The sequence below is a fragment of the Thermobia domestica genome, chromosome 9 (genome assembly GCF_964235325.1).
Source record: "Thermobia domestica chromosome 9, izTheDome1.hap1.1, whole genome shotgun sequence".
Classification (NCBI taxonomy): domain Eukaryota; kingdom Metazoa; phylum Arthropoda; class Insecta; order Zygentoma; family Lepismatidae; genus Thermobia; species Thermobia domestica.
Genome location: NC_137462.1, coordinates 73918287 through 74122691, shown reverse-complemented (window position 1 = coordinate 74122691; position 204405 = coordinate 73918287). Strand labels below are relative to the sequence as shown.

Sequence of the window (204405 nt, the reverse complement as noted above, 5' to 3'; positions counted from 1 at the left end):
TAATATAGCCTTGCTACTGATGCAAGATGTAATCAATCAAACTAAACAAACTAATTTTATATGTTTCGAACAAACTTGGGTTGCAGGATAAATTTGGCTTCAACTCAACATTTAGAGCACAAGGGACCCAAGTTCATTTTCAGAAAGGTTCACTTTTGCTCAGCAAACGTAATATCTTCGTAGCATAGGGTATGAAATAAATGAAACAAAAACCACGGGAAAGCGTGTGGACTAGAGTTTCATAGGACAACCGCTAGACAAGGGCGTTGACGGAATGGGGAGGAGAGCTAATTTTCCCTTCCCCCTCCTTGCTCATACATTTAAGATATTAACATTATACTTGTATTGTGTATGTTGCAGCGTTGGAATGATTAACAAGTCAAGCTCCGAATGTCATAGTCAATGATGCATAATTACGTTACATAAATGCAGAATGTGTCCAAAAGAATACATCGACGTAAAATGTCATATTTTCACAACCACGAATCCGAGATGAAAGAAAGAAAAACTACCTGAAAAAAAGGAATCTAGAATTTTGTATGATTGCCGCTAGATAGGGGCGTTCGTTTAGAAATCATCCGCCTTCTACCCTGAATTTCAGATTTTTGGGGCAGTAATGCAGATTTAGAAACATTTTGCTTAGCAAAGTCCAACATTTAAAAATTGAAGTCCTTGCACCGAATAAATACGGATTTTGATCATTGGCCGTAAGGAGCTATAGGCCTATATTGCTTTCTTGTATAATTTTTTTACCCAAGGATTTCAAAGGTGGCTCTACTTTCGAGTTTCGGGCCTGCTTAAAATTCAGGAAATTGGACCTAAGCAACTTCCCAGTTTTAATCATCTGTATGTTCTTCGTATTTATTCGGTGTAATTACCTCAGGCTTATTCTGTTGGACTTTGCTTATCAAAAGATTTCTAAAACTGTCTTACCGTCCCCAAAATCTGAAATGCAGGGTGCGGATGAGGGTGGTTGCCCTCCTGTTCCACTGACGCCCTTACTAGCGGCTGTCATATGAAACTATCCCACGCCTTTTCGCATGGTTTTAGTTACATTTGTTTTGGATTCTTGACTGCGAAGTATTATTTTTTGAAATAGAATTCATTTGCTGAGGAAAACTGAAGTTTATTGAAAATGGATTTGGATCTATTGTACTCTGAACGCCCCAAATATTACCTTTCGTCAATAAATTTTTGACGCAAAAAACAACCAATTACATAGACTTGCAGAAAATATAAAGTTAGCACAATATGAAGTGTGCTTCAAACATTACTTTTCGAAAACGTAGCCCTATTATTATAAAATAATTTTATTAGCACCAGTGTTATGAAGTAGTAATCAAATTTTGCAACAAAAATCTCACCCGCCTCCACGAAACGCTAGCTTAGCCCCTAAAGGCATAACTACAAAACTTTTAGAAGCGGTAACTCGAAATGATTTTCTTTATGGTTAAAATAACCGCACAACAGCATTTCTGGTAAAATTCTAGCCCTCATGTAACATGACACCATTTGCATTTGAAATTTCGAATACTAAGCACAGATGTTCGCCATGATGCTTGATAGCACCATCTGATGTGTCAGACCACTTCCAAGATTCATCATTCTCCCTCAACCCGTTGTCAACGCACAAGGATGGTGAGGACTTTTGTTTTGCCATGTATATTGATAGATTGTGTGAAACCTCTATAGTTGGTAAATTTTAAAATCTACCTTAAGAGCTTACTATATCCAAGAAAATACTTACTGTATGAGAGTCACTGGCAAGAGGGTGTAATAAAAGGGGTCGTTATATGAAATAAGTTGAAAATTACTAATCTATACGGAAATGTTCTGTACCCAACACTGTGTAGTCTTAAAGAGAATAAAATAAATGAAAAGATCGGTTGAAAGAGCAAAAAGTCTTAATAAATACGTGATTACACGATTTTGAAATATGTTTAAAATAATATTTTAAACTGTTCAAAATGTTTAAAACATGTACTTTTACTTTTTTGTGTGTTTTTTAAAACATCTTTAAAACATTTTAAACACTTTTTTCATGTTTTAAACACGCGTTTTGTTCTTTTTTTTTTAAAAAAAAACTGTATTTTTCCAACCCTGCTAACTTTTGACCAAGTTGGAAAATTAGAATGCGTTGCTGCCAATATTTACTTAAAAGACTTCCGTTTCTTTCAATTGACATTTGGATTAGCATTTTCTTACTTACCCAGTTGCTGTGATTTTCAATTTCTTTATGAACTTGGCAATTGGCAAAATTGAATGTTTATATAATCAGTTTAGTTTTAAGTAGGTGGGAATTTGTCGCCAGATACAAAATTTCTCATCCTACGGCCTCGCGCCTCATAAACCTACTAACATACCAAAATTCCTAGTTTTTATTCCGATTTCAATTACGGTACCTAAAATATGAGATTTTGTACATCCAAAAAGTCTATTTAAATTACACAGTTTTTTGTCTCTTTAAAGCTGCTAAAAATGGAAAATATTCACTTTTGGAAATGTTCTATATAGTCCCAGGAGGCTAAAAACTTTGCCAAATTTAATCCTTGTAGTTCTACTGGAAGTGCCTATACTGTAAAAAATCGTTATATTATTTCAACGACATGCCTATGTGTTAGCACGATTGTGTTAAAATATAACACAAACAAGTGGTTAGAACAACTCACTCTCCGTTTGGAGTTGTGTGTCAAATGCCGCTAGTTGAAATGACACACAGCCTGTGTGTTAACACAAGTGTAGAATCTTCGGTGTTGTTTTCTGCGTGATTGCCATATATGTTGGTTATCTAATTATAAAGGCTTATGAACTGAAGCTACAGGCAAACACAGTAGAAAGAAATACTTAAACAAATCCAAGTATACGCAAAATTTCAAAATACAAACCGCGCGATGTGTTTTCAATTGTTTTACAAAATGTTTCTGAAGAAACCCTAACAGCACAAGATGTGCTAGGCATGTACCATTTTGGTGTTCTAAATTCATCTCCCACATTTGATGCATTTATTGCTTCTTTTTCAAAGCGGTTGTGTACTAGAAGCAACAAACGCATCAACTTTATTAGATGGCAACTGGCGCCGATCATTTGAAAGTGAATATGGAAGAACTACAAAATAAAGTAAATAGACAGTCGTCATTTTGTAATAAAATTAGGTCTACATGGCGAGCAGATTTTATCCCGAACGGTTATCGTCGAATATACGCGGGTTAAAGGAGCACTCTGATTAGCCAAATTCAAAAGACCTTAAGAATTTATCCCTCTACAAGCGACGGTTTACGTGTTATAGGCTGCCAAAAACATGAAAAAAGGAATTTTAAAGGTCCATAGCTCCAAAACTATGGGACCTACCGCAGTCGGGTCAAGACTTAACTTAGGAACTAGTATGTGCCCTATCCAAAAATGCGTATGTCAGAATCCTGAGGTGCTTCCACAACAATTTTTATAGAGGGAGTTTAACTACGGGCCTATGATATAAAGTATTCTCCAACTACCTCCATAAAAATTGTTGTGGACATCTTAGGTGAATTGAATTTTGGACATCTTAGGCGAACTTTGGACATCTTAGGTGAATTGAATTCTGTATGGAAATGGAAAACATTTCAGTTTTATTTAAATCTTGGAAAAGAAACATTCTCTGTGTGCAAGAGGTTAATCTATACACATGACGATACATCACTCCAAATGTTTTAAACATATTAACTGGCAGAGTATATAGTTATCCTGGGGGCAAGAAAACAAAGGGATTTTTACTGAAATTAAAAATCGTAGTATGGTGGTACTTACCATACGCATGAACTTACTTTGGAGGAGGGGTCCAAATTCAATGCGGAGATAAAGTATTTTCAGATTTGTCAATTTTCGAAGTTTATGTTTATAATTCCGTACCTATACGTCCGAGCGCAAGTGAACTACGTCAGTCAAACATCGGTCCTTACTGAACAAACTTGGGCACAGATCGTTGCAATTGCGTAATTAGGAGGCGCACCATAAATTCGTATTTAGGTTCTAAACATCGTGTGTGTGGGTTTTATCGGGGTTCTCCCGTTTCCTTCCACTTTTTTCATTCCACCATTTCATTCATTTCTCATCATCAGCGTCTACTTTAGCCTAACCGGCATAACCGTAGGACGTGAAACTAAAAGATTTCATTTCATTTCATTTTCGTATTAAGGTTCTAATCCTTGATTTTTCTCACTTTTATATTTACCATAATCTATTAATTTTTAATTACTAGCTTCGTTTATTCAATATCGACATGATACTTTCAGGATATATTAGTGGTGGGCTAAGGTTTATTTGAAGATAGTTGCATCTGTCTCTTAACAATATTTCCAGCCATAGAACTATTTATTTCCAGACTTTTTTTGGTAAAAATTTCCTTTTTTCCCTTCTAAAATTTGCCTCTTATTTCCTTCTCTTCTATTGGCTACATTGGAACGAACATACCAGATTCTGGAAGCCTCATCCTTGACTTACACAACGCACTATAAAAAGTTTCACTTGGATAATTGGGGACACTACAATTCCGGTCTTACAGTATACCATATTACATAATTTTAAGGATAATAGTGACTTTCTAGGAAAAATGATATACTTTTTAAAATTACATGCTTAATTTGAGAGATATCATCATGATACTAGCTGAATATATTATTGGTGGGCCAAAGATTACTTTAAAATTGTTTGCTTCTGAGTGGTAGCAATGTTGCCAGCTACAGAAAATGTTAATTGTAATTGTTTGTAAAAAATTTGTGAAGTTTATCCTTTCCCCCCTATTATTTCAGTGTCCTTGGCTATATTCAAACCAACGTACAACTGTCTGGAATCATTCTTGGCCTACAAAACGCACCATAGAGGAGCACGATTGAATAATTAGGGAAGACGGTGAACCACCATGTATGCTGATTTTTGCTTCTGACGCGTAAGAAGTGCCAAAATTTGATGTGTATTATGAGAGAGTTTTTTTCTTTCTCTCTTTGTATGGCAGCCAGCGACTTCAGGTTTTTACTGTACCTTGTCAACATACCAGAAAATTCTTTTTAGGTTACTTGAACCCCTGTGGCTTCGGTGTTCCCAGCTAGAAAAAATCATGAAATTCGGCTAGGGATTTTTTTTTTAAATTTCACTCCTACATTTTTTCAATAATCCCTCCCGTTACCAACACTGCAATCTAACTTACACCAAAAAATAGCCATGTCCCTCTTCTAAAATACAAGACGTAAACGATATCAATCGGGATAACAGTGTTTGGGCAATAAATCATTAACTGAAAGTCTACCAAAAACCCCAAAATCGATTTTGTCCCGAAAGGGTTAATGAGATATGCGCGCCAAAGATTTCGGGCTCTAATTTAACGTGAGCCCCCCCCCCCCAAAGTTTTTGGGCTGGTCCAGAGAATGAATGGCCTACATAGTACTGTCTACGGGCTGGATAGGCTACCAAATTTCAGCTTTCGTTCTCCCATAGTTAATGTGATATAGGCGCCGAAAATTTGGGGGCTAACTTCACCAGAGCCTCTCAACTTTCTGGGCTAGTCGAGATAAAGATCGATGGGCTAACAAATTTCATCTTTTGGGCCAATATAGTTAATAAGGTGTGAAAATCAAAGTTTTGGGGCGTTAACTTAACGTGAGCCCTTAACTTTTTGGGCAAGTTGAGATAATGAGTGTACCAGGTACTAAACTTCATGGGCCTTCCAACCCATTATTATTTAGCATTTGGGGCACTCAAGGAACACAGATACAGGGTCTCCAAATGTGAAAATGAAAATGCAATCTTTAAGTTTTATGTCCGACTGTCATCCTGGGTAGACTAAAGAGACGCAGATGATGAGAATAAATGGAATGGTGAAATGAAAAAGTTGTGGGAAAGGGAAACTCCAAGAAAACCCTCACACACGGTGTTTGTTCACCACAAACCCCACTTTGCGCAAGTTGGTATAGAACCAGGGCCCCGCAGCATGTGTGAACCCTCTGCCACTAAGCCACTGCGGCCCGGAAGTCCTCGAGACGAGACACATAGGCGTATACCTAACGTGTAATTTGTTCGTAGCGGGAATTTCTGTTATGGTATAGTTAATTACATACAATGAAAAACCGAAAATGTGATGTGGACAATCGCGAACAAGCAATAAACAATCTGCGTGATTTGTTTTAGATTTCGGAAAATAGGTTCTGCCAGATTTACGCTTATCGACTGTAATCGTTTATTTATTTAATTATTTATTTATTTGGGAGGGAAGCAAAGTATAATACATTTCAGTCATTACACATGCAAAGAGATGTTTTATGGGAATTGTTTTTTGCTGAAATATAACTTCGGTATCTTTTATACGTGTTTAGGAGCTGAGATTATTATTTAATAATTATAAGGAAGATACAAGTTTTTTTTTTTTTTTTTTTTTTTTACGAAGATACAAGTTTTTCACCTTCGTACAACAATTCATGTTTAATAGGCGTATAGAAGGGGCTCATGCCCAAAACATTGGGACTCCATTTCTGGGGCCCCATGTTGGGGGCCCGGTTCCTGACCACCACTGTGCTGAGGGGAATCGGATCTTTCCAACGTCACCATCTGTATGCAACAACTCCATGCTGAAACGAGAAATAGAGTGGACTCAAGCCCAACATTTCGGAACCACATTTTCTGGAGCTTCGAGGCCAGGGCCCAATTTCTGACATTACCGCTTTCGTTAATCGACCCCGACCTTTCAAACGCTAACACTATAGTACAACACCATGTTAAATAGGCAAATAAAAGAGACCTGAACCCAAACTTTTGGGATCTCATTTCTGGAGTCTCAGGTCCCGGAGCTTTCCAACACCACAATATGTATCCAATAACTCCATGCTTAAAAGAAAAATATAATGAAGCCAAGCTCAAAATTTAGGGACACCATTTTTGGACCTTTGAGACAAGGGCCCAATTTCTGACGTTAACACTGTGCTCAGACGACCCGAACATTTAAAAACTTCACCACCCACCCACATACAATTCCATGTTTAATAGGCGTATAGAAAGAACCCGCGCCCAAAACTTCGGGACCCCATTTTTCTGGAGCCTCATGGCTGGGGCCCGGTTTCTGATATCACCACTGTGCTCGGGAGACCCGGACTTTTCCAATGCCACCATCTGCATCCACTAACTCCATGTCTAACACGGCTTCCCCATTGTAGGAGGATTTTGACGAATTTTCTGCAGGTTCTTTACAACTATTTACAACGTTTCAAACTATTCATAAGAAATGAAATTTCAATACATTAGAAACTATGTTCTTTTAAAATGTTCAAAATGGATGACAGCATTGATTTCCAGTAATAGTTGTAAACTTTCGTAATTTTATTCTCTATTTGAATAGTAGTTTAATTTCGAATCTTTTACGGTTAAAAATATTTTTGTGAAATGTAACGGAATACATTGAAATGCTCCTACCCCCACGGGTACGTGTTCCAATTATAAATCGATTTGAGGTTCAGCGTACAAATGAGAAACTCCCAAAGCGAAGTACAAATTGTAACGTTGTTGACATACATATGAATAACTGGTGATTAGGTCGTTAAGCTGTACATAAAATCATATAAATTTTCATTCATATTACGCAGACAAGTACACACAGAACAGCATATGAATCTTTATCTGACTTTTGTTTCTCTAACTTTCTGATAGCCTTTAGAAATAATATCTTTACAATCGAAATATTCGTTAAACATTATTATTATTATTATCCTTCAATATTCATTATACATCATATTCTTCATTACTTTAAATTCTTCATATTACATAACTATTTTACATTATATTCCGTCGAAGCTGTTTCAAAGTTAGTATTACACTCCTGACATAGTCATCATTACAAATCATAATTGATTCTCAATCCATACGCCTGTAACTTGTCCATCCTACCTGCAGTGTGGATCCTACGCAGTTTCGATCCTACGCAGTTTCGACGCTACGCAGTTTCGACCGTACGCAGTTTCGATCGTACGCAGTTTCGACGCTACGCAGTTTCGACCGTACGCAGTTTCGATCCTACGCAGTTTCGACGCTACGCAGTTTCGACCGTACGCAGTTTCGATCCTACGCAGTTTAGGTCGTGTGGAGTCCATGAATATAACCCTAATTTATAGCTGCACAGGTTAAACAAATTAAAGAGAGAGAGAAAAAAATATATTTTTTGAGCGCATGATTAAAACTTAAATTATTTCAGGGCAACTGCGTAGGATCGAAACTGCGTACGGTCGAAACTGCGTAGCGTCGAAACTGCGTAGCGTCGAAACTGCGTACGATCGAAACTGCGTAGGATCGAAACAGGTTTTGAGCTGAATTTTTCGATCGTACGCAGTTTCGATGCTACGCAGTTTCGATCCTACGCCGCATTCCCACGCAGTGTCGGTCCTGTGCATGTAACCCACCTCACCCTCGTAGCAGTAATAAGGGTGTCTTACCCTCAAGATACTTTTGTTTTTTTCATTTTATAAGTCATATGTGTGCAAAGTTTCGTTAAATTTACTCCAGGAGTTCCAGACGTATGCTGGCTGCAACCGCAATAAAGTGATATATATCCTCGGGTGTTTTAAAACTGGCACCCACGGACAACAGAGCGCTATTCTTCAGGCCAAAATAAAACGAAAGTACTATATAATGTTACACTTTCAGTCGCTATGTTGAATTAAAATTTCACTATATGGCAACGTCGCAGATTAACTTGGAACCATTAGCACAGAGATAATAACAAGATTTCCCCTTTGCTATTAGTGTTGCTCCATGTATCCATCAAGCAGTTACATCTACTGTTACGCTAATAAATTGTGCTAATGTCAACGTCTATCGACTTGAACTTCCATCTGGGAAGAATCAAGGTAATTATTTGATGGATTGGTAGATCTACTCTATGGTTATATATCTGTAATGTTGCCACATAGTGCAATTTGCGTCTCCAGACGTGGACCCGAAAGGTATACAATTATATTTTCAAATAGTAAAATATCCGCTTTAAAACGGGAATAAAGAATAAAAAAAAGGCTGGGGTATATGTCCTCTTATTTCTACTGTTGAGATCATATACTGAGCTTCATCTTTTTAGCTTGACGGTCACTTTAGATACTACATTTTTGACATAACTTTTAAAAACCCCCTCTACCCTCTTAGAATACGCTCTTTGGGAAAAGTTTTTCCCGGAAAACTAATATAATAAAAAAAAAAAAAACGAAGTTAATCCATTGTCCACTTATGTACCATCAAACTTTTTTTTTTTTTTTAATCGTTGATTAGATAAGATGATTAAGATTATTGTAGCAGCTAAAGTTGACAACTGAAAATAATGTACTTCCAGGTCACGCCGAACTAGCGTTGCCACTTCGAGTAGAAAAACGCATTGTTTTCAGGAGAGTGCACTAGTAACTCTATGGCCTATGGAATCCATACTAGTTAGAGTGAACCCATACTAACTCTATGGCCTATGGAACCTGGAGGTTCAATGCCGCGTTCACAGAAGCTCTCCAGTGACTTCTATTCTTAGCCAACTGGAACCAGTTTCTACTTTGTATTCATATTATTGCGAGATTCATCTTAATGTTGTCCTTCCTTCTGCGCCTTAGTCTTCCCAATGCTCGTTTTCTAATTCGTTATTCGAACCCATACTAGAGGGAAAAAAGTGAACATTATGTGTGACTGATGCACACAATCTTCTGGCGCAGACTTTAAACAATTATCACTGAGGTGTTATATTACAAGTATTTTATAATCTTTTATATGTTGTCTTAACAACATAACGTAGCTGTGTACGTACAAAAAGTAATTTTCAAGAGCAAATAAAGAGTTAAATATAACACTACCCAACAAACAAAAACTTTTTTTATACCTCCGCGATAAAAATAGGTGATTCTTAAGGAAACAGTCACGCTGATTTCGAAAATTACCATAAAAATGCTGTCACGTCAGGTTCAAAAGATATGAACAGATTTATTATTCGCATTATATACAGTACAACCTTGAGTATCCAACACAGTTTTCGGGATATTTCTCAGCCCCTGTTCAACCTATTTACAGCAAATTTGTATGGTAAGCTTCTAGGGCTATCTAGCTATGTTCCCCAAAATTTGAAACAAATCGGCTGAATAGGGGCTGAGAAATAGCCCGGAAACTGTGTCGGATAATCGAGGTCCTACTGTATTATACGAGGATTAAATCATTTCGATACATATTGTTACATGGTCACGCCTATAAGTTTGCACATATAAAATCATGCAACTCCCTTTTTAAATCAGATTACTAATGTAAATTTATATACATGCAATCATACATCATACGTAACATTGGCGTAGAGAAGAACTAAAAAACTTTGAGCTTGAGATAAGATGTTTAAGGGGGCAGACTACTAGATATTTTTCGAAAGCTAACAAATTTTCTTTTGCCAGTTTTTCGTAAGTGAAAAGAGATAATGAAATGTAACTTACCTCAGTAATAGATAATGTTATTCTACACCCGAAAATACGAATCGCAACAATTTTCAGTGTTACCATCCATAGAAATTACAGTGTGACCAGAATTTGAATTACCCAAAAATCTAGGTTATGAGATCGACTAGAAAAATGAGCTCAACGGCAATTGATGGCTTATCATGTTGTCTGTGTCCCTTGTTAACTACTTTTTAAATAATATTTGTATTTTAATTCTACTGATAATTAAAAATTATTTATTTTGTACTCTTTATTACAAAATAAATACTAATATTATTTAAAAAGTAGCTAACAAGGAACAAAGAGAGCATGGTAAGTCATCAATTACCGTTAAGTTCATTTTTCTAGTCACTGCCTTAAACTAGATTTTTGGGTAATTCAAATTCTGGTCACACTATAATTTCTATGGATGGCAACACCGAAAATTCTTCCGATTCGTATTTTCGGGTGTAGAATAACATTATCTATTATTGTGGTAAGTTACATTTCATTATCTCTTTTCACTTGCGGAAAACGGGCAAATGAAAAATTGTTAGCTTTCGAAAAATATTTAGTAGTCTGCCCCCTTAAGTACAAGTTACGCAGCACTGATGAGAAGCCCATGGCTTGTCCTGGTCACCAATTCGACAATCGAAGTACAAAAAATAAGCAATTTTTGCAATGTTATATATTTTCTTGCTTTGTGGTTTGGGTGTAAATCTACCACACACATAAAAATTATCCGGATGATAAGTATACATTCGGCGTGAACCAACTAGTTTCATTTTGTACTAATAACTCACTTGATACACAGCACAACATTCGAGTATAAAACAACATGCTTCAAACACACTTAAACAATACACGCGCGAAGAGATCATGTCAACAACACACTGCCACGCGTTGAAGAAATCTCGTTAACAACTCTGAATTCTGACACCTCACATAGGGATCTGTCTTTCTTTGTAAGGGAAGGAGAACGTGATGAGACGATGGAGCATAGGTTTTCTCATTACAATTAGTGTTGCCAATTTAGGGATTTTGTCGCTAAATCTAGCGATTCGATAATATATTTTAAAGACAAGATTTGTTTCGTTCACCATTGTTAAACTAGGTATTGTACTTTTGAAATGTCGTATAGCGAATAAACTAGCATTATTTCCATTACAATTAAGGTTTCTAACGACTTTTCGCAGTACGTTTAGTGACATTATTGTTAATGTCATTGGCAACACTGCTGATAATTATATATTTGAGAAAGAAGATAAGAGGGCTTTGAGAGGCACAATGTCCTTACGGCAAAGTATTTTAAACTTCCATTCTTCGATTCCTGATGGTTAACTGGACTTATTTTGCGTTCTTCATTTCAATAAATTACATTCATGAGCGAAATATATCTCATGCAATATCTCAAAACTGTGACGTGATGTACAACAATTGTTATCATTTTCGTTTTCTACGCACCGAAATCATTCAGAATTACCTATTATTGTCCTGGAGGTAAAAATTGTGTTGGGCAGTGTAATTTGAAACCTTAGTGTACTACTGATTAACAAGTTAGAACTCTTTAACACAAATTCTGATCAGAAGACACAATCAATTCACTTGTATTACATCTTCAAAACAGGTCACGTGAAGGAGGTGTATTATGTTGGGTTCCTTTTCATTGTGGAAAGAATCTTGTGTGGTTTCTGGTGACGTCATTTGGAAGTCGGCATGGAAACGCTCTACATTTTCTGTCCTCGCAGTGAGAATGACGTCTCATGCATCAACGCCCTAAAGATAAACATACAGAAGATTGTATATGATAAACACGTACTATGCACATTATCTTATGTTTACCATAGTCTAGAGAGTATTCCCATTTTATTAGCATATATTAAAAATGTCAACGTGTGGGGGAACTCAATGCCATATCAATGTCACAGTCCACTGCAGACATGTAGTAAAATAACCTAGTTTCAAAGGTTAAGTAAAGGGTGCATAGACATGACCAGAACTTTTCATATGAGTGTGCACGAAGATAACTAAAGTCTACTCACTCTCTTACTATAACATTGTCACATATTTATTTTCTTGGGTTTTAAGTGTATTAAAAATCAGATAAACTGTTATTATAATGAATTCAGGAATTACAGATAAACTATTTGGAATTCATGACAACTGAAGAAAGAAAGGAGGAATCAAATCACTTTATTAGGATGTGCACAGGGACATCCAGCACAGCTCGGAACTACTACTAAGATAGTGTTCCTTGAGTTTGGAAACCTAGGGACAATGAGTGTCTACAGAATATCCTCGATATGTTGACCAGTGGCGGCCGGTGGATTGTGGTTTCGGGTGTTGCAGTACGAGCGATAAGAGACAGAAGATATAAAGTTGACTCATTGACTAATCAGCAAAACTTTAGATGCAAATGCTATGTGACATGTTAAATTAAATAAAATTCTGTTTTTAAAAAATAAAAAAATGCAGAACATTTTATCCGATTAATCACCTTAATTAATTAGTAAGTTCATTCTCCTCTCTTTGATTGGAGCAAATCTGTCTAATACATGCTGGTTGAACTCTGGTATTCTTATTGTCAGGTCTTTTTCGATGGTAAGCATAACCAATGGCGATAACCTTTCTTGGGACATTCAATTCCTTGAAAGTGTCAATTCTTTCTCATGTGGAAAAAAAACTATTCGTCTTTTGCTGACACCATAGGTACTGTTAATATTAATTTCAAAGCTTTGTAGATTTACTAAATATTTTTTCTAGATTATTGCGAACGATTCATTCTAGGAAACTCAGTCCTTGACAGTCATCCGAATTCCTCTTCAGCGTTGACTGAAGAGAGTTCGTAATAGAGATTAGTGTTATAAAAAATGTACATTGAACACACTTTATTCACAGTTTATCCAGGAAAATTTAAAATAAATTGAGGAAATGTATCTGGTGCAAACAACACTACTGCATAAGATATCTGTAAATTTAAACTGGAATTTTTTTTCGAACACTCTCCTGAATTACCCTTTACTTGTTTTGTCTAAGCATTAATTGCAAATTTTTCCTCAGTTGAAAGCTGGTCAATGTTTTTTGTAAACTATTTACAGAAGTCATGGTATACAATTCATTCAGAATTTGTAGGTTATTTACAGAATTAAAGCACACACAATAAAATTAAACCTAATAATTAAAAACCAAAACAGCTGATACAAAATAGGTACTGGTATATGCATTCCGAATGTCACATATTCATACATCAACACACACACATGGGCGTAAAAAAAAAAAAAGAAAGAAAGAAAGAAAGAAAACTACATTCCAAATAATCCGTCTTGCTTGTTACGCAATGCACGATGAACACAATATACTTCCACATGAGGCGAAACAATGCCTACCAATGTGATATGTTCTGGAAAGGAAACCTCGAAACCCGCCAGATGAAGGATCAGCATGTAACAGAAGCCAAAAAAAAAAAAAAAAATCAAAGAACATCAAAACAAACAGCACTGCCAGTTCTACACCCAGAAATGTGAACTGGGAGGGGTCCAAAGTATTTGAGGGAGGTGCAATACGTCTACATAATATGAAACCTGTCTTATACTGCACCCGAAAAGACGATAAGTAATTCTTACTTACTGTCACCTATATTTTTAGAAAAAATGATAGAATGATTATTTTTGTAAGAAAAGAAGAGTACATGATGAGGCGTAACATAAAATATTTAGACTACATCAATCGTTTCTGTGTTAGAAAAGTATAGTTTATTAAGAAAGTCTACAAATATTAGTCAAGTTTCGAAATTTTTGGAAGGTCCGGACCCGGTGGACCCCCTCGTGGCTACGCCCCTGAGTATTGCTAATTAGTCCCAAATTCAATGTGGCGTTCCCCATCATACAGTTTTATGTGGAAATAACCAAGAGTACAAAATATACTTATTTTATAAAAGAAATATGTTTATACTAAAATACTGTCTACAGAGGGGGAGGGGGAGCGATTCTACATACTGACTTATTAATATTTGATTCACAAATTACTGTAGAAGAAGCCTTCATTATCAATATAAGCTAAGAATTAACTTGTAAATGCGGGTCTACTTTCATTTGTTTTCTCCTCTCCTAGATATTTTCTTTCTTATTTTGTAATTTTGCAATCACTTTTTTAAATTGTCATTATATTGATTTGCTTCAGTATGGTCCCGTAATTTAAAGATATGAATGCCTAAAAACAAATTCCATTTGTTAATTGCTAGTGAAAAAAATTCAGAAATCTTATTTAGCGTGAAAAACCTTCTCGTCACTGGAAATCGTGCTGCGTTGCAGAAGCACTGCAACGACCAGTCCCTTTAACTTCTGAGATAGGGGAAAGGAGACTTAACATTTGCTCCAATTCCCGCGCTGAAGGAATCTGGTCGTTGCATGCTCGCTGCAACACAATGTAAATTAGAGACTCTGTGACGGATTATTTTTCGCTTTTTAAAATGGATTAACGGAACGGACAGTTACAGAAGTAAAAAAATATGTTATTTAAAGTGTATATATGCAAGTATTAAAAGGTATTTTTTCTCTTCTTTGCTACTATTGATAATAATATTTTTTTCTGGAAATACTTTGGTCGTTGCGCAACGCTGCAACACTAACATTAGCCGCCACTGATGTTGACCCTTCTGTTACACGTATAGAGAAAGCTTAATTAATCACCAAGCATAACTACATGTATTTGATCTTCTGTGGCCCGTTGTGTGAGACCACTGCGTAGCCAATCGTCGACGGAAAACTGTTTCCTTATTTTTCCACCAATTTTTGAACACACTAGAATATGATGGATGCACGTTAGGCACGTACGTTAGATATATTGAATTCCCTCCCATCTCTCACAGACTTCGTCCACCATAGACGAGAACATGCTCTTTGCAACGAAAAAAAAAATTACAAAGATTTCCCTATGTTTCCAGCTTTATGGGGTACTGTGTATGTTGATTATTTAATGTTCCAAATCAATTGCAAGTCACTGTCACATCACGTACACTGATTAGCCAGGAAATTATGACCACCTACGTAATAACTGACATGACTACCTTCAGATCGTAAGACAACAGCAATGCGGTTTGGGGAGGAAGCAATGCGGTTTGCTAGGAGGCTGGAAGCCTGGCGCGCAACATCTGCACATGCAAGTCACTTAACTCATCTAAATCCCGCGGAGGGGAAGATTATATCGGATCTGACATTCAATGACATTTCAAAACTGTACAATTGAGTTAAGATTAAGTGAGTTTGGGGGCCATTGCAGCAATTAAAATTCTCCACCGTGCTCCTCGAATCACTGTAACACAAGATATCTTGCTGAAAGATGTCATTGACAGATTGGAATATTGTCTTGAATGGGTGTACATGATAAGCGATGGCCTAACGAAAGCTAGAAGCCGTCATAGTCTCATCCACATGCACTACCGGGCCCATGGATGACCATGTAAAGGTCAACCAAATCATAATGGCGCCATCGCCGGCCTGTCGTAATCTTACTATGTACGTCTCCAGCAGATGTTCCCCTGGAAGACAATGGATTCCGACCTGGTCATCGATTAGATATATCGTTATTCATCGATTAGATATATCGTTATTCATCGAAACACGCAACGAGTGTACCACAGTTTTCGTCCTGTCCCTGTTCTACCAACTTCGACAATCTACGACGTGCAACATCTTCAATGAGAGGTGGCAGTCCTATGTCTTGTGTATGTGTGTGTGGGTAGGCACTAACGACGGCAGCTCATTAGATGCACCTAACTAGATGCACTGTTTCTGAGATCTTCGTTCCTGGCCGTCTGGCCATAACAATCTGGCCTCTATCAAACTCTGATATATATATTGCCGGCTATCCTATACTACGCACAAGCATCACATTTGACTGATCCAGTGAGATTCTTGTCACTATCTGACGAGCAGCTTTTCTGTGTCCCGTGCCTCTTACGTCATCCCAACAACTTCGTTCAAAAAATATCTAGGGTAGTCATAATGCTTTGGATGGTCAGTGTATAATCTTATGAATATTTACAACTACATCACTATCTCTTCACCACTTCACCCACACCCTATGTAGGCTAAGAATGAACAATATATATATATATATATATATATATATATATATATATATATATATATATATATATATATATATATATATATATATATATATATATATATATATATAATTAGGGTGGCAACGAAAATTCACTTTTGCATTTTTAATGGTCTCAGGGTCACATTTTATTTCTTTTCATCTCAAATGTTTATTACAAAAATTTTGAAACAATTACACAATATTTACTGTCGCTCAACGCATCCATAAATTCTCCTAAAACTACTAAAATTTAAAAAATTTACATATAAATAATATGAAATCCAAAAATATGTTTGGAAACATCGTTTAGTAATATTTACCAGTATGTTTTACGAATGTATATTTTTTTTCAGTATTTAAGTTTGCGAAATGATATTCAACACAACAAACAAAAAATGCTTTGACTGAGAATAAATTTACTTGGGATGAGGAAATTTCTTTCTGTACTCCTCTACAACTTAGAGAAGAAATTGCTCCTGATCTTCCTGATTGGTTAGTTTTCCATTGAAGTTTTGAACCAATGCAATTACTCGCTTATTTACAACATGTAGAGTTTTACACGCTCTCGAGACTGAAGGAAATTATCGTTCGTTTCCATGTTTCAGGGTGTTGTAATTTAAAAAAAAAAAAAAAAAAACTGTGAAGGTCTCCAGTGTTTCAAACAGCTTTGTGGTGTTCTTGAAAACGAAGTGGCTAAGGGCATTATTCTCTGTGGTCTCGTCACATCTTAAACGCACGAGTTCTTCTCTTTCACCTTCATAACTAAATGATTCTGTAACCATGTCTATCTTCACTGCTGGGGGTACTTCAGCATCAAAGAAACTGACACCAATGAGTGGTTCGCTCAAATACCACAAATGTGGTAAGAAACTCTGCATTGCTGCTTCTGCAATTGTTGCATCTTGCATTCTTGTAGGAATGAATGCGTCTTAAGAGATTTAGGCCATTCATTGGAGTTGGAAACAGTAGGAGACGAATACCATTCTTTCAAATACTCTGCGATGACAAATATGTTGAAGTCGCAAAGTCTATTCAGCTCACGAGATGTAAGGTGAAACTGTGATCGGAAAGATATATCTTCAGGTGATAAATCAATTTCACCATCCATCGTGCACAATGGTAGGCTCCAGAAACGTAGAATGTGATGCCTCCTGGAAGAACTTCGCCAAGAAATATGAGAACAAGTTCTAAAAGTTCTGTGTAATCATCTCTGCTTATAGTGCGTCAGTTGCTGCTTGAGGAAATATATCAGTTCATATTTTAGTGGAGTCAAAACCTTTGCGACAACTTATATATATCCGTTGTCCTGACTTCCGGTGTCGAACTTCAGCTTGTCAATTGAGTTAAATGCCTCAGAGAAACGTTGCAAGAGTCCTATGTGTGTACCCATTGAAGCACCGAAAACCACGTCGAACACTCTCGGTACAATTAGTTCCATTATGATGCCTTCAAGGGACTCTGACAGGTCTTTCTGCATTTTCTGTTTCAGCAGAGTACAAGCTCCATTTTGTGACCTTTGTTAGATGCTGTTCTGTCAAAGCACATGAAATGCATACGAGTGGATAAGTTCCAATCCTCCAGCAATTTCCGTCGATTCTTTCCAAAATTTATTTCTAGAAAATAATCTCGTCTAAGAGATAGCATCCCTAAGCGAGTTCCTCTCGGAAATAACAGAAATATAGCGAGCGGGGTGTTAATAGAATTACTTTCCCAGAGTGTATTCATGATTCCTAAAGTGTATTTCACATTGTATTTTGTTTTCAAGTATCAAACAATTGTAATTAATGGTAGGTTTGAGAAGAAAATCTTAGGTAAAATAAGAAAGTCAAATGAGGCCACAAGTGCCCAATGTAATATACTCGTCACGCACCCTATATATGAAACCTCTAAACATATCATCACCAAATTTTACAATACGTCATGAATACATACGGAGGTCATATACTGTAAGTGTGAAAACCGTACCTCAAAGAGAAAAAGTTGTGCTGTTTCAGGTGAAGACAGGCTGAGTTTCGCATGTAATGCTTAAGTAACGTAAAAGTAGCTATAAGTTTGAGCGCGTTAAGCGACCTCTAAATACTAAAATACTTCCATGAAATTTTGCACGCACGTTTAAGTGACCAAAAGAAATAAATTTAGGGAGTGAGACTCTGTTAAAATAAATTTTGAATTCGAGATTAAGTTAAACGGGACTATAGTGTATCTACTGTATATAAAGGTAGAAAATTGTATTTATTATTATTAACTAATTTCTCCTGCCAAAGACGCATATGCTACTTGTTAACTTAAAAAAAAAAAGCCAAAATTCGAACTAGAAAGCATTGTCAATTCAATGTAAATATTAATAGAAAATGTTCAACGTAACAAAATAGAGCAAAACAAATCCTTCCTTCCTCTTGCGTATATATGAACACACAATAGAACCTTCATACAACTAAAGCAAACAATTTTGTTTATTATATGTCCTTCATTTCTTCTTGCCCTAGAGCTTCGTTTATAGGACAATATTTCATTTATTTTCTTCTTCTTCTTCTTCTTCTTCTTCTTCTTCTTCTTCTTACGCTCTTTCTTCCTGCTCTTGAAGTAGGGAAGCTATTTTTGCATGAAGGCAGACTGAACGCAGAATGTAAGGGTGGAAAATTGCAAACAAACTTCCGCCCACGACTGTCTGTATCAGTGGCTGTTGAGTTTCTTTCAGCTTCAATACTTGTACGTACTGCGCTCTGTATGTCGGCTTTATTATTATTATTATTATTATTATTATTATTATTATTATTATTATTATTATTATTATTATTATTATTATTATTATTATTATTATTATTTGTTCTTGGCAATATAGTCCAGAACATTAATTTCAAATTTCCTTTTTTCATCTATTTGCTTCTTTCAACTATTAAATAGGTATGAAAATTATTATGCTTTCTTTCAAGAGAGATTAATTCTATATGCAGGACGCCATCATATAAAGGGTGCCGCAGAAAGACCCCTTCCCCTGTCTAAGAAGCTAATAAATTGAAAATCAAAGAAGACACGGCAATTTTTATTCATTTTTGGAAAATACGCAGAATTCCGCTTTAAATCAACGTGTTTTTTTTTTTTTTTTTTTTTTAATAAAATATCATTTAAGTACCGTATATACTCCAGGAAAGATAAGCAAAATAGGTTTATAGAGGTCGTATCGGACTATTTAAATAAAAGCTGAATTTCTCAGTATCGGTATTTCAAACTAAACCTTAAAACATACTAAAAGTCCCCATCGATCTCACGCCGGCTTCACTCTTAAAATGGCGTCTAAAGATGGCGGCCCAAGACATCGTTACTCTCTCACATTTGTGCCTATGTCTTGAACAAATATACATGGATTTTCATCTTCTAAACGCCTAATTACGAAAAATAAAATGGATTATTTTGTGTTAATTATTAAATTAAGGTAAATTTTTTTTAATCGAAAATAAAATCTGTGAGTTTTACGTCCCACGGTTATGCCGGTTAGGCTAAAGGAGACGGTGATGATGAGTAATGAATGAAATGGTGGAATGAAGAAAGTGGGAGGAAACGGGAGAACCCCGAGAAAACCCACGCACACGGTTAAAAAAATCGTGTAAAATTCTTATTTTCCCTCTTTTTTTTTTTTTTTTTTTTTTTTTTTTTTTTTTTTTATTGTAAATATAAATGTCATCTCAGAATTGTAGATAATAAATTGTAGTTTCAGGTACATTTTCTTCTCAAATGTTTAGCGAGTTTGATGTACTTATTATGAATAGGTGTATTTACAATAACGCAGGGTGTATTAGAAATGATTTAAGATAATAGTTGATAATTGCATGGAGTGTAGTTTATAAAACATCGTCGATAACCATCTGGTTCATCAGAAATAACTTCTTGAGCATTAATGCAGGTCATTCCAATGCAGTTTTTTTTTCTTCAGAATTTAGTACAGGGCAGTCCATTTTTTCGACATTCACATCTTCTGGAACAATCACTACGAAGAGATAGTTTACATTGACATCTAATTTGAATCAAGAGCTCATCAGACACAGCTGGAAAAGTTGTTAATACTGGAACCAATTTTCAATTTTTACGTACCAACCCCATTCTGTGAGTTCAAGCTTATTTCCAAACCAAAACTGGATTTGATTGGATGCTCTTAGTGAATGTTGTCTGGCAGCTGCAGACTTTGGAGGTAGGTTCGCAAGATCAAAGGTGGAGAACAACGACAGTCACCCAAGAGTTATTTTGTATATCTGTATCGAAGGGAATCAAGATCCTCATCTTCCTTATCGCCGTACAGTCTCACCAAGAATTTTTCTCCTGTAGCCATTGTAAGTTCAGTGTCTTGACTTTTACCAAGAGTTAGAGAGTGAGCTAATTTGTTATCAGTTTGAGAGCAGACGTTTTGCCCTTCTTGAAAAGAACTGATGCTGAGTCACAGCCTATTGGTGCAGGTAATGCAGGTATCGAAGCAAAAAGAGGCTCCATTTTGTTACTAATCATCCCAAATCATAACACTTAATTTCCCTTGTGATATATGTTGATTTTAACAAATCAGTGTCTAAACCAACAATAGCAACTGACTGTTGTGTAGCACACATATCAATAGCTATCCACACGATCATTTCATCAGCTTCTCCTTCCGCTTACAAAACAACCTTGATGTTCTGAGACAGCAACAATGGAGTAAGTTTCTCAATGAGATGTGTCTTATTCAGTGAATTGCAGAGAGTTTGCTGTCAAGATATGCATAAAATCGCTCCATAGAGGAGTTGGGGACAATTAAGAAATGAGTGCTTAACTATATACTGTCAAGAAACTTTAGATTTTTAATATCAAGTTTGTCATATGTTCCTGATAATACATACATCCTTCATTATCAAGCTCTTGATTCCCACATTAATTTAGATGGTCTTTTGTAGACTTTGATTGTTTCTTTACAAAGACTAGCAATATGATCAGATTTGGAAACTTCAGCGACTCTGGAAATTTCAGTTCTTTCAACTACTTCTGGAGGTGCATATTTTTTATTCCTTCCATACTATGAAACGTATTGTGACAGTCAAATATCCCTGTATTAAAACCTGCATTGTTAAATGTGAACTGAATAAATGCACTTACTTTCTGTTGACTCCTCTGCATTTATGCTTGAATATTCGTATCATCTTATCTCTTGGTATGGGATACTTATTCCAAGACTAGTCAAACTATCTATTAGTTGTCTAGATGCGTAATGACGCGGACACTGTACACCTATCGCTAGTTTCAGGGGAGAAATAAATTATCTAGGCCGACAACCTGAAATGATAAGCTGAGCTATCACCGAACGCTTAGGAATTTAGGAACCAGTTCATCACCACTTATTTCTTGTTCTTCCAAAAGTGTACAGTATTCAGTATTGTCTTCTCTAATAATTTCTACTGTTTTATGCTCGATTCAAAGAAGTGCACAATGCCAATTTATTATTATTATTATTTTTATTTCTGTATCGCTAGCATGCAACAACTTATTGGCATGCAACAACTAATAGCCTCTAAATATGAATATTACTTCTTTATCATATGAAGTCCGACTTTCTGTTATGACCAATCCCTCTCTACAGTGATGAACAAGATCTTTCTTCAACCGCTGATCAGAGTAACCAGACATCCATCATTACCATCAATATGACCAATGAGTGTATTGAAGGCGAGGAGTCTAATTTCATCCACAGGTCTCCCAACTTTGCAGCTTTTCTCACCAATAAAGAAGCTATCGTAACAGTTATGATTATATTTGGCATCTGCTGCTACAAGATCAATGACACTTTCGATTCTTTCGATTACGTTTTGTCCTTCACTGTCTCTCCGGTTTTTCGCCCGCAATAAAACAGTTTTTTGAAACTCAAGTGTTCGGGAATTGAAATTTTCTGTCGCTAGAAACACTACTACCAGATAGACGCAAACAATCTTAAACGTTGGTACCCCAATAGTATATCCTAGAAGTATTATGACGATATCTAATAAACTAAGAATGTTTTTTTTTTTTTAAATCTACCTAAAAAAGCACAAATCTTTCCACTTAGAGAACAAGGTCTACTGTGAACCTCAACTGTACTTCCCTAATTATCCAAGTGAAACTTTCTGTGGTGCGTAAGACGAGGCTTTTAGATACTGGTACCGGTACGTTTGTGTCAATTTAGCCAACAAGAGGGAAATTATAGAGGGAAAATGGGATATTTTCTGAATTTCTCCCTATAATAGGGAATTAAAATTTTCTATGGCTGGAAACAGACGCAAACTATCTTAAAATAAACTTTGGTACATCACTAATATATTCTACAACTATCATGTCGATATCTAAGAAACGAAGCTTCGAATTTAAAAAGAAATAATTATGGTAAAGAGAAAAGTAAAAAAAAAATAATAAAAAAAATCAAGGTTTAAAACCTAAATTCGAATTTTTCGTACGCCCCCTAATTACTTAAATGTAACAATCTGTACTTGATTTTGTTCAGTAAGGACTGACGTTCGACTGGTGTAGGTTGACACGTTCGTACGTATAGGTACGGATTTATAAACATAATTTTCGAAAATTTCGAATTTTTGGACCGAAAAATAGGAAAATTTTAATTTCAATAGTTCGTAACACTGACTGTAAGTTGGTCCAATTAGTCTAAAAAATTAGGTATTTATATGAGGTATATACCGACAAGTCCTAAGTAGATATCTCTAAAACGAAGGAAGTTATACTGAAAAAACTAAAAGGAAAATTCGAAACTCTAAACATCTCGAGTTTTTGACTTTGGGCTCAAATTTGAGAGGGAAATTCGACACTCGGATAAATAAATACCATCAAGGATAAACTATAGTCCAACCATATTTGGCATAGAAAAAATCATTCCGGTAGCTTAATTGGAATTCACACAGGAGAGGATTAAGCAAGTGTCACTACCGTTAGTGACATTTGGCCACCCTATCTCGAAAGGGTTAATCGAAAAATTCAACAAATCTTATCCTCCCTAGATGTGAGATCTGTTTTTATAGTTAAAACGTAGAATTTGAAATTTAAAAAAGGAAAATGAAAGTAAAAAAATGTTTAGAAGATGAAAATCCATGTATATTTGTTCAAGATATAGGCACAAATGTGAGAGAGTAACGATTTCTTGTGTCGCCATCTTTAGACGCCATTTTGTGAGTGAAGCCGGCGTGGGATCGTTGGGAACTTTTAGTATGTTTTAATGTTTAGTTTGAACTACCAATATTGAGAAATTAAGCTTTCATTTAATTAGTCCGATATCGAAGCATAACTTTCCTGGGCCAATACATAAGCTAAACAAGCAATAGCTTAGGGTCTCTCTCTCTCTCTCTCTCTCTGGGGTCCGCAATAAATTTAATGGAAATAAAATTTAATATGTATTTAGAAAATATAAAATAAACACAATTACAATAAAACCTAGCTACCCTTACAGCAACAAAGTTTTGTTTTCTGTAAGCTCGTATGATGTATGTAATTGGGACCCCTCTTGTTAGCTTTCTTCCTGAAATAGACCTACATCACCAGTGATGCCAATTTAAGTCTATTTTTGGCTAAATCTAGCCTATTTGGAGCCATACAAAACAGCCATACACGACTACGAAATGCTTATAGCCTTAAATATAGCTATTTTATAAAAATTCTTTTGCTACTTTGACTTTTTCTTATTAGCTATTAAATTAATTTTAAAATTACTTTTTTTTTTCTTTGGAAATCAAGTGTAAATGTTTTAAAAATTAAGCCTATTTGTCATTATATATACTGGTATTAATTGATTTCTCTTGACTGAGGGTGTTTTATTACGCAAGAAAGCATTGTTTCATCTTCTTCTCTCTCCACCCACAGATTTACAGATACTTAACAATGCGTGTCGACTGAGGAAGAATTTTAATGTCGATCTCGTAACAGCCCCGTTTGCTACTCTTTAATTACTTAATTTTTGCATTTCGTTGCAACAATGAGAGTTTTCTAATACAAATTTAGTAACTGTTCGGTTCTTCAAGCCACGGAGATTCTTTTATTTTATTAAAGGATACAAATAGGATATCTAATTAGCTTGAAAACACTCAATCCAATCATGACAATTCGTGTGAGTGTACGAAGAAATTAGAAGCGTTCTAAGGACTATGACCTGCCGAAAGAAGTACTACTGAAAATTTTGACAAAGGCAATCTACACAACTAATCCACAATCCAACGATCGTGCATCCAGTTCCAGCGCCTCGGCTAGCTGTGACGTTATCTATGATGACTTACTTCAATTCTACTGATAATATGGCTGTTAACTTTCACAAATCAGATGAGTTGTTAATGGATTTTATTGTAATTTAAAGTTATGTATGTTGCTGCTTTGTTCTTCAGCATTTCAAATTGTACTATATCTCACTTCTAATCATACACACACAAAAAAACTGTTTAAAACCTACAATATGGATTATAGGTTAGCAGTTCAAAATCTATACATTTCTTTGGCTAAAAAAGCTTATTTTTGAAGGCTATCTAGCCTATTTTCTTCAGAGGTTGTTGGCAACACTGTACATCACTAGTTTGTTGATCCCTGTATATAGTGGCGGATCCAGGATATGATCAAGGGAGGGGCTAAACCACAGTTTTCCGTTTTATCCAGTGTAAAGCAGGATTGAAGCCCATTTTATCCAGTGTAAACTTCAGCGTCAAGGGGGAGGGGGCAAAGCCCCTATAGCCCTCCCCTTGGATCCGCCACTGCCTGTATATATAGGGTGCCTACGTTCTGCATGGCAACACGTAGCATTCAGAATTTGTCATAGACGAAAAAAAAAGCTGAACATATAAAGGGCACCATTACCTTCAACTGCTTAGGGGCTCGTCAAAATTAAATCCAGCACTGCTTAAGTGATGACCTCCATTATTGATTAAAAAACAAAGACGATGCGAAATGCACGCCGCATTGCTATGGCGACCCGACAATTTTTTAAACCCTTCAACACAAAAAGTCACAACGTTCTCCGACCACGCCGTACTGTACACTGAATGAAGTAGGAAAATGGAATCAATAAGTATTGGCAGTGTACAAGTAGTCATAGATCCACGAGCAATATGTTAGCAAAACTTTGATTACGTTATCAATGCTATTTACCTGGCACTACTGTCTTTTAGCAACGTCAAGTTACCCGCTAGCTTCTTTCCGTCTCTGTATAATTTGCTAAGAAGGAGAGCAACAAACTATGACGTTCAGTTAGAAATAAATGAAGTACTGTTCTTTTCTTTAAGAAAAAAAGAAAAGAAACGGAGGATGAAACACAACCAAAAAACTTCAAACCATAGGTATGGAAATGAATATAGGAAATAAGCTACTTGGATCGAAAAGCTAAACAAATGTCAGCAATAGTAGAGAATGATGGAATACTAACTGTCTCAACCTTTCCATCATTGTCGTGCCTTGCAGGAATTCACACTAGTAAATAAATATAAAAATCTAACGTACTTTTTTTTTAAAAAAAAAAAACTTTCTATTTTTCGTTTTATTAGCAATGTCGTAGACACTTGAAAAACATGCATCGTAAATTTTTTTAAAAGCGTTTCCTTACTAAGCAGTGCAGGCAGCTTTCCCTGACATACACAGATGATGGTAATTATTTCAAGCGCACACAGACAGAAATTAAATCGAAAATTTCTGCTAATTAGAATCAACAGTTTAAATATTTCAGTTTAACGTCCCATGACTATTCCCTTTAGGTTAAGGGGGATGGATGATAAAGGCAAGTGAATGATGATGGAAGAATTGGCGGAATGAAAATATAGGAGGAAACGGAAGTATCCCGAGAAAACCCACGGATACGATGTTGTCCACCACAAACTTTCTTGAGCGGAGATCGAAATAGGGACCTCACGCACGTACCCACACACACATAACGGCTTACGCAAAACGAGTTGTTTCCATATAGTCTTTTTTTTTTCATGTTTGTATGGTCCAGGAAACGATCAAGTTTGGATTCCTTATTATGATTCCACATTTCAAATGTCTTCACTCCAAAAAGTAATGTTTAACTCCAACAAACTCTTTCCTTCCCGTCTAAAACCCTCAACTTTTATCATAGGCCTATTTGACTCATTTCAAGGTAATGAAGATTATTGTTATTGTTATGACCAGTGACGTATTTAGGATTTTGTTTCAGGGGGGGGGGGTGATATACACAATACGTGAATAAGCACATATATATTTTTCCTTTTGGATGCTGACAAAGTTTAATGAAATTTTGCATATAACAATTTTTTTTTCGGGGGGAAGGCTTGAGACCGATAGCCCCTGAATATGCCACTGGTTACGATCATTATGTTACAGTGTCTGGTTTATACCTACTGCGTTATATTTAGAACACGTATAACAAAATAACATTTTTAGCTCTTTTCTTGAAAATAAACTATTTCGTTACATGTTATAATGTTCTGGAGCTCAATTAAAAAATAATAATAATAAAATAGACAAAATACTGAAATACTGAGTAACCATAAGTAATTTTTTCTTTCATTCATTTTTTTTCCCGATAATCACGTGAAACTACATCTCGAAATTCATTCAAGAAATGATCTTGCTTTTCATGTCCGCTACCATAGCATTGCACCTCATTGCGGCAGCTAGTGACATCTATCAGCAGTCTTGTGAACTACGTCGACATGGATGCAGAATAAAACGTTCGTTCCATGGAAAGGTATTTATAAATAATTAATTAATTATTCAGTTCCAATGAGGGCTAACAAAAAGAAATTGTATTCCATATGAGAAATTCATACTTCTTTGCAACTCATATGTTATGTGACAACAGTTTTTAGATGCAAATTGTAACGAACTATTGTAGTACGCTTCCCCACCTCCTTTAAGAATTATCGACCGAATTACAGTAATATTTTCAAATAAAAATTTATGCAAGTAGAAATTGGTGTTACAAGTACAAAATATAAGATAAAATATTAAGCTGCAATTCTTGGTCAGAAAACATCTTTAAAATCACTCTAAGGTACGTGAAATATTTTGTCACAAACGTGTTGGCTCTCACAGAAAGTTTAGCACACGTCATTGTAAGTATATATTGACGATGGGAAGCAAATGCTGTCGTACTCGCTTCGGCGGTACATATACTAAAATTGGAACGATACAGAGAAGATTAGCATGGCCCCTGCGCAAGGATGACACGCAAAATCGTGAAGCGTTCCACATTTTTTGCGAAGTTGTTCGTATGGTAAATATAATTATAGTTTTCTGTTAGATTACAACCATATTTTAGAAGTCCGTACGCTGATTTATGAATTGAAAGTGTTGTTTTCATCTGTTTAAACTGAATTTGTACATTGGGAAATATTGTTTCACATATTTCTTTTTTTTTTAGTGCAACACTTGTCTCTGGGGCGGGAGACTTAGTTTGATTCCCGATGGGTTCATGTGGTTCGGATTACATGTTATGCTGTTAAGTCCTACTTACGAAAAGCCTAGTGTTTCAGGTATGGCAAAATCACATCACAGAAGATGATGATTACAATATATGAAAAGTAGAAAACATTTTAACTAAATTCTGATTTCTTTCCAAGCAAAGATGTTACTCTCGATTTCTTAATTTTTTATCTATGAAACGTTTCGCGTATTAGAAAAAATATGGGTTTATCTACCTAATTCAGTAAAGTTGTAGTTACAAATAACTTTGCTATACCCAGCGACGCAAATAAATTAGTTGTCGCCCGGGCTAAGAACTCACCTTAGCGCCCCCTGACCAACCAAACCAAAACGCTTCTGCAAATATTTGCCCAATGTTGCGTCCTCCCCACGCGGCGTCCGGAGCATAACTCCCGTTCCTCCCCAAATTACGTCACGGGCTCTACTTCTCTATAAACCCCGTAATATCTCAACGTCACTCACTGAAGACAGAGATGGCATCACCTTCAGCAACTCGCCCACGTCTGCGAAAATGAATGCTTCAAAAAGTAAAATAGAAACAATATTAATGTAAAATGTTTCTCCGGTGTGGCATGTGTAATTGTTAGTGATAGTTTTCGAATCTGTGGTAATACAATACAAGAGTGTAGCCAGGGGTAGAGAACTTAATGGTAGCCCGGTCCCCAAACAATATCCTGGCCACTCAAATAAAGTTCGTTTGTTATGTGTGTACCATACTTCATTATTTCTTAGAGCAAATTAGCATTATTTATAATAAGAAAGGACACAAAATACTTTAAATCATAACCATACGTTAAAATAATTTAAACAATTTATACTTATCACATTTATCAGACTCATTTGCCTAACCAGGCACGTAGCCTAGGGGGTCTGGGGGTCCGGACCCCCTTCAAAACCAGAAATGAAAAAAATAAGGAAGGATGAAACAAAAAGAAACGAGAAAAGGAGGAATCGGCGTTAAAAATAAAAAGCTACAGCAAGCGAATGAGCGGGATATCCTGGAAAAGTCAGAGAATTCGAAATTTCAAAAAGAATTACGGAATTCTCAGAATTTGTACTACTAGACAGGGAAATTTCAAGCTTTCGAAAGCATAGTGCCGTTCTGTAACAGTATGAACATTTTTTAACATAATTTTTCGACATCGCTTCTCTGCAGTATAAAACATATTATTTCAGAAAGAGTTTAATACTGCTCGTTTAACCTGTCATTTGGAACGGACAGTAGTTGACGGAATAATAAAAACAAAATGTTATGTGGAAAGAAAATGCAGTTAACATTTGATTGAACAGAGAAAAGAACGCAGACATTGTAAAATATTTTGCAAGACATCATTGAATGTACTTTTTATAATAGTTGAGGTCATAATGAAAATTGTTATACTTAAATGAACAGAGGAAGGAATGTAGATATTGTGAAATCTTTTATGCAATATTTTTTTTAAAAAATTCTATTACTCTTACATAGCAGTCCCTGAACTTAATTTTACTTTTTTCTTAATTATTTTCAGCATTTATATCCTATAAACGGAGTTAACAAATTGACTTCCATTTAAAAAAAAAAAAAAAAAAGTCTTTCCTTATGAATAGTTTATTGGAACATTTCTAAAATCTTGTGATGCTAACTTCATGCTTCAATAAGGTAAGGTAGCATATTGGAAATAAAATAAAATTATTATTATTATTATTATTATTATTATTATTATTATTATTATTATTATTATTATTATTATTATTATTATTATTATTATTATTATTATTATTATTATTATTATTATTATTATTATTATTAAAGGATCTACAATGCCCTTTTCTCACTTACCTTTTTTTTTTTTTTTTTTTTTTGTAAATAACTTTCTAATAACGAAAAATTTGATGATAAGTTTGAAAACTGGTCTCTTTAATACCTACAAAATGACATATAATAGAAGAAAAAAAAACACTCCAGAGAGAAAAACAAAAACAGTGAAAAAGTGTGCATAGAATAATGAGATAATCGTGATTTCTTTCATTCTGGAGGAGACTATGCTTTTAGAAATTCCTGAAGAGACATCATTTTAGAGATTCAAAACTTAATTTTTATCTCAGCAGATAGTATATAAGAATATATCTACGTATATCTATATGTATATCTATATGTATATGTATATCTATATCTATCTATATCTATCTATCTATCAATATACTAGTGTTCATCATCTTACATTACACTTACGTTACAAGAAGCTCTCTTCCGAGGGTAAGATAAACAGTGACAACAAGATGGATGATGATGATGAAATGAAGAGAGTGGGAGAAAACGGGAGGACCCCGAGAAAACCCCACGCGCACAATCACAATTAGGAAAAACAACAAGATACATCAACAGATGCTCGTGTGTGAGAGTCCAATTCTTTTTTTTTTTTTTTTTTTTTGTATTAATGTAATTATATTCTTCATCATCGTTTTCTTTTCTTTTCTTTGTAAACGTTTCTTTTTAATTGTGCAGAGCTCTGATTTCTTTTATTTACTGAAAAATTGATCTTTGGTATAGGATATTTTAATGTTTTTTTCTTCCTTGATTTGAACTGGAAGTTTATTATAATTAAGTTTTTGGAGCTCTACAGTGTATTTGAAATTGAAGTCAGTAGATAGGTATTCTGATTTTCATAAATTCTAAACTTTTATGTGTTAGACTTCTGATTGCATTACATCTGTAATTTCACTCCATTTTGAGGGGAGTTAGATAAAATAGATAAGCACTTTATTGAGTATATATATATATATATATATATATATATATATATATATATATATATATATATATATATATATATATATATATATATATAAACAGTTACATGCTAAGGAAAGAAAACACCTAATTTATTAATTATTCTTGTATAGATCTTTCTGAAGCTGTGTAAAGCTTTCGTCACTTACGTTCTAGCGATAACTTATTGAAATGACTCCCCTGAGGAGCCACCACTATCGTTTTAAAACTAAATAAAGTGATTACCACTTTCAAAATCTTTCGAATAGTGCAGATAGGCTAACGCTGGACGTGCAGTTATGACGTCACAACATGCATATTTAATTTTTTATCCTATGAAGAAACCTTGGAAACAGTAGTTAGTTTATTTCTCTATTTGGCTTGCCTTCTAAATCTTAATTGTTTATGGTCTTCACTAAAATCCACTAAAATACTAAAAGTAGTGGAGACGAGCAGTGGCGGATTTAGAAGGTAAAAAATGGGGGTCCAGCCAGACCCCAGACTGGTATACATGAGTTTACTATAAATTTTCAAAAATATTTAAATAATAGCTTAAATTATTTTTATCACTAAAAAAACTGGGAGCCTAGCTCCCCGGCCTCCGACTAGATCCGACACTGGATTAAAGAGTGATATTGAAGTCATTGTTCGATGGGGACACTTGGTCGGGGAGGTGTAAAAGCCTTTTCAGACCAGATGATACTTTGAGTGAAGTTTTCCTGGATTTTCCTCATTCACACCAGGCAAATATTGGGATAATATCTGATATAAAGGTTCCAGGACGATTCCTTCCTTGCTTCCCCACTTTCCCGATCGCCACAAGGAAAGTATTCTTCATACGTGACGGGCTTAAAAGGCCGACATAGATGCTGAATGCCCAAAAATATAATTAAAAAAAAAAAAAGACATTATTCCTTATATTTCTATAACAGCTTTGATCAATCTTCCCTTCTCTTCAATAGCTACAACACCGAGTAAAAAACTCGGAGAAACGCCACTGAACTTTTTTTTTAAATATCGAATATTTGTTTTCATCGACAGTTATTAATTCAGTATTAGGATTAGTGGTAGACCATATTTTATGGTAACATGACAAAACCTACTGCGTCATGTGCTGGTCAAGGAAAGATTCGGATTATGCAGTATTATTTTGATGAAATCATCTACAACATCTGTGTGAGATTAGGTTAAAAAAAATCCATAAACTACGAGTGAAACAACATTCTAACTCTCTTTCTTGATCTAACTTGTTGAAGTGTGTGATGCATTATTCTATTGCCTGTATATTGTGTGATATGTTAGCCGTTCAGTTGAAATCCCGGAATGTCAGCTTACAACGAGTGTGGATCAGTCTTGGAACCACAAGCTAAGTTCCTTGCTGCACTTGCACAAGATATTCTGAAAGAACAACATGGTAATGGAACTTCTTATAACCGAAAAACAGAAGATCTATTAGCTACTTGCAAAACTACAGTTAGTGATGAATCTAGTTCTGACCTCGTAAGTAGTGGTGACGAAGGCAATGAAGAACCGGAAGAACGTATTTTAGTGCTTGAAAAAGTTATTCCGCGTGTGCCATATTCTGAAGAGAAGAAATCAACCTCGCTGAAATCCAGAATTAAACGACTTTTGTTTCCATGCTATGCCACAAGAGATGTGATCGCAAACAGTGCATCACCTTTACTACAAGTAGAAATTCAGCGAAGGAATATTCCACTACGACGTTTGTCATCAGTTCTTCGTGAAGATTTAGGTGAATACACATCTTTCGATTCACTATATGAAAATCCGAAATCGGAAGTGTCGCAAAAGATTTTGGCATTTTTTCTATCAGTGCTATCTGGAATTTTGTTTACTTTAACTGTTGTGGCAGTGAAACTACTAAGAAATTTAAATCCTGCCGAAATTTTATTGGTTCAAGCAACTGAGCAAATAGTTTTTCTTTGTCCCTTCTTGCTCTACCGTCAAGAAAATCCTATTGTGTCTATATCAACATCCAATACTCGTGTTCTACTCCTTCTGTACGGAATCATAACAAGCATTAGTCGTCTTGCGTTGTTCTACGCATTTCATCGTCTGTCAGTCAGCGACACGGTTACCATAACTGTCAATGCTCCAGTGATTATCTCCTTGTTGTCAAGCTTTTTGCATCGTCAAGAAAGTGCCAGTGTGTGTAAAAGCATTTCTAGTTTATTAATATCTGGTATAAGTGTTTTCTTTCTGTGCAGACCACAATTTTTGACAGGGAACTCTACAGCAATATTGCATGTCATAGACGGTTTAATACCTGGCTACGTTGGAATAATATTAAATTCACTGAGCTACATAATTGCACAGAAACTTCAGGATGTTAACTTTACAGTAATGACATTACTTTCGAATGTTATGTCAACTGTTTTGTGTGCGGTGTTTTTAAGTTGCTTGGGAGCTTTTAAAACGCCTACCACTGCTTTAGAATGGACACTATTAGCAAGTATTGGCATATTTAGTCTTTGTAGCGAAATGCTTTTCAAACAAGCTCTTGTAATTAGTGAGAATGTTACCAGTTTGTTTGCAGCTCGAACATTTGATGTTAGTTTTGCTTGTCTATTTCAGTTCCTAGTGTTTGATAAATCAATTTCTTGGACTACTGCCGTGGCAGCAGTTATTACTTCTATCAACAATTGTATTGTCAGTTTAGGGAACAAAATCAAGTGCTTCCGATCATAAATAAGATTGGTCAAATACAATCATTATTCAAACACAGATGAAATTTAAGAAAGTTCATTCTTTTATTGTATTTTAAAAATAAATACGGTAGAAAGGAGCCAAATGGTAATCTTGTTTCTGTAAATATGTTGTAAAAAAAAGGATATGAATATTCGATTTACAAAAGAAAAAATCATTTACACTGTCTCAATGTTTTTTTTTTTTTTTTTTTTTTGACTGAAAATACATTGTATAGAATTCTCATAATATCGTAACACATTCATGAGGATTTTATTTTAGAAAAGTATAAATTACAATAACATTGTATAATAATTACAATAACATGTTTAAAATTTTATATAGTATATATAGTCATACCGCTGTATGAACCGTCCTGCTACCGTCTAGTACTACGTAGCACTAAAGCAAAAGACAGTGTGATTATCGTTGGCTGCTATAACTTCACGTCCTTGAAAACACTCGGCTGTTGTCACGTCACACCAATAAGCAAAAACCGTGTACCAGGGGAAATTGAGGGGTATACGTTAAATTGCAACACAGCATTAACGCCAAGTGCTTATAGGTCAACCGGGTTAGGAAAGGCCGAGAGTAACAACGGCCCAGGTATAAGTATCAACAAGTAGAGTTGAGCACTGTTGCTGCCATTCACAGGTACAGTCTGACTTAAAATTGATTTTAACTCTTTATCATTGAAGGTGTTATGGTAAGTATAAAATATATCGTACAAAGTCTAGATTTATAGACCTTCTAGGTGATAACAAATGTTATTTTTAAACACCATGGGGCTGCTTAACACACTAGTGTGTCGCGTCAAACTAGTTGAAAAGAGCTCGAACTAATGTACGTACAGTATATACGACATACGTTGCTTTTCAGTAAACAACGATTACCAAAATTGCCAGTTTCATCGGTCTTTAGAATTAACATACCGTTAGATATTTATCAGTGGATGTTTCACCAACTAATGGTAAGATCTTGCATTTAGATTGAGAGCGTTGAATATTTTTGATATCTTTCTTTTCAATAGCCCATTGCTTCGTATATGGAAGTATTATTCTAAGTTTCTTTCTATTTTTTTTTTTTTCGAAATGAACTAGGATTTTGATGTTGTGAGTTTTACTGTTTTCTTCTCCTTGTCTAGTAAAATGTCCATTGCCCTGCCAAAATGAATTTACATAATATATAAATGTAATAATAATTAATTACTAGATGAAAAAATTCTCGTTTCGTCTCGAAATCGGAACAAGAAGTATATTTTTTAAAATTCGAGACAAGACGAAAGCATGTCAATTATTGTCTCGTTTACGAAACGAGACGAGAAAGTTCGCGAGTCAAAATCTATAAATCGATAATGTGTTTGTATAAACACAATGAAGAGCATACGCAGTTTATAGATACACAAAGTCATTACACAATATACTTCGACAAGAATTATGGTTTAAATGTTGTTGTATTACACCTTTTGTGGATCCTCTCGTAATGTGGAAAACATTTGATAATTTCTAGTTGAAATTAAGAGAAAAATTGGGGGCATAAATTTTAAACACAATTTTACAAAACTGAGTCGAGACGACAAAGAATTGAGACGAGACTTTTATGAAAATTTACGAAACGAGACAAGAAATTTTTATTTTTCGTCTCGTCTCGTGGCCAACACTTATGTTAATATGTGTCTGACAGACACGCATGATTTTTTCTTTTGCTGTGCTGGCAACCCTGTATGTTTCAGTGAAGCGAGCTGATACATACACAGTGATAAGAATAAATTTATGAAATACTTCGTCAATGGAACCAAAGTTTCAGCGTTCCGTGTCTATCAAACACATACTTCCAATTATGTAATAAAAATCATCCTTCCAGTTAAGGGTTAAATGACATTTTACTTATAAATATTAGCGTTATACGTTACAAAATGTGATATTTAGGAAGTACAGAGCATTGAAATTACTTGAAGAAGAAACCACTAATGAAACCAAATCGTTGAAATTCCAGATCGTATCATAGAAACAAGAGAAAATTTTTCCGATGTAAATCAATTGATTAAAAAAAAAATAAATAATATAGGTAGGTTTCCAACACTCTTATCGATTTATCATTTATATCTTAGGACAAAGGTAAAGCACAACTCAAAGAAAAAAGTACTATAGATATACTACATAGACTTGACACCTAATCTTCCGTACCAAGCGCTGCTATCAGCTGAAGGAATTTCACTCCCTTTCGCCAAGGGTCTCTCGCTTAGCAACAGTGAACCTCTATTGGCTCAACGCGTGGGTGTGTCAAGAGTAAGCTTTAGTTGTCAATTTTGCCACGGCTCAAGACATTTTGGTAGCACGATAACAATTTACATTTTCGTGTTTTCTTTATTGAACACAAGTTTAATTGTTTGAAAACAAATTATTTTATACCATTAATAATATTAATGAATACAGAGATTTTATATTGACAAATTAAGTTCTTTCAATAAAATAAAATAAGTTTATAAATATTACCAATGGTCTAAAATAATTTGTTTTCAAACAATTACTTCTATTCAATAAACAATACCTCCCCAAAAAGTAAAACATGTAAATTGTTAGTATTTTTCTCCCTTGAACTGTGATCTACCTTAATTTGTAAATATTATTTCAAAATTTCATTAACTTTGAAGGCAATGCGCGACCGGAAGGTGTTAATGGATTTAAATGGCATTTAACCATTATTTTATGTGGTTCTAATACATAAGAATTTGAAAAATGAAATGAAATGAAATCTTTGAGTTTTACGTCCAACGGTTATGCCGGTTAGGCTAAAGGAGACGGTGATTATGAGAAATGAATGAAATGGTGGAATGAAGAAAGTGGGAGGAAACGGGAGAACCCCGAGAAAACCCACGCACACGGTGTTTGTCCACCACAAAGTTCACTTGGCGGGAGCAGGGTTTGAACCCGGGACATAAGAATTTGAGTTGTTACATCCAGTAAGAGGCTAATTTAAAAATGTCAAAAATCATCATAAACATGTGTATTTTTTTCATATTTTGGCAAAGCTTAGAACACATGCGTGACCAGAAGATATAAAACGATCTTATCTATCTATCTATCTATCTATCTATCTATCTATATATATATATATATATATATATATATATATATATATATATAGACCCTATATATATATATATATATATATATATATATATATATATATATATATATATATATATATATATATATATATATATACTCCTGTTTAGTCTTCCCAATTCGCAACTTTTCCGCAGTGTTATGACTTGAAGAAAACATTGTGGATTTTTCCGGACCATCCGAAAAAATATATATGTATTTAACTTGCAACAGAAACCCAAATGGTATGATAGCGTGGCTAAATACTATGACAGTGGCGCATACAATGGGATATTTGTGGTTTAACTCTCTCCTGTTGAGCAAGATGAAAAAATGAACATTGACTATTTTAAGATATACGAGATGTGTTTTTTAAGTGCTAGTTTGAAGTGAAAAATAAATATACTTTTCGTACCAATTTTATTGTTAGATGAAAGCCTGTACAGTAAGTATTTTTTTTAAATACATAGTTTCCACCAATATTAAGGCACTTATCATATCGTACAACAAACTTTTGAATACCATCCTCATAGAAGTCTGCCGCCTGATTTGACAACTACTGCAACACGGCAGTTTTGACCTCAGCATCGCCGCCACATCTTTGAGCTAGAATTTCGTAGGGAAAATTTCTTAAAATTTGACTAACTTATTAGATAAAGACGAAATCGTAAAGCGTTTGATGCTTTCACTTTTTTTTTTTTCTTCAACTTCCTGCACCAAGTCTTCAGTGATGACAGAAGGTCGCCCACTTCGTTTCTCATCATAAACATTTGTGCAGCCATATTTGAAGACTCTAATCCATTTCCACTAATTTCAATCGCAGCGCTAATTTCAATCCACTAATTTCAATAAAACGAATCACAGCGCGCATTTCACAGTCGACAGGATTCTCAATCGGCGGAGGTATTTTAACTACTCAGAAACAAACGTAAACACAGCTGAATGTTTCCATAATGGCTTCTGTGCCTTGCCGACAAATGTAGATGAAATGAAATGAAATGAAAATGTCTTTATTGAAGCGGGCGAGGTTCAGCCATGGCTGCTCTACCACCTAACCCTTGTCAAAAGAATACAATATTAAACATTACACATCAAAAGGAACAGAAAAAAAATTTAAAAAATACAAGTAAAAGAATAAATCAGAAAATAAACAAGTGACATATGCAATAAAAAGTATCGATATTGTTGGATTTAGCTAAGCTGTTACATAAAACTGTACATGTCGTAAGTGCCAGAGGCCAGTCGCTGGGATTTCATCAAATGTGATTTTAATGAATTTCGAAATGAATTAAATGACTTTATTTCCGTGAGAGCTTTTGGTATCGCATTCCATACTCTCGGACCTGCTCTAGAAAATGATCCTTGCACTATCTTCAGTTTAAGTCTTTGTACATTGAATTTCTCACTGTTACGCGTAACGTGAGAGTGAATTTGTGACCGCTTTGTAAATTTACAATATAAATATTGTGGGGATTGAGTTTTAAGGATTTTATATATCAGACAACTATAGCGTAGGTATCTTCTTCTCGACATTGTTAAAATGTCGTTTCTATTTAGCACTGGTAGGATATGTTCCGATTTCTTTAAGTTAAAGACAAACCTAATGCACGAGTTCTGTATTTTCTGTATAGTTTTAGAATTGTAAACAGAGAGAGATGGTCCATATACAGCGTCACAGTAGTCTAATAACGGTAAAACAAGAACTTGCATGAGATATAATTTCATAGACTGAGATAGAAAGTCTTTGGCTTTGTAAAGTCGACGTAATAAAGTAATAGCTTTATTACACTGAGTAGATATATGATTATTATAGTTTAGTTCCTTATCCAATATGAGTCCTAAGCTTTTCACATGGGTAGAGTAAGAAATATAAGTGTCCATAATTTTTATTTTTAGATCCGATGCCTTGATTTTACTCAACTGTTGTGAGGTTCCTATAATCGTAAATGTACACTTACTTGGGTTGATGGCAAGACCGTTATCAGTACACCATTCAGATACAGAGGTCAAATCTCTATTAACAAGTTCTACAGTTTGTTCAATATTTTGTGGTGATGACATGATGCAAAGTTGTGTGTCATCCGCGTAGCAATGCACAGTAGAGTATTTAATGGAATCTATGAGGTCAGCAATGTAAATAGAAAATAAAAGGGGACCCAAGATTGATCCTTGAGGTACTCCTTTGTTTATAACGAGTGCCGAAGATAAGGGATTTTGAGCTGTCCTAAGATATACTTGTTGCTTCCTGCCTAGTAAGTAGCTTTCAATCCAGTTTATGACGGTATCAGAAAATTTATAATACCTTAGTTTAGCCAACAACAGGTTATGATTAACTAGATCGAAGGCCTTGGTTAGGTCTAAGAGGACTATGATTGCAACTTGAGAGTTATCTACTGCGTTTAATATTCCATCTGTTACCTCGAGCATCGCACTGACAGTACTATGATGCTTACGAAAACCGGATTGAATAATAGGGATAATATTATTATGATTTACATAGTCGTATAATTGCTGGTTTACTAATTTTTCTACGATCTTTGACATTATTGGTAAGATACTAATTGGACGTAGCTCGTTTAAGGAAGTTACGCGGGGTTTCTTTGGTAGCGGTACCACTTTTGCCGTTTTCCAGGCAGTAGGAAAGCAGCCGTTAACTAGTGAATAATTAATTATTTTCGTTAGAGGTGATAGTATGAATGGCAACGCTAATTTGATCATTTTAGTGCTTATTGCATCAAGGCCAGCTGAGTTAGATTTTATGCTGTGTACCGCCTTTCTCACATCGGATTCATTTATTGGGTTAAATAAAAATGTTGTCTGTAGCTGTGGATGTTTTTTAGACAGAAATTTCTTAGTTTGATTGTCAACTCTCTCAGAATTAATAGGAGGCAAACCAGGAAGACTGACGAAATGATCATTAATAACATTTGGATCATTGATTTCACTGGAAAGTGCTACATCATTGTTCCTGTTACAAAGACCCAGCTCTTGTATTACTTTCCATTTGTCTTTAACTGCAGTGCAGTTTTTAATACGATAAGAGAAGTAAGCAATTTTTTCTTGTCGAACCACTGACGTTGTAAAGTTCCTAAGCCTTTTAAACTCTTCCCAATCTTGTTGGGTTTTGGTACGCTTGAACTTGAGATGTGCTCGATCACGCAATTTCATTAATAGCTTGGTATTACTTGAGAGATATGGGAGTTTAGTTTTAGAAAGCTTGATCTTTTTAATAGGAGCATGTACATCGAATATATGTGTTAATGCGTCCTGTACAAAGGAAACCTTACCGTCTATTGTTTCAAATGACTCAATGTTTTCCCAGTGTATGTATTGAGCATCGCTAAAGAAAAGATTTTCATCAAAACTACTATAATCTCGACAGCTAAGAATTTCAGGTTTCGGGCTAGGCGGTTTATTAATATCAAGAACCATGTATATAACACAGTGATCAGAATTTCCAATAGGGGGACTAACACCATGCAACGCCAGTCTGTCTCTGTTATCAGTAACAATAACATCTAACAAAGATTCACTTGTTTCAGTTATCCTAGTAGGCTCATTAATTATTTGAATAAGATTTAACCTATTTAATATTGAGTTTAAATATACCGTTTCAGGTTTGTTTATGCAAGTTTGGTCACAGTTCAGGTCGCCAATTAAATACAGAGAATCGACCTGTGGATAGAGCTCGATGACAATATCTTCAATAATTGATAGTGAAGTATACGATATATTGGGTGATCTGTATAATGCAGCAAAACCTATTGAATAAGAGTTTATTTTTACAGTAAAGTTAAGAAATTCTATGTTTGGTCTCTCTAATCCGTCACCAGAGCTGGATGCAAAAGTCATAAGTTCTAGGTTTTTAAGATAATATACTACTATCCCCCCACCCCTGCCCGTGTCTTGTCGTAAAACGGAATACCCTTGTACATCAATTTGTTCAGTATTAACAGATTTATCTAACCATGATTCAGTTACAATAAATATAGCACATTCATTCGTAGCGATAAAAGATCTTACTTCATCAATTTTCGGAAGAAGTGAGCGAACATTAGCATGCATAACGGTAAATTTTCTTTTGACATCTGCAGGTATTGTGCATACCACAGCACGGTTTCTGTTAATAACAGAGAGGTCAAGAATATGAGAATGTCCAGTAGAGTTACCCATAGTCGTACTCATACTTACATTTATGACATACGGTACGTATTATGTATATTATAATATCTAACCCAGTGATTATCCTCCTGGCACTTACCTCAGATATGAGACAGAAGTTTGTAGGATATTTTGAAATTCTTACAATTTCCCGAGAATTCATACTTAGTAAGCTTAAGACACAATAAAACAATTTAAACGATATTACATAGTAAGAACGTAAAAACGTAGATACACAGCGCGCATGCGCGGGAAGCCGACCGCAACGCTGCAGCGACCGATTTCAAATAAACACGCCTCGTGCATACATCAACATCACGCTTATCCTAAAAGGAAATGGAATGGAGTGCTTGAATCCTGCTATCCTGCTTTTTTTAAAACTAAATTCTGCGTACACCACTGTATGGTATACGTATTCTTATCTTTGTCGCTTTAGAAGGCTCAATATTGGTTATTATACAGGAAATAAATGTTTTCTAAAATACCGGAATTATGGTTAAAAAGAGTATTGTGTCAAAAACGCCCTAATGCGTAAATTCTGAGAAAATTTTGAATAATTCCTACATTTTTTCTTCTACATTAAAATACAGAAAATGATATATCTCAGTACTATTTTTACATAAGTATGGGTGAATATATGTACAGTACCTACTTTATAACCTATATTTGCCCTAAGTTTGTTATATCAGAATTTCTGGAATTAATTAAAATCTAGTTTACTCACTAAATTCTCAATGATAACACTCACGGTAAAATATATTAAAACATGTATTTTGCAAAGATTTTCTGCATTTACTTTTTCATTTTTACAAAATTACTTCTTTATAATTGAAGATACATCCACTATTAACGACTTTTTTTTAACGTATTATATTTGAACTTTCTAGAAAAACATGTTTATACATGTCTGGCCCAGGGTTCCCAAATGTCCCGGATTTTAAGGGACAGTCCCTCATTTTATGATTTTATCCCGCGTTCCGGGGAGCTTCGATACGGGACGGCAAAAGTCCCGCATTTTGTCCAAATGACAAATTTACCTCACACAGAGAATTTTAAAGTCCACAATTTTTAATGAGTCGTCTGTCTGCCTGGCGCCCTGCTCGAGTCGTCTTCTTTTTACTAAGCATCTCATCGTCAAATTCATTTGTGGAAAGAGTTTTCTCACGTATGAATTTGAAATGGACTGATACAAGAAACGGGTGTTCTGCCCAGTTGATAAAATTTGAACTTAAAACAGCAATCAACTCTTCGACTTCAAGCTGCAATGAGTTTTTCGACAGGCTAAAGAAAAATTCAAATTTGAAAAAGATTACAAGTACAGTAAAGTCAAGTGTGAAGCACGATTATTTTATTTTTATTTTTATTTATTTATTTATTTATTTATTGAAGAAAGTTTAAGTAGCCTAAATCCAATGTTTTAAAAGTAAAATTTACCTAATTTTTCTTATAATAACTCTTTGTATTAGTTCATACTTTTGTATTTCTTTCAGTCTAAAATGATTACTATTTTTATTTTGTGTCTGGCTCATTTTTTACCGCTAGATCATGTTTATCAAAACCATTCTCGTAATAGTCATTAAAACTCGTCAACCAGTCCCTTATTTTGACCATTTTTATTGGGCAACCCTGGTCTGGCCACAAAACTTAACAAATTAAATGTTCAAGTCTGGCCATAGAAAAAAGTTATACGTTACGGACTGTTGTCCATAAAAACATATACATATTTATAACTATTATCCTTATAACTTCAAGCTGGGATTTTATGTTACTTTGATTAAATAAAAGGGCGAATCCTGAATAGGATAAAGTTAAAAGTTTCTATGAAAAATAACATGTTTCATGGGCTTTAATCCTATACTTTCATTAAAATGCGTAGGCTATACTAAAGAGAGTTCAAATATTTTACATAAAATCTTTTTTAGCCATACAAAAGATTGGCATCTCAGCTAGTTCATAAATATTAACACAAAACTCGGTAAATAATGATTCAAGAATTAGTTTCAACTTTATTGACTATACCAAGGTATTTAACGAAAAATATGAGCATCTTTTTATTTTATTTATTGCTTCTTTAAATTTTAATATCATTTAAAATTTATTAGTAACTTTTTTTCTTTTTCTTTTTTTAATTTTAAGAGTTCTGCATTGCAGTTATGATCTGATGACAAACTGGCTAGTGAAGAAGTGCAGGGATCGTTGGAGCGTGGTACAGTATGTGTTCTCAAGACCTTGACCCTTTCGTATGTCGTCACATACGAGATAACATATATTAGAAGCAAAACCAACTGAATTATAGGATAAAATGAAGTATCTACCATGCCTAGATAGCTCAGTTGGGAGAGCGTTAGACTGAAGATCTAAAGGTCCTCGGTTCAATCCCGAGTCTGGGCAAAGCTTGTTTTTGAGATAGTTTTTAATATAGGACAGCCCAAAGTAATTGCCAAATTTGTGCGTAAGTTCAAGCATTTTCATTACTTGTAAATTTAAGTAAATGAAATTTTACAAGTCTCATACCTGAAATACTACCTCAAACCATCAACTTTAAAACTTCAAATAATCAACTTTAAAACATTGATTACAGTGGCGGTTTTTAGCGGGAAGCCGGATAGGCACGGGCCTACCCAAAAATTTTGAAAACTATATAAACACCAAAAGATACAATAAAGAGTAAATATATTTCCACTGTTTGTATTAATGGTAGTAATTACTTAACAAATAGCATCAACCACTACTGTAAAAGTTATATCCCACTATCATTAATCAAGCAAATTTGTATATGTATCCATAAAAGCGAGGGAGCGAGCCTACCCAAAATTAAAATTCTAAAGCCGCCCCTGATTGTTTATTTACTATCAATGTTCGAGATAAAGCATGTTAACCTCATTTTCACCGGAATAGCTAACAATAATAATAACAGCTAGACAAAAACAGACAAACAGTGAAACCCGGGTTCAATTCTCAGAGGAAGTTCATGTGATTCGGATTCCACGTTAATCAGTAGATCCCGTCTCATATAGCCTCGCTGCTGAAAGAGACGTTAAACTCAAAATCAACTCAACTCAATTCAGACAAGCAAAAATGGGCAGGTGGATTCGAATCTGGTACCTTCTTAGAGCGACGTTTCCCACCATGCGCTCGTTTATTTCCAGATCCATCTGACAGAACCAATTTTTAGAGTGAAATCGTTAACAATAAACTACATTGATGGGATACTATCCTGGCATTCACCTGATAAAACATAAATAAAAGAATAGATTAAAATTTAGGACCATATTCGAATCCGATCATAAATTCTGGAGACTGGGGTACAGAATACTCGTACGGTCACACATCTCCTCCTTTCAAATATATTGTAACTCTTCATAACAATTACTACTGGTTGCACATCGACCTGCCACATTATTGCAAAAATCACGAGAAAATAGTCGCCTCCTTAGCTCAGTGGTTAGAGCACTGGTCTTGTAAACCAGGGGTCGGGAGTTCGATCCTCCCAGGGGGCTGGGCTTAAATTTTATAGTCTATGGTTAGCTCACGAAGCGTGTGGTCATCTTCGCCCTCTGTGCGATAGTATTAAATTTAGTCTAGTAAACATTTAACATACTTAGTAACATTTAATATTCTATAGATTTGAGAGCCATATTTAATTATTTTTTTTAAATCGATACATTTTATTAATTGAAAACATGATATACGGTTTGTTATTAGTAGTAGATACACAGGGGTGATTTATAACGAAAGCACTAGGGGCCATTAGCAGATCCAGGAGGAAGAAAACTAAAAGATACAATATTAAAGCTCTTTTTTTTTTTTTTTTTTTTTGTTATAGAATGTTAGATTCTAAAGGTGAAAAAAAAATACGTAAATAAATAATCTATAAACATTTCGTCTTCTCGTTTCTTATTCGGTGTTGTCAAAATTGACTTCGAGAAATATATTCCTCTCCGTACTGATAAAATATAAATTCAACTGTTTTGAGATTGTGTCGCGAAATAGCTCATTCATAAAAACAGATGCGGATTCGGTCATAATTTGCTGCCAAACGATGGTAAATTAAATATTACTTATTCTCGAGATACTCATAAAAATAAAGGCCTACTGCAAATTTAGTGATGCTGAAACTTTCCTCGGAAAAGTTCTCTTGCGCGGTAACATTCATCAACTCCTTCAGAATTGTAGTTAGTATATGAATACTTGAAATGCAGCTAAAGGAATATAGTAAGCCTATGTATTGTCTTACCTCTTTTGTACTGGTACGTACCCGTGTTCAATAAATTTTTCGCCAATATACATATGCGACAAATTTATTAAACATGGGAGTACATCAATCATGCACCATTCTGCTAATAAAATATAATTATTGCAACTTACATAAATAAGGATATTACTTTTTCGGCCTGAAGTTGGAGGGCAGGCTCCATATGTGAGAGGTCACGATTCTACCCTACTCCACGAAAACCACTTGTGTAAACACCTCTTCCATAAGCCGAGTCTATTTAATATAAGAAAAAGAAAATAGTAACGTAATGTATACTTACCGTTACTATGTTGTGGTCTTCTGAAATATCTGTTGATGTCTTGTTTGTATTTATTTATTTATTTTTTTCATTCTCTCGTTCTACATTTTCATTTCCATTATTGTCTGTTTCAGGAGTACGAAAGAATGTAATGCTGCTGCCTGTTTTTCATTTTTCAGCGCTATTTGTGTTCTTTTTCTGTATACACTTCCAAAAGGCTTCTTTTTTCTCCGACACACCTTCGGTTACATCTGGCAACACTATGTGGTTTCTAGTGTACTTCAATCGTTGCTTTCTAGTTTAAAAATATATTCATGAACAAAGCTTCATTTTGGTATAACCGTTGTTTGTGTATCGCTTCAGATTCAAAAGTTCCACTATCCTAAGCTCCGGGTTGCATTGTATATTGGACACCCTATATATATATATATGTTCAAGTCAGTAAATAGCTGTGGGTAAGATTTCATTGCTGCAGTCAATTGAGTTATAGGACAAATTATGTTTTAGGCAATGAAATGTAAATAATTCAGCAAAGGTAATTTTGTCACCTTCTGGGCTCTTTTACACGGGGAAAGGTCGGGACGCGGGACAAGTAAATGAGAAATCGGTACAGTCCCGTCATAATTGGGACAGTTTTCAACCCTGGCTGTACCGCTGTACTTATCAGACTGTGTTATTGTTGTTCCAAACTTCCAACTCTCAACAATAGCTTACAGCTTTATTGTCAACGGAAATTAAAAAGAACAAATAAGCTGAAGAGATTCTCTTTATATGAAATTGAAGAAGAAATCTGGTTATTATAAAGGGGAAGAATGCTTCTATGACATGAGATAGTAACCAATTATGCTACTCAATTTAAACGAAAGTAAATTCGTACTTCACAGTTGACAATAATAATAATATATATATATATATATATATATATATATATATATATATATATATATATATATATATATATATATATATATATATATATATATATATATTCCAGCAAACAATTTGGGCCCTCTAAACGCCTAAAATTTGGCGCTTCGGGCGGTTGTCCGCCTCGGCCGGGCCTTCCGCCGGTACTGGATGGATGATAGCCTAGTGGTGGAATGGCGAAAGTGGGATGAAACGGGAGAACCCCGGGAAAATCCACGCATACGTTGTTTGTCCACCACAATGCGCACTTTACCCTTGCTTATAATATTGTGTTATTTCATTAGGTTGCTTCTTGTTATAAATTCATTTTTTTTTTAATTTTCTAATCTAAGCCGTGAGTGTGAGACCACAGAATACTTACGAGGAAGGTCCATAAACCGTGAGAGTTGAATTTTGATGAAAATTTGTGACAAGCTTCAGTTCGGGTTGCTAAGTAACGTAGTAATAGTCACTCGATGCGAAAATGCTTCGTTGAGCTGATACACCGACGCCATCTTGAAATCCAGTAGGCAATGTCCAAGAATACCCTTTTGACACAAAAATGAAAAAGCTTTTGATAGATCTGACTTCAGTATTGTAAACCAAGGTAGAACATCTATATGTAGGAGTACTTCCAGTGCATGATCGCCATTTTGAAAGGCGCCATATTGAATCGCGCTCAAATATGATAGATGGCAAGGGGGACATGTGGGGTATCAAATAGCACTGGAATTTACTCCTGAATCCATTTCCGTAACCAAAGTTTACATATCAGTTTTCACTTCAGAGTTAAGAGCTCTCTCGCTCACAGGAACATATAAAAACTGTGTGAATTAGACTTGTGTTATGAAATGCAGTCGTGCGAGCACTTGCAGGGTTTTAACTAATGCAGTAGTTAATACAGTACAATAGCCACTATACCAATCACATCTTGAGAGTAGTGAGAGAAATCGTTAATTAAATGGAAATGCCTGTAGTGAAAAATGGAATAGCAGCATGCTACAAGTTATACCTATTTCAAACTGCGATGGAAGAGACTGCTCGTCGATGAAACACATGCCTAATAGAACTGACGAGCAGAGAATACCAAAGGGATTGTTCGGATATATATTAGAAAAATTATATAAACTGGTGAATATTAGTTGAACGACCAAAATGGTTCGGATTCCACTATAATCTGTAGGTCCACGTCTCCTTTAGCGTAGCAGGCATAAGTGTGGGACGTTGGACTGAATCAAACCAAAAATCTATTTTAGGCAATTTTACGTGGTCCGTTATAGTGTGTTAAGTTTTCTTCTCCAATCTTGAAACTTTAGGCAAAGACCATCATTGTTGCAGAATATTGCGTTTTTTTCCAATACTCATACTTGACAACCTATAATTTACCGTGCATATTACGAAGTTAAAATACTATAATGTATTTATTGCTAGTTTGTCTAAATACAATCGATTTGTTGCTGACGCATTGAACAATTAAGGGGATTTAAATTATCAGTTCACAGCCCATTCTTAGAACAAGATACACCTGGAAACTTAGAATTCAGTTCTCTTGTGTCAATTCTGCTATTAGTGATAGGGGAATGCATACACACCTGCTAAGAATAGATGGCAATAAAGATTATTACAAGATTCAATACCAAGTTGCAATCCATAAAACAAGCCTCTTTCTTGCTTTTTCCTTCAATAATAAATAATTAAATATCTGCTACTTTCCACCTTTAACGATAAAACACTTGCTTATAATAAGGGCAAGACTAGTTTTCATATCAAAACTGTGATAAATAACTAGTTGTAGCAGGTGTTCACTTGTTCGTTGTACAAGTTATATGGCAGAATTTTCACAATGAAAATGCATTCTGTTGTGTACCATCAATTTTGTGCGCCAGTCCTAAAGGACATGCTTGCATATGCATGGCAGAAATGTGGGTACGTCACAGGAGCAATAGTTGGTTCATTTACAAATGTTCTGGAACAGAGCCGGATTTACGTATAAGCTAATCCATCATCAGAACTGAAGAGCAAAAGGTTAGTAGGTTAATATTTGCTTATGTGCATGAGTTTATATTATTTTTCTATTATTTTTTCTATTAATTTTCTAATAACTTCAATATATATTCTTGTAAAGTCATATGTGCCGTTGCACCTAACTTATATTACATCATTTAAATGCTATGCATAATCGCAACACACATACACTCATATATATATAGCACACTCTGAAATAGGTAGAGGAAGGTTACCAAAGAGCACACACTTAATATTCATTTTCAAATAGCTCCGAAAGTAATGAAGCAAAAATTATATAAATTGTACAAAATTTTAATTGAAGTTTAGGCTACATTGTAAGAAATAGAAAAGTACTACTAGATGTAGAAATGGAGATATACGTTAAAAAGTTAAAAAAAAAAAAAAAAAAACTCAGATGCGTACTTTTAAGGACCAGTGTCCCAAAGAGTGCGTTTTGCGGTCCCTAAGAGGGCGCACTCAACACCTATCATACTTGAAACCTAAACCCCTTCGTAAACTTTAATTTACCCTAAGGTTTGCTTCCAATTGTTCGTATACAGGCAATTCTAAACTATTTTGCTTCCAACAATTTCTTCATTACACGTTCATGTGGTTTTAAAGAATTTATTATGAACGTACACGAAATTTAAAACATTAGAGAAAATCTTCGTTTAGTTTCACCAACAATTTATGATTTTTATGAGTAAAATTAATGATGATTTTAAATTCTTAGTTCGTGGTTTCATTACATTATTCCACCAACTGGAAAAAAATCCTGAACAACACCTTTAGTGTATGTCTTTTTTAATTCTTAGTTTGTGGTTTCATTACAATCGTAATCGAAGCCATATTTCACTCAGCATCTTCCTCCAGAACACTACCAGAATCTTTATTTTGATCATTTCCTCACCACTTAGGACAACATCATCATACCATGAAAGGCAATGGCAAACTACCATGGACCAAAGGCCTACCTTCGGGCAGAACACCACATCATCATTGTAATTTAAGAAATTTTGTGAATTTAAAATACTTCTTATATATGATTTACAGTTGGTGCTTGAATCGAAGATAAACAATTACAAATAATTCTACAATCCATTCAAACATCATATTACACTCCGAGAGTAACTGATAAGAATAACCATTGTCTGTAATATGAATGCCGCTACCCACACACGCTATCAAAGAAATTCTCCCAAAGAGTACGTGCGCGTTCTTTGGTAACTCACTAACGCGCACTCTTTGGGAAACAGCAGTCAACTCGAGTAAAATTCATCCATGTGGCTGCATATGCAAGTCCCCCGAAACAAAGCCATGGTAAACAATTCTATCTGCATTCATGTTTCCTACCATGCAACAAGAGTACTGTAGTTAGCTGCTATATCAGAAAAATTTCTTAACTAAGAGTATTAAAATATTACATCAAGAATTCAAAAAAGTTATTTTTAGCTGTATTTTCTGTTTGCAGCGATCCGTTAACTTCCCTTTTCTTCGTATCAACTCTCACACAAAGACGCATCAAACAACGTAGCAATAACAATTATGTGTGTTACCACTTCAGCGTAATTGGCACTGCGCGCTCTTAGGGCGTGCGTACTCTTTGGTAACCCTCCTCTATAATTTGTTACAGTGCAGCTATTCCATTTTTCACTACAAGAATTTCCATTTAATTATCGATTTCTCTCACTAGTCTCAAGATCTGATTGGTATAGTGGCTATTGTACTGCATTAACTACTGCATTAGTTAAAATCCTACAAGTGCTCGCACGACTGCATTTCATAACACACATTTTAATTGCACAGTTTTTATATGTTCCTGTGAGCGAGAGAACTCCTAATTCTGAAATGAAAACAGATAGGTAAACTTTGGTTACGGAAATGGATTCAGGAGTAAATTCCAGTGCTATTTGATATCCCACATGACTCCGTTACCATTTATCATATTTGAGCGTGATTCAATATGGCGCCTTTCAAAATGGCGATCATGCACTGGAAGTACTCCCACATATAGATGCTCTACCTTGGTTTACAATACTGAAGTCAGATCTATCTAAAGCTTTTTCATTTTTGTGTCAAAAGGGTATTCTTGGACATTGCCTACTGGATTTCAAGATGGCGTCGGTGTATCAGCTCAACGAAGCATTTGCGCATCGAGTGACTATTACTACGTTACTTAGCAACCCGAACTGAAGCTTGTCACAAATTTTCATCAAAATTCAACTCTCACGGTTTATGGACGGACTTTCCTCGTTAGTATAATTGGTTAGCTGACGAGTTTCTAACATTTGTTATAAGCACTAAGGCTCCACTCGAATCGAACCCGAGTCTTCCGCGTTAAAGACGATTGTGCTAATTATGTAGCCATCAGTAAGTCCTCAGAATAGTTATAATGATAATTGCAATTATTTCTGACCAGGCGGGTGGCCAGACCAAAAATGTAGGGGGCCCGGCTGAAGTTAGGGGGGCAATCCAACCATATTATAGTTCATTTGCAAGCCTACCGTGAAAATTTTCGGGGGACAGCAAAAATTTACGGAAGGACTGGCCCCAGGGAGACCCGCCTGGATACGGGCCTGTTTTTGACTTAATAAGGTCTAAACTGATCGGCAAAACGGAAGTCCTACACCGGAGCGGAGAGAATCCAAAATATTAGACTCTCCCTAATACGAAGTTTCCATCATACCCATGCATAACATATGAACGTTGCATATAAAAAAAAATTCCTTTACGCAATTTTGCACTGACAAAGATGATAAAATTCCATCTTCGAAGTAATGTTTCCGTAGTGTAGTGGTTATCACGTGCGCCTCACACGCGCAAGGTCCCCGGTTCGATCCCGGGCGGAAACAAGAATGTTCATTTTTACTTTGTACTATAATTTCGCAAATCTTGTAATCGATTCTGCGTTGTTAAACTATTGCAATATCTCATATAGCAACTATTGCAATATAGCTTTTTCAGAATTAGAACACACATACAAATTTATTGCTATTACATTCAATATGAACTAACATATTTTTCTGCTGGTTGCTACGGAGTGACTGTGTGTTGAATGTCATGTTGTGAAATGTAAGAGAAATTGAATAATAAACGAACATTCATTGTTCTACTACTTTACTGTATGCATTATCCCATTTAACACGTAGGATGGGAGATATAAAGCAGTGACAATGTCAAGAGAACAAAACTTAAAAAAAAATAAAATAAAATAAAAAAATAAAAAATATAAAAAATACAAACTTGTCACAATTGCCACCAAAAAGTATTGGACACATAAGTTTCTACACACTGTCGCCATCCTTATAGTACTCGGTAGGTAGGATTCTCTTGATAACTACACACATCTTTTTATTGAGTATGGAACGCACTAAATTGTTTGTGGTGTCAATGACTTTTTCGGTCATTTTTGTTGGAGATATCATATATGCGAATGTTTTATTCAAAGCGGTAAGGTCTATTGGGCTCATATCATGCGATTGTGGTAGTGTTTGCTAGCAACGGGGTGTGTTACATAACAACAAGAGTCTGTAGGACTGTGTGCATGTGGTTGTTATCCTGCTATTATGGAGAGCAGAGCCGTTGCTAGAGATTTCGGCGCCCCGGGAGAGATAGAATTCGGCGGCACCCCTACAGTCACCTTACCCAGCTTTACTTTACTTTTCGTTTTGTTTTTATTTATTTATTTATTTACATATAAGAGAAGCAGTTTTTGCTGTTATGCTACGTTGAATTTTTATCAAGCTGCTTGGAAAGACCATTCCTACAGCCAAAAGCGATCACTGTGTGTTCTTTTACAAATAGCTACTTTCAAAAGGCTTATTTTGGACTTTTTGTTAAACTTGACAAACTACCTTTGGTTGTATAGCCTACAAATCAACTTGGAGAACACTTATGGAAATATACAACTATTTACAACGTTTCATACTATCGATAAAACTGAAATTTTAATACATTAGAAACTGTGTTTTTAAAATGTTTGAAATAGGTGACAGCATTAATTACCAGTAATAATTGTAAACTTTTATAATTTTATTATGTATGTGACCACACAAATGACATTTTAATTTCGATTCTTTTACGGTAATATATATATATATATATATATATATATATATATATATATATATATATATATATATATATATATATATATATATATATATAGTGAAGTACAACGGAAATTCAGAAGGAGCCTTCTTTGCAAATTTCTCAATATTGATCGATGGAGGTGAAGAATATGTTTAAAATTTGTATTCAAAATTATGCAAAATATAGTTTGGCTACTACATATGTTTGAAATTATAGGCCTAGTAATTATTTAATTTCTTAATGAATGAAAGTTCTGAACTAAAGATTACTTATAATTAATTAACATATTAAAAATAACTAACCCCCATATATAACCCCCATATAACCCCCATAGTGAAATAAAAGCAAGGATAGGAATGGCGAAAGAAGCCTTTAGAAGAGGAAGAAAAGTCTGTTTTGTGGGACCTTGAATAAAGAGTTGAGAAAAAGACTCATAAATGCTTCGTGTGGAGTGTTGTACTGTATGGAGCGGAAACGTGGACATTACGTAAGGTGATGAAAATCGACTGGAAGCCTTCGAAATGTGGGTGTGGAGAGGAATGGAAAAAATTAGTTGGGTCGAGCGGAAAACGAATGAGAGTGTGTTAGAAATGGTGGATGAGAAAAGAACACTTTTAGACATTATTAGGAAGAGGAAGAGAAACTGGTTGGGACATTGCCTAAGAAGAGATTGTATCATGAGGGACGTCCTAGAGGGTATGGTGGCGAGAAAGAGAAGAAGGGGGCGAAGGAGACTACAAATAATGGATGATATAAAAACAGAAAGATCATACGCGAAGACGAAGAAGTTAGGGGAGGACCGTGGAGCATGGAAGCTTCTCAGCTGCGGCAAGTGACCTGCCAATAAAGGCAGATTATCTATGATGATTATATATATATATATATATATATATATATATATATATATATATATATATATATATATATATATATGCTGGAAATACAAATAGTTAATAGAGAAATTATCGCAATAAATTTCTTCAAATTGGAAGCATTTCATATGCCAATGGAATAGAAAAGATCACTGGTAGAGATCAGTCTTTGAAAGAGACGAAATTCGTTGGATTAAGTTCTGATATCTTAAGCCCCTATTCTACAACTGTTTCAAGTTCGAAAATGTTATTATTCCAGTTGTTTACTTTCATTTTTAATATTGCCGCGCAAACAGCAGCTTGCATGTGTCTCTACACTTCCCTCATTTTCATACCTTTATTCTCACCGTCGTAATTAATTCTATTGTGTAGAATACTTTGACTAACTAAGCAAACTCCAAAAATATATTTTAGATTAGGTTGTTTCTGATTTTGAAAACGCTCCTACATACACTGTAAGTCATTACTCGACACCTTTTATATTACATAGTCATTAACAAATCATATGTAACTTTCTGTTGAAAACTTTCTGTGACTTGCTGAAAAGTTTGGATTGCGAGCGGAGCAAGCAAGAAATCTTTTAATAAATCTTTTTTTTTTTTTTTTTTTTTTTTGCAAAACGACAACAATATTGATTTAATAGGGCGCCAATACAATTTAGGGGCGACGCGTCTTTTACTTATTTCCAACACTTCTTCTTTCTTCTTGCTCGTTCGGTGCCCAAGGCAACCGCCCCGCTCGCCACCCTTAGCTACGGCTCTGGTGGAGAGAACCCAATTTTATCACAATTGGGGGAAGATATATGTTGAGAATGTCGAAGTACGCCTCCTTGTCCATTGTCAGTTTAACAAAGATAAATTAACACTGTCACTGTGTCCATGTTGGGAAGGGGAAAATGGCTCTGTTACTCTTTATTTTGTGAGAATTGGAATTAGGAGCAGGGGCGGATTAAAACTTTTGGGGCCCTGGAGCCGACTATTTCAAGGGGTCCTATGTTACGAATAGTTCTAGTGCATAAATCTTCTTTGTTGCCTTCCACAGCCTCATAGGCTTATCGAAACACCGAGAACTATGCTATATATAATATTTTAATGTGCTCCAAGTTTACAATAAGTACAGAAAGTATAATAATACATTCATTATTAACAGTTAAATACTCATATACTGCAGTGTAACACACAAATGCCAAATACAAGCTAAATGGTGAACACAACAAAATAAGTATCGTGAAGACGCCGATGAAAGAAGACTTAACTTTAGCAATACCGCGAGCGTAGCGAGCGGAAAAAACATTAGCGTGGGTCTGAAGCCTATAATATAATAAGTTTCTTGCTATATTAGGGTATTAAAAAGATGGGCTTTTTTTGGAGGGGGGCTGAGCCTGGGAGCCCCGGAGCCTGGGCTCCATTGGCTTCGCACTTAATCCGCTCCTGATTAGAAGCTCGTTTCTTAGATAATAGTGTGAAATACGTAATATATAAAATTTTTGCATCTTGGCATTAAGAAATTCGCGAGTATAACAATTTCCCCCTGCTTTGAAACTTCGTTTCACTTTATTAATATCAGCACTAGAATTTTATGCTACTGTGTTATTTAACAAAATCATTGATTATTAGTATAGACTAATTAATATTCGTTACCCGATCCGCCACAAATACCTGAAGATTATTTTCAAGACTTTTTGTTTTGTTGAACTCCATCAATTTTAACTTTAGACACTATGTTTTATTGGTCAAAAAAGCTGTTTGTGATTTTTTTATGAAATCAAAGAAGGTAGTAAAGCGAAGCATATTAAACAGGAATCCCTAAATCCTTTTTAACGTTGCCCTTCCCACCAAACAAAAATGCATCCATATTAGCAGAGACAACTTGCAAACTATTTGCTGTGAACTTGCATTGGAAGTCGGCAAGCTTGCATCCGGCTTGATTTTAAAGCATGCAAGCATGCCGCAAACAATGCAAGCATTATGGAATGAAATTATGACCCGATAACAAACTGTTTAGCGAAGAAATGCAGAGGTCGTTGGAGCGTAGCATAGAATGTTATCTGAAGACCTTGAACGTGATACGTTTCATCACGTACGAAACAACACATTCTATTAGATGAAAAAATCAGTGGAATATGAGATAAAGTAATGTAAATAATATGCCTAGATAGCTCAGTTGGGAGAGCGTTAGACTGAAGATCTAAAGGTCCTCGGTTCAATCCCGAGTCTGGGCAAAATTGATTTTTGAGGAATTCTTCAATATAAGAAAACTCGATCACATAAATTCCCGCGTAAGTTAAAGAATTTTCATTGCTTGTAATTTACAAAAGTTTCATACCTGAAATACTATTCCCAAAAAAAAAAAAAAAAAAAAAAACTTTAAACCACTGTTCCGTTATTAATAACCTTCCCGGTAAAGTATGTTAACCTGATTTTCAGTGAAATAGCTAACAATTAGACACACAATCGGAAAAGTCGACCCAGGTCAGTATTTAAAAAAAATAATAAAATAAAATAAAATAAAAAGAGGAAAATTTCAGTCAATCGATGGTGTGCAGGTGGATTTGAATCTGGTACCTCCTTAGTTTTACATTCCCTACCATATGCTCACTTACTTCCAGATACAGTTTGCAATTTTTGTTGTTGTTGTTATTATTGTTGTTTACACTGAAATTATTTACCTGCTGCAACATACAACTTAGTAAGATTAAAATTTAGGATGATATTCGAATCCGGAGATTGGAATGCAGCTTACTAGAAATCAGACGCACAAATAGAAGGAGTTGAGACTTTTAAATTTTCCATCTATTACAAATTATGACAAATAATGGTGAAGCAGGTATGATTACACGCCCTCTTTCTCAAATAGCATATTGTGGATCTCCATAGTAATTGCTACTGATTGCATACACAAGTACCACATTATTAAAAAAAAAATTGTCGCCTCCTTAGCTCAGTGGTTAGAGCACTGGTCTTGTAAACCAGGGGTCGGGAGTTCGATTGATTTTTATAGTCTGTATTTCACTAATGGAGCGTGTGGTAGTGTCTTCACCCTTTGTGTGATACTATTAAATATAACCTAGTACATAATATACCGTCGTCTACTTAGTACCATTTAATATTCTATGGATTTGAGAACCTTATTATTATTTAAAAAACCGATACATATTAATAGAAAACAAAATATAAGGATTGTTATTACTAGTAGATACACAGAGGTTATTCATAACAGAAGCACTAGGGTCCATTAGCTTATCCAGTAGGGTCGTTTGGAGGTAGTAGATCGCCTCCTGACCTGAACGATTAATGTGAGCTTGAGTAAGTAATTTTCCATCAAAGCAGGTTAAAGTAATCGATGTATTTTATGTGAAGACCTATAAAAAGGCAGACTTTGTGCGAGGTTGCAGTCGTCACCATCGTCCTCTCCGTAAATCCACCAGTGAAGGAAAGACATCGGTAAGAATAAAAACTTTATCACTTCATATTAATAAGAGAAGAAAAGTAATTTGATGTTTTCATTCTTTTATATATTTTGAACATTAAGTAATTTTTCTTCCTTTTATTTGAAGCGCCAAACTTTAATCGATGTAACTTCCTTCACGAGGCCGTGTCTGCGATTCTATCACATTGGGATCGACAATATTTGGATCTGTCCTTTTTATACCGTTGCTGTCAAACGTCAAGATACTAAGGTAAAATTAGGTCATGTTAAGCCAAAGAATAGGTAATGTGTTTGCTATTGATTAGAATTTCACCTAAGAGCTTCTATTCTATTCCAAGTTTCTGAAGATTCACAGAGGCCCTAACAGTGGCAATGAATGGCAACCTTAACCTAAGCTCGGTTTCCTTGATTATCCCTCCTTAGCACATTAGTCGTTAGGAATCTGAAATGAAATGAAATATTTTAGTTTTACGTCCCATGCTTATGCCGGCTAGGCTAAAGGAGACGGTGATGATGAGAAATGAATGAAATGGTGGAATGAAGCAAGTGGGGGGAAACGGGAGAACTCCGAGGAAACCCATGCACATGGTGTTTGTCCACCACAAAGTTCACTTGGTTGGAGCAGGGTTTGACCATACACCAGAGGTGAACGCTCTACTACTGAGCCACCGCGGTTGGTATCGAATCCGGACCTTCCGCGTCGAATGTGCTAATTATGTAGCCATCAGTGAATCCTCAGAATAGTTATAATGATAATTATAATTAAACTGATAGGTAAAAACGGAAGATCTACACCAGAGTGGGGAGAATCCAAAAGATTAGTCTTCCCCTATTACACAGTTCCCGTGATTCACGTCCTAACATACTCACGCATAACATATTAACGTTCATATAAAATGTTTCGTTTACGCAATTTTGCACTAACAAAGGCGGTCAAATTTAATCTTCGAAATAATAAATTTGCTACACACGTAAGTTTCTGTAGTGTAGTGGTTATCACTTGCGCCTCACACGCGCAAGGTCCCCGGTTCGATCCCGGGCGGAAGCAAGCCCCTTAATTTTTATTTTGTACTGTAAGTTTGAAAATCTTGTAATCGATAGTTTATTGTTAAACTATCAATGTCTCTAGCTTTTTCAGAATTAGATATACAAATACAAATTTATTGCTACTACATACAATATGAAATAACTAATATTTTTCTGCTGGTTGTTACGCTGTGTGTGTTTGTGTGTGTCTGTGTTGAATGTCATGGTGTGAAATGTAAGGGATATTAAATAATAAACGAACATTCACTGTACTCCTAGTTTACTGTATATATTATTACATTTAACACGTATGATGGGATAAACATAGCAGTGACCATGTCCAGAGACCGAATTTAAAAAAATGAAATACACACTTGTCACAATTGACGCCAAAAGGTATTGGACAACTACAATTTTCTGCACACTGTCGCCATGCTTATAGTACTTGGTAACATAGGCGTAGCTAGTACTTTATATTTGGGTGTGCGCAAAGAAAACAAATTAGGCCTTGTTCCTTTTTAATACCTTTGTAGCTTTGCAATACAATCACTTGGCTCTGTTTTCCACTAAAGTTTTTAAAGGAATGTAAATTCACTAAACGGCAGAGTTGAAAATTTCTGGATATAGCTATGTAGTGGAAAAAAAATCAAATTGCATAGAAATTATACACACGCACAATGTTCATAAATGTTTTAAACAAATACATCAAAATGCACATAATCTGTAACAAGAGACGTCTGTCAAAAGGTACAATGTTCTTAAATCCATCATTAACTTCATCTACATCAATAGATGAAGCTCTTTCCTGTTCAACAAACATCAAGAATAGGGTTTCTTCTAGTATATCCTACTTCTGAGTTGTTTTTAATTTACTTTTAATTTGAGTAAGCTTGGAGAAAGCTCTCTCACATGTGCAGCTTGTAAGAGGTATAGAAGCGCCGTATTACAAAGTAGAATGCTGTAAACATCTTGTTTCTATCTTCTTTTTCCAATCACCGAAATCACTCCTGTAGCATAACAGAACTTCACTTAGGTACAGACGATTTTACTCTCAGAAGTCTTACTTCTGCTGCCAACTCGTCTCCTGACAATTTGAATATTCTACCTAAGAGGGTTATTTCTTCATCCTTTACATTAAAGTCAACCTGATTTCCCACGGCATTGAGGATCCCAATAGTTTCTTGTCTAAACCTCTCATCAATACTACAAACAACTGAGTCTAAAAGAGGGTAATAACAAGAAATTGTCATCTCCTCTTTGTTTCGTACAAATACTGCAAGCTGACTTGATTTGTCGACTTTAAAATTTTGCGCCCTTCATTGGAGAAATTGAAATCTCCACACTATCACAGGTCTTAATAGCTTCGTTGTAAAGTTCCATGAACTGAGACGAATTTCTCATGGATTGCATAGTATTGCGAAGCGATCTGACACTACAGCGATACAGCCGAAAGTAAATTTACATATGGACTTTGGAGTAACTTGAGGAAGGGATATGGAATTCGAGGGTATATTCAGCAAGTTCAATATTTCGAATAATTTGTACTTTTAATAATTTTGCCCTGGAAAAAGAAAGGTGCCGCTATTTTTTCTTATATTGAAATATGTCTTTAATTCTATTTGATAAAGCCGCCCATTAGGGTGTGCCTGGGCACACTCGGCACACCCAGTGGCTACGCCTATGCTTGGTAGGTCCTCTTATTCACTTGATAATAGCATAAAACTAATTCGGTATCGAATGCACGAAGTTGTTTGTGGTGTCAATGACCTTTTCCGGTCATTTTTGTAGATGCCATATTTGCAAATTTTTATTGGGTTCATATCAGGTGATTGTGGTAGTGTTTTCACCCAGCGAGTTGTGTTATGTAACAACCAAAGCCTGATAAATAGGGCTGTGTGACACGGTCGTTTGCTGCATAGACGGGTTGTAGAGAGAACCCCATTTTTCACAATTGGGGAAAGATATGTGTTGAGAATATTGAAGTACGTCTTCTCCATTGCCAGTTCAACAAATATAAATTAGAACTATCACTGAGCCCCTACTGGTTAAGGAGAAAATGACTGTTTCTCTTTATTTTGTGAGAGTCGGACTTAGGGACTTCATGATGCCTTGTCTTTTCTTAGAAAATAGTGTGAAATACGTAATATATAAAATATTTTGCATGTTGACAGTAAAAAATTCGCAGATGTAACCATTTCTCTCTGGTAGGAAACTTCGCTTCTTTTACTTGCCCTGGACCTACATCAGTACTAACGTTTTATGATACTGTATTATTTAAAAAAATCATTGATTATTATCATATAGTATTTAATATTCGTTACCCTATACCGGTGGCGGGTTTAGCGGGTAGACACGGGCATACCCAAAAATTTTGAGAAATATACAAACGCTAAATATATTTTCCATTATTTATATTAATGATAGATAATTATTTAACAAATAGTATCAATCACCACTGTAAAAGTAATGTCCTAATGTCATTAATCAATCAAATGCTTATATGTATCCATAAGCAAGGGAGCCGGGCTACCCAAAATTAAAACTGTACAGCCGCCCCTGCCCTATACGCCACCATCACTGAACATTATTTTCAAGTGTTTGTTTTGTTGATCTCTATCAATTTAGACAACTGTGTTTTATTCCTCAAAAAAGATGTTTGTGTGTTTTTATTAAACCAAAGAAGAGAGTGAACGAAGAATATCAAGCATGATTTCCTAAACCTTTTTCCTCTTTGCCCTTCCCTTTTAATACAGTATATCTATTTCCCCTTGAGTGTCTCCTCTTTTACATCATTGTAGTCATTGGCGTACGTAAGGTGGGCTCCGGGTTTCAACCAACCTTGAGCAAGATATTATGCAATAGTAATAATAAAAAAACGTGTACCGTATTATGATATGTATACATATATCAGAAACAATGTGAGCTTGGAAACTTGTACCCAAGTTATTAACTAGTTTTATTTAAGTTTTCAAACCCCACTAATAGTTCAATAATACGATTACTTGTATTCATAACCCCCTCCCCTTGTAGGCAATGCTATTAAGCCTAATTTATAATAAGCTCTTCCAGGTATTATGACATATTCTACCTTGTTAAATCTTAATATACATTATACATCAATAATAAACACTAATTTTTTTGATCATTCTGCAGTGAAATTATGACCGGATAACAAACTGTTTAGCGAGGAAATGCAGAGATCATTGGAGCGTAGCATAGAATGTATTCTAAAGACCTTGAACTTGACAGTGTCCTCACATACGAAATAGCACATTCTATTAGATGCAAAACTTTGCGGAATATTAGATAAAATAATCCAAATAACATGCCTAGATAGCTCAGTTGGGAGAACGTTAGACTGAACATCTAAAAGTCCTCAGTTCAATCCCGAGTGTGCGCATAAAGTCTTTTAGTAAATAGTTAATATACGAATTCCCAAAATAATAGTAATCAATTTGGCTTGAAAGTTCAAAAATTTCCTTTACTTGTAAATTTAAGTAAACTAAGCGATACAAGAAAAGTCTCCTACGCGAAATATTACTCTAAATAATCAACTTTTAACCATTGCTTATTTGTTAACAAATTTCGGAATAAAGCATATTAACCTCACTTTCACTGAAATAGTTAACAATTAGAAATGCAACTGGATAAGTTGCTGAAGGCTTATATTAAAAAAAAAAAGAAAAGAAAAAAACAAAAGAAAAAGAAAAACTTTAGTCAAACGATGGTGAACAGATGGATACGAACCTTATACCTCCTTAGTACGACATTTCCCAATATACGTTCATTACTTCCTGATACAGCTTGCAAAACCCATTTTTACACTGAAATAATTAACAAGCGACAATAGTGACAGTATACTGTCCTGCCATTCATCGAACTACAGTATATTTTAGTTCTCCATAGTAATTGCTACTCTTTGCACACACATACAGGACATTAGTGCATAATATTCACAATATTATTGCCTCCTTAGCTCAGTGGTTAGAGCACTGGTCTTGTAAACCAGGGGTCGGGAGTTCGATCCGCCCAGGGGGCTGGACTTAATTTTTATAGTCTGTAGCTAGCTGATGAAGCGTGTGGTCGTGTCTTCATCCTCTGTGCGGTACTATTAAATATAATCTATAAACAACATACCGTAGTCTACTTGCTACCATTTAATATTGTATGGATTTGAAAACCGTATTTAATTATTATCATTTTTAAAAACTCGATACATATTAATAGAAAACATGATATATAAGGATTATTATTACTAGTAGATACACAGAGGTGATTCACAACGGAAGCACTAGGGGCCATTAGCAGATCCAGAAGGGTCGTTTGGAGGGGGTAAATCGCCTCCTGACCTGAACGATTAATGTGAGCTTGAGTAAGTAGTTTTCCATCAAAGCAGATTAAAGTAGTCGATGTATTTTATGTGAAGACCTATAAAAAGGCAAACTTTGTGCGAGGTTGCAGTCGTCACCATCGTCCTCTCCGTAAATCCACCAGTGAAGGAAAGACATCGGTAAGAATAAAAGATTTATCACTTCATATTAATAAGAGAAGAAAAGTAATTTGATGTTTTCATTCTTTTATATATTTTGAACATTAAGTAATTTTTCTTCCTTTTATTTGAAGCGCGAAACATTGATCGATGTAACTTCCTTCACAAGGCCGTTGTCTGCGATTCTATCACATTGGGATCGACAATATTTGGATCTGTCATTTTTATACCGTTGCTGCCAAACGTCAAGATACTGAGGTAAAATTACGTCATGTCAAGCCAAAGAATAGGTAATGTGTTTGCTAACACTCCGTGAGTCTATTGATCTATTGATTAGAATTTCACGTAAGAGCTTCTATTCTATTCCAAGTTCTGAAGATTTACAGAGTCTTTAGAAGCAACAATGCAAACAATGAATGACCACCTTAACCTAAGCTCCGTTCTCGATGATTATCCCTCCTTAGCAGCGTTAGTGGTTAGGAATCTACCGTTTGACTTTCCCATCAACATCACCCTACTAATTTTGGCCAAGATTGATTGAAGGGCAAATGTAATGCCTATTACATCCCCCTGAAGTGAGATAGAAAAAGGGGTTTATTGTCGCTGTAAAGGTGTGGAATATTTAATCCTACTTAGAAGAAGCCATGTATTCCAGAAGAAATGAATAAGAAATGCAAATGAAAATTATATTTTTAAAAAAATAATTCATAAATAAAACGGAGAATTAAGAATTGTTGAGAAACAAATGAACCTCATAAATCCCACACATAGAATGTCACTAATTCTTCAATATCATCAGTGTCTATTACATAATTTGGTATTCTTGACTCTTCTCCTTTTGTGTTTCTGAGAATAAATGAGAAGTTTCCCTTCAAAAGTTAACTTGTGCATTCACATATCCCTGTTTCTAGTGGTGAAAATCTTGTTTCTCTGAAAAATGAAACCATTGTAATTGTTCCATTTGTTGCAGACATATTCAATTTAGCTACAAATAGGAAGCCGCATGATTTTTATTTAAATAAAAATGTGAATGAGAACGATTTGATTAAAGAAAAAAATATTACTGCCAAATTTTAGCCTAAATCTACATGTAAGGCGTCTACCACCTTTAGCACAATATGTTTAATATACCAACAGAAGCCCATAAACCATAATTTATCCGAAGATCTTTGATCAAGCTGAGTTGTATATATTTATTGGCTATCCCTTGCTAGGATTTTTTATTATTATTATTATTAAGTTTAACGACCCAAGATTATGCACCAAGGCTCCGAAAAATCCACGTATACGATGTTAGACCCGCACAATGCACACTTATCCCATCGGTTATAATATTGTGTTGTTTCGTTAGTTTGTTTCTAATAGAAAATTGAACTTTTATATTTTCTACTAGTCTAAGCCGTGAGTGAGAGTGAGATCACAAAATACTTTGTATAATTCGTTGACTGACGAGTTTCTAACATTTCTTTCAAGCACTAAAGCTATATATGAGATGTAGATCTATAGATTTTAAGGAATCTGAACCATGTTAGTGCCACTGGAATCGAACACGGGTTTACTGCGTCAGAAACGAGTGTGCTAATTATGTAATCGGTGAGTCCTCCGAATAGTTATAATGATAATTATAATTGGTTCTGACTTAATTAGTTGCAAGCTGATAGAGAAAACAGAAGTTCTACACCGGAGTGGGGAGAATCCAAAACATTAGCCCTCCCCTATTACGAAGTTTCTGTGATAGTCGTCCTAACATACCCACACATAACATATATGAACGTTGCATATAAAATGTTTACGCTACTTGGCACTAACAAAGGTTGTCAAATTGAAAGTACTAAAACTTAAGTGTGCAAGTTTCCGTAGTGTAGTGGTTATCACGTGCGCCTCACACGCGCAAGGTCCCCGGTTCGATCCCGGGCGGAAACAAGACTCTTAGTTTTTACTTTGTACTGTAAGTTTGAAAATCTTTTAATCGATACTGCGTTCTTAAACTATTGCAATATCTTTAGCTTTTTCCGAATGAGACCACATGTATAAATTTATTACTATTACATTCAATAAGAACTAACTCATATTTTTACTGTATGTATTATCCAATTTGTCACTATGATAGGAGAAACATAGCAGTGACCATATCAAGAGAACGAAAAGAAAAATTAAAATGCAAACTTGTAACAATTGCTACAAAAATGTATTGGACACCTTATGTCTTGTTTCTACCATGGGACAGCTACAACTTTCTGCATACTGTCACCATTCTTATAGTATTTGGAAGGTCCTCCTATTCTGTTGGTAACTGCACACAACTTATTCGGTATCGAACAAGCTAAGTTGTTATGTCAATGACCTTTTCCGGGCATTTTTGTTGGAGATGTCATATTTTCGAAAGTTTTGTTCTAAGCATTGCAATAAATTCTCTATTGGGTTCATATCGGACGATTGTGTTAGTGTTTGCACTCAACGGATTGTGTTGCCTGCTAAGTACGGCTGTGTGAATGAGGTCGTTATCCAGCATACACGTATTGTGGAGAGATCCCCATTTTCCATAACTGAGGGAAGATATGTGTTGAGAATGTTGAAGTACCCCTCCTGGTCCATTGTCAATTCAACAAAAATAAATTAGAACTCTCACTGAAACCGTACTGTGGAAGGTGAAAATGGCTGTTTCTCTTTATTTTGTGAGAGTCGGAATTAGGAGCTATTTTCTTAGATAATAGTGTGAAATACGTAATATGTAAAATATTTTGCATCCTGACAGTAAGAAATTCGCGGGTACAACAATTTCCCCCTGGTTTGAAATTTCATTTCGCTTTATTTATACTGAACTTGTAGCTCAGTACTAGAATTTTATGCTACTGTACTATTTAAGAAAATCAGAGTAATTACTATTTATTACCCTAAACTCCACCAATACTTGAACATTATTTTCAAGTGTTTGTTTTGTTGATCTCTATCAATTTAGACAACTGTGTTTTATTCGTCAGGAAAGCTATTTGTGTATATTAAATCAAAGAAAGGATTAAACGAAGAATATTAAACAGGATTCCCTAAATATCTTTACACATTGCCCTCCCTGCCAAACAAGAATGCATAAAACATAGTCAATGGATTTAATTTTTAATAGCGTATATCCATTTCCCCTTCCGAGTCTCCTCTTTTACATCGTTGCAGTTACTGCCGTACGCAAGGAGAGCTCTGGGTTTCAACCATCCTTGAGCAAGATATTATAAAATAATAATAAAGATATGTCGTATTATAATGTGTATACAGATATCAGAAACAATGAAGGCTTGAACGCAAGGTATTAGCTGGTTTCAATGAATTTTTCGATTCTCATTTATAGTTCCTTGCCTTCATGACCCCCTCTACTTATAGGCCTAACTTATAAGAAGCTCTTCAAGATATTATGATGTATTCTACCTTGTTTAATCATAATATACGCAGTATACATCAATAATATACATAAAATTTATTAATTCTTTGATCATTCTCCAATGAAATTTTGACCTGATAACAAACTGTTTAGCGAGGAAATGCAGAGGTCGTTGGAGCGTAGCGTTGAATGTATTCTCAAGGCATTGAACCTGACACGTTACGTCAGATGCGAAATAGCACATTCTATTAAAATCAGATGCTAAACTCAATGAAATATGAAATAAAATAATCTAAATAATATGACTCATTAAAGCTCCTCGCTTCAATCCCGAGTCTGGGCATAAAAACATTTTTTTAAGGAACTATTTAATACAGGAAACCTCAAAGTAATAGTAACCAATTTGGCTCGCAAGTTCAAGAATTTCCATTACTTGTAAATTTATGTAAACCAGATGATACAAAAGAAAAAAGTATCGTGTGTGAAATTCAATTACGAATACAGTACAACCCCTCAAATCCGAACTAATTGGGGCTGAAGCCTGTTCGGATTTCGGGGGGGTTCTGATTACCCGGGAAATAATATTACGTACTTATTTCGTCACTGAATTGGCGGTAAAACAACGACTGAGGTTAGACAGGGTGACCCAGTGGTCGAAATGGCAGTGACCGTGACTGGCGGGTGTACACTCATGTCCAAAATGAGTGTCGCATGTCTATAGCTGTCTTTATTAGATAATGATTTTCAGGGACGTGTAGTGCATATTACCGCTGTTACCGGCGGTAACGGTAAAAATATGACACTTTTCCATTGTTTTCATATGTCTTTAAATTTCATAATCAACATGCGAAGATGTTTACATATTTTCCTTTTCTTTTTTTCTTTTTTTTTTCTTTTTTTTTTTTTAAAGTTCGGACGCCCTATGCCGCATTTACAATGTGAATGAACACAACATGCTAGCGCCAAACAGGAACATACTGTTGTTGATACCGCAGATTTCAAAGGTAACGAGAACCCCGATAGCGGTCAGTCACTCCAGCAGCACCTTTCAGCGTACCAGCCAGAAGCATCCTGGGCGCTCATATTTGGACTTTCGGAATGGCCCTTTATGTTACCGTTCGGCTGAATGGATCAGGAAAAAATAGGAACGTTCCCTGTCAAAACAAGGAGAATCTAGAATATCATCTACTTGCTCTCCTCCCGCTATAGAGGAGGATCGAGCTGAGCTGACGTGGAAACTTGGCTGTAATTTCCGTTTCCGTATGGTTATTTCATTGTCTTGACAGTACCGTATAGAGACCTGCACGGGCCGAATTTTTCGGCCCGAGCCCAATCCAGCCCGAACGTACCTAGGCCCGGCCCAGCCCGGGCCCGAAATATTTTGAAAATTTTCGGCCCGAGCCCGGCCCGGCCCGATCAGTTTTCTAAAATTCTTGGCCCAAGCCCGGCCCGGGCCCGATAAATTTTAAAAGTTTTTGGCCCGACCCCGGCCCGATAATTTTTTTTTAAAAAATTAGCTCTAGCCCCAATCTTTCTCAAAATTTAATACTAAATTTGACCTAACCCTCGGAAACATTTTCTAAACTCTGGTTCACAACCTAAAAGCTTGCCTCTCGAATGGTATCATTGTCTCCTAGAACTTTGCTTGTTATCGAGAGAACAAAAACTCCATTCCCTGTAACAAACATCTAATTTAATTGATTTTTAACATAAAGTGAAGATGGCAATATTGTTTAGCGACAAGCAAAATATTCCCACCCCTTCTTGTTATATTTTGAGTTCAGTGAAGGTCAAGGTCAGAGCTCAATTTACCGCATAATGCCTGCAATCCTCTATGGTGAAGAGGAGCCGCTAAACAACACAAACTGTAAATAGTTATTGCATTATTTCTTCATAACATTTCACACACACACTTTTTCAACGTTTGGCTTTATTCCAATTATCGTTTAACGAAAGTCAATAATTATTAAAGAACTGCAATTGATCGGTCCCAGCCCGGCCCGACCTGAAGAGAAATCAATGTCGGCCAGCCCAAGCCCGGCCCGGCCCAAAGAAATAACAGTGTCGGCCCGCCCAAGCCCGGCCCGGCTCAAAGAAATAACAGAGTCGGCCCGCCCAAGCCCGGCCCGCGGGCCGGGCCGGGCTTCGGGCCTCGGGCTTGGCCCGGCCCGTGCAGGTCTCTAGTACCGTATACAATTTCAAATAAAAGGAGCAGGTTTTTCATAGTAATAGAATTAAACATCTACTGTGAGATTGTATGTTCCGAAATGCATTATTTATATGTTAAAATATCGTTTTCGCATGACTGTATGTTAATACATCTTTAAATTTGAATAATATACCGAGAACAAGAACATATTCAATAGGATATTCTAACAAACAAATTTATTATGCAGTAGGTTTGCTTTGATTCAATAGTTTCTTATTGACTGTTAATTTGATCTATGGGAATTTATTATTATTATTATTATTATTATTATTATTATTATTATTATTATTATTATTATTATTATTATTATTATTATTATTATTATTATTATTATTGAGATTTTATTTCTGTTTAAATGGTAGAAAAAAATAGATGGCAGTTGTTTCGCGCCTGAAAGAGCAAAGAGTCAATCTCTGAAGTGTGTCATTAAATATACAGTCATGCCCATCGATGAAACACATTGTGCTATATGTGAACAGTATCAAGAGCAAGTGGAGAATAGTAATGATAATTAGGGAGAAGTAAAGATGTTTGATATGTTGAAAAAGAACTGTGCAATCGTTTTCACCATACCGTAGTTTGACTGTCTCAAGTTGTGTTTGACCGTCTGATTAATTTTCAATACGGAAAACTTGTTGCTCAAACGTACGATGGAGCTTCAGTTATGGTTGGTGAGGTAGGAATCTGCAGCCTCTTGTTAAACAGAGATATAAAGAAGACTAATTTTTCATTGTTACGCCCATACGCTTAATTTAGTTTTTCCGTTCACTATACAAAAGGGTGTAAGTTTTTTAAAAAAAAACTATTTTGTGATTTGCTTCTTTTTTCTCATTCTTCAAAAAGGACAGATACTTTGGACTATGTAGTCAACGAAAGTATCCCGACAGCCTCAAACACAAGATAAAACTATAGAAGTAGGATAAATGATGTGATGTATAGCTTTAAAGATGAACTGTTAGGACTCTAAATCTATGACGAAAACATCGACGAATGGGATTCTCAAACCAGAGTTCATGCAGCAAAATACTATCAAATCCTTCAAAGTTTTGACTTCAATTTTTTATTTGAACTGTTTTATTCTATAGGATCAAGATAAGAAATCTTATTCAATATCTTACAAAAGAAAATTCATGGTGTAAGTTACTGCAGAAAGAAAATAGATTATTTTGAAGAATATCTAAGATCATTGAGAGACAGTTTCGATTATATTTAATAAAAAAGGGGAAGAACCTGAAGAGCCACACCTTTCAGAAAGATCAAGGTAATTGAAGTGGGATTTCACCCCCCCCCCCAAAAAAAATCTTGCCAATGCCTATAATTTAAAATGATTGATACACTGAAAAAAAAAAATACTAGATTTTCTGATATTGAAAAACTGGAGACACGTACTTGTAATATCAACAACCGGTAACAATCGTCAAAGTGTCACGACACGCCACTGATGATTTTGAATAAGCATTAAGTCTAAAAATGTTAAATTTGTATGATTATAATTATTTTTTTTTTTTCATTTTCCAGCTGTAGTTATTTTTTTTCTCCTGAGAACGTGTTCGAATTTGCCGGGTTTTCGGATTTCCGGGGTTCGGATTTGAGGGGTTGTACTGTAATCAACTTTAAAACATTGTTTATTTATTAACAAACTTTGGGATAAAGCATTTTAACCTCATTTTCACTGGAATAGTGCAAGAGTCACTTTATGCCTCTTGCTTGTATATATTAAAACTTTTAATATATAAAACTTTTAATATATTATTAGTATTATTATATGTTTAATTATGATAAAATAAGATGGGGATCCCAGGCCTGAGTAGCATTTAATTCATATATTCTGATTAGCATGTAAGAATTATTATCAATATTATTATTGTATATATGTTTGTAAATTCCATGTTTTTTTTTTTTTTTTCAGAGATTCTTAAAATTATTGACAAAAATCTTCCTTTCGTATTGCTAGTTTTAGAAACCAGTTTATTTTCTGGATTTAGCCAGCCAGCTTTGGAGAAGGGGGAGACCGCTTTCTCTCGGAGTATCAATGGATTGTTTGTAAGGGAGGTCAAAGCGTCCCTTTGGGTAGTCTCCTATAAATACGAGGAGGAGCTGTCCTCCTCATCTTCATTTTTGGCTAGACTTTACGTTCGACGCCTCGAAGATCATTTTTCAGCTTTATGCTGGCTTTTGCCTTAGTGATGGCATTATAGGTTATGATAGGTTCCTTAGAAGTTTAGCAGTTTTCGAGACTCAGATGAATGATTCTGAGACAGAAAGTTTCTCAGCTTTTCAAATGAGAGGCTGTATTTCCTGGGTAAGATAGGTTTGGTAGGGCAGTCCCTGGTTAGGAACTTCTTTCTTTTCTGAATTATAAGGATTTAGTGAGAAGTTATTAGGTTAATATATGTGATTTTGGAAATTGGATTTTTCTTAGTTTTTCTGAGGCTTTGTAAGGTCTCAGTTAAGTCTGGTTTCTACTTGAGGGCCAGCAGCAGGCCAATTTGGTATTTACGGATCCTATGGTTTTGTGTTCGATTCCCCTTATGAAGGCAGGTGTCGTGATCGGCCTGCTGGATAGATTTTATAGGTCTTACTCTTAAGCGATAGAGATCATGGGCCTATATCGTTTTGTTAAACATTCAACAATTTACCCTGTTCCGAAGTGAGGGACATAATTATTTCCTACTTGAGGAAATATTGCCTTACCTTTAACCTTACCCACTCCTTGTAAATTAATTAGATTAGAATCCTTTATTTAGTAGTACTGCCTCTGACAGGTTTTGCTACAAGTAGGCGTTAGGCCAGGTTTCTGAACGAGTGCCGAAGGAATCTTTGAAAATTAAGGGCTCACTGGAAGGCGTGTAAGTGAATGCAAAGAAGGTGAGTCCGCAGGCCCAAAGATTTAGAGTAATTTTAGTTAAATTAAGGTTTCATTTAATGTTCTTAAAGAGATAGCAGAGTAGGAACTATATCTCGAATACTGACTATAGTTTGGAATATAGTTTCCGAGAGCCAACTTGTGGACTCGATAACTCTTTTGCGAATTAGATTGATTCAAAATTAAGCCCAAAGATTTTTTCTTTTATAAATAAAGCATAGAGAGTAAAGAATTTAAGGCTTTTATTAACAGGATATGTTCCCATATGTAATTTCATTGGATCAAATTTTATACCCCTAGACACAGCCAGAAACTGATATCCTCTGGGTTAATAGGATATTAGAATTTGTATAATATCTTTATTATACACCTTTTAAAATATGCAAGGGATTTGGAGGTTATTCTTGAGATTTCCAGTTAATTAATTGAGATTGTTTGTACGGCTGGTTGCCTAACATAATTACCATCTCCCGAGCGAGATACGGTCCGTAACTATTATTATTATTATTATATATACTCAATCTCATTAAATTTAATTACACCCTTTAATCACACCTTTTTAATAATTAAATTTTTCCTTGCAATAGTTAATAATTAGAAGGACAACTGGAAAAGTTGCTGGAGGCTTATATTTTTCTTTTAGAAAACCTGGAAAACCTTTCGTCAAGCGATGATGAACAGCTGGATTCGAATCTAGTGCCTCCTTAGCGTGACGTTCTCCATCTCCTCGTTTGCTTTCAGATACGGCTTCCAAAACCAATTTTTATGCTGAAATCATCAACAAGGAACAACATTGGCACAGGCACGTAGCCAAGGAGGGTCCGGAGACCCCCCCTTTGAAACCAGAAATTAAAAATTAAGGAAGGATTCTGTTCTGGCATTCACCTAGTGAAGCACAAATAAAATTTAGGATCATATTGAAATCCGGAGATCAGACACACTCGAAATCAGACACACAGATAGAAGGAGTTGAGACGTTTAAATTTTCTATCCCCTACAAATGACCGCTAATATTGGCGAAGAAGGTACGGTTACATATCCCCCTTTTAAAATATATTGTGATTCTCCACAGTAATTGCTACTAGTTTTACACCGACTCGCCGCACTATTACACAAAAATAAATAAATAAATAAATAAACAAGTAAAATGAACAAACTCCACGGCTCTGGATAAGTAGAGTAACAAATAAAACACAGTTCTGACCAGAGCAGAATGAAATATATTAAAAACTATACTTACAATGTGTTACAGTTTCAAGGACCTAACGTCCTCTTCATCAGACACAAACAGAGAAAAGACAGGTGACAACAGATCTTATATACATGAGAAAGTGAAAGGCCACGCCCCTTCTTTTCTCTCATTGGTCGGAGGGAACCAATGAGGATAAAGTCAATTCCGCGCAAACAGAAAAATATAATGAGCCCTTTCACTTTTTCTAACAGTTCTTTAATGAGATGACATACAAAGAAAGTAAATAACAAATAGAAAATATTAAATAAGAAAAAATAACTATATATATATATATATATATATATATATATATATATATATATATATATATATATATATATATATATATATATATATATATATAATATAAATTAATAAATATTAATAGCCTATATGCACTTTTCTTGTTCCTTTTCTATCACATCCAACAATTTCTCCCATTGCTCGTGTATATTCATACCGCTTGTCCAATTCATTAGGTTCTCCTCTTGTTCTCTCTTTATTGTTCTAGCCTCTTTCCACTTTCTAATAATCTTCCTCTTCTCTCTCTCTAAACCCCTAGCTCCCTCCCAGTCTATTTTATGTCCCGTTTCCTTCACATGTTTGTATATGGCGTTATTATCTCTTTTCAGTCTAACATCATCCTTATGTTGTTTTAATCTGTCCATAAGCCTTTTCCCCGTCTCCCCTATGTATTTCATGTCACACTCACTACACTTCACTTCATATATCACTCCTTCTTCCTGCTCCTCTATATGATTTTCCTTCTTTTTCCTTTTCTTCCTTATGCACTTCAACAAAGTTTCTCCTCCTTTTCTATAAGTCTTCACACCACCTTTTCTTAATAACTTCTTCAGCACTTCGGTCTTTTCGCCTATGCTCTGAATGCCATACCACTTCTTGTCTTCCTCTTCTTTCCTATCCATATTATCTTCTTTTCTCTTTCTCCTAAACTGCTCTATCCTATATCCATTATTGTTCAATTGTTTGTAGAATTTTTCCAAATCTTTTTTCTTTCCCTCTTCCTCGCTGTTGATGTTTTCTATCTTCCTTTCCATGTTCCTAATGAAATTCTTCTTAGTTGCTTTGTCTACATCACTTCTCCAGTGGCAATAAATACCTGCCCAACACGGTTTCTGATACCAACTAGTAGTCACTTTCTCACCTTGCTTCTCTATCTTCATATCCATGAAATTGATAGAGTTATTTTCTTCAACTTCTAATTCTAACCTTATGCCTTTCTCTTGGTCTTCTATACTTTCAACATATTTCTCCAGTTGATTTCTATTCCCTGTCCATATGCCTAAACAATCATCAACATACCTGCAAAAGAACAGTAACTTTCCTCCTGCTTGTTCTGTCACTTTTTTCTCCCATTTGTTCATTACTATTTCCGCTAGAACTGGACTCAGCTTGGATCCAATGCTTAAACCTTCTTTTATCTTCACTAGTCTTTCTCCAATTATGCAATAGCTATTTTCCCACAAAGTCTTAAGCGCTCTTATGACTTTCTCTTTTTTCCACTGACTTATAACTTTCCCTTCCATCTCCTCTTCTATTGCCTTTATGACATAATCCCTTCTTATACTGGTGAACATGGCTTTAACATCTACACTAAACATTAACACCTTCTCCTGATTCCACTTAATCTCATCTATCCTCTTCCTCAATTCTTCCGTGTTCTTCACTCTGCATGTCTTTTGTCCTTGTCTGATTTCGTCCATTATCTCTCTTAATTTCTCCTCTAGTGGTTCAAAATAGTTACCTCTGCAGTCCAGTACTGGTCTTAGCTTCACGTCCTTCTTATGTATTTTCGGAAAACCTTTCATGACAGGAATCCTTCCTTTTTCGTTGATCATCTTTTTAATCCCCGCCTTTTTCCCTTCTTGTACTATCTTTTTCAACACTTCATCTTTCATGTCCTTGTTACCGACTTCCTCATATGTCTGATCACATAACTCCCCTAGCTTCTCCTGGTACCATCCTTTCTCCATTACTACCAACGCACCTCCTTTGTCCGCCTGTTCCACTACGATATCCTTTCTTTTCCTTAATCTTTTCAGTCCTTCCTTCTCTTCTTTCCTTAAGTTACTCTCCTTCTTGTTCATATTTTGCCTAACAATCGACAATGCTTTTTTCCTTATTCTCTCTCTCTCGTCCTTATCTTTTATGTCTACAATGGCTTGTTCTACTGTGTACACCAATTCCTTCTTGTCCACTTCTTCCTCTTTAACCTTAAATTTATGTCCTAGACTTAAGCACTTCTCCTCTTCTTCCGATAAAACTATGTCACCTATCACTACCACTCTGTTCCTATTATCCTTTTCTTCTCTCCAACAATCTTCTCTAACAATCTTCCTTTGTTGGCTAATCTGGTAGTTAATAGCTAATCTGGATAGAGTTTTGAAGAAAAAGTTAATACCAGTTGCGAGTCCACATCAAAGATGAACGATTTTATTTACTCTTCTGTATACCACAGTTCTGTACAATAAATACATACAGTTACTATTGGTTAAGAATCCGTGAAAGGTGCAGTGCGCCTTCTACATAAGGCGCTCTACGAAACATCACATTATATAAGTTATAAGTGGTTTTAGTTATCCAGTGTGCCAGCTTTGTATAATGAATTCGAATAGTGATTGTTAATAAAGAAGCTGTGAAAAATACAAGGCGTCCTTTACCTGAGATGACCTGCGAAATATTACATTTTTTAAAAAAATATTCTTCTGTATTTCAGTTTTGTATTATAAATTCATATAGTTGCTATTGGCAGGACAGGTAAAGAGTATAATCACTTACAAAATATTATAAAGTTATGTAGCTATAAAACGAAACAATGTAATACATCAAGAATAGTTCGGATAGCCAAACGTACGATGCATTCATGAAATACTACACTGACACTAGTCTCTAATTTACGATTTTTACGGCATCGAAGCTTTCACAGTCTTAATATGCATTCATATATCCGAGCATATTGATTGTTCCTGTGTGTTTTAAATCAGTGTTCGGATAATCAGTATCTATTGTAATTCTAAAATATAGCTATATTAATTCCCGTAAAATGTGGCCTTCCTGTCACCACGGCACGGCGCGTCCTCAGGTTGTGGATCGAGGAGAAGGCCTCTGGGATATACAGGTTAGCTGCGAATATACTGAATAAGCAGTCGCGGACAGACAAGGGGTGATCCTCCAGCTTGGGGGATTTGGTGTGGGGCTAACAACTCATCCTGTAAAAGAAAGGCTTTTTCAGATATATTCGCGGAAACCTCGCGGATCAGAACTGATAATTTGGCACGAACTCAGCAAAGTAAAATCGACATAAGAATTGGAACATGGAAGATAAGAAGTCTCTATAGGGCAGGCGCGTTAAAATGTGTAACGAATGAGTTTAGAAATAGAAAATGGACCTAGTGGGATATCAGAAAGTTAGATGAGAAAGAAATGGAGGTGTCAAGTCGGGAAATTTTACGTTTTTTTTTTATGGGAAACGTATTAAAAATTATCAACTAGGATCAGTGCTTTTCGTTCACAAACGAATACGTAATATCAGCAATTACATAGGTTGAATTTGTTAATGACAGATTTTCTTTTACTTCTCTTAAGAGTCGGTGGTGTAATATTGTTTTAAATGTACATACCCCAACAGAAAATAAGGATGGCAATAAAAAAAAATTACGAAACAATAGAAGGGGTATTTGATCATCTCCCACAATACCGTATGAAAATTCTGTTAGGCGGTTTCAGTACGAAGGTAGAACGAGAGGGTATTTTCAAACCGATTATAGGGAATAAATGTCTGTATAAGGAAGGTTGTAACAACGGAGTTAGACTCGTGAACTTTACAAATCCAGAAACCTTATAATGATGAATACAAAATTCCCATATCGCGACGTTCATAATTATACTTGGACCTCGCCAGACGAAAAAACACATAATCAAATCGATCACGTTTTAGTAGATAGAAGAAAACAGTCTAGCACAACTGATATTCGGTCGTTCAGAGGAGTTGACTATGATAATAAGAGAGAATCTATCCTTGAATAAAGGAAATATTCAATATATGAAAACGGTGCGGTTTAATTTAAAGAAATTAGAGGAGAGTCAAGTGAGGGGGGGGGGAGCCAGATTGAAGTGTCGAATAGATTCTCTAGAAGATTCGGAGTGCACAATTGTTCAGGATACTTGGTTGAAATTAGAGATAACATTAAAGTAGCAGAGAAGATAAAACAGAAGAAGCAGCTTTGGCTACAAAATCCGAACGAAATAACTACATAAAATTTCACTGTCATCTTACGGAAAACTTCCAAAACTTACTGAACAAAGAAACGCGATTTTTGAAAGCTAAAATTAATTAACTTGGAGATAATAGTAAAAACAAAATCATTCGTGACATGTATAAATGCATTAACGGACTTAAGAAAGGCTATCAATTTAATGCTTATATATTAAATAAAGCCAAAGGAACAGTTCTCACTGATCAGTATAGCATCTTAAATAGATGAAAAGATTTCTTTGACGATTTGCTTAACACATAGCGAAAAACTAATATGCGTGGAGAAAGTGTAATGAATACAGCATAACCGTATATTCCAGAACCTAACCAGATAGAAATAGAAATCGCTATTTAAAAAATTAAAGAAACATACATCTCCCGGTGTAGACGAAATTCTGGCTGACTTAATTTTAGCTGGAGGGGCAAAATTGTAGAGTAAGATACACAAACTCATTCTCCTTATCTGGAACAAGGAGGAATTACCACAAGAGTGAAAAGAATCAATCAGTCCAGAAGAAAAGCAACAAAACTGATTTAATAATTATTGAGGCATTTCTCTTCTGTCAACATCCAATAAATCATTCTATTAGCAAGATTGACTCCATATGCAGATGAAATTATTGGAGATTATCAGAACGGATGTAGGTAAAAACGATCAACTATCGACCAGATATTTACTATTCAACTAATATTTGAAAAAGAAATGGGAATACAATATTCTGGCACATCAATTATTGACTTTAGACTATGGAGGGAAACATTGTTCAACATGCTTACAGAATTTGCAATACCGAAAAAGGTAGATTAATTAAGATATGTTTAAATGAATCCCAAAGTAAGGTTCGAGTACAGAAATTTTTGTTCATGAGCTTTCACGTTGAGAATGATCTGAAAGAAGCAGATGCATTATCGCCATTATTATTTAACTTTGTTCTGGAGAACACTATAAGGAAAATCAAAGACAGGAATCAGGTCCTACAGCTGAATTGTATTTACCAGGTTACGGCGTATGCTTATGATGTAAATTTAATAGGGTTCGATAGAACAATAGAAAGGAATGCAGAAATCGTACCTAACGCTTGCAGAGATATGGGCTTAAAAGTAAATGCAGAGAAAACTAAATAAATGGAAGTTTGTCGGGATTGTAATATATGCATTTTATGGATGCGTTAAAATACCAAATAATATTTTTCTTTCGACAAAGTGGATACTTTCAAATATCTAGAATCATTATTAACAGACCAAAACCATAATTAGGCCTACTAAAAACTTGATGTCAACTGAAAGCAGGGAATTCGTGTTATTATTCAGTTAAAAATCTTTTGTTGTCGCGAATTCTGTTGAGGAATTTGTAGCTTAAAATATAAAACGATAATCATGCCTGTTGTGCTGTGTGGTTGCGAAACATGGTCACTGACTCTGAGGGAAAATCGCAGGCTGAAAGTATTTGAAAACAAGATTCTTAAACCAATATTCGAACTCCAAGAGGAACGGGAATGGCGGAAACTTCATAACGAGGAACTGCATAATTTTATACCGTTTACAAAAACAATGTTAGAGTCATCAAGTGTAGGAGGCTCAAATGGGCAGGTTATGTAGCCAGAATGAAAGAAATTAGAAACGTTTTCAAAGTTCTAACTGGAAATCCAAATAGGAAAACGAAAATTAGGAAGACCGAGGCGCAGATGGGAGGACAATATTAAAATGGTTCTGGCAGAGATTGAAATATAAAGTAAAAACTGGTTCCAGTAGGCTAAGGACAGAAATCAATGGAGAGCTTTTGTAAACGCGGCACTGAACCTCCTGTTTCCATAGGCCATAGAGCTATAGTAAGTTGTTGATACATTTAGCTCCTTTACACTTGACAGTAATGTTATTGGAGGAACTAAAAAGTTTTCCCTAGTAAAGAGGATTTCGATTCAAGGTTCCCACAAGCATCCATACTTTTTTTCAAAGTATATATATATATATATATATATATATATATATATACTCCCGTTTGTATGGGCGCCCTTTTAGTAGACTTGTCCACCGCCCTCATTAGTATCCCAGCACGGCCCTGGTTCTGGCTACCAGTATTCACTGTAAACTAGGCAAAAAGCATAACAGTACACATTTAAGTTTTAAGATCCTTTATCTTGGGAACCACTAAATTGGATTTTAATGAAACCTCTTTTATTTTGGAGCTTAAAAACGGCAGAGTTCACTCAATTTTTCCCATATTTTTTCTATAGTAAACTTTTAGTACTGTAACACTTCAAAAATTATAATGTTATTCTTACGAGATAAACTCTTATCAATAAAATTATACCGTATTTATAGGAAACTATGTCGTTTCTTTCCAAAATTGCAGATAATATCCACTGAATGCTCGTACACAATATACAATACTGTTAACCTTAACTTATAAGAAGCTCTTCAAGATTTTATGATGTATTCTACCTTATTTAATCATAATATACGCAATATACATCAATAATATACATAAAATTTATTAATTATTTGATCATTTTCCAATGAAATTTTGACCTGATAACAAACTGTCAGAAATGCAGAGGTCATTGGAACGTAGCGTAGAATATATTCTCAAGACATAGAACTTGACACGTTACGTATCATACGAAATAGCACATTCTATTAAACTCAGATGGTAAACTCAATGAAATATGAAATAAAATAATCTAAATCATATGGCTAGATATCTCAGTTGAAAGAGCGTTAGACTGAAGATCTAAAGTTCCTCGCTTCAATCCCGAGTCTGAGCATAGAAACATTTTTTTTAAAGGAACTATTTAGTATACGAAACCCCAGAGTAATAGTAGCCAATTTGGCTCGCAAGTTCAAGAATTTCCATTACTTGTAAATTTATGTAAATCAGACGATAAAAAAAAAACTATCGTACGTGAAATTCTATTCCGAATAATCAGCTTTAAAGCTTTGTTTATTTATTAACAAACGTCGGAATAATGCATTTTAACCTCATTGTCACTGGAATAGTTAACAATTAGAAAGACAACTGAAAAAGTTGCTGGAGGTATACCGTATATTGAAAAAAAAATGGAAAACCTTTAGTCAAGCGATAGTAAACAGCTGGATTCAAATCTAGTGCCTCCTTAGCAAATCTAGTGACGTTTTCCTCCATATCCTCGTTAACTTTCAGATACGGCTTCCAAAACTAATTTTAACACTGAAATCATCAAGCAACAACATTGACACAGGCACGTAGCCAAGGAGGGTCCAGGGGGTCCAGACCCTCCTTCCAAACCAGAAGTGTAAAATTAAGTAAGGATGAAACAAAATGAAACGAGAAAAAGAAGAATTGTTAAAAATAAAAAATGCTACAGCAAGCTTTTGGTTACTCTTTCTTTCTTATGAGGAGATTTGTATTACTTGTAATACATGGTGGCGAATGAGCGTGATATCCTGGAAAAGTCAGGGAATTTGAAATTTCTAGTAAAGTTGCGGATTTCTCAGAATTTCCGCTGCTTGTAGTCAGGGAAATTTCAAGCTTTTGAAAGCAAAGTGCCGTCCTCTAATAGTGCGGATATTTTATATATTAATTTTTCGCCATCGCTTCTCTGCAGTATCAAACATATTATTTCAGAAACAGTTTTCTAGTGTCAATTTAACCTGTCATTTGGAACAGTCAGTAGTTGACGGAATAATGAAAACGAAAAAGTTACATGGAAAGGAAGTTCTGTTAACATTTGATTCAATAGAGAAAGGAACGCGGACATTGTAAAATATTTTACAAGACATTATTGAATATGCACTTTTTATAATAGTGGATATGTACTTTTTATAATAAGTTGAGATCATAATGAAAGGAAAATTTTTATATTTGAAAGAAAAAAGGAAGGAACGTAAATATTGTAAAATCTTTTTCAGTACTCCTCCTTATTTTTTTACTCGAGATTTCTTCATAGTTTGTTATTAAAATACTTACTAACATATCCTCATTTTATTGTCCTAACAAACCAATGTTGCCAGTAAAATAGTTTAGATTGATCGAGCTCCTCGTGTAATGACCACAGTATTTCATGTCACGCCCCTCCTCCCATTAAGAAAACCTCGCTACGTGCCTGATTGACAGGATACTGTTCTGGCATTCACCTAGTGAAGCACAAATAAAATTTATTAACATAAAATTTACATTACATTAAAATTTAGTAACATATTGATATCCGAAGATCAGACACACAGATAGAAGGAGTTGAAACGTTTAAATTTTCTATTCCCTACAAATTATCACTAATATTGGTGAAGAAGGTACGGTTACATATTCTACTTTTAAAATATATTGAGATTCTCCACAGTAATTACTACTAGTTGCACACCGACTCGCCGCACTATTAAAAAAAAAAAAAAAAAAAAAAAAAAAAAAAAAAAAAAAACATGGTCGCCTCCTTATCTCAGTGGTTAGAGCACTGGTCTTATAAACCAGGGGTCGGGAGTTCGATCCTCCCAGGGGCTAGTCATGATTTTTATAGTTTGTGATTAGCTGTTGAAATGTATGGTCATGCCTGCATCATATGTGCAATAATAATATTTATCTAGTAAACAATATATCATTGTCTATTTACAGCGGCGTAACTAAGGGGTTAGGGGCCACTCCGCAGACTACATGGAGTGGGGCCCCTTCTGTACGTCCTACATCACGATTTGGGTCTGCGGGGCCCTTATTTACGCCCCTGTCTATTTATGTAGTAACATTTAATATTCTGTAAATTTGAGTACCGTACCTAATTATTTTTTTTTTAAATAATCCATACATGTTATCAATTAAAAACATGAAATACGAAATTAGCCATGCTCTAGGGGCATTATGAATCCAGTATGGTTGTTTGGAGGGAGTGGCTCATAACCTATCCCTTGCTTTTCATTTTTTTATTTTTTATTTAACGACCCACGATTACGCACTGAGGCTAAAGGAGACATGATGATGAGATGGATGATACTGGTGGAATGGCGAATGTGGGATGAAACGGGATAACCTCGAGAAAATCCACACACACATTGTTTGTCCACCACAATCCGTACTTACCCATTACTTATAATATTATGTCTTGTTTCGTTAGGTTACTTCTTGTTATAAATTCTTTTTTTTTTTTTTTTAACTTTTCTAATCTAAGCCGTGAGTGTAAGTGAGACTATAGTATACTTAGTATAATTGGTTGGAAGACGATTTTCTAACATTTCTTTCAAGCACTGAGGCTATATATGAGGCGCGGATCTACAAGTTTCATGGAATCTGAACCACGTTAGTTTCACTGGAATCGAACCCGGGCCTTCCGCGTCAAAGATAAGTATGCTAATTATATAGCCATCAGTGAGTCCTGAGTTATAATAATAATTATAATTAGTTCTGACTTAGCACTACTTAGTTCTAAAATGATATGGAAAAACGGAACATTTACAACGGAGTGGGGAGAATCCAAAATACTGTATTAGATTTCTCCTATTACGAAGTTTCCGTGATACTCGTCCTGACATACCCACACACAAAATATATGAACGTTGCATATAAAATGTTTAGGCAACTTAACACTAACTAAAGTCCTTAAATTGGAAGTAATAAAACTACTGTATGTGCAAGTTTCCGTAGTGTAGTGGTTATCACGTGCGCCTCACACGCGCAAGGTCCCCGGTTCGATCCCGGGCGGAAACAAGAATTTAATATTTTACTTCCCACTATAAGTTTGAAAATCTTGTAATTGATTCTGCGTTGTTAAACCATTGCAATATTTCTAACTTTTTCAGAATTGGACCACATATACAAATTTGTTGTTATTACATTCAATATGAACAAACTAATATTTTTCTGTTGGTTTCTACGGAGTGTGTGTTGAATGTCAGAGTGTGAAATGTAAGAAAAATGGAATAATAAACGAACATTCACTGTTCTCCTACCTTTCTGTATGTATTATACTATTTAACACGTATGATGGGAGAAACATAACAGTGACCATGTCAAGAGAACGAAACTAAAAAATGAAATACAAACTTCTCACAATTGCCACCAAAAAGTATTGGACACCTACAAGTTTCTGCACACTGTCGCCATCCTTATAGTACTTGGTGCGTCCTTCTATTTACTTGATAATTGCACACAACTAATTCGGTATCGAACGAACTAGATTGTTTGTGTCAATGACCTTTTCTGGTCATTTTTGTTGCAGATGTCATATTTGTAAATGTTTTATTGGGTTCATATCGGGTGATTGTGGCAGTGTTTTTATCCAACATGTTGTGTTATATAACAACCAGAGCCTGGTAAGCAGGGGCGGATCCAGGACGGACTTCTGGGGGAGGCGGTGGGTTGTAATACTGCTACTTAGAGCTATTTTTAACACCTCCAAACTCTAGGATGGATTTTATTTATTTATATATTTATTATACTTATAAGAAGAAAGTTTTCTCTTCCGGGGGCAATCGCTCCCCCCTCTGGATCCGCCGTTGCTGGTAAGTAGGGCTGTGCAAATACGGTTGTTATCCTGTTTAGACGTATTGAGAAGAGAACACCACTTTTCACAACTGGGAAAAAATATGTTGAAAATGTCGTACAAAACAACAAACAAACAAAAACAAAAACTTCTGGTCCATTGTCAGTTCATCAATGATAAATTTGAACTGTCACTGAGTCCCTGTTGGGGAAGGAGAAAATGACTCGTTTTCCTCTTTATTTTGTAAGAGTCGAAATTAGAGGTTTCGTGATGCCTTCTCTTTTCGCAGATAATAGTATGAAATACGTAATATGTAAAATATTTTACATGTTGACCGTAAGAAATTAGCGGGTGTAACCATTTCCATTTGTTTTGAAACTTCGTCCTGAACCTACCTCATTACCAAGGGCACCGATCCCAGGAGTAGTAGTGGTCCCCGTATGGCTCGCCGAGTCAGCAAAAATTTTAGTGACGTCATAGGTCAAAGGTCAATGACCTTAGCCCAGGGTCAATGACCTAGGGGTACCTAGGACCACCCCCTCTAAATTTTGGCAGGGGTACCTTGGCCCACCCCCTAAATTTTGGCAGGGGTACATAGGACCACCCCGCTTAAATTTTGGAAATTGCCAAATCTAAAAATTTGGTATGGTAGCCTAGGACCATAGTATGTACCTCTATCAGTATTGGGTGTCTATGTCGTTCCCTTTCATGGGTAAAAAATTGCCAAAAATTGAAATTTCGGGGGTTTTTGACCTAATTTATCCCCTTGGATGAAGTGTTATTACCCTATATAGTTATATGGGCGTATACAGGGGTCCATTACCTTTCATAAGACATGGGTATATTAATGCACCCATTGAGAAATTTGGGAGGGGTACCTTGGCCCACCCCTTAAATTTTGGAAATTGCCCAATTTAAACATTTGGTATTATAGTACAGGACCCTAATATGTATCGTAATAAATTTGGGCGGTCCACCTCATTCCGTTCTAGCGGTACAAAATTGCCAAAATATAAACGTAAGCAATACGTTATACCACGTGTTTGGTTTTTGGCTCAATTTATCCCCTTGGATGAGGTGTTATTACCTTATATGGTTATATGGTCATGTATAGGGGTCCATTACCTTTCATAAGACATGGGTATATTAATGCACCCCTTGAAAAATTTGGGAAGGGTACCATGGCCCACCCCTTAAATTTTGGAAAATGCCCAATTTCAACATTGGGTATTATAGTATTGGACCCTAACATGTATTATGATAAATTTGGGTGGTCCACCTCGTTCCCTTTTAGGGGTACAAAATTGCCAAATTTTAGTACAACCACATGTTTGGTTTTTTGGCTCATTTTATTCCCTTGGATGAGGTCCTATTACCTTATATGGTTATATGGTCATGTATAGGGGTCCATTATCTATTATAAGACATGGGTACATTGGTGCACCCCGGGAGGGGTACCTTGGTCCACCCCTTAAATTTTGGAAATTGCCCAATTTCAACATTTGGTATTATAGTACAGGACCTCAATATGTATCATGATAAATTTGGATGGTCCACATCGTTCCCTTGTAGGGGTACAAAAATTGCCAAAATATAAACGTTGTACCACGTGTTTGTTTTTTTTTGGTCCATTTTATCCCCTTTGATGAGATTCTATGATTACAGGGGTTCATTTCTTATCATAAGACATGGGCACCCTTCTTAAATTTTGGCAATGGGGGTCCACTGAAATTGTCCAATTGAAGCATAGTACAGGACCTCAATATGTTTCGGTGGTCCTATTACCAAATTTGTTTAGTACAACCACGTGTTCGGTTACTGACTCAATTAAGGTTATAAGGTATGGATGGGTATCCCCTTTCAATTTGGTAGGACCCTTCGGGTGTAGTACAGTCACGTGATCGATGATTTGGTTTTAATGCGCGACGAGGTCCCTGGTCAATGTTCTCTAGGAATTAGGTGGAAACTTTGAACAAGATTCTTGGCATTTAAAACTTTTTTTTCAACTTTTTAAACTAAAAAAAAAATCAAAACAAAAATTGAAACGAAAACTTTTAAACAAAAATCTTGAAACTAAAAATTTTTCAAAACAAAAATTTGAAACGAAAAATTTAAAACAAAAATTTCGAAACAAAAATTTTCAACAAAAAATTTGAAACGAAAAATTTTCAAACAAAAAATTTTGAAACAATAAATTTACAAACAAAAAAAAAATTTGAAACGAAAAAATTTTTAAACAAAATTTGAAACAAAAATTTTGAAACAAAAAAATTTTTAAACAAAATTTTTGAAACAAAAATTTCAAAACAAATTTGAAACGAAAAATTTTCAAATAGAATTTAAATCAAACAGTGATCAGCTTTCACGGTTAACCGTTAAACTTTATCCGGTTTTTAACTATTCGATTAACAAATAAACGGTTTTCAACTATTCGATTAACAAATAAACGGTTTTCAACTATTCAATAAACACATGAACGGATTTTTCCTTTTCACACCAGTGAGTGCAAGAATTGTTGTACTCGCTTTAAATACGCATCATTTTTGAAACAAGGTGTTAGTGTTCATCATGGATACACAGTGGAAACATCCATTTACCTGTATTCTCGCAGGGCCTAGTGGGTGTGGAAAAACGTATTTTGTGAAGCGATTACTGTCACATCTCCCAACCATGATCAATGCAAAATTTCGTAAGATATACTGGTATTATGCAGAATGGCAAGACGTGTATGCAACAATGCCAGTTCCAGTAGAATTTCACGAAGGACTTCCACGAATGAAAGATTTTCAGCCTCACGATGGACCACATTTGATTATTATTGATGACCATATGCGAGAAGTGAATAGTGATATTGTTGATATGTTCACAAAAGGATCACATCATCGAAATATTAGTGTGATTTTTATAACACAAAATGTATTTCATCAAAGTAAAGCAAATAGAAATATGAGTTTAAATTGTTCGTATTTGGTGTTGTTTAAAAATCCACGTGACAAGTCACAAATCAAGCATATGAGTTATCAAATCATGCCTGAGCATCCACTGTTTCTACAAGAAAGTTATGCAGACGCAACAAGAAATCCACATGGCTATTTACTGCTGGATCTTAAACAAGATACACCCGATGAAATGCGATTTCGTACAAATATTTTTCCCGACGATTTGCATCATTATGTTTACGTACCAACAAAACATGTTTAAATTATTGTGCATGTGAAAAGAATGACTTAGTCTGTCACGATGTCTCCTACAGTGAAACACGCTGATCTGCTACGTGCTCTGCACAAAGCTAAACCAAGATTGCGTAAAGCTATTATTGCCAATGCAGACGCTTCATTAATTCATAGTATTTGTGAATGTTGTTATAATGTCTTAAAAGGCAATGTTCCACTGACAAGTGCGCAGAAGTCAAGATTAAAGCGTTACAAGAACACGCTCCGCTATCTCGTAGACAATACAAAATCATTGGATAAAAAGAAGAAACATTTAGCCGTACAACAAGGAGGATTCTTACCTGCATTACTTGCACCTATTGTAGGAAGTGTGTTATCCAGTATTTTGTTTAAACAATAAACATCATGGAACATAGCAAGAAGATGGTTTTAGTGCCACCAGAAATGCTTCAACGAATGCATGCATCATCATCCCGTGTGAGTGAAAATCGAGAATCTAATCTCGATCGTGAAATGCAATCCATATTGAATACATCGTATCCAAGTGATGAAGAAAAATGGAATCAGTACAATAGAATATTACAGAAATATCTTTATGTGATACGTAAACAAGAAGAACCAATACCACTTACAATTACATCAATGAAACCTGATGGTGACGTCCCGAATGTTGACGATAGCACGAAACAAGAAATTTTAGCCGCAATACCACAAATGTATCGTAAGAAAGCCGAACTACTATTCCGTCGTTTAAAACAAGATGACGCAATTACGTGGGATCATAAAGGAACAGTGTACATCAACGATAATAAACTACATGGATCCAATATTGTAGATTTAATGTGCGATGTGACTCGACCGAGGAAACATTCTAATCCTCAAGGCTGGGAATTGTTTTGCAACTACCTTGCATCGTCAAACACACCTCAAGAATTGATTGGTAATCCACGAAGATTAAACTATATTGTCAAGCATAATAGTACATCAGCATCTGAAGGATCTGCACCACCAAAACCGGCACCTGAATTATTTTCTTCCGGAGAAGAAGAAGAAGAAGAAGACGATGATGATGTTTTAGAAGTCCGACCAAAAAGAAAACGTATCATTCCACAATGGTCAACGTACAAACCATGAACAAAAAGTTGAAATCCATTTATTACAATCCAGCACATCCTGCATCGTTTTCTACTGCAAAGAAATTATGGCAAGCCACAGGAAAATCTATACCTCTAACCAAAATAAAACTTTGGTTAAACAAACAACCTACCTACACGTTACATCGTCCTGTACGTCGTCGTTTCCGTAGAGATTTTTATCTTGTCAACAATATTGATGATCAATGGGAATGTGATTTAAATGATTTACAATCACTTCAAAACTATAATGACAATTACCGCTATATTCTTACAGTGATTGATGTGTTTAGTCGGTACGGGTGGGCTGTACCACTAAAATCAAAAAGTGCCGAGGATATAGTGAATGCATTTGAAATGATTTTCCAGGAGAGGAAACCAATTGTACTACGTAGTGATCAAGGAACTGAATTTACCAACAAGACAGTACAAAAGTTTCTCAGAAAACACAACGTGCAACATGTTACAACAAAGGATCCAGATATTAAAGCCAGCATCGCAGAAAGATTTAATCAGACATTGAAACATCGTATGTGGAAATACTTTACCAAATATCAAACATACAATTACATCAAAGTATTGCCTTTACTTGTAAAAGCATACAATGAAAGTCGGCATTCCAGTATTAAAATGGCACCTGCAAACGTTTCTCAGGACAATTTACTGGAGGTGTGGCATAACTTATACGACAAAAAGCTACAACGTTCAAAACAAGATACGGATTTATCTGTTGGTGATACTGTTCGTATAAGTAAAACAAAACGTATCTTTGACAAGGGTTACCTCGAGAACTGGACTTGGGAAATATTCAGAGTAAAAGCCATTGTACCAAGAAACCCACCAGTGTATCGACTAGAGGATTTAAATCATCAACTTATCGATGGTGTTTTCTACAGAGAAGAATTACAACCAGTACCGCTCCCTTCGACGTTCCTCATCGATAAAATATTACGTACAAGAACAAAAGGTCGCAGAAAGGAGTATCTCGTCCAGTGGAAAGGATATCCTTCCTCATTCAATTCGTGGATCCCTGCAACTTCATTGAAGAAGAAGAAGAATGGAACCTGATCAAGATTTTTACGTTACACTTCCCAGTAATAGTTCCATGGATTATTTTCCAGAAAATACATTGACTTCATATATTACGAAATTACAACGACGTGTAGAGTTTCGCCAGAAATGGGATGTGGCAATTGTAGAGATTCATTATCCACATTCTTTGCTGAACATTAACAGTAAAAACAATAAAATATATTACAAATCATCAAGTAGTAATGATCAAGAACCGTGGAAGGTTGTAACGATCCCTGTACGCTATTATAACAATATACGGGATCTTATTCATGCAATTAATATACATCATAAAGAAACCAATTTATTTATATCTCATGACGCAACTAATAATATATGCCTCATAAGACATCCCAAAAAGGAAATCCATACTTCTGTACAATTGTCACCAAGTGTTAGTTTAATGCTTGGATTTGACCCGAAAAGTGATTTAAAAGATATGGAAAAGGGACAATATACACCGGATGTACGATTAGGCTTACCATCACAAATGTACGTCTACTGTGACATTATTGAATCTGTCATTGTTGGAGATACAATGGTACCCTTGCTACGAATTGTCAACATGGATCCTGTGAATCATACTTTTGGAAGTCATGCAGTACAAATCTTTAATCCTGCACATTATGTTCCGGTGGAAAAAATGAATTTTGAGCAAATACAAATCGATATAAGGGATAGCACAGGTCATCGGATGCCATTCACCTTTGGAACGGTGTGTACAAAACTACATTTCCGTCGTCGTCGTCATGACTGATCCGTATTTGCAATACTACCAAAAACAAGCGTTATCCGGTATCGGCAACGTCTATGTGGGAAGTCCCTATCAAGCAGGACATGGCATTGGAAGTTTCCTTGGTGGCTTATTTCGTTCAGTGTTACCACTTGTGAAGCAAGGCGCTAAAACTGTGGGAAAAGAATTATTAAAATCAGGTGCCAATATGATTAATGATGTTGTGATCTCGAATCAACCGCTGGAAGAATCGTTTCATCAACGTATGCAAGAGGCAAAATCGAATTTACAAGAAAAAGCTAAAAACAAGTTGAAAACTATGCTGGGAAGTGGATATCATAAACGAAAATGGGATGACTGCTCTCAGTTTGAGGTTGACCTTCCAACGATCAACAACACCATCAATCCTACAAAGAGACGTAAATTATCACATAAGAAGAAGAAGAGATCATTGGCATCGTCACCAGATATTTTTGATTAATTCAACGATGGCTTTCTTACATCATCAATCCTGTGAATGTGTAAAAAGTGAATTGGACATTTTTTCAACGTTGCCCACGCAAACCAGTGTTCTGGACAATCGTATTATAGGCTACAAACCAATTAGTTCAATAGCTGAAAATTCACCAATAGAATTTGTAGTGAGTGGTAGCAGTGATGAATATATTGATTTACCACAAACCTTATTATACATCCAAGCACAAATTGTGAAACCAGATGGTTCCTCCTTCATCAATACGGATAAAGCAATTGCACCTGTCAATGATTTTCTAAATGCTATGTTTAGTGAAGTACAAATCTACTTGAACAATAAACTGATTTCATTTCCGTCACATAATCATCCATATCGTTCGTACATGGAAAAACTACTCAATTATAGTGATGGAGCTAAAAATACACATTTACAAACAGCAATGTGGTTTCAAGATACGGCTGGTCATATGAACGCAACCACAAGTGAGAACAAAGGATTTCAACAACGCTATGAACTGACAAAACAAAGTATGAAATTCGATATGATTGGACATCTTCATTGTGACATTTTTAATCAAGATAAATTTTTAATTCATGGAGTGGAATTACGTGTGAAACTTATTCCTGCAAAGCCAAACTTTTGTCTCATGGCCGGTGAAAGTGGTGTCAGTGCAAAAATCAATATTCTAGATGCATCGTTGCAGGTGAAAAAAGTCAGCATCAGCCCTAGTGTCAAATTGGCACACAATAAAATTTTACAATCTACACCGGCAAAGTATCCTCTGACAAGGGTTCAAATGAAATCATTTACCATCCCGAAGGATATACAATCCAAAACTATTGATAACCTGTTTATGGGAACATTGCCAAATCGTATTATTGTAGGATTTACATCGAATGAAGCATCCAGTCGAACTATTACCACCAATCCATTTGAATTTCAACATCTAAACATTAATTTCTTTACATTGTACGTGGATGGAAAAGCTGTACCATCAAAACCATTGCAACCCAACTTTGAAGAAAATCTCTACATTTCATCGTACCACACATTGTTCTCAGGCTCTGGCATACATTTTACCAATACTGGAAATACAATTTCAAGAGCCGACTACAAGAATGGATATACACTGTTTGTATTTGACCTAACTCCCGATTCTTCTGCTGGAGATTGTCACTATTGGAATTTACAACGACATGGCGCCATCCGATTGGAAGTTCATTTCCAAGAGAAATTAGCAGCACCTGCAAACTGTATTGTGTATGGAGAGTTTTCCTCACTCCTAGAGATAGACCACCAGCGCAACATTATCCTGGACTTTTAAATTACAAGGTACGTATACGTTATGTATCATTTCCATTCACGATGTTGAATACATTACAATTAGCTAGTGCTTTACACGGTAGTCCATTATTCAGAAATCATTTTACCGGGGTATTTGCAAGCGATGAGTTGCCCTCACGGATTTCTCTTCCTCTGGCAATCATTGTAAATACAGATCCATCCACAAAACTAGGAAGTCATTGGATTGCAATTTATATTGATCATCGCGGTGTTGGAGAATATTTTGACAGCTATGGCCTTCCTCCTTATGTACCACAACATGTTGCATTCTTAAAACTTCATTGTATATACTATAAATATAATAATAGCCAAATGCAAAGTCTTGGTTCATCCGTATGTGGCTATTATGCTTATTTTTATTTGTGCTGTAAAGCCCAAGGAAAATCTCTGCGTGAAATTCAATATTTGTTCACAACAGTACCCACGGTTAATGATCGTAGACTGTTGCAATATACCTTCCAGGTAATTTTATCATATTTATCATTGTAAGTGTATTTGTTTTATCATCATCTATTTCTATACTAATCATCTTTTTCCTCGTTCTTTTTTACAGAATTCACAATACGAAGCTTTGCAAACGGGTGCTATGCTGCAAAACATGGAAACAAATCATCGCAATCAAGAAGAGGAGGCAGTCTAATGAAGAAACCCAGCTCAATATACAAACATTGTCAATAAGAAAGAAAAAGAAGAAACCAGAAAAATGAATAAAATACAATTTATGCTTATTTATGTGTTTTTATTGTCCATTCCATATACAACATTATCAGATTCTCCTAAAGAACTGTGCGATATAAGACGAGAACCCTGTGCAAAGTTTCCACCTAATTCCTAGAGAACATTGACCAGGGACCTCGTCGCGCATTAAAACCAAATCATCGATCACGTGACTGTACTACACCCGAAGGGTCCTACCAAATTGAAAGGGGATACCCATCCATACCTTATAACCTTAATTGAGTCAGTAACCGAACACGTGGTTGTACTAAACAAATTTGGTAATAGGACCACCGAAACATATTGAGGTCCTGTACTATGCTTCAATTGGACAATTTCAGTGGACCCCCATTGCCAAAATTTAAGAAGGGTGCCCATGTCTTATGATAAGAAATGAACCCCCGTAATCATAGAATCTCATCAAAGGGGATAAAATGGACCAAAAAAAACAAACACGTGGTACAACGTTTATATTTTGGCAATTTTTGTACCCCTACAAGGGAACGATGTGGACCATCCAAATTTATCATGATACATATTGAGGTCCTGTACTATAATACCAAATGTTGAAATTGGGCAATTTCCAAAATTTAAGGGGTGGACCAAGGTACCCCTCCCGGGGTGCACCAATGTACCCATGTCTTATAATAGATAATGGACCCCTATACATGACCATATAACCATATAAGGTAATAGGACCTCATCCAAGGGAATAAAATGAGCCAAAAAACCAAACATGTGGTTGTACTAAAATTTGGCAATTTTGTACCCCTAAAAGGGAACGAGGTGGACCACCCAAATTTATCATAATACATGTTAGGGTCCAATACTATAATACCCAATGTTGAAATTGGGCATTTTCCAAAATTTAAGGGGTGGGCCATGGTACCCTTCCCAAATTTTTCAAGGGGTGCATTAATATACCCATGTCTTATGAAAGGTAATGGACCCCTATACATGACCATATAACCATATAAGGTAATAACACCTCATCCAAGGGGATAAATTGAGCCAAAAACCAAACACGTGGTATAACGTATTGCTTACGTTTATATTTTGGCAATTTTGTACCGCTAGAACGGAATGAGGTGGACCGCCCAAATTTATTACGATACATATTAGGGTCCTGTACTATAATACCAAATGTTTAAATTGGGCAATTTCCAAAATTTAAGGGGTGGGCCAAGGTACCCCTCCCAAATTTCTCAATGGGTGCATTAATATACCCATGTCTTATGAAAGGTAATGGACCCCTGTATACGCCCATATAACTATATAGGGTAATAACACTTCATCCAAGGGGATAAATTAGGTCAAAAACCCCCGAAATTTCAATTTTTGGCAATTTTTTACCCATGAAAGGGAACGACATAGACACCCAATACTGATAGAGGTACATACTATGGTCCTAGGCTACCATACCAAATTTTTAGATTTGGCAATTTCCAAAATTTAAGCGGGGTGGTCCTATGTACCCCTGCCAAAATTTAGGGGGTGGGCCAAGGTACCCCTGCCAAAATTTAGAGGGGGTGGTCCTAGGTACCCCTAGGTCATTGACCCTGGGCTAAGGTCATTGACCTTTGACCTATGACGTCACTAAAATTTTTGCTGACTCGGCGAGCCATACGGGGACCACTACTACTCCAGGGGGCCGGGGGATCCGCCCTCCCCAAAGCTCATGTGGACCTGCGCATTGTTTTTATGAACATACAATATTTGACATAATTTAAATGCAATTTGTCTTAAAAATCCTCATATATGCCTTCTGCATCTGAATGCCCCCCCCAATTTACAGAGAAATCGGAGCCCTTGCTCATTACCAACATTTTATGATACAATATTATTTTTTAAAAATCAGTGATTATTACCATAGAGTATTCGTTACCCTATACGCCACCATTAGCTGAACATTATTTTCGTTTTTTTTTTTTTTTTTAATCTCTATCAAGTTAGACAATTGTGTTTTATTCGTCAGGAAAGCTGTTTGTGCATATTAAATCAAAGAAGGGAGTAGACGAAGAATATTAAACAGAGTTCCCTAAATATCTTTCCACGTTGCGCTCCTCGCCAATCAAGAATGTATAAAACCTAGTTAAGGATTTAATTTTTAATAGTCTATATTTATTTCCCCTTGCATGTCTGCTCTTTTACATCGTTGTAGTCATTGGAGTACGTAAATAGGGCTCCGAGTTTCAACCACCCTTGAGCAAGATATTAATAAACATGTATTAATAATAATTATAAACATCAACAATAATAATAAACATGTATTACCGTACTATAATATATATACTTATATCAGGAACGATGCGAACTTGGAAGCTTGAACTCAAGTTATTAACTGGTTTCAATCAATTTTACGATCCCCAAGTTGAATGACACAATTACTTGCGTCCATGACCTCCCCGTTGTAGGCAATACTACGAGGGCCATTATTTATGTTTTGAGCCTAACAATGAAAAAACTGTAATTTGTCATTGAAAATTGATTTATTGTTTTTGGAAATATTTTCCTTTATGATCAATACACTTTTGAATTCGTTCGAATTTGTCAAAGTATTTTTTTTTTTTTTTAATCCTCTTGAGACACCTCCATAATATGGTTTTTGAGCGCATCAACGGCTTCTTCCGCCGACGAAAATCGTTGTCCATGCAATTTATTCTTGACAATTCGGGAACAAGAAGAACTCATTTGGTGTTAAATCAGGACTGTACGGCGGATGATCCATCAATTCGATTTTTTGAGTGTTCAAATAGTCGGTTGTTAAACGACATGTGTGAGAGCTCGCATTGTCTTGATGAAGAATGATCCGACGGCGCTTGTTTGTTTTCCGTATTTGGCCAAAGATCTCCGACAAACAAATTGTAGTATACTATTCAGAGTTGACCGTTCTACATTCCTCTAAAGGCACAGTTGCCACATGACCATTTTCCCTAAAAATAAAAATAAATAAATAAATAAAAAAAAAACAGGCGAACATTTGTTTCGATGTGCTTCGAGCGCGAACAACTTTTGTTGGCTTTGGTTCATCTTGAAATACCCATACAATCGACTGCTGTTTACGTTCCGGCTCATATGATTCGTCCCATGTTACAATCCTATATACGTCTTTTGAAGCACTGCCATTGTATTTATTGAGCATTTGTTTGCATCAATGACGCGAGCTTGTTTTTTAGTTTTTGTAAAATTACGTGGGATCCAACGAGAACAAACCTTTCTCATAGCTAAATGATCATGTAATATTTTATATATGCTAGTGCAGCTAATGCCTAGGGTTGTCTCAATCTCACAGTATGTCACATGACGATCTTGCAGCATTAGGTTTTGCAGAGCATCAATGTTTTCTTGAGTAACAAATGATTTTGTACGACCTTCCCTAATTTCGTCAGTGAGCGAATGGCAGCCACGTGTCAAATTGTTATACCAGCGTTTCACAGTGGCAAAGGATGGGGCTTCGTCGTCAAATGTGGAAGTAAGTTGATCGATGCACTATTGTCTTGATAATCCAAATCAAAAATCGTAATAAATCATCGCACGAAAACTTTCACGAGTTAATCCCATTTCTCTGTTGTCACGCAATCTTCAAGTCAACGTAAAGAACACAAATAAAACTATTGACAAAACATTTGAAGTATGTTATGGTCAACAATATCAAACGTTTCTATGCAAACAAAAAATAGCGCCTAACTACAATCAATGTTGGCTAGGCTCAAAATATAAATAGTGGCCCTCGTATTACGGGTATGTCTAATTTATAGTAAGCTCTTCCAGATATTATTACGTATTCTATCTTGTTAAATCTTAATATACACTATATACATCACATCAATAACACATTATTTTTTTTATCATTTTGCAGTGAAATTATGACTGGATAACAAACTGTTTAGCAAGGAAATACAGAGATCGTTGGAGCGTAGCATAGAATGTATTCTGAAGACCTTGAGCCTGACAGTGTCCTCACATACTAAATAGCACATTCTATTAGATGCAAAACTCTGCGGAATATTAGAAAAATAATCCAAATAACATGCCTAGATAGCTCAGTTGGGAGAGCGTTAGACTGAAGATCTAAAGGTCCTCGGTTCAATCCCGAGTCTGGGCATAAAGCTTTTTTTTTAAGTAACTATTTCATATACGAATTCCCAGAATAATAGTAATCGATTTGGCTCGCAAGTTCAAAAATTTCCTTTACTTGTAAATTTAAGTAAACTAAGCGATACAAGAAAAGTCTCCTACGCGAAATACTACTCTAAATAATCAACTTTAAACCATTGCTTATTTGTTATCAAATTTCGGGATAAAGCATATTAACCTCACTCTCACTGGAATAGTTAACAATTAGAAAGACAACTGGATCAGTTGCTGGAGGCTTATATTAAAAAAAAAAAAGAAAAAAACTGGAAAAACTTTAGTCAAGCGATGGTGAACAGATGGATTCGAATCTTTTCTGTACCTCCTTTGCAGTGGCGTATTTAGAGGGGGGCTTCCGGGTTTAAGCCTCCCCCGAAATCTTACTTACTATAGTAAAGTATATGAAATATCTTACAGAATTTTCATATTTTCAGACAAAGTCCCCCCCCAAAGTTAGCAAAGCCCCCTCCGAAACAAAATCGTAAATACGCCACTGCTCCTTAGTGTGACGTTCCCCCCATACACCCATTTACTTCAAGATATAGCTTGCAAAACCCATTTTTATACTGAAATCATGAACAAACAACATTGACAGGATACTGTCCTGGCATTCATCGAAATATATCGTAATTCTCCATAGTAATTGCTACTGGTTGCACACCAACTTGGCATATCGGTATAAAATACTCCCATTATCGTTGCCTCCTTAGCTCAGTGGTTAGAGCACTGGTCTTGTAAACCAGGGGTCGGGAGTTCGATCCTCCCAGGGGGCTGATGTTGTGTCTTTCTTTTTGTCATTTGTAGTAGATGATGAAGTATGTGGTCGTGTGTGCGCCGTTTGTGCGATGGTGTTAAGTTTATTCTAGTTAACAATATACCGTAGGCTACTTAGGAACGTTTAATATTCTATAGTAGGGATTAGTGGTTAGGAATCTGACTACCCTTTGTCTTTCCCAACAGTATAGCCCGACAAATATTCATCAAAATTGGATGAAATGGGTGAATGTAATTCCTACTACAGCCTCTGTTGTGAATTGGGAAGAATGGGGGGACTAGGGTCGCGATAACTCGCTGCAAATGTGTGATGGTCCTTGGTTACAAAAAGCCATGTACGCCAGAAGAAGCGAGTAATAAATGCAAATGAATAATGACATTTAAGTAAATAAATAAAACGGATAATTAGAAAGTGCTAGGATAGAAACGAACGTGACAAATCCACTTAGAATGTCACCAAGTCTTCAACATCAATAATATCTATTTCTATTATAGCACTTGTTTTCGTGTTTTTTCTTCGGTTACTTTGCACAAGGTCCAATCAATTTTAAAGAAAATGGCAGGTAACTTACAAACGTAATGATTTAGAACACTTTATTTTAAACATATAATAGTTAGATATATAAGGAAAACATTAGTGCAAGTTCATTAGTAAACATTCAGTTTGACCATGGGTGGGGTTACTTAGCACAACATACAAAAAAAAAAAAAAAGTATGTTTAACATATGAACATAACGTTTCCGTGCAATGTTTTCCCTTCAGTATTTATACGTTTCACTTCTTACACAAAACTGCATGCAGTCGACAAATATTGATATTAGAATGATGGTACCGGTATCAGTACTTAGTTTGAATATCGATATTTGTAAAGAAAACTATGTATTTTCTGGTACTGGCACAAGAACCACATTCTAATAGTTTAGCATATGTCTCACAAAAATGCCAACTCAGGAACAGAAAAAAAATCCCCGTGAATTTATTTTCTTTGGTTATTCCTTATGTCATATAACCGTAATCAGCGGAAGATTTATGGGGTTTGGGACTTTCAAGCTGAAGCCCACCAAAAAAGTGCATGATTTCTTTTTCTTTTTAAAAAAATCTAATGTTAGTCATTCCTATGCGTATAAGCTGCAAGTCCCCCCAAAGTCTAGTGATTTCTAAACGAAAGGAAGCCTTTGGGAGTTAAGCCCCTCTCAAACTACTTTTCTGGATCCGTCACTGTTCATAATTTATTTTCCAACAAGACATTCATTCCGGCATCTACCTAAATAGGAAATTTACCTAAATTTAGAATACAGGAGGTTCCAGTAATAATAATTTCCTATCCAAGCGTTTTTTTTTTTTTTTTTTTGACCGGTGCAAAGGAACCCCGAGTAGAGGCTAAAACCGCCTTCTCCCAGTTTTACTTTTTTTTATGATTTAAAACGTTTCACATTTCAACTTCAACTATTGCATCAAAGTCCCATTATACACAGTAGTATTCTACGAAATAGACTTAACTTTGACGGAAATTCTTTTACGTGATATCTTTCAAATTTCCGCGGCCTTTACAGTGACTACTTTCCATACCTCTACAACAAAGAACCCTCCCGATAATTAGATCTGATGTTAACCACCAACATTATAGCCAAAATAGTTGGATGTTCTATCTTACGGCGGTAGTTGAAACTTCCACTTTACTGTTCATGATTTGGCCGACAGAGAACTGTGAAACTATTTTCATATTTTGTGCAAAGTAACCTCCTGATGTGCAAAGTAACCTCGTCTTACGGTATCAATTACACCTCACATTCGCAATGTCCCTGGTTGGATCCGACGCGAGAAAAAGACTGTTAAATTTCACTTTATCTCATAAATTCATAACTCTCATATATTTCTTTCTTTCTTTCTTTTTCTTTTTCTTTTTTTTTTTTGAAATTAAAGCACGTAAGGATAAAATAAGTGAGTGCATATGAAAGATGAATATTAGATACTATTTTTCATGGGCAATGTATTTCTACACAGGCCTGAATCTAGGGGGTCCAGGGGGGCTGGGCCCCCCTAAAATTTTCACGGCAGACTGGCAAATGAACTATAATATGGTTGCATCGGTCCCCCCTACATTTTGGGGCTGGCTACAGGCCTGTGTGTTTTATATTTACAAGTGGACATTACTAGTGTGAATCCATGACAAGTCCTATTTAAACTCGTATAATTGCCACTTATTGTCACTGCCCTCGCGTAGGCATATACACACCTTCGCTGACGCGCCTGCTTCCTTGGGACGCACCCCGGTGCTATTACTTGGCTCACCTATTGTGTGCTGTCCTCAACTCGTTTAGAAACATTCTCCCTTTTTAATGGCCACTTAGCACACGTTGGTTTGTTTTTTGCACTATAGTTTTTATGAAATACATCCGAACGCTGTATTTATCCGCGAGTTGTAAAAGAATTGTTTTTTTTTAATTTTTTTTTTAACAGTTACTTCTGGCTGTCCATTTATCCATGCTAACTGGGGTCGCCCGGCGCAAATCTTTTGGAGAAGAATAGGAAATCAGTGAAAAAGATTTAATTTTTCTAGTGGTGTGCCAAAACATGACCTGCACTCTTTTGTCTCATGCGTCTTTTCCGGATAATAATTTTTGAACAATTGTATTTAATTTTCCTCATCTTTGGGCTTGCCTAGTCATAGCTTTTCTATGTCTGTAGTCAGTTTTTTTCTTTTTCAAGTTATGATTGAAATTGTATGAGTGATTGACCAACTATTCTAAAACAATTGAATTACGTTATTCAATCGGCACCGCATCGTGTTGCGTTGTCTGCTACTGTGATGTTCCTCAGGGAGGGGTTGTATATCTTGTATGGTGCTTGAGCCACCACTTTTAAAGATGAAAATTATATAAATGTACATTATTGTGAATAAGCAATGTGTAGGTGACTGTAAATTCATAAGGTTAGAAGACGAAAGAATTTGAAAATTTAAAAATAGATGAAGATGGGATACCCACCTGTGAACATTGTAACTAGCACAGTAACTCCAATAGTAGTAGGAATTTTTGTGGCTGTAACATGGTATGCATTTAGTTTAATACATAAAATACAACCTTCTGCGTACTTAGATGAGGTATTTCACATACCTCAAGCGCAAAGATACTGCCGAGGAGAATTCTTCGAGGTGAGTTACGAGTGCTTGGTTTGCGATATGTGTATAGGTTGGCCCAAAACTAGGTAGATAGCACCGTACTGATCAGCTCATTGCATTTAATATCATTTCTTATTGTTATCCATCAGGTAGACTTAGTTTCTTTATTATTTGGGTCTATGTTTAGCAGAAGGGGTGCAGCTCTTTTCTCTAAAAAATGTTACAATTTTGGTAATTTCTGTTCACATTCGGTTAGTTTAGGTTAGGGTTAGTTAGTTTAAGTTAGGTTAGGCTAGTTTAGGTTACCGGTACGTTAAGTTGGTTTAGTTTATGTTATATTAGTGTAGGAGTCCCGCATAATTTTCTAAAAAAATGATAGAATTTCACTTATTTCTACTAATATTGCGTTAGTTTAGGCTAGTTCAGGTTAACTTACGTTAGTTTATGTTAGGTTAGGTTAGATTTGGTTACGTTATATTACATCTAAGTACTTGCATCACTCATTTCTCCTGTAAATTTTGTGTTTTTTACGTGCTTCTGGACCCCTTGTACTAAACATACCCCATTATTTGTTCTTAATGGGATTTTACTTATATCTTAAGCTCGGAAGAGTCGAAGCAAAAAAATCCATAAACTAGAATGGGTAAGAGTGCATTTTGTGCAGAACATTTATAGAAACCGATACAATAAATGGTAATACGAGCAATTACACTCTATTAATTTGGTAAATATTTAACAGACCATACGTAAAAAATACAAAATTTACGGGAAAAATGAAAGATGCAAATACATATATCTAACCTAAACTAACAATATTAATAGAAATGAACGAAATTCTATCATTTTTTCGAAAATTATGCCGGACCCCTACGCTAATATAATCTAACATAACGTAACCTAAACTAAACAAACCTGATGTGTACAGAAGTTTCCGAAATTGTATTTTTTTTTTTTAAAGAAAAAATAGCTGAACCTCTTCTGCTAAACGTTGTCCAACAATGCGTCATGCCAACAATGTGACAAAATCACTTGTTCCGCACAAAGTGCACTCTTGCCCTGGAATGTTATACCTGATCGGGAAGGTTGTAGAACACAGACCCCCCATGAAGATTAATAGCTAGGTTGGTTCCTTTCTCTAGCAAAGTTTAATATTTAATTCACACAGTATTGCCGAGCGAGCATAAGCGAGCGAAGGCGGGTTAGAGCCCAGCAGGGCACGTTGTTTTCCGTCTTTATTATAGCTAAATGGAAAGGAGGAACTGTGTTCTAGAACCTTGCCTACTTGATCAATGCAGGAGTGTATACCTACTTTTGGGCTACCCTGTATGTGAATTATTCATATAAGCTAATTCTTTCTTTTACAGGTACCGTATTTACAAATTGTCTTTACTAGTTCCTAAAACTATTCGTGCAGTCCTAGTTTAGAGACACGTACTTGCATTCATGACATACTAACTTCTGTCACGGGGGCCGCGGTGACTCAGTGGTAGAGCGTTAACCTCTGGTGCTTGGGGTCCCGGGTTCGATCCCAGCCCCCGCCAAGTGAACTTTGTGGTGGACAAACACCGTGTGCGTGGGTTTTCTCGGGATTCTCCCTTTCCTCCCACTTTCTTCATTCCACCATTTCATTCATTACTCATCATCACCACCTCCTTTAGCCTAACCGGCATAATTGTGGGACGTAAAACTCAAAGATTTCATTTCATTAACTTCTGTCACCAGAAAATGTACTCTTACAACCTTAAAATGTTTTTCTTAAGGAAGGAGTTACATTACTGAATGTATATATACTTCTTTTAGGAGAGCTTACCCGTGATTTGTATAAATACAGCGTGTGTACGTATCTCATTAAAATAGTGCAAAAGGCACTAACCAACTTACGCTAGATAGCCACTAAAAGCGATGTGCATCTGACCGAGTCAGAGCAGGAGCGCAGAAGGTGATTTCTGGTGATGCATCATAAGGAGCAGGCGCGTTAGTAACGGTGAGTACGCACGCATGCAAGGATAGCGGAACTACAGGGTGTTACTCATGTTACTGGATGCTATACGTGTCGGTTAGTTTTATTGTTAAGGATCTTGACTTAATAAACTATATTAATGTAGGGATTAAGTTCATCATAGTTTCCTTATTTACTACTTATAGGACTTTATGTTATAACATGCATACAATTTAGATTACGTTTTAGAACATTATTACGAATATCTCTATACAGGGTGTTTCAAAACAACACCAGCAGCGTTTGGAAGCTGATTCCTGACGCCAAAATAAGACAAAAAGTGTAGACCAATCTGGTTGCCCAAATGCTTCCTTTCGGAGTTATAGGTTGTCGGAAGCATGAAAAAATGAAGTTTAAACGACCATAGCTCCAAAACTATGGGACCTACCGTAGTTGGGTCAAGACTTCAATAAAGAACTAACATGTGCACTATCCAAAAATGCATGTTTCAGATTCCTAAGGTACTTCCTCAACAATTTTTATAGAGGGAGTTTGGCTACAGGCATATAATTTATTGTACTCACTAACTACCACTATAAAAAATGTTGCGGAAGTACCGCAGGGTTCTGAAACATGAATATTTGAATAGGGCACATACCAGTTCCTAAATAAAGTCTTGACCCGACTACGGTACGTCCCATAGTACTGGAGCTATGTACCTTTAAACTTATTATTTTTATTATTATTATTTTCATGTTTTCGGCAGCCTATAATTCCGAAAGGAAGCATTTGTGGACTCAGGTTGGTCTATACTTTTCGTTTTATCTTGGTATCAGGAATCACTTTCCAAATGTCAGTGTTGTTTTGAAACACCCTGTATATTTCATTAATTTCTTTCTAAACTTTCGAAATTGTGTCCCCCTAAACTAGGACTGCACCAAGCTTTTTTTTTTTTTTTTTTTTTTTTTTTGGGCGAATGTCTACAATGTGTTCCAAGAATAAGATACCGGTATTCTATTCTCTCTGTCTAGTCGTATAAGTTGCTATAGAATAGCTGTTGAGCGCTCCACTAATAACAATTATTCAAAACTTCTTCCACTAATAATCTCCTAGTGCCTGTTCTAGACTGTCTCTCTGGGCACCTGTTTACCTACTATGTACAGATTTACAATACGCTTGCAATGATTTATGGCATGATAAGGGTTACTTGTGAGAAAAGCACGAACCACTGGTTGGATAAGAACAAGCAAATATTCCGAAGTAGGGAGGACGAGGATGGTGGGCCAGCATGGGGTTGCGTTACCAACGATGCCAAGTATGCTTGTAAACGGAGAACCAAATTTGTATTCGATTCAATGTTATACACCAAAAATACTTCTATTTATACAACTGTGTACATTTCGGCACAAAGTTATTGCCATTCTAAGCTTTAAGTTGCTACGTTAATCCCGTCTACTGCTTTAGAAAACTACTATTGTTTGACGTACTACCGTTAATTATTATCTTCCAGTAGTCATAATTTATACATTTCGAGTAGTCTTTTGAGCATTAAGCACAACAGATGTAAGCCAGGTTGTTTCATTTAACAAATTTCTTAAAAATGTAATTTCAGATCTTTGGTATTCATACATAGTTACGTTATATAGAAATAAAAGTTACTTTACATACCTGCGTTGTTTTAATTATCATGGCCCAATTTTTTCTTTCTGTACACTGGAAGCTTCATGTTGGGCGGTGGATCTGCGAAGAAAGTGTAAAGAATTGCTATTTTTGCAGCGACAGTTAACAGTTTTCATATGAAGGCGATAAATAAAAATTTCATTTAGTGCGTAAATAGTAAGAAGAAATTTTGGAGCTCAAGTTTTAAAATTGGAGGGGAGGATCAATGGTAGGGCGTTTACCTCTGATACATGGGGTCCTTGGTTCGATCCCAGCTCGCACCAAGTGAACTTTGTAGTAGACAAAGACCGTGTGCGTGGGTGACCTCCCGTTTCCTCCCACTTTCTTCATTCCACCGTTCACGGTTCCCCACTCGTTCTGGAAATGTCCTTGAAAATGCGTTTCTGTCCTTGAAATTTACAGAAATGTTGAATGTCAGATTTTTCATAATTATAATGAAGATTTTAATTGATTGGTATTTTTGTTTGCTATTCCTGTTTTTGTGTTGAATGGTAGTAATGCTCCTGTATGTGTAGGTGGTTGGTAGGCTTTCTTTCTACTAACAGGGTGGTTGGCTGGGAGAACTTCTTTCTTCTTTCGTTCACTAATATGTCAACTCATTCTTGGAAGCTGTCCTCACTAGCACTATCCTCCAGAAACTGTGCTTTGTACCAGTATCAATCCTACGTAATCAGTGTATTTTCGCAACAGTACTTACTTTTCAGTAAAATTTCATATAAATGCTATTTGTGACAAGGTCATTAAACAAGAGGAAAGAGATAAGTGAAAATGTACAGCAGCTGCAGAGAAAGAAAAGAAAATTGATGGAAACAAGTGAAGCAAACCAGCTTAGCTTGTACATGAAGCAGAGCAGAAGTCGTGCTTTACTTTATTGACAGTCAAATGCTATCCGTAGAGCAGCTTCGCTAAGGGAGAAAGAGATTATGTCTATAGACGAGGAAATCACACAGATTCATACACAGTTGAAAAACTTGTATTATATTTCCTTTTTTCCCGTAATTATATCTGTCACACTATCATGCAATGAAAATGCCATGTACGAAAAATAGATTTTTGTTGTTTGTAAATTTGTTCGGTGCACAATTAAAATGTCATGTAGAAAGAATGATGATAAATGTGCTGGATGTGGGTGGATCAGGTGGCTATAAGAGGAATTGGGAGGGGGAAAAAACACATTACGCTCCTCTTTGAGTATTTCATTGTCGTGTATTAATACTGTACTTGCATTAATATTCACTGCATAAGCTACTGTACTTTTCAGTTTACTGTTGTGAATTTTGAACCTACAGTTGCAATCCTGTCATACCTTCCTGTGTCGGTCCTGGAAAAATCCCGGAATTTCTTTTGAGAAAGGGAGTGGGAACCGTAACCATTTCATTCATTTTTCATTATCACCGTCTCCTTTAGCCTAGCCGACATAAGCATGGGACGTAAAATTGAAACATTTCATTTCATTTATTTAAAGTTTTACAATCAGAAGCTCTTTTCAAATACAGGGGCCGCGGTGGCTCAGTGTTAGAGCGTTCACTCTGGCGCTTGGGGTCCCGGGTTCGATCCCAGCCCCCGCCAAGTGAACTTTGTGGTGGACAAACACCGTGTGCGTGGGTTTCCTCGGGGCTCTCCCACTTCCTTCATTCCACCATATCATTCATTACTCATCATCACTGTCTCCTTTATCCTAACCGGCATAACCGTGGGACGTAAAACTCAAAGATTTCATTTCATTTCATTTTTTCTTTTCAAATACAAGGAAAAAGACAGTGTGGCAGATATGCAGATAGAATAGGGATGTCTTCGTAAAAGGGAAATATTGGGTCATAATCGGTGGCGAAGCATGCCACGAAGAATTGGCTAGACACATCACCAGACACTCCCTCCCCACACACACCTACCTACCTTTCTCTACATATGTGGGTGTGTGGTTGTCCTCTATGATCATTCCTACAGAGGGTGTGGGAAAATGATGCCTCCCCTCCCATTTCTAGGATATGTGGTGCCATTCGGAAAATCTAGACTTCGGAGGAATAACATACTACATGTATAAAATCAACTAATTACGAAATTTTATACTTTATACTCAAAGAAAAAGAGTTGATAGATATATAGCAAATAATAATGAAAACTCAAAACATCAAGGTATGAATGATCAGGGGTCATCAGCGACGACCTTTACATAGGACAATCCGCACTTCAGAGCACTCCCCTTGATCATAGAGGACACATGTATGGTCAAGTGCGTCATCCAATAAAATTACGAAGTTTACGAAGTCCTAATCGATTCGATCACAGTTTTATTAAGTAGCCCATGTGAAGGACACCAGATAATACAGCATGGATAAAAGTATTCCCATTATTCCCCCCATCAGCTTGAAATCTGCGTTTAGACAAACTGTCTAGGACCGCTGAGCTCAGAAGGACCGCAAAAGAAAAAAATCAACCTTTGGTACAATTTTATTAGTGGATATCGTATCTGGAGGTGGTGCAGTGATGGGCGAAGGGCCATTCGACCATAAGTTGCCTAGGCCGCAAAATATCTAAATCCACCATTGTCCTCCATCTACGTACATATTCAGTGTATTAGGAGTCCTGTTGTCCTTCAATTTATCCTGTAATATCCTTGTAGATAAATTAATAGAGTTGTAAAATTCAAATTGTATTTTATGAGCAGTCTTACGCAAGTGATAGCTTCTGCAGGGCATAGCGACGTAAAACTAAACCATTAAGGTTATTTTCCAGTAATGGTTCCAGTACTTTTCCAGTAATAACTTGCTTTGGTGTGGAGGCAATTAATGGGGAAAGAATGTCGTTCGTAAGCATGAAAGTTCGCTGAAAATAATTTTATTATAAACTATTAAAATCCAGTCAGTGACTTGCACGCAAGTGAGAATAATTTCTTTAAATGAGCTGTAAACCAACATTCTCGAAACAGCTCTTCCTACTTGTATAGTAGCTAATGCGTGAGCCATTAATGTACATAGTTCTGGGTTCGATTCCTATTCGGAGAGCGTTGAAAATTCCAACGCATTACGGTGGTTCCTATTCCACCTTAACCTGTAACTCCATATCTTCTATAAACTTGTTGCTAAAATGGGACACGCATTAGCTTCTAAACTTGTTGCTAAATTCTTAGAAATTTTGGAAGCATTATACGTTAGGGACTCCAGAACACAGTTTAAGTAAACACACATCCAGAGAGAGAGAGAGAGAGAGAACGCCGTAATCACCTCACTTCTACTTGTAACTCTCGCGAAAGCGAAATACACAATAGTCTTAGAGTTGCCGATGCAACATCTGAACTTTACGCTAGGTTCTTTTTTGGGATATTAGACGAACACATAAACCGACAAATGAGCAAAGAGAAATCGTTCTTCAACAGCATATTGTAACACATAACATTTTATAGAGGGAGCTTGAAAGGTTTTTAAAAATAAACAACAAGTAAGTAGCGTGATTTTGACACTTACAAATCTATCTTAAAATAAACTAGACTGCCAACCCTGAAAAGACGGAGAGGCCAGCGTCTTCTGAAAGGTTCTAAAGGCGAGTATTTATTTGGCCCTTTAATCGCGCACAGCTCTTACTCCTACGCTTCTATAGGTTGATGCAAGGAATATGAATCTAACACAGGGATAATGTTCACGGTTCCGCTAAACGGGTAAAGATCTTTATGAAATCTTTGTTTTGCGTCCCACGATTATGCCGGCTAGGCTAAAGGAAAAACGGGTAAAGATGTCTCTGAGTAACGGCGAATAAGGATCCAGTTTCAACTTGAAAAAATAAACAGAAATTATAGGATATTTTAGGTTAGAAAAAGACCTAAACTAAATGCACATGAAATTCTAACGGGTAGACGCTGTCTCCCCTCAAGCCTCGCCATTGGTCATAATTAGGGCCCAGATTTTTGGTGCTTGCTGAAACAATGTTTTCAAGATAGTGTATGACGTTTGGACTTCCAAACTCGAAATTTGTGTCTACTGAAAAAGACCTTCTCCATCCAATCAAGAAATTCTCACTAAATTTTGCTGAAACTATGCATACAAGACATATTTTTAAGTCAGAGGCACAATATATTTCCAAGTAGGAACAAAGAAATATACGTATAACTGCAAAGGATAATCTGCTGGAATCAGCAAAACTTAGACTTAGTAGTTTGACCTCTCCTCCATCCTCTTAGAACTTGGAGAACCAACTAATATGAAGGACCTGGAGTTCGTCGTGAAAACAAAATATGCTTCCTTGGGATCTGTAAACGTTGAAGACTCCTTCTCACAGTGTGAATACTCCTGGGAAACCGAGATAGTCCAGTATTTTCCAGCAAAGAGATGATAGATGTTGTTAAATTCAATTCATTTCTATTTCACTCCTCCACACCTGGTCAAATATGCATATTTATTGACATTCTTCGATGTTGACTTAAAGGCATATTTTTCACGTGACAAAATATATAGACATGTAGAATTTAGTACAAACATATTAAAATTTGTGATGTAGTATAATTAGTAATTAAGATTGTTCTATTTCACTTTTTTAGTTTTCCGCTCGCCAATTTCAGTACTTTTTTTTACACGAAAAATTCTAGCCTTAGTCGTCATAACTAAAACATCGCAGGAATAACTTTTATTTCTGTAGAATATAGGACTTCGTAAACAAAATGAAAACATTAACATAGATAGTACGTTATATTATATCAGGGTGGGTAGATTAGGTCTGGCACACGTCTGTGGAATCTGGCCCTTAAATTTTCCAGCAACTTTATGACTTTGTTTTTCTTTCTTTGCACTGACCAGTATCTTGTAGTGGCCGCAAAGGTGCCGATTTATACTGAATGAAATCTTGCTTCGAAATACTCACTGTTTTGTTCGCCTATATTTCAATTCACTTCATTGATAAACATAGTGGTTCGAAGAAAACTAACGAAATTTAACTTTGAAATGATTGCGTGAATGCTATCCCTTAACAAGAGACAAAAATCACTTCTCGTAACAAACTCAGTCTTTAATTTTTTTCTGAGCATTTAAAATATTTATTATTTGCCGAAACGTATACAGTTGTAGAAATGAAAGGATGTTCATCGATACCAACTTTGGTTCTTCTACGTTGGCTGATAACCGCACCTGATAAGTTTTGAAATTAATTTATTTCGAAAATAAGTGTTGCAACTAACTACTGTGGAAAACATCGTGTTTTTCTTCGGTTTAGCCTTGTGTGATCTCCCGTAGTATCCTGGATAGACTGATCGCTTTTAGTACGCTTTGTCTCATGGTTAAACCGTACTGAAAGTACAACTCCTTCAACATACCAACATTTAGCTGAGTTATCTTACACTACCATATGCCTCTGCATGTTACTGTGGATGTTATTTTTGATCCATTCCTCTTCCTTCGTCTCAGTCCTCTTTATCTTCAATATTGAATAGGTACAAATAAATAACAGATACGCACAGTTTTATGGTTCTGCTGTATTTAGTTACTGAGACCTAGTGAGCGACAGAAATTTTGAAAACCTCCACACCCTTAGAAGTCGCATTTCGAGTTTCGTGGAATGTTGAGCCTGAAATATGAAGAGGATGTTTATATAAACTTTCAAGGTTCTACTCTTGATAGTTTCGTACATCTGACGAACGGCGAATATCATCCGAACTCCTCTTCCCCTTAGGGATTACATTTCGCAAAACCTAGTGTTGTCTGCAGTGGAGGGTGCTGGAAGAATAGTTACACATAATTTCAAGGTTGTATGCCTCATAACTTAGGCGAATGTGACGAAGGGAGAAAAAAATTAAAAAGAAGCCCCCCTAACTCGTCTCATTTCGCAAAACACGGTCGTGTCTAGAGTCTAAGGCTAAAGGAAAACATGCAAAGGTTTAAGCCTAATAGTTTCGGAGATCTGAAGAAGGAAATAAATAAAAAAAAAAAAGCATTCAATCCCCCTCAACTTTTCTTATGTCCAAGTCTTCCTTCAGAATGCAAGTGTTCATTCAGAACGGTCGTATGCGCTAATCTTGTCTCTTGGGCCAGCTCAGGAATAATATGGCGTCGATCAGTGTCCAGTAAATCGGTAACAGCATTCACATCTTCTTTGCTGACACGGAGATGACCACGCCGTTGCATGCGTTCCACATTTTCACGTCTCTCCTTGAAGACTCGTACTCACCTTGCCATTGTTCTGTAAAACAATACAGATTTCCCGCAAGCTTCTTGAAGACCTTGATGACACTTTCGTGCTGTACAGCCTCTGGTACTTTCGATTTTTGTTCAACTCCGTTGTTCTTGTTTCGAAATAATCGTGACAACACTAACTTGGCCTTAGACTGCCTGCTACTCGAGACTCTTCTTGTCTACTGTCCGTGCGCGTGACGTCGGAAGTGAGAGTCCATTTGCACTGAGGTATGGTAGGTTATATGTATGTAACTAACATATGGTACAAGGAACATTATTTGATTCCGTTGCATAGCGTGTCTAAAGCAGTGTTATCACTATTAAAGTTCCAACCCTCGCATATTAACATATAAAGAATGTTAATTGTTTAGTCAGTCATCACCATCAGATGATTCGGTCTCATCGTCACTAATTTCTTTGTCACTGTCTTCATATAGAACATTGTCTTCTGTGCCGTTAAGCGGATTCAAGGTCGAACACTTCTTAAACGTGCGAGTTGAGTTGAGTTGAGTTTAACGTCCTTTCGGCAGCGAGGCTATATAAGACTGGGTCTACTGATTAACGTGGAATCCGAACCACATGAGCTCCCGCCGGGAATCGAACCCGGGTCTCCCACGCCAAAGTGCCACCGACGATTTCTCGAGTTTACAAATCCACTGCAGGTAGAAGAAAATCTACATACTTTGTAACATCGAGTCTACATGATGGTGAAAACTTACTGGTGGCGTTTTCTGCTGATATTATTCGGAACTTTTTCGTGTTGCGTCGATAAAAGGTATAATCTATTTTACTGCCCGTGTTAACGATACCTATCCTAAACCGAGGGTGATTCTTTGAACCAAGAGAAGAGTAAAATATATTGTCCGTTTCAAAACATAAGAGCCTTGTCCCATATCACTAAGAGCTACCCAACCCTTGTTAGGACGGTGGTTAGTGGATGTTGCCAAAAGTTATTAAGTCATTAGGTTAGATGTCATTAAGTAGCAGAAAAAACGAAAAAGAAAGAAAGAGGAAAACAAGTGAGAAATAAAGACACAATGGGTTAAATAATGTAAATCTGGAGAAAAGGGGACATTTGGCAACTTCTTTTCTTCTTTCTAACCGAGAGTCCCCTATTGTTTTCTTAGATTTATGGCCTGTTGGCAAGGGACAGAGGTGTGGGGGGTGTCCTGTGGATTTCCATGAGTCGAGGCTTTCTTGTTCTGAAAACTGGTATACACCTTTATGTGTTTTTGTAGTGGCAATCAATTTACTCTTAAATTCTCATCAATATTTCTGGCATATTGCACGAATTTCCCTCATCAGGATGTTTTCTTGAAGTTAAATTGGTTATTTGTAAAGATGTTGAGTTACATACATTCTACGGTATAGCACTTCAGTAGAAATAACCAATTTGTACGTCAATGAATTGCAGTTGTTAATCAAAGACGAAAACATTTTATAAAAGTATTTTATGTCTACTTCCTATGTTTATATGTATATGATCAAACGTTAGCCAAGATATATCGTAAGTTTGCTCATCTTCAAGGAATCGGGTAAATAAAGTAATTTATGTATATTTTATTACTTTCTTTTTTGATTACTTTATACACTTATTTATTCTTTTACACTGTTTCATTATTATTTTGTATAATTTCAGTGGGACGAGAAGATAACGACCCTTCCTGGACTGTACTTACTATCCTTAGGACTTCTAACACCTATATCAAAGCTTATTGGTATCGACTGTTGCTGTGTGTACCATCTCCGCTGTGTAAATGTGGTGGGCACAGTTCTTAATTTTCTGCTTTTATGTGCTATTCAGCAAAGATTACACCCTCCCAAAGATGTGAGTATACCAAATTAAAGCAAAAGTAGTTATGTTAATATCATATTGCCGTAATTCTTATGCTGAATCACGTTTCTTATAAAAACTGTTTCTTGAGAGATCGTAATTGTGTGCTTTCAAGTTCTTGTGTGCAAGTATCCAACTACCTTTACCGGATATATACTGATAGATGATATAGGATGCATAATTAATAAGATAAGAGACTTCTTATCTTACATCCTTGTGTTAAATAATAATAATAATAATAATAATAAACTGTTTTAAGACTTTTCTAATCTCTTACTTAATGTGACTTCTTTGGCTACGCTGCTAAACATATGATACAGTGACGGGAACTTTTCTTCTATAAAGTCCAATACCTCGAGTAAGATATATTTTAAATGAAAATCAAGAGAAGTAGTTTCCCCTATACCAACTTATGAAAGATAAAGTTGCTAAAAATATTCATTTTGGAAAACCGTTACAAGGTTAAAAACTGTTTCATATAAGGGTAAGATGTCTTTTGTCTTTTAAAAAAAAAATAATGGGTTATTTATTTATTTATTTGTATTTAAAAAAAGAGAAGGAAAGCCACTCTTGGTCATTGATATCTCAGGATCCGCCATTTGAACCTGCGTCGTGTGACTTTTGATGCTTTGTGATGAACAAGAATCGATACGATGGGATGTATTATTTACTAAATGTAAATAATAATAATAATAATAATAATAATAATAATAATAATAATAATAATAAACTCATATCTTTTAAACCAGGTCCTTCGGTTTATAAAGGTAACCAAGGAAGTTCTGTCGCTTTTTGTGAAGGTCTGTGTTCAATTGACCCTCACACCGTGAGTTGAATGCGAATGGAAATAAGGAGAACGTCAGTTGTGGTGTGGGCATATCCAGCATACTACCTGGTTGTGGCAGTTCAGTTACACGGTGAACTTGCGTAAGGACAGAGTGAACATGGAACCTCCAAAGAGCGTCATAAGGGTGTGTGCAACGTACGAATTCAAACTGGAATCAAACGTCGCTGCAGCGGGGTGGAATATATTCCAGGCCTTTGGTGAGGGTGTCGTAACTACGCGGACAGTGTAGGGTGGTTTAACAAGTTTAAGGACAGTGACGAAACACTCAAAGACGCACCACGTGCCGGAAGACCAACACATGTGCAAAATGAAGATCTTGAGGTAGCAATTGAGGCGAACAGTGGACAGACATGTGAGGAACTGGGGCCAACATTCAATGTGAGTGGAGAAACCATTCGGCAGCACCTCCATCAACTTGGGAAGCACTACAAGTTGGGTCTATGGGTCTCACATAATCGGACTCCGGGCCAGAAGACTACGCGAGCAGACACCTGTGTTTCTTTGCTGTCTCGTCTAAGGAAAGAGCCATTTCTGGACACGATGTTGACATGTGATGAGAAGTGGGTTCTGTACGAAGCTCCACACCGTGATCATCATTGGTTAAATTCCCATGAACCGGTTCTAAAACAGCTGAAACCAGTAATGCTGCAGAAAAGTCCTCCTGTGTGTTTGGTGGACTGCTCGCGACATCGTGCATCGGGAACTGCTACCGGCTGTCAGAGTAGAACATCAATGCAACTGTGTACTGTCAGCAGTTGAGCCGTGTCCAAGAAAAACTCAAAATCCTGGAGCCAGCACTTCTGAATCGCTAAGGGGTCCTGTGACGGGACAACGCTAAGCCCTATATGGCTAGAATAACCCGGGACACTATTATAAGCTTTGGAGGGGAAGCACTATTGCATCCGCCATACTCCCCGGACATTGTACCGTCCGATTATCACCTGTTCCAGTCCTTCGACACTGACCTTAGAGGTCTCCAGTTCAACTCCGTAGTAGAAGTGCAAAATGCACTTGATACCTTCTTCGCTTCACGGCAAACCAAGTTCTACCGCGAAGGAATCCATGTCCATCCCGAACGTTGGCAGAAGGTCGTTGATACTGGTACTATTTTTGATCATCCAGGTACGTCTTAGGTGACATATCGATGCTCTAAGGTGATAGGTCAAAAAGCGACAGAACTTTCTTCGTTACTTTTATACATAGTATATAAAACTAGTGTATAGGTTCTAGTATCTCGAGTTCGGGAAGTCGGAATGTCAAAATTCTTTCAGCTTTTCGCTCATTTTGGTCTAGTTTAAGAAATAGATAAAAATCAAATGGGTTTCTTTTTGCTTCCGTGGTCACTTTATGTTCGAATATCTCGAGTTCCGACATTCGAAATGTCAAAATTCCTTCAGATTCATGTTCCTCGTGGTCTAATTTACAAATATATGGGAATCAGGTGGGGTCCAGTTTGCTTCCCTGCAGCCGAAAAGGCTTTTGAAAGTATAATCAAAGAAATAACTTTAAAAAAAGTGCGAAGGATCCCAGTTCAGTATTTGTAACACACAAGTTCACATCAGTACTTACGGTTTAGAACCCCCCCCCCCCCATTTTTTTGATTTTGAAATATGGCAACCCTAATATAGCTGTGACTTGTACAACCATCGAACTATTCCTTTCGCACAGTACTGCACATATTACCATAATGCAAATATGTCTTAGAGCAAATAAAAAAAAAAGTTAAAACACATATAAATCTATACAATTGTCTCGATTGATACATGTTTTCACAAAACAGCAAACATTGTTTCTGCTTTTAAAAGGACAAACGCGGTTTCGCTTATAAAACCGCAAACACGGTTTCGGGCGGCTTTCGCTTTCAAAAAGAGCTTTTGCGGTTTCCGTTTGGAAATCCACTTTTGCGGTTTCGGTTTTGAAAACCGCATTTGCTGTTTCGTTATTGAAATATTCTGAAAACTGGGTTTTCTCAAAAACCGCAAATGTCACAAAAATTCGACAGCACTAGTTTGCACCCTAGAGAAGTTATCCTCTACCTGGACCCAAATTCGGGACATTTTGATTACAAAGACGACGAGTGTGCTAACTGTGTAAAAAGAATACCTGGTTAAAAAAAAAAGAAAGGAAAAAAAAACCCATTGATCTTGAAATGAAATGAAATCTTTTAGTTAAACGTCCCACGATTAGGCTAAGGGAGACGATGATTGAAGCAAGTGAATAGTGATGGAAGAATTGGTGGAATGAGAAAGTGGGAGGAAACGGGAGTACCCCGCGGAAACCCATGGAAACGATGTTGTCCACCACAAACGTACTTGGGGGCGCGGTGGCTCAGTGGTAGAGAGTTCACCTCCGGTGCTTGGGGTCCCTGGTTCGATCCCAGCTCGCGCCGTGTGGACTTTGTGGTGGACAAACACCGTGTGCGCTGGTTTTCTCGAGGTTCTCCCGTTTCCTCCCACTTTCTTCATTCCACCATTTCACTCATTTCTCATTATCACCGTCAGGGGCCGCGGTGGCTCAGTGGTAGAGCGTTCACCTCTGGTGCTTGGGGTCCCGGGTTCGATCCCAGCCCCCGCCAAGTGGACTTTGTGGTGGACAAACACCATGTGCGTGGGTTTTCTCGGGGTTCTCCCGTTTCCTCCCACTTTCTTCATTCCACCATTTCATTCATCACTCATCATCACCGTCTCCTTTAGCCTAACCGGCATAACCGTGGGACGTAAAACTCAAAGATTTCATTTCATTTCATTTCATTATCACCGTCTCCTTTAGCCTAACCGGCATAACCGTGGGACGTTAAACTTAAAGATTTCGTTTCTTTTTTTTTTTTCACAAACGTACTTGGCCAGGGATCGAACTAAGACTCCACGCACCAGAGGTAAGCTTTCTACTACTGAGCTACCGTGCCCCTCAATATTGATCTTGTGTAAAGAGTCATTTGAGAAGGACAAAAAGATACACAACTACACAAGTGAAATCACTGTACAGTTATACACACTATTAAAATGAATTGATAATTTCAAAAGACTACAGAGTACAGAAGATCTAATTGAGTTTAAGTGTAGTTTACTGAATCAGAAATACAACGACGTAATTTAATTTGTGTATCAATGAAAGAACTGAAGAAAGATACGAATCATTTAAGCTCGCTCTGGTTCTGAACCGTTCATACGTATAAATATGCAGAAAAGGTTTATGTTCTTCTAGTTGGTTTGAGATATGTGGAAACGTCACCATGAAGTTCACACGATTTGTGGCATTTTTACTTTTAAATTTATTCTTTGGTTTAAGCTTTTTTTTTTTTTTTTTTTTTTTTTTTTTTTTTTTTTTTAAATACCTATTGAAAGTTGGACCCAACCCTGTCCAGAAGACATAAAATATGCTCACAATTTCGAACTCACTTAAAAAAGTCTCTTCTTAATTGCGCCTGATTTGTGTGTTCTTACTTAAGTTTTCTGTTTTTAATTTAATTTAATTTTTGTTTAATGGCAAGTTACAAAGAATCTTGTATGTTGTTTTAAAATTCCTGGTGAAATTAAATTTTTTAGTTTACCTCCTACGATTATACCTTTTAGGATAAAGACGACGGATAATTAGGGAAACTGAATGATAATGAAATTAATCACTCACGCTCACGCACAGGAATCGAACCCGGAACCACATGCATTAAATGCGCACGCGCTAGTCACTAGACCAGCGGTGAAGACTAATAACTTTTAGGTGATGTTCAATACAATCATGTCCATGGTGTAGTATTGCAAGCATTGGGTGAGAGTACTTCTCAGTTATGACCCGTTTTGAATGTATAATATTGAAATTTCGCTATAATAATAATAATAATATTAGTAATAATAATAATGAAAAAAGTAGTCTTATATGCATAAGTTTCACGTTTGGACAGGAAGTACGAACTATAAAAGTTTGGTAGAAATGCTCGAAACGAAGTCGACTAAGCCCTATTTAAAAGGTACAGCACGTCCTGACATTCTTTGGTAGATCGAAGAGGATTCTCAGTCGGAGTGGCCAGGTGATAAACTCAAATCTGGAACTTCTTGATTAGAAGCGTGAACTTTACAACTACACTATCCTTAAATGTTGCCCTTGTCAAGAAACTTGTCTGCTAGTTTACTTCTTCTGGTTAGGACATTTTTGTCTTCCTCCCTTTGTAACGCATATATATAATTAAATATTGCGATTCCAGTACATTTAAAATCACTTTACTATCCTCCACCAAAACTTACCACGATAATTTTTTCAATAAATTAAACTACTTTTACTTCTTTTAAATCTTGTATTTCCTTAATACTTATCATTCATTTCGCAGAAATTAAAAATACACTTTAATTAACTATTGCTTCCTCACTTATTACCTCTTTAACAGCATAAATAAAACAAGTTTAAACAAGTCTGGCCACAAGATTCATCATCATAAGGTACGAGACTATTGTCCTAGTTGCCCTATAACTAAATATACATAAACATTATCATTGCACCTTTTCTCTTCAAAATTAACAATGTGGAAAGTCGAGATTGTATATATAAGATAATTGATTGTATTCCATATTCTCGTATAAGAATTTTGCTTGTATAAATGCAATATTGTTGGAGTAGTTATGTGACTGATTTTTCCTTTCTTTCTTCAGGACCATGGCTTAATGAAAAATGTGATCTCTAGTATAAGCCTGGCGACTTTCCCTGTTTTGTATTTCTTTACTTTCCTTTACTATACGGACGTTCTCTCCACAACTGTAGTTCTGTTAACGTACTTGCTGCATCTTCATCAAATGGAATTTATGGCGTCTCTTACAGGTAAGACAAAAATGTAGATAAAAATACCTCATTCTTTCGAGTTTTAAGTTGCAATTTATCCTTTCTATATCATTCGTTAATTTTGCTTATGTACAGTAGACACAGGAGTAGCCAGCTCGCGCCTATCCGACCTCCGTACTATCCGGTCTTGTTTTATTTCATCATAATTAAATGAGGAAAGCAAAGCGTTGCATTTGCAACATTGCCGTAGCATTGGAAACGGGCGTCTACTACGATCCTCCTACGTGTTGTGTGCAAAATACAAGTTGTGACTGGAAAAGAGCAGCGTTCTGCTCCTGTTCATTGTTTCGTTAGTATGTAACGGACCTCAATACAATAAGTTTGCCGCTGTTGCTGATTATAACTGTACAGTACGTACAGTACTGTAGTCGTAAATTATTCTTGGGGTATGCTTAATGTTTTTTTAAGTGTATTATAGTGAAGACACTCGATGGGTGATAAACGAAAAAAGTTGTAGTGACTGTGGAGGAGACTATTCATAGAACTCCAGCCTATTCGGCCTGCCTTTCCGCCACATTAAGCCGGATACTCGAGAGTCTACTGTAGTTCACATTTAAGCTTAAGTGTTGCATACTGGAAAAAAAAAAAATCATATATAGTATAACGCTTCAACGTGGGAGTTATAATTTTCATTAGATCTTTTTGAAGTTAATAATTCGTAGTAAAAATATAATACTGTATCAACTAGATCGTTGTACTATAAGTTTTATAATGTTCCAACGTTTCTTTTAATAAAGTCACCGTTTTTAAGTTTTTCCATGCTTTTATTTTCACTTAGGTTTGGTGGCTGTTGTAGTTCGTCAAACAAACATTATATGGGTTATATTTGTTGCTGTGGAAGCTGGGACTTGGGTTCTAAAAAGTCACGTATATAACATAAAACGTAAGAAGTCAATAAGTGTGCATACATGGAACGAATTGTGGGTAAGTTCTGAAAATCTTTTGTATATAAATAAACGTGTGATAAGAACGTAAGAAGATATCTATTTATCTTTGTACTCACAATGACCTAATTATCGAAATGTCTTATTTTTCATCCTGAGAGAAGATAGTTTTAAGCGTAAAAATAACATAAGGGCAAAAAAAAAAAAAATTTAAAAAAAATTAAAAAAATAAAAAAATAATAAAAGATCAACAAATGAAAAATCATAAATCCTAACTATGTATAGAACTACATGAACTGACGTAAAATAAAGGAGTACTTCCGGTTGACGTGGAAAGTTGAAATTTGGCGTGATTATAGCTTTCAGGGACAAACCCACAGGTAAATTGTCAAAAGTGCATACTTTTTAATTTTTAGGGGATCTAAAGGAGACATGAAAAAATTCCCCCATGCTATTTAAATGTTCCTTTTTTTGAACCTATAATCTCATGTTTTAGGTACTTCGAATTGGAATAAAAACTTGAAATTCGGAATGCTTGTACGTTTTCCTTAGCATTAGCTAAATAAATCACTAAAAACAGAAATTTCCAACTTAAGTGTGGTTTTATTTGGAACTGAAAAATCTTACACCCCAAAATTATTGGGTACTTCCTGTAGGGGTACAGTGATTAAATTTGACATGATTGTAGCTTTTCTGGACTAATCGTCAGGAAAATTGCCAAAAGTGAATATTATTAAGTTTTATGGGGTCTAAAGGGGCGATGAAGAAATTCTCCGTTATTTAAATTGGCCTTTCTTTAGACCTATAATCTCATGTTTTAGGTACTTGGAATTGGAATAAAAGTTTGATATTCGCTATGCTTGTACGTTTTCGTTAGCGTTACCTAAGTAAATCACTAAAATAAAAATTTCCAACTGTAGAGTGGTTTTATGGAAAACAAAAATCTTTCCCATGTTATTTATATGGGACATCTTCTACACCCCAAAACGTTTAGGCACTTCCGGCAGGATTAGAATGATAAAAATTGGCATTATTGTAGCCTTTTAGGACTAACTCACAGAAAAATTGCCAAAAGTGAATATTTTAAAATTTTAACGGGTCTAAAGGACGGATGAAGAAATTCCAGTGTTACTTAAATGGGCGTTTTCTTGGGATAGAAAATTTTATCATTTAGATAGTTGAAATAGGAAAATAAACTTGAAATTTGGTAGAATTGTGGGATTAAGAGGTGCGAGCCCATAGACCGAGTAAACGCGGATCTGGGGCGAAGCCCTCAGCTAGCTAACGCTAGTTTATCATCTAAATTTGTGTAGTATCGTAACAATATTGTAATAATTACATCCTTATAGTAATTAAGACATAACATCAGTGCTTACCACTCAAGAAATTGAGAAAGGATTTCTTGTTAGGACAGTATATGCACTTCAAAAAGTTTATATATATATATATATATATATATATATATATATATATATATATATATATATATATATATATATATATATATATATATTTATTTACGTTTAGTAAGATATTACTTTCATCTGAGTATTTATAAAATATTTTTCATATAAGTTACCTTGTAAAAGTGACATGTGACATTAAAACACGCAATTTATCAGGGTGTCTATCGGTCACGAAAGTCATGAAAAAGTCACGGTCATGAAAGACCAGAAAACGGTCATGAAACCAGAAAACGGTCATGAAAGTCAAGAAAAAGTCACAAAATTTAGCTTTTGGGTCACTATTTTTTAAAATCTGTACAAATGTAATTACAGCAATATATATATATATATATATATATATATATATATATATATTTTTGTTACTGTAATGTAATTTTGTTCTATAAAACGTCAAAATTCACCACAAAAATTCCTACGGTCGGCTTTAGATGCTACCAAATCGCAAGCAAAGCACGCTTCTATCGCATGCATGAACATTCGGTCTAATTCGGACTAAAATTTGCTCTTGTGATGTTACAAAATTTTATGGTTTGGTAAAGTAAAGGTCACGGAAAAGTCACGAAATTTCATTTAAGAATTTTAGTAGACACCCTGTATAATACGATGAAAACGTTATACGTAGAGACGAAAGAATAAGTTGTGATACAGGGAGCAGGTTTTTTTTGTAAAATGGAAATATGTGTAATTTTAGTGGCAGGTACCTATACTACATATGAGGGTTTTTTGACAATTTACATTAAGAATCTCAACCTAACTATGTGTGGCACTCAACTCAGTGGCTAAGGTATTAATATGTTATTCCAACTTTTGTTTGTAGTATAATTAATGGAAGGACAAACATACGAGACTATTTTGATTTGAACAACGGGATTATTAAAATTAAATTCGGACATGAACGATATTTAGCAGGAGTGCCCACAATTGGTTCGATCGCAATTCGCGCCAAATGGTCTTTGTGGTGGTTAAATACAGTATTTTTTTTTTTTTTTTAATATTGTTCACATTGTGCATTGATTCATTTACATGGTGATACACAAACAGTTGACATTTTTGAAATTTAAATGGAAGAAAAAACAAGCTGTAGTCGGTGTTTAACGATGCACAAATGCGTTCTATAGTTCTTGTGAATACTAGTTGGTGACCTGTCGCTAGGCGTGGTCAAGTAAATGTGTCCGTTACTCATTAGTCAGTAAGAACGGTTGTTTGTCCGACACTGGTTTTTGATTGATATTTAGGTCATTGGCGATGTCATGACTCGACTTTTGCTGTGCATGGTCGCTTACTGCGAAGAGCATCTAGGACATAGAAATTTCGTGAACGAAAGTGGCTGAACCATCTTTTGGCTGTTGCTTTTGATAACGTTATTTGCTTAAACAGTAGAAATTTCTTCACTGGCCTGCGCAGCATTTACGCTTTATCAAAATACAAGTGTAGCGCAGTTTTGCAGATAGTTAACTTTTCCTCACGGCGCAATACCTTACGTCAGATTTAAGAATTCCAATACTTTTTGCAGATGTAGTAGCTTCAACTGGCAAATTACGTTCAGCTTGACCCGCTGTGACACATATACCCTGAGATTCGGGGTCTCCAACGCTATCTCTTGCTCTGAAAACTCAGTACTTTTTGGATTATCTGATATTAATAATTAAAATCAGTGCTTACTTTAATTAAACTCGAAATGTACTTAGTTCGCTCTTCCAGATTGGTGAAAAAAATCGTATTAAACTTCTAATTTTGCTGGCAGTGTTGTCAAGATTTAGGTAACGCAAGGTATTTTGTAGAGATAGGATTTACTTGAACTAAATATTTATAAAAATTAATAAAGCGTCTTGCTGCTTCAGAAAATGAATCTTTGTTTTTCTTGTGTGGCTGATAGTAACAATGATGAAGGTGTCAATTATATTATTCTAAATACAGTGGTGCCCCCCTTATGTCCATGACGCACCCCCCCCCCCCCCCGCAGTTGTCTATCCGTAGGTGTTCTTCCATGAATAAAAATCTTTTCCGATTAATTTTTACATCCCCTCAAACATTTATATAGATTTTTAATCCCCTCCAAATATTTCAATGACGCAGTTTGCATCATAGCCCCCCTTTGTGGGCACTCCTGCTAAATATCGTTCATGTCCGAATTTAATTTTAATAATCCCGTTGTTCTAATCAAAATAGTCTCGTATGTTTGTCCTTTCATTAATTATACTACAAACAAAAGTTGGAATAACATATTAACACCTTAGCCACTGTCACCAAGAACTGAAGAATAAAGATTTATTCTCTGCAGCAGCAAAATGTTTTTTTTAAACATTTAGTTCAAATATATTCTGTCCCCACAAAATATCTTTTCTTACCTTAGCCGTGACAAGGCTGACAGCTGTCAGTGAAAATTTTCGTTTAAGATATTTTTTAAGAAAATTGGTTTGTCAAATTCCTTTATATATTTACCCTCTCTGTCCGCCAGCCCGGGAGAATAAAAGTCCCGAGAACTACTTGATGATTACAATTAATTTGGGGGGGGGGGGAATAGAGGGTCAAATGAAAGGAATCGAGTTCGTTGATTATGTTGATATTCAAACTGGAAATGGTAGAAATTAACAATTTCCGTTGTTTTTTTTAACGTTGATCCAGTGTTCGAATTGGAAAAAACGACAGAGGCGGTATGTTTTATTACGATTTTGATTCGATATATCGGTTATCTAAATGTTAACATACAGTGAGGATATGTTGCCTAAAAAATTGCATTACCATTTCTATGACTGAAAACCATTGGAGAGCTTCTCTGTAGTTACAAGGAAGGGGGGGGGGGAGACATGGAGAGAATGATCCCCTGTCAACAACTTTCTGAAAAAAGAAATCTCCTTATGTTGTTATCTATATATATAAAAGAGAACGTACAAATCCTTTGTGAACTCATCACGCTAATACGGCTGAACCGATTTCTTTCATTTTTGGGGGGTTGTTAGGATTTGGACCCTAGATGGTTTTTATCATATCACATTAATTTTTAATTACCAGTGTCTTGAGATAATGGACCATTCAAGTCTCCATAGTTCATCATAGGTAAAAATAAACGTATGTATATGCAACCCGCATGACCACGTGACTCGGCGGGTTAACATAAATGACAGGCGCTTGCAATTTGAAAGCGAAAAAGTAAAAATTATCTAAGTAACAAAGTTTATTGCGTTCCGGGGTGACCGCAGCGAAGCGGGGTGAACGCTGCTAGTAGAGAATAATACACGAAAATGCTCAAGAAGCAAGTTTTTATACTAACAATTTCCTGCGGGAAAAATCCCGAACCCTCCCACTTTACTGAGGAGTATTCTAAAGCTCCGGAAGATCCGCCCCCGCAGCAGACAACCCCTAAATCCGCCAATGATGAAAACACGCACACATAAGAAAGAAACAATTCAATATTGTACATCAAAACATAAACTTGATAAACTTCTTTGAAGACACCACTTTTTAAAAACAAAAGATAGGAAAATGATTTTAAAAAATGTCGGTGTTATCAACTTAGAATTATTTCTACATAAGAAATAAAATCTTTTTACGTGCGAAGCTGTTCGTCAATTATTGTGTATAAATATGAATTTATTAAAGGTATTTTATCATCTGTCTCTAATGACGGTATGTCTTGATCACTGAAAGGCGGTATGGCATACCACCGCATACCGTCTCACTTCGACCACTGCGTTGATCGTAAAAGTTGTAATCGTGGATTATATCGTAAAAATTGTAATAGAAAGCGACAAGTGGTTTGCTGCAATCAATTAAGCGTCTTAAGAATACATTTCATCTCCATTCTTAACTGTAGTGAAATTGGAAGTGGATTTTTTGTCTGTTCAAATCGATTTAGAATTCTAAGAATAGGCACTATCTTCTCTGTTAATTCTGTATTCAAACCGAAAGTGGCAGAAATTAACCGCACTTTAGGTTTTTAACATTGATTGGTATAGGGTAAAATCAGTAGTAGGTAGCTAGAAGTGGTTTTCTGCAGTCTGGAGGATATTTTCTACAGGGTGTCTACTGATACTCGAAATACTTGAATTATACTGGAATTTAATTTTGATAGTGGAAATATACTGGGATTTTGATCCACATACTGGAAAAATTTGTCAACAATACTTTGTGTGTGTGTGTGATTGTTTTAATAGTCTTAGAAACAATTTTGTATCCATTAAGATTATAATTTTTTCCAAAGCAAGAGTTGTATACATTTTGGAATTAGACATTTAAAGCAATGGGTAGAGTGGAGGGCTGTGAAGGGAATTGGGAGGCCCTTTAAAAACGGTAAAAAATCATTGTATTTCAAAAAAATCAAGACTAACTAAATTTATTAAAAATAAAATATTCTTTTGATGGTAAAACAATTACAAACCTAAAATTATTAAGAGTGTGATTATTCTAAAGTAACTTTAAAAAATAATTAAATTAGGTATTGGAATTTTGCTGATGGTTGTACTGAATATACTGGAATTTTGAGAATGAAACTCAGTAGACACCCTGTTCTATCTTCACTCTAATACTCTAGTAAAACCGAAAGTTGTAGAAATTACAACTACTTACATTTTCAATACTAATTGAGAAAATATCACGCCATACAAACCAAACTCCGTCACGTGGTGTACACGTGACATTGCTTCTTGTTTAAAGGTATCTATAATAATCTAGAGGAGTGAAGTTAGTATATCTTGAGTTTATTGTTAAGATTGTTCTCCAAGCTGTTTATATTATATTGAAGTTAGTTTGTTTAATTTACTAAGAGTAGTCTATTCATGTCTCTCATATGTATTAAATGGAAAAAATCTCATAAAAGACTTTATCAAGATTTAATATAAGATGCAACTACACAGTAGAATTTATTTAGCAATTTTTAGTTTCCGTTTCGGTTAACTGAAGATTGTGGCACATAGAAGTTTCTCAGTTGCGGAAAGTGACTTACCAATAATCGCAGAATTTCTACGATGATGATGATGGTGAGTTTCCATTTTTTTGCTGGAGTCATTTCTAGAAAGGGAAAGGACTAAATACATTTAGCATTTTATTTACTTATCAAAGTCTTAAATACTTTTTTTTAAAAAAAACATTTTAAATAATATTTCATCAAGCATATTCCGCATCTTGTTCGTAACATTGGCCCGGTTGAAGTCAGAAAATGTAAGGTAGACATAAATTCTGTATGTTTCTGTATACATGTATCTTATTTTATATTTTGGAATGTGTGTTTGACAAGTGATTTTTCTTTGGCAATTGTGAGTTTCTCGCGCAAATGATGCAGCCATTTGTGATAGCTCTTTATTGTGTTATATATATATATATATAATTTTACAATTAGAAAGAATATATTAAATCTTTTAGTTCTACTTGTGTTGTTAACATACAGAGATTACATTATTTTATTTTTATATGTCACCTGTTATTATTAAGTATTCTGCTTTTCAGCAGGTCCAGGGACTAATGAGTTTTTTTTTCTTAATTTTCAGTTAGTCCTGGAAATGTTTCTTTCATGTTTCTTGATTTTCAGCTTCCTCTTTTAACTCCCAGTATGTTCTTGTATTTTATCAAATCATCGCTCATTTGTGTTCTTCCTATTTCTCCCATTCCTTCCATGTTTCCTTCTAAGGCAGTATAACAAAAATACACTTTCTTCGCTAGATGTGTCCAATCAAATTGGCCTTTCTACGAAGGATACTGGCTAGAAGTGTCCTCTTCTCTCTTATCCGTTTTAAAACATCTTCGTTGGTTACTCTCTCTCTCCATTTTATCACCTTCATTTTCCTCCAACACCACGTTTCGAAGCTCTCTAAATATTTCTTCTCTTACTTCCGTAATGTCCAAGTCTTTGAACCATACAGTCCAATAATCGGTATATAGCACTTGATCAATTTCTTCCTTAGTCCAATATTAAGCCTGTTAATTAAGAGTAATCTTTTCTTGTTGAATGCTTCTTTGGCTATGGCAATTCTTGACCTGTTCTTTTTGGTACAGTAAACGTCTCTCGTCAAAATACTTTCCAGATACTTGAAATAATCGACCTCTTCAAGTTGATTTCCATTCCATGTAACTTTTCAGTGTCAGGTATTTTGTCTATCATCTCCTGTAGTCCTTCGGCTCTGGCTGTATTAATCGTATCATCGGCATACCTGTACGGAAGCCGAGACCGCTGGCAAGTAACCTTACAAATGTTGATTTGTCTATTGTATGTACATTAACAATAGATAGAAGCTGTCGTCATAGCTGTTAGCAGGTGCAACAACTGATTATCGTGTATAATGCCATCAAAATGTAAAGTATTCGTATAGTTGTAAACTTACTTGTAAGACTTAACGCTGCTAGAGTAAAATAAATGGAAGTTGTTGTTGCGCAGTTCAACTCAAAAAACATGCGAGATTTAAAATCAACAGAAACAAATGACAATCAACACAATAAATGACAAGGTAGGCCTACTAAAGAAAATAACAAATGTGAATGTACTGCATCTGAATTTTTGAATATACTGTACGAAGAGTTATTTGCCTTAAAAAGTGAAGTAGGCTATTTGAAAGTAGAAAACGTTGAACTACTATCTAATGTAAAACAAATAAGTGAACAGGTTAATTTTGCAGTGCAAGGTGCTACTGGAGAAGTTAAGCAGCAGGTAGGATATAGTAGCAGGAGTGAAAATAAATCTAAAAGGTTGAAAAATAGTAAGGTCAAAACAAAGGAAGCATTGAAAACTAAATACTCGATTCCCGTGGAAAACCGGTATGAGCTACTGGACATCGAAGTGACAAATCAAAATCGAAAAGTATAAAGTGTGCAAGGCAAACAAGAAACAATAAACATACCCACGAAAACAATGCATGACGAAAAACGTTACGCTAGAGAGAAGAATAGCAAACCCAGTGAAAATAAGAAAATATTAATTCTAGGGGACAGCTACGCCAGAAACATAGTGGTTCTGTTAAAAGGCATATTAAGCAAAAATTATGAAGTGTCATGTATCACGAAGCCGGGTGCCACCATGAGTGAAATAATGAGAGACTGTTGTTCACTATGTAAGGATATGAGTATGAAAGACACACTATTAATTATTGGGGGAGGGAATGATGTTGCTTGTGTGAGGGGAAACAGAGGTGTGGTAGATTTGAACAAGTGTCTAAATATATTAAAAAACACCAACGTAATTGTAGCAGCTTTTCCACATAGACATGACTTAGACGGTAATTCCTGTGTTAATGTACATTTAAAACAAACAGCAAAATTTCGAAAATATGTAAAGGTCATTGTAATGTAAGGTACGTTGATTTGGACTTTACGGAAAGACATAATTTCACTAGACACGGACTACGTTTAAATAACACCGGGAAACGTTCAATGTGCAATAAATTTGCTGAGCTCATAAAATTATCATCTGTGACCTTGACAAGTCTCATACCTTTGCCATGGCAAGCATCATTAGACAATAATGAAAATCTAGGGCCTGTAGTAACAGACAGTAGCAATACCGTATGCAAGAGCCTAGATACTTACTCCAATATTACCGGTAATGTAGACTGTAATGGTGTAGGAATAGATTGTATTGACAGAATTAGTTTAATACAGAGGACAAATATTGATCCGGTAGTTGATGTGAATTCAACAATCACCCAGACACCAACTGTGTGCAATCGACATTCGGCAAGAAAAAGAACAGTAAATAGAGATTAAATTTTTTTATGGTTAATGTAACTCACGAGTTATGCATATTTCATCAAAACGTTCAAGGTTTAACTACTGACAAAATAAATATACTGGATGTTTTACTTTCTGAGTTCACAAATGAAAAATGAAATGAAATGAAATAATTAACGTCCCACGGTTATGCCGGTTAGGCTAAAGGAGACGGTGATAATGAGAAATGAGTGAAATGGTGGAATGAAGAAAGTGGGAGGAAACGGGAGAATCCCAAGAAAACCCACGAGCACGGTGTTTGTGAGTTCACAAATGAGGTTAGCGTTCTTTGCATAACTAAACATTGTATGAAGCAATACGAGATTATGGTGACAATACCTTTTCAATACCTTTTCTGAGGTTACATTAGCAGCTGCATAGTGTAGATCAAATATGTTAAGGGGTGGAGCTAGTGTTTATTGCAGAAAAGGTATTGAAACCAAAATAATAACAAAATTTCATTATTTAAATAGGGATAAACATTTTGAATCTTGTGTAGTTGAATTATTAGCTCATAACCTGGTTATAATATGTGTTTATAGAACTCCTGACAGCGATCTGAATATTTTTATTCAAAACCTTGAAATAATTCTGGACTATTTTACTCAGTCTAATAAACATTTTGTTATAATAGGCGATCTGAGTGTCAACTTCCTTGTAACTGATATCGATCAACTCACGCTATTCCTAAACACGTATGACTTAACATCAATGTTTAATGTACCTACAAGAATTACATATCATAGTCGTACCGCACTCGATCAATTACTTTGTAGCAAAAAATATATAAACGGCACAGTTACAGTAGTAAATACTGGCTTCTCGGATCCATGAAGCTCAATTATTTCATTTAAATATTCCCATTGTACGAAAAACTAATCGAAACGGACACACGAAAGTCAAATCTGCATACACAAGAATATATAATGAAACAAATATCACCTATTTTAATTTTATACTAAGTAATGAAACCTGGGAGGAAATATACTCCAAAAAATCCATAAATGAAGCTGGAACATTTTCCATGACGCACGTACTCGTCACTACAGTGAGGCATTTCCTAGAAAACTTTGCCCTATTCCAATAAAAAATAACAAATCTTTGATAACACCTGCGATTAAAGTCTCTAGTAAGAAGTTAAGATCCTCAAATTTAGCATATAAGAGAGGCGAGTTAACAAGTAACATGACAGAGTACTATAAAAGGCATAAAAAGACTTACAAAAATATCTTAAAATTGGCAAAAACACGATATTACTCAACAGGCATAATAAAATCTGAAAATAAAACTGCCACATTATGGAGTAAAGTTAATGATCAAACTAATACTAAAGAACGATTAATTGAACAAAACATAGAAATCGAATCAAACGGCAATCTTACTAGCGGCCCATTTATTATTGCCAATCTTTTCAACAATCACTTTACGAATATTCAGAAAACTATGAGTCCAAATAGTCAGCCACCTTCAGAGCAATTATTGTTTAACAAAATAAATAACTCAATGTTTCTCCGTCCAGTGTCGGAAAATGAAATTTTAACAATAATTAAAAGATCTAAAAATAAATGGTCCACAGGTCTAGATGAAACACCAATGTCCATAGTTAAAAGAAGTAGCATTCATTTAGCAAGACCGTTACATTACTTAATAAATTTGTCTTTTCAACTCGGTAAATTTCCTGACAGATTAAAACATGCAAAAATTAAACCTCTACATAAAAAGGGCGCAAAAACAAGTGCAGATAATTTTAGACCGATCTCAATACTTTTTCCCTTCTCAAAGATATTTGAATCTGCAATACTTAACCAAATTGTTGCTTTTCTTTCCAAGCACAGCATTATTTCCACGTTGCAGCATGGATTTCAAAAGAACAAATCAACAACTACAGCAATGTATAATTATATTGAACAGGTACGGGAAGCATTGGATAAGGGGAAGAAGTGTTTAGGTATTTTTCTGGACTTGTCAAAGGCTTTTGATTTAGTACCCCATAATATGTTAATTGAAAAAATAAAAGCTTCTGGCTTACGCGGAGTCGTAAATGACTGGTTAAAATTCTGTCTGGAAAACCGGACTCAATCGGTCGAAATAATATACACGGATAAAGAAACGTCGTCCCGCAGTCATTTCTTGTCACATTCCAACCCAGTTTTATGCGGTGTTCCACAGGGCTCGGTTTTAGGACCTATCCTTTTCCTGCTATACGTTAATAATCTTCCTAACTACATTCACTCAGTGACGTCAACCTTATATGCAGACGATACAAGTATTCTCATTACAGGTGAAAATTATGACACACTACAACAGGAAATAAAAAAAACATAAACAACCAATTACAACAGTGGTTTACTTTACATAGTTTAAAAGTAAATACAGAAAAATCGGTGACCTTGAACTTTCACCATTTACGAAACAAACATACGACATAAATGTATCAATCATGAATTCTGACTTAAGGCATGTAACTTCAACACATTTCTTAGTCTTCATATAAGTAATACTCTTAGTTGGGATACCCACATAATGTCGTTAGCACAAAAAGTTAATAAGGTTTCCTATGCCTTGAAAGTTGTTAAAAATATTTTGGATATAAATAGCTGTAGAAGCATTTATTTTGGTATTTTTTCAATCTTTGTTAATGTACGGCATTATCTTCTGGGGAAATGATACAAGAAGTAAATTAATTTTCCGTATTAAAAAAAAAAAAAAAAAAAGTTGGAGTATTAGCCAATGCGAGAGTAAATGAACCATGTAAAAAAAAAAAAAAACTATTATAAGACTACACATATTACCACTGCCATATCTTTATGTGTTACAGTTATTAATTTTCACGCGCCAAAATCTTAATACATTGTTTGCCAATAAAGGAAACTTTCTCTGTCATAATACTAGATATAGGAAAAATCTCCACATTCAAAATCACTATACATCATTGTTTCAAAACGGTCCCATATACTTAGGTCCAACATTATATAATAACCTCCCTAAAGATATTCTTAACATTTAGTCAATGAATGTATTTAAATCAGTTACAAAGAAGTATCTATTGGACAATTGTTTTTATTCAGTAGATGAATACCTGTCTGCTAAATGCAGCTTGTAGATTGCATAGTGTAATTTTGTCTCATATAACATGTCTCATATTCTGTTTCGTTATTGTTTTTTAGTATGTAATAACTATTTGTTTGTATCTTATTTATTGACGTGTCCGATTCATACGTTCGTCTTCCTTCGAGCTTTATGTATGACTATGGCTGAAAATAAAATGAAATGAACAATATTGTAATGAAGAGAAAAACACATAATGCTGAACACTGTACTAGGGTTTGGAATACATGTCACAAGATAAAAATAGTACTCACCTTATCGTATTCCTAGAAGCTAAACAACTTCCCAATATTTCGGATACTTAAGCGAATATCCTTTATCGAACATCATACGTGTTATGCGGAAAGTTTTTCACATGCATTAACTTCAATATTACTGGAGATTTTCAATTTCCGCAGGAAAAACACACTTTACGAAGTGACGTCTTTTGAAAAACTTCTATGTGGAGCTTAACAAACCTATTCATTTTCAGAAATACTGGAAAGTTTTCAGCTTCTAGGAATGCCATTAGGTGAATACTACTTTTATCTTGTACTGAATATTTCAGCAAACATTGTTGTTTTCATCGAAATCTGAGGGTTAACTCACGTATAACAGTTGTCACCTTTTATGAATAAAATTGTTCAGAGGTCAGTACGTACAATTTTACTAAAAATGATTCTACATTAAATTCAAAAACTTATAACAGTATGCTGCAGTTGGTTAACCAATTTCAAGTAATTGAAAATAATTAACGATTTCATCGGTGAGCTTACAAGTTCTTTTCAGTGGTCAGCATAATTCTACAGAACTAGTTTATATTTGTCGTTACAAAAGATCTAGTGCAAAGCGTTTACAGTAGCAAAGAAAACGCGTTGAAAAGAAAACAAGGGTTACATTAGCTAGAGTTTTAACTTCATTATTGTTCAGTAAAACACAAAGAAATAAAAAGTGCATGACTGGATCGAGATCTTCGGCGTACCGTGCCAATGCTTAACAACTACGCTACCCAGTCCACTACCTGAACAGCCATACACTCTCTTCTTCCGGTTCTTTCAGCTCAGAGTACATGGTTTATACCATAACTTCCTGTTGTGCTTGAACAATCGATTGTCCACATTCAGAATACCTCTGACAGTTGTATTACCGTTATATTAATAAATGGGAGGGAGCGACCGATTTTTAAGTCAGGAAGCAGACTGGGTAGCGTAGTGGTTAATGCATGGGCACGATACGCCGAAGATCCCGGTCCAGTCACATGCTTTTTCTTTTTCTTTCTCTTTCTTTTTTTTTCATTCAATTCGCACCTATAGAGGAATTGGTGTGTTAAAAATTGGTTGTTTCTTCTATTCGTTAATATAATCATTATTGTTCAATTGAACACACGCAAAAAGTACAAGATGAAATTCAAAAAGTAGCGCGAGTTACATGTGAGTTACTCTCAGCTACCGATGAAAGCGACAGTGTTTAGTCAAACAGTTTAATACAATTACGGCACAATTTAGACGATTTTTTAAATACAAAATAATGTGAAATCAAATCATTATTATTTTGATTTTTATCTTACCGAAATCAACTTCATAATAAAGCTTATACTGTTACAGAAAGATGTAAGCGTGCTCATACGTAGTATATTGATTCCTTTAAGTAGCACAGAAACAAGTTTTTTTTTTTTTTTTTTTTTTTAAGCAATTCAGTAAGATTAAATATATCGCTTTAAAATGAATTGAATTCTCAACGTTCGTGCCGAGATGTCCATCTTATTTGTGTTATACTGTACATTCAAGTGTACTTGAAAGATACCTATCCTCCTATGGTCCATGAGATGTAACCTAACTTCTCTTTACATGTCTTCTCCAAGAAGACACTGCATACCAAAACTCCTTTATATAATTACCCTGTCTGTCCGTCCGACCGGGAGACAAAAAATCTCAAGAACTGCTTGATGGATTACCATAAATTTTGGCCAGGATGTAGTGGATCAAAAGTTAAGAATCAAATTTGTTGGTGGAGGTGATATCCAAACCGGAAGTGGCAGAAATCATCCATTTCCGGTGGCAAAAATAGCAACAGATAGCGAGAAGTGGGATTCTGCAGTCGATTAAGGTTTCCACGAGTACTGTTGATTTTCATCCTTAACTCTCTACTACATCCAGAAATGATAGAAATCCACAACTTCAGATTTCAGTTTTTAATCGATTCAGCATTCTATGAATAGATGCCATCTCTTCTGTTAACCCTCTATTCAAACCGAAAGTGGCAGAAGTAAACCACTTCCGGTTGTAACGTTGATCGCTATAGAGTGAAAACGATAATAGATAGCAGTAAGCTATTTTTTTTGAATTGGTTTAGCGTTCTAAGTATATAATCGTACATTCAAACCGGAAGTGACAAATAAACATTTTTGGATTCAACAGTGATAGTTATAGAGAGAGATTAATAATTGTAATAGATAGCGAGAAGAAATTTTGCAGTCAATTAAGGATCTCATGAGTATATTCTATTTTCACTTTGATATCTATATTGAAATTGGAAGTGGTAGAAATTACTACCATTTCCGGTTTCAATATTAGTTGAGAAAATATCACACCAAACAAACCAAATTCCTTCACGTGGTATACACGTGACATTGCTACGTGTTACGTTAACTTACATCATGATTGTGATCTCCAATAACCCCTTCCTCCCGGGTACGATTTTGATTTGGGAGCATATAGAAAGCATTTATCCACATTGTTCTTGTGTAAATGACATAATTATTATACACAATTTTGCTGAATTGTAAAGTGATTTAAAATGTTTCAGCTTTTCTTTTCTCGACCGTTCCTAAAAAATCTCATCTATGTGCTGTACGTGATAAACTCTTTCATGAGGAGCCTTGTCCTTTATAACTATAGTTAGGAGAGCATATTAAAGTACTGATTGATTTATTTATTGGAGGTCAAGCTTATTCAGTAACTCGTCATATTTTTTCCCTCAATTGATTTATATAGAGTAATATTCTTGTCTTTCTTTCGTAATTGACAACGATTTCAGTGTTTTTTACTGATTTTATACTCAAATCTAGTTAAAATGTCCCTGCTTTGTGCAAATGAACTTGCATTGTGGACTATACTGTAAAATTCTTCCGTTTGTGGGGATAGATAGAGTAAAATTAGAGTTTGGAATTGATTTTTAGGATTGGTTTATTATTTAAAAAAAAGTTTTAATAAAATACATTATTTACAAAAATATTACAATATATATATATTTAATGTGAAGCAGAGAAAAGGTAGTTTAAGACCGTACAGTTTTAGGGTAGGGTTTTTACAGAGCTCCAAAACAAGCTAAGCAAAGTAGAGTAGGAAAATTTAATCTTTCGAAACAATCAGTGAGGGGGTTAAGACTTACAGAGCCCAAAGCAGGCTAAGCAACTGATGTTGGGATTCTAACAGAGCTCCGAGCAAGTTACGGCAGGAGGAAGGGAAGCTTAGAGTTTTGCAGCAAACTAGAGGCTTTTAGGTTGAGTTTTTCTTAAGAGTTCTAGGCAAGTTAGAGCAGGAGTGACCAATCACAGACTGATAAGTGTCCATTGAATCCTTTTCGTTACATAGGCGCTCCGAGTGGCGATGACACTGCTGCTCCCTTGTCGACATGTTACTGTAGGGGGTGCTGGTAGTTTGTTGTTTGCTTCTTGTAGTAATTCAACGTGAGGTGTAGTGCTCCATCATAAAATACATGTGGTTGTTGTTTACAAACAGGAGCACGTGTAATGTTTGTAAACACAAGCACGTAGTACATTACAATATAAATGTAAAATATTACTTAAATTGGCTTTAATGTGTGAACGTTATATAAAAAAAAATATACATCACAGAATTTTAATTTTCACAAAGCAACGGATATTTAAGCAGATGGGTCAAACCAAATCATTAAAATTCCAAGAAAACGTGATTTATCTTGTGCCTGAGTTTTGTTCCTTTAATTGGAGGGTATCCTTACGCGAGTAGAGGAACAACATAATTATGATACAATAAACAAACAAAACCTTTCCATTGTAGAACACAGAACTGTATTATATGAAAAAGGGTGTAAATATGCGGGTATCATGCTGTAGAATAAACTTCCCAAAAATATAAAGACTCAGGCCTCTGTTGCTAAATTTAAAAAGGAACTTCAGAAATATTTATTACAACACTGCTTTTACTCAGTAGAGGAATACATGAATAGCTAATTGAAAAAAATATATGATCTAATTTAATCAGTGTCACTACTTGTCTTTAGAATTAGATATATATGGAAGGATTTCTACATACACTGCAAGTAATAATTACTTACTATAACTTCATTTGTAATAATAATATCATGCAAAATGTAACCATACTTATTAACTTAATGTATGTAATTTACATTATTATTATTTCTTTTTACTTTTATGTTTATAAATAAATGACGTGTCCACTTCACATGCATTGTAATACAGTGCTAAATGTATGAAAAAAGGACGAAAATAAATACAATACAATTGAATATTTCCATCCGCGCGTATATCATCTTCAGTACCTGTTTTTACTGGGTCACCAAATTCTTTCTTTTACATCTTTCTATGGTTTTAGCTTTCCTGTAAAATACAGTTTTACACAGAGCATTCCGTAGCTTAATTTCAGTTATTAATTATCTTCTGTTGAATCATAACTAATTTTAACAGTCAACATTAGAGTTGAAATTTCATCAATTCAGTTTTAATTTTACAGCATCATATCTAAATAAATAAATAAATAAAAATAAATAGAAGAAATCTTAAGGACCTGTACATTCTCAACAACGTTGTAGTGTTTTAGTTTTCACCCACGCAAGTTCTGTAATTTACATGAAGTTTACATAGTATTCAGATCTGCTCAGTGGAAAATAGTATTTAGAACAGCCATAAAAAAGTGAATTTTAGTAACAAGATCATGAAAACCACCAAAATGAAAGGACAGTTGTGGAATTCCACATAAACTGTTAATCCGTACAAGTAGTCTTTTCATAAAACAGTGAGTGAACGTTAAATTACAGTGACAATCGATAGGTGATAATTAATAACCGAAATTAAGCTACGGGATACTCTGTGTAAAATTGTATTTTTTATAGGAAAGCTAAAATCACAAAAGGAGATGTAAAAGGGAAAGATTCAATGGTGCAGCAAAAATGGTGATGAAGATGGTACCCACGCGGATGGAAATCAGGGTTTTCAAATTTTTCAGAGAGAAGGAAAAATCAAGGATTTTTCGGTTTTTAAGGGAAAAAAGGAAGATATGTGACATTCAGAATCAACTTATAAGAAACACGCATATGGTTTCACGTAGTAATGAAGAATAATTTTAATTGAAAACTGGGTCAATTCAATTACAAATAATTCCAACTCCTCCTATAATTACAATTCCTCGTGGGAGCTGATATGATTAGGATCTCATTTTATGCTGTACGGTCTCTTGTACAATCTCTGTGCTGAAAGGGCTCTTAAATGTAACCAGCCAAGTATATTACACAACTATTTGTTGCCTGTTAGATTTTAATCACGACTTTGTTCTTCTTGTGAACCTCACGTGCTTTTAGATATATATATACAAGGCTGTCTTGTGTGGGGGGGGGGAAGGGGAAGCGCCGGGACGATAAATGAACAAAATTCAAGTAATTCAGGTTCTTCTGTCATCTTATTAAATGATTTTTTTTTTTTTTTTTTAATTTAATGTTAAGTCAGATATTTTATTGATAATCAGGCCACGGTTAAGTAAAATTACCAGTAATGTAAAACATCAACTAGGATTATTCAACTGAAACTCTCTCCAGCCATCTGTAAGAAGAGTTTTTATCTTGGAAAACTGACTGAGATCTGCTACTACTAACTTCTTATCCATAAGACAATTTGGTACAGACTGAAGAAACTTCAGTAGAGTTCAATAACATTTTTTTATTCCTCTTCGGTCTAAGAAATGCTCAAATAATAGACATATTTACGCTCAACAGTGGCTCAGGAAAGACTTATTTCATTGGCTATACTAGCTGTTGGAAATGATGAAACCAGAAACTTAGATTTCAAGGAGATATTGTCCACATTTTCTCACAGAAAAGTCAGAAGGATGCTGTTTAGTGTTTGAATAAAGTATGTATACGTCATTATGCAGTTAATTTTGTTCACTTCTAGTGTAATTTATTAGTTTTTTTATGTTATTATATGATCTTTACACTACGTGTTTTGGAACAACGTATAATTAACATCGTCTTGCAGAACAAACATTAACAAACCACACATTTTAATTTTGAACATAAATTTTATAAAGTAGGATTGGATTGAAACAAATACTCAAATAATTACAAACGTCACCTGAAAAAGTTACTTTAGTTATCCAACGTTATGATAACTTTACTAAAAAATTTATGTTAATCGCAAGGAAAGACAATTTATTTTGTTGGATTTTAATGAGTCAGAAAACTAGAAAGTTTTTGTTATCACTTACACATTGGACTTTAATATTTGTATCGTTATTTGTATATTCTATGCTATTATTAAATCTAGGAGTAAAGAATAAACTCTGGTTGTTTTTCATAACACAGTGCGGGGGAGATTTTCGACCCGGGCGCTTACAACCCATGCGACAGCCATATATATATATAGGGTGTTTCAAAAGAACACCGGCAACGTTTGGGATGTGAATCCTGACACCAAGATAAGACAAAAAGTATAGACCATCTTGGGTGCACAAATGCTTCCTTTCGGAGTTATAGGCTATTGAAAACATGAAAAAATGAACTTTAAAGGTCCATAGCTCCAAAACTATGAGACCTACCGTAGTCGGGTCAAGACTTCACTGAGGAACTAATATGTGCCCTATCCAAAAATACATGTTTCGGAATCCTAAGGTACTGACGAAGCAATTTTTATAGAGGGAGTTTGGCTGCGGTCATGTCTTTTGAAGTATTCTCCAACTGCCTCTATAAAAATTGTTGCAGAAGTATCTCAGGATTCTGAAACATGGATATTTGGATAGGGCACATACTAGTTCTTGAGTAAAGTCTTGACTCGACTATGGTAGGTCCCATAGTTTTGGAACTATGGACCCTTAAAGTTCATTTTTTCATGTTTACGGCAGTCTATAACTCCGAAAGAAAACGTTTGTGCACCCAAGTTGGTCTATACTTTTTGTCTTATCTTGGTGTCAGGAATCACCTCCCAAACGTTGTCGGTGTTGTTCTGAAACATCCTGTGTGTATATGTATATATAATATAGTTTTGAAACTTTTTGTTTGAAAATCATATCTGCATGGAGTCGTACTTCTACTAGTGCACAGTAGCTTCTGTTACTGATATCAGTATATACACTTAATGATCGATCGAAACAGCGATATAATCAAGACAATGTTGACAGACGAAGGCTTAGATACTAAAACCTAATGATTCTTAAACAGAAGTTAGTGTGCTGGTTAGATAGGAGATAAAAGCGCAATTTAGAACATTTTCTCTATGAATATTAAGTTACATCGTTGAGCTGCGTTGTTAACAGTATGTGAGAAACTAGTTCCTCTAATTATATATATATATATATTGTCGTACTAACTTACAAAGACATTTTAAAAGTGACCAGAACTATAATTTCTTTTATTTAGTTTTTTAAAAAAACGGACGAAATCGCGTTAGGAAAAGTAATATAAAACGTGTCAGAAAAACGTAAAACCTACGGGAAAAGGTAGGAACTGGCGACCATAATAGAAACATTCAATTAAATGATCAAAACTGAGGCATAGGGTAAATCACGTTTTGTTATAAATATGTGCCCTTAGTTAGTGGACATTAAAATTTGAGTTCATTTCAGAGAAAAGAGATTACTTTTCCATATAAATTAACGGACTAGAAAACAAAGATAACAGGGAGTGGAATCCAAATCACGTATATAGATACAAAAGGACAATTGAATAAACTTGATCTGTAAATGCCTGATTAATGTTTTTTGTTTATTTATTTTCTTTTTTTAACTTTTTTTTTTAGATGCTGTTAAGTGATGGCTATCGAATTCTACAAGGCAAGCTTGGTTCTCGCTCCCTTTTCATTCTGGATTTGGTAAAAAGTCTGAGTGGCTATGCTTTAGTAGGAGTAAGTTTCGCAGTGTTTGTTCTGATGAATGGTGGAATTGTTGTGGGAGATAAGTCCGCTCATCAAGCAGTGTTGCATTTTCCACAGCTATTGTACTTCTGCCTTTTTACAACATTCTTCGCTAGTGCTTTCTTTTGCATCAACATTAAAAGTTTTGTAATCTTTGTTTTTTCACACAAGAAGGTTGTACTGGCTTTTATTATTTTATGTACGGTGATTGTGCATTTTAACACATTGGTGCATCCATATTTGCTGGCCGATAATCGCCATTATACATTCTACATATGGAAAAGATTTTACGAAAAGCATCACCTGTTCAGGTATTTGGTTATACCTGTTTATTTGTATGGAGCATTTTCAATATGTCAGGCCATACATCATCGAGATTTGACATTCCATATCAATTATTTTGTATGTGTAGCACTATGTCTTGTACCACAGAAGTTGTTAGAATTTAGATATTTTATTGTACCATACTTGTTAATGAGACTGAATATGTGTGTAAGGCCGTGGTGGCAGTACTATATTGAATTTGCCTTGTATTTAATCATAAATTGTATTACTTTAGATTTGTTTGTAACGAGGGAATTCTACTGGAAGGACTCAGATCAAATTCAGAGATTTTTATGGTAAATAGTAAATGGTACAATTAGCCACCGGGTTACTAAAATATTTATTTCATTTTTAAGCAAGGCATGATTTTATTATGCCGTATGAAGATGATGTTTCTATGCATTGTTAGTAATGCAGATACAACCATCTCAATTATTAAGTTTCACTAGATGATGAAGAATAATGATGCCATTCGGAAATGTCGGATCAGCTAATTCGAGTCATCAGCTTGTCTTATTTAAACCACGAATTGGAACTTTGAGATTCCTAATCAGTTTAATTCCAACAGTTAGGTACAAGGATCAAGTAGTTTAATACTTCATTCATTTTGTTCGAATTCCTGATATACAAGATAGTAAATGCTTTCTTGTTTATCAAAATGCAGGCAAAAGGCTAGTACTCACCGTGAAACCCTTACCGCATGTACTTTTGCGATGAGTAATGCTCCTTTGTGGCTAAGCGGTGAGTGTACGCGCCTTTGGCGTCTGAGACCCGGGTTCGATTTACGGCGGGAGCTCATGTGGTTCGGGTTGCATGTTAATCAGTATGTCCCGTCTCATTTAGCCTCGCTGCTGAAAGGGACGTTAAACTCAAAATCAACTCAACTCATATTGCGATGAATACTAGCCTTTCTCTTAAATTTCTTTGTAAACATTATCACCGTTTACAACAGTAAATGTGATAGTAAATACTTTATTTTCGTCTCTAGCCTGAACCGTAGTCATGATTAATGAAACGACAAGGGATAATATGATCAAGTAGGTAGAAAACGAATGAACCCACCGAGGTACTACTTTTATTCTTTATGTATCATCTTGATGGCTCCAAGGAAGAGCCAAAATTTAAATATTTATAGTTCTGTTGAGGTTAGAACGAACTATATGTACAATGATTAGCAAACTTTATGGGCTTGCCAGAGATTCAATTGAGTACTTCAATATTGCCTAATACAAGATGTGGAAGAATATTGAATTTGTCTCTCGATCTAAACATGAGAAGGATTTTTTTAAGATGAAATAAAGCATAGGAGCATAGTACCGCAGCGATGTTATACTAAACATTAACGTAAAGCGTTAGAATTCGAATCCTTAGAACTTCCGGGTTTGATCCCATCCACCACAAAGTGAATTTTGTGATGGACAAACACTGTGTGCGTGGGTTTCCTCGGGGTTCTCCCGTTTTCTGTCACTTTCTTCATTCCACCATTTCATTCATTTCTCATCATCACCCATTTCCTTTAGCCTAGCCGGCAAAGCCGTGGGACGTAAAACTCGAAAAGATTTCATGTCGAATCCTTAGAACGTTTAACCTTAGTTTTGACCATTCAATCATACTAAACGAATATATTTGGAGCGTCTTCATCTAAATATTGATTAAGAACACTTTGTTTTCGTACATTCGAAAAGATTTGATGACATAGAAGACAATATAATTAAATTGATACATTTGATGCTCATGGTCTTGAGTTCCCGAAAATCTTCGTAAGCCAATGAAATGATTTAAGTCTCAAGAAACGAAATACAAAATTAATAAACTGAAATCTATTAAGCGAAATATAACGTGCTTGTTTATCGAGTCCGTACCATTCATGCAATTCTCTAACTTATGTGAGTGCTTTTATACATTTTGTGCTGAAAAGAAAATGTAAACTATAAAGAATAGGTTATGTAATATGTATCGTATAGAATGTTATTATCGTAAATCATGACAATATACTTTTCCTCTTTCTTTGTTTATTTATTTATTAAATTGATCTCATTATCTACATTTTATATATTTATTTAATTTTTAATTGGTAGCCGAAAGTCATTTTTAACCATTGAAGTTTGACCCGAGTGGAGTGTTTCATTTTCTTTTCACAAATCTGACCTTAAAATTGTATCTTACAATCTGAAATTTAATCTTGTCGGTAATATACTCAGATAAATAAACTGTTGTGTCATATATGAGAGTTAGTACTTAAATTCAGAAGAACTGAGAGAAGAAATAGTGTTATTAACAGAAAGATTGTCATCTGTTCTTTGTATACATGGATCATAATGGTACTGATGTAAAATAGATTGTTTAGTTTATTACGAAATCTGTGAAAGAATGTATTATTCTGCATTCTGTGAAGAAAGTGTTCAGTTTATGCATTTATATTTCTCTTAAGGAGTATATGCTGTTTTTTTTTTTTTTTTTTAAATCAAAACACGAAGCTTGCGCTATTTTAATCTTATTCCGAAACCTTTAAGAGTACAAGTACACACATATGAAATGGAAGGATGTTAAGTACTAGGAAATTCTAGTGTTTATAGCACAAAAATAAGTAGGCATCATTTCTTTGTTTTCATATGTTCAATGTAAGCGTTATTATTAATATAATTATCTTGTATGTGAGATCACTGTGTATGAATGGTCCTTTAAATCTGACAATTTAACACTGTAGTGTGGTAGTTAATAATTGTGGCAAGACACGCAGGTAGTAATTAGGGGATCTATTTAGTTTTTTAAGCGAAGAAAATTTACGGAAATTGTAACTCATTTTATGATTAGTAAATTCTCAAGTGTTTGTGATTGCCAACAAACAATGTATAAGTGTCAGTAGAACAAACTTACAATTCATCCTTTTCATGCACAATTATTCCCGGTATATTTATTTTGATAGAATTTAGGTGGGTCGAGCAGAAAACGAATGAGAGGGTATTAGAAATAGTGGGGAAGAAAGAACAATTTTAGATATTGTTACGAAGAGGAAGAGAAACTGCTTGGGTCATTGGCTAGAAAGAAACTGTACCATGAGGGACGTGAGTATTGGTGGCTGGAATGAGATGGAGGGAGCGAAGGAGACTACAATTAATGGACGATATCAAAACAGAAAAATCGTACGTGAAGACAAAGATGTTAGCGGAAGACCGTGGAGCATGGTAGTTTCTCATCTGGGCAAGTGACCTGCCAATAATGGCAGAATACCTATGATGATGATGAGACAATAGTATTGCAAGAGAATATTCAAGGAAACTTCGTTTCCTTGATATTTACTATTAGATGTTATAGAATACATACTTCAAATAATAACAGTCTTACCTTGTATCTGGAATTTTTGTGATTTAATCATAATTTTCAGCGTTGTCTGACACTTTCTTTAGTGATGTATGAAAATTTGCTAAACTGTACGCATTGTAAGGTTCCTCCCTTTCTGTGTTATTCTTGAGGTTTTAAGGTACGATATTTTTAAATATGTATACGAATTGTCCAATTCAAAATTGATTATCTGAACTTAATTGTCTGGTTTTGAAATTTTATACCCCGATGTAATCTCTTTCTTTGTCAAACCAAAGGCCGTGGGGGGTGGGGAGGCTCTCTCATAATTTGCACGTGAGAGAGATTGGCGACCATCATTTTTGGATTGGCGAGTGTGCCTGACTGAAATTTTGCGCCGTGCAGAAGAGTAAATTACAAGCTTTTGAATTAAATCTAAAATACTTCCAGTTCATCGGTGAAGACGAAATATGTGTATACTGCAGAATAGAAAGTTTTTAATGAAGCCATTATCAACTTCCACCAGCATAGAGATACGGTGTGACCACCTAACGGAGCGAAAAGTTAAAGACTGACCAAAAAATGACACATCATGTTTTTCCATTGTTGTATAGATATAGTATGATAAAAGTGCCACTACACATATATATATTTTTTAACCTATTATTTATTTTAGAATTACTTTCTTTTATGTTCAAGTCAGGGTACAAAGGTGTTAAAGTTTAGAAAAAAATACATTATTTTCGAACGTGAATGAACATTGATCCAATAATAATAATAATAATAATTTGTCTTCGTTACTAAGCTTAGGCTTCGTTACAGTAGCCTAGTTCTTATAGTTTAGGGGTTCAATACTCGAGAAGTTTTTTGGCTTTTTGGACGCATATACCGTATATATAATTCTGAAAATTTCTACATACACCAAATTTTAAACTTATAAATGCAGAGCTTGTAAAATTTAGTATTCATTATACCTGTTTTTAATCTAAATGTCCGATTACTGCAACCTCAGTAAGACTTCATTTCAAACCCGTAGCCACAATAAGATTTAGAGGGAAAGCTAGCTAAGTTTAGCTTTAGGTGGTACTACTTAATTGCGACCTTGTTTTACTCTAGTACTGTACAGTTAATGTTGTCTAGTCTTTCATGAGTTTCATACAACTTGTACCTGGCTGCCTTTGTTAAATTATCAGGTAAGTTGATGTGTGTGTGAAAATTAAGATATCTTCGTTGTAAACATTAATTTGGAACTTCTTCCATTTCAGAATAATAGGTTATGTGGAGATGGCTTGGGGAAAAAAAAAAAAGCGTGGAATGATTGCATAAACTAACAAGGGTAATGGTTGCTAAAAATTCCAATTAAATTTAGAGCATATTTTATTGATTACAAACTGTTAGATCAGTCTTCGGTATATTGAAAACTTGAACTTGGATTATTTTCCTTGCAGTCGTACTGGTAAACGTTCTTATACAACACCATCCATGAGTAAGAGTAGTGCTAACAGCTCGTATTTTCTTATTCCTATGTAAGGGGTTCAAATCTTTCGAAAGTTATCTTTTTTTTTTTACATTTTCTTGTCTACTTTTCCCAGACCTAGCTGTGAATGTACAGGGTGTTTCAAAACAACACCGACAACGTTTGGGAGGTGATTCCTGACACCAACATAAGACAAAAAGTATAGACCAATCTGGGTGCACAAATGCTTCCTTTCGGAGTTATAGGCTGCCGAAAACATGAGAAAATGAACTTCAAAGGTCCATAGCTCCAAAACTGTAGGATATATCGTAGTCGGGTCAAGACTTTACTTAAGAACTACAATGTTCCCTATACAAAAATCTATGTTTCAGAATCCTAAGGTACCCACGCAACGAATTTTGTAGAGGGTGTTTGGCTACGGACATATAATTTGAAGTACTCACTAACTACCTCTACAAAAATTGTTACGAAACTCCCGCAGGATTCTGAAACATGTATTTTTGGATAGGGCACATACTAGTTCTTAATTGAAGTATTGACCCGACTACGATAGGTTCTATAGTTTTGGAACTATGGACCTTTGAAGTTCATTTTTTCATATTTTCGGCGGCCTATAAGTCCGAAAGGAAGCATTTGTGCGCCCAGGTTGGTCTATACTTTTCGTCTTATCTTGGTGTAAGGAATCACCTCCCTAACATTGTCGGTGTTGTTTTGAAACATCCTGTATATATATTCCTTTGATAGTTTATTACATCAAATAAGTTTTGTTTGTTTGTTTGTTAGAAGTTTTAGATTTCCTACTACACACTGTAGCATGAATTATAATAAACCCCCAGCCTACACACGTTCGCTGCTGGTCCCATCAAAGCCTGTGTATATTGGTTGGCCTTCTATGGCATAATAAGCTCGCATTACGTAGTATACATTTTATTCTTTGGCGTGATTTGGTCACATAATATAGATAAATAAATATCGAACAAATACGGTTCGGTTCCCAGCGGCAAAATATCGAACGCACAACCACAATCAGGTCCCTTTTTGAACTGTAGTTCTTGTCCTATATAACGAAGGCACGAGTTCCTTTGTGGCTATATGGTTATCATATGCGTCTTTAACGCAGAAGCCCCTTGCTAGATTCCCGGCTGGAACTCATGTGGTTCGTATTCCACACTAAGCTGTAGATCCACGTCTCAAATAGCCTCGCGGCCGAAAGGGACCCTAAACTTTAAGTCCAATCCAATAAAGAAGGCACGAAGTTGAGCATAGATTCAAAAATGACACAAAGGGGAATAATTAATACAAACTAAATTTGGGTGGAACCGGTATCAGTTATTAGGTAGCCTGACCTTGTAAAATTTCAGTTTTACAGATTTGTGATAAAATGGCAGAAATAATAATTTAATAAAAATTCTTGGTTAATGGAAGGTGCTGCAGGCGTAAAATTGGTGCTTTCAAAACTTAATTTTCAGCATTTACTGGTTATCTTTTTGGTTAAAGATACAAAAGAGCACAATTTAAAATTGTAAAACAAGAGTTTGAGAGACGAGCAGAAGAGAAATATGTATATGAATTGTTTACTTCAAGGTAAAGATACAATTACTGGGCTTTCAAATATAAGTAATACAGTGTAATTGAAACTTTGTGAATGTGGCTATTTATTTAGCACAGGTACGTGTTACAGTTAGCCCGACGAGATCTACCCTCTTCACGTGACTGTTCCCATTTTAGAGCTGAAAGTGAGTTATGCCCCACGTTACCAAGTTTACCATTAAATTAATGAGTAAGTAATATAGAACATTCTTTGTAGTATTTTCGTGTTATTGTATCACAAATGAATCTCTTTAGTGCATTTTGCAGTACATTAAAAAAATAATAAAATGCTTGTGATTAGACTTCGTTTTGGCTTCCAGCTGCACATGCCAATTTAGCATATGGATGTTCAGAGTGGCTCAAAAGTAGGTATACAGTCCCGTACTGATCGGTCATGATATTTTATATCCTATAAGCCACATTGCCACGTTAGAAGAACTTGTAGCTGTCATTAAATTAAAAAAAAAAAAAAAAAAAAAAAAAAACTTGAAACCCTACCATATTTCACCATGTACACATAGTCTTAAAAGGGTCATAAAACATTTTTTTCCATCTTGCAAGGAGTTGAACGATGCGCAACTTTCTGGGACGTCTTGTTACCTGCTATCGCCCTCCCGCTGACATAAAAAGAAAAATCAGTTTCGCCGCTTCCGAAACAACGGATTTTTTTTGGACAGGGAGGGGAAGTGCGCCAAAATACACGTTTTTAATGAGGAGATTCACTGTTTGTCCACTAGAGTGCAGTGCTGCATATGTGGAGAAACCTTTCTTGCTTTCAAGAAGTTGTAACATGTAAAGACTAAATAAAGATCGGGTTGCAAGATTTTTATTTTTTTTTTTATGTCAGCTACAAGGTTCATTTAACGTGGCAATGTGCCTTTACTTATTGTAATCTATACAGGTATTGACTTAGTTTCTTCCTTACCTGTTCTTAATTTATTTTCACTTATACCTTAAGCTCCGAACAAACCGAAGCAATCTTAATCAATTAAAATGTCATACCCACTTGATAGATGCAAGTCTGTATACTTACTTTTGGGCCACTCAGTATCTCTATTCTAGCTTGATGTATTTTAAAACTGAAGTTCTGTATTTTCTTACACAAAATACCTATGATCACGCATATAACTGAATAACCTTCTGTTACTAATTTCTGGCATGAAATTTACTATTACAGTAATTGTGCAGAATGTTCTGATTGTGAATTCTTATGTAGAAATTGTAAAACTTGAATGTGTGTGTAATTGTGGTTTAGAATAGAGTCAATGATATATGCCTTGGGTTAGGAAGCAAATAAAGAATTTGTGAATAAATACTGCATAAACTGAAAATGATTCTGCATACTGCACACGTGACCAATTTTATTATGTTTGTATGAAATTTACTATCGAAACAAGAGAATAAATTAAAATATTCATGCTAGTCAGCAATATTTGTATTATTTTAATTATCATGATATATTAAAATATTTGTCTAATATCATATACCAAAGGAACCTCATATATTTGGAAACTAAAAGTTTAAACTTTTGCTACGAAAATTTGAGAGATCCAAAATGTGTTAGAAAGTAGCCAAAGACTTTCACTTCAGGTTTACAAAGTACGAGGGCTAGTCAAGAAAGACTTGGACTGATTTTTTTTCTAGGCAATTTATTATTACTCAGCAACAGGCACATGATCCTTTTCAAAGTAGTCCCCGCCCATTTGAATGCACTTTTTCATTCGAGTCTTCCAGTCCTCAAACACGTGTCGCAGGCCATTCTTTGAGAGGTCCTTCAAAACCGCCTCCGATGCCTTCAGAACCTCGGAATTATCGGAGAAGCGGCGTCCACGCAGTCTGGATTTTAGGGCAGGGAATAGAAAAAAGTCGCACGGTGCGGTAGGCGTCTCCACCATCCTCAAACCTTTGCAACAGCTCCCTGCAAGTCTCCACTCGAACGGCCTTCTGCTCTGGTGTCAGGAGTCGCGGAATCCATCGCGCACACACTCGGCTCATGTGGAGGTGGTCATGCAAAATTTTGAAGGCACTGCCATGAGATATGCGTAGTGCGGCTGCCAGATCGTCGATACTGATGCGGCGATCTTCTCTAACAATGACTGCTGCCGTGTTAATGTTCACCTCAGTAACAGCTGACGCTGATACACCTGGTCCACCAGCTTTCGTGATTGTCATTCGGCCCTCTTTAAACTCTTTGAACCACCAGAACACGGTACTTCGTGGCAGAGCGTCATCTTTGTAGGCTGCTCTCAACATTCCTAGAGTTTCTGTTGCACTTTTCCCCAGGCGATAGCAGAACCGTATAGCTGCAAATTGTTCATCTCGTAATGACTCCATTTCTTCTACAGGCGACTCCTAGAGGCGGCGCAGAACATCACCTGCAATAAAAAGTCGTGGTTACCAAACATGCAATGATTCCTTAACAACATTTTATATATATGCACAGCAAGACCCACCCTACTTGTATGCCAAACTATGAAGCTCCAGCGTTAACAGAACTGCCGGAAAAAAAAATCAGTCCAAGTCTTTCTTGACTTGCCCTCGTACTATTCCTCTTATTCAAATAGACTTACAAGGTGTGTTAGAAAAATAATGAAATTGGTAACACTGCACGAACCGACCATGCTGCTGCCTCCTCCTTCACACGACAGCTAAGTTAATCCTTGCCATTGATTCAGTACAAGTTTGAATTTGTGCCAGTTGCTACACCATTGTTGAGAGAGTCTGAAGTAAAGTTGTCCTTGTGAGATGCGTTACGAAAATGGACGTGCAAAAGTTTGAGCAACGTTGTGCCATTAAATTTCGTGTAAAGCTTCGCTTACGAAAAGTTACAAAGGGAGAACATTTCCTATCTAGGGTACAAGTGTTCAGATGGCTGAAGTCCATTTTAAAAAGGTAAAATGAGCGTCCCCAAGAAAGCGAGAATGAGGAAATCCAAATCCAAAATCTTTTTGACAGTCGGGGGATCGTCCACAAGTGAGACCAGGCAGGACAAATTGTCAAGCAAATTTTGATCGAGAAGTCCTTCTCAGGAAAAGGGTGGCACTTGTGCGACCAGGCATTCTATACATATTTGCTGCACCACGAAAGTGCACCATGTCACACAGCAATATCCATCAATGACTATTTGTCGGTAAAAGGAATTTCGGTGGTTCCTAAGCTATCTGTTTTGTGGGACCTTGAATGAAGAGTTGAGAAAAAGATTCATAAAATGCTCGGTATGGAGTATTGTATTGTATGGAACAGAAACATGGATATTACGCAAAAATGATCTAAAATGACTGAAAGCATTGGAAATATGGGCGCGGAGAAGAATGGAGAGAATTAGCTGAATCAAGCGGAAGATGAATTAGAGGGTGTTGGAAATGGTGGGGGAGAAAAGTACAATATTTTATATATTAAAAGAGGGGGATAGTTGGTTGGGACGTTGGCTAAGAAGGAACTGTATCATCACGGACGTGCTAGAGGGTATGGTGGGAGAAAAAAGAGGGAAAGGGCGATTTAGCTTAAAAAAAAATATGTTTTTCTTTATAAGACTATACTTTATGAGGCAAGGTGTGTGATCATACCCACAATTTAGCTAGGGAGTGAAAGATAATTGTTTATACAAACATTTTACAGGTTTAGGTGCGTGAAACACCAATACACCATGGTCTCGCTTATCCGACCATCCTTTGTTCCACATACCATATGATCCGATATATCATTGCAAATAGCACCAATCGGCAAGAAGATCTGCAAGTTGTGGTCTTAATCTATTTTTCATGCTGTGGAGTCTATCGCCTAGCGCGCCCGTCTACACCTTGACTCATACGTCTATCATTCAGTGCAGACACGTATCCAGGTTTTCTATTCGCAGGGGACCCAACACGAATCCTCGTAAGCACGTAATTCTAATGTTTTTAAATATCAATAATAATAATAATAATAATAATAATAATAATAATAATAATAATGCAACAGTTCTGTACCTCTCTTAAACTTTTTCCTACTTTTCATTTATAAACCGGTTTATTTTGAAAACTGCATTATAGCACAAACAAAATGAAACATATTTCCGAGAGAAATGTGACTAAAGAAAACTGTCTGCTACGTATATCGCATAACAAAAATAGCAAGAAGACATGGAGTGTATCGTTCTAATATATTAAAGTTAAAAACAGAACGGAAACGAAATGTTAATCCTATTTAAAAGTGTTCTTTAATTCCACCTGGTCAGCGGAATTTACGATTTTGTTTCGGGAGGGGCTTTGCTAACTTTCGGGGGGGGGGGGGCTTTGCCTGGAAATGTGAAAATTCTGCAAGATATTTCATTTACTTTACTATACTAAGTAAGATTTCGTGGGGGCTTAAGCCCGGAAGCCACCCCCCTAAATACGCCACTGCACCTGGTATAATGGCATTATGGTATGTTCTTAGAATTATAACAAGACAACAGCACATTGCCCAAAGTTTGGACACTGACTACTAGTAAACTGATATAAAAGAACCTCAAAAGGGTAAAGGCAAGTTTATTAAAAAGTGCTTGAGTTTCGGAGAGAGACAGCTCTCAGGCCCTCACGCTGGATACGTCCCTGATTCAGTGCAGTGCAGTTATTTGTTATAAAACATTATTATTAGATGCGTAATATGTAAAATTATATCATAAGTTTTACTTTTAATAGGTCTTTTCTTAACACATCCATATTATCCAGCGCTCCCGCCAAGTGAACTTTGTGGTGGACAAACACCGTGTGCGTGGGTTTTCTCGGGGTTCTCCCGTTTCCTCCCACTTTCTTCATTCCACCATTTCATTCATTACTCATTATCACCGTCTCCTTTAGCCTAACCGGCATAACCGTGGGACGTAAAACTCAAAATTTCAATTTCATATTATCCAGCGTTCTGCCTGCCTGTTTATGTCGGATAAGCGAAACTCTACTGTATTTCCAAAGCTAGCATATACATGAACTAGAATTGTATCGTCCTAGAACAGACAATAGTCTAAAATGCTTATATTAAAAGGCTGAATAAAAAAAAAGCATAAGTACTGATTTGGAAGCGTGAGAACAAATTAAAAACAATTCAATATATTTCCTAGGTATCAGATTATCATCTTATTATGTCGATGTGTATTCTTTTTTAAACATAGTTTTAAAAGTTATAACATTCGCAATATTCCTGAGGAATTCGAAAGAAAAACTCCTTGTGCCTCTTATGGCAAAGCGGCTTAAGTGCATGGTCCGAAACCGATTCCCACGTTAAGGTATAGATAAAGTTCCCGTACTTCAAAAATGCAAATCCGGGACGCTACTAAATTACGAGAATCTTTGAAATGCTTAAAACTGAAAGAAGTGTTGAATACTAATTTACTTTCCTCCATTAGATAGAGTTGTTCAAGTATTAGACTACGTTATCACATTTTTATTCATTTCACTAGATCTTCCAAGGACACCAATTTCTCTTTAAATTTGGAGGGGGGGGGGCATTCAAACTCAGAAGATATATATATGAGGATTTTAAGACAAATCACACTCAAATAATGCCAAATATTGTATATTCATAAATACAAAGGAGGCCTACATGAGCTTTGAGCGGGCTCGGCCCCCCAGGATCGGCGCCCTTGCCTTCTTCCTAGTTAAGCAAACGTAAGCAGATGATTTACTCCCTCCCCCTGGTAAGCAAAATTGTTTTTTTTTTTTTTCTTTTTTTCCCTCAAGATCTGTTGTGAAATAACAGCAGGAATTTCCTGATTACTTAACCATCTAAATGAATGTTTTCACTTAGAGCCATCCCGTCGATTCTCGTTGCCTAGGACTAAAATAAATTAAGGGTCAATAATGAAGATGAGACTTCCATATCAAACATGAAGAGACATGTCGATCGGAGATCTTTCTTTGCTCCAACTTTGATTTTTTTCAAATCCATGATGGGAAATTATATTATGAGTACAATTTTCGAAATTAATAGTATACAATCGTAAAAATATCTTACAAAACGATGGTTTATTGCAAAATACTTTGACTCAAAGAATAAATTACAAGTAATAAACTTGTTACTTTTTCTGAAGAGTCTTAAGTCGTGAATGAGACGGAAGCTGTCGAGCGTAGTGCTTGGAACGATTGCCTCACTTGTTCTACCTTCCCGTGGCGCAGCCTTGATTCGACTTGATCCTAAACGGATTATTCAGAAGTCGAAGTCGGAAGATGTTTCCCATTTTTCCAAAACACTCTTGGTCGATTACAATCTGCCTCACTCGTGAGGGGACAATCCCATGCCGTAAGCGTCGGTGGACCACCGATAGGCGACTAGTGAGATGTCCCCAAAAATTGGCGGTCCCGCAGCCAAAAATTGGTCCCACTTCCGTTTTGAAAATTATACCACCACCGGCAGAGAAGCGACGGAACGCCAACGAACCACAAAATTATTCCCCTAAAATACGTTAAATCGCCTATATGCGTAATTTCTGTGCATCAAGATGAGTCTAAAAACATTTTTTAAAAAATAAAACGAAAGTGCCCTGAGCTGGGCGTGAACCATCAACCTTAGGGTTACTAATTGCGTGTTCTTCCGAATTCGTCACGGAGGCGATTATGAAGACACAGCTTGTAGAGTGATAAATCGTTGAAGTCTTTTTAATATTTCTAATCAGAGTGCTTCTTTAACCGTGTATATTTGAAGACAACTGTTCGGAATCAAATCAAATGCACTCGTCATGTAATTTTATAACAAAATGGCAAGCGTCTATTTACTTTTTTCATAATTCTCCCATATTCACTTGCTAGTGATCGGCGACAGTTGCCAACTAAATTCATACAATTATACGCACCCATCTCAAGATTTTTCACTTCATGATGTAAAGGCAGGAGTTACTCTTGACCCCCGGAGCTCAAATATTGCCCTTATAATATAATAACCGCATGCACATGACTGGCGTGGTCCCTTTACGATTCTCCGTGACAAATCAAACGAGCGCGGACCAAAATGAAGTCCTCGTTCTTACGTTGTGGTAACTTCAATACCCCCGATTCTAGATATCTGCTTCGACTCGACGAATCCCTGCCACTAGTGAGCCACTAGGAGTTGGCGACGTTTACGGCATGGGGAAGCTAATAAACAAACAAAAAATAATAATAAATCTAAAGCCTTATAAAAAAGTTTTCTGAAAAGTTACATCTAGCAAAATCATTTGTTGGTATTCCAGGACTGTGAATTCATCTTTATTCATAATTTACTTCTATCGTAGTTTTGATATGAGAATGATATGTCTAAAACTAACACAGGTCATTAATACTTTTTTTTTTTTTTTTTTTTGCTTTGCTCAGATTTAGCAGTTTTACTTAACAGTCAGTCAATTTGGGTCTGTGATATCAGAGTTTTAGAGATTTCCTTAATTTTTTCATTTCTAAAAAAGTTTGCAACTAACACCATTAACGTATCTCTTTCGATATTTCCATATGTAATGGCTTGGTCACTCCTAGTATATTTCAAACAATAAAATATTTACGGTGTCTTACTCCATTAATCCGAACTACATTTTATATCCAACAACTCTGTGCATTTTCCCTTAAATCTGCAAACTTTCTACTAGGTTAAAACTCAGTATTTTCTATTTTCTTCCTTCCTTGCTAAAACGAAAGTGTTCTTTAGACAACCTGGAATGATGACTCTATACTACATTATGTTGCATAGGGCATTTTATGTAGCATATCATTTGACAGTTGGACACTTCCTTTTTATATTGAAAGCAACAGGGATTAAGTCCTTCTACACTTATATGATAAGTAAACACATTCTTTTTGATTCGTGGAATTGTGCCAATGCACTAGGTCCAGAGAGTTTTTAATTTAAGATGATGATGATAATAATAATAATAATAATAATAATAATAATAATAATAATAATAATAATAATAATAATAATAATAATAATAATAATAATAATAAACTATTATTATTATTATTATTATTATTATTATTATTATTATTATTATTATTATTATTATTATTATTATTATTATTATTATTATTATTATTATTATTATTATTATTATTTTATTGACTTAGGTTTTCCTGAATATTAAGCAATATTTCACAAAAAGCTGGTATTTTTAAACAAATGTGTTCGATATCAAGTTTTCATAAAAGTAGTCACTCTCTCCTATAAATAATTTCAGAGGGGCCGCGGTGGCTCAGTGATAAAGCGTTCACCTTTGGTGCATGGGATCCTTGGTTCGACCCCAGCTCGCACCAAGTGAATTTTGTGGTGGAGAAACACCATGTGCATGGGTTTTCTCGGGATTCTTTCGTTTTCTCCCACTTTTTTCATTCCACCATTGCATTCATTTCTCATCATCACCGTGTCCTTTAGCCTAGCCGGTATAACCGTGGGTCGTAAAACTTAAAGATTTGATTTCAAATAATTCCAACCCAAACAGTTGCAGGAAGTATGTAATTTCGAATAAAACAAACCACTCTATAAAATTCTGAGTATTATTATTTTTTATATATACAATTCTAGCGGACCTTATTTCTAAATCGAAGGGTAAGAAGACTAAATTCACTCTCTTATTATTATAAATTCATTTCAATTGAAGCAGTTAAAATAGTTGGGAAAAATTAGAAAGCCATACCCTATATTCCAGTGTGCCACAACCGGATAACGTGGCACACTGGCGTGCCCAGCAAAATGAACAGTGTGACGCAAACTTTTACCTATTATTTACAAGAATATTTGTCGAGTTTATTTTATTTATTATTATGAACGATTTTTCCACGGATCAGCTCTCTGTATACAATTAAACAAACAAGTATCACATTGAGGGAATGAGTGTAATTATTTACTTTAATAGTAATAGAAATGTATATATTTTTTTGTATTTTCTACCGGGAATAACTGCATCCGGTCTAGAAAGCTGGGACTAACAACAAAGGAACCCGATGTGCTAAACACACACCACCTACGCACTTCAATACTCCAACGAAGGTGCAGACTATTCATGAATTAAAGTCTCTCACCCAATGTATTCTCCTAACATGTCTCCCAGCGATTACAACATTTTTTGGTATCTCAATCACTTCCTAGTAGGATAGGTTAACCTGGTAGAAAAAAATATTGGATGTTTCACTTTCTTACCTTTGGAGTTGACAGTCATCGGTTGGACAATCTCACACGCAAATATCTAATATTAACAACGTTTCTTCTATAATTTCGTAATATTGTATTATTTCTTTGTATTATTTATTAGGTTGGTTAGGCTTGTTTCAACACTTTTCTCTTTGCACCTACTTATTACCTATACCTTAACGTTGGATAAAAATACACTAGCCCTCACCGGGCATCAAATCCAGAACCAATGGACTTGAACCATTTGGCAACAACAAGGCACATTTAAATAGAAGTTTCGATTTTGTTAGGAAAATTGTGATTAGGTGTAACATTTAAAAATATATTTAAGAATGGGTACGGATGAAACGCACTGAATTTTCTCGCTCGAATTTCTTAAACTGACTCGTGTTAGGCTGCAGCTATTACTGAAACATTTATTTGGGAAATGCGAATAAAATAATGTGTTTTGGAAAACTTTGTTCGAAGCAACTTATGTCCAAAAGTAAAGTACCCATTGGTGATATTTCTGTTAGAAATAACTTATGCCATATATTAGAATTATTAAGGAAATAATTGCATGTGAACTATGAGCAAAAGCGTCTGAGTACTTTCTGAAAAATCGTCAAAAAAGTCATCTCCAAGAATAAAATATCCCTTGTGTATCTTTTCAGGACAAACGAGTTATGCTATTTATGAAATACGAACAAAATTGCCTGAGTCGTTCTCCACAAAATCGTAGGGTAAATCTTACTCCGAAAAGTATTATACCACTTCTAGCTTTTTAGGATGATGGAATTATGCCGTATCGTTAGGTTATTTATGTGACATTTATTTATGAAATATGAACAAAATTGGGTCAGGCGCTAATGGGAAAATCGTCGAAGAGTAGGCTAAACTACCCTTCTGAATGTTTACAGGACGAACGAGTTGTCATATTGTTAGGTTATTAATGATACATTTATTTATAAAATGTGATTGAGAAAATTGTTCGAAAAAACTCATCCCATACAGTAAATTACACCTTACGTATTTTTTCAGAGCAATGATTCAAACTATATTGGAAAAAAAAGAAAAAATAAAATAAAATAAGCAAAATCTTTACAGCTATTTTTGAAACAATTTAATTATTTTAAATTTTCATCCTTCAGGAAACTACCCTTATTTTTATGTGTCGGAGAATATAGAATTCGAAACGATAAAGTGTTATAAAAACTTCATGTCTAGACTTAGGTCCAGATACGTCGAACAGTATGGCCTCTATTTGAATGCATGTAAAAGCGTGACGAACCAACAAACGAACAGATGGACAGACATCAAAATAACTTTTTCGATATGTGGGGGCGTGAAACTTGAATTCATTGAAATCTCGAATTCGATTTTTATCACTATTACTACAATTTCTTCTTTCGTCGCTTGAACGTGAAAAAGAATAGGAATACAACGACACGTAAGGTGATAATTTATAATTCCCAAAATTTAATGAGTTACGTTTAATGTGTTGCCATGCTAGAAAAAAAAGCTTATGCCTGTTTGTTATATCATTTTAATATAAGTTTTTCACGCTACTATATAATGTAGAAATATGGTATGATTATCGTTCATATTCATTCTATATTTGGAAATATTCGTGTTCCGTATACATAGATCTGTATAATTTAGTTACGTTCAACGAAAGCATTCTTTCCTTGTGGATATGAAAAAAAAAAAAGAGAGAGAGAGAAAGTCAATACTCTAAAAAGCAAAAGACAAGCACACACACACACACACACACATAAACGATCATTTAACATCAGGTCGATGTAACAAGGGGTAAGACTGGACAGACTGTCAAGGTCTCGTATGTTCTTCCTGACACACAAACCCGAAGTGAGTTGTCTGCTGTTCAAGAACGGGAAGTAACATGCAAGACTATAAACTGAAAACAATAACTGTTTCCAATAGTACACGTATTCTAATACTGAATAAATACGTCTATTAAAGGATACTACCAATAAATTATTTCCTTATTATATTGTTTAGGTTCTTATTAACATCAAAATAAAACACTTGCTATAATGTTTTGTAAGAAAAAAAATGGGATGGGATGGGATTCGATGTGGTGTCAAAATAATAAAATAACTACGAATCCGCCACTCTACCCACCTAACCACGGAGGCTACGTTGTGTTGGCTCTTTTTTTAAATAAATTATCTTCATAACCATGGTGCATATCGCTTCGAACCTTAAGATAAGAGTTTTTCTGTTTAATTCTATATTTTCGTACGACATCTTAGTTACAGAAGCTAATTTATATTTGGCAGGCAATCTACACACTAGGTTTTAACCAATAAATGCAACATTTTAGTCCACTATCCATTCCTTGATCCAACTTCTCGATTCCCCTACTGAATTCCCTCCGCAATTGTGATCTGCTACTGAAAAAATCCCTAGAAATCATCGTTGCCAGTATATACAAAACCGAGCATAATTTTGTTTTTTGCTTATATTTTTATTATTTTATTATATTTTTTGGAAATATCTCCTTAGATGAATTGCTTTCTATTATCTCCACATACTAATAACTGAATTTTACCCATAAACGTAAGGAAAATGGAATAAATGCGAAAAACCTTGAGTTACAGTATACGCGCAATTTTTTTTGCGCATGGGAGTACTTGGTGTACAAATTATAATAAGTAATGTACGAAAACTTCTTTCGTTCAACTCAAGTGTAACGTTTTTCTGTAGTGTGTGTTATTTGTAAGTAAGCATCTCATATTTTAGTATGACTTTCAACAATGAAGGAATGAGAATGCCGACTGATTAGATTTTTCTTTCTGGTTCTTTGTCCAAAACAAAGGAGATAACTAGATAAGGGACAGAGGTTAAAAGGAATGTTCAGGTGGTGAGGTCAATGCATATGCATCAATGCATATGCACCCCACAGATTTCGGTGAATTAGATCTTGCTGAACTACAAGCAAAAACGAGGAAAGATATTTTATTCGGAACGCAGACTATTGCAACATACGGTATTCTGCAGTTGGTAATTCTGTTGTCGAGAGACGTATTGGTAGTAGTTTCACTTGTAGGAACGACTCACTCACCGTTTGTCAACATATAGCAATATCACTGTGTAGGGGGGGCCACTAGGGGGGCCAAGAATTTGAGCAAGGGGGCCTGCCCCCCCTTGGCCCTCCCTTAGCTTCGCCACTGCTACCTAGGTAGATCAAAAATAAGAGTGTTCTAGACTTCTTTCCATTAATAAAATATAAAAATAAGCTTGCATCCGAAACTATATATACAAGTAATTGAAATGAAAGTAGCAAGTTGGTGAGTCACCACCGTGCAGAAGAGTCACCGCCGTGCGAATTCTTTTTTCCCTTTATTTTCTTATGGAACAACATGTGTGATAGAAATACACTATCTGGATATATCTGCCAAGTAAACATACGAGAGGCATGTAGAAAGCAATCATAAATTGTGACACAATAATAATAATAATAATAATAATAATAATAATAATAATAATAATAATAATAATAATAATAATAATAATAATAATAATAATAATAATAATAATAATAAGAAGAAGAAGAAGAAGAAGAAGAAGAAGAATGTAAAAAATTAAGAACTACATGCTGCATGATATCAGATTCAAGGCTGTAGAGGTCACACTCTCAACAGAACAGTAACAGAAACAGAGAAGAATCAAAGTCAAGTGTTCATGATAGTATTCTGGAGTTGCTAACTACTGTTCATTATTATTATTATTATTATTATTAAATTCATTTTAAAGATTATTAATATTTATCCAACACCGGTTTCAATATAACGATTGCTACTGGCATACAGCCTATGTGATAATAGTGGAGATCTGGCAAATGCTCTCTCGAAACCCTTGCTATCTCCGTAAAATAAACAGGAGTTAATTTACAACAGGAAACGAAATGCAATCACTATCATTCAGGAAGTAGTCAACTTTCATAATAAGACATGTAAAATGGAACTTTCCAGCACCGGGAATCGAACCCGGGCCTCCTGGGTGAGAGCCAGGTATCCTAGCCACTAGACCATGCCGGAGTTGGTCATCAACAAGAATAGGATGCTTGTTAATAGGAAATAATTCATCATATTAGAGGAAGAGGCTAATCTTAAAAGAATAAACTCTTATTTCATGACTGCATTTTCTTCAATAAGGATTATTTATTCTTTCAATTCCTTCCTTTCGAAATATTTCACATATTATTTCATTAGTTAACTAATGGCCAAGAAGGCGCAGGAACAAGGGAAATACTGTTTCTATATAGCTACAATTCTCAGGAACATGACTACAACGGATACCATCCTCCACGGACATTTCTCCAGCTTTGAAACGTGATAGCTAGTAAAATGTTATTCAGCGAATCATTGGTGCATTACCGAATGCTACTTGCAACAGGTCTCTCTATAGCCGTTTTCACAAGTTAAAAAACAAAGTTCAACACAGATTCGCTGTTTCTTTCAATTACCCGTTTCACAATGCGACAAGAATTACACAAGAAGCAGCACGCACTCAATCACGTCTCACTCAACTTGCCTGGGCTCAGGTAATGTGTGCGTTAGGGTATGTTGATCTGTGATGTGTGTTTCCACTGTACTAACTACCTGCAACGAAGATTCCCAACTACAATTTATTAATAGTTTTTGAGAAGAGAAACTAACCAGGGAATTGAAACCAGAAAGATGAACCTAGATCTTTACGTCACTTGAGTATGTTTGCAAGCGAAATTTTTTTTCTCTTCACCTCTTTATGGAACAACATGTATATTTTTTCTTTAATAGAAATACACTACCGTACCTGAATATAGCTGCCAAGTAGGCACATAGCCAGGATTTCGTGAAATGGGGGGGGGGTCCGTGAAACGAAATACTGTAGTCATCACACCAGGGGCTCAATCATTCTAAACTATTTTACTGGAACATATATTGGTTCGTTTAGCTAGTATTTCGTAACGGGGGGCGTGACATGAAACTGAAGACCCAGGAGCTTGATCAATCTAAACTACTTTACTATCAACATAGATTCATTTGTTAGGACAATAAAATGAGGATATGTTATTAAGTATTTTAATAAAAAGAACTATGAAGAAATCTCGAGTAAAATAAAAAATAATAAAAAAAAAGTATTGAAGAAGATTTTACAATATTTACGTCCTTCCTCTGTTTATTCAAATATAACAATTTTCCTTTCATTATGACCTGAATTATTAGACCTTTAAAAAGTACATACTCAATAATGCCTTGTAAAATATTTTACAATATTTGCGTTTCTTTCTCTGTTGAATCAAATACTAACAGAACTTTCTTTCCACATAAATTTTTGTTTTTGTTATTTCGTCAACTACTGTCTGTTCCAAATGACATTTTAAAGGATGAGTAGAAAATTGCTTTTGAAATAACATGTTTGATACTGCAAGGATGCGATGAAGAAAAATTATGTTTAAAAATGTTCATGCTGTTACACAACGCCACAATGCTTTCGGAAGCTTGAAATCTCCCCAACTAGTAGCAGAAACTCTGAGAATTCCGTAACTTTTCTAGAAATTTAAAATTCCCTCACTCTTCCAGACATATCGCTCACCTCGCCACCATGTATTACAAGTAATACAAATCTCCTCATAAGAAAGAGTAACCAAAAGCTTCCTGTAGTTTTTTTTAAAATTTTTAATGCTGATCCTTCTTTTTCTCAATTCATTTTGTTTCATCCTTTCTTATTTTCTCCATTTCTGATCTCGAAAGGGGGAGTCCGGACCCCCCCCTTGGCTACGTGTCTGCTGCCAAGTAAACATACGAGAGGCATATAGAAAACAACCATAATAATAATAATAATAATAATAATAATAATAATAATAATAATAATAATAATAATAATAATAATTATTATTATTATTATTATTATTATTATTATTATTATTATTATTATTATTATTATTATTATTATTATTATTATTATTATTATTATTATTATTATTATTATTATTATTATGCGAAAAGTCAAGAACTGGCATACTGCATGATATCAGATTCAATGCTATAGACAGCAAAACTAACAGAAACAGAGAAGAATCAAAGTCAGGTGTGCATGATATTGTGTTGTGTATAGTATTTTGGAGTTGTCAACTACTATTCATTTTTCAATGCGATCGAATCCTGTTTACAAAAAGTATTTATTTATTTATTTTAAAGAATCTGCATTTTATTGACAGGGGGCATTCATGTATGAGTCTAAGAAATTTATATCACATTATGCAATATAGTAAATTAGAACATACATAAACACACTGGCGCAAATCCCGGGGGTTGAGGGGGACATGTTCCCTCCAATCTTGGATATGGGGGACTGTCCCTCCAATAATCCGATTTCATTTTTTTTTTTCGGGGGGAAATGTGATGATTTGTGTCCGATTGCCACAAAGGAAAGTAAGATGAAATTGATGTCCACCCAGAATAAACCTCAAAGATGTATCGTACGCCTCCCAATATTGAAGACAACTGTGTTCCCTGATCCCCACAGGATTGTTTTTCAACTTCACTATTTTGAGCATCGCTTAACCAAAAGAAAGAAAAAAAAAGTTAACGGTCTTACTTGTCCTTCTCAATGTTGAAGACAGATTTGCGCCGCTGCATAAACAGGGTCTATTGTATCCTATTACATTTGTATTGGAACATTATACAAAAATCTTAACTCCTTCCCCTTTTGTCTCTAATGTTTACTCTTAAGCAGACAACTATGTTGAAACATATTCATCCTAGAAACTAATTCTTTAGTATTTGGCACATGGAGAATCACTGTAGAAGAAAGTAAATGGCAATTAAATTGCACCAATACTAGCTGCTGTTCGTTCTGAACACGAGAAGAATAACGCAAATATAAAACCCGATATTCGAATATTGTAGAAATTGTTCCATTTTCCCCTTATTTGGATATTAGATTCGGAATTTCGGATATTATAGAAATGAACCCCTTTGTATCATTAGGAACTGAATTTTTAGAAATAATGAAAATTTTATTTCATTATTTTCATGAAGAGATTATTTACCGAATTTCATATTTGCAATTTAAACATATCTTTATATTCAGAACTTTCTGAATAAAACCAAGGGAAATTTGGATATAGAAATGAGCTCCTTAGGAGCGGAATTTTTTGCGATGCTCCAACATAATTTGGTTACTCTCAGCTAAAAATTTATATGCAGAATTTCATACCTCCAATCTGAGTAAATTTGTACATTTGCCACTTTCTGCATAAAGAAAGAAATTTGAATATTATAAGAAAGTTAACTTTTCTGTCCTAGGAGAAGAGTTTTCTGAAACGCCGAAACACATTATTTATAAATATTATTATTATTGAATTTATTTTAAAGATTATTTATATTTATCCAACACTGGTTTCAATATAACGATTGCTACTGTCATACAGCCTACATGATAATAGTGGACATTCGGCAACTGGTCACTCTAAACTCTTGCTATCTCGGTAAAATAAGCAGGAGCTAATTTACAATAGGACACGAAATGCAATCACTATCATTCAGGAAGTAGTCAACTTTCATAATAAGACATGCAAAAAGGAACTTTCCGGCACCGGAATCGAACCCGGGCCTCCTGGGTGAGAGCCAGGTATCCTAGCCACTAGACCATGCCGGACCTACGCATTAAGAAGAATTAAATCCTCATATTAAGAGGGGATAGGATTGAGTATAGCCCGCTCCCCCTAGTGATTTTTAACGAATCATAGTGATACTAACGTTTCATATTAGTTCAGAATGAATCGGAATCGCATGTTATAAAGATTTAAGATGTAAATCTTGTGGTGAGGAAGCTTTAATACAAGTAGTAGTAGTAATAGTAGTAGTAGTAGTAGTAGTAGTAGTAGTAGTAGTAGTAGTAGTAGTAGTAGTAGTAGTAGTAGTAGTAGTAGTAGTGGTAGTTAGTAGCAATGGTAGTAGTAGTAGTAGGAACGGGTTAGAAGCCCCGCTGGGGTTGGTTGGGTTCTGTTCTCGATATAAGTAGTAGTGGTAGTAGTAGTAGCAGCAGCAGCAGCAGTAGTAGTAGTAGTAGTAGTAGTATTAGCGACTTCCAGTTCCGGTGACAAAGAACTGGGGGGAGCGGGCTATACATACTGAATTTTCTTCAATAAGGATTATTTATTCTTTCTTTGCCTTTCTTCGAAAATACTTCACATATTATTTCATTAGTGACAGCAACAGGAGCGAGGAAACATGAAAAACATCGTTTCTATATTTCCTATACAATTCTCAGGAACAATGACCAGAACGGATATCATCCTCCACGGACATTTCTCCAACTTAGAAACGTGATAATCAGTAATATGTTATTTCACGAGTCATTGGTGCATTACCAAATGCTACTTACAACAGATCTCTCTACCTTATTCTATTCTCTGCCACCTTATTCTATTTCTCTATAGCAGGAGCTCATGTGGTTCGGATTCCACGTTAATCAGTAAGTCCACGTCTCATATAGCCTCGCTGCTGAAAGGGACGCTAAACTCAAAATCCAAATCCAATCTATTTCTCTATAATTTACAACGTTCGCAGGCAGGAAATTAACCTCTAAAGTTTCATTTTTCGTTCGTATGTATATAGGCCAATATACTATATACTGTACTATATTCTAGTTGACTAACGGTCGTACCTCAAAATGTTACTTGTTCAGGCATAAAGGAAGAAACAATAATTTCGTATACATGAAAGCAGTTGAATATGTAATAACTCGTCACCTTTTCCAGGTAATAATTATGTGGAATTCATGATCAATTATTACACATTTAACTTCTTCCTTCTCTATGGAATTATATTTCTTTCGTTATATCTAAAACAAGAAAAGAAAAAGAAAAAGAAAAAAGAAAAGAAAAACTTGAGATACAACCCTTCGTCAAATAGTTGGTGATATAAATAGAATTCTGATTCGTGTAATTCCCTAGAATCTACATGTTAAACCTCACACAATGTGTGTGTGTAGGAAAAGGGGAAAGGTTATAACATACGATGGACTTTTCTTCCTATTCGAGGCATACATATTCTTTTTTTCTTTTCTTCTTTTTTTATGTTCATTTTTTCTTTTTTTTTCTTTTTTCTTTTTTTTTTTTTTTGTAAAACCCAGCTTGGGCGAAGTTTCGCATCTTCCGCAGCCATTGCCGCACATAGTATATATAACAAACGTTATCTACTGGTAGCTAGTTAAAAATTAGGTTTCTATATACCTACTTTTCGCTGCCTGGCGGTAGCTCATGTGATTCGGATTTCACGTTAAGAGTCTTCATCCCGGCGAAATTAAAATACCGCTAATTTTACAGTAATTATGTGATATCTTCAAATAGATAAAAGATAATTGAGATAAGGAACAAGAGCGCCCTAGACAATATTATTTTACATGAGATACCGTTATCACAAGTCACATAGTGGCTTTCCGTTTTCAGCTGTTTAGAAACGCGAAAAAAAATGCCGATTTTCAAAATGGCTCGAAATCGAAAGCAGATAAGTGAGTCGTGATAACGGTTTCTCATGTAAAATAATATTGTCTAGAGCGCTCTTGTTCCATATTTCAATTATGTTTTATCTATTTGAAGATATCACATAATTACTGTAAAATTAGCGGTATTTTAAATTCGCCGGGATGAAGACTCTTAATCAGTAGGTCCCGCCTCATAAAGCTTCGCTGCTGAAAGGAACGTTAAAATCAACTCAACTCAATATACCTATGATATGTCTTTCCGACACTGATTTCAATATAATGATTGCTACTGGCATACAGCCTATGTGATAATAGTGGACATCTGGCAAATGCTCTCTCTAAACTCTTGCTATCTCGAGAAAATATACTGGAGTTAATTTACAATAGGACACGAAATGCAATGACTATCGTTCAGTAAGTAGTCAACTTTCATAATAAGACATGTAAAAAGGAACATTCCGTCACCGGGAATCGAACCCGGGCCCCCTGGGTGAGAGGCAGGTATCCTAGCCACTAGACCATGCCGGAGTTGGTCATCAACAAGAATAGGATGCCTGTTAATAGGAAATAATTCCTCATATTAGAGGAAGAAGTTAATCTTAAAAGAATAAACTCTTATTTCGTGACTGCATTTTCATCAATAAGGATTATTTATTCTTTCATTTCCTTCCTTTCGAAATATTTCACATATTATTTCATTAGTTAAATAATGGCCAAGAGGGCAAAGGAACAAGGGAAATACTGTTTCTATATACAATTCTCAGGAACATGACCACAACAGTGACGACGCCAGAGGGGGGCAAGGGGGCGAGCGCCCCCCTAGTAGCTACTTCTGCCCCCCAGAATGCCACCTAGACTGCCCCCCCAGACTCCTACAATTTTTAAACATTCTACATGTAGTATTTTATATCAGTATCATAACCAATCTCATTGTCAAATTGTAGTCTACTTTCCATGCATTTACTATGTGGCAGATTAGTCCTCAAGCTTTCTTCTTTGAGCGTCTGGGTATGCACACATATTTCTGTCTTCTAATTTAGCGCCTTTTGAGGTAAATTTTAGTTATACTTCTTTCTTATGATTTTTAATTATTGTGCCTAGGGAAGAATAGTAGATTTGGTCGACTTGTTTTCTTCTCATTGGATCAACTTCGATTGGAATCAAAAGAAAGGTAAAACAAGTTACGTAACTTGTTTGTATTTATCCAGGTTTGAAGCTTTCAGTTTCATATTTTGTTTTATTTAATTGTTCTATACTTATTTTTTTCTGAAACATTATTCTTGGCTTTCAATATTCAGAGGATGTGCTTATAACAGCTTAGTTTGCAACTATTAGGACTTAATTTTTTCAAGGGGATAAAAAGAGTTGTGTTTTCCCTTCCTGCAAATGATAATAATAAATTTATACTGATTCCCAATAAAACGTATTGTCAGAGTGCTGATCTTTCGTTAGTAATTGGTATATACTAGTGCTCCCTTACTTATTTTGTTTCAAAGTACTGACGTGACGTCTACCATATTGACTAGAAACTGCTGAAAAATTCATAGCCCAACCCAGAAGGAGTGCACTTGGAATGGTGAAGTTTTACTTCTTCTACACTTCCCCCGAGAGTCAATATACTACCTTGTACAGTGCTCCAGTTTTTGCAGAAAAGTTTAAATATCTGAAGATTTCCTCGCACCACTGTTCGTAGCACTACCCCTATCAGATCTAAAATGACGTCCTTTCAAGTGTTATTTAAGTTTGGGAAATAAGTACACGTAATAGACGGAGCTAAATCTGCGGAATAAGAATGATAATCTAGACATTGAAATCCTAGATTATGCAATGTCAATTGTGTTCGCAGGGGCTTGATGGACAGGTGTATTCTCCTGAAGTAACAGAATTCCTTTCTTTTCATTTTCCGCGGCGTTGAACTTGGAATTTTTCTTTCAGTTTTGTAAGTAATGTAGAGATTCTGGATTAAATATCTGACCGTTGTGGAGGTAGTCTATGAGTACGACTCCATAGTTATCCCAGAAGAATGTTGCAAACAGTTTCTCAACCTACTTCTGTCTTGAACTTTAGGGTGAGGGAGAAATGAGTGCTAGTACTCCATTGACTGTTGTTTCGTTTCAGGATCATAGTGGTACAACCATATTTCATCTATGGTTACTATTCGTGAGCGAAATTGATCAGCATTACAGTCAAATTGGAAGAAGACTTCTCTTAATGCCGCCACTGTTTCATTCTCCTGACAGATTTTTTGAGAACCCATTATGCTGAGAACTTGCGCATACCGAAGCCATTTTGAATTATGCTACCGACGAGTTCCAAAGAAATGCCCAGAACTGAGAAAGCGGGGTGCAGCCAGACCTCAGACTATAAGTATATCGCGAGTTTATTATACACTTTAAAAACTATATAAATAATAGTTAAATTATTTTCGTCACTCAAAAACTGTCGTGGCCTAGGCCCTCCGGCCCCGGGCTATATCCACCACTGGCTAAAATGCTGCAATTTTCAAGAATAATGTCACAAATTGCATCCATGATTTCGGGAAGAGTCATTGCTTTTAATCATCCTGAATGTAAAGCATAATTTGTTGAAAAATCGCCACGTTTATACTAAGCCACTTACTTCTTCACCACTGTATATAACGGAGGAGAGTCCTGTGGTGTTTCTCTAATTTCCTAATTAATTTACTTCGATGACTTTCCTTGGTGGAACAAATATATTATAACAGTTAGGGTATGAATGTTTGTGAAATTCGCTGTTTGGACACACACAATCACTTTAGAGACCTGAGAAACGATAAGAATTTCATTATTAATATGAAAATTTGTATTTGTACATACAGAGAGATGTTTTTCTAAACTATGGTTTCATTTTTCTACCTAGTACCTACACTCCTTCTGGATTGGACTACGACATTTTCAGCAGCTCCTCGTAAATTCTCTCTCTCTCTCTACATATATATATATATATATATATATATATATATATATATATAGAGAGAGAGAGAGAGAGAGAGAGAGAGAGAGAGAGAGAGATACGTAGCATATAGTACTAGACGAATGTGTTACTTGTAGCATAAGCGAAAGTAATTCAATTTATATTTAGGCTTCAAAAAAGTTTCATTGAAAAATATTTCATGTGCAGACGTTACTTATTTGTTAGTTACACATTTTACTTGAAATAAGTTTAATTTATAATCATATAGGTTAATATGAAAACAGCAACGAAATACACAATGTAATGTAAAATAAGTCAAACGTAATAAGTATGTCATTTTTGGTATGGCAAATAGCCCCCCTCCCCGAAAATGTATCTGCCCCTCGTTTGCCCCCCTAAGAACTTAAAGCTGGCGTCGTCACTGGACCACAACTTATACCATTCACCACGGACATTTCTCCAGCTTTGAAACGTGATAGCCAGTAAAATATAATTCAGCGAATCATTGGTGCATTACCTAATGCTACTTTGCAACAGGTCTCTCTATAGCCGTTTTCCCAAGTTAAAAAACGAAGTTCAACACAGATTCGCTGTTTCTTTCAATTACCCGTTTCACAATGCGACAAGAATTACACAAGAAGCAGCACGCACTCAATCACGTCTCACTCAACTTGCCTGGGCTCAGGTAATGTGTGTTTCCACTGTACTACCTGCAACGAAGATTCACAACTGCAATTTATTAATAGTTTTTGAGAAGAGAAACTAACCAGGGAATTGAAATCAAAAAGATGAACCTAGATCTTTACGTCACTTGAGTATGTTTGCAAGCGAAATTTTGTTTCCCTTCATCTTCTTATGGAACAACATGTATATATTTTTTTTAATAGAAATACACTACCGTACCTGAATATAGCTGCCAAGCAGGCACGTAGCCAGGATTTCGTGAGGGGGGGGGGTCCGTGACACGAAATACTGTAGTCATCACACCGGGGGCTCAATCATTCTAAACTATTTTACTGGAACATATATTGGTTCGTTTAGCTAGTATTTCGTAACGGGGGGCGTGACATGAAACTGAAGACCCAGGAGCTTGATCAATCTAAACTACTTTACTATCAACATAGATTGGTTTGTTAGGACAATAAAATGAGGATATGTTATTAAGTATTTAAATAAAAAAAACTATGAAGAAATCTCGAGTAAAATAAGAATAATAAAAAAAAAGTATTGAAGAAGATTTTACAATATTTACGTCCTTCCTCTGTTTATTCAAATATAACAATTTCCCTTTCATTATGACCTCAATTATTATTAAAAGTACATACTCAATAATGCCTTGTAAAATATTTTACAATATTTGCGTTTCTTTCTCTGTTGAATCAAATACTAACAGAACTTTCTTTCCACATAAATTTTTGTTTTTGTTATTTCGTCAACTACTGTCTGTTCCAAATGACATTTTAAAGGATGAGTAGAAAATTGCTTTTGAAATAACATGTTTGATACTGCAAGGATGCGATGAAGAAAAATTATGTTTAAAAATGTTCATGCTGTTACACAACGCCACAATGCTTTCGGAAGCTTGAAATCTCCCCAACTAGTAGCAGAAACTCTGAGAATTCCGTAACTTTTCTAGAAATTTCAAATTCCCTGACTCTTCCAGAAATATCGCTCACCTCGCCACCATGTATTACAAGTAATACAAATCTCCTCATAAGAAAGAGTAACCAAAAGCTTCCTGTAGTTTTTTTTAAAATTTTTAATGCTGATCCTTCTTTTTCTCAATTCATTTTGTTTCATCCTTTCTTATTTTCTCCATTTTTGATCTCGAAGGGGGGAGTCCGGACCCCCCCTTGGCTACGTGTCTGCTGCCAAGTTAACATACGAGAGGCATATGGAAAACAACCATTAATAATAATAATAATAATAATAATAATAATAATAATAATAATAATAATAATAATAATAATAATGCGAAAAGTCAAGAACTGGCATACTGCATGATATCAGATTCAATGCTATAGACAGCAAAACTAACAGAAACAGAGAAGAATCAAAGTCAGGTGTGCATGATATTGTGTTGTGTATAGTATTTTGGAGTTGTCAACTACTATTCATTTTTCAATGCGATCGAATCCTGTTTACAAAAAGTATTTATTTATTTATTTTAAAGAATCTGCATTTTATTGACAGGGAGCATTCATGTACGAGTCTAAGAAATTTATATCACATTATGCAATATAGTAAATTAGAACATACATAAACACACTGGCGCAAATCCCGGGGGTTGAGGGGGACATGTTCCCTCCAATCTTGGATATGGGGGACTGTCCCTCCAATAATCCGATTTCATTTTTTTTTCGGGGGGAAATGTGATGATTTGTGTCCGATTGCCACAAAGGAAAGTAAGATGAAATTGATGTCCACCCAGAATAAGCCTCAAAGATGTATCGTACGCCTCCGAAAATTGAAGACAACTCTGTTCCCTGATCCCCACAGGATTGTTTTTCAACTTCACTATTTTGAGCATCGCTTAACCAAAAGAAAGAAAAAAAAGTTAACGGTCTTACTTGTCCTTCTCAACGTTGAAGACAGATTTGCGCCGCTGCATAAACAGGGTCTATTGTATCCTATTACATTTGTATTGGAACATTATACAAAAATCTTAACTCCTTCCCCTTTTGTCTCTAATGTTTACTCTTAAACAGACAACTATGTTGAAACATATTCATCCTAGAAACTAATTCTTTAGTATTTGGCACATGGAGAATCACTGTAGAAGAAAGTAAATGGCAATTAAATTACACAATACTAGCTGCTGTTCGTTCTGAACACGAGAAGAATAACGCAAATATAAAACCCGATATTCGAATATTGTAGAAATTGTTCCATTTTCCCCTTATTTGGATATTAGATTCGGAATTTCGGATATTATAGAAATGAACCCCTTTGTATCATTAGGAACTGAATTTTTAGAAATAATGAAAATTTTATTTCATTATTTTCATGAAGAGATTATTTACCGAATTTCATATTTGCAATTTAAACATATCTTTATATTCAGAACTTTCTGAATAAAGCCAAGGGAAATTTGGATATAGAAATGAGCTCCTTAGGAGCGGAATTTTTTGCGATGCTCCAACATAATTTGAGTACTCTCAGCTAAAAATTTATATGCAGAATTTCATACCTCCAATCTGAGTAAATTTGTACATTTGCCACTTTCTGCATAAAGAAAGAAATTTGAATATTATAAGAAAGATAACTTTTCTGTCCTAGGAGAAGAGTTTTCTGAAACGCCGAAACACATTATTTATAATTATTATTATTATTGAATGTATTTTAAAGATTATTTATATTTATCCAACACTGGTTTCAATATAACGATTGCTACTGTCATACAACCTATATGATAATAGTGGACATTCGGCAACTGGTCTCTCTCAACTCTTGCTATCTCGGTAAAATAAACAGGAGCTAGTTTACAACAGGACACGAAATGCAATCACTATCATTCAGGAAGTAGTCAACTTTCATAATAAAACATGTAAAATGGAACATTCCAGCACCGGGAATCGAACCCGGGCCTCCTGGGTGAGAGCCAGGTATCCTAGCCACTAGACCATGCCGGACCTACGCTTCAAGAAGAATTAAATCCTCATATTAAGAGAATAGGATTGAGTATAGCCCGCTCCCCCTAGTGATTTTTAACGAATCATAGTGATTCTAACGTTTCATATTAGTTCAGAATGAATCGGAATCGCATGTTATAAAGATTTAAGATGTAAATCTTGTGGTGAGGAAGCTTTAATACAAGTAGTAGTAGTAATAGTAGTAGTAGTAGTAGTAGTAGTAGTAGTGGTGGTGGTAGTAGTTAGTAGCAATGGTAGTAGTAGTAGTAGGAACGGGTTAGAAGCCCCGCTGGGGTTGGTTGGGTTTTGTCTCGATATAAGTAGTAGTAGTAGTGGTAGTAGTAGTAGCAGCAGCAGCAGCAGTAGTAGTAGTAGTAGTAATAGTAGTAGTAGTGACTTCCAGTTCCGGTGACAAAGAACTGGGGGGAGCGGGCTATACATAAGCCGCACTGAATTTTCTTCAATAAGGATTATTTATTCTTTATTTGCCTTTCTTCGAAAATACTTCACATATTATTTCATTAGTGCCGGCAACGGGGGCGAGGAAACATAAAAAACATCGTTTCTATATACAATTCTCAGGAACAATGACCAGAACGGATATCATCCTCCACGGACATTTCTCCAACTTAGAAACGTGATAATCAGTAATATGTTATTTCGCGAGTCATTGGTGCATTACCAAATGCTACTTGCAACAGATCTCTCTACCTTATTCTCTTCTCTGCCACCTTATTCTATTTCTCTATAGCAGGAGCTCATGTGGTTCGGATTCCACGTTAATCAGTAAGTCCACGTCTCATATAGCCTCGCTGCTGAAAGGGACGCTAAACTCAAAACCCAAATCCAATCTATTTCTCTATAATTTACAACGTTCGCAGGCAGGAAATTAACCTCTAAAGTTTCATTTTTCGTTCGTATTATATAGGCCAATATACTATATACATGCATACTATATACTGTACTATATTCTAGTTGACTAACGGTCGTACCTCAAAATGTTACTTGTTCAGGCATAAAGGAAGAAACAATAATTTCGTATACATGAAAGCAGTTGAATATGTAATAACTCGTCACCTTTTCCAGGTAATAATTATGTGGAATTCATGATCAATTATTACACATTTAACTTCTTCCTTCTCTATGGAATTATATTTCTTTCGTTATATCTAAAACAAGAAAAGAAAAAGAAAAAGAAAAAAGAAAAGAAAAACTTGAGATACAACCCTTTGTCAAATAGTTGGTGATATAAATAGAATTCTGATTCGTGTAATTTCCTAGAATCTACATGTTAAACCTCACACAATGTGTGTGTGTAGGAAAAGGGGAAAGGTTATAACATACGATGGACTTTTCTTCCTATTCGATGCATACATATTCTTTTTTTCTTTTTTCTTTCTTTTTTTTTTGGTAAATCCCAGCTTGGGCGAAGTTTCGCATCTTCCGCAGCCATTGCCGCACATAGTATATATAACAAACGTTATCTACTGGTAACTAGTTAAAAATTACGTTTCTATATACCTACTTTTCGCTGCCTGGCGGTAGCTTATGTGATTCGGATTTCACGTTAATCAGTAGGTCCCGCCTCATAAAGCTTCGCTGCTGAAAGGATCGTTAAAATCAACTCAGCTCTATATACCTACGATATGTCTTCCCGACACTGATTTCAATATAACGATTGCTACTGGCATACAGCCTATGTGATAATAGTGGACATCTGGCAAATGCTCTCTCTAAACTCTTGCTATCTCGAGAAAATATACTGGAGTTAATTTACAACAGGACACGAAATGCAATGACTATCCTTCAGTAAGTAGTCAACTTTCATAATAAGACATGTAAAATGGAACATTTCGGCAACGGGAATCGAACCCGGGCCTCCTGGGTGATAGCCAGGTATCCTAGCCACTAGACCATGCCGGAGTTGGTCATCAACAAGAATAGGATGCTTGTTAACAGGAAATAATTCATCATATTAGAGGAAAAGGCTAATCTTAAAAGAATAAACTCTTATTTCATGACTGCATTTTCATCAATAAGGATTATTTATTTTTTTCATTTCCTTCCTTTCGAAATATTTCACATATTATTTCATTAGTTAAATAATGGCCAAGAGGGCGAAGGAACAAGGGAAATACCGTTTCTATATACAATTCTCAGGAACGTGACCACAATGGATTCCATTCTCCAAGGACATTTCTCCAGCTTTGAAAAGTTATAGCCAGTAAAATGTTATTCAGCGAATCATTGGTGCATTACCGAATGCTACTTGCAACAGGCCTCTCTATAGCCGTTTTCCCAAGTTAAAAGTTTAACACTGATTCGCCGTTTCTTTCAATTACCCATTTCACAATTCGACAAGGATTAGGCCTACACAACAAGCAGCACGCGCGCACTTACGTCTCCTCAACTTGTCTGGGCACAGGTGGCATTTGTTGCTAGTATAGCTGCAATCAAGATTCCTAAATAATCCGGATTACTAAGTGCTTCTTATATTTCTTGATTTGTTGAAAAAAAAAAAAGGGGGGTAATTTGTTTCAATTTCATGCTTCTAGAAATGATATGGTTTGGCCAATGATGAGTCAGTCACTTCTAGTCTTTATATATTGTATATTGTGAGCTTTAGATACATTATGGGAAAGCTGTTTGTTATCATTTTATGCCTTTTAAGTAGATAACCTCCCTTATAAATATTCACGCCATCTATCGAGTAAGGCATATTTCCATATAAATTAATTTATAGTAATTACAGTATTATCCAGATAAGTCCTTATAAAATAATCCAAACGAGATGCGACGAGTAAATGAGTGACTTTATATTGCATAGTGTGAAACGTGTCAATAGCTACAGTTAATCGAATATCACGCGGATAACATAATGAGACGTATAACGTGGGAGAATGATAAAATATAACGTGGTACACGGAGTTGTAGTACGGTTATAATCGAGGCGCCTGAAACAAAAACTTCTTTGAGTAGAGAAATAATTTATAAGGATAATCTAATATAAATAAAATAGTTAGTTTGTGCGTTTGTCTGTCTGTGTGCGGTCTGGGAACCAGACAAGTAGACCGAGGGCTAGCAAAATTTGGTTACGGTTACCTTGGTCCAGGCCCCAGATCAAGACGAAACGATTTTTTCAAATCGAACCGGGGGTGTCAGGGGAGGGCTTTACCATTACTGGATTGGGGTCGGGGCTGAGAATTACCAAATTTTGGTATTTTGGCCCGGGTCCCAGACCAAGACGAAGCGTTTTTTTTTTTAATTCGAACCAGGGGGTCTAAGGGAGGCGTTTACCAGGCCATGTAAAAGTATTAGAAAATGACCGATATTAGTGTCGAATTCATAGTTTTTGCAGTCGCTGAGATCAATGGTGAAACTCCGATCGCGCTAACTTCCAAATTCACCCTATTCGTCTGCGGGCCGGGGTCCCCGATGAAGGGGGGAGATACCGAGACATGTAAAAGTAATCCAAAATGACCGATATTAGTGTTAAATCCATAGTTTTCGCGGTCGCTGAGGTCAACGGTGACACTTCCATTAGGAATGACTTGCAAATTCAGCTACCATTGTATGCGGGCCGGGGGTCACCGGGGGGAGATACCGAGACACGTAAAATAATCCAAAATGACCAATATTAATGTCAAATACCTAGCTTTCGCAGTCGCTGAGGTCAATGATGTCACTACTATTAATGATGACTTGCAAATTCAGCTACCATTGTATGCGGGCTGGGGTCAGCGGGGGGGGGGGGGGATGAATACCGAGACATGTAAAAATAGCTCAAAATGACTGATATTAGCGTCAAATGTATAGTTTTCGCGGTCGCTGAAACGAATGGTGATACTCCCACAGGCATTGGCTTCCAAGTACAACCCCATGAGAAGAATGGGTTCAACTAGTACTAAATAAACCAAGTTTTTAGATAGATTAATAATAATAGTCGAACTGGTTTAGGTTAGCAGAGGATAGTTTTGCCTTTGTTGCGACGAACCTCCAGGTTGCTTACGACATAAAATACCCGTGCCCCAGAATTTTAAACTTTTAAGTTGTTTGTTTATATTAATGTGTTAGATTTATATTAATGTAATAACATAACACAAGTTTTTCGACACTATTTGGTCTTATTCACATGAAACAATTATTTTTGACGACATTCCCTAATACTTAGCCTTTTAAAAAAAAACTATACCTAGCATACCGTTACCATGACAGACGTAAATTCATCGCTAGATGTAGCATCAATCATAGCTAAAGATGCCACTGAACTTCAGAAAACTACAATCTTCTCAAATCATTTTATCAACTGATTTTTTCAAATTTTTTGTTTTGTTCGCCGCAGTGTTACATATTTAATCAGTCTCCCTGGAGTTTTTATTTATTTATTTATTTTGTTTTTGTTTTCATTTTACGAAGAAAAATATTTGTCTTACTTCACCATTATTGAATGAATTCAAAATCACTCCATACATAAAGTTTTGAAAGAATCCACTCATCAATATGTCCTTGTACTAACTCCAATTTACCCAATTCATAGTTAAATTCTTACATGCGGCTCTTTTTCCCAGGTTCGGAATAAAGACGTAACCAACAATTACCTAAATCCATTCTCCACTAAGAACGGGGTGTTTCAGGCTGACTATAATGTTATGACCATGGGCGGCGATTAGGGGGGGCAAAGGGGGGCAGTTGCCCCCGCACTTTTTTAAGTAACCAATTAATGTATATAGTTTCATTTGGAAATGTAATGATTTTGTATGTGTTACTGATTAATAGGAAAAAATGCTGCCATATAATATTTGCTGTTGCGTGAATACGTATTGGTTGTCTTCCCGTGGAGTAAAGAAAGCTACAGTAATTGCGTTTTAATCGCCACAGAAAATAACCCCAAAAAATAACCTATTGGAGCACAATTTCAGCATACTTTCATTTCTTCTTACAAGGGCTCGATATGTTAGTGAGCCGCTTTGAAGCTAATCGAAAGAACATTATGCAAAAAAGTAGGGCCTATTTCACAAGTTATTCTTTAATTGCACAAAAATTGACAGTTCCTAAAATGTCTTTTCTTCTTTCTAAAGTAAGGAATATCGATTAAAAAGAGCGTGATAAGAAACAACTTCTACCTTTTCCATTGCTTTGTAGTGTAATATACGAGTGAAGTGTTGTGTTTAAGGATGTACGAGTGTAAATACAATAAAATTTAGTAAATTGAACATAATTCTAGGTTTTAAGTTTATTTTGTATAACTGAAGTGTGGATCGTAAGTATTGTTGTGTTTTGATGTGTTCCAAGAAAGTGAAATCTGCACCTACTGGCAACGAACATATTTCAAGAAGTTGCAAAAGCAAATATTTCTTTAAATGTCGTAGCATATGCTTGTAGTATTTACTGTCTTTCATTTTCTAAGAGTAATAACATACATTTAATAGCATGTGTGGAATTAAATATTTAGTTTTTCATTAATCCTCAGTTTCAATATAACTTTTGCAAAACAAGCATCATTATTCATTACTATGATTAATATTATCCTTTCTATTTATTTGTTTTGCAAATTTATTAAATAATCTGATCACACAATTTTCCAGACAGAATTTTAAGATGTTCATGAGCAAGGAATCAAATCTCTTCTTACACTTTCGTTGTTTAAGAGTACAAAGGGCTAGTATCTACTTGCGTTGTTCTTCTCAATTTACTTAATAAACTATTATATACGCTATACGGTATTTTAACTGAAAATATAGTATCCTATTAGTTATACAACCTTTCGTCAAACAAAATGTTAGAAACAACCAGGAAAACTAACATTTATATACAAATATTCAGATCATGTCTTGCCCCCTCACTTTTAACGTCCAACCGCCGCCACTGGTTATGACATTACGAACGTTGTGTGTTGAAAGTATGCTGTAATTTGACGTGTCATTTCCTTATAGTCGTTTTGACTATTCCTATTGGGTATTCTTTTTCGATAATTTTGAACAAACACAACCATGCTTACACCACGTACGTATCTACCATATTTTGAACCTCAAAATAGAAACATGATAACGGTATACGCATATACAAAACTCATATCATATATAAAATAATGTAAAAATACCCTTCATATACAATAGGTACCAAATTTCACAAAATTAAATCCCCACGTTAAGCGGGTTTGCATATCCAGGCTCCTAACTATGAAAACATTTACGCTCAGTCCAACCTCAATCATTTCACGAATTCAACCTGTTTTATGTATGTTATTAGGACATAATATCGATTGTGATTTATTCTAAAAACACTTTTATACATTGCAAGAGCTGTAACGTTCAAATATTTACTGAGAACTCATAGTCGTATCGGAATAAACAAAAACGAGTATGGAACAGTAAACTGCTTTCACAAAAGGCAAAAGAAAATGTGCAAAGGCATACAAAACGGTCGAGTGGTTTGGGTCGATACACTATCAATCACATGTTTGTGTGTTCAAACCCGGTAGCAAGTTGTTTCTTTTTTTAAGTGTCTTCCTATTTTCATCCGGAGGCTGAAAATATTTCTTTGAGTAACTCATTGAAAACTTCTTTTGTTTCAAATTCGATTAGAACGGAACATTATATGAATTGCGAATCTTAAATCCATAGCTAAAAAAATGAAGTATACTCACTACTCCATAATCCTCTGATTTGTAACGAAAAACTATTTATAAACAGTGGTGACTTCAGAAAATTATCCTCGGGGGGAATTTCAATATGCAGGTGGAGGGCAAACATTGGTAGTCCACATTGAGCACGATCTAATATATGGTCCTGAAGGCGGAAATTTCTTAGCTCGAGAGGGGTCTCAAATTCTCCCTCAGATCACGTCCTGAAAGCATCATTGCTTAAAAGCTTTTCGTAACAAATATAATATTACACTTGTTTCTCGTTCTACATTTAGAATTGGTAAAATCATAACTTATAGAGGATTATAATAAAAGCATAAAAATTACAATACCAATCATGTATAAATTATCCTGTAAGTTACCAACTTTGGGTCAGATTAAAACTCAAATATTTGTTTTCGGATTGCACTTAGAAGTAAGTCCTCTCTATATAATTCTGATTGGAAAGCCATGTTTAACACTAATTAATTAATCAATATTTATACGAATATTTTTTTATTTTACTATTTTTACTATTCAATAGTATATACACTTCATTTCCAAAATCAAAATCTCAAAAATGTATATTGTACGAGTGCAGACTCGCAAATAAATGATTATTTATCATATATATTGGTCTCTATTCGAAATTCTATTTAATCGAATCCGACAAGAACACAGACATAAATATCGAGAACAGGTGAAAAAAAAGAGAGAGAAAAAAGCGTTGTATCCGACGGGGACTCGAAGTAAGTTCGAATGGTGCTTTACAAGCCCAACGCCTTAGACCACTCGGCTATGGAAACAACTACTGATTGTAGCAAAGGCTTCGAGTAGTAGTTCTTATTACAGAATAACATTTTCTATTGCCTAAAATTTAAACCTAATTTACTTTGATATAATATATCTATTAATTTGTTACATGAACACGTTTTCGTTACTTTGATGAATGAAGTATGTTGATATAGATTCTATTACATGTTCTTTCGTAAATATTATAGAAAGTATCAGGGTTATTTATGATCTTTCATGGAAATTGACTGGCGCATGCGCAGTACACAGACAGTTCAATTGGAAGGCGAGGAAGGAAACGCTAACACACTGTTAGAATGTTTCATCGCTGTGAAGTATAAAGAACAGCTAAAATGTATTTTACGCTTGTCATTTCGTAAAGAATCACCAGGTTAATGTTTGTCCAAGTTCTCACTAATCAACTGGACTCATGAAAAATAATTAGTATTGTCATTACTGCAAAATATGAAGAATAAAGAACGTATATTACACCACATTGTTCTCGAATTCGAACTTAGCTAAGGAAGGGACAATAAACAAAATGTGATTTATTCATTAGAATTGAGATAATTCAATGAAACTAGAAATTACACAATCAAAAGGAAAAAATATCGTTAAAAAGACAATAATACTTTTATCCGAGATGTGAAATAAAGTTATTAGTTAACTGAAATGAAATTACTATTGGGCATGATATAGAGTAAGGAAAAAAGTAAATGTATTCTTAGAAACGTTCAAAGTAAATTCACAAATACTTTTTGAAGATATACTACTCTTCCTTTACGTTTTAACGAACTAATAAGTAAACAAGCAGAGGAAAAGAATCAAGAACGAAAGTATTGCTCTTGAAAAAATATAATAAATAAATGAAACTTAAATAAATGTTTACACAAAAAGTAACACACTAGTACTTCGTGTAGTCACCTGCAGAGTCAGTAACTTCCTGAAGTCTGGAGGGGATACTAGATACAAGTCTCGAGCAATACGACGGTGTCACGAAAATGTTGCCACAGTTCCATAACATGATTTTGAAGAAACGTTTGGTCTCTGTTTTCACGTCTCTCTTCCCATTCTTGCACCATGTAGGCCCACAGATGTACAATTGGGTTTTAAATCTGGGGATAGAGGGGGCCACTCAATACAAATTAACTCTGGATGTTCACTTAGCCACTCTCATGTTTGCCGGGAAGTGTGAACAGCACTGTTGTCATGTATAAATATATATTCTTCCTGTTCGGGGAAGTTTCTTTCTAAGGACGGTAACAACGTATTTTCGAGGATATTAATGTAAACACTGCTGTTCATTCTCTCAGGCACCGCAACCAAATCTCCAGGACCAGCAGCCGTCATGTATCCCGAAAAGTGTGCTGATATTCGTCCTGAACAAGAAGTTCTGATAATTTGTTCAGCATACCTGGTTCCGCGCGGTCTATACAATATAACTCTGCCTTGTTGGTTAGACTTGAGAACCTTCTCGTCGGTCCAGATGACTAAGTCCCAATATGACTGAGGTTGGGTTATGTTATTCTGTGCTCATTCCATTCGTCTGGCCTTGTGAGTTTCAGTCAGGAGAGTCTTCCTAGCGGGTCTTGAATAGTGTAGACCAGCCCCCAATAATCTTCTTATTATTGTTTCGTGAGAACAATTATATTCTCTGGCTTTGTCCAAGAGGATTGACGTGTGGCGTAGAGGTCTGTTGATTACTTCTGTAACTAAAGCTTGATCTTGAGCTGCAGTTGTCACTTTTGGACTTCCACTTCTTGACTGAGACCTGAACCATTCACCACCTTCTTCATGTCGCTGAATCCATTTCTTGACCGTTTTCTTGTCACATCCCAGATCTCTAGCAATCTGAGGCACAGTTTGTCCCATTTTTCCTCGGCCTATGATTTCTCCTCTCAGAGCAACAGACAGTTTTCCACAACCTTTAGAACGAGGTATTTTGAGAACCTGTTAGAAATTTGCGTTCTGGCGTGTATGACAAATGTCGGTAAAGTGCATCTTTCTGTTTCTACTGCGCATGCACCAGTCAATTTTCATGAAAGATCATAAATAATCCTGACAATTGCTGTAATATTTATGAACGAATACGTAATAGAACCTATATTAACAACATCATTCGTCAAAGTAAAGAATACCATAAACATAAAACAATTTCAACAGACTATTACATCAGGTCAAAATAGGCTTAAACTTCAGAGAATACAAAATAAATTTCATACTGTAACAAAAGATTGAACATGAAACACGCTTATTATATTTTCAACTTGTCACATTAGCCGAGGGGACTAAGGCGTTCGGCTAGAGCAGTGTTGTCCAATTATAACGAGCCTGAGGGCCATAACAGTCTTTACTAGTAAGGTGGAGGGCCGCAGCTAATAATAATAATAATAATAATAATAATAATAATAATAATAATAATAATAATAATAATAATAATAATAATAATAATTATTATTATTATTATTATTATTATTATTATTACGGTACAAAACAAAAATATAAAAATGTATTTTGAAATATTACATACCTATTCAATGTGGCAAATGAGGGTGACTAGTAGCGTTTACAACGGCTGGGATATCTACATCCATTTTTGTTGTTGCTAGAGAACAGGAGATGTAAAAGAGAAGAATCTCCAAGGCAGCTTCTGAAGAATGGGTCAACCTGAAGGTCACAAAGTTCGAGCTGTAAGTTTGGAGGTTGTTCTTCGATGTCTATTGTCAATGGATTAGTAAATAACGCAATGTCGTGTTTTAGTTTGTCAAAATCTGAGAATTTCGCATTAAATCCATTCGTGATACTCTCGATGTCTCTACAGAACTCAGAAAAATTAAATGCTTCATTTTCAAAATCTAATGTCAGACGATTGCAAATTAGAAAGTATGCTAAATTGTGTTTATCACAAGAAGTGGTGTATGTCTTGTGCGCTATGGCTTCTAGGCAAAGTTCGAGTCAGAAAGGGTCTGATTTAAAAAGCTAGATCAAATATATATACGTTCTTGAAGTAATCGTCCCTTTCAGCAGCGATTACATTACCGACTCCAGTATTGCCATGGATGCTCGCGTCTTTTTGTTGTATAGAAGCGCTAAATGGATGCCTTATTCCGCAAGAAGAGTGGAAACATTAAAAGAATGAATGAATATAAATTAAAATATTATGTTATAACAATCGTAAATCAAGAAAGCTTTGCGGGCCGCAGAAAATGGTTTGGCGGGACGCATGCGGCCCGTGGGCCGCCATTTGGACAGCCCTGGGCTAGAGATTCTGAGGCACCATTCAAGAGTAGTTCGGATCCCACCACAGTACAATTTGGTTTTACCTCTTCTTGACGTTTCTGTTTGTGATTCTGCCGGATTCTATTAAATATAATTCCGTAATACGATAAATATACGTAATATTTGAAGTTCTTAACCTCCCATTTTTACATTTTTCAAGCTCAATTGAGAAGAAAGAGGGAAAATGAAAGTACAAAGATTTACAATAATTACTAGCATTTACTGTCATTGTAATTGTGGATATTTTATTTATGAAAATGTATAATGAACTAAAAATATATTTAGTAGGTCACATGTCTCCATTTTTCGATTCTAACTTGAAAGTTACAGTCTAGGCCGTGACATATCGAAGACCCAGGGGGTTGAGTTTATATTCTATTGAAATAAAAAGTGTTTCAGTTTATAATCTTGGAAAAGCAACAATCACTGTGTGTGGAGGACGGTTTATTTATACTACGATTTATCACTTCCAAATGTGTAGAATATGTGACTGGATATTGTGTATAATCATTCAAGAAATATGACAACGAAGGGACTTCGTAAATCCTTCACGCCACCCCAGGAGGAGGAAGTGCGTCCCGCCGTCCGTCGGTTGGGAACTATTGCTTGCGAGGAAAACATTCTAACAGTGTGTTAGCGTTTCCTTCCTCGCCTTCCAATTGAACTGTCTGTGTACTGCGCATGCGCCAGTCAATTTCCATGAAAGATCATAAATAACCCTGATACTTTCTATAATATTTACGAAAGAACATGTAATAGAATCTATATCAACATACTTCATTCATCAAAGTAACGAAAACGTGTTCATGTAACAAATTAATAGATATATTATATCAAAGTAAATTAGGTTTAAATTTTAGGCAATAGAAAATGTTATTCTGTAATAAGAACTACTACTCGAAGCCTTTGCTACAATCAGTAGTTGTTTCCATAGCCGAGTGGTCTAAAGCGTTCGGCTTGTAAAGCACCATTCGAACTTACTTCGAGTCCCCGCCGAATACAACGCTTTTTTCTCACTCTTTTTTTCACCTGTTCTCGATATTTCTGTCTGTGTTCTTGTCGGATTCGATTAAATAGAATTTCGAATAGAGACCAATACATATGATAAATAATCATTTATTTGCGAGTCTGCACTCGTACAATATACATTTTCGAGATTTTGATTTTGGAAATGAAGTGTATATACTATTGAATAGTAAAAATAGTAAAATAAAAAATATTCGTATAAATATTGATTAATTAATTAGTGTTAAACATGGCTTTCCAATCAGAATTATATAGAGAGGACTTACTTCTAAGTGCAATCCGAAAACAAATATTTGAGTTTTAATCTGACCCAAAGTTGGTAACTTACAGGATAATTTATACATGATTGGTATTGTAACTTTTATGCTTTTATTATAATCCTCAATAAGTTATGATTTTACCAATTCTATGATTCGAGCTAAGAAATTTCCGCCTTCAGGACCATATATTCGATCGTGCTCAATGTGGACTACCAATGTTTGCCCTCCACCTGCATATTGAAATTCCCCCCGAGAATAATTTTCTGAAGTCACCACTGTTTATAAATAGTTTTTCGTTACAAATCAGAGGATAATGGAGTAGTGAGTATACTTCATTTTTTTAGCTATGGATTTAAGATTCGCAATTCATATAATGTTCCGTTCTAATCGAATTTGAAACAAAAGAAGTTTTCAATGAGTTACTCAAAGAAATATTTTCAGCCTCCGGATGAAAATAGGAAGACACTTAAAATAAAGAAACAACTTGCTACCGGGTTTGAACACACAAACATGTGATTGATAGTGTATCGACCCAAACCACTCGACCGTTTTGTATGCCTTTGCACATCTTCTTTTGCCTTTTGTGAAAGCAGTTTACTGTTCCATACTCGTTTTTGTTTATTCCGATACGACTATGAGTTCTCAGTAAATATTTGAACGTTACAGCTCTTGCAATGTATAAAAGTGTTTTTAGAATAAATCACAATCGATATTATGTCCTAATAACATACATAAAACAGGTTGAATTCGTGAAATGATTGAGGTTGGACTGAGCGTAAATGTTTTCATAGTTAGGAGCCTGGATATGCAAACCCGCTTGACGTGGGGATTTAATTTTGTGAAATTTGGTACAGCAACTAACAGACGGGACTTTTGGATTTTTCTCCTACAGCCTTTTATTATAAAAATCCTGTTATCTAATATAAATAAAATAAAGAGTTTGTTTGTTTGTCTGTGTGCGGTCTGGGGACCAGACAAGTAAACCGAGAGTTACTAAATTTTGGTCAGGGTACCTTGGTCCAGGCCCCAGATCAAGACGAAGCAAACATTTTTCAAATTTCGAACCAGGGGGGTCTCAGGAGAGCGTTTGCCGGGATTGGCGTGGGGACCAGACAAGTTGACTGAGAGTTACCAAATTTTGGTCACGGATATCTTGGTCCAAGCCCCAGACCTAGGCGAAGCGTTTTTGTCAAAATTTAAACCAGGGGGGTTCCTTGGGGGCGTTTACCGGGACATGTAAAAGTAGTACAAAATAAGCGATATTAGTGTCGAATTCGTAGTTTTCGCGGTCGCTGAGATCAATGGTGAAACTCCGATCGCATTAATTCCCAAATTCATCCTATTCGGATGAGGGCGGGGTTAACCGGAAATGGGATACCGAATCATGTAAAAGTAATCCAAAATGACCGATATTAGTGTCAAGTCCATAGTTTTCGCGGTCGCTGAGATCAACGGTAATACTTCCATTAGTGATGTCAACGGTAATACTTCCATTAGTGATGACTTGCCAGTTCAGCTACCATTGTTCGAGGGCGGGGGTTAGCGGGGGAGAATACCGAGACATGTAAAAATAGCCCAAAATGACCGATATCAGTGTCAAATCCATAGTTTTCGCGGTCGCTGAAATGAATGGTGATACTCAAATAGGTGTTGACTTCCAAATACAGCCCCCATGCGAAGAATGGGTATATTCAGCTAGTATACAAATATAACACAAATCACTATATAGAGGTCCGAGGAGCAATGCATTTGTTCTCTTTGTAGATCATGTTTGGTAAACGGGTGGTACCTAAGCCCAGGCAGCCAAGGGAAGGATATTCCAGACCTCCAGACAAGGTAAGGAGTGCGGTTAGGAAATCACAAAGCCCCCGGCAAGCTGAGATGTTGCGATTAGGATTTTTCAGTGCTCCAGGCAAGCAAAGAGGTAGGTAAAGGTTCCACAGAGTTCCAGACAAATTAAGTTTGCAAGGGACCTTAGAGCTCTTATGCAAGCTAAGGGGATTAGTTTAGGTTAGTTCTCTGAGAGTTCCAAACAAAATAAGGGAGAGAAAGGGACATCAGAGCTCCAGGCAAGCCAAGAGGCTTTAGTTTGGTTAATCAGACCTCCGTACAAGCTAAGAGAGGGGACTTGACCAGTTGAAACTGATGCAATTAGTAGTCCTGCGTAGATTTTTACCTCTTTGAGGATGGTGGCAGCGCTGGTGTTTCTCTTCGGTCACGTGTTCTGTTATTAATGATGAAATATGTCGTCTGTTGGTTTGGATTGTAGTAGAAAAGAAGTACGTGGTTTCATTTAAAAGCACGAGACACGTGTAGTATATAACAGTATCTTTGTACAAGTGGTTTATAATTTTTACATTTTTTTTACAGTATATCAAATTTGACATTTATTTTTCTCTCTCAAGTTTTACCTTAGTAACTACTTGAAATTACATTCTTATTCTCCTGGTAGTCTGTTTCCACAGAGCTGAAATCGCCTGTACTTCCTCACGTTTGGAACATTTTATAGTGGAAATTTCTGGAAGAAAAGTTGTTGTGGAATAGTTTAGCTCTTTCTCTGGTATAAAAATGGAGTACAAAGGGTTGATATTCTCTTTTAATACATTGAAGCAGTGTCTACTCGAAATATAAAAGCGAATCAAAAGAAGATTGTGGTTAAATTGACAAACTTTGACATAAAAATCTAGATACAGTTGTGACTGCAGTATATTCTGAATAAAACCAGGAAATAACAACATATGGAAGTATGTAGGGGCTTAGACCTAAATATGAAGATTCCATTTGTCTATTGAATTGCTTAAACGAGCCAACTAATTTGGTAAACAGATTAACCTAACATGTCATTCTACATGTGCGATCTCGGATTGGATTCCTAGTGGAGGAGTGTTAGTATTTATTTGATATATAGAATGTGGAAGATAATACATTTTTGAACGTATTACACTGATTCGTATTCCACATTAAAATATAGGTTCACGTTCCATATAGCCTCAGTGCTGAAAAGGAAGTTAAGCTTGAACAACCAAACAAACGAGATCTATGGAATCAATTGAAACGGAATGCATTAAGAAACTCGTGATGGTATTTATGTATTTGAAGTTATGTTCGAAGGAAGACGGTCATTGAAAAAGCAAGAATTGTTTATTCCATACACTTCTTTGGTTTACACAAATATATCATATTAATGGTTTAGATGTCAAAGCGTAAGAGAAAAAGACATTGCCCCGGGTGAGGATTGAACTCACGACCTTGAGATTATGAGACTCACGCGCTACCTACTGCGCTACCGAGACGATGCATTTGTTTCGTTAGAAACAACTTAATAGAAATAAATTATTATCCATCTTTCAAGTTGATAATATAACCTTTCTGGTCGAGACTGTACGTTTCAGATTCTATTGATTCATCAAAGTTATTAAGACAAGTAGTAGGAAATTTAAGAAGAAAAAAACTGAATCAAGCCTACAAAAGTAGTAGCACACACAGAATTTCCTCAAAGAAGATGTTTCAAGCTTACAGCTTCGTTATTTCAGACGTTTGGAAACTTAATGTAGTAATTGTATATATATATATATATATATATATATATATATATATATATATATATATATATATATATATATATATATATATATATATATATATATATATATATATATATATATATATATACACCCTCCATTCCAAAAGAAACCGAACGTTTTAAAAAAACAAAAAAGCAATGTACATTTTGGAACAAATCATTTTTATTAATCAATGTATTCCCCTTCTGCATCGATACACATATTTGCACGCTCCAACAAGTTGTCAAACGACTTCTCCATGTCCTTTATTGGAATGGTCTTTAGGACGGCGGTCGTCGCCTTCTCAATGGCATCAATCGATGCGTGCCACTTTCCTTTCATCGCCAAATGCAGTTTCGGGAATAGATAGAAATCGCACGGAGCGAGATCTGGTGAATAGGGCGGATGATGCAACCGAATAATGTGAATTTTGACCAAAAATTCAGTTACAAGTCGCGAACGATGTGATGGTGCATTATCGTCCAAAAGAGTCCAACTGCCGATTTCGCGATATTCGGGCCGAATACGACGAATTCTTGCCAGCAAACGCTTCATGACGCCCAAGTAAAACTCTCCAGTGACTGTCTGGCCGGGCTGAACAAATTCTTTGTGGATAATTCCTTTTGAATCGTAAAAACAAATCAGCATCACCTTAACTTTTGACTTCACCAAGCGACTTTTTTTGGGTGTTTCTTCATCCGGCGCTCTCCATTCAGCACTTTGCCGCTTTGTTTCGGGCTCATATTCAAAACACCACGTCTCGTCACCAGTTACAATCGATTTCAAGAAGTTTCGATCCTGCCGAGCACTTTTAACAATGTCTTTGCAATGCGCAATTCGATCAACTTTTTGGTCTTCGGTGAGTTTGTGTGGTACAAACCGCGAATTAACCTTCTTAAGGCCCAAAACTTCGGTCAAAATGCGGTATGCGGTTGTTTGAGGAATGCCTAATTCTATTTCAATAACTTTCACCGACGATTTTTTGTTATGTTTGATGAATTCACGCACTTTTTCGATGTTTTCTTCCCATAATCCGGTTCTGGGACGGCCTGATCTTTCGTCATCATCCAGCGTCTCTCTACCTGATTTGAATCGCCTGAACCACTCGTAAACTTGCGTACGGGATAGACACTCATCACCATATGCATTTTGTAGCATTTGGTGCGTTTCACTAAAAGTTTTACCCAGTTTAACACAAAACTCAATTGCAGCTCGTTGTTTGAAACTCATTTTCCGACCGATGTACACAACACACTGACAGTTGAAACGCAATAACTTTGTTGCCGTGCATCCAAATGTCATGACATTTATACCAGTTGTCAATGAGGGACTACGCCATCTACCGGTAAAATATTACAATAGATGGCACTAGTGGTACTATTTGTTTTCAATAGTTCGGTTTCTTTTGGAATGGAGGGTGTATATATATATATATATATATATTACAAAATCTTGCTCAAACGAGGAGGAGAGTTAAAATTTTTATTTATTATTGCGTACGCCACTGCTCAGAAGGCATAGATTCTCGTGGGTCATATGTAAGAAAATGTTTTAGCATAGTAGCTGTAAAGAAAATAATTTTCAATAATTTCCAAACCGTTATATTTATATTTATTATTATTATTATTATTATTATTATTATTATTATTATTATTATTATTATTATTATTATTATTATTATTATTATTATTATTATTATTATTATTATTATGTTCTAAAGGGAATAATCATTTCATATGCCATTGAAACATCTATCATACTTTGTAAATACGAGATTCCACAAACTAAAGAAAGATCCCAGACTTACAGAAACTCTTGCTTTGAGCATCTTCTGAATAAAGGAAGATGCTCCCTTTCCCCTTAGGAACATTAAAAAAACGCGAAATATGTGTATTTAAAGTTTTTTACTGGACTTTACATGCCAAGTTTCATTCCCCTAACTTAAGGGAAAGAGCGGTTTTAGGACTTTAATTTTGGGTAGGACCACTCCCTCGCTTATGGATACATATGTAAATTTGATTGATTTACGGTAGTAGGAAATTACTTTTACAGTAATTGGTTATTTGTTAAATAATTATCTACCATTAATATAAATAGTGTAAAATATATTTATTCTTATTGTATCTTTTAGCGATTACATATTTTTCAAAATTTTTGGGTAGGCCCGTGCCTACTCGGCCTACCCGCTAAAGTCGCCACTGTTCAGGAATTTGTTACATACGTCATTTTCGGTAAAAATTTAAAACTATCCTTACTTCTCCTTTAAGATATGTATTTTTAAAATTCTCGGTTCCCTGACAGAGTGAATTCTTGTCCAAATTTCTCGTTTTTAGCAATAGTAGTAAGATTAGTGATTAGTGATGATTAGTGATTCATTTTTACCCTTTTATAAAATTTTAAGCTCTTAAGTCCACTTTTCATATAATCTCGGCGCTGAAAGAAACAGTAGTCCCCGGTTCGATTCCCGACTGCTGTTAGTGATCGTTTTATTTACCCTTGCATGTTAAATCTATGAGAATTACAAATGAAATTGAATTACTCAAATAGCAGAAAATATTTTAGATAACTGAACCATAATAGCAAATTTATTCCTATTACTTCAGCACTAACTAAACGACTAGAATGTATTTTATTAGAAAGTTAATAGTAGGTGAACATCACGAAAAAGCCGATATATTGTTTTAGATTGTAATGTAACATTATACAGCAGTATTTATTAACTATTTTCAAAATTGGTCAATTACAAGTAACCACAATCATTCTTTAATTATTAATCTTAATAAACGTATACTATTTTATGAAAGGGTAAAAGTGGATCACTAATCAACACCCAGACCGTATTACTACAGAAGGTTTTTCGCTTTATATCAGACCATTTTTGACGGGTACTCACCTTAAGAGATACCGCGCCGCCACCGCCGATCGTGATCTATTGGAACCCCTGCGTTGTAGATTATCACACGCCATCGCAGTTTTCATTGGAGCAAGTTCTGGAGCAGGACAGGCAAGGGAATTTTGTCCCACTTTTCCCTGCAAACTTTCCATAGACCATTCAGTGTGCTCAAGCGGCGATGTTGTAGACGTCGTTTCCAGAATCCAAATACGCAAAAATCCATTGAACTGGCATCTAGGCTTTTCGCAGTAATGTCTTCAAACGGAATGACAATAATTCCTAATTCCTCTGCCATTTCCTGATAAAAATGTAGTGATGTTCTGGCGGTACGACTCGAAGCTTTGTTCATATGGATCATCACCTAGTTTGAGTCCATTTCATTCAATTGTGTGATGTCTCACCGACAGATAGGTGTCATAATAGATTCTTGGAAGTATCTTGCATTCACCTTCACGTTTTTGTCCACCTTAGGTATCATCAACTGGCCCTCATATTTGAATCCTGTAACAACCATAAAGCCACAAGGGAAACTTTCAATGCATTGATGAACAAAGTTGTTGCGTCCATTGCCGTCAATGTCACGGTATCTGATCTCCCGAATGTGACCTCTAGCAGTGAGATGGACACATGATTCATCCATTGTGACATCTTCGATTTGCAACTTACCAAGTATTTTTCGTACAGTTTCCTGTATTTCGTCTTACGTTCGGCAATGTGACGCAATGGCAGGTGGCGTACCCGGGCCTTCCGCACACACTTCAACCTGAGGCGCTTGCGAATTGTTACGTTCACAGTTGGCAGTGCTAGGTGGAATCTATGGCCCATATTACATTGCGTCGGGGGATTTTCTTGGCACGCAAATCGACGGGTCCCCTTTTCACTAAGGATGTCACTTTGCTTGCAGCCCTTCTCCTAGTGGTTTTCGTGGGTGACCGTTTAGCAAGGGGAAACCGTTGTGTGTAATGGGCCACAATAGAGTCATTCCGAGTGGTAACCTATTCTCCCGACATTGTTTCAAAATGTGTATATACGAAAACTTAGCATGAAAAAGGTCTCTAATACCTGTTGATTTTCGACGCTATTTAACAACACTCACTAGCAACATTCACGCACCTAGATGATCAGACACAACGCTGCTCCCACCAGCAAACCCACAGTTCCAGCATGATACGCCAGATGGCAGCACCGAGCGAAAATGGGCGAATATACCGCGAAAAATCTGTACTATTGCTAGAAACGAGAAATTTGGACAGAAATTCACTCTGTCAGGGAAACAAGAAACAAGAAATATTTTCTAATACACATATCTTAAAGGAGAAGTAAAAAAAGAGGTAGAATTTTCCGCAGGAAATGAAATGTCTAACAAATCCCTGAAATTAGGAAGACGAAACTTGGCATGTGGAAAAAAGTGAAAAAAAAGTTTCGCGTTTTTTCAAAATTCTGTTCTTAAGGGGAAAGGGAACTTTTTTTTTTATCTAGAAGGTGCTCAAAGCAAAAGTTTGCGTAGGTTTGAGATGTAAAATTTGATTTATACTCTCTCAACTAAAGGGGGTTGCGGTGGCTCAGTGATAGAGCGTTCACCTCTGGTGCATGGAGTCTTTGGTTTGATCCCAGCTCGCGCCAAGTGAGCTTTGTGGTGGACAAACACAGCGTGTGTGGACTTTCTCAAGGTTCGCCTGTTTCCTCCCACTTTCCTCATTCCACCGTTTCATTCATTTTTCACCATCACCGTCTAGTTTAGCTTTGCCGGCATAACTGTGGGACGTAAAACTTAAAGATTTCATTCCATTCCATTCTCTCAACTAAAATAAGGGAATACATGTTCCATAATTTTCGAAATTTCCATTTCTAAAGGGTGACATGAGGCAATATCTACAATATTTAAATTCTCGATTACTTATTGATAAAAATATGTAAAATGTAAGGTTCAATTAAGTTGGAGGTGTAAATTAAAAACTCGAGTCTCATTATGATAAATGCATCAATAGCAATAAGAATTACATAGAAAAGTAGTGTTAGATTTAACTTTCTTGTAAATTAAGTTTTGTTTATCTTTCGTTTTTATTGGGATACAACCACTCGTTCTTTATTTCGTGGAACCTCGTATTTATAAAGTATAGAACATCAAACATGATGGATCTTTGTATGGCATATAAAATGATTATTCTCTTTAGAACATAATAATAATAATAATAATAATAATAATAATAATAATAATAATAATAATAATAATAATAATAATAATAATAATAATAGATAATGTTTTGGAAACATTTTTGTTTATATATAACCCACGTTTAAAGATACGCCTGAGTTTAATCCTTAATAGAATCTGTGCCTTCTGTGCAGTGGCGTACGAAATGAGAAGTAAAGGGTTTTAACTCTTTCCCTCTTGAGCAAGATTTTGTGAAAAAAATATACAATTCCTATATTAAGTTTCGAAATGACATGAACTTATAAGCTTGAAATACCGCCTTCTTTGAGAAAATTCTTCCTATGCTACTACTTCTGTGTGCATGGTCCAGTGTTTTATTTCCTACATGACTACTTGCCTTAACAACATTCATGTAATCAACAACTTGGAAGCAACAGTGTCTGTAACTTATAGTTTTAAGCAGAAAAGTTATATCAACTTGAAAGATGGATAATACAGTAATTCATATGCAATAATTTGTCTCTAACCATACTAACGCATCGCCTCGGTAGCGCAGTAGGTAGCGCGTGAGTCTCATAATCTCAAGGTCGTGAGTTCGATCCTCACCCGGGGCAATGTCTTTTTATCCCAACGCTCTGATACCTAAATCATCGATATGGTTTATTTGTGTAAACCAAAGAATTGTACGGAATAAGCAGTTCTTACTTTTCTATGACCGCCTTTCCTTCGAACATAACTTCAAACACATAAATACCATCACGAGTTTTTTTTAACGCACTCCATTTCAATTTATTCTATAGATCTCGTTTGTTTGGTTTTCAAGCTTAGCTTCCTCTTTCAGCATCCAGGTTATCTGGAACGTGAAACTATAGTTTACAGTGGTATCCGTATCGCTGTAATACATTCAAATAAATATTCTTTTCCACATTCCATATGTCAATTAAATACTCACGCTCCTCCACGGGAAACCCAACTCGAGGGCACACGTATAATGATATGTTAGGTTAAGCTATTTACAAAATACAGGGTGTTCCAAAAGTGTTGGATCACCCAAATAAAATCCAAACTGTTCAGAGTTGTGGAAAAAAGGGGAAAAAATTGATGATAACAGACGAAGGATAAAATCTTATACGACATATGGCACCATCGGCCGCCATCTTGAAGTAGCCGCCACTTTTGGTCTATATATATATATATATATATATATAAAAGAGAACCCTATCAAGTGATACATCAAATAGGACTGAAATTTTTCCAGGAATCCAGTGGCAGAATGTTTTTGGCTCGATGACCAACTGTTGCAATGTTTTAACCGATTGTTTCAGGTGGCGTAACACAGATAGAGATCGTGTTGATCTCAGGAGAGCACAGCAGCAGACAGATCGCAGAGGATTTCAACGCTCGTCACCCAGAACGGGAGCCAATTTCCCATAGCGCAGTGTGAAAAGTTATAGCGAAATTTAACCCTTTATTTGCTAACGGTACTTTAAAGTACCACTAGAAAGAAACCATTATGGAAAAGGACTCGTACGTTGTGTTCGAACGGTACTTCTAGGTAACAATTTTCTCTGCATTGCAAATCAACTAATAGCTGGCAACATGATGTAGAAGAAAGTTAGTTACTGCTAAAGCCAATTTGTTTCATATAATCAAACGGACTACGTCGCTATTTTCACTATCCAGTGTTTGGGCATCCTGCTATGTTAATCTAATGAAGGAAGGTGCTCAGATATTTTTTTAAAAATTATTTTTATCAACACGCTTGGTAGTCATATATTCATTTTTAAGTTTCGGGATCCTTTGATTGTTGTATGTGAGAGAAACAATTGCTTGTGTTTTACTTAGAAGTACAGTCCGAACTGGAAAGGTATAATTTGTGCCTCTTTTTTCTTTTTTCTTTGGATTTTTTAAGGAACAATTTTGAGTACCTTTCTCCATGCAATATGAATTGTGTTCGAAACTTCTTTGAATAATTGAACGAATTAAAAGACCCCATCACGGCGAAATTAAAATACCGCCAATTTTACAGTAATTATGTGATATCTTCAAACTGATAAAAGATAATCGAAATGTGGAACAAGATCATCCTAGACAATATTATTTTACATGAGATGCCGTTATCACGTCTCACTTATCTGCTTTCAATTTCCAGCCATTTAGAAAATCGGCATTTATTTTCGCGTTTATAAATGGCTGCAAACGGAAAGCTACTAGGTGACCCGTAATAACGGTACCTCATGCAAAATAATATTGTCGCTCTTGTTCCACATTTCGATTATCTTTTATCTGTTTGAAGATATCACATAATTTTGTAAAATTAGCGGTATTTTAATTTCGCAGTGGTTAGGCTTCTTAATGAATATAATTGAATGGAGACGTCAGCTGCGAGGGTATTTGTCCTCTACACGATAGAGGCGACAGCTCAAGCACGGACTACCCGACAGAAAACAGTTGATTCAGCTAAGTCAAAGGTAAAAGCAAACAAGTGCTAAGAAGAAAAATGAGTTAAAATAATAAACATATGGAATAAAATATATAAAATACAATAATAGATAGATAAAAGATGAAAGGGAAGAGGGAAAGCTAAGAATATATCAGCGATATATGGATGTATAAAATCCTCAGAGAACTGTACAATCAATGCATCGAGAACAGCACACAGTCTAGAAGGCAGTTCGTGACGTTCTCTGAAGTCTGAGAATTCAGGACATTCGACAAGAATGTGCCGAATACTCAGTGGAACAATACAGTCTTCACAATACGGACGGCATAATCCACACAGCAAATAAGTATGCGTCAAATGAGAGCGTCTGATACGCAGACGCGCCAGGAACACTTCGTCTCGACGACGAGAGTGAGGAATGTCCGCCAATCCTCAAGGAGCGGCTTAACTGTGTGAAGTTTATTGTCAGGTGCCTGGTCCCAATCCGCTTGCCAGTGAGAGCGCATCAAGCTGGAAAAATGACAAAGATCTTAGCAAGGAAGTCCATGGTCCAACGCAACCCCTTGCCAAGGCGACGTTCTTGGTAGCTGTGTCAGCACGCTTGTTTCATGCGTGCCGATATGATCCAACACCCAGGAGACAACGACGACACAACCCTGTTGCTGGTTGATGGCATCTCAGTAGAATGTCTTGAACGAGTGTAACATAAGAGTGTGATAAAGATTAGAGTAGGGTAATGGATGACTGGCAGCAGCAGATACATTTAACGATTGCTCAGGAAGAACGGCTCAGTAAACTTCTGCTGTAACATTGGTCAGTGGGCCACACATTGCCCGCAGTGTTATCTCCAGGTAAGTGCAGAAAATCGGTTAAAACTTTGCAACGGTTGGTCGTAGAGACAAAAAACATTTCACTACTAGATTCCTGGAAAAATTTCTGTCCTATTTGATGTATCACACGATAAGGTTCCCATAAGTTCCCGCCATTTCAAGATGGCGGATTTCAAAATAGTGACAGATGGTGCCATATGTCTTAAAAGATTTTCTTCCTCGTCTGTTATCATCATTTTTTCCCCTTTTTCCCAATTATGAACGGTTTGGATTTTATTTGGGTATTTCCACACTTTTGGCACTCTGTAGTTGGATCGTTCAACCGATTAAATCGACAAGTGGAATCTTCATATTTACAATTAAGCCCGCTACATACTCCCGTGTATCGTTATTTCCTGGTTTTATTCAGAACTTGCTGCAGTCACACGTTTGTCAAGTCAAAATCGCCACTTACTAACAATTAAATGAAAAATACACTAATCGTTAGTACTACGTTAGTACTGGTTAGTACTCCAAGCACAACGTTAGTACTCCCACCCATATAAAGTTATTAACGAATTAAAGTGGCGATATTCACTTGACGTCAAGCCAGAATCGCCACTTTTGTAAATCTTCCCCAAATTATACAAAAGTAGTGTCAATCGTTAGTACTACGTTAGTACTGGTTAGTACTCCAAGCACAACGTTAGTACTCACACCCATATAAAGTTATTAACGAATTAAAGTGGCGATATTCACTTGACGTCAAGCCAGAATCGCCACTTTTGTAAATCTTCTCCAAATTATACAAAAGTAGTGTCAATCGTTAGTACTACGTTAGTACTGGTTAGTACTCCAAGCACAACGTTAGTACTCACACCCATATAAAGTTATTAACGAATTAAAGTGGCGATATTCACTTGACGTCAAGCCAGAATCGCCACTTTTGTAAATCTTCTCCAAATTATACAAAAGTAGTGTCAATCGTTAGTACTACGTTAGTACTGGTTAGTACTCCAAGCACAACGTTAGTACTTACACCCATATAAAGTTATTAACGAATTAAAGTGGCGATATTCACTTGACGTCAAGCCAGAATCGCCACTTTTGTAAATCTTCCACAAATTATACAAAAGTAGTGTCAATCGTTAGTACTACGTTAGTACTGGTTAGTACTCCAAGCACAACGTTAGTACTCACACCCATATAAAGTTATTAACGAATTAAAGTGGCGATATTCACTTGACGTCAAGCCAGAATCGCCACTTTTGTCAATCTTCTCCAAATTATACAAAAGTAGTGTCAATCGTTAGTACTACGTTAGTACTGGTTAGTACTCCAAGCACAACGTTAGTACTCACACCCATATAAAGTTATTAACGAATTGAAGTGGTGATATTCACTTGACGTCAAGCCAGAATCGCCACTTTTGTAAATCTTCTCCAAATTATACAAAAGTAGTGTCAATCGTTAGTACTACGTTAGTACTGGTTAGTACTCCAAGCACAACGTTAGTACTCACACCCATATAAAGTTATTAACGAATTAAAGTGGCGATATTCACTTGACGTCAAGCCAGAATCGCCACTTTTGTAAATCTTCTCCAAATTATACAAAAGTAGTGTCAATCGTTAGTACTACGTTAGTACTGGTTAGTACTCCAAGCACAACGTTAGTACTCACACCCATATAAAGTTATTAACGAATTAAAGTGGTGATATTCACTTGACGTCAAGCCAGAATCGCCACTTTTGTAAATCTTCTCCAAATTATACAAAAGTAGTGTCAATCGTTAGTACTACGTTAGTACTGGTTAGTACTCCAAGCACAACGTTAGTACTCCCACCCATATAAAGTTATTAACGAATTAAAGTGGCGATTTTCACTTGACGTCAAGCCAGAATCGCCACTTTTGTAAATCTTCTCCAAATTATACAAAAGTAGTGTCAATCGTTAGTACTACGTTAGTACTGGTTAGTACTACAAGCACAACGTTAGTACTCACACCCATATAAAGTTATTAACGAATTAAAGTGGCGATATTCACTTGACGTCAAGCCAGAATCGCCACTTTTGTAAATCTTCTCCAAATTATACAAAAGTAGTGTCAATCGTTAGTACTACGTTAGTACTGGTTAGTACTCCAAGCACAACGTTAGTACTCACACCCATATAAAGTTATAAACGAATTAAAGTGGCGATATTCACTTGACGTCAAGCCAGAATCGCCACTTTTGTAAATCTTCTCCAAATTATACAAAAGTAGTGTCAATCGTTAGTACTACGTTAGTACTGGTTAGTACTCCAAGCACAACGTTAGTACTCACACCCATATAAAGTTATTAACGAATTAAAGTGGCGATATTCACTTGACGTCAAGCCAGAATCGCCACTTTTGTAAATCTTCCCCAAATTATACAAAAGTAGTGTCAATCGTTAGTACTACGTTAGTACTGGATAGTACTCCAAGCACAACGTTAGTACTCACACCCATATAAAGTTATTAACGAATTAAAGTGGCGATATTCACTTGACGTCAAGCCAGAATCGCCACTTTTGTAAATCTTCTCCAAATTATACAAAAGTAGTGTCAATCGTTAGTACTACGTTAGTACTGGTTAGTACTCCAAGCACAACGTTAGTACTCACACCCATATAAAGTTATTAACGAATTAAAGTGGCGATATTCACTTGACGTCAAGCCAGAATCGCCACTTTTGTAAATCTTCTCCAAATTATACAAAAGTAGTGTCAATCGTTAGTACTACGTTAGTACTGGTTAGTACTCCAAGCACAACGTTAGTACTCACACCCATATAAAGTTATTAACGAATTAAAGTGGCGATATTCACTTGACGTCAAGCCAGAATCGCCACTTTTGTAAATCTTCTCCAAATTATACAAAAGTAGTGTCAATCGTTAGTACTACGTTAGTACTGGTTAGTACTCCAAGCACAACGTTAGTACTCACACCCATATAAAGTTATTAACGTGTTAAAGTGGCGAAATTCACTTGACGTCTAGCCAGAATCGCCACTTTTCTAAATATTCTCCAAATTATACAAAAGTAGTGTCAATCGTTAGTACTGCGTTAATAGTGGTTAGTACTGCAAGCACAACGTTAGTACTTTCATCCACGTAAAGTTATTAACTAATAAAAGTAGTGATATTTAGTTGACGTCAAGGGAGAAACGCCATTTTTGTGAATATTTTCCAAATTATACAATAGTGCTGTCAATCGTTAGTGTTTCCTCAGTGCTTGTAAGTGCTACAAATACACAATTAGGGCTTTCACGTACTTTAAATTGTTCACGAATTAATGTGATGATATTTAAATAACAATGGCAGAATCGGCACTGGGGACAGTTTCGTAGTGGGATATGGAGATGGTTTTTGGGATATGCTTTAGCTATGTTGGTATAATCTGGAAATTGTTAAACACTTTTAGTCGATAATTTAAAATGTATATTTATTTTTAAAAAATATTTATCTTTTTACATTCAATTTCTTTTGCCACTTAACCTTTTTGGTTTGTTTGATAATATTTATTTTCTATAATTTGATATTTTAAGTACATATTTCGTAATCTAATGTAAACTCATTTATAAACGCTACGCAACAATATATAGAATAACACTAACTCGTTCGATATTATTAAGGCATGTAGTATTGGCGAAAACTACCAAATAAGTGAGGACACACATGTGCAATTCACATTTATTTTCTTTCTTTTGGGGTGACTGAGGAAGATTCTTGTATTGGCTTTCAATATGAATGTCAACCATATTAATCAGTACTTGTGTGGTGTAATTATCGATAATAAACTTCAATTTCATGGAAAATATAAAAAATGAACTCGAAATTTTATGTAGAGCAAGAATGACTTATGAAAAAGAAATTTATCATATAAATGTAAATTTGTAGCATTTTTCCTTGTTACTAAATAGTGTTGAATTTTGCTATCTTGAACTTTTCTAACTGAAGTGCGTAAATAATAGACTACTAGACACTGACAAATACTAATTCTTCTAACTAAATGTGGGTGATGAAAGAAAAACACATAATGAATTCAAGAATTTCCTCAAACTTTCAAAATATAATTATAGAAAATCAATAGCACAAATCACGAAGAGAATTATACAAAATTCTACAAACAGTTAAGTAGCTGCAAAATGTACACTCATGTCCAAAATTATCGTCGCATGTCTATAAATATGTTGTTGTAGGAATATAATTTGATAATGAATTCGCCCGGTATTTCTTATAATATTAGTACGTGTTTAATCGGCAAAGACATGTATGTGACAAATTTCACGTCAAGAGAGCAGTAAATAAAAATAAAACGAAAATAAACTTTCTTGTCCATTTAGCAATATTTTGTTTTACTCATTCTAATTTTCATATTTATAATTCTTTTCCTATGAAATTTACCACAAATATACATTTTCCGATTATACACATAGTATCAGTATTAAAAGTACCCTGCAAAATCATTATCAAATTATATTCTTACAAGAAGACAATTATAGATATGAATCAATCATTTTGGACATGAGTGTACATTTTAAATCTTTAACAGTTGAAGCAAACATTACCCTACCCCCATCAGATATACATATGTATTCGAAACACCTTTAAGCTCCGTACTTTCTTTGTACGAGATAACAAGTGTAATATTGAAAACATTGTTTGAATGAGTGGTAAACTTCTCATTGTATAGGTACAAAGTATTACATTTTTTTTTAGATAATCAGTCGAACCTGGTAAAAAAAAGTTTCAAATAGGAGAAAATGCTAAGAATTTTACCATTTTTTAAAACATTGATTGACTGTTTTCATACTAATGATGTTACATCAGCTTACTTTATACATTTTCAACGATTTTTCATTTACAAACCTTCAGACTTTATGTTCTGTTGGCCTAATTTTATCCCCCCCAATATAGATTATCTAATTCGCACGCTGTATATATATATATATATAAGACGACGATTCAAGGGGAGGGTTATAGGGGCTATAGTTCCCTTGGGGCTTTAAGTTTCGCTTAATACCTCCTAGCTATGCAAATGACAAATCAAAGCGATGACACAGAGTTAATTTCCTTGTTAGGCGAAAGTTGAACTTTTTTTTTTTAACTTGGTTTAGCTCACATACGTTGATAGTTCTGCATCTCATTAATAGTTAACCTTTCCTATTTTCGCGCTCTTATTGAATAATACAGTATGTAGGGGAAAATTTTGACAAACCTAGCAAAAATTAGTATCTTAATGAAATTTGCAGGATAATTTCCTTTCATCAAGTATAGTAATATCCTAAAGTCCCCGAATATCCTTCTTGAGCTGCATCCAATTTGGCTTAAATTTCCAATTTGACCGCCACCGTCTGTAGAACAATCATGTTTTAATTGATTTCTTAACTTATGTTCAATTCTACAGTCTTGGAACTTACAACAAAATATTTTGTAATTAAAATTTATTTTGTTTAATATATAGTTCATATTTGTAGGTCAGGTAGACAAAAAGTTACAAATGATAGAGAAGATTTGTATGATTTAATCTTGTATTTATTTCAAGCGTATTTTTCTGATTTCCTTATATTTTTATACATATAATATTGATATAAGGATAAAAATAAAGAAAATGTGTCAACATGCCATAATTACAAATTATATATACAAAATATGGGACATTATACGGAACATAACTTATCAAGCAAAATAGTCTGTAGGGAAAACGTTATTTAAGCAAAATTCAGCTTTTTATAAACGATAGAAATAATTTATATTATATAAAGCACACAAAAATTAACCCATACCTGGCACGGTGCACTGTTGGGACATAAACGATCCGGTTGAATCAGACCCCCTGCTACTTCAGATGAAAAAAAAAAGTAGTTGAAACAACGAGTATTAAGGAGAGTGTTTATATTTTAGTAATTTAGGCTTCATATAATAATCTCTACTTCTTTCGGAACAGAAATGGTACCTGGGGTCCTCGGTTCGATCCAAGCTTACGCCAAGTGAATTTTCTGGTAGACAAACACCGTGTGCGTGGGTTTTCTCGGAGTTCTCCCATTTCCTCACACTTTCTTCATTCCACCATTCCATCCACTTCTCATCACCGTCTCCTTTAGCCTAGCCGGCATAATCGTGGGACGTTAAACATCTCATTTCATTTTCTTCATTTTCCCCTCCGATCCTCAATAAATTGCTGGAATATCTTGCTCCAATCAAATTTGCTTATTATGTACACCTTCAATACGTGTCGTCTGCTCGCACTTGCTCTTATGGGTAAAACTGAAGGATAAGTGACTGGTGTGAAATAAGTCTTCTGTATGGGAAATATCGACAAAAAGCTAGTGCGTCACCACCATGCGATGCATAAATATATAATTGGAAATGTTATTCCCCTTTTACTAGTCATATTGGGTAAAGCTTAAGGCGGATATCTAAGCATTTTAAGATATGCATATACTTGATGGAAAGAAGCTGTCCTGCAAGTTTCATTAAGTTACTAATTTTTTCCGGATTCAGACCGCTACATACCGGTACTGGACTAAAAAATATATATTAATTTTTCAAATTTAGAAAATAAAAATTTTTGTGTCGTTTCTTGTTGGCACTACCAACATAATTTCACATTAGGCAAATCTGGAAAGTTGAATCTTGAATTCTAGAATCGCCTACACTTTCTCTTGAGTTAACATCTGTAAATTCCATTGCTTGAGGTTATTAGGCGAATCTTGAATAGGCGAAAGTTGAAGTCACCGCCTCCCTTGACGCTCAGGTATACACTGGATAAAACGGAGACTTTAATTCTACTTTCTTAACACTGGATAAAGCTATGGTTGAGCCCCGCCCTTGATCATATATATATATATATATATATATATATATATATATATATATATGTTTCCTCTTCTGGGGGGCAATCGCCCCCTCCCCCTAGATCCGCCACTGCGCGGCTATAGCCTATATATATATATATATATATATAGGGCCGCATTTAAGGGATGAATCGGTGCGCGTGCACTCCCCTTCGTTGCAAATATACACTATCTAAAGTGAGAAGTTAGTAGTGAAAATTGCAACGTTTTCCGAAAATGTCTGTGGCCTTAAAAGAAAGCGCAGTTTTGTAAAAGCAATAGTTTAAGTTAATTTGCTGAAGGTTGAAGGAAAAGGATTCGCCGAGAACAGACAGCATTTCCGGGGCATTTCCTCACTCATATCACAGATGCTTAAAGGCATTTTAAAAATTCATATTTAATTCAAATGCACTGCTAGTTATTGGTGCACCCCTCGTCAGAAGATCATGGATGGGGTCTGTATATATATATATATATATATATATATATATATATATATATATATATATATATATATATATATATGCGAGAGAGAGAGGGGGGAGAGAAGGCTATATACATCAGTAGTGGATTTTGTTTCGAGAGAGGCTTGAGGAACGGGTAAGAAAAACATTTGTGTTGTACGTGCAATGCGAAAAAAAATATCATAAATTTATTTCGGAAGGGGTATGAGCCCGATAGCCACCACCTAAATACGCCACTGTACATTAGTCAATCGTTTCCATATTATCTAACACAGCAACGAAACAAATGTTGACTACACTGACCTAAGTCTCGTCTCGATTAATAGATGTCTATTTCGGTCTCGGTCTGGTATCTGTTATGTAAAAGTCCGTCTCGGTCTCGGTACCAAACCCTAATAATGATTTACCACCTGTTAGCATCCTCCCACAAACTATTGTTTGCTGACAATCTAAAAATCTATCGCAGTATCTCCACGGAATTTGACGCTTTTTTTTTGTTTTTTTTGCAAAGCGACATAAATTCTATTTTCCAATGATGTGAGTCAAACAAGTTGTTAAATATTCAAAAATGCAATGTAGTATCATACACCAGGAAAATGAACTATGTACACAATGTGTGCACTATTAACAAACACCAATTGAGATTATATAACCGATCTTGGAGTCACTCTACAGTCAAACCTATCATTCGATATTCATTTCAACAGAGTAAGGAGACTAATTTTTCCGAAAATCATCAGCGTTTTACTGACTCTAAAAATGACGTGTAAATAAGCTCAACAACAATTGATTTATGAGTGTGTTAACCCAGTATTTGAAAACTACGTAATTAATTAACATCCTTCGAGAAAATTACTTGAAAGAATTATGTAATAAAGAAAATGATAATCAATGAAATATTTTTTAATTTAACGTCGCACTCGTATACCGGCTAGGCTAAAGGAGACGGTTATAATTAGAAATGAAGGTAATGGTGAAATGTATCGTGGGAGGGAACGAAATAATCCCAAGAAAACCCACACGTACGGTGTTTATCCACCACAAAATCTACTTCACTAGATCTGGGATCGAACAAGTGAGCTAAAGTGCCAGTGGTGAACGCTCTACCACTGAGCCACCGCGGCCCCCTTCTTTAATAAATAAATATCACAGAACGTCTCGTATAGTTTTGAATGTTGAAATTTCCTGATTTGAGGAGAGAACACTACCTTAATTTTTAGCTCCGTAATAATATTTATAATGAACACAAAATTTGATGCTTTTATGCGATTCTCAGGTGCACTTTTATCATAAAAGAGATCGATGTTATAGGTCTTATACCTAGTTTCGGTATCGGTTTTCGATTACGGACACTGACTGCAAGCACCCACCAAAGATAATAATACTAATATAATAATAATAATAATAATAATAATAATAATAATAATAATAATAATAATAATAATAATAATAATAATAATAATAATAATAATAATAATAATAATAATAATTTTTATTATTATTATTATTATTATTATTATTATTATTATTATGTTCACCATCTTTCTTCCTAGCACGATAAAGGACTAAATTAGACACCCTTGTGACACGAATGAGCTATTAAAAAAATAGAACTATGATAAGTGATAGGAGTAAATAGTATTCTTCTCTCTCTTCTTTATGTATATCGTTTAGTGCTCTTAATATGTTTACTATTTTATTTTTGGATAGAAAGTACACCTCCGGAATATGTCATACGTATTCTCATGAGAATTTCGTGAAACCAGAAATTGCTGAAAACTGAAGACCAGATGGTACAGGCTTGATCACATCTACGTGACATTATCGAAAGATTCGTTCTGCATAATGGTACGAAGCGGTAAACTTTGTGTACTGCAATTTTTGTCCTAATTTGTTCGTTGTTTTGTATTATATGTATAGGATCAGTATGATATTTATTTTTCTGATCATTGAAACAATAGAGTCGCCCGTGTGTGTGAATGTGGGTGTGCTAAAGCGCAAAAGTAACAGATTTGTTTAAGGAACATCAAATTCATGTCACGGTGCGAGTAAAATTGTAGCAAAGCGAAATTACCTGCTGTCTTCTCACGGTTAGTTCGCAGCAGCAATCCGTGGTACTAGACCTTTTGTTTTATTGTGTTTTTGCCGACTTTTATCTCTTCCTTTCCAGCTTAGATGTATGCAAAGTTCGTCAACCTTGAGATGAGTCAGTGAGAGAATTGTGCGTGAGGGAGCCTGATCAATAGGGAAAATGAATTAATTACAACGCATAATACAATATATGAGAATGTCAGAATTTCCTGTTTACAGCCGATTTGAAATAACAATTCCCGCCAACTGTCATCACTGCTCTTGAATCAGGAAACTCAGTAGATGTAAGTTGTTGGCGGGAGAAGGGTGGAATAAGGATCTATCCATTCAATGTAATCTCTTGAAAATTACAGATGTTTATTCCTTTTTATGTGAACCGTATACATTGATGTCTATGCTGTCTTTTCAAATTCATTTTCTACATTTGCACATTTGGTTGGTAGATTTATGGAACTATACATTCCTTTTTCCCCTTCTTTATAAAATATCTCTTTCGGAGAAGTTAAAGGAAATTTATGCCACCTGGCCGTGTGATTCAAGTAGTAAAATGCTCGATGCTAATCACTTTTGACCACACCCCACTACACTCAGTTTCTTTGCCGGTCAGTTTTTCCATATTTAAATCACCAAGCTGTGGGAAAGAGTTGTTTTCTTTCTTCTTTTATTTTGCTTCTTGAGGATGGAACAACATGAGTGTTTGGTGAATTCTCAATACATACCTATATCTATTTTTATTACATGAATGAGAGAAAAGATGTATAAGCAATTCTGCACATTAAATAATAGTTTTGAATGAAACTTAATATTATTCTTCGTGCGTTATACTGTACTGACTGATAACCAGGCCCGCAACCAGAGGTGGGCTAGGGGACCTGGTCCCCTAGACTTTTCATGGCTTCTCCAGACCTCAATACAAAAAACCCAATTTAGATATTTGTAAGAGAATTTTTAATGACTTGGCACCCCCTAACATACTCATGGCCACCCCAAAGCTCTGTGGTTGGTTTCGGGCTTGCTGATAACTCTACCGTAAATTGAAATTATTATGAACGCATTTCATTCTACCATGGACGAATTTAGGACAGAATGGCAGGAAATAAAGGCAAGAGGACGAAATGACAGCGGACGAAATGGCAGGAGGACGAAATGGCAGCGGACAAAATGGCAGGAGGACGAAATGGCAGAAGGACAGAATGGCAGGAAGTTAATTTGGCAAAAAATATAACACTTACGGCTCGTATTTTTAGGTTTTACCTATTGTGTTTGTTAGTAGGTAACGGTTCTCGATTTAGTCATTTCTACCTCAAATGTCCAAAGCATATAAATACAGCTAAATTGAACCAAGAGCGTAAAAGAGGGTAAATATCAGTTATCCATGTCTTAAATTTTTTCTTAAATTTATTTCTTTTTAACCATCTTCCAATTGATATTTTCGTTTTATAACAATTCTAAGTAGTACAACCTTTATTTATGACGAAAGAATTTTCCCGTGGACTCCCTCTGAATTTCTCTCAGGGTCTAGCTATCATGTGACAAAGAATTAAATCTACTAACTGCTTTCACACACAGTATAATTTTGAAACTTGGGAGCCTAGTGGTATCTTTGTGTCTGTAGTATGTAATAATAATGATACGTTATTCTTTTGAACATCTTAATGGTATTTGTCGTT

At 35.5% G+C, this 204405-nt stretch overlaps 2 protein-coding genes and 19 non-coding genes across 21 annotated transcripts; 15 read left to right on the top strand and 6 right to left on the bottom strand.

Annotated features, from left to right (window-relative positions):
• The first annotated feature begins 27643 nt into the window (after positions 1-27643).
• Positions 27644-27750, top strand: LOC145661243 (U6 spliceosomal RNA). Its single transcript, XR_014126895.1, has one exon. It is a non-coding gene; the product is annotated as a U6 spliceosomal RNA (small nuclear RNA).
• Positions 27751-31936: 4186 nt separating this feature from the next.
• Positions 31937-33538, top strand: LOC145694750 (solute carrier family 35 member G1-like). The gene has a single exon (XM_081771362.1). It carries the CDS (start codon positions 32050-32052, stop codon positions 33433-33435), a length of 1386 nt encoding a protein of 461 aa, XP_081627488.1. The 5' UTR covers positions 31937-32049; the 3' UTR covers positions 33436-33538.
• A 9480-nt stretch (positions 33539-43018) lies between these two features.
• Positions 43019-43091, top strand: TRNAF-GAA (transfer RNA phenylalanine (anticodon GAA)). Its single transcript has one exon. It is a non-coding gene; the product is annotated as a tRNA-Phe (tRNA).
• A 1036-nt stretch (positions 43092-44127) lies between these two features.
• Positions 44128-44200, top strand: TRNAT-UGU (transfer RNA threonine (anticodon UGU)). Its single transcript has one exon. It is a non-coding gene; the product is annotated as a tRNA-Thr (tRNA).
• Positions 44201-50906: 6706 nt separating this feature from the next.
• On the top strand, positions 50907-50979 carry TRNAV-CAC (transfer RNA valine (anticodon CAC)). Its single transcript has one exon. It is a non-coding gene; the product is annotated as a tRNA-Val (tRNA).
• Positions 50980-55239: 4260 nt separating this feature from the next.
• Positions 55240-55312, top strand: TRNAF-GAA (transfer RNA phenylalanine (anticodon GAA)). Its single transcript has one exon. It is a non-coding gene; the product is annotated as a tRNA-Phe (tRNA).
• Positions 55313-57495: 2183 nt separating this feature from the next.
• Positions 57496-57568, top strand: TRNAV-CAC (transfer RNA valine (anticodon CAC)). Its single transcript has one exon. It is a non-coding gene; the product is annotated as a tRNA-Val (tRNA).
• Positions 57569-61512: 3944 nt separating this feature from the next.
• Positions 61513-61585, top strand: TRNAT-UGU (transfer RNA threonine (anticodon UGU)). Its single transcript has one exon. It is a non-coding gene; the product is annotated as a tRNA-Thr (tRNA).
• Positions 61586-63885: 2300 nt separating this feature from the next.
• On the top strand, positions 63886-63958 carry TRNAV-CAC (transfer RNA valine (anticodon CAC)). The gene has a single exon. It is a non-coding gene; the product is annotated as a tRNA-Val (tRNA).
• Positions 63959-80388: 16430 nt separating this feature from the next.
• Positions 80389-80461, top strand: TRNAI-UAU (transfer RNA isoleucine (anticodon UAU)). Its single transcript has one exon. It is a non-coding gene; the product is annotated as a tRNA-Ile (tRNA).
• Positions 80462-81582: 1121 nt separating this feature from the next.
• On the top strand, positions 81583-81655 carry TRNAV-CAC (transfer RNA valine (anticodon CAC)). Its single transcript has one exon. It is a non-coding gene; the product is annotated as a tRNA-Val (tRNA).
• Positions 81656-95108: 13453 nt separating this feature from the next.
• On the top strand, positions 95109-95181 carry TRNAF-GAA (transfer RNA phenylalanine (anticodon GAA)). The gene has a single exon. It is a non-coding gene; the product is annotated as a tRNA-Phe (tRNA).
• A 729-nt stretch (positions 95182-95910) lies between these two features.
• Positions 95911-95983, top strand: TRNAT-UGU (transfer RNA threonine (anticodon UGU)). Its single transcript has one exon. It is a non-coding gene; the product is annotated as a tRNA-Thr (tRNA).
• A 2762-nt stretch (positions 95984-98745) lies between these two features.
• Alg10 (alpha-1,2-glucosyltransferase Alg10) lies at positions 98746-145753 on the top strand. The gene is made up of 5 exons (XM_081771361.1): positions 98746-99139; positions 110520-110708; positions 116202-116367; positions 117167-117312; positions 137523-145753. Exons 1-5 carry the CDS (start codon positions 98954-98956, stop codon positions 138258-138260), a joined length of 1425 nt encoding a protein of 474 aa, XP_081627487.1. The 5' UTR covers positions 98746-98953; the 3' UTR covers positions 138261-145753.
• Positions 145754-157400: 11647 nt separating this feature from the next.
• TRNAE-CUC (transfer RNA glutamic acid (anticodon CUC)) lies at positions 157401-157472 on the bottom strand. Its single transcript has one exon. It is a non-coding gene; the product is annotated as a tRNA-Glu (tRNA).
• A 3536-nt stretch (positions 157473-161008) lies between these two features.
• On the bottom strand, positions 161009-161079 carry TRNAE-CUC (transfer RNA glutamic acid (anticodon CUC)). The gene has a single exon. It is a non-coding gene; the product is annotated as a tRNA-Glu (tRNA).
• Positions 161080-163365: 2286 nt separating this feature from the next.
• On the bottom strand, positions 163366-163437 carry TRNAE-CUC (transfer RNA glutamic acid (anticodon CUC)). The gene has a single exon. It is a non-coding gene; the product is annotated as a tRNA-Glu (tRNA).
• Positions 163438-169403: 5966 nt separating this feature from the next.
• On the bottom strand, positions 169404-169475 carry TRNAE-CUC (transfer RNA glutamic acid (anticodon CUC)). Its single transcript has one exon. It is a non-coding gene; the product is annotated as a tRNA-Glu (tRNA).
• A 1851-nt stretch (positions 169476-171326) lies between these two features.
• Positions 171327-171398, bottom strand: TRNAD-AUC (transfer RNA aspartic acid (anticodon AUC)). The gene has a single exon. It is a non-coding gene; the product is annotated as a tRNA-Asp (tRNA).
• A 13276-nt stretch (positions 171399-184674) lies between these two features.
• TRNAM-CAU (transfer RNA methionine (anticodon CAU)) lies at positions 184675-184747 on the bottom strand. The gene has a single exon. It is a non-coding gene; the product is annotated as a tRNA-Met (tRNA).
• Positions 184748-190606: 5859 nt separating this feature from the next.
• On the top strand, positions 190607-190679 carry TRNAM-CAU (transfer RNA methionine (anticodon CAU)). The gene has a single exon. It is a non-coding gene; the product is annotated as a tRNA-Met (tRNA).
• The last annotated feature ends 13726 nt before the right edge of the window (positions 190680-204405 follow it).

Coding starts and splice junctions, on each gene's coding strand:
- LOC145694750 (XM_081771362.1), top strand. CDS start 32,050: ATGTCAGCTTACAACGAGTGTGGATCAGTCTTGGAACCACAAGCTAAG.
- Alg10 (XM_081771361.1), top strand. CDS start 98,954: ATGAAGATGGGATACCCACCTGTGAACATTGTAACTAGCACAGTAACT. Junction 110,709..116,201: donor GATTACACCCTCCCAAAGAT/GTGAGTATACCA, acceptor TTCTTTCTTCAG/GACCATGGCTTAATGAAAAA. Junction 117,313..137,522: donor ATACATGGAACGAATTGTGG/GTAAGTTCTGAA, acceptor TTTTTTTTTTAG/ATGCTGTTAAGTGATGGCTA.